We start from the raw sequence: 283,739 nt of genomic DNA, 5'->3' as shown, positions 1-283,739 counted from the left end.
TCCACACTCTCCCTGCTCCCTTCCACACTCTCCCTGCTCCCTTCCACACTCTCCCTGCTCCCTTCCACACTCTCCCTGCTCCCATCCACACTCTCTCTGCTCCCTTCCACACTCCCTGCTCCCTTCCACACTCTCCCTGCTCCCTTCCACACTCTCCCTGCTCCCTTCCGCACTCTCCCTGCTCCCTTCCACACTCTCTCTGCTCCCTTCCACACTCTCCCTGTTCCCTTCCACACTCTCCCTGCTCCTTTCCACACTCTCCCTGCTCCCATCCACACTCTCTCTGCTCCCTTCCACACTCTCCCTGCTCCCTTCCACACTCTCCCTGCTCCCTTCCACACTCTCCCTGCTCCCTTCCACACTCTCTCTGCTCCTTTCCACACTCTCCCTGCTCCCTTCCACACTCTCCCTGCTCCCTTCCACACTCTCTCTGCTCCCTTCCACACTCTCCCTTCTCCCTTCCACACTCTCTCTGCTCCCTTCCACACTCTCTCTGCTCCCTTCCACACTCTCTCTGCTCCCTTCCACACTCTCTCTGCTCCCTTCCACACTCTCTCTGCTCCCTTCCACACTCTCCCTGCTCCCTTCCACACTCTCTCTGCTCCCTTCCACACTCTCCCTGCTCCCTTCCACACTCTCCCTGCTCCCTTCCACACTCTCCCTGCTCCCTTCCACACTCTCCCTGCTCCCTTCCACACTCTCCCTGCTCCCTTCCACACTCTCCCTGCTCCCTTCCACACTCTCCCTGCTCCCTTCCACACTCTCCCTGCTCCCTTCCACACTCTCCCTGCTCCCTTCCACACTCTCTCTGCTCCCTTCCACACTCTCCCTGCTCCTTTCCACACTCTCCCTGATTCTTTCCACACTCAGTTTGAGGTCCTCTTCAGCAGGTCTAAGATTATCTCGTAAGTGGCGTCTCAGATTCCGTGGTTAAGTGTTCATGACACTTCCTTCCAGGCATGTGTACACGTGCAAATATATGCACATATGTGCACACAGTATGTGCACACACATACACACACACACATACACATAGGAGACAGGAGCTGTGACTCAACCCCTGCACCCACAAACAGGTAAGTACATACACACACATAGGTACACACATATACACAAGTGTGTGTCCTCTAGCACGGCTCCTGTGGGTTTAGCGCTTCCTCCAAGAAAGGTATACTAATTCAAATTACATTCAATGTAAAAATTATTATTATTATTATTATTATTATTATTATTATTATTATTATTATTATTATTATTGTTATTATTATTATTATTATTATTATTATTATTATTATTATTATTATTATTATTATTATTATTGTTATTATTATTATTGTTAATATTATTATTATTATTATTATTATTATTATTATTATTATTATTATTATTATTATTATTATTATTATTATTAATATTATTATTATTATTATTATTATTATTATTATTATTATTATTATTATTATTATTATTATTATTATTATTATTATTATTATTATTATTATTATTATTATTATTATTATTATTATTGTTATTATTATTATTATTATTATTATTATTATTATTATTATTATTATTATTATTAATATTATTATTATTATTATTATTATTATTATTATTATTATTATTATTATTATTATTATTATTATTATTATTAATATTATTATTATTATTATTATTATTATTATTATTATTATTATTATTATTATTATTATTATTATTATTATTATTATTATTATTATTATTATTATTATTATTATTATTATTATTATTATTATTATTATTATTATTATTATTATTATTAATATTATTATTATTATTATTATTATTATTATTATTATTATTATTATTATTATTATTATTATTATTATTATGATCGTTATTATGGCTCTCAGGTTAAAAGTTTGTTGAACAACACTGGTTTTCATTGTTAAACAACGGTGGTGTTTACTGTTGGACAACGGTGGTGTTTACTGTTGGACAACGGTGGTGTTTACTGTTGGACAACGGTGGTGTTTACTGTTGGACAACGGTGGTGTTTACTGTTGGACAACGGTGGTGTTTACTGTTGGACAACGGTGGTGTTTACTGTTGGACAACGGTGGTGTTTACTGTTGGACAACGGTGGTGTTTACTGTTGGACAACGGTGGTGTTTACTGTTGGACAACGGTGGTGTTTACTGTTGGACAACGGTGGTGTTCACTGTTGGACAACGGTGGTGTTCACTGTTGGACAACGGTGGTGTTTACTGTTGGACAACGGTGGTGTTTACTGTTGGACAACGGTGGTGTTTACTGTTGGACAACGGTGGTGTTTACTGTTGGACAACGGTGGTGTTTACTGTTGGACAACGGTGGTATTTACTGTTGGACAACGGTGGTGTTTACTGTTGGACAACGGTGGTGTTTACTGTTGGACAACGGTGGTGTTTACTGTTGGACAACGGTGGTGTTTACTGTTGGACAACGGTGGTGTTTACTGTTGGACAACGGTGGTGTTTACTGTTGGACAACGGTGGTGTTCACTGTTGGACAACGGTGGTGTTCACTGTTGGACAACGGTGGTGTTTACTGTTGGACAACGGTGGTGTTTACTGTTGGACAACGGTGGTGTTTACTGTTGGACAACGGTGGTGTTCACTGTTGGACAACGGTGGTGTTCAGTGTTGGACAACGGTGGTGTTTACTGTTGGACAACGGTGGTGTTTACTGTTGGACAACGGTGGTGTTCACTGTTGGACAACGGTGGTGTTCACTGTTGGACAACGGTGGTGTTCACTGTTGGACAACGGTGGTGTTTACTGTTGGACAACGGTGGTGTTTACTGTTGGACAACGGTGGTGTTCACTGTTAGACAACGGTGGTGTTTACTGTTGGACAACGGTGGTGTTTACTGTTGGACAACGGTGGTGTTTACTGTTGGACAACGGTGGTGTTTACTGTTGGACAACGGTGGTGTTCACTGTTGGACAACGGTGGTGTTCACTGTTGGACAACGGTGGTGTTTACTGTTGGACAACGGTGGTGTTTACTGTTGGACAACGGTGGTGTTCACTGTTGGACAACGGTGGTGTTCACTGTTGGACAACGGTGGTGTTCACTGCTGGACAACGGTGGTGTTTACTGTTGGACAACGGTGGTGTTTACTGTTGGACAACGGTGGTGTTCACTGTTGGACAACGGTGGTGTTTACTGTTGGACAACGGTGGTGTTTACTGTTGGACAACGGTGGTGTTTACTGTTGGACAACGGTGGTGTTTACTGTTGGACAACGGTGGTGTTCACTGTTGGACAACGGTGGTGTTCACTGTTGGACAACGGTGGTGTTTACTGTTGGACAACGGTGGTGTTTACTGTTGGACAACGGTGGTGTTCACTGTTGGACAACGGTGGTGTTCACTGTTGGACAACGGTGGTGTTCACTGTTGGACAACGGTGGTGTTTACTGTTGGACAACGGTGGTGTTTACTGTTGGACAACGGTGGTGTTCACTGTTGGACAACGGTGGTGTTTACTGTTGGACAACGGTGGTGTTTACTGTTGGACAACGGTGGTGTTTACTGTTGGACAACGGTGGTGTTTACTGTTGGACAACGGTGGTGTTCACTGTTGGACAACGGTGCTGTTTACTGTTGGACAACGGTGGTGTTTACTGTTGGACAACGGTGGTGTTCACTGTTGGACAACGGTGGTGTTCACTGTTGGACAACGGTGGTGTTCACTGTTGGACAACGGTGGTGTTCACTGTTGGACAACGGTGGTGTTCACTGTTGGACAACGGTGGTGTTCACTGTTGGACAACGGTGGTGTTCACTGTTGGACAACGGTGGTGTTCACTGTTGGACAACGGTGGTGTTTACTGTTGGACAACGGTGGTGTTCACTGTTGGACAACGGTGGTGTTCACTGTTGGACAACGGTGGTGTTCACTGTTGGACAACGGTGGTGTTTACTGTTGGACAACGGTGGTGTTCACTGTTGGACAACGGTGGTGTTCACTGTTGGACAACGGTGGTGTTCACTGTTGGACAACGGTGGTGTTCACTGTTGGACAACGGTGGTGTTCACTGTTGGACAACGGTGGTGTTCACTGTTGGACAACGGTGGTGTTCACTGTTGGACAACGGTGGTGTTCACTGTTGGACAACGGTGGTGTTCACTGTTGGACAACGGTGGTGTTCACTGTTGGACAACGGTGGTGTTCACTGTTGGACATCGGTGGTGTTCACTGTTGGACATCGGTGGTGTTCACTGTTGGACAACGGTGGTGTTCACTGTTGGACAACGGTGGTGTTCACTATTGGACAACGGTGGTGTTCACTGTTGGACAACGGTGGTGTTCACTGTTGGACAACGGTGGTGTTCACTGTTGGACATCGGTGGTGTTCACAATTGAACAATGGTGGCGTTCACTGTTGAACAACGGTGGTGTTCACCGTTGAACAATGGTGGCGTTCACTGTTGAACAACTGTGGCGTTCACTGTTGAACAATGGTGGCGTTCACTGTTGAACAACTGTGGCGTTCACTGTCGAACAATAGTGGTGTTCACTGTTGGACAACGGTGGTGTTCACTGTTGGACAACGGTGGCGTTCACTGTTGAACAACTGTGGTGTTCACTGTTGAACAGTGGTGGCGTTCACTGTTGAACAACGGTGGTCTTCACTGTTGAACAGCGGTGGTGTTCATTGTTAAACAACTGTGGTGTTCACTGTTGAACAATGGTGGCGTTCACTGTTGAACAATGGTGGCGTTCACTGTTGAACAACTGTGGTCTTCACTGTTGAACAGCGGTGGTGTTCATTGTTAAACAACTGTGGTGTTCACTGTTGAACAACTGTGGTGTTCACTGTTGAACAGTGGTGGCGTTCACTGTTGAACAACGGTGGTCTTCACTGTTGAACAGCGGTGGTGTTCATTGTTAAACAACTGTGGTGTTCACTGTTGAACAACTGTGGTGTTCACTGTTGAACAGTGGTGGCGTTCACTGTTGAACAACGGTGATTTTAACTGTTGAACAACGGCGGTGTTCATTGTTGAACAACTGTGGTGTTCACTGTTGAACAACGCTCTATTTCACTGTTTAATAACGCTCTAGTTCACTGTTGAACAACTCTCTAGTTCGCTGATGAGCAACGCTCAAGTTCACTGATGAACAACGCTCAAATTCAACGATGAACAACGCTCTAGTTCATTGTTGAACAACTCTTTAGTTCACTGATGAACAATATAGTTTACTGATGAACAAAGCTCTAGTTCACTGTTGAACAACGTTCTAGTTCACTGTTGAACAACGTTCTAGTTCACTGTTGAACAACGATCTAGTTCACTGTTGAACATCGCTCTAGTTCACTGATGAACAACGCTCTAGTTCACTGTTGAACAACTCTTTAGTTCACTGATGAACAATATAGTTTACTGATGAACAAAGCTCTAGTTCACTGTTGAACAACGTTCTAGTTTACTGTTGAACAACGCTCTAGTTCACTGTTGAACACCGCTCTAGTTCACTGATGAACAACGCTCTAGTTCACTGATGAACAACGCTCTAGTTCACTGATGAACAACGCTCTAATTCACTGATGAACACCGCTCTAGTTCACTGATGAACAACGCTCTAGTTCACTGATGAACAACGCTCTAGTTCACTGATGAACAACGCTCTAGTTCACTGATGAACAACGCTCTAGTTCACTATTGAACAACGCTGGATTTCATTGTTAAATAGCATTAATATTCAACAATGTTAACCAACGTTGATATTGACTAATGAACAAATATATATATATATATATATATATATATATATATATATATATATATATATATATATATATATATATATATATATATATATACATATATATACACATATATATACATATATATACACATATATATACATATATGTATACACATACACTCACACAAAAGTTTCCTTGCTCTAACCTCTGTATATTTGCAAGTGTCGGGAGTGTCCCTAGGTAGGGACTAAGAGTCTTCCCCTGTGTGTGGGGTAATTTCCCTAGGCTGGGAGTGAGAGTGTCCCCGCTGGCAGGGTAATCTCCCTAGGTCTGGGGCGGGACCACCGTCTCCACAAGACTTTATCACCAGGGAGCCGAGCAGACACTGGCTACACACTCTCTCTCTCTCTCCCTTTCTCTCTCTCTCTCTCTCTCTCTCTCTCTCTCTCTCTCTCTCTCTCTCTCTCTCTCTCTCTCTCTCTCCCTACCTCTTCCCCCGCTACTATCCTCCTTCCCTACCCTCCCTGCTCGTCCTCTCCCCATCACCAGGGATGTATCTCCCGCTACCACCCGCCATGGGCGGCTACCACACGCCCACCCACAACACCAACACCCTACCACAGGCACCCTACCTACCAGCTGCCACCAGCCTCCACTTGCTAGCATGAAGCCCTCTCTCTCTCTCTCTCTCTCTCTCTCTCTCTCTCTCACTCTCTCTCTCTCCGATACACTACAACAGTCCAGGACTTAACTCGAAATGATAGAAGGAAACTTCGAGGTAAGAGAAGCAAAGTGAACGTGGACAAAGTATTTTGTTAACAGAATAACAGCAAAGTGAGACAAATTACCTTCTGTAAGAACTAAACCAACACAGTCCCTAAAGAACCAGGTGAACAAACACTGAAAAAAACGAGATTGAAGTAAATACTATACTGGGAACAACCTGTAACAGACTGGTTCAGAGTGTTCGTTCAGCACTTAAATTGCGACGGAGAGTCAGCAGTGAACCACTCAGCGTAACAGTGGTGGTAGTAGTACCACTAGTAGTAGTAACAGTAGTGCAAATGGTGCTGTTGGAGGTAATAGTAGAAGTAGTGTTGGTGGTGGTAGTAGTAGTGGTAGTATTAGTAGTAGTATTAGTGCTGGTGGTGATGGTAGTGGTAGTGGTGATAGTGGTAGTAGTAGTAGTGGTAGTAGTAGTAGTGGTGGTGGTAGTAGTAGTGGTAGTAGTAGTAGTGGTAGTAGTAGTAGTGGTAGTAGTAGTAGTGATAGTAGTAGTAGTGGTAGTAGTAGTAGTGGTAGTAGTAGTAGTGTTAGTAGTAGTAGTGGTAGTAGTAGTAGTGGTGGTGGTAGTAGTAGTGGTAGTAGTAGTAGTAGTGGTAGTTACAACATTGATCGCCGGTTTACTGGTATTTATTGTGAAGTTGTTGATGGTACACAGTTGGTATCCCTCACTACCACTAACACATCTAGCAGCAGAACTAGTAGTAACTACTAGTAGTACCACTGATACACACACCACTGTGAGTGACACTGTACTAACAAAACTATCCAAACATACTGCTAGTTTGTACACCATGACTACTACCTACTTCCATCACTCATCTTAATAAGAATAATAATAATCCTTATTACTGCAATTGCATGATAAATTCCTTGCTATTTTTTCCATTATTGTACAGTATATTTTTCTCACGTTTTATGGCAGTGACTGGAAGGTGGGAAGAGAGCCTTCTGCTTTACTGTACTTGCATAGAACCGCTAGATAACACGCGTTGGTTGATAATCTAGACAGCAGTAGATAGTCCTGCTGTCTCTCTTACGTACTCTCTCTCTCTCTCTCTCCCTCTCTCTCTCTCTCTCTCTCTCTCTCTCTCTCTCTCTCTCTCTCTCTCTCTCATACAAGACCGGCCGAGCCATCATTTGCATGATAATGGAAGTTTTGTTGTTGGTATTACGAATGAGTGTTGGGTGATGGTACTGGGTGATGGTACTGGGTGATGGTACTGGGTGATGGTACTGGGTGATGGTACTGGGTGATGGTACTGGGTGATGGTACTGGGTGATGGTACTGGATGATGGTACTGGGTGATGGTACTGGATGATGGTACTGGATGATGGTATTGGGTAATGGTACTGGATGATGGACTGGTGATGACTGGTGATGGTACTGGGTGATGGTACTGGGTGATGGTACTGGTGATGGACTGGGTGATGCTGATGGTACTGGTGATGGTACTGGGATGATGACTTGAGGATGGTGATGGACTGGGTGATGGTACTGGGTGATGGTCACTGTGATGGTACTGGATGATGGTACTGGATGATGGTATTGGGTAATGGTACTGGGTGATAGTACTGGGTGATAGTACTGGGTAATGGTACTGGGTGATGGTACTGGGTGATGGTACTGGGTGATGGTACTGGGTGATGGTACTGGGTGATGGTACTGGGTGATGGTACTGGGTGATGGTACTGGGTGATGGTACTGGGTGATGGTACTGGGTGATGGTACTGGGTGATGGTACTGGGTGATGGTACTGGGTGATGGTACTGGGTGATGGTACTGGGTGATGGTACTGGGTGATGGTACTGGGTGATGGTACTGGGTGATGGTACTGGGTGATGGTACTGGGTGATGGTACTGGGTGATGGTACTGGGTGATGGCATTGGGTGATGGCATTGGGTGATGGTACTGGGTGATGGCATTGGGTGATGGCATTGGGTGATGGTACTACGTGATGGTACCAGTTGATGGTACTGGGTGATGGTACTGGGTGATGGCACTGGTTGATGGTATTGGGTGATGGGTGATGGTACTGGGTGATGGCACTGGTTGATGGTATTGGGTGATGGGTGATGGTACTGGGTGATGGGTGGTAGGACTGGGTAATGATACTGGGTAGTTTTACTGGGTGTTGGGTGACGGTACTGGGTGATGGGTGATGGTACTGGGTCCTGGGTGATGATAATGGGTGGTAGTAGAGTGATAGTACTGGGTAATGGGTGATAGTAGGGAGTTCTAATTTAAACTCACGAGGGAGAGCTAAATAAGTAAGGGTCACACATCCACTGTGAAATGAGTGGCCATCAAATAGTAACAACAACAACAACAACAACAACAACAACAACAATAATAATAATAATAATAATAATAATAATAATAATAATAATAATAATAATAATAATAATAATAATAATACCAATAATAATAATAATAATAATAATAATAACGGAGGTGGGAGGGTCGTACAAAACTCTACGGATATTACTCACCGTTTTTCATTTACCCTCCCTCCTCCTTTTCTTCCTAAGGGGAGGGACGCAGTGATGATGGTGGAGGGCTCTTGATCCAGGGGACTCTGAGCTATACTTCTCTTCCTCAGATCAAAACTATTTACCTCAGAGAGAGATAGAGAGAAAAGAGAGATAGAGAGAGAGAGAGAGAGAGAGAGAGAGAGAATTCATTGTTCTGGCATTCTTCCTTCTATCTCTCTCTCTCTCTCTCTCTCTCTCTCTCCTTCCTTCCCTCTCAAATTTATCTTCCCTGCTCCCTCGCTTCCTGCTCCTTATCTCATTCCACTTATCTCTGTCTCCCTTTCTCTCTTCCTTCTTATCTCTCCTCTTTGTCTCCCTGCTCCTCTTCCGTGAAATTCCCTGGTTATCAGGGCGTGGTTTAGGGAAATATCCTGGTTATCAGGGCGTGGTTTAGGGAAATATCCTGGTTATCAGGGCGTGGTTTAGGGAAATATCCTGGTTATCAGGGAGTGAACAAACAAGAAAGGAACAATAAAACAATAAAGGAACAATAAAACAATAAAGGAACAATAAAACAATAAAGGAACAATAAAACAATAAAGGAACAATAAAACAATAAAGGAACAATAAAACAATAAAGGAACAATAAAACAATAAAGGAACAATAAAACAATAGGAACAATAAACAATAAGGAACAATAAACAAAAGGAACAATAAAACAATAAAAGAACAATAAAACAATAAATGAACAATAAAACAATAAATGAACAATAAAACAATAAAGGAACAATAAAACAATAAAGGACAATAAGAGGAAAGTGACAATAATAAAACACTTTTATTAATGGTGTCAAAAGTACAGTAAATGTTGTTTAATACACAGGTTTAGTGTATAATGTGTGTACATGTAGATGAGATGAGTGTGGGTAGAGGTGAGGGGAGAGGAGGGAGGGTGGAGTGAGGGAGAGGAGGGAGGGTGAGGAGGAGAGAGGGAGGGTGAGGAGGGGAGGAGGAGGGTGGAGGAGGGAGAGAGGGAGGTGAGGAGGAAGGGAGGTGAGGAGGAGGAGAGGTGGGGAGAGAGTGAGGGTGAGGAGGAGAGGGAGGTGAGGAGGGAGAGGAGGAGGTGAGGAGGGAGAGAGGAGGTGAGGAGGGAGGGGAGGGAGGAGGGAGAGAGGAGGTGAGGAGGAGAGAGTGGAGGTGAGTGGGAGAGGAGAGTGGGGAAGGGGAGTGAGGAGAGAGAGGGAGGTGGAGTGAGGAGAGAGGGAGGTGAGTGAGGAGAGGAGGAGGTAGGAGGGAGAGAGGGAGGTGAGGAGGGAGAGAGGGAGGGGAGTGAGGAGAGGAGGGGGGGGAGTGAGGAGAGAGGGAGGTGAGTGAGGGAGAGAGTGGGAGGGTGAGGAGGAGAGGAGGGAGGTGGAGTGAGGAGAGAGGAGGTGAGGAGAGAGAGGAGGGAGTGTAGGAGGAGAGAGAGGAGGGTGAGGAGGGAGAGAGGAGGGTGAGGAGGGAGAGGAGGGAGGGTGAGTGAGGAGAGAGGGAGGGTGAGGAGGGGAGAGGATGGAGGGAGAGTGAGGAGGGGGGAGGGAGGAGTGAGGAGAGAGAGGAGGTGGGAGTGAGGAGAGGAGGTGGGAGTGAGGGAGAGGGAGGTGGAGGAGGAGAGAGAGGGAGGGGCAGTGAGGGAGAGAGAGGGGGAGAGAGGGAGGGGCAGTGAGGGAGAGAGGGAGGGGCAGTGAGGGAGAGATGGAGGGGCAGTGAGGGAGAGAGGGAGGGAAAGCGAGGGAGAGAGGGGAGGGTGAGTGAGGAGAGGAGGGAGGGTGAGGGGGAGGGAGGAGAGTGGGAGAGGGAGGTGAGGAGGGAGAGAGAGGGAGGGTGAGGAGGGAGAGAGGGGAGGGAGGAGGGAGAGAGAGGAGGGGGAGTGAGGAGGAGGAGGGAGAGGAGGGGGTGGGGAGTGAGGGGAGAGAGGGAGGTGAGGAGGAGGGAGAGAGGGAGGTGGTGAGGAGAGAGTGGAGGGTGAGGAGGGAGAGAGAGGAGGTGAGGAGGGAGGGGAGTGGGAGGGTGGGTGGGGAGAGAGAGGAGGTGAGGGGTGAGGGAGAGAGGGAGGGGTGGAGGGAGAGGAGGGAGTGAGGGAGGGAGAGAGAGGAGGGTGGGAGGGAGAGAGTGGGAGGTGGAGTGAGGGAGAGGAGTGAGGGAGGGTGAGTGAGGGAGAGAGAGGGAGGTGGAGTGAGGGAGAGAGTGGGGGGGTGAGTGAGGGAGAGAGGGAGGTGAGGAGGGAGAGAGAGGAGGTGGGTGAGGGAGAGAGGGAGGGGTGAGGGAGAGGAGGGAGGGTGAGTGAGGGAGAGAGAGGAGGTGGGTGAGGGAGGAGAGAGGGAGGGTGAGGTGAGGGAGAGAGAGGAGGGTGAGGAGGGAGAGAGAGGAGGGTGAGGAGGGAGAGAGGGAGGGTGGTGAGGAGGAGAGAGTGGAGGGTGAGGAGGGAGAGGAGAGGAGGAGTGGGGGGAGAGAGTGGGAGGTGGAGTGAGGGAGAGAGGGAGGGTGGAGGAGGGGAGAGAGGAGGGTGAGTGAGGGAGAGAGAGGAGGGTGAGGGAGGGAGAGAGGGAGGGTGAGTGAGGGAGAGAGGGAAGGTGAGTGAGGGAGAGAGGGGAGGGTGGGTGAGGGAGAGAGTGGAGGTGAGTGGGGGAGAGAGAGGGAGGGTGAGGAGGGAGAGAGGGAGGGTGAGTGAGGGAGAGAGAGGAGGGTGAGTGAGGAGAGAGGGGAGGTGAGGAGGGAGAGAGGGGAGGGTGAGGAGGAGAGAGAGGAGGGTGGTGAGGGAGAGAGAGGAGGGAGTGAGGGAGAGAGGGGGGGTGAGTGGAGAGGGAGAGAGGGAGGGGAGGAGGAGAGAGAGGGAGGGTGAGTGAGGGAGAGAGGAGGGTGAGGAGGGAGAGAGGGAGGGTGGGTGAGGAGAGAGTGGAGGGTGAGTGAGGGAGAGAGAGGAGGGTGAGGAGGGGGGAGAGGGGAGGTGAGTGAGGGAGAGAGAGGGAGGGTGAGTGAGGGAGAGAGTGGGAGGGTGGGTGAGGGAGAGAGAGGGAGGGTGAGTGAGGGGGGAGAGGGGAGGTGGAGTGAGGAGAGAGGGGGAGGGTGAGTGAGGGAGAGAGTGGAGGGTGAGGAGGGAGAGAGTGGGAGGGGGTGAGGAGGGGAGAGAGGGAGGGTGAGGGGGGGAGGAGTGGAGGGTGAGGAGGGAGAGAGAGGAGGGTGAGGAGGGAGAGAGAGGAGGGGGTGATGGAGAGAGAGGGAGGGTGGGTGAGGGAGAGAGAGGGAGGGTGAGTGAGGGAGAGAGAGGGAGGGTGAGTGAGGGAGAGAGAGGGAGGGGGGTGAGGGAGAGAGAGGAGGGTGAGTGAGGGAGAGAGGGAGGTGGGTGAGGAGAGGGGAGGAGGAGGAGAGAGGGGGGAGGAGGGAGAGAGGAAGGGTGAGTGAGGGGAGAGAGAGGGAGGGTGAGGAGGGAGAGAGAGGGAGGGTGGGTGAGGGAGAGAGAGGAGGGTGAGTGAGGGAGAGAGTGGAAGGGTGAGGAGGGAGAGAGAGGGAGGGTGAGGAGGAGAGAGGGGAGGGTGGGTGAGGAGAGAGAGGAGGGTGAGGAGGGAGAGAGGGAGGGTGGGTGAGGGAGAGAGAGGGAGGTGAGGAGGAGAGAGAGGGAGGGTGAGGAGGGAGAGAGTGAAGGTGAGGAGGGAGAGAGAGGAGGGTGAGTGAGGGAGAGAGTGGAAGGGTGAGTGAGGGAGAGAGAGGGAGGTGAGTGAGGAGAGAGAGGAGGGTGGGTGAGGGAGAGAGAGGAGGGTAAGTGGGGGAGAGAGTGGAAGGGTGAGTGAGGAGAGAGGGGGAGGTGAGTGAGGGAGAGAGGGAGGGTGGGTGAGGGAGAGAGAGGGAGGGTGAGTGAGGGAGAGAGTGGGAGGGTGAGTGAGGGAGAGAGAGGGAGGGTGAGTGAGGGAGAGAGTGGGAGGGTGAGTGAGGGAGAGAGAGGGAGGGTGAGTGAGGGAGAGAGTGGGAGGGTGAGTGAGGGAGAGAGAGGGAGGGTGAGTGAGGGAGAGAGTGGGAGGGTGAGTGAGGGAGAGAGTGGGAGGGTGAGTGAGGGAGAGAGAGGGAGGGTGAGTGAGGGAGAGAGGGAGGGTGAGTGAGGGAGCTCTCTCCCTCACTGTTCCAACACTCCACACGGCTCTATTGTTGACAAACAACAAAACTCTAGATTGTCTTCCCAACAATATCCGCATCACCCCTGCGGGTTTATCTCTTCCTTATTAATAAAAAAAATATATATATCAACATCAGCATAGCAACTAAAAAAAATAAAAATATATAAACAAAATATAGCACTCGTGAACCAACTTTAAACTCTTTAAAAAAAAAAAACCTATTTTATCCATAAAATTTCTTTGTTATTATTATCCGAAAAAATCTTTTACTATGGTTATTTGTTTATTGCTATGGTAAATGTATTATGTGGTTATTTATTGCAATAAAAAAAATGTTTAATTTTACCGACTGTGGAAATTAAAAAATGGCTGACGGGATTTTATTACTTACATTTACCTGACAAAATTATTGTACGAGAAAAATTAGTAATTTATTGGCTTAATTTTGTGGGTTGTTGTTTTTATAGGCTTTATTTTGTGGGTTATTGTCTTTTATTTGCTTTATTTTGTGAGTTACTGTCTCTTATTTGCTTTATTTTGTGAATTACTGTTTCTTATTTGCTTTATTTTGTGAGTTGCTGTCTCTTATTTGCTTTATTTTGTGAATTACTGTTTCTTATTTTTTTATTTTGAGTTACTGTCTCTTATTTCCTTTATTTTGTGACTTACTGTTTCTTATTTGCTTTATTTTGTGAGTTACTGTTTCTTATTTGCTTTATTTTGTGAGTTACTGTCTCTTATTTTTTTTTATTTTGTGAGTTACTGTCTCTTATTTCCTTTATTTTGTGACTTACTGTCTCTTATTTGCTTTATTTTGTGACTTACTGCCTCTTATTTGCTTTATTTTGTGAGTTACTGTATCTTATTTCCTTTATTTTGTGAGTTACTGTCTCTTATTTCCTTTATTTTGTGAGTTACTGTCTCTTATTTGCTTTATTTTGTGACTTACTGCCTCTTATTTGCTTTATTTTGTGAGTTACTGTATCTTATTTCCTTTATTTTGTGAGTTACTGCCTCTTATTTCCTTTATTTTGTGAGTTACTGTATCTTATTTCCTTTATTTTGTGAGTTACTGCCTCTTATTTCCTTTATTTTGTGAGTTACTGTCTCTTATTTCCTTTATTTTGTGAGTTACTGTCTCTTATTTGCTTTATTTTGTGACTTACTGCCTCTTATTTGCTTTATTTTGTGAGTTACTGTATCTTATTTCCTTTATTTTGTGAGTTACTGTCTCTTATTTCCTTTATTTTGTGAGTTACTGTCTCTTATTTCCTTTATTTTGTGAGTTACTGTCTCTTATTTCCTTTATTTTGTGAGTTACTGTCTCTTATTTCCTTTATTTTGTGAGTTACTGTCTCTTATTTCCTTTATTTTGTGAGTTACTGTCTCTTATTTCCTTTATTTTGTGAGTTACTGTCTCTTATTTCCTTTATTTTGTGAGTTACTGTCTCTTATTTCCTTTATTTTGTGAGTTACTGTCTCTTATTTCCTTTATTTTGTGAGTTACTGTCTCTTATTTCCTTTATTTTGTGAGTTACTGTCTCTTATTTCCTTTATTTTGTGAGTTACTGTCTCTTATTTCCTTTATTTTGTGAGTTACTGTCTCTTATTTCCTTTATTTTGTGAGTTACTGTCTCTTATTTCCTTTATTTTGTGAGTTACTGTCTCTTATTTCCTTTATTTTGTGAGTTACTGTCTCTTATTTCCTTTATTTTGTGAGTTACTGTCTCTTATTTCCTTTATTTTGTGAGTTACTGTCTCTTATTTCCTTTATTTTGTGAGTTACTGTCTCTTATTTCCTTTATTTTGTGAGTTACTGTCTCTTATTTCCTTTATTTTGTGAGTTACTGTCTCTTATTTCCTTTATTTTGTGAGTTACTGTCTCTTATTTCCTTTATTTTGTGAGTTACTGTCTCTTATTTCCTTTATTTTGTGAGTTACTGTCTCTTATTTCCTTTATTTTGTGAGTTACTGTCTCTTATTTCCTTTATTTTGTGAGTTACTGTCTCTTATTTCCTTTATTTTGTGAGTTACTGTCTCTTATTTCCTTTATTTTGTGAGTTACTGTCTCTTATTTGCTTTATTTTGTGAGTTACTGTATCTTATTTGCTTTATTTTGTGAGTTACTGTCTCTTATTTCCTTTATTTTGTGAGTTACTGTCTCTTATTTCCTTTATTTTGTGAGTTACTGTCTCTTATTTCCTTTATTTTGTGAGTTACTGTCTCTTATTTCCTTTATTTTGTGAGTTACTGTCTCTTATTTCCTTTATTTTGTGAGTTACTGTCTCTTATTTGCTTTATTTTGTGAGTTACTGTATCTTATTTGCTTTATTTTGTGAGTTACTGTCTCTTATTTCCTCTATTTTGTGAGTTACTGTCTCTTATTTCCTCTATTTTGTGAGTTACTGTCTCTTATTTCCTCTATTTTGAGAGTTACTGTCTCTTATTTTCTAATTTTCTCTTATTTTGTCTTTCCTGACACCTGAGAAAAATCGTTCTCTGCACTGATGTCGAAGAATGACACTCGTGCAACATTTTGGAATCTTTATTGTGGAAACATTTCGCCAGCCAGTGACTTCTTCAGTCTAATATAGAGAATAACAGAGGAAGATGAGGAGTGTGAGGCAGTCAGTCCCTGAACCTGGACTGATTATGTTACACTCCTCCTCATCTACCACTGGTCTGGTGGTGATGATGTTAGTGGTGTTAATGGTGGTGTTAGTGATGGTGGTGGTGGTGTTAGTGGTGGTGTTGATTGTGGTGGCACCACCATCATCATCACTCACCATCAGTTGCCTCTTTGAAGCACTGAAGAGTGCCAGATGATCCTTAGTTGTTTGTTGTGTGTGTGTGTGTGTGTGTGTGTGTGTGTGTGTGTGTGTGTGTGTGTGTGTGTGTGTGTGTGTGTGTGTGTGTGTGTGTTTGCTTACCCCAGAGTTTGTTTGTTGGTCCACTCCTGTTTGTTTACCTCACCTTTCAGTCTGGCCACCTCTCTATCTATCAGTCTGGCCACCTCTCTATCTATCAGTCTGGCCACCTCTCTATCTATCAGTCTATTACATGTCTGTCTAGCATTCTATCTATCAGCCTGGCCCCCTCTCTATCTAACAGTCCATGTACATGTCTGTCTAGCATTATATCTATCAATCTGACCACCTTATCTGTCTGCATCTCTGTTTATTAGATGTGTCTATTTATCTATCGAGCAGTGCGCACACTCGTCTGACCTTGACGCGCAACACAACACTAAAACATGTTTCATTCACGTTTGCTTCTTTGTTTTTAAATGCAATACTGCAGAATGGAAATAGGCGTGAGTGATGATTGGAGGAGGAGGAGGAAATGGAGGAGCTGGAGGAGGAGCAGAGCAAAATCAGGAAGAAGAGAATAAATAAGAAGAGAAGGAGGAAGAGAGGAAAGAAGATAAAACAGAGAAGATTATTAACGAGGACATTAAACAACGGAATAACAGGAAGAGGAGACAGAAAACAACGAGGAGGCACAGGAGAGAAGGACGAGAATAAGAAGTAAACTGGAAAAGAAGAAGAAAGGGAAGCAAAGTAGGTAAGTGAAATATAAGGAGGTGTGGCAAGCCAAGGAATAAAACTTACGTAATATATTAAAGTTTACCCTCTCAGCTGTAAGAAAATGGGAGGGAGAGAGAGAGAGAGAGAGAGAGAGAGAGAGAGAGAGAGAGAGAGAGAGAGAGAGAGAGAGAGAGAGTGAGTGAGTGAGTGAGTGAGTGAGTGAGTGAGAGTGAATGAGACTGCCTGACTTTCCCCTGAAGACTAATAACCCAGCATAACCCAATCAAGGTGGCTTATTTCAGACAGAATAAAATTCCCCTGCCCTTCCCCAGGATGCCACCCACGACATTCAGTCAGCTGACTCCCACATACCTGTTTACCGTTAGAAAAGACGAACAGTTAGGTAACACGAACCGTTAGGTAACAGGAGACTTGCCCTTACGTCTACCCTCGTCTAGGGGTCGAACTGGGGTCCTCTGGGATGTAATAACCAAACCCACTACCAGGGTGAAGGGATGTGGGTTGGTTGGTTAATGGAGTTTGAATTCTACCTGCTTCACTACGGCCATTAAAGATCCGCATGTCACATGTTCTCAGTGTATATACACTGAGAAATACGTACACCTCTTGTATATATTCTCTGAGATATACACTTCTCTGTGTGCATACAGTGAGAGATACACACCTCTTTGTGTATACTCTGAAAGATATATACATCTCTGTGTATATACACTGAGAGATATACACCTATTGTATATATACTCAGAGATATACACCTCTCTGTGTGTGCACACTGAGAGATATATACCTCTCTGTATGTATACACTGAGAGATATATACCTCTCTGTGTATACAATGAGAGATATATACCTCTCTGTATGTATACAATGAGAGATATATACCACTCTGTGTATACACTGAGGGATATATACCTCTCTGTGTATAAACTGAGGGATATATACCTCTCTGTATGTATACACTGAGAGACATATACCTCTCTGTGCATACACTGAGAGATATATACCTCTCTGTATGTATACACTGAGAGACATATACCTCTCTGTGCATACACTAAGAGATATATACCTCTCTGTATGTATACACTGAGAGACATATACCTCTCTGTGTATACACTGAGAGATATATACCTCTCTGTATGTATACACTGAGAGATATACACCTCTCTGTGTATACACTGAGAGATATATACCTCTCTGTATGTATACACTGAGAGATATACACCTCTCTGTGTATACACTGAGAGATATATACCTCTCTGTGTGTATGTTCTGCATGAGGAGGTTGTATACACAGGACTGCGTCATTGTCTTCAAGTGAGGAGCTTTGCAAGATGCTGTGTGAACAAGACCCAGGGTCACACTGTGTGAACAAGACCCAGGGTCACACTGTGTGAACAAGACCCAGGGTCACACTGTGTGAACAAGACCCAGGGTCACACTGTGTGAACAAGACCCAGGGTCACACTGTGTGAACAAGACCCAGGGTCACACTGTGTGAACAAGACCACGTCCCAGGGGTCACACTGTGTGAACAAGACCCAGGGTCACACTGTGTGAACAAGACCCAGGGTCACACTGTGTGAACAAGACCCAGGGTCACACTGTGTGAACAAGACCCAGGGTCACACTGTGTGAACAAGACCCAGGGTCACACTGTGTGAACAAGACCCAGGGTCACACTGTGTGAACAAGACCCAGGGTCACACTGTGTGAACAAGACCCAGGGTCACACTGTGTGAATAAGACCCAGGGTCACACTGTGTGAACAAGACCCAGGGTCACACTGTGTGAACAAGACCCAGGGTCACACTGTGTGAACAAGACCCAGGGTCACACTGTGTGAACAAGACCCAGGGTCACACTGTGTGAACAAGACCCAGGGTCACACTGTGTGAACAAGACCACGTCCCAGGGGTCACACTGTGTGAACAAGACCCAGGGTCACACTGTGTGAACAAGACCCAGGGTCACACTGTGTGAACAAGACCCAGGGTCACACTGTGTGAACAAGACCCAGGGTCACACTGTGTGAACAAGACCCAGGGTCACACTGTGTGAACAAGACCCAGGGTCACACTGTGTGAACAAGACCCAGGGTCACACTGTGTGAACAAGACACAGGGTCACACTTTGTGAACAAGACCCAGGGTCACACTGTGTGAACAAGACCCAGGGTCACACTGTGTGAACAAGACCCAGGGTCACACTGTGTGAACAAGACCCAGGGTCACACTGTGTGAACAAGATCCAGGGTCACACTGTGTGAACAAGACCCGGGGTCACACTGTGTGAACAATACCCAGGGTCACACTGCGTAAACAAGACCCAGGGTCACACTGTGTGAACAAGACCCAGGGTCACACTGTGTGAACAAGACACAGGGTCACACTTTGTGAACAAGACCCAGGGTCACACTGTGTGAACAAGACCCAGGGTCACACTGTGTGAACAAGACCCAGGGTCACACTGTGTGAACAAGACCCAGGGTCACACTGTGCGAACAAGACCCAGGGTCACACTGTGTGAACAAGACCCAGGGTCACACTGTGTGAACAAGGCCCAGAGTCACACTGTATGAACAAGACCACGTCCCAGGGGTCACACTGTGTGAACAAGTCCCAGGATCACACTGGGTGAACAAGTTCCAGGGTCACACTGTGTGAACAAGACCCAGGGTCACACTGTGTAAACAAGAACTAGGGTCACACTGTGTGAACAAGACCCAGGGTCACACTGTGTGAACAAGACCCAGGGTCACACTGTGTAAACAAGAACCAGGGTCACACTGGGTAAGCAAGACCCAGGGGTCACACTGGGTGAACAAGACCCAGGGGTCACACTGGGTGAACAAGTCCCAGGGGTCACACTGGGTGAACAAGTCCCAGGGTCACACTGTGTGAACAAATTCCAGGGGTCACACTGGGTGAACAAGTCCCAGAGTCATACTGTGTGAACAAGTCCCAGGGGTCACACTGGGTGAACACGTCCCAGGGGTCACACTGTGTGAACAAGTCTCAGGATCACACTGGGTGAACAAGTCCCAGGGTCACACTGTGTGAACAAGACTCAGGGTCACACTGTGTGAACAAGATCCAGGGTCACACTGTGAACAAGACCCAGGGTCACACTGTGTGAACAAGTCCCAGGGGTCACACTGGGTGAACAAGTCCCAGGGGTCACACTGGGTGAACGAGTCCCAGGGGTCACACTGGGTGAACAAGTCCCAGGGGTCACACAGGGTGAACAAGTCCCAACATCACATCTGAGAAGAGACAAAATAAGATTTTTTTCAAATTGGGATCAATTGAGCCTTATCAAATCTTCAGATAATTCCCAGAGCTCATAAAAAATACTAATTATCAGTATTTGGTAACGTCAATGTAACAGTGGGGTGAAAGTGATCTGATTCTGCTCGATGGTGTTGTCTCCTGATGGTGGCTGCTTCGAATCATTTCCTTCTATGTTTGTCGCCCTCTGTCAGGGTAAGTCTGGTAGCGTGAGTGATATTGTGTTGATTTAGTGCATAAGTGTTTGTGTCATGAAGACTAGCTGTAGTCTCTCTCTATCTCTCTATCTGTCTATCTACCTATCCATCTATCTATCTATCTGTCTATCTATCTATCTGTCTGTCTATCTATCTCACCCATTCAAAACAAAATCACTCGATACTCCTTGCTAAGCCTTTACTGTGAAACTCTCACTTGCTTCCATCACCTCTTCCTCCTCCTCCTCCTCCTCCTTTGCTTCTTACCCCTGCACCCTCTTCTCATTCATCTCTCCTCTCTACTATTGAGGGATGTAGTGAAAGATATTTTTCAAGAATGTGAGAGAGTGTGTGTGGCGTCCCGCGTGTGAGCATCACACCAGCGTCTGAGAGATTGCTACCACCATGAGTGCCCTTCCTTGTTCCTCTCATGTCGCTGGTGGCCCAGTCTGGTGGTTGGCTGGGTGGTGCTGGTGGTCCAGTCTGGTGGCTGTCTTGCTGGTGTTGGTGTTGGTGGTGGTGGTGGTGGTGGTGGTGGTGGTGGTGGTGGTGGTGGTGGTGGAGGTGGTGGTGGTGGTGGTGGTGGTGGTGGTGGTGGTGGTGGTACTGGTGGTGAAGGTGTTGTTGTTGGTGGTGGTGGTGGTTGGGTTGTTGACATTACCTCGTTCTGATCCTTCCATTACCCCTCCCCTTCCTTCCCTCACTCCCTCACTTCTCTTCAATGACCTGATCCTCTGGTTTTTGAGAGAAAGAAAAAAGGATAAGGGTGGAAAGGGATTCAGTAAGTACAGGGATGGAGGAGTAGGAACAGGAAGAAGAAGAAGAGGAGGAGGAGAACGTGATTAAAATAAAATAAAGGAGGCCCATCCACTTGTGACGAGATCTTGGTAATGGTTGTGTCAGGTGCGCTTAAGATGGTACATGCCAGGACAACGAGTCCAGTCACCCTCTATCTGTTCTTTTTATTCAAAGACCGTTGTTTATTACTGTGTTGAGTACATCACACACACACACACACACACACACACACACACACACACACACACACACACACACACACACACACACACACAAAGAAACAAGTATACACAGATAAGGAGGGAGGCCCAGCCACAGTACGAAAACGACATAGCATCAAAAGTCAAGTCTGACTCGAAGCTGTTGTATAGCCACATCAGGGACGAAGACAACAGTCACGGACCAGGTATTCAGGCTGAGGAAAGAAGGTGGGGAGTTCACAAGAAACGATCAAGAAGTATGCGAGGAGCTCAACATGAGATTTAAGGAAGTATTTACAGTGGTGTTACCCTGGTGTTCCTCACAGTGTTCCTGGTAGTGTTCCCCTGGTGTTCCTCACAGTGTTCCTGGTAGTGTTCCCTTGGTGTTCCTCACAGTGTTCCTGGTAGTGTTCCCCTGGTGTTCCTCACAGTGTTCCTGGTAGTGTTCCCCTGGTGTTCCTCACAGTGTTCCTGGTAGTGTTCCCCTGGTGTTCCTCACAGTGTTCCTGGTAGTGTTCCCCTGGTGTTCCTCACAGTGTTCCTGGTAGTGTTCCCCTGGTGTTCCTCACAGTGTTCCTGGTAGTGTTCCCCTGGTGTTCCTCACAGTGTTCCTGGTAGTGTTCCCCTGGTGTTCCTCACAGTGTTCCTGGTATTGTTCTCCTGGTGTTCCCTTGGTGTCCATATGCGTCACATCAGCAATGTAATAATTTACTCTCCAGGAGGACTGGGTCAGGTGTCATCCAGTCGTCATCAGCCACTGGATCAGTCAGCATCCCTGGCTTGTCATCTCATCATGGTTAACTCATCATGGCTAATGTATCGTCACACCCTCGCGAGGTCAAACCTTCTGTACGTAGGGAAGCGTACGTACCACTTTGTGATGGTAAGGGGCACGTAAGTGTCCCTATCAATAACAATACAGAGAGGTCTGTGGTGTCTAAGCACAGCACAGACCTGTGGAATCCAACTGTCCTCAAAGATCTGTTAGATTTGTTAAGGCATGAATGATGCAAAGATCCTGGACTTCACCTTACGAAAGCAGGCAAAGCAATTGCAACAGTAATTGTGGACATGGTAGCTTATAGGGGAAAACTGAGAATGTTATTAGGAGACAGGAGCACTGACGCGCCCCAGAATTGTCTGAGATGTTTATTTTTTCCATGTTACTTTCGTTTCCTATGTCTAGTCTGACACTGAGGCATCAGTGTTGTGTGGTACACGAAGGTCCTCCACTGTCTTTCTGCTGGGTATTCGAGACGAAATGTTGGACGATGTTTTGGTCTCGCTGGAGTTGAAATCTGTTGACTTTGTCAGTGTCAGGCAGCTGTGGATATTGAACTCTTACCACTCCTTCACTCGTTCCTTCACTCATTCCTTCACTCGTTCCTTCACTCGTTCCTTCACTCACTCATTCACTAGCTCCTTCACTTACTCATATCACTCCTTCCTTCACTACTTCATCCCTCACTCCCTCCATCTTTGACTGCTTCACCAGATGCCCTTGTTTGTTTACTCTCCCATCTGGTTACCGTGGAAATTACTGGCACATATTTCTCCACCTCCTGCTAGGGTGAACGTTAATACTTGACTTACATAAGAACACAAGATAGGAGGAACACTGCAGCCGGCCTAGTGGCTGATTTATTAGCCACTAGGCCGGCTGCAGTGTTCCTCCTCTCTTGTGTTCTTAGTGGCCTAGTGGCCACTAAGAACACAAGAACAGGTGGAGCAGTATACTCCACCTGTGACGGTGGAGCAGTATACTCCACCTGTGACGGTGGAGCAGTATACTCCACCTGTGACGGTGGAGCAGTATACTCCACAACTTAGAGTCAGACTCAAAGTTAAACCCTGACGTGTGCTTTACACTTTTGTCTTTCGCGAAGCTTGGTGGATGTTTAAATGTTTAGTTCAGTGTTTATTTGTTTCATTCGTCTCCTCCTCCTTCTCCTCCTCCTCCTCCGCCTCCGCCTCTTCCTCTTCCTTCTCCCGTTCCTCTTCCTCCTTTTCTTCCTATCAGAGGTGTCCAGGAAGACAGTACAGAGTATCCGTAGGAGGGTAGGCTAAAAAAACACTCAAGTATAAGTGACAAACACCAGTATAAGTGATAGAAACACCAGTATAAGTTTAGAAACACAAGCACAAGTGACAGAAACCCCAGTATAAGTGACAGAAACCCCAGTATAAGTGACAGAAACACCAGTATAAGTGATAGAAACACAAGCATAAGTGACAGAAACCCCAGTATAAGTGACAGAAACACCAGCATAAGTGACAGAAACACAAGTGTAAGTGACAGAAACACAAGCACAAGTTACAAAAACCCCAGTATAAGTGACAGAAACACCAGTATAAGTGACAGAAACACAAGTATAAGTGACAGAAACACAAACACAAGTTACAGAAACCCCAGTATAAGTGACAGAAACACCAGTATAAGTGACAGAAACACCAGTATAAGTGATAGAAACACAAGCGTAAGTAACAGAAACACCAGTATAAGTGATAGAAACACAAGCATAAGTGACAGAAACACCAGTATAAGTGTCAGAAACACCAGTATAAGTGACAGAAACACAAGTGTAAGTGACAGAAACACAAATATAAGTGACAGAAACACCAGTATGAGTGACAGAAACACAAGTATAAGTGACAGAAACACCAGTATGAGTGACAGAAACACAAGTATAAGTGACAGAAACACAAGCATAAGTGACAGAAACACAAGTATAAGTGACAGAAACACAAGCATAAGTGACAGAAACACAAGCATAAGTGACAGAAACACCAGTATGTGTGTCAGAAACACCAGCATAAGTGTCAGAAACACCAGTATAAATGACAGAAACAAGCATTAGTGACAGAAACCCCAGTATAAGTTACAGAAACTCTAGTATAAGTGACAGAAACACAAGTATAAGTGACAGAAACACCAGTATAAGTGATAGAAACACCAGTATAAGTTTAGAAACACAAGCATAAGTGAGAGAAACACTAGTATAAGTGACAGAAACACAAGTATAAGTTACAGAAACACTAGTATAAGTGACAGAAACACCAGTATAAGTGATAGAAACACCAGTATAAGTGGTAGAAACACAAGCATAGTGACAGAAACCCCAGTATAAGTGACAGAAACACCAGTATAAGTGACAGAAACACCAGTATAAGCGTCAGAAACACCAGTATAAGCGTCAGAAACACCAGTATAAGCGTCAGAAACACCAGTATAAGCGTCAGAAACACCAGTATAAGCGTCAGAAACACCAGTATAAGTGACAGAAACACAAGCATCATAACAACAGAAGCAACAGCAATAACATCAACGTCCACATGTATGGGTTAGGGATAAAATCCATTAATTGCCTCTGTGTTATCCCTCCATCCATTATAAGAATTTACCTTGTAATTAAATTTGGCACTGTGTCAAAAATGATAGAGAGACACACTCTGGCACTGTCCAGGAAATGTGTACAAATATTTAACTACTGTTTCAGTTGACGCTTCCCGCTGTAAAAAATAGTGACATGAGCTAAAAATATTGAGTTGGTGTTCTTAGCTAGTGTTGTTAGTCTGGTGTTGTTAGGCTGGTGTTGTTAGTCTGGTGTTGTTAGTCTGGTGTTGTTAGGCTGGTGTTGCTAGTCTGGTGTTGTTAGTCTGGTGTTGTTAGTCTGGTGTTGTTAGTCTGGTGTTGTTAGGCTGGTGTTGTTAGTCTGGTGTTGTTAGTCTGGTGTTGTTAGTCTGGTGTTGTTAGTCTGGTGTTGTTAGTCTGGTGTTGTTAGTCTGGTGTTGTTAGTCTGGTGTTGTTAGTCTGGTGTTGTTAGTCTGGTGTTGTTAGTCTGGTGTTGTTAGGCTGGTGTTGTTAGTCTGGTGTTGTTAGTCTGGTGTTGTTAGGCTGGTGTTGTTAGTCTGGTGTTGTTAGTCTGGTGTTGTTAGTCTGGTGTTGTTAGGCTGGTGTTGTTAGGCTGGTGTTGTTAGTCTGGTGTTATTAGGCTGGTGTTGTTAGTCTGGTGTTGTTAGGCTAGTGTTGTTAGGCTGGTGTTGTTAGGCTGGTGTTGTTAGGCTGGTGTTGTTAGTCTGGTGTTGTTAGTCTTGTGTTGTTAGTCTTGTGTTGTTAGTCTGGTGTTGTTAGTCTGGTGTTGTTAGGCTGGTGTTGTTAGGCTGGTGTTGTTAGTCTGGTGTTGTTAGTCTGGTGTTGTTAGTCTGGTGTTGTTAGTCTGGTGTTGTTAGTCTGGTGTTGTTAGGCTGGTGTTGTTAGGCTTGTGTTGTTAGTCTGGTGTTGTTAGTCTGGTGTTGTTAGTCTGGTGTTGTTAGGCTCGTGTTGTTAGGCTGGTGTTGTTAGTCTGGTGTTATTAGGCTGGTGTTGTTAGTCTGGTGTTGTTAGGCTAATGTTGTTAGGCTGGTGTTGCTAGTCTGGTGTTGTTAGGCTGGTGTTGTTAGTCTGGTGTTGTTAGTCTGGTGTTGTTAGTCTGGTGTTGTTAGTCTGGTGTTCTTTGTCTGGTGTTGTTAGTCTGGTGTTGTTAGGCTGGTGTTGTTAGGCTGGTGTTGTTAGGCTGGTGTCGTTAGTCTGGTGTTGTTAGTCTGGTGTTGTTAGTCTGGTGTTGTTAGTCTGGTGTTGTTAGTCTGGTGTTGTTAGTCTGGAGTTGTTAGTCTGGTGTTGTTAGTCTGGTGTTGTTAGTCTGGTGTTGTTAGGCTGGTGTTGTTAGTCTAGTGTTGTTAGTCTGGTGTTGTTAGACTGGTGTTGTTAGTCTGGTGTTGTTAGTCTGGTGTTATTAGGCTGGTGTTGTTAGTCTGGTGTTGTTAGTCTGGTGTTGTTAGGCTGGTGTTGTTAGTCTGGTGTTGTTAGTCTGGTGTTGTTAGTCTGGTGTTGTTAGGCTGGTGTTGTTAGTCTGGTGTTGTTAGTCTGGTGTTGTTAGTCTGGTGTTGTTAGTCTGGTGTTGTTAGTCTGGTGTTGTTAGTCTGGTGTTGTTAGGCTGGTGTTGTTAGGCTGGTGTTGTTAGGCTGGTGTTCTTAGGCTGGTGTTGTTAGTCTGGTGTTGTTAGGCTGGTGTTGTTAGGCTGGTGTTGTTAGTCTGGTGTTGTTAGGCTTGTGTTGTTAGTCTGGTGTTGTTAGGCTGGTGGGGTTAGTCTGGTGTTGTTAGGCTGGTGTTGTAAGGCTGGTGTTCTTAGGCTGGTGTTCTTAGGCTGGTGTTGTTAGTCTAGTGTTGTTAGGCTGGTGTTGTTAGTCTGGTGTTGTTAGTCTGGTGTTGTTAGTCTGGTGTTGTTAGTCTGGTGTTGTTAGGCTGGTGTTGTTAGTCTGGTGTTGTTAGTCTGGTGTTGTTAGTCTGGTGTTGTTAGGCTGGTGTTGTTAGTCTGGTGTTGTTAGGCTGGTGTTGTTAGTCTGGTGTTGTTAGTCTGGTGTTGTTAGTCTGGTGTTGTTAGTCTGGTGTTGTTAGGCTGGTGTTGTTAGTCTGGAGTTGTTAGTTTGATGTTGTTAGGCTGGTGTTGTTAGTCTGGTGTTGTTAGTCTGGTGTTGTTAGTCTGGTGTTGTTAGTCTGTTGTTGTTAGGCTGGCGTTGTTAGTCTGGTGTTGTTAGTCTGGTGTTGTTAGTCTGGTGTTGTTAGTCTGGTGTTGTTAGTCTGGTGTTGTTATTCTGGTGTTGTTAGGTTGGTGTTGTTAGTCTGGTGTTGTTAGTCTGGTGTTGTTAGTCTGGTGTTGTTAGGCTGGTGTTGTAAGTCTGGTGTTGTTTGTCTGGTGTTGTTAGTCTGATGTTGTTAGGCTGGTGTTGTTAGTCTGGTGTTGTTAGTCTGGTGTTCTTAGTCTGGTGTTGTTAGTCTGGTGATGTTCGTCTGGTGTTGTTAGTCTGGTGTTGATAGTCTGGTGTTGTTAGGCTGGTGTTGTTAGCCTGGTGTTGTTAGTCTGGTGTTGTTAGGCTGGTGTTGTTAGTCTGGTGCTGTTAGTCTGGTGTTGTTAGTCTGGTGTTGTTATTCTGGTGTTGTTAGTCTGTTGTTAGGCTAGTGTTGTTAGGCTGGTGTTGTTAGGCTGGTGTTGTTAGACTGGTGTTGTTAGTCTGGTGTTGTTAGTCTGGTGTTGTTAGTCTGGTGTTGTTAGTCTGGTGTTGTTAGTCTGGTGTTGTTAGTCTGGTGTTGTTAGTCTGGTGTTGTTAGTCTGGTGTTGTTAGTCTGGTGTTGTTAGGCTGGTGTTGTTAGTCTGGTGTTGTTAGTCTCTGTTGTGTTGTTAGTCTGGTGTTGTTAGTCTGGTGTTGTTAGTCTGGTGTTGTTAGTCTGGTGTTGTTAGGTGTTGTTAGTCTGTGTTGTTAGTCTGGTGTTGTTAGTCTGGTGTTGTTAGGCTGGTGTTGTTAGGCTGGTGTTGTTAGTCTGGTGTTGTTAGTCTGGTGTTGTTAGTCTGGTGTTGTTAGGCTGGTGTTGTTAGTCTGGTGTTGTTAGTCTGGTGTTGTTAGTCTGGTGTTGTTAGTCTGGTGTTGTTAGTCTGGTGTTGTTAGTCTGGTGTTGTTAGGCTGGTGTTGTTAGTCTGGTGTTGTTAGTCTGGTGTTGTTAGTCTGGTGTTGTTAGTCTGGTGTTGTTAGTCTGGTGTTGTTAGGCTGGTGTTGTTAGTCTGGTGTTGTTAGTCTGGTGTTGTTAGTCTGGTGTTGTTAGTCTGGTGTTGTTAGGCTGGTGTTGTTAGGCTGGTGTTGTTAGTCTGGTGTTGTTAATCTGGTGTTGTTAGTCTGGTGTTGTTAGTCTGGTGTTGTTAGCTAGTGTTGTTAGTCTGGTGTTGCTAGTCTGGTGTTGTTAGTCTGGTGTTGTTAGGCTGGTGTTGTTAGTCTGGTGTTGTTAGTCTGGTGTTGTTAGTCTGGTGTTGTTAGGCTGGTGTTGTTAGGCTGGTGTTGTTAGTCTGGTGTTGTTAATCTGGTGTTGTTAGTCTGGTGTTGTTAGTCTGGTGTTGTTAGTCTGGTGTTGTTAGGCTGATGTTGTTAGGCTGGTGTTCTTAGGCTGGTGTTCTTAGGCTGGTGTTGTTAGTCTGGTGTTGTTAGGCTGGTGTTGTTAGTCTGGTGTTGTTAGGCTGGTGTTGTTAGTCTGGTGTTGTTAGGCTGGTGTTGTTAGTCTGGTGTTGTTAGTCTGGTGTTGTTAGTCTGGTGTTGTTAATCTGGTGTTGTTAGTCTGGTGTTGTTAGGCTGGTGTTGTTAGTCTGGTGTTGTTAGGCTGGTGTTGTTAGACTGGTGTTGTTAGTCTGGTGTTGTTAGTCTGGTGTTGTTAGTCTGGTGTTGTTAGTCTGGTGTTGTTAGTCTGGTGTTGTTAGGCTGGTGTTGTTAGGCTGGTGTTGTTAGTCTGGTGTTGTTAGTCTGGTGTTGTTAGTCTGGTGTTGTTAGGCTCGTGTTGTTAGGCTGGTGTTGTTAGTCTGGTGTTATTAGGCTGGTGTTGTTAGGCTCGTGTTGTTAGTCTGGTGTTGTTAATATGGTGTTGTTAGTCTGGTGTTGTTAGGCTAGTGTTGTTAGGCTGGTGTTGTTAGGCTGGTGTTGTTAGGCTGGTGTTGTTAGTCTGGTGTTGTTAGTCTGGTGTTGTTAGTCTGGTGTTGTTAGGCTGGTGTTGTTAGTCTGGTGTTCTTTGTCTGGTGTTGTTAGTCTGGTGTTGTTAGGCTGGTGTTGTTAGTCTGGTGTTGTTAGGCTGGTGTTGTTAGTCTGGTGTTGTTAGTCTGGTGTTGTTAGTCTGGTGTTGTTAGTCTGGTGTTGTTAGTCTGGTGTTGTTAGGCTCGTGTTGTTAGGCTGGTGTTGTTAGTCTGGTGTTATTAGGCTGGTGTTGTTAGGCTCGTGTTGTTAGTCTGGTGTTGTTAATCTGGTGTTGTTAGTCTGGTGTTGTTAGGCTAGTGTTGTTAGGCTGGTGTTGTTAGGCTGGTGTTGTTAGGCTGGTGTTGTTAGTCTGGTGTTGTTAGTCTGGTGTTGTTAGTCTGGTGTTGTTAGGCTGGTGTTGTTAGTCTGGTGTTCTTTGTCTGGTGTTGTTAGTCTGGTGTTGTTAGGCTGGTGTTGTTAGTCTGGTGTTGTTAGGCTGGTGTTTTTAGTCTGGTGTTGTTAGTCTGGTGTTGTTAGTCTGGTGTTGTTAGTCTGGTGTTGTTAGTCTGGTGTTGTTATTCTGGAGTTGTTAGTCTGGTGTTGTTAGTCTGGTGTTGTTAGTCTGGTGTTGTTAGGCTGGTGTTGTTAGTCTAGTGTTGTTAGTCTGGTGTTGTTAGTCTGGTGTTGTTAGTCTGGTGTTGTTAGTCTGGTGTTGTTAGGCTGGTGTTGTTAGTCTGGTGTTGTTAGTCTGGTGTTGTTAGGCTGGTGTTGTTAGTCTGGTGTTGTTAGTCTGGTGTTGTTAATCTGGTGTTGCTAGTCTGGTGTTGTTAGTCTGGTGTTGTTAGTCTGGTGTTGTTAGTCTGGTGTTGTTAGGCTGATGTTGTTAGGCTGGTGTTCTTAGGCTGGTGTTCTTAGGCTGGTGTTGTTAGTCTGGTGTTGTTAGGCTGGTGTTGTTAAGCTGGTGTTGTTAGTCTGGTGTTGTTAGGCTGGTGTTGTTAGTCTGGTGTTGTTAGGCTGGTGTTGTTAGTCTGGTGTTGTTAGGCTGGTGTTGTTAGGCTGGTGTTCTTAGGCTGGTGTTCTTAGGCTGGTGTTGTTAGTCTAGTGTTGTTAGGCTGGTGTTGTTAGTCTGGTGTTGTTAGTCTAGTGTTCTTAGTCTGGTGTTGTTAGTCTGGTGTTGTTAGGCTGGTGTTGTTAGTCTGGTGTTGTTAGTCTGATGTTGTTAGGGTGGTGTTGTTAGTCTGATGTTGTTAGGCTGGTGTTCTTAGGCTGGTGTTCTTAGGCAGGTGTTGTTAGTCTAGTGTTGTTAGGCTGGTGTTGTTAGTCTGGTGTTGTTAGTCTAGTTTTCTTAGTCTAGTGTTGTTAGTCTGGTGTTGTTAGGCTGGTGTTGTTAGTCTGGAGTTGTTAGTTTGATGTTGTTAGGCTGGTGTTGTTAGTCTGGTGTTGTTAGTCTGGTGTTGTTAGTCTGGTGTTGTTAGTCTGTTGTTGTTAGGCTGGCGTTGTTAGTCTGGTGTTGTTAGTCTGGTGTTGTTAGTCTGGTGTTGTTAGTCTGGTGTTGTTAGTCTGGTGTTGTTAGTCTGGTGTTGTTATTCTGGTGTTGTTAGGTTGGTGTTGTTAGTCTGGTGTTGTTAGTCTGGTGTTGTTAGTCTGGTGTTGTTAGGCTGGTGTTGTAAGTCTGGTGTTGTTTGTCTGGTGTTGTTAGTCTGATGTTGTTAGGCTGGTGTTGTTAGTCTGGTGTTGTTAGTCTGGTGTTCTTAGTCTGGTGTTGTTAGTCTGGTGATGTTAGTCTGGTGTTGTTAGTCTGGTGTTGCTAGTCTGGTGTTGTTAGGCTGGTGTTGTTAACCTGGTGTTGTTAGTCTGGCGTTGTTAGGCTGGTGTTGTTAGTCTGGTGCTGTTAGTCTGGTGTTGTTAGTCTGGTGTTGTTATTCTGGTGTTGTTAGTCTGGTGTTGTTAGGCTGGTGTTGTTAGTCTGGTGTTGTTAGTCTGGTGCTGTTAGTCTGGTGTTGTTAGTCTGGTGTTGTTAAGCTGGTGTTGTTAGTCTGGTGTTGTTAGTCTGGTGTTGTTAGTCTGGTGTTGTTAGTCTGGTGTTGTTAGTCTGATGTTGTTAGGCTGGTGTTGTTAGTCTGATGTTGTTAGGCTGGTGTTCTTAGGCTGGTGTTCTTAGGCAGGTGTTGTTAGTCTAGTGTTGTTAGGCTGGTGTTGTTAGTCTGGTGTTGTTAGTCTAGTTTTCTTAGTCTAGTGTTGTTAGTCTGGTGTTGTTAGGCTGGTGTTGTTAGTCTGGTGTTGTTAGTTTGATGTTGTTAGGCTGGTGTTGTTCGTCTGGTGTTGTTAGTCTGGTGTTGTTAGTCTGGTGTTGTTAGGCTGGTGTTGTTAGTCTGGTGTTGTTAGGCTGGTGTTGTTAGTCTGGTGTTGTTAGGCTGGTGCCAGTAAATTGAATTTTTAATTTGGGCAAAAATCTAATTACAGGATCAATTAGAGCCCCGTGTTTATTATGTTCCTTCACAGGGACCCGTCACCTCTCACAGGGACCCGTCACCTCTCACAGGAACCCGTCACCTCTCACAGGGACCTGTCACCTCTCGCAGGGACCCGTCACCTCTCACAGGAACCCGTCACCTCTCACAAGGACCCGTCACCTCTCACAGGGACCCGTCACCTCTCACAGGGACCCGTCACCTCTCACAGGAACCCGTCACCTCTCACAGGGACCCGTCACCTCTCACAGGGACCCGTCACCTCTCACAGGGACCCGTCACCTCTCACAGGAACCCGTCACCTCTCACAGGGACCCGTCACCTCTCACAGGGACCCGTCACCTCTCACAGGGACCCGTCACCTCTCACAGGGACCCGTCACCTCTCACAGGGACCCGTCACTTCCAACAGGGACCCGTCACTTCTCACAGGGACCCGTCACCTCTCACAGGGATCCGTCACCTCTCACAGGGACCCATCACCTCTCACAGGGACGCGTCACTTCTCACAGGGACCCGTCACCTCTCACAGGGACCCGTCACCTCTCACAGGGACCCGTCACCTCTCACAGGGACCCATCACCTCTCACAGGGACCCGTCACTTCTCACAGGGATCCGTCATCTCTCACAGGGACCCGTCACCTCTCACAAGGGCCCATCACCTCTCACAGGGACCCGTCACTTCTCACAGGGACACGTCACCTCTCACAGGGACCCGTCGCCTCTCACAGGGACCCATCACCTCTCACAGGGACCCGTCACTTCTCACAGGGACCCGTCGCCTCTCACAGGGACCCGTCACTTCTCACAGGGACCCGTCACCTCTCACAGGGACCCGTCACCTCTCACAGGGACCTGTCACCTCTCACAGCGACGCATCACCTCTCACAGGGACCCGTCACCTCTCACAGGGACCCGTCACTTCTCACAGGGACCCGTCACCTCTCACAGGGACCCGTCACCTCTCACAGGGACCCGTCACCTCTCACAGGGACCCGTCACCTCTCACAGGGACCCGTCACCTCTCACAGGGATCCGTCACCTCTCACAGGGATCCATCACCTCTCACAGGGACCCGTCACTTCTCACAGGGACCCGTCACCTCTCACAGGGACCCGTCACTTCTCACAGGGACACGTCACCTCTCACAGGGATCCATCACCTCTCACAGGGACCCGTTACTTCTCACAGGGACCCGTCAACCCTCACGGGGACCCCACACAGGGGACCCTCAATACAGATCATTATCAGTGGACCATGAAGCAGTTCACAAACTCTTCCTGGCGAATATATTGATAAAGCTGGGACACAGCCACCTCTCTCTCTCTCTCTCTCTCTCTCTCTCTCTCTCTCTCTCTCTCTCTCTCTCTCTCTCTCTCTCTCTCTCTCTCTCTCTCTCTCTCTCTCTGTGGTGTCCGAATATAGAAGTTGTTTTAGGTAAATTAGGGTTTAATACAATTTAATCTGAGCAGAGTTTGTTTATGACACGTATTGAACATGAACCTGGTGTTCATGACAGGTATAGAACATGAACCTGGTGTTCAAGACAAGTAAAGAACACGAACCAATTATTAAAGACTCGTTCAGAACACGAACCAATAATTCAAAAATCGTACAGAACACGACCCAGGTGTTCAAAAGACGTGAATAACATAGTTGAGGTGTTCAGTACAGGTGTGGTGGCGGGAGAGCTGTGTGAGAGGTTATATATAGTTGTTGTGATGTGGCAGCTGCCCTCTGATGTCTTCCCTATCTTGATTAATATTCTCTCTCTCTCTCTCTCTCTCTCTCTCTCTCTCTCTCTCTCTCTCTCTCTCTCTCTCTCTCTCTCTCTCTCTCTCTCTCTCTCTCTCTCTCCGTCTTGCTCTCTCTCTTTCTCATGCAAAACAAAATTGAAAATGGTATACTTGAAGGAGTATACCTGAAGGGTGTATCGGGGGGTCAACGCCCCCGCCGCCCGGTCCATAACCAAACCTCGTGGTGGATCAGTGCTTGATCGACCAGGTTGTTACTGCTGGCCGCAAATAAACCCATGTACGAACCACAATCGGTCTGGTCAGGTACTGCTTTCAAGTGCCTGTCCAGCGCCTTCTTGAAGACAGCCAGGGGTCTTGAAGACAGCCAGGGGTCTTGAAGAGAGCCAGGGGTCTTGAAGACAGCCAGGGGTCTATTGGTAATATCCCCTTATATATGCCGGGAGGCTGTTGAACAGTCTTGGGCCCCTGACACTTACTGTGTTGTCTCTTAGCGTACTCGTGGTGCCTCTGCTTTTCACTGGGGGTGATGTTGCATCCCCTGACGAGTCTTGCTTTCGTAACGAGTGATTGTCGTGTGGAGATTTGGGACTAGTCCCTCTAGGATTTTCCAAGTGTATATTATTATGTACCTTTCTCGCCTGCGTTCCAAGGATTACAGGTCAAAGGACTTCAACCACTCGCAGTAATTTAGGTGCTTTGTAGTACTTGCAGTGAAAGTTCTCTGTATATTCTCCAGGTCTGGAGTTTCGCCTGCCTTGAAAGCGGCCTTTAGTATGCAGCAATATTCCAGCCTAGAGAAAACAAACGATTTGAAGAGAATCGTCACTGGCTTGGCATCCCTGGTTTTGAAGGTTTTCATTATCCATCTATCGTTTTCCTAGTAGATGTGATAGAAACATTGTTGTGGTCTTTGAAAGTGAGATACTCTGACATGATCACTCCCAGGTCCTTTACCTTAGTTTGTCGTTCTATTGTGTAGTTGGAATTTGTTTTATACTCCGATCCAGTTTTTATTTCCTCGAGTAATTGAAATTTGTCTTCATCGAACTTCATATTGCTTTCTCAACCCCATTTCAAGACATTTTTAATGTCTGCCTCGAGATTTGCAGTGTCCTCAATGGATGACACTGTTATGCAAATTCTGGTATCATCAACAAAGGACACGGTGCTGTGGCTTACATCTCTGTCTATGTCAGATATGAGGAACAGGATGGAAGTGAGTACTGTACCTTGTGAAACAGAGCTATTCACTCTAGCCGCCTCTGACTTTAATCTGTTTACTATTACTCTATGTGTTCTATTTGTTAGGAAGTTATAAATTCATCTATCCACGTTTCCTGTTATTCCTTTATCAGTCGTTTGGTGCGCTATTACACCATGGTCACACTTTCGCAAAGTCTGTGTATACTACATCTGCATTTTGTTTGTCCTCCAGAGCATCCAAGACCATGTCATAGTGATCCAGTAGTTGGGACAGCCAGGAACGATCTGCTCTAAACCAATGTTGCCCTGGGTTGTGTAACTGATGGATATCTAGGTGGGTGGTGATCTTGCTTCTTAGAACCCTTTCAAAGATTTTTATGATGTGGAACGTTAGTGCTATCGGTATGTAGTTCTTTGCAATTTCTTTACTGCCAACCTTGTGGAGTGGGACTATATCTATTGTTTTTATTGACTCTGGGATGACCCATGTATCCACGCTTTCTCTCCATAGAATACTTAAGGTACGTGAAAGAGGTTTCTTGCAGTTCTTGATGAACACGGAGTTCCACGAGTCTGGGCCTGGGGCAGAGTGTATGGACATGTCATTTGTTGCTTTTTCGAAGTCTTATAGTGTTAGGATTATATCCGAAATTCTTGAATTAACCAAATTTTAAGTCTCGGACAAAAAAAACTCATTTAGCTTGTCGACCCTTAGTCTGATTAACGGCTCAATAAACACCGAGTCATACTGGGACTTCAGTATCTCACTCATTTCTTTACTGTCATCTGTGTAAGTCCCATCCCGTTTAAGCAGGAGTCCAATACTGGATGTTTTTTTTACCCTAGATTTAGCACAAGAAAAGAAATATTTTGGTCTTTTATCAATTTCATTTATGGCTTGAAGTTCTTCCTGTGTTTCTTGTCTCCTGTAAGATTCCTTAAGCTGATGTTCGATATCTGATTTCTCTGATCAGTGCCTCCTTTCGTATCTCAGGTATACTGGTCCCTCCCAGCAGCTGTGTGAGTCTTCACCTTCGCCTGTAGAGGGATAAGACGTGGACAAAACGTTTCACCACGAGTGGCGAAAGGTTCCTCTAATAAATGTCCTAAACTGTACATAAGTGTCTCTTTCCACTAAAAATAGAATGGTTCTGACCACAAAGAATTATGTCCTCCTTTGAGTCAGTTACATCCTTCTCTCCTCTACTTATTTCCTCTGTAATTCCACATATACTCTTAAATCCATGTGTTCATTGATCCGTCCGTATTTTGTCCGTGAGTCAGTCTGTGAGTCAGTCGTGAGTCAGTCGTGAGTCGATCCGTTCACTGACCCTCCACCCACAGTGTGTGTGTACTCACCTAGTTGCGGTTCCAGGGGTCGATTCACAGTTCCTGGCCCCGCCTCTTCACTAGTCACTACTAGATCCGCTCTCTCCCTGCTCCATGAGCTTTATCGTACCTCTTCCTAAAGCTATGTATGGATCCTGCCTCCACTGCATCACTCTCCAAACTGTTCCACTTCCTGACAACCCTATGACTGAAGAAGAGGTTTCTGTGTGTGTGTGTGTGTGTGTGTGTGTGTGTGTGTGTGTGTACTCACCTAATTGTGGTTGCAGGGGTCGAGACTCAGCTCCTGGCCCCGCCTCTTCACTGATTGCTACTAGGTCCTCTCTCTCTCTCTGCTTCCTGAGCTTTGTCATACCTCTTCTTAAAACTATGTATGGGTCCTGCCTCCACTACTTCACTTGCTAGGCTATTCCACTTCCTGACGACTCTATGACTGAAGAAACACTTCCTAACGTCCCTGTGACTCGTCTGAGTCTTCAGCTTCCAGTTGTGACCCCTTGTTCCTGTGTCCCCTCTCTGGAACATCCTATCTCTGCCCACCTTGTCTATTCCCCGCAGTATCTTGTATGTCGTTATCATGTCACCCCTGACCCTTCTGTCCTCCAGTGTCGTCAGTCCGATTTCCCTCAACCTTTCCTCGTACGACATTCCCCTGAGCTCTGGGACTAGCCTTGTTGCAAACCTTCTCTAACTTCTTGACGTGCTTGACCAGGTGTGGGTTCCAGACTGGTGCTGCATACTCCAGTATGGGCCTAACATACACAGTGTACAGTGTCTTGAACGATTCCTTATTAAGGTATCGGAACGCTATTCTCAGGTTTGCCAGGCGCCCGTATCGTGCAGCGGTTGTTTGGTTGATGTGTGCCTCCGGTGATGTGCTCGGTGTTATGGTCACCCCAAGGTCTTTCTCCCTGAGTGAGGTCTGTAGTCTTTGTCCACCTAGCCTATGCTCTGTCTGCGGTGTGTGTGTGTGTGTGTGTGCGTGTGTGTGTGTGTGTGTGTGTGTGTGTGTGTGTGTGTGTGTGTGTGTGTGTGTGTGTGTGTGTGTGTGTGTGTGTGTGTGTGTGTGTGTGTGTGTGTGTGTGTGTGTGTGTGTGTGTGTGTGTGTGTGTGTGTGTGTGTGTGTGTGTGTGTGTGTGTGTGTGTTTGTTTGTGTTTGTGTGTGTGTGTTTGTGTTTGTGTGTGTGTGTGTGTGTGTGTGTGTGTGTGTGTGTGTGTGTGTGTGTGTGTGTTTGTGTGTGTGTGTGTGTGTGTGTGTGTGTGTGTGTGTGTGTGTGTGTTGTGTGTGTGTGTGTGTGTGTGTGTGTGTGTGTGTGTGTGTGTGTGTGTGTGTGTGTACTCACCTATTTGTGGTTGCAGGGGTCGAGTCATAGCTCCTGGCCCCGCCTCTTCACTGATTGCTACTAGGTCCTCTCTCTCCCTGCTCCATGATCTTTATCATACCTCGCCTTAAAACTATGTATGGTTCCCGCCTCCACTACTTCACTTTCTAGGCTATTCCACGGCCTGACTACTCTATGACTGAAGATATACTTCCTAACATCCCTTTGATTCATCTGAGTCTTCAACTTCCAATTGTGACCTCTTGTGTCTGTGTCCCATCTCTGGAACATCCCGTCTTTGTCCACCTCGTCTATTCCACGCAGTATTTTATATGTCGTTATCATGTCTCCCCTGACCCTCCTGGCCTCCAGTGTCGTCAGGCCGATTTCCCTCAACCTTTCTTCGTAGGACAATCCCCGTAGCTCTGGGACTAGTCTTGTTGCAAACCTTTGCACTTTCTCTAATTTCTTGACGTGCTTGACTAGGTGTGGATTCCAAACTGGTGCTGCATACTCCAGTATGGGCCTGACGTAAATGGTATACAGAGTCTTAAACGAATCCTTACTGAGGTATCGGAACGCTATCCGTAGGTTTGCCAGGCGCCCGTATGCTGCAGCAGTTATCTGATTGATGTGCGCCTCAGGAGATATGCTCGGTGTTATACTCACCCCCAGATCTTTTTCCTTGAGTGAGGTTTGCAGACTTTGGCCATCTAAACTATATTGTGTCTGCGGTCTTCTTTGCCCCTTCCCCCTTGTGTGTGTGTGTGTGTGTACTCACCTATTTGTACTCACCTATTTGTCGTTGCAGGGGTCGAGTCTTAGCTCCTGGCCCCGCCTCTTCACCGGTTGCTACTAGGCCCTCTCTCTCTCCCCGCTCCATGAGCTTTATCAAACCTCGTCTTAAAACTGTGTATGGTTCCTGCCTCCACTACGTCATTTTCTAGGCTATTCCACTGCCTGACAACTCTATGACTGAAGAAATATTTCCTAATATCTCTCTGACTCATTTGTGTCTTCAGCTTCCAACTGTGGCCTCTTGTTTCTGTGTCCCCTCCCTGGAACATCCTGTCTTTGTCCACCTTGTCTATTCCACGCAGTATTTTATATGTCGTTATCATGTCTCCCCTGACCCTCCTGTCCTCCAGTGTCGTCAGGCCGATTTCCCTTAATCTTTCTTCATAGGACATTCCCCTTAGCTCTGGAACTAACCTTGTCGCAAACCTTTGTACTTTCTCTAGTTTCTTGACGTGCTTTATCAAGTGCGGGTTCCAAACAGGTGCTGCATACTCCAGTATGGGCCTGACATACACGGTGTACAGTGTCTTGAACGATTCCTTACTAAGGTATCGGAATGCTGTTCTCAGGTTTGCCAGGCGCCCATATGCTGCAGCAGTTATCTGATTGATGTGTGCTTCCGGAGACATGCTCGGTGTTATACTCACCCCAAGATCTTTCTCCTTGAGTGAGGTTTGCAGTCTTTGGCCACCTAGCCTATACTCTGTGGTCTTCTGTGCCCTTCCCCTATCTTCATGACTTTTCATTTGGCAGGATTAAATTCGAGAAGCCATTTGCTGGACCAGGTGTCCAGTCTGTCCAGGTCTCTTTGAAGTCCTGCCTGGTCCTCATCTGATTTAATTCTCCTCATTAATTTCACATCATCTGCAAACAGGGACACTTCTGAGTCTAACCCTTCCATCATGTCGTTCACATATACCAAAAATAGCACTGGTCCTAGGACCGACCCCTGTGGGACCCCGCTCGTCACAGGTGCCCACTGTGATACATCATTACGTACCATGACTCGTTGTTGCCTCCCTGTCAGGTATTCTCTGATCCATTGCAGTGCCCTTCCTGTTATATGCGCCTGATGCTCTAGCTTCTGCACTAATCTCTTGTGAGGAACTGTGTCAAAGGCCTTCTTGCAGTCCAAGAAATGCAATCAACCCACCCCTCTCTCTCGTGTCTTACTTCTGTTATTTTATCATAAAACTCCAGAAGGTTTGTGACACAGGATTTGCCTTCCATGAATCCGTGCTGGTTGGCATTTATACTCTTGTTCCGTTCCAGGTGCTCCACCACTCTCCTCCTGATAATCTTCTCCATAACTTTGCATACTATACACGTCAATGACACAGGTCTATAGTTTAGTGCCTCTTTTCTGTCTCCTTTTTTAAAAATGGAAACTACATTTGCCGTCTTCCATACCTCAGGTAGTTGCCCAGTTTCCAGGGACGTGTTGAAGATTGTGGTAAGTGGCACGCACAACATATCTGCTCCCTCTCTAAGGACCCACGGGGAGATGTTGTCCGGTCCCATTGCCTTTGAGGTATCGATGTCCCTTAGCAGTTTCTTCACCTCCTCCTCATCTGTATGTATGTCGTCCAACACTTGTTGGTGTATCCCTTGCTGGTGTCCCCATCTGGTCTGTCCCCCCAGAGTCCTTCCTGTCTCTACTGTAAATACTTCCTTAAATCTCGTGTTGAGCTCCTCACATACCTCTTGATCGTTTCTTGTGAGTTCTCCACCTTCTTTCTTCAGTCTTATCACCTGGTCCTTGACTGTTATCTTCCTCCTAATGTGGCTATACAGCAGTTTCGGGTCAGATTTGACTTTCGATGCTATGTCGTTTTCATACTGTCGCTGGGCCTCCCTCCTTATCTGTGCATACTCGTTTCTGGCTCTTCTACTAATCTCCTTGTTTTCCTGGGTCCTATGCCTCCAGTACCTTTTCCATTCTCTGTTGCACTTAGTTTTTGCCTCCCTACACCTTCGGGTAAACCAAGGACTCGTTTTGGTCTTCCTATTATTTCTGTTTCCCTTGGGAACAAACCTTTCCTCTGCCTCCTTGCACTTTGTTGCCACATATTCCATCATCTCGTTTACTGATTTTCCTACCATTTCTCTGTCCCACTGAACCTCCTGCGTGTGTGTTTTATCCTGCCTCAGCCCATACATAGACTATTTAAGGTGAAGTACCACCCACACTGGACGACTAGCACCTATCTACTGTTAGGTGAAGAAGGTTAAGGAGCCATGCCCAACGCCTCCTCCTCCCTCCCCAGGATTCAAGCCGGGCTCACTGGCTGTGAGCCCAAAGCTCTCTATAGTACAGATAGGTAGACATACAGCCTACTACATCTAACTTGTTCTCTTCAGTCTGTAGGCCTATAGTTTATCATGTCTACATCGAACACCCTAAGTGCATTTGAATATAGGCCTTTTATTATTATTATTATTATTATTATTATTATTATTATTATTATTATTATTAATTATTATTATTATTAATTATTATTATAATTATTATTACTATAATTATTATTATTAGTAGTAGTAGTAGTAGTAGCAGTAGTAGCAGTAGTAGTAGTAGTAGTAGTAGTAGTAGTAGTAGTAGTAGTAGTAGTAGTAGTAGTAGTAGTAGTAGTAGTAGTAGTAGTAGTAGTAGTAGTAGTGTAGTAGTAGTAGTGGTGGTGGTGGTGGTATTAGTATACCTGGAGTATACCTGGAGAGGGTTTCGGGGGTTATCGCCCCCGCGGCTCGGTCTGAGACCAGGCCTAGTGGTGGATTATTATTATTATTATTATGTTCATGGGAAAGCGCTAAACCCGTAGTAACACAGCGCCTAGGGAACAGGAGGAAATCAAGTTCAATCCTAGGAGTGAATCATATTCCTGGGATCAAGAGCCCTTGACCGGCATCAAAGTTGGCCACGCTGATTGGCTGGGAATTCGACATTAACGCGAAAATTCTGGGCTTAAAAAAACGGGAAAGAGTATAGTGGCCTGTTAAATACTAAATAAATTTTAATTTCCTGCCTCGTGTGTATAAACACGAGGACTGATAAGAGTTAATTAAAATAGATAATCCAGTATAATCAAAAAATATTGTTGTGGTAAGTGAGTTGAGGCACGGGCTAGGCTGCCTTGTTTGTTTTCTTTCTATGTACTGTACTTTAGCCCAAGTTTATTTAGGTACAGGTGCACATAAGTACAATTATCATATATAGTGACTCACGAAATCGTAATGACACGATTGCAAACAAACCATACCACGGGCGGGATTTGAACCCGCGGTCAGAGAGTCTCAAAACTCCAGACCGTCGCGTTAGCCACTGGACCAGCTAGCCAGTGGCTAACGTGACGGTCTGGAGTTTTGAGACTCTCTGACCGCGGGTTCAAATCCCGCCCGTGGTATGGATCATATATAGTGACACGTGTAAAAAAAAAAGTCAGACAAAGTGACTTATTTCCATTGAGGTCCTTGACTTATTTCCATTGGGGTCCTTGACTTATTTCCATTGGGGTCCTTGACTTATTTCCATTGGGGTCCTTGACTTATTTCCATTGGGGTCTCGCAGTGTGTATACACTGAGAGATTACTTTAATCCCCCTTTTTTAAAGGATTAAAATACTCTTGACTGGTTGTGAACACGTTCCGTACAACCTTAATGGCCCACGTGCAGTCGACAGACTTTAAAACCCTTTTTAACCATCTGTCTTTCCATTAGCACAGGCGGAGGATCGAGCCTCCAGCATTCCCTGCATGACCCATACGGATTTTGCGCTTCACATGACGCATATAAAAAAAAATGCGGGGACATTCTGCAAGCCGCATCTCTCAGCTGACTTTGCGATCAATGAGCTCCCACAATGCACCGCGGCGCCTCCACCCTAACTCTCACGGACCTGACAGCATCTCTCTTTTCCCATATATATCCTAAAACTCCACCATTGTATTTATAATATAATCAGTAATGTTTATGAAGCATCGAATTTCGTATAAACGATAATAAACCCATTAGTTACATGCGTATATATATAATTATATTACTTTTTAAAACTGCTATATCAATATCATTGAATTAAGAGAGTAGGACTGGCATTAGTACACTAGTAGTGAATTCCGCAATACCACACACATAATTATAATTAATGAATAACATGGTTTGATACAGAGCATCAGTATTTCTGTAAAATTTTGGTAAAAGTGAGATAATTCCTAGTCGAGACCCTCACACAGTGACACTCGCAGCAGTGGCCGGCCAGGCGCACACTCCTCCTTCATCTTCTTCCCTTATTTACACTATCCCAGTGGACTTACCCTTGTCAGGAGACACCACACCCGACACTGTAGTCTTTCGTGATGCTTCATGTCAATGTGCAACAGCAAATAATCCGGTGAAGCGTAAGAAGAACGTGAAATAAGAACGAGCTTTAGAGTCGGGGAGCTGTAACAGCTGCTACCACAATCTGGTAAGTGGGCTCACTCCTTCTGCTCAGAGTTTTCTCATATTTGGGATATTTAATCATGCTGACCAAGAAGAAAATCTATGGCAGTGGCTTCAACAGTGTAAACAATGTCCATGGAAACAGCAGACAACGTTACACTATTGATTTTTCAGGTATCTAAAGCTTCTTTGATCAATAATCTGGACATCTTCCATGCTTGCGTCTGGAGGGGCCGGGTTTTCTTAGGATATATACCATACATTAACAAGTATATCTAATATATATTGGACTAAATTGCCAAGTTCCATCATTAAAATGAATACTTTCCATGTATAGGTTTAAGGCTGAGCTGCACATACAAGAGAATGGATAGGAAAAAACCTTGTCAGAGACTGGCCAGTAAGCCTATAGCTGTGCTTATCTTACAAGATTAAATAAGTTATGTAGTAGGCCTACTGACTCATGCTAAGCAGGTCCTACTCACTTACACTTTCCCAGTTCTAGTATTTGCCTAACCTATCTTTTAAAGCTGCCCTAAGTGTTCGCTTCAATAACCTGCTGGGAGAGAACTGGATTAAAACACCGACTATATGGACACAGCCATGTTGTGTAAGAGAGCCTTTATTGACAACGTTTCGCCCCCACACAGTAGACTTTTTCAAGTCACAGAGAGAGGGAACGAGTGTAGGGTAAAAAAAAAAAGACAAAAATACAAACACTAGGATATTTTAACGGAATCGCTAAGGTCCTGGTACCTTAAGTCACATTTGGAGTGATCAAGGTCCCAGGACCGAAACGTTTTCAGTAAAATGCCCTGATGTTTGCATTTTGTCTTTACCAACAGCCTGTCAGTGTCACATAATATTTTTACTAACAACCTGTCGTTGTCACATAATATTTTTACTAACAACCTGTCGTTGTCACATAATATTTTTACCAACAACCTGTCGTTGTCACAATATTTTTACAAACGTAGGTAAAGTTTTTTTAACCAGTCTTTATAGTAAGGTTTTTATGCATAACAATTTATCTGAAGCTAATTTATGCCCTTTATAGATACAAGAATTATGCTGCAAAATATTTCCTGCTCATACTTCTTGATATAAGTAATATCTGGAGGGGGTTTCAGGGGTCAACGCCCCCGCGGTCGGTCCATGACCAAACCTCACGATGGATCAGGGCCTGATCAACCAGGCTGTTACTACAAGGAGTCTTATGGCTAGTGTGAGTTAAAGGTAACAGGAGAGTGTTTACCTGCAGCAACCAATGCACTGTTGATTTTGTTAGCTTATTCCTCTGAAATATGACCTGACGAGGTCTTCGTCAGCAGATGAGGTTATTTAGGTACAAATACACATAAGTACAATTATCATACATAGTGTATGCCTAATAAACTTACTAATATGGGCCAACAGGTCTGCTCCAGAGTTCCTTTTTTATGTTCTTATAGCCCAGAAAAATCAGATAAAGGCGCTTCTCAAACATATCCCATTATTCCCGTATAAAGATTCTGTGAGGAACCACAGGAAAGGGATTATGCATTATGAAAATTGTGTTCCAGGTATCTATAATAGGCCATTTGGACTGATTACCTCCAGTAGCCCTTCTGGAAATCACCTGAGAGAGAGAGAGAGAGAGAGAGAGAGAGAGAGAGAGAGAGAGAGAGGTGCCAGCAGGGAAGTGTGTCCACACGGTAGTATGGTGTGCCCGATATCGTGCTAGAAAAGAGTCAGATTATCAGTGTTAAAGACTCGTGAGCAGTAACTTGTTTGACTTTCTTAGTGACAGTGAAACGCTGATGATTATTAAGAGAAAAGGATGCGGTCTGGTCTGTGAACTGAATCTATGATTCTAACAGCACCTGTGACCACTACTACTGCTGCTGCTGCTGCTGCTGCTGCTGCTGCTGCTGCTGCTGCTGCTGCTGATGATGATGATGATGATGATGATGATGATGATGATGATGATGATGATGATGATAATAATAATAATAACAATTTTATTTCATATACAAAAATACAAAATAATTTGAAAGCATTTCGAGGAAGATGGGTGAAAACCTGAGGAATTAACTGTGGCATATGTCAGCCATGAATTCAGTCAAAAACATTAGTCACCATTATAAGGTCTCGTGGATGGGGTGGTATAGGCTTCAACTTGAACTCGGAGAGACTGGGGTTCGTTCCCCAGCACGAGAGGAAAGATTGGACGTGTTTCCTTACACCTGTTGCCTCTGTTCACATAGTACACACCTATTTGTGGTTGCAGGGGTCGAATCTAAGCTCCTGACCCTGGGTATTAGTTTTCTATCTTATGCTCTCTATACCCATGATGTGGGTATGGAGTTGCTGAGTTGAGTGAAGCCTTAAATACTGCACGGCGTGATGCCAGAGCCGGTCATCTATTAGCTTATTATACTAATATAATAATAATAATAATAATAATAATAATAATAATAATAATAATAATAATATATAATAATACTACAAGCACGTTAAGAGACCATACAATAAGTGTCAGGGGCCCGAGACTGTTCAACTGCCTCCCAGCACACATAAGGGGGATTACCAACAGACCCCTGGCAGTCTTCAAGCTGGCACTGGACAAGCACCTAAAGTCAGTTCCTGATCAGCCGGGCTGTGGCTCGTACGTTGGTTTGCGTGCAGCCAGCAGCAACAGCCTGGTTGATCAGGCGCTGATCCACCAGGAGGCCTGGTCACAGACCGGGCCGCGGGGGCGTTGACCCCCGAAACTCTCTCCAGGTAAACTCCAGGTACAAGGTATACACCCCTAGCTGACATCAGTGGCATACTACTATACTGAAAGCCGCTTGTTATACTGAGCATTTCGGACAAATTAGGTCAATTTGACCATAAACAGAAATATCAATCTCAATCTTAAAATAATGAATCCTAACTAGTCATAAGTTGGCCTGTGATACTCCAATACTGAAACTATGTATTGTGCCAAAACAAAAGCATTCACATTGCTAAACTCACAAACTAGTATTTAGTCACTTAGCCATAATACCAACTTACCTCATAATTTGCAATATTTTAAATTTAAGAATTAATCTAAGTCTGCCCGAAATGCCTAGCCATGCTAGGTGTTCTAGTGGTACACTCTGTAATTATTATTTTACTACATGTAAACCACACAATAACCAAATTCTGTAAACTCAGCATTGTAATCCTTATTCAAATTCAAATTCAAATTCAAAGTTTATTCTCTATAAAGATTACAATGTTGAATTTACAGAATTTGGTTGTTGTGTGGTTTACATGTAGTTAAATAATGATTACAGAGTGTACCACTAGAACGCCTAGCATGGCTAGGCATTTCGGGCATACTTAGTTTAATTCTTTATTTTAAAATATTACAAATTATGAGGTAAGTTGGTATTATGGCTAAGTGACTAAATACTAGTTTGTGAGTTTAGCAATGTGAATGCTTTTGTTTTGGCACAGTACATAGTTTCAGTACTGGAGTATCATAGGATTCATTATTTTAAGATTGAGATTAATATTTCTGTTTATGGTCAAATGGGTGAGTGAGTGTAAGTGTGAACCACCAGGTGGTATTCGTGTAATTAGTTGATGGGGTTTATCAGGGAGATAAGATGTTTTCTAATGGTAGTTTTGAAGGTGATGAATGTGTCTGCAGTTCTAGAGTTCTCAGGTAGGGTGTTCCAGATTTTAGGGCCTTTGACATACATTGAATTTTTGTAAAGGTTTAGTCAGACATGGGGAATGTCGTAGAGATGTTTGTGTCTGGTGTTATGCCTGTGGGTTCTGTCACAACTATCAAGAAAGCCTTTTAGGTCAAGGTTGATATTGGAGTTTAAGGTCCTGTAGATGTAGATTGCACAGTAGTAAGTGTGGATGTACTGAACAGGGAGTAAGTTTAGATCTATGAAGAGTGGGAGGGGGGGTGTTGCCAGGGATGGGATTTAGTGATTATTCTTACTGCAGCTTTTTGTTGGGTTATTATTGGCTTTAGGTGTGTTGCTGCAGTTGATCCTCAAGCACAAATAGCATAGGTGAGGTATGGATAAATAAGTGAGTGTTATAGTGTGAGAAGGGCATTTTGCGGCACGTAGTATCGTATCTTGGAGAGGATCCCAACCGTTTTGGATACTTTTTTGGTTATATGCTGGATATGGGTGCTGAAATTCAGGTTGTTGTCAAGGTATAAGCCTAGGAATTTTCCCCCATTATTTCTGGTAATTAGAGTGTTGTCAATCTTAATGTTAATTTGTGCATCTCCTGCTCTGCTACCAAACATAATATAGTAGGTTTTGTCAGTGTTAAGCGTAAGTTTATTGGCTGTCATCCAAGTCGATATTTTAATCAGCTCCTCATTCACAATGGTGTTGAGGGTGGCAAGATTAGGGTGAGAGATGACATAAGTCGTGTCATCAGCAAAGAGAATGGGTTTCAGGTGTTGGGATACGTTTGGAAGGTCATTGATGTATATGAGGAAGAGCAGGGGACCAAGGACACTTCCCTGCGGAACTCCAGTATCAAGTGGCCGTGTTGCTGATGCTGTGTCTTTAATGGTGACGTACTGATACCTATTAGTAATGTAAGATTTGAAATAAGCAAGCGCATGGCCTCTTATACCGTAATGATCAAGTTTGTGGAGTAGGATGTCGTGGTCTACTGTGTCAAAAACTTTTCTTAGGTCAATAAAAATTCCTAGTGGATATTCCTTATTTTCCAATACTGTGTAAAGAAGATCTAGCATTTTTATGATTGCATCATTAGTGCTTTTATTTTTCCTGAATCCAAATTGGCAGGGGTTGAGTATGTTTTGAGCCGTTATAAATGAATACAGTCTCCTCTGCACGAGTTTCTCAAAGATTTTGGATAGCAATGGTAAGTTAGATATTGGCCTATAGTTGTTTAAGTCTGTAGGGTCACCACCTTTATGTATTGGTGTAACCCTTGCCATCTTGAGTAGTTTCGGGAAGGTGCTAGTCTCTAGTGACTTGTTAAAAAGTAATGAAATAGCATGCGAAAGGACATGGGCCGCTCGCTTGTACAGTAATGGTGGGACATGAGACAGATTCCCCGAGTTATTTTTAAGTGACTTTATAATCTCAATGACTTCCCTGGGCTCAGTTGGTGCAAGATAGAAGGAATTAGGGAAATTCCCATCTAGGTAGTCCCCAGCATGGGCATTGGTATGTGGGATTTTACTGGCGAGATTAGATCCTATGTTTGAGAAGAAGTCGTTTATCTTGTTAGCTGTGTCAGTGGGATGTAGTGGTGTTTCATTAGGTTTAGTTAGGACAATATTCTTGGTTTTTCTCAGTTTGTGGGTCCCTAGAATATGAGAGAGTGTTTTCCAGGTCTTTTTTATATCTCCTCTAGTGTCTGTGAATCTACTGGAGTAGTATAGTTGTTTGGCTTTCTTTATTACTTTGGTGAGAGCTGATGAATAGTGTTTAAGAGTATCTTTGTGTATTAAGCCCTGTCTATATTGCTTTTCATATTGGTGTTTCTTGTCAATGGATTTCAGAATGGTGCTGGTTAGCCATGGGCAACCAAGCTGTTTGTGATCTGTTTCGTTTTTATTGGACAATGTTTGTTGTATAGTCTAAGTAATTTGTTAAGAAAAATTTCTGTCCAGTCATCAATACCATTGGCCTTGGAGAATTCTGTAGGCCAATCAACAGTCTCTAGGTCAGCTGTGAACTTCCTTATTGAGGCCTCATCATGGAGTCTAAATGAGACTTTGTTGTATTCAAGTGGTGGTTTATTAATGTTTGTCAGGAGGAAGGTTGGGTAGTGGTCTGTAGTGCTATCTGTGATTATCCCTGATTTAAGGTGGGCTAGTATATTGGTCCATATGTGGTCTATTATGGTTGCACTTGTCTCAGTGAGCCTGGTTGGTTTAGTTATTGTTGGTATGAGAAGTGTGTTGTTCATATTGTTGATGAAATCAGTTACAGGCTGATCATCTAGTAAGCCAAGGTTGATGTTGAAGTCTCCAGCTAAGAGAAGGTGGTGCTTATTCATTTGTCTGTTTGTTATTAGTGACTTTAATTTCTCACTGAAATTTGGGATGTTTGTGTGAGGTATCCGGTAAATGGCACCGATTGTTATAGGCGTCTTAAGGTTTTTTACAGTAAAATTAGCAAAAATGTATTCCCCATATTCATCACTAAAGCAAGTGGTGCTAATACAAGATAATTGGTTAGAGTAATAGATTGCAATACCACCCCCAACTTGGTTTGGTCTGCAGTTGTGAATTGCTGTGTATCCTGGTAGAGGGTAGATATCTATTGTGTCAAGTATCGCCGAGTGATAAATTTGCAATATATTATAAGTTTATTTAGGTAGAGATACACATCCAGTGGATAACCAAAATAGAAAAAAAAAAGTCAGGAAAAGTGATTGTTTCCACTGGGGTCCTTGTTATTGGTTATAAATCCAGATACATGTATACATACACTCTCAGTAAAATATATATAAATTAATCTCCAAAATATTGAAGTATGCTATTACCACTTAAAAAATAGACATTATTGGGTTTCAGTTTCTTCGAAAATAATTCATTCATCTAGTAGACTCAAAAAAAGTGGGAAGAATCTCAAAGATAAGAGATATCATTAACACCTGGCAATATTTTGCTATATCCTGAGTAATTTTGGATACTTACACACGTAAGTAAGTTTATTTAAACACAGATACACCTAAATACAGTTATCTTACCTGGTATAAATTACCAAGCATTACCTAAAAAAGTCTAAGTGACTTATTAACATTGTGGTCCAGGGTTTAGCGCTTAGTTATGATTATAATAATAATTAATGTCCCGCAGTTTGATTGCTAGGGCACTCAGCTCACACACTGTGGTCAGGGGTTCGATCCCCGGTACGGTTGGAAACATTAGGAAGTATTTCCTTAAGAGATTTGCTGTCGACTGGTGTGGGTCGCATCCTGGGGATAAAATTGACCTAATTTGCCCGAAATGCTCTGTATAACCAGGGGCTTTTTTTATATAATATGTCACTAATGTATATGTTGTATATGTATTTGTAGAAATAAAGATTATTATTATTGGGGTCCTTGAATTATTTCCATTTCGGTCCTTGAATTATTTCCATTTCGGTCCTTGACTCATTTCCACTGTGTCCTTAACAATCCCAACACTAGTAATTTTTCCCCTAAAATAATGTACTTTAGAGGGTGAATTTATTTAAAAATATCAATAATTTGTGTTGCTGTGATATATAACGCCAACAAGATTATGGGTGATTGCCTCTTTCATTTGCTTCTTTCATTTTTAAGTAAATAACGTAAATAATATTATCCAGACATTTTGTACATAGCAAAAATTGAGTACATGAGTAGTGCTGTTAGGCTATTAAGTCATATACAAGATGGGTCACGGGATGGGTCACATACAAAAATTTTTTTGGGTTCTCCTAGGTAATCTACACATCTATGTATGACAATTTATGTAACTGTTTTTATGTGTACATGTACCTGAATAAACTTACTAACTTAAGGACTACACTGCCAGTAACCGTAACCATTACTTGCTTATATATATATATATATATATATATATATATATATATATATATATATATATATATATATATATATATATATATATATATATATATATATATATATATATATATATATATATATATATATATATATATATATATTATATATTATATATTATATATTATATATATTATATTATATATATTATATATATATTATATATATATTATATATATTATATATTATATATATTATATATTATATATTATATATTATATATATTATATATATATTATTAGTAGTAGGTTGGTAGACAGCAACCACCCAGGGAGGTACTACCGTCCTGCCAAGTGAGTGTAAAACGAAGCCTGTGATTGTTTTACATGATGGTAGGATTGCTGATGTCTTTTGTCTGTCTCATAAATATGCAAGATTACAGGCATGTCTTGCTACTTCTACTTACACTTAGGTCACACTACACATACATGTACACATTTATTTATACACACTCATCTGAGTTTTCTTTGATTTTATCTTAATAGTTCTTGGTCTTATTAATTTTCCTTTTATATCCATGGGGAAGTGGAATAAGAATCTTTCCTCCGTAAGCCATGCGTGTTGTAAAAGTCAACTAAAATGCCGGGAACAATGGGCTAGTAACCCCTTTTCCTGTAAAGATTACTAAAAAGAATAAGAAGAAGAAAATTGTCAAAGTGGGAAGTCTGAATGTGCGTGGATGTTGTGCAGATGATAAGAAAGAGATGATTGTGGATGTTATGAATGAGAAGAAGCTGGATGTCCTGGCTTTAAGTGAAACAAAGCTGAAGGGGGTGGGAGAGTTTCAGTGGAGAGGAATAAATGGGATTAGGTCAGGGGTTTCAAATAGAGTTAGAGCTAAAGAAGGAGTAGCAATAATGTTGAAGGATAAGCTATGGCAGGAAAAGAGGGACTATAAATGTATTAATTCAAGGATTATGTGGAGTAAAATAAAGATTGGATGTGAAAAGTGGGTTATAATAAGCGTGTATGCACCTGGAGAAGAGAGAAGTGTAGAGGAGAGAGAGAGATTTTGGGAAATGTTGAGTGAATGCGTGGGGAGTTTTGAATCAAGTGTGAGAGTAATGGTGGTTGGGGATTTTAATGCTAAAGTGGGTAAAAATGTTATGGAGGGAGTAGTAGGTAAATTTGGGGTGCCAGGGGTAAATGTAAATGGGGAGCCTTTAATTGAGCTATGTGTAGAAAGAAATTTGGTAATAAGTAATACATATTTTATGAAAAAGAGGATAAATAAATATACAAGGTATGATGTAGCACGTAATGAAAGTAGTTTATTAGATTATGTATTGGTGGATAAAAGGTTGATGGGTAGGCTCCAGGATGTACATGTTTATAGAGGGGCAACTGATATATCGGATCATTATTTAGTTGTAGCTACAGTTAGAGTAAGAGGTAGATGGGAAAAGAGGAAGGTGGCAACAACAAGTAAGAGGGAAGTGAAAGTGTATAAACTAAGGGAGGAGGAAGTTCGGGTGAGATATAAGCGACTATTGGCAGAAAGGTGGGCTAGTGCAAAGATGAGTAGTGGGGGGGTTGAAGAGGGTTGGAATAGTTTTAAAAATGCAGTATTAGAATGTGGGGCAGAAGTTTGTGGTTATAGGAGGGTGGGGGCAGGAGGAAAGAGGAGTGATTGGTGGAATGATGAAGTAAAGGGTGTGATAAAAGAGAAAAAGGTAGCTTATGAGAGGTTTTTACAAAGCAGAAGTGTTATAAGAAGAGCAGAGTATATGGAGAGTAAAAGAAAGGTAAAGAGAGTGGTGAGAGAGTGCAAAAGGAGAGCAGATGATAGAGTGGGAGAGGCACTGTCAAGAAATTTTAATGAAAATAAGAAAAAATTTTGGAGTGAGTTAAACAAGTTAAGAAAGCCTAGGGAAAATATGGATTTGTCAGTTAAAAACAGAGTAGGGGAGTTAGTAGATGGGGAGATGGAGGTATTGGGTAGATGGCGAGAATATTTTGAGGAACTTTTAAATGTTAAGGAAGAAAGGGAGGCAGTAATTTCATGCACTGGTCAGGGAGGTATACCATCTTTTAGGAGTGAAGAAGAGCAGAATGTAAGTGTGGGGGAGGTACGTGAGGCATTACGTAAAATGAAAGGGGGTAAAGCAGCTGGAACTGATGGGATCATGACAGAAATGTTAAAAGCAGGGGGGGATATAGTGTTGGAGTGGTTGGTACTTTTGTTTAATAAATGTATGAAAGAGGGGAAGGTACCTAGGGATTGGCAGAGAGCATGTATAGTCCCTTTATATAAAGGGAAAGGGGACAAAAGAGACTGTAAAAATTATAGAGGAATAAGCTTACTGAGTATACCAGGAAAAGTGTACGGTAGGGTTATAATTGAAAGAATTAGAGGTAAGACAGAATGTAGGATTGCGGATGAGCAAGGAGGTTTTAGAGTGGGTAGGGGATGTGTAGATCAGGTGTTTACATTGAAGCATATATGTGAACAGTATTTAGATAAAGATAGGGAAGTTTTTATTGCATTTATGGATTTAGAAAAGGCATATGATAGAGTGGATAGAGGAGCAATGTGGCAGATGTTGCAAGTATATGGAATAGGTGGTAAGTTATTAAATGCTGTAAAGAGTTTTTATGAGGATAGTGAGGCTCAGGTTAGGGTGTGTAGAAGAGAGGGAGACTACTTCCCGGTAAAAGTAGGTCTTAGACAGGGATGTGTAATGTCACCATGGTTGTTTAATATATTTATAGATGGGGTTGTAAAGGAAGTAAATGCTAGGGTGTTTGGGAGAGGGGTGGGATTAAATTATGGGGAATCAAATTCAAAATGGGAATTGACACAGTTACTTTTTGCTGATGATACTGTGCTTATGGGAGATTCTAAAGAAAAATTGCAAAGGTTAGTGGATGAGTTTGGGAATGTGTGTAAAGGTAGAAAGTTGAAAGTGAACATAGAAAAGAGTAAGGTGATGAGGGTGTCAAATGATTTAGATAAAGAAAAATTGGATATCAAATTGGGGAGGAGGAGTATGGAAGAAGTGAATGTTTTCAGATACTTGGGAGTTGACGTGTCGGCGGATGGATTTATGAAGGATGAGGTTAATCATAGAATTGATGAGGGAAAAAAGGTGAGTGGTGCGTTGAGGTATATGTGGAGTCAAAAAAACGTTATCTATGGAGGCAAAGAAGGGAATGTATGAAAGTATAGTAGTACCAACACTCTTATATGGGTGTGAAGCTTGGGTGGTAAATGCAGCAGCGAGGAGACGGTTGGAGGCAGCGGAGATGTCCTGTTTAAGGGCAATGTGTGGTGTAAATATTATGCAGAAAATTCGGAGTGTGGAAATTAGGAGAAGGTGTGGAGTTAATAAAAGTATTAGTCAGAGGGCAGAAGAGGGGTTGTTGAGGTGGTTTGGTCATTTAGAGAGAATGGATCACAGTAGAATGACATGGAAAGCATATAAATCTATAGGGGAAGGAAGGCGGGGTAGGGGTCGTCCTCGAAAGGGTTGGAGAGAGGGGGTAAAGGAGGTTTTGTGGGTAAGGGGCTTGGACTTCCAGCAAGCGTGCGTGAGCGTGTTAGATAGGAGTGAATGGAGACGAATGGTACTTGGGACCTGACGATCTGTTGGAGTGTGAGCAGGGTAATATTTAGTGAAGGGATTCAGGGAAACCGGTTATTTTCATATAGTCGGACTTGAGTCCTGGAAATGGGAAGTACAATGCCTGCACTTTAAAGGAGGGGTTTGGGATATTGGCAGTTTGGAGGGATATGTTGTGTATCTTTATATGTTTATGCTTCTAGACTGTTGTATTCTGAGCACCTCTGCAAAAACAGTGATAATGTGCGAGTGTGGTGAAAGTGTTGAATGATGATGAAAGTATTTTCTTTTTGGGGATTTTCTTTCTTTTTTGGGTCACCCTGCCTCGGTGGGAGACGGCCGACTTGTTGAAAAAAAAAAAAAAAAAAAAATATATATATATATATATATATATATATATATATATATATATATATATATATATTTAAACCAAGGATCACAAGGCAGCCAGCTTCCTCTTTCAGAGACTCGGTGCTATGATCCAGAGGGGAAATGCCTGCAGCATTCTGGGCATGCAGCCCACCGCCGGGTAGCTGGACGAAGTATTCAAGATGTAGCTCTGAGATGATGTTATCTATATACATGTATATAGAACATTAAACATATACAAACAACAAATTTCTTATGTGTACCTGTGCTTAAATATACTTACTTGCTTACTTACTTTACTTACTTTACTTGCTCCCCTCAAGTGAGGTTCCTTGATGCTGGTGAAGGGCTCTTGATCTATGGAATTGGATCTGATCCATTTCCTTGCAATAAGTCTGAATACCTTCCACATCCCCTCCCCCACAGGTGCTGTATAATCCTATGGGTTTAGCGCTCCCCCATGATTATAATAATGCTTACTTACGAACCTAACAACCTTGGAGGCAGATTAAAGTTGGTGATAACAATTTAACAGCTGATAATAAGATAAGATAGTCCCGAGGGGTGTGTAATGTGCTTTTTCAGTGATTTTATATTATAAAGAGTTTTGAACTCTAGCCAGTCCTGTGCTCCATAATGTAAGGTATGAGTCTTTGTGGTGGATAAAGTATGTAGTACATGATTATTACACACATGCTAGTAATAATAATAATAATAATTTTTATTTTGGCATAATACATAGTTGTACAAAGGAATATAATAGTTGGGTGTACATGCCAAAAAGCCCCTTTGTATGCAGAGCATTTCAGGCAAACTTAAAACTAACTTAGGATTAATAAGGCAATAACAGTTCATATGGTCATTAGATGAGTTACAATGAGTACAAGAGAATTGAGTATTCTATAAGGTAATGCTATATGGCTTTAATAAGTCTAGTAGAGCAATTTGGTACAGAATAATAACAGTTTTGATATAGTTTATAAAAAGTACAATTCAGAACAAGTTCAAACAGTTTACAGTATGAAGTACTGTACTACAAGTTAGTACATTTTAAAACAATGAGATTGAAATATTTTTGATATAGTTTATAAAAGTACAGTATTGTAAAGATAGCCAGATGTTGCACATGTGTCTTAATTTCATCAAAGTACAGAACAAGTTAAAATAATTTACGATGTACAAATTTAACTTAATATATAACCCAAAAAGCCAAGTAGTTTATGCTTGCTAAAAATGCACTGGATGACTAAGGGGCTTTCCATGTGATTGATGTAATGTCAGCCAACTTTGTACAAATGATATATGTATGCAGAAATAAATATCGATTGATTGATTGATTATTTAAAATGTGTGGCTTTAAAATTAATACATATAACTTGATGAGTCACATATAGGTCAGGTGGAACATTGCTCTGAACTTGTTAGGTTTAGCGCTTCTTTTTTATTATAATAATAATAATCTGAACTTGTTAATATGCTTTTTTTTTTTAGTTTTCTTATATAACTTAAAAATTTGACAATGGTGATATTTAGACATTATGGAGAAAGTAACCTAAGCTAACTCAATAAAGTTGAACTATGTGACTTATATTGTTAAACTTAACAATATAAGTCACATAGTGATTTTATTATACAGTACAGTATTTGTTTCATGCACAACTAACCCACACATGAATGAAACTTACGATGTTTCTGGTCTGATTTAGACCATTAACTAGTCGTATGTGCGGGTTATTTGTGTATTGTTCTGGTCATGGTATTGTGCCTTTTTATTCTTTATTTGTACTATAATTAAGCCTACCTTTAACTGATATTTTAATTAGTTAAACATTTGCAGCAGTTGTAATATGATTCCCATTCATTTCCAACTTGTTGATTTCATATTGTCCATTTGAGAAGCCCTTTTTAAAATATTATAAAGCCATTATGTATACTGTATATATTCTGTTTAGGCTGTAATATAATCAGAGACTTATATTTTAAGTTTCATATCACACATCCCTTATATTTCTCTCATGATCAGTCTTGAGTCATTATTAAAGTTACATGGCTTTATGTGGCTATCCTAATCTAAGTGACTTTTTTACAAGATTAGAGGAAGAATTATGTTTATATCTATTGTAAATAAATATTTCCAGCAGAAGATGTGGTAACTACATGAGCAGTGCGTAATGGAATGGTTAGCTAAGAAAGTAGTCGCTGCTTTGGTTAATCGATTCTTTGGTCAGTATCTAGAGGATATAAATACACAAGAGGTAAATGATGCCCTTCTCTCAGGTCAGATCAACCTCACAAACCTCAAGATCAGAAGAGATGCTCTGGTGAGTTCAATGTTTCATAATGAAAGCAGCATCAGATACAATACACTGTGAGTAAGCAGATACTTATAAATATGCAAAAAGATATGAGAACTTTACCTATGATATACCTACAGTTTCTGAAAGAAATATTTCCATGAGGATTCTTATGTTGTATCTCTGTAATAAATTGTATATCTATAATAAATTACAATCTCTCCCATTTCCAACAGTGTTTTCTTGACGTTTATTATGGAAGTCCGCTCCCCATAGAAGTGAAAAAGGGTGTAATTGGCAGGATATCACTCACTATTCCGTACAGTAGTTTCTTCACACAACCAGTGGTGATCAATATTGAAGTGAGTTCTTTTTGTATTTCATTATTTAGTATGGAATGTAATTTTTCCATGATGATATGTACTATATATAACCTTTAATAAACCAGGGAACGGGTGGGGTTTGAACCCATGGCAAGTGAGTCCTAAAACTCAAAGCCAGTGTGGAAGCCACTCAGCCAGCTGGCTACAATTGTAACCAACTAAACTTGTAGCCAGCTGTTCTGTGGTTTGTTTACAATTGTATTATTACATTTCATGAACCCTTAGTAGTTTAGCACTTCCCTGTGAATATATGTAATAACATTAATACAGTGGACCCCCGGTTAACGATATTTTTTTACTCCAGAAGTATGTTCAGGTGCCAGTACTGACCGAATTTGTTCCCATAAGAAATATTATGAAGTAGATTAGTCCATTTCAGACCCCCAAACATACACGTACAAACGCACTTACATAAATACACTTACATAATTGGTCGCATTCGGAGGTAATCGTTATGCGGGGGTCCACTGTAATTCAAACAGTAATGAATGAAGTATAAATGATATTGAGTACTATTATGCTGCTAGATAACTTGATACCTATGAGTCTGTATAAAAAATATTCATAATAAAAATGGATCATATAGAAAAATAACACATATCTTTAAAATTAAGTGATACACCATTATCAAGCCTTTTTAATTTTAACGTTTGAGAGAAAGTTAATAGATGTACCTGCAATGTATAATTTGCAGGATGTGTTCATACTGGTAACACCAGTGCTAGAGTATGATGCAGAACGGGAGAGAGACCTGGACCGTGCCAGGAAGCGGCAGACTCTGGCATACTTGTTTCCCGATCCATTGCCCATTGATGACATACAAGATTCTACAAGTCTCTGGGGTATGTTTTAAGTATATTTTTTACTTTTCTATGTTAGTATGAGTATTGTACTGTAAACCAAACCATACCCCGGCCAGGATTGAACCCGCGGTCAGAGAGTCTCAAAACTCCAGACCGTCGCGTTACTGTACTTGTTATTATTCTAATAGTAGTTAAGAAGCGTGGTGAACATGAAGAATTGAACAAGGAAAAATATACATAAACTGAAGATCCTTACCTTTTTGCTTTATTAAGGTACTATGTAGATTAGTATCAGAATTTTCTTGGCATGCTATTTTTCCCCTCTTATTTTAAGCTTTATATTACCCATATCTTTCATCTATGGCAAGAGTTCTTAACTGGGGATATCCATATCCTCTGGGGATATGGGACTTGATCTTTGAACATTTTAAAAAAAAAGTTGTTAGATTAGAATAAGCTATCAGCTGTTATGGTTTAGCTATCCATATGTAAAGTAAAACCAAGCTGTTGACATCTTTTGAAGTCATATTGGTACCTAATAGGACTGTTGATGGTGGTGGTAATTTCCACAGTCAGATGAAGGTGGTATAAGGACATTTCGGGCAATCCATTGGGGGGGTTCTGTAATCATAAAAATAAGTACCCCTGACCCACAGTATTCATTATACATGGGGATTAACATAATATTGTACAGTAGATAAGAGATTATAATTATTGATAGTAATACTGTACATGTGAGGTTATACACTGAAGCACCAAAATTTATCAAATATTTTAATAATTTCAGGTTTACTATATAACAGAATATGGAACAACCTAGAGCTGCACATCAACAATGTTCATATTCGGTATGAAGACACTTATTCGTGTCCCGGGCCACTCATCATTGGAGTTTGCTTACAATCTCTATCAGCAGACACAACAAACCAGTAAGTTTGTTAAGCTTCTGATTAGTAATTTTTAAATCCATTTTCAGTATACAGGTCGGCCATCACTAATCCGGCATCATTGGGACCTGCAGTGTGCCGGACTAGTGAGTTTGCCAGATTACAGAGTGGTTAGGTTAGAATACACTTAATTAACCTATCAATAGAGACACTTTCTGCTACATCTTCCTCATTTTCATCACTGCTTTCTCCTCCACTGGCTTGCTGCTGTTTACTTACAACCATCTGCACAATTTCTGAGTCAGTATAATGAAGAAATTTGAAATTATGCTAGCTGAAATTAGTGCTGGATTACTGATGGAACCGGATAACTGATTGCCAGATTAGTAATGGCCGACCTGTACCTATTTATATGTATGTGAAACTTGCCAGACTTGTGGTACAGTATGTAAGGTCACACAAAGCTGTATTATTTGTGGTGTGTCATCAGATATTTGCTTGTCACTATACAGTATCTGTTTTAAATGTGTATATACCTTGTTTCCTCTTTGAACACCATCCTTCAGAGTCTGACTTTGCATAGAGTCTCCAATAAACATTTCAGTTACCTTTAGTGTTAACATTAGCTACCTGCTATACGTGATGCTGTATTCTACATTATCTGTCTTGTATTACTTTACAGATAAGGTTGAAAATTAATACAATAAAATCCAGAGTTTTTTTTCCAAAATTGGAGCTCTTTAGCTGCATTATTATATATTATTTTTCCCCCTTAGTTTTTACCTTCTTGACTATACTAGTGTCAAAATAGGTCACAGATAGCCCCATAGCTAGTAGTATAAAGAGTTAATACCATTCTTTGTTGATATAAAGATGAAAAAACTGTTAAACTATGGAAAGAGTTGTGTCAGTGTGAAAGCTGGATGGCACTTTGTAACAGATCTTGACTCACGAAATCATAACATGATTGCAAATAAACCATGGAATGGGTGGGGTTTGAACTCACAGTGAGTGAGTCTTAAAACTTCAAGCCAGTGCCTAAGCTGCTTGACCAGTTAACTGAATGGTTTACACACTGGCATGGAAGTCATATGAACCTTGCTGTTGGAACTTGGGTGCCATTAACAGACTGACCCAGCCCTATGTTTGTGTAACAAAAAAGGCTAATTTTTCTACCACATAGACTGTGGAAAAAGATACCTATGTACAGTTCAGGACACTTATCAGAAGAAATGTTTCATCACATGTGACGAAATGTTTCCTCTGATAAACATCCCAAACTGTACATAAGTGTCTTTTTCCACATCTTGTTGGTATTAACATACCATTTTTCACCACATAGTCTGTTTCGGATACTAGTCCATAATAGGGTATCTGAATTTATTTAGTTCCTCAAAATTAAGAAATCCTGAGACTGTGCAAAGTCTCAGCCCTGAGGGTGGTGAATATGAGAGTTTAGGCTGTTCAGTAATGCTGTGATGTGTCTTGGCCCTGAGGGTGGTGAATAAGAGGGTTTAAGTTGTTCAGTAATGCTGTGAGGCTTTCAGTGTTTTGATTTGTTAATTATGCAGTGATACTGTTTATGAATGCATCACTGGTTTTGATTCATATTTCAGTAAGTGGAAAAAGGCCCAAGTTGATGGAAATGCAGCAACAGTCAACAAGGTTGTAGATTTTGTATCTGCCTCGGTGTACATTAATCCTGGAGGTGAACATCAGCGTCTAGTTAAACCTCACATCAGTTCTGAACTATGGCATCAATATCTACAAGAGGGGCTTAAGACCTTTTCCATTAATGATGAGCCCTTTCAGTTTGGTACGATTATGAAAAGTATAAATTTTAAAGTTAAAATAAAATGCTTGTGATATTGATAATACTTTGTTTGATATTGTCAATTGAAGAAAGAATATGTATATAAAGATTTTTTTCTAAATATTGCATACATTTAAAAGTATGATTCATGGTCTCTAACTTTATTTTTCTCCTTAGTTCTTCAGCCTGTACGATGTAAGGTAAAGATGAGACAGCAGATGAAGAGAGAAGCCAGAGTTCCTGGGCTTCTGGTAGATGCTGTAATCAAGGATGCTGCTCTTGCACTCTCACATCGTCAGTATGTTGCTCTCACAGAGTTAGCTGAAGTCTTCACCTTTGTTAATACCAACAGGTAACTTATCCAGTTTTCTTTATTACTATTACTGCTGTAAGAATTTGTTCACAGTTAGATATAATCTCATAAATTGAAGATGTTCAGGTATTTCTTGGGCACAAAGGCACAATACCGTAACTGGAACTATGCACAAATAACCCGCACACAGGAGAAGGAAACTTTCGATGACATTTTGGCCCAACTTGGACCATTAACCAGTCACATTGACTAGTAATGATGGACTGATTACATCGACTCTAGGCCGAGGGACTGATTACCTCAAACTCCTCATCTTCAACCATTCTCCTCTGTATTGGACTGAGAAAGTCATTATGTGGCAAAGTGTTTCCACAATAAAGATACCCAAGTGTTGCACATGTGTCTAATTTATCAGTTACTGTGTTGGTTTCAGAGATACTTATTTGACACAAGTGGATGGGTCACCTTTATATTACTCATATTTCAGTAGTAGCACTTTTAGTCCATAACCAAAAGAACCGGGCTGAATCCTAGATGAGTTGAGACGTATTGGTAAGTTAGGTAAAAGGACACAAGTGCAACTAATGTGACATTTTATTGTGGCACCGTTTCACTCTCCAGAAGCTTTGTCAAGCCTTTAATGGTTTGACAAAGCTCCTGGAGAGCAAAACGTTGCCACAATGTCACATTAGTTGCACTTGTGTCCTTTTACCTAACATATTGTCGGTAATTCTGTCAATACTAATACATGTATCGGTAAGTTGATCTAACAGTAAATAGATACCTAGGTTGGCTGAGTGGTTAACGTACTGGCCTGTGAGTTTAAGGACTCACTTGCTGTGGGTTCAAATCCCACCCTTTTCCTGGTTTAGTTATCTAGGTGTTAGCTAACTGTTGTGATGGTATTCTGGGAAGTGGTAGTACAAGTATACCTTAGACAGCTGAGCCTTTGAAGAGATGAGGTAGGATTACATCTCTTAGCTAGTAAATTCAACAGAATATAAAAAATATTTTTACCCTTCTCCTCATGGAAAACAAGCTATCTAAAGTTTTGCATATTTCTAGATAGGTTAGGTTGTTAGGTTAATTGTATTACAAAAATACAGTATTGGAATGACTTGATTTAACTATTTTCCTTTGGGAAAGTGAATTTTCAGGTTATCTAAGTGGACTTCATAATGAGGATTTATTTTAATTGTAACTGTAACATGATTTTCAAGAGTTGCAGCATTCATTATGACCTTCCAGGCGCTTTTTGAAGTATCGACCTGCAGTGCCCTTAAAGCGTCATGCAGAGGAGTGGTGGCAATATGCAACTAATGCCATAATTCAAGAACAGATTAGACCTTTCTCATGGGAGAACATTAAGAAGCACAGGTAGGAAAAAAAATTGTGATATTTTTTCAATAATTGATGTAATAGGCTTGTGTTAGCCTGTTAGATAGGAGTAAGTGGAAGCAAGTGTTTTGTATGATTTGACACACTGTTGGAATGTAAGCAAAGTAACATTTATGAAGGGATTCAGGGAAACCAGTTAGTTAGCTGGACTAGAGTCCTGGAGGTGGGAAGTGTGGCACCTGCACTCTGTAGGAGGGGTTGGGGTGTTGCATTTAGGAGGCTCATCTGAGCTGTGATGTCAGAATGCTTTGGGCAAGACTGATTGTGATAGAATGAATGACAGTGAAACTGTTTCTTCTTTTTCTGGTCAACCTGCCTTGATAAGAGATGGCTGTTGTGTTAAAAATAAGGTGAATATTAATAATTAATTATTTTTTAACACAGTGGCCATCTCCCACCGAGGCAGGGTGACCCAAAAAAGAAACACTTTCAACATCATTCACACATAATCACTGTCTTTGCAGAGGTGCCCAGATATGACAGTTTAGATGTCACTCCAAACAGCCAATATCCCAAACCCCTCCTTTAAAGTGCAGGCATTGTACTTCCCACCTCCAGGACTCAAGTCCGGCTCACCGGTTTCCCTGAATCCCTTCACAAAATATTACCCTGCTCACACCCCAACAGCTCGTCTAGTCCCAAAAACCATTCATCTTGATTAATAATATTAGAAAATTTACATAATGATTTTAACTTTAATGTGAAATTTAGTGGATGACCTCCTGGTCTGTGGAAAGATCATCATTCATTCCTGAAGTACACAGAACTACTGGAAATGCAGGCATGTAGGAGCTGGTAACAATAGTAGGATACAGTTGAATCATGACAGAAATGTTAAAAGCAGGGGGGGATATAGTGTTGGAGTGGTTGGTACTTTTGTTTAATAAATGTATGAAAGAGGGGAAGGTACCTAGGGATTGGCGGAGAGCATGTATAGTCCCTTTATATAAAGGGAAAGGGGACAAAAGAGATTGTAAAAATTATAGAGGAATAAGTTTACTGAGTATACCAGGAAAAGTATACGGTAGGGTTATAATTGAAAGAATTAGAGGTAAGACAGAATGTAGAATTGCGGACGAGCAAGGAGGTTTCAGAGTGGGTAGGGGATGTGTAGATCAAGTGTTTACATTGAAGCATATATGTGAACAGTATTTAGATAAAGGTAGGGAAGTTTTTATTGCATTTATGGATTTAGAAAAGGCATATGATAGAGTGGATAGAGGAGCAATGTGGCAGATGTTGCAAGTATATGGAATAGGTGGTAAGTTACTAAATGCTGTAAAGAGCTTTTATGAGGATAGTGAGGCTCAGGTTAGGGTATGTAGAAGAGAGGGAGAATACTTCCCGGTAAAAGTAGGTCTTAGACAGGGATGTGTAATGTTACCATGGTTATTTAATATATTTATAGATGGGGTTGTAAAAGAAGTAAATGCTAGGGTGTTCGGGAGAGGGGTGGGATTAAATTATGGGGAATCAAATTCAAAATGGGAATTGACACAGTTACTTTTTGCTGATGATACTGTGCTTATGGGAGATTCTAAAGAAAAATTGCAAAGGTTAGTGGATGAGTTTGAGAATGTGTGTAAAGGTAGAAAGTTGAAAGTGAACATAGAAAAGAGTAAGGTGATGAGGGTATCAAATGATTTAGATAAAGAAAAATTGGATATCAAATTGGGGAGGAGGAGTATGGAAGAAGTGAATGTTTTCAGATACTTGGGAGTTGACGTGTCAGCGGATGGATTTATGAAGGATGAGGTTAATCATAGAATTGATGAGGGAAAAAAGGTGAGTGGTGCGTTGAGGTATATGTGGAGTCAAAAAACGTTATCTATGGAGGCAAAGAAGGGAATGTATGAAAGTATAGTAGTACCAACACTCTTATATGGATGTGAAGCTTGGGTGGTAAATGCAACAGCGAGGAGACGGTTGGAGGCAGTGGAGATGTCCTGTCTAAGGGCAATGTGTGGTGTAAATATTATGCAGAAAATTCGGAGTGTGGAAATTAGGAGAAGGTGTGGAGTTAATAAAAGCATTAGTCAGAGGGCAGAAGAGGGGTTGTTGAGGTGGTTTGGTCATTTAGAGAGAATGGATCAAAGTAGAATGACATGGAAAGCATATAAATCTATAGGGGAAGGAAAGAGGGGTAGGGGTCATCCTCGAAAGTGTTGGAAAGAGGGGGTAAAGGAGGTTTTGTGGGTGAGGGGCTTGGACTTCCAGCAAGCGTGCATGAGCGTGTTAGATAGGAGTGAATGGAGACGAATGATACTTGGGACCTGACGATCTGTTGGAGTGTGAGCAGGGTAATATTTAGTGAAGGGATTCAGGGAAACCAGTTATTTTCATATAGTCGGACTTGAGTCCTGGAAATGGGAAGTACAATGCCTGCACTTTAAAGGAGGGGTTTGGGATATTGGCAGTTTGGAGGGATATGTTGTGTATCTCTATACGTATATGCTTCTAAACTGTTATATTCTGAGCACCTCTGCAAAAGCAGTGATAATGTGTGAGTGTGGTGAAAGTGTTGAATGATGATGAAAGTATTTTCTTTTTGGGGATTTTCTTTCTTTTTTTTGGGGGTCACCCTGCCTCGGTGGGAGACGACCGACTTGTTGAAAAAAAAAAAAAAATAATAATAATAATAATATTTTATATCAGCATGATACAGTGGTTGTACAAAGGAGAATGACAATAGGTGTACATTCCAGAAGCCCTTATATATGCAGAGCATTTCGGGCAAACTTAAGACTAACTTAAGATTAAGAGGGCAATAACAATAAGTTGTGAATCTAGGAGTTTACAATCTATTAGTCGTCTTAAGTTTTTCACGACACATGGCAAACTTATAACATCTTTTAGGTTTGGACAAGTCCCAATTCTCCCATGACTCACATCATGTATCATTCATGCCAAAGAACATTTCCACACAGTCAATACATGTGTCCTGTACAGAACAACAATCTAAATGCAGTTCTCTACTAATGCTCAGTGGTGGTCCTCCACTCTTCTTCATCTTAACACTCATCAAAGTGAGAAAACAGCAGTTAACACAGTGGTTTACCTGTTTCTGCCTCGGTCAAATTAAAAATTTTTTTGAGGTCAGTAACTGTTTTTATGCTAAAGGTGGACATGGGAGACTGTCGCTCCATAACATATAACAAATACTTAAAGCTTCTTAGTTTATAGATCAGGTAGTTATATAAAAATAATATCTTCAGGAAATTTATTCCTTATTATAATATATAATTTTTTACACTGTATAAAAATGAATTTCCTATGGGGGTTTTGTCACCTAATTCAAAATGCTCATACATTATTCCTGTCATACAAGTTAACCTGTTTAGCTTTGAATTGGGGAGAACAGTATACATTATCTTAAATAATATTAAAATACAATTGTAAATGTCTTTGTCTCTGTTTTATATGGATTCTAAAAATTGCCGACCAATTACAGGTCTATATATAAGGAGTATACAAGTCTGTATATGAAGCATCTTCTGGAAGGATACACCAGTGAACTGGAAGCTGATTTAATGAAGTTAGAAGACACATTAAATCTCACCAACATTGTGCTGGCTCGCATGCATGCCAAAATAAAGGTGGGTAATAAATGAGCAAAATTTGATTTAAGGAAAATATGTGCTTGAGCAGAGTAATATTTTGTAAAGGGATTCAGGGAAACTGGTTAGCTGGACTTGAATCCTGGAAATGGGAAGTACAATGTCTGCACTTTAAAGGAGGAGTTTGGGATATTGGCAGTTTTGAGGGACATCTAAACTGTCGTATCTGAGCGCCTCTGCAAAGACTGATTATGTATAAGTGATGGTGAAAGTGTTGAATGATGTTGAAAGTTTTTTCTTTCTTTTTGGGTTTCTCTTTCTTTTTTGGCCACCCTGCCTTGGTGGGAAACAGCCGACATGTTAAAAAGAAATGCTTATCTTACCCTCAGGTATGGTGCAGACATACAACAGGTAATTATATACATATGTTATGAAAAAGTATCATCTGAATATACCGATAGTAAGATAAGATTTGTTCGAGGGTTAGCCACCCAGGATATCCCAGGAAATTCAGTGTATTATTGAGGAATGTTGGTCTTGTTTCCATTGGGGTCCTTCAGTCTTGTCCCCCAGGATGTGACCCACACCAGTTGACTAACACCCAGATACCTACTTACTGCTAGGTGAACAGGGGCAGCAGGTGTAAAGAAACATGCCCAATGTTTCTACCCATGCCAGGGATTAAACCATGGACACTCAATGTGTGAGGTGAGAATGTTGTCTACCAAGCCAGCAAGCCACAATCATATTTATTTCTTAAGTAATACAACTTAAATGTGTCATCGTTTATCATACATCAGTGTGTGTCTACACTCAGGACCATATTTACACTGTAGGTTTGTATCTGATTTTAATGCTTACTAAACCACAATCTTAAAATTTTACTTTCATACTCAACTTCTCATGATATTAGACCATCATGATAATTTTAAAGTACAAAAATAAACTAAAAAAAATATTTAAGATGGAGAAGTAGCATCATCATTATGGCATATTACATTGCCTCTTCCAGCTGAAGAGTTCTTCTGACATGGTATGATGCTGCTTTTCTGCCTTGTTAAGTATTTGTTTTTATCAGACTTCAATTTACATAATAAATTTTTTCCTGTTTCAATAGCATTCCAGTTTCCAGTAACTAAATAAGGGTATTTATTACTTAGAAATGCCTTTCTTTCTGAATGTAGATTTCTCAGGATGAGCCAAGTCTGGTGCATCCAGTGGAGCCATCTGGTGCAGGCTGGTTCTCCTGGCTGTGGGGGAGTGATGGTGTTAGTGTCGAGGATGAAGATGATGCTGTAGACATTGTGGGGTCTCGTAGAAAGAATGGACCATTTACTTCTCTGACAGAAGATGAGAGGAGGCAGCTTCGCACAGCTCTTATGCAGATGGATGGACCTGGGGATGATGTGCATCGAGATGATATTGGTATGTTATAAATAAGGTAAAGTGATTGTGTGGCGAGCATGATAGGAAGAGATTATGTAATGGGTTAAACTAAGGAAATGGTACTTTACTGTAGTAGACTGAGTGATTTCAGTCTCCCTTGGAAACTGCCCTTTTTTTTTTCAACATACCAGCCATCTCCCACCAAGGTAGGGTGAGACCCGAAAAAGAAGAAAGCTATAAACTTTATCTTCTTACATTTAGTAATTTATATAGGCGAAGGGGTTACTAGCCCCTTGCTCTGAGTGTTTTGATCTGCCTCTTATGATATAGTACCTAGATATAATTATTTATTTGTAACTACAGGAGCAAAGCTAACCTAAAATGCCAGGAGCATTTATTCTAGCACCATTTTTTTAAGACTTCCATTGGTTGTACCTCTTGCCTCCTCCTTGTCAACCATTCCATTGTTCAGTCACAGCAAAGAAAAACTGTTCTAGTGTCTTTTTAGCACATCTTGCTTATGCTTCTTTTTCTTTGGCTACACCCATTGTAGTGCTTCTACATGATTTTCCCAATTTTTGCATCTCCATAGTGTCCCTCATTGTTTCCTCATTCTTTTCTTCATCTCTATAACTTGTGTCTTTCTGTCATTACCTGTTTTTCCCTTATTTTCTCACTTGAAAGTTCTTGCTGGGGCAGCTACCTCACATACATTATAGCCAAACAAATGTTGAATTATTTGAGTAATAATTTATGTTTCTTTACTTGTTAACACCTAACATATTGTAGGTGTTTCTTCACATGTTAACACCTGAAAATCTGTGAAATGTCTGGAGATGATTCTGTATTACAGCACATTCTGAGAGGGATGGTCTTCAGAAGGAAAATTTTTACCTGATGTGGATCAAAAAGAAGCTCTAAACCTACAAGGGTAATACAGCGCAGCACATATCAGTTTTACAAAATAATAAGTTTTTAAAATTTTAGGAGAAAGTCCATGATGTATATTATGTGAAACATATATGTAGGTAGTAGGTTGGTAGACAGCAACCACCCAGGGAATTACTACCGTCCTGCCAGATGACTGTGAAACAGAAACCTGTAACTGTTTTGCATGATGGTAGGATTGCTGGTTTCTTTTTCTGTCTCATAAACACGCTAGATAACAGGGATATCTTGCTACTCCAACTTACACTTTGGTCACACTTCACAGACGTGCACATGCATATATATATACATACATCTAGGTTTTTCTCCTTTTTCTAAATAGTTCTTGTTCCTCTTTATTTCTTCTATTGTCCATGGGGAAGTGGAAAAGAATCTTTCCTCTGTAAGCCATGCGTGTCGTATGAGGCGACTAAAATGCCGGGAGCAATGGGCTAGTAACCCCTTCTCCTGTAGACATTTACTAAAAAAGAGAAGAAGAAAAACTTTATAAAACTGGGATGCTTAAATGTGCGTGGATGTAGTGCGGATGACAAGAAACAGATGATTGCTGATGTTACGAATGAAAAGAAGTTGGATGTCCTGGCCCTAAGCGAAACAAAGCTGAAGGGGGTAGGGGAGTTTCGGTGGGGGGAAATAAATGGGATTAAATCTGGAGTATCTGAGAGAGTTAGAGCAAAGGAAGGGATAGCAGTAATGTTGAATGATCAGTTATGGAAGGAGAAAAGAGAATATGAATGTGTAAATTCAAGAATTATGTGGATTAAAGTAAAGGTTGGATGCGAGAAGTGGGTCATAATAAGCGTGTATGCATCTGGAGAAGAGAGGAATGCAGAGGAGAGAGAGAGATTTTGGGAGATGTAAGTGAATGTATAGGAGCCTTTGAACCAAGTGAGAGAGTAATTGTGGTAGGGGACCCGAATGCTAAAGTAGGAGAAACTTTTAGAGAGGGTGTGGTAGGTAAGTTTGGGGTGCCAGGTGTAAATGATAATGGGAGCCCTTTGATTGAACTTTGTATAGAAAGGAGTTTAGTTATAGGTAATACATATTTTAAGAAAAAGAGGATAAATAAGTATACAAGATATGATGTAGGGCGAAATGACAGTAGTTTGTTGGATTATGTATTGGTAGATAAAAGACTGTTGAGTAGACTTCAGGATGTACATGTTTATAGAGGGGCCACAGATATATCAGATCACTTTCTAGTTGTAGCTACACTGAGAGTAAAAGGTAGATGGGATACAAGGAGAATAGAAGCATCAGGGAAGAGAGAGGTGAAGGTTTATAAACTAAAAGAGGAGGCAGTTAGGGTAAGATATAAACAGCTATTGGAGGATAGATGGGCTAATGAGAGCATAGGCAATGGGATCGAAGAGGTATGGGGTAGGTTTAAAAATGTAGTGTTAGAGTGTTCAGCAGAAGTTTGTGGTTACAGGAAAGTGGGTGCGGGAGGGAAGAGGAGCGATTGGTGGAATGATGATGTGAAGAGAGTAGTAAGGGAGAAAAAGTTAGCATATGAGAAGTTTTTACAAAGTAGAAGTGATGCAAGGAGGGAAGAGTATATGGAGAAAAAGAGAGAGGTTAAGAGAGTGGTGAAGCATTGTAAAAAGAGAGCAAATGAGAGAGTGGGTGAGATGTTATCAACAAATTTTGTTGAAAATAAGAAAAAGTTTTGGAGTGAGATTAACAAGTTAAGAAAGCCTAGAGAACAAATGGATTTGTCAGTTAAAAATAGGAGAGGAGAGTTATTAAATGGAGAGTTAGAGGTATTGGGAAGATGGAGGGAATATTTTGAGGAATTGTTAAATGTTGATGAAGATAGGGAAGCTGTGATTTCGTGTATAGGGCAAGGAGGAACAACATCTTGTAGGAGTGAGGAAGAGCCAGTTGTGAGTGTGGGGGAAGTTCGTGAGGCAGTAGGTAAAATGAAAGGGGGTAAGGCAGCCGGGATTGATGGGATAAAGATAGAAATGTTAAAAGCAGGTGGGGATATAGTTTTGGAGTGGTTGGTGCAATTATTTAATAAATGTATGGAAGAGGGTAAGGTACCTAGGGATTGGCAGAGAGCATGCATAGTTCCTTTGTATAAAGGCAAAGGGGATAAAAGAGAGTGCAAAAATTATAGGGGGATAAGTCTGTTGAGTATACCTGGCAAAGTGTATGGTAGAGTTATTATTGAAAGAATTAAGAGTAAGACGGAGAATAGGATAGCAGATGAACAAGGAGGCTTTAGGAAAGGTAGGGGGTGTGTGGACCAGGTGTTTGCAGTGAAACATATAAGTGAACAGTATTTAGATAAGGCTAAAGAGGTCTTTGTGGCATTTATGGATTTGGAAAAGGCATATGACAGGGTGGATAGGGGGGCAATGTGGCAGATGTTGCAGGTGTATGGTGTAGGAGGTAGGTTACTGAAAGCAGTGAAGAGTTTTTAGGAGGATAGTGAGGCTCAAGTTAGAGTATGTAGGAAAGAGGGAAATTATTTCCCAGTAAAAGTAGGCCTTAGACAAGGATGTGTGATGTCACCGTGGTTGTTTAATATATTTATAGATGGGGTTGTAAGAGAAGTAAATGCGACTTCAAGAGTGTATCAGTCTGTAGTGGAAGGAAGGCGGGGTAGGGGTTGGCCTAGGAAAGGTTGGAGGGAGGGGGTAAAGGAGGTTTTGTGTGCGAGGGGCTTGGACTTCCAGCAGGCATGCGTGAGCATGTTTGAAAGGAGTGAATGGAGACAAATGGTTTTTAATACTTGATGTGCTGTTGGAGTGTGAGCAAAGTAACATTTATGAAGGGGTTCAGGGAAACCGGCAGGCTGGACTTGAGTCCTGGAGATGGGAAGTACAGTGCCTGCACTCTGAAGGAGGGGTGTTAATGTTGCAGTTTAAAAACTGTAGTGTAAAGCACCCTTCTGGCAAGACAGTGATGGAGTGAATGATGGTGAAAGTTTTTCTTTTTCGGGCCACCCTGCCTTGGTGGGAATCGGCCAGTGTGATAATAAAAATAAAATATATAGTAGTGGTGTATAAATATGGACTTGAGCCCTGGAAATGAGAAATACAGTGCCTGCACTGTTTGGTTTTGGGATTTGGGATATTTGCTGTTTAGAGTGATTTCTAAACTGTCGTATATGTATACCTCTGGCAAGACAGTGATAGTTTACCGGGAGAGAGTTCCGGGAGTCAACGCCCCCGCGGCCCGGTCTGTGACCAGGCCTCCTGGTGGATCAGAGCCTGATCAACCAGGCTGTTACTGCTGGCTGCACGCAAACCAATGTACGAGCCACAGCCCGGCTGATCAGGAACCGACTTTAGGTGCTTGTCCAGTGCCAGCTTGAAGACTGCCAGGGGTCTGTTGGTAATCCCCCTTATGTATGCTGGGAGGCAGTTGAACAGTCTCGGGCCCCTGACACTTATTGTATGGTCTCTTAACATGCTAGTGACACCCCTGCTTTTCATTGGGGGGATGTTGCCACGTCTGCCAAGTCTTTTGCTTTCGTAGTGAGTGATTTTCGTGTGCAAGTTCGGTACTAGTCCCTCTAGGATTTTCCAGGTGTATATAATCATGTATCTCTCCCGCCTGCATTCCAGGGAATACAGGTTCAGGAACCTCAAGCGCTCCCAGTAATTGAGGTGTTTTATCTCCGTTATGCGCGCTGTGAAGGTTCTCTGTACATTTTCTAGGTCAGCAATTTCACCTGCCTTGAAAGGTGCTGTTAGTGTGCAGCAATATTCCAGCCTAGATAGAACAAGTGACCTGAAGAGTGTCATCATGGGCTTGGCATCCCTAGTTTTGAAGGTTCTCATTATCCATCCTGCCATTTTTCTAGCAGATGCGATTGATACAATGTTATGGCCCTTGAAGGTGAGATCCTCCGACATGATCACTCCCAGGTCTTTGGCGTTGGTGTTTCGCTCTATTTTGTGGCCAGAATTTGTTTTGTACTCTTATGGAGATTTAATTTCCTCGTGTTTACCATATCTGAGTAATTGAAATTTCTCATCGTTGAACTTCATATTGTTTTCTGCATCCCACTGAAAGATTTGGTTGATGTCCACCTGGAGCCTTGCAGTGTCTGCAATGGAAGACACTATCATGCAGATTCGGGTGTCATCTGCAAAGGAAGACACGGTGCTGTGGCTGACATCCTTGTCTATGTCAGATATGAGGATGAGGAACAAGATGGGAGCAAGTACTGTGCCTTGTGGAACAGAGCTTTTCACCGTAGCTGCCTCGGACTTTACTCTGTTGACGACTACTCTCTGTGTTCTGTTAGTGAGGAAATTATAGATCCATCGACCGACTTTTCCTGTTATTCCTTTAGCACGCATTTTGTGCGCTATTACGCCATGGTCACACTTGTCGAAGGCTTTTGCAAAGTCTGTATATATTACATCTGCATTCTTTTTGTCTTCTAGTGCATTTAGGACCTTGTCATAGTGATCCAATAGTTGAGACAGACAGGAGCGACCTGTTCTAAACCCATGTTCCCCTGGGTTGTGTAACTGATGGGTTTCTAGATGGGTGGTGATCTTGCTTCTTAGGACCCTTTCAAAGATTTTTATGATATGGGATGTTAGTGCTATTCGTCTGTAGTTCTTTGCTGTTGCTTTACTGCCCCCTTTGTGGAGTGGGGCTGCCCCCTTTGTGAATGATTTTGAAAGTGTTTCTTTTTTGGGTCACCCTACCTTGGTGGAAGATGGCCAGCATGTTAAAAGAAAAATCTATTAAAAATGAAAGGAAGAACTAAGGAAATAGTAAATTCAAAAGAGTTATTGAAAATGAAAACATGAGGTGATACTTGCTGAGATCTGAGTACCTGACTTGTTTGGAGACAAAAAGTTTTGATCCTTTAATTAAGATGTGCAGAAAACTGTTACATAGATTCAGAATCTGATGAAGAATTACTGTAATATAAAGGATGAGGTCTCAAAACAAGGAAACCCTAGTTTGTGGAACTGTTGGGAATGTCAGTCTCCAGGACTCAAGCTACTAACTGTCCCCACCATATCTCCATCACTTATTTTACATAAAATAGTTTTGACAAATTCTAAAATTTATTTAATATTTAGTGAAGGGATTCAGGGAAACCAGTTATTTTTATATAGCCGGACTTGAGTCCTGGAAATTGGAAGTACAATGTCTGCACTCTAAAGGAGGGGTTTGGAATATTGGCAGTTTGGAGGGATATGTTGTGTATCTTCATATGTATATGCATCTAAACTGTTGTGTTCTGAGCACCTCTGCAAAAACAGTGATTATGTGTGGGTGAGGTGAAAGTGCTGAATGATGATGAAAGTATTTTCTTTTTGGGTCACCCTGCCTCAGTGGGAGACGGCCGACTTGTTAAAAAAAAAAAAAATCTAAAATGGATGAAATCATGGCAAAGCTGGATACTTTGGAAATTTAGACAAAAGCCTTATAAGAGCAAGTATCTGATGACTGTCATATTGTCAGCAAGATAAATTCACACTTAGAGATCTTACTGTGTCAACTGGAGTCACAAACACACTTAGAAAATTTATCATAAAACTATAAGGTTATTCTTCATTTAAAAGTTTTTTTTAACACATTGGCCATCTTCCACTCAAAAAAAAGAAACAAAACTTTTTTTTTTTTTAACACACCAGCCGCATCCCACTGAGGCAAGGTGACCTGAAAAGAAAAATGAAAGTTTTCATTTTTAAATTTAAATGCTCCTGGCACTTTAGTTGCCTCTTACGACACACGTGGCTTACAGAGGAAGGCTTCTTCACTTCCCCATGGAATTTAGAAATAATATGGTTATACAGTGGGACCGCTGTATCAATGGGGGGCTTCGTTCCAAGACCTACCGCAGATACCCGAAACCACAGATAGTAGCGAACCCTCTATTTAAGTAATTTTTCATTTACAAACATACCTATGATAAAGTTTAATTGATTAACTATGGACAGTAAGTTGAGAATTAATACTTTTTCACTGATGGAAACACTACATAACTTCTCTTAGGCTTTAAAGAACTCTCACCATCACTACTTTTGCATTTTAGTTTCATTATTAAGCAAAATTAAGGGTTATTTTCAGGCCAGGGTAAACCGAGGATAATTGAAACTGCAGAAACCAAACCCACGGATACGACAGTCCTGCTGTATTACTATCAATGGCGGATGGTCAAAACTTTGATGAATTGGAAGAATGATGTTTGAGCTGGCAGTGAACTGTGTGTGATTCCATGATATTTTTAAGGGACAAAAGAAGTAAAGTCCCTTTCCTGTGCTCAGTATCTTCAAGGTCATTTTCAAGGCTTGTTTTCACACATTCTTGAACATCAGTTACTGTTGTACAGGCAGCCCCGCTTATACAGCAGGTTAGATTCTGGGCTACCTCTGTGAAACAAAAATTGCTGTAAAGTGAATCATAACCTTTTTTTACTTTCAAATGGATATAAAAGCCTGATAACAGTTTTAAATTATTATTATTATTTATTTTTTTATTATCACACCGGCCGATTCCCACCAAGGCAGGGTGGCCCGAAAAAGAAAAACTTTCACCATCATTCACTCCATCACTGTCTTGCCAGAAGGGTGCTTTACACTACAGTTTTTAAACTGCAACATTAACACCCCTCCTTCAGAGTGCAGGCACTGTACTTCCCATCTCCAGGACTCAAGTCCGGCCTGCCGGTTTCCCTGAATCCCTTCATAAATGTTACTTTGCTCACACTCCAACAGCACGTCAAGTATTAAAAACCATTTGTCTCCATTCACTCCTATCAAACACGCTCACGCATGCCTGCTGGAAGTCCAAGCCCCTCGCACACAAAACCTCCTTTACCCCCTCCCTCCAACCCTTCCTAGGCCGACCCCTACCCCGCCTTCCTTCCACTACAGACTGATACACTCTTGAAGTCATTCTGTTTCGCTCCATTCTCTCTACATGTCCGAACCACCTCAACAACCCTTCCTCAGCCCTCTGGACAACAGTTTTGGTAATCCCGCACCTCCTCCTAACTTCCAAACTACGAATTCTCTGCATTATATTCACGCCACACATTGCCCTCAGACATGACATCTCCACTGCCTCCAGCCTTCTCCTCGCTGCAACATTCATCACCCACGCTTCACACCCATATAAGAGCGTTGGTAAAACTATACTCTCATACATTCCCCTCTTTGCCTCCAAGGACAAAGTTCTTTGTCTCCACAGACTCCTAAGTGCACCACTCACTCTTTTTCCCTCATCAATTCTATGATTCACCTCATCTTTCATAGACCCATCCGCTGACACGTCCACTCCCAAATATCTGAATACGTTCACCTCCTCCATACTCTCTCCCTCCAATCTGATATTCAATCTTTCATCACCTAATCTTTTTGTTATCCTCATAACCTTACTCTTTCCTGTATTCACCTTTAATTTTCTTCTTTTGCACACCCTACCAAATTCATCCACCAATCTCTGCAACTTCTCTTCAGAATCTCCCAAGAGCACAGTGTCATCAGCAAAGAGCAGCTGTGACAACTCCCACTTTGTGTGTGATTCTTTATCTTTTAACTCCACGCCTCTTGCCAAGACCCTCGCATTTACTTCTCTTACAACCCCATCTATAAATATATTAAACAACCACGGTGACATCACACATCCTTGTCTAAGGCCTACTTTTACTGGGAAAAAATTTCCCTCTTTCCTACATACTCTAACTTGAGCCTCACTATCCTCGTAAAAACTCTTCACTGCTTTCAGTAACCTACCTCCTACACCATACACTTGCAACATCTGCCACATTGCCCCCCTATCCACCCTGTCATACGCCTTTTCCAAATCCATAAATGCCACAAAGACCTCTTTAGCCTTATCTAAATACTGTTCACTTATATGTTTCACTGTAAACACCTGGTCAACACACCCCCTACCTTTCCTAAAGCCTCCTTGTTCATCTGCTATCCTATTCTCCGTCTTACTCTTAATTCTTTCAATTATAACTCTACCATACACTTTACCAGGTACACTCAACAGACTTATCCCCCTATAATTTTTGCACTCTCTTTTATCCCCTTTGCCTTTATACAAAGGAACTATGCATGCTCTCTGCCAATCCCTAGGTACCTTACCCTCTTCCATACATTTATTAAATAATTGCACCAACCACTCCAAAACTATATCCCCACCTGCTTTTAACATTTCTATCTTTATCCCATCAATCCCGGCTGCCTTACCCCCTTTCATTTTACCTACTGCCTCACGAACTTCCCCCACACTCACAACTGGCTCTTCCTCACTCCTACAAGATGTTATTCCTCCTTGCCCTATACACGAAATCACAGCTTCTCTATCTTCATCAACATTTAACAATTCCTCAAAATATTCCTTCCATCTTCCCAATACCTCTAACTCTCCATTTAATAACTCTCCTCTCCTATTTTTAACTGACAAATCCATTTGTTCTCTAGGCTTTCTTAACTTGTTAATCTCACTCCAAAACTTTTTCTTATTTTCAACAAAATTTGTTGATAACATCTCACCCACTCTCTCATTTGCTCTCTTTTTACATTGCTTCACCACTCTCTTAACTTCTCTCTTTTTCTCCATATACTCTTCCCTCCTTGCATCACTTCTACTTTGTAAAAACTTCTCATATGCTAACTTTTTCTCCCTTACTACTCTCTTTACATCATCATTCCACCAATCGCTCCTCTTCCCTCCTGCACCCACTTTCCTGTAACCACAAACTTCTGCTGAACACTCTAACACTACATTTTTAAACCTACCCCATACCTCTTCGACCCCATTGCCTATGCTCTCATTAGCCCATCTATCCTCCAATAGCTGTTTATATCTTACCCTAACTGCCTCCTCTTTTAGTTTATAAACCTTCACCTCTCTTTTAAATTATCATATATTAACTGAGCATTAGACCTAGGCCTAAAAAATGCATATACAGTACATACATTACTTACCTTAAAATATTTTCATCCTTAGTTTAAAGTGAGTGGCAAATATATTTATTGTAGGAAGTGCGAATAAATGAAGAATGGGTATAATTGAAAGCCACTGTATTAGTGAAACGCTGTAAAGCAAAACACTGTAAAGCAGGGCATGCCTGTGTTAATAATACCTTGACTGTTACTTAATTTTTTTTTTTTTATGTTTCAGATCACAAGGCATATTTGTCCTTGCAAAATGTGAACCTGACCCTCAGGAACGACGTGCACGATGTTGCCCTGGCTTCCCTCTCGGGATTTGTCATGAGCGCAGAAAATCGCTTTGGTGTCAAGTACCAGAAATTATCCGTGAAGGCAGAATCTTTTAACTTAGAAGCTTCAAATGTTGAGCAAGAGTTGGTTTATGTTATGAAGTTAGTGGATGGCACTCCATCTGCAGGTAATAATATTCCTCATGCTAGTTCTGATACGCAGCTTATACTCTGATGTTACTTGTGATGATAGTGGATGGCTTGTTTGTACTGCAGTGGTGAGTTACTGTAGAGTATATGGGTGAAGAGAGAGAGAACGGGAGAGAGAGAGAGAAGGGAAAGAGAGAGAGAGAAGGGGAAAGAGAGAGAGAGAGAAAGAGAGAGAGAGAGAGAAAGAGAGAGAGAAAGAAAGGGAGAGAGAGAGAGAGAGAAGGGAATATGAGAGAAGGGGGGTAGGTGTACAGATAGAGAGAGAGAGAGAGAGAGGAGGGAAGGGAAGAGGATATGTGGAAGGCAGAGGAACACCAAGAAAACCAGAATAGACGTAGGGACATTTTTTTCCTAAAAGAAAAAAATGCTATTTTGAAATAAATTATACTAGGACACTAGGAATATCTCCTGATATTATTATCATTATCATTGTATTAATGTAGTAGAATTACTGACAATATGTTAAGTAAAAGGACACAAGTGCAACTAATGTGACATTTTATTGTGGTAATGTTGCCACAATAAAATGTTACATTAGTTGCACTTTTGTCCTTTTATTTAACATCATTATCATTATAATTATCATTAATGTTATCATTATAACAGTCATTATCATTATTGTCATTATCATCATTATCACCATCATCATTCCCTGAGTGACCACAGAAGCCTCATTGCGGGACTAAATCTTCCTCTGTTTCTTCAGTGGCAGGTGTTCTTTTTGACAGTAGGGGAAGGAAGGCGGGGTAGGGGTCGTCCTCGAAAAGGTTGGAAAGAAGGGGTAAGGGAGGTTTTGTGGGCGAGGGGCTTGGACTTCCAGCAGGCATGCATGAGCGTGTTAGATAGGAGAGAATGGAGACGAATGGTATTTGGGACCTGACGATCTGTTGGAGTGTGAGCAGGGTAATATTTAGTGAAGGGATTCAGGGAAACCGGTTATTTTCATATAGTCAGACTTGAGTCCTGGAGATGGGAAGTACAATGCCTGCACTCTAAAGGAGGGGTTCGGAATATTGGCAGTTTGGAGGGATATGTTGTGTATCTTTATACATATATGCTTCTTAACTGTTGTGTTCTGAGCACCTCTGCAAAAACAGAGATTATGTGTGAGTGAGATGAAAGTGTTGAATGATGATGAAAGTATTTTCTTTTTGGGTCATCCTACCTCGGTGGGAGACGGCCCACTTGTTATTATTTTCATGATTATTGTCACCATCATTGATGTCTTATCTGCAGGTTATGGGATTGCCTTTTCAGTCGACCTGGAACGTAACCCCCTGAACGTGGCTTCAGATTATGCTGTGACAATGAAGCTGGATCCTCTGGAACTTCTTTACAATCAGGTGCTTGCGATATTTTTTTTTTTTTTTACCAAATTTACTTACCTAAAATTTATTCCTGTACTTAATATTGATCTTGACCTCTTTTGGTTAGTGTTAAAAACATTTTTTTAAGTACCAATATATGAGGCTGTGTAGGATATTAAATTTGCTTTCATGGTAATTTATTCAGATGCTGTTGAAGTGTTCTTAATCCAGGGAGTTAGAATTATCCTCCCCTTGGTTAGAATCTATTTTTTCCCATTCTCCATGCACTGGATAAGCCCTACTGGTTAAGTGCTTTCCCATGAATTTCACTATTTTTTTTTAACACCCTAGCCATCTCCCATCAAGGCAGGGTTACCCAAAAAAGAAGCACCTTCATCATCATTCACACTGTCACTGTCTTGCCAGAGGTGTGCAGTAATATTAATATTAATTTGTTTTAACAGCATGCTTGTGCCGAGATGGTCTGCTTCTTCAGAGTGCCTAATACGGAGTACCGACGCTTCGAAGACCTGGCTAAGGATACACTCAGTGAAGTCGTCAACACAGGAAGGGCTGCCATGGACTATGCCATTGCTAGACACAAGACAGTCAATTTAGACATTGATATTAAGAGTCCTTACATTGTTTTACCAGAATATGGCTCGATTCAGAAAGGTGGAAATGTGTTGGTTTTAGATATTGGTGGCTTGAAAGTTAATAGTGAAATTGGTGGGCAAACGGTAGACTTGGAAGATGCAACGAGAATGGAGTTGGAGGAACGACTCTATGACCGTCTAACAATTACGGTAATGCAGCTGCAAGTTTTGTTTGCAGATTCTGGGGATGAGTGGAGAGTCCATAGAACAAGAGATGATTCAGATTCTCACTTACTCCCCAGAGTAAGAGTGAAGATTGATCTTGCGAACAGTATTCATCCGGAATATCGGCAGCAGCCAAAGCAGAAAGTTGATATTCATATAACTCCTCTTAAACTTAATCTTTCAGATAACAAATTAAGTCACTTGGTGGAATTTGCACACCACTTACCAGTGATACAAACAGACATGATTGTTTCAGATTCTGTTGATAGTTGTGTATCAAAGAGACATCAGTTGGACCCTTACTATTGCTTATTAGATCCAAATGTTTCAGAATTAACATACATTAGAAACAACCTCTCAAACAAGCTCCAAAAGAAAAAACTTGTTGCAGACTCTGTGGATACTCATTCAACTCCACCTTTGCTCAGGCACGTTCGGCCACTCTCACAGAGTGACACTATATCACAGACAAGCCTGGAACTTGAAAGATATTTCTCCACATCTGATAACAGTGATGACGAAGGGGAATCATGGGGCAAGCCAGTTGATTTACCAGGGTTTGAAGATAACACTTCTCCTAAAAACATGATCACTGTCTTATCTCGGTTTTGTATCGATGAAATTGTAATTGGCATATCTAGATCAAGTGAACATGGAGATAGACCCTATTTGATGATCAGAGCAACTCATTTAGTAGTAGAATCAGCAATGATGGATTATGGTCCTGCTGTACAAATAACACTTAGTTCGCTGCATCTTGTTGACAAGTATCATCACAGCCCAACAGGTGAATATTTAGAGTTAGTGTCATCACCACAAGTGGGCAATACATGCATTGCTACTCTACTCTACCGCAAAGTTCGTGCGAATTGCCCAGACTTTAAAACGCATTTTCATTCCTGTGAACAAAGTTTGGTCTTGGATTTTGCAACCCTTAATGTTGTTTGGCATCGAGGATCTATCATAACTCTAACAAATTTTCTCACATTGCTTGCAGCAAAACTGGGGCACATAGAGCAACATATTCCCAAAATCAGTATTCCAAATAGCTTTATAGTATGGTTAAAGTCTGGTCCTGAAGATCCACCAGTTCCTACAGGAGCATCCAAGTGGTCCTTTGCCTCACACCTTCACACACTTAATCTCAAACTCTGTGATAATGAAGTGGACTTCCTACAAGCCAAGGTTGGGGGTTTCCAGGGAGAATGCGTTTTTAAAGCTAACGAAAAGAAAATCTTCCGTGCATCACTATCTGAATTGTCCGTCGATGATGTATCTGATATAACTCTTCACTCACGAATTATTGATATTGAAGAAGACAGAGTGTTTGATGTGAAGCTTGTTCATTTTAGCCCCACGCACAAAGGTGTAGATGAAATAGACACTTCTCCCCAAGCAGTTGATCCAGATGCTTCCCTGAGGATCAGAATTGGTAGAATACAGTGTATATTCCTCTGTAAGTTCTTTGCTGATCTTCAGCGATTTATGGAACCTCTTCTAAACAGAGAAGGCACACAGGTTGCTCTCAAGCAAGCTGAGAAAGTAGCAGAAGCAGGTATTGAAGGATTTGTCTCTGGAAGAAAATTAAGTTTAAGCATTGATATTCATGCTCCTACTGTTCTTGTCCCACAGAAATCTGATTCTCCTAGTTTATTGGTATTTAGCCTTGGTTATTTAAAGATAGATAATCTGTTTAAAGTGGCACATACAGGTGGAGGAGGAGTCATTGAAAATATTTTATTAGAATTGGGACCCATGCATGTTTGCCGAGCTGTGATGACTCTTGGGGGCGGATTAGAGATGCAGGAGGATATACTGGAGCCTGCCACTCTTAGAGCAGATATCAAACGCTCACTCATACCTCAGTGCCGAGATCTTCTCTCATGGGATATTAGTGTTCACATGGGGGTTCTCTGTATTAACTTAGGACAACGAGATCTCAACACCATATTGGCTGTTATGTCTCAAAACAGAGCAGAAGCCCAGTTCTCAGACACAAGTATCCATTCTCAACCATTATCACCAGTTGAACTCGGGACACCTCTTGCTGGCAGTGATGACAATATGGGTAAACTACAAGCTTTCTTAACACACTCAATAGACATATACCGTATTGCAGATGCTCTTGTTTCTTTAGATGGACTAACTCTTACACTTTATACTGATATGGATGAAGTACTGAGTTCACCAGTTCGTGATGCAGCAACTGCATTATGTCGCTTAGAAGTTGGAGAAATTGAAGTACACGGTGATATGAATAATGATCGAAGTATGGATATGAGACTCACTTTGCAGTCCTGTGATTTGTTCGATGTAAGGCCTGACAATGATTACCATGTAGTTAAAAAAATATTTGGGCACTATAATAATGAAATGCAGATGGCTTCTGGAAGATTTAGCGTAAGTGTCCCTCCAATGATGGATCTCATGTACAAAGTTAGTCCAAGTGGAGATGCGGCAGTAGAAATAAGCATTGAAAGAACTAGATTGAATATGTCTGTTGGCTTTGCATTAGCCCTCTACAAATATATTAATGATGCAATTCCTAATACAGGAAGCATAAGTGGAGGGATTTTAAATCCAGGCTTTGTGGGTGACTTGGGTACAACTGTTGATGGTGTAAGAGTCATTCGACGTCCTCCCAGTTCTGTAGATAGTACTAGTGGCTACCTCTCAACTGTAACTAGTAACACGGATGAGCAAAAAACAATTTCCATTTCTTTGAAGGTAAAACATCCAGAAATAGTGTTATTTGCTGACCCTGAAGAAAGGAGTAGTAGAGTACTGGTCGTGAGATGTGAAATTCATATTGATTATTCTCGACACCCTGGCAACGAGAGCTTTCACATAACTTTAGACGGGTCTCAGGTATTTGCCACTACATATACTCATGCTGGCCAGAGTCCATATTCTATCATGGAGCCATCTGATATTGAAGGCTCTTGGATATTCCGTAGTGTTGAGGAAGGCGTCAAAGCAGAGTTAAAAGTTTCTCACATAAATCTTCACCTGAATCCTCCTGTAGTTCACCTCCTGATGGATGTGGTGGAAGAACTTACCACAAGTCTTAGTCCACAGTTTGTACCCATAAGGCTTCACCTCCCATCGGCTGACTTAGAAGACTTGTGGTCTCCTAAACAACTTGTTGCAACAATTTCTCCAATAAATCCAGAGGAAGAAGTGTACATTAAGCCTGAGTACCCATCAAGTAAGCCACAGCAACACTTGACTATAAGAGTTCCAGCAGTTACAATGTCACTTGAAAAGCAAGCAATGAAAACAGCAGTACCTGTACTTTTACTGAAGGGATCTGCAAGTGCAGAGGTTAATGACTGGTCCAAGCTGATGTACACCAAAGCAGAAATTCAGTTACAATTATCTTGTTACAATGAAGAATTTTCCGCATGGGAGCCTATTATTGAACCTGTAAGTGAATCAAATAAAGTAATGAGACCTTGGGAGGCTGTGGTGTGCACATTACAGAATCAAGCTCAACCCATTGGTATTAAGCGTAGCCAACCAGGACGCCACTATGATTCTATCGATAGTAATTCCACAGCCAATAGAAATAGTTACATTAGTTGCCCAATAGAAGAGTCAGATTCTTCCACTGATGAGGAATATCAGGACAATGAAATGGTGGTACTTAGGCCTCATGCATCATCCAAAGTAAAACGAGTCAACACAAAACGTTCAACAACTGACTTAGGAAATCTTTCAGGTAATATACTCTTTAATTTATTGTTAATACACTTTTTATCACTGTTTCCTCATATTAACAATTTTGTTTTAATGCATAGTTTTGATACTTAAAATAATAATTTTTGTTTTCTTTTATGGGCCCCCTTACTTTGGTGGGATATGGCCAGTTTGTTGAAAGAAGACGACTTAAAATAATCATTACATTTAATAATCTTATCTTCAGACAACTTAATTATATTAAACTTAGCATTCAAGCAATCTAACTTTAACTATATAATGTCAAGTAGTTTTCCATTTGAGTTTTAGTCTATCAAAAAGGCTCTGCATAAACAGGGACTTTTCAAAATGCATGAAATAAATGTCTCCTAATTTTGTAACACTTGTCCACATTTACAAAATAATTTTGTTTTAGTTTTGTAGAATAATTTCCCCTCAAGGGATGTTCCTTGATGCTGGTGAGGGGCTCTTGATCTAAGGAATTGGATCTGTGCTCCGGTTCCTTAAATTAAGCCTGAATACCTTAAATCGCCTTCCTCCACGGGCACCAGATAATCCTATGGGTTTAGCGCTTCCCCATGATTATATTAATAATGTAGAATAATTTATAGACAAAAATATGTAAATAGCTTTATACAGAGTAATTTGTGATTTATACATATAAACTATTTGTATATAGTATGCACTTCTGGCTTATATCAGATTATACCTAATTATGTGAAACACTTATTAATATTAAGGTCTTAATAGTGTAATACTTTGCACATTGCATATTTAAAGTGCTGTACTATTAATTATATTGAAAATAAAGGCCTTTTCATTTCATAATTATCAAGAGTCAGCATTAACATTAATCTGTTGCAAAACTATACAAGTCTTTAAGATGTACCATTGATGGTTTACCATCTAATTATTTCTTATAATCACATATAAATGATATGCCCTTGTAGTCTTAAGTTAGGCTTAAGCTTGCTGGAAATGCTCTCCATAACTCTGGTCTTTCAACATTCTCTCGAGTGTCACCCATTTCTGCATAAACAATTTATCATGTTGATATAAACTTGTATTGTGTAACATCATTCTTTGCAGGTTATCCATTGGATTCAGACTCGGAAACTGAGGACGGTGTGCTCCACAAGATCTCCAATGCCTTCATACACATGTTTTCAAGTGACTCAGAGGGATCAGAAGAAGGTAGCAGCGATGAAATACTTGAAGATGGAAAAGAGACCTCCGAAGAAATTCAAGATGAGGGTTCAGAACGGTCAACTAGTGAAGGTCATGATACTCCTGAAGATGGAGAGGCTGCTGTGTTCTCTCCTCCTAAGCTCATTCCAGGTGAGAAGGTATTGGATACCAATATTTGGAAGTGGGAAGTACAATGCCTGCACTTTGAAAGAGGGGTTTGGGATATTTGCTGTTTGGAGTGACTTCTGAACTGTCATATCTGAGCGCCTCTGCAAATTCAGTGATTATGTGTGAATGATGGTGAAAGGGTGGAATATTGACTGTATACCACCCTGCCTCAGTGGGATAAGGCCAGTTCATTGAAAAAAAATGATAATAATAATAATCATAGTAATAGTAATGCTGGGAGCAAGGGGGTAGTAACCCCTTCTCCTGTATACATTACTAAATTTAAAAAGAGAAACTTTTGTTTTTCTTTTTAGGTCACCCTGCCTTGGCGGGATATGGCCTATTTGTTGAAAATGAAAAATAGTAATAATAATAAATTTATTTCTTTTTCTGCAGTATACAGGAAATGTAGTTTACATGTAATAAAATATTGTTAAGTACAAAAGAAATTCAGTAGCATGCAGAGCATTTCAGGCAGAATAATCCTAATATTTAAAGACTACTTAAGAGCTAGACATGGGTTAATAAATGAAAATAGAAGTTATACATGAACAGTAATTCCATTTATAAACAAATTTATCAAGTATTTGCGAAGTTAATTGAATTCTAAAACTGACAATTTCTGTTTGAGTTTTGATATATATATATATATATATATATATATATATATATATATATATATATATATATATATATATATATATATATATATATATATATATATATATATATATATATATATATATAAAAGATTGAAGACTGGAAATGTTCTCTGTGGATCTGGGTCATATTCTGATATTGTAATGTTTATATTTAATAATTTTTTTAAGACTGCATATTTTGCTCTGAATTATTAAAGAACTGGTCTCAAATATTTGTAAAGATTCAAAATTGGAACTGTTCTCCATGTTTCTGGCTTTTATTCTGATATTGCAATGTTTATATTAATGTTTGTTTGTATTGGCAGTTTGGAGGGATATGTTGTGTATCTTTATATGTATATACTTCTAAACTGTTGTATTCTGAGCACCTCTACAAAAACAGTGATAATGTGTGAGTGTGGTGAAAGTGTTGAATGATGATGAAAGTATTTTCTTTTTGGGGATTTTCTTTCTTTTTTGGGTCACCCTGCCTCGGTGGGAGACGGCCGACTTGTTTAAAAAAAAAAAAAAAAAAATATATAAAATATATATATATATATAAAATATATATATATACAAAATATATATATATATACATAAAATATATAAATATATATATATATATAATATATATATTTATATAAAATATATATATATATATATATATATATATATATAAAATATATATATATATATATATATATATATATATATATATATATATATATATATATATATATATATATATATATATATATATATATATATATATATATATATAAAATATATATATATATATATATATAAAATATATATATATATATATATATAAAATATATATATATATATATATATATAAAATATATATATATATATATATAATATATATATATATATATATATATATATATATATATATATATATATATATATATATATATATAAAATATATATATATATATATATATATATATATATATATATATATATATATAAAATATATATATATATATATAAAATATCTATATATATATAAAATATATATATATATATAATATCTATATATATATACATAAAATATATATATATATATAAAATATCTATATTTATATATAAAATATATATATGTATATATAAAATATATATATGTATATAAAATATATATATATATATATATATATATATATATATATATATATATATATATTTTATATATATATATATATTTTATATATATATATATATAAAATATATATATATATATAAAATATATATATATATATAAAATATATATATATATATATAAAATATATATATATATATATAAAATATATATATATATATAAAATATATATATATATATATATATATATAAAATATATATATATATATATAAAATATATATATATATATATAAAATATATATATATATATATATAAAATATATATATATATATATAAAATATATATATATATATATAAAATATATATATATATATATATATATATATATATATATATATATATATAAAATATATATATATATATATAAAATATATATATATATATAAAATATATATATATATATATAAAATATATATATATAAAATATATATATATATATATATAAAATATATATATATAATAAAATATATATATATAATATATAAAATATATATATATATATATATATATATATATATATATATATAAAATATATATATATATATATAAAATATATATATATATATATATATATAAAATATATATATATATATAAAATATATATATATATATATATATATATATATATATATATATATATATATATATATATATATATATATATATATATATATGCACCAATTTCTGCGGCTTTAACTTCACTCCTTGTCTCTTTTTTTTTCTTTTTGTATATTAAGTATGATTCTTATTTGTTCAATAAAGATGCTATTGATGGCATAGACCCAGAGCTGGAAGGTGACACTGGAGAACTAGCCACATGCATCTTTGTTGACTCTAGGGATCACCTGGAAGTCACTCTCACACCACATATAATGAGAGCTATTTACAACTTGGTGTCCGAATACCTGGACAAACCTATGGAGCCACAACCCATTGTGTCTTCTCTGCGTAACACTGTACAAGACATAATCCTCAACAATGAAATTGGACCCAATTCGAAAGTCACAGTATTGGCCCAGGAGGAGGTTAGTAACATTAGTTTAAATAGTTTAAAGTGTAAGTGAAGTTGAGAGAGCAAGTTAGGGAATTAAAGGAACTAACACAGTGGTGTAAAATAAGGTAGGAAAAATTCAGCTGAAGAGATGCATAACATTCTTGTTCCAAGCTTGATGTACAGGTAGGATATGCATGGGGCTTTATGACTGTAGGAAAGGTAATGATGAAAAAAGAGAGAAAAGATTGAAGTACAGTACTGTACTGTACATAGTTATGTTATTGTATTAGGAGTGTCTACTAAAAGCTTATTTATTTATTTTTTTTTTAGCTTATCATTTTGAACAGAACTTCTTAAAAGTATTGTAAGATTAGGATGCAGTAGTTAAAAGTTAGATGCCATACAGTAACCTGTTATAAAGTGGATGATCTGTGTATAGAGAGTACTCTGTATATATTATTAACTTTTAATGTAAGATAATTACTCTATGAAACTATTACCTCACAATTATAGATTGATGGTGTTACCAAGTTTGACGTTGTGGCTTCAGCCAAGTATCAAGAGCCTGACTCTTTGCCTTCTAGTCCCGCATCAGGCAAGAGTCGAAGCCGGGGAGAGTCTGCTTCCGAGGATGATTCTTGTGCTGAAAGGTATGAAATCATCTTAGATTTTGATTATGGTAATTCTGTATTGATAAGATTATGTTTGCATTTTGCATTCACAATGCTACTTATAACAGCAGGAAAGAAATGAAGGAAATCTAAAACTGAGAGATAGTGTGACACTTGAAGGCCTAGGGAAAAGGAATTAACGTACAGTTGCTATGGATCCAGTCACACATTGGATTACTCCTTCATGATAAAGTTGTTATGTTAGCCAAGAAAAGTAGTATATCTGTGTCTAGCATTAGGAATAATATTAGGAGAGAAGTAAATAATGAAAATGAATGTTATAGGAATGCACTTAGAAGTCTGAATAGATCTATAACCCACTATGATAACATGAACATAGATAAGTACGTTTATGGAGCAACTTACAATGTGAACAGACTGACTGTTGTAGTGGCCAGGCTTAGGCTTGGTTACAAGTATTTCTGGCAGTTTGGGAGACACTGATGATGATCAAACTAAATGCAAATTATGTGGTCAGGCATATGATCACTGTCTTGAGCACTATGTGTTTAATTGTCCACTTCTTGAGGAATATAGAGATAGTATAATAACCTATGTAACATGTCAAGATAACTTATTAATGAAAATAAGATACCAGATATACTAATGAAATTTCCTAAATTTGCTTGTATCAGATAAGTGAACTGTAGATATGAAGATATAAATCCAAATGTACACCTGTTAACCCTTTTGGGGCCTAGTTCCTAGGCCTAAAATCTAATCTTTACCCAGGCAGTGTAGCAGTGTTATAGTGTGCATGGCTAAGTGCAAAGTCAATTGGACCAGCTCTTGTAAGCATGAATTATACTTTAAGGTTTCAATATTATTGTACAGTTACAAAGTGATATGAGTTCCAGGTATTCTGTTAGAAGGCAGCTTGCAATGGTACATGGCTGTCTTGCTTATTGCTTGCTCTAGTGCATTTGCTCTTGTGCTCTTGCTCTCTCTTGCTGTCTCTCACTCACTCTTTTGCTCTCTCTCATATGCCAGTCCCATCAACAACATTGTGTTGTCTTCAGACCATCATTTCTGTTTTTATAAAAAACTGAATATGCTGTTACTTTCTCCCAGCAGATATAAGTGCATGTTGATGGTTGATGTGCTTGAGGGCAGTGGCATGTCTTTTGTATAAGTAAATGTTGCAGTCACATTCTGGTATGCTGGCAGTGAGTTCTTTAAGACTTTTTGCTTTTCAAGGGAAACCCAGCTAAAAGTATGAGATGAAATAGCGAGGAAATTTGAGAATGACAACTATTCCTTCCAATGGTGATCATTTTTTTTTAGTGCTGTAGGTTGGTGGGCTCGTGCTGTGTACAGTATAATACCATTATTGATATAACTGTATTGGGGATATGTTCCTGTAAAGGACATCACTTGTGATTATACTGTATGGTAGTATTTTGGCAGAAATCTGTCTTGCTATCTTTCTTGTTCTCTCACTTGCTCGCTTTTACATGCCCTCTCTCATGCTTGCTTTCTCTCTAGCTCACTAGCTCTCTTGCCTGCTCTCACAGGCCATTTCTCACTCTCACTCACTTGTTCTCACACTCTCATTTGCTTTTGCTCACTCTCTCACCTGCTCTCTAAATCTCTTTCTTGTTCTCTCACTTTCTCTAGCTCACCCTTGCTCTCTCCTTTTGAAGGACAAATATCTTTTAATATTAATACAAAATAAACCTAGATGACCTGTTTTAATACAATCTTGTAATTTAGATATGGTAAGCCCTTGATTTATGCAACGGGGGTGCATTACAAAAATATCAGAAAAGTTGTATTATATGCCTAACAGTTCACAAGCAGGCGGAATTTTTAGCAAACATTATCTCTCAGTATCAAAGTACACACAACTTTTGCCACTCAGCCAGATGCCAGAAAGAGTGTGTAGGTTCGAATCCTGCTGTGGACTGAGAGATACTGTTCAAAAGATATATGGGAAAAACTGGGTTTTATTCTGTTCATCTAGAGTAATGGGACTTATTCATTTTTTTTATTCTAGTTAATGTACTATAGAGGTTTTTGCACATTCAGTACTATGCAGGAAGATATTTGCAAACATAAAAATGCATAAAATAACATGGAAGAGCCAATTTAATGCAAATCATAACTGCAATATACAATACAGTGTCATAGGGTCAGTAAGAATTATTTAACCATTTTCATTATGAAACCAAAACAGAGTACTGAATAGTAAAAATATTAAATGTGTTCCTCTGAATACAGACAGATTTTTTTTTCAACACACTGGCTGTTTCTCAATGAGGCAGGGTGACCCAAAAAAAAAGAAAGAAATGCTTTCACCATCATTCAGCACTTTCACTATCATTCAACACTTCCACCATCATTCAACACTTAAACCATCATTCACACATAATCACTGTCTTTGCAGAGGTGCCCAGATGTGACAGTTTAGATGTCACTCCAAGCAGCCAATATCCCAAACTCCTCCTTTAAAGTGCAGGCATTGTACTTCCCACTTCCAGGACTCAAGTCCAGCTAACCTACAGACTTGCAGTCATATAAAAGTCATAACTAGTTGTGAAGCAGTGATATGTTGCTTTCTCAGTTGTTCTCAGTCAAACAAACAAACTCTATTTCTATAAAAAGGAGTACAGTATATTATACAATTAAGGTGATTAACATACATATTTTTTTTTTTTCAACAAGTCAGCCGTCTCCCACCGAGGCAGGGTGACCCAAAAAGAAAGAAAATCCCCAAAAAGAAAATACTTTGATCATCATTTAACACTTTCACCTCACACATAATCACTGTTTTTGCAGAGGTGCTCAGAGCACAACAGTTTAGAAGCATATACGTATAAAGATACACAACATATCCCTCCAAACTGCTAATATCCCAAAACCCCTCCTTTAGAGTGCAGGCATTGTACTTCCCATTTCCAGGACTCAAGTTCGGCTATATAAAAATAACCGGTTTCCCTGAATCCCTTCACTAAATATTACCCTGCTCACACTCCAACAGATCGTCAGGTCCCAAATACCATTCGTCTCCATTCACTCCTATCGAACACGCTCATGCACGCCTGCTGGATGTCCAAGCCCCTCGCCCACAAAACCTCCCTTACCCCTTCCTTCCAACCTTTTCGAGGACGACCCCTACCCCGCCTTCCTTCTCCTACAGATTTAAATGTTCTCCATGTCATTCTACTTTGATCCATTCTCTCTAAATGACCAAACCACCTCAACAACCCCTCTTCAGCCCTCTGACTAATACTTTTATTAACCCCACACCTTCTCCTAATTTCCACACTCCGAATTTTCTGCATAATATTTACACCACACATTGCCCTTAGACAGGACATCTCCACTGCCTCCAACCGCCTCCTCGCTGCAGCATTTACAACCCAAGCTTCACACCCATATAAGAGTGTTGGTACTACTATACTTTCATACATTCCCTTCTTTGCCTCCATAGATAACATTTTTTGACTCCACATATACCTCAATGCACCACTCACCTTTTTTTCCTTCATCAATTCTATGATTAACCTCATCCTTCATAAATCCATCTGCCGACATGTCAACTCCCAAGTATCTGAAAACATTCACTTCATCCATACTCCTCCTCCCCAATTTGTTATCCAATTTTTCTTTATCTAAATCATTCAATGTAAGTACTTTATAGAAAGCCATATATTATGTGAAGGATTTTGCTCAGCCTTAAAACTAAATTATGATTACAAGTACAAGTATATGAGAATAGAGGAGGGGTTTGGGATATGTGATGTTTGGAGTGACATCTGAACTGTAGTATCTGTGCACCTTTACAAAGACAGTGATTATGTGTGAAGGATGGTGAAGTGTTTCTTTCTTTTTTGGGTCACCCTGCTTCAGTGGGAGATGGCCAGCATATTAAAAAAAAAGTTTTTGAAGTGTTGTAGGTAACTAGTAATTCAATAAAAAATTATGTTTAGTGGTATATTGAGGATGATGCTAGGTACATGAGTTGAAGGAATGATAAACAAGGTCAATACAGGCTGAAAGAGTTGTTCAAATTCTTCTCCAGAGTTTCGGAGCAATTCTTCTTCTTTCAACAAACCAGCCATTTCCCACTGAGGCAGAAAGTTTCTCTTTTTAACTTTATTAATGTATACAGGAGCAATTACTGGGGTAATTTTTTAGAATGTTAGTAAATCCCTAGTGTACAATTGAAATGGTTTGAAGCAACCCTGCTAGAGCAGTCCTATTGTGAGTTTAGGGAGATTCTTATTGGTTCTGGGAATGATCATCAGTGTCCTCTCAGACAAGGCCTCATTAACTGGAAAGAACATTTTAAAAAGTATCTCAGGTAAGATAAGTTTACAGGATGAAGATATATATGTGAACTTGCATGAAGATTTAGAATTCATGACTGTGAGGCTTAAAAAATATCTTAGAATAATATAAACATAATGGCCATATTTGCACCGATATGTCACTCTTCTAATTAACTTTGAAATTAAAAACTGGTTAAGTATAGTACTGGATCTGGTAAATTCATTGTTCAGATTTTTTAAAATGTTCTTTGGCTGGTTTTGATTTTCAGCCTGTATGCTATGCCCAAAATTAACAGGCAGCACTTGTCTGCTCATTTCCACCACCCACTCTACCAGTAAACCCATGCCCAGTACATTTAGAAACTATTGGAAAAAATAAGCCATGTGCAATAGAAGCAAAATATCACCTTCCAAATTGCAACTCAAGGGCCTACTGTATTAATTCATTGAATGTTGCCATAATTTAAGCTATCAGTGAATAACCCTTTGCAAGTGGTCTTTCCTTCCTAGGCACCCAGGTTATCTGAAGGAGTCTGGTCGCAGTAAACTTCCCAACTCTGCCTCAGTATCATCTTTTGGCTCCAGGAAAGGAGGCAGCACGTGGTCGCTGTGAGCTCTTTTATTTCCTTGTACCTTACATGGGAAATGTTAAAACTACACATTTTATTAATTTAAAATGAAGTTTAATAGAATTCAGATTTTAGCTATGTTGCACCAAGATAATCTTGCATGTACGTTAGTCATAGCTGACTGATGATGGGCTTCTGACTTCCTATGGTTTTGATGTTTTTTCATTTTTTTGTTCTCTTTTGTACAAACAAATGTAACACTGCTTTTGAAATTTAATAAATAACTCAAGTTTTAATACTGTACACACACTATTGCATGTTAAACATGTTTTTATCACCTGTTGCTTGTTTTCTTAGATTTATTGTAGGTAGTATATCTCTCGGGGGAAATATGCAAGGATTTTGCCCTCTATTTTCTCTCCCACTACATTTCCAAAGGGTTTCTTAAGAATGCCTCTGGATTGCAGGCATTTTCCATTTCACAAAGGACCATTTATAATAAATTTGCATTATGGCACTATTTCACTATTTGTTATTTTTTTTTATTAACACATCGGCTATCTCCCACCAAGGCAGGGTGGCCTGAAAAAAGAAAAACTTTCATCATCATTCACTCCATCACTGTCTTGCCAGAGGCATGCTTACACTACAGTTTTAAAACTGCAACAGCAACACCCATCCTTCGGAGTCCCGACACTGTACTTCCCACCTCCAGGACTCAAGTCTGGCCTGCCAGTTTCCCTGAATCCCTTCATAAATATTACCTTGCTCACACTCCAACAGCACATTGGTGCTGTTATATTAATTATATCTCATCTATCTGCAGGTGTCTCTCTTTTTCATGCCATCTGTCTCCAGCTATCTCTCTTATTTTATGCCATCTGTCTCCCACTACCTCTCTTGTATGCTATCTATCTCCAGCTACCTCTTTTTTTGTACATTTAAGAAATCCTACTAAATAATCTATGTCTTAAGTGTACTAGCCTTTAAGCATTAGGATTAGTTTACTCAAAATGTACTGCATGTTAGTGGCTTTCTTTTGTGCCTAACAATATTTTATTGCCTGTAAACTATATTATCTGTACATTGCAGAAAAGAAATAAAGAAATTGAATTTGAATTATTCTGTAGCCATTTTGGCTGGACTCAGATGCTCTACATTAATGCTATTGCGGGCACTTCTTGACTTACGATGGGGGTTATGTTCCGACATACCCATCATAAATCGAAAATATTGTAAGTTGATTACAAATATCATGTGCTAAATAAACAAGTAAATAAAAGAATGAAGATTTTATTTCTTTGTAAAGGTTACAATGTGTAATTACAATTTTAGTTTGATAAGTACAAAGAAAGCCACTATCATGAAGGGGCATTTTGGGCAGACTAATCCTAATACATAATAACTACTTAAATCTAGACAAGATAAGAGTGGTTAACTTTCATTAAAATTTTTATTTAATCTTAATACTAATGTGAGGTAGTTGCACATAATAAAAACAATATTACAATTAATGGCTCAAGCAGTAATAATTCATGGATTGGCAGATGTTTAACCCTTTCAGGGTCGCCAGGCCCTCTCCTAGACTTGTTCTCAGGGTCACCAAATTTTCAAAAAAAAAAAAAAATTATTTTTTCTTATGAAAAGATAGAGAATCTTTTTCTGATCATAATGACACCAAAAGTATGAAATTTGATGGAACGGAATTATGCTCTCGCGAAGTTAGCGGTCTCGACGATGTTTACGCATCGGCGATTTTGCCCACTTTGAGCCCTATTTTCGGCCAATTCCAGTGTACTAGTGGACAAAAATCATAACTATTTCGCTAGAACTCCATTTTTTCTATCGAATGAGTACAAGAAACCACCCATTTACCGATTTCAACTATCCAATAAAGTGGTCAGAATTTAGCAATTTTGCCAATTTCACACAAATTTCAAAAGATGCCAATTTCTGAATAGGGTCCAGAATAAACAAGAAAGACATTCCTGGCACTAAAATAACATTTCCTCTGTTCATTAGTCATGTCCCCATGCCCCTCTTACGTTCTTTTGCTTTCCACTTTGAATTTTTATTCTCACAAAAAATAGAAGATTTACTGTTATGCAGACTACTGCATTAGTGTAGAAATGGTATACATGTAAATAATATCAGTGCACTTGTGAAAGAATATTAGACTCACCAGTTGACGTGTATTGGACGCGTAGCATGATTTGTTTACTTTTGAACTTTGGTAAAAATCGAACATTTCTGCTACTTTGAGCTCAATTTTCATTGTAAAACCAGTCAAAATCATCTCAATTTCTGTAATATGTCTTCCATTCTATAAAATGAGACCAGAAAAACTAGAATACAACAATAAATACCATACAAAAATACAGTGCAAAGTCGCTGTTTTAATCCAAAAACACGGTTAAAGTTTTTTTTTTCTCATTGCGCACTGTGCTGCAGGATTTTTTTTATACTGCGCACACTGACCACATAGACCCATTCTTTCATATGTAGGCCTACCAGCTTTCTCTCACTAGATTTGAGGGCGCTAAAATTTAGGCATACTAGTACGTCAAAAACCCTGGTGCGTAAGCCGTACTAGTACATCCAAAACCCTGAAAGGGTTAATAGACTAGAGGTCATGTAATATAATATAATAACTGATTGGAAGTTGTTTTGATTGGTTTGGTTAGTATTGATAGATGAGATGATTTTTAAGCAAAGTCCTAATTTTATAAGTAGTCAGGGGATCCTTTACCGGTTCAGGTAGTGAATTCCAGATCTTTGGGTCTATTATGTGCATTGCATTTTTGCATAGTGTGAGACTGACACGAGGGACGTTGAAGAGAGCCTTATGCCTCATATTGTGACTGTGCATTCTGTTGTAGTTATCAAAAAGTTTAAGTGGAGGGCTTATATTGGAGTTCAATGTTCTGTATATGTAGTAGGCACAATAATATGAGTGTATGTCTCATATATTTAGCAAGTTCAGACTTTTGAAAAGTGGTGGGGTGTGCTGTCTAGCACAGGAACTGGTCAGTGAATAAGTAAATAAACGAATAATTTTTTTTTTTTTCAAAAAGTCGGCCAACTCCCACCGAGGCAGGGTGACCCAAAAAAAAGAAAGAAAATCCCCAAAAAGAAAATGCTTTCATCATCATTCAACACTTTCACCACACTCACACATTATCACTGTTTTTGCAGAGGTGCTCAGAATACAACAGTTTAGAAGCATATACGTATAAAGATACACAACATATCCCTCCAAACTGCCAATATCCCAAACCCCTCCTTTAACCCTTTCAGGGTCCGTCCCGTAGATCTACAGCTTTACATTCAGGGTCCAAACCGTAAATCTACGTCATGAGCTCGGCTCACTCTGATAAACTGTGAGTGGTACATTTGGGCCTAGATATGAAAGAATACATCTATGTGGTATGTGTGCACCACATAAAACAGATCCTGCAGTACACTGTGTATAATGAGAGAAAAAACTGAAATCATGATTTTTCGATTAAAACAGCGACTTTGCAGTGTTTTTTCGTATGTTTTTTATAGTTGTATTTGCAATTTCTTGGTCTCATTTGATAGAATAGAAGACATATTACAGAAATAGAGATGATTTTGATTGGTTTTAGCACTGGAAATGGCTTGAAACTGAGCTCAATGAGCGGAAATGTTAAATTTTTGCCGATATTCAAGAGTAAACAAACGACCTCACACATCTAATACACGCCAGCTGGTGGGTCTAATATACATTCACAAATATGGTGATGATATTTATACAATTATTACAGTATTGCATAACAGTAAATCTTCTATTTTTTGGTGTGAATTAAAATTTATTATGTGAATAAAAAATCATAATGGAATTTATTTGTAAAGCCTCAAAACTTAACTAATGAACAGAGGAAATGTTAGTTTAGTTCCAGGAATACCTACATTGCTTATTCTGGACCCCATTTTGAAATTGGAATATTTTGAACTTTGTGTTAAATTGGCCAAATTAAGAATTTCCGATCACTTTATTTCGTAGTTGAAACAGTTGACTTGGCAATTTCTTGTGCTCAGTCGATAGAATAGAAGTAATACTAGTGAAATAGCTAAGAATTTGGTTGACTGGAATAATGTAATTGGCCTAAACTGGGAGTCAAAGTCGGCAAATTCGCTGATTCGTAAATATCGCTGACACATCAAAATTTGCGAGAGCATAATTTCGTTAATTTTCCATCAAATTTCGTACTTTTTGTTTTATTACCTTCACAAAAATATTCTCTACCATTTCATAAGAAAAAATAACAATTTTTTTTTTTTAAATTCGTGGACACTGGGGCACCACTTCAGATTTGGGCCTTGGACCCTGAAGGGGTTAAAGTGCAGGCACTGTACTTCCCATTTCCAGGACTCAAGTCCGACTATGTATATGAAAATAACCGGTTTCCCTGAATCCCTTCACTAAATATTACCCTGCTCACACTCCAACAGATCGTCTCCATTCACTCCTATCTAACACACTCATGCACGCTTGCTGGAAGTCCAAGCCCCTTGCCCACAAAACCTCCTTTACCCCCTCTCTCCAACCCTTTCAAGGACGACCCCTACCTCGCCTTCCTTCCCCTATAGATTTATATGCTTTCCATGTCATTCTACTTTGATCCATTCTCTCTAAATGACCAAACCACCTCAACAACCACTCTTCTGCCCTCTGACTAATACTTTTATTAACTCCACACCTTTTCCTAATTTCCACACTCCGAATTTTCTGCATAATATTTACACCACACATTGCCCTTAGAAAGGACATCTCCACTGCCTCCAACCGTCTCCTTGCTACTGCATTTACCACCCAAGCTTCACACCCATATAAGAGTGTTGGTACTACTATACTTTCATACATTCCCTTCTTTGCCTCCATAGATAACGTTTTTTGACTCCACATATACCTCAACGCACCACTCACCTTTTTTCCCTCATCAATTCTATGATTAACCTCATCCTTCATAAATCCATCCGCCGACACGTCAACTCCCAGTATCTGAAAACATTCACTTCTTCCATACTCCTCCTCCCCAATTTGATATCCAATTTTTTTTTTATCTAAATCATTTGATACCCTCATCACCTTACTTTTTTCTATGTTCACTTTCAACTTTCTACCTTTACACACATTCCCAAACTCATCCACTAACCTTTGCAATTTTTCTTTAGAATCTCCCATAAACACAGTATCATCAGCAAAAAGTAACCGTCAATTCCCATTTTGAATTTGATTCCTCATAATTTAATCCCACCCCTCTACCGAACACCCTAGCATTTACTTCTTTTACAACCCCATCTATAAATATATTAAACAACCATGGTGACATTACACATCCCTGTCTAAGACCTACTTTTACCGGGAAGTATTCTCCCTCTCTTCTACACACCCTAACCTGAGCCTCACTATCCTCATAAAAACTCTTTACAGCATTTAGTAACTTACCACCTGTTCCATATACTTGCAACATCTGCCACATTGCTCCTCTATCCACTCTATCATATGCCTTTTCTAAATCCATAAATGCAATAAAAACTTCCCTACCTTTATCTAAATACTGTTCACATATATGCTTCAATGTAAACACTTGATCTACACATCCCCTACCCACTCTGAAGCCTCCCTGCTCATCCGCAATCCTACATTCTGTCTTACCTCTAATTCTTTCAATTATAACCCTACCGTATACTTTTCCTGGTATACTCAGTAAACTTATTCCTCTATAATTTTTACAATCTCTTTTGTCCCCCTTCCCTTTATATAAAGGGACTATACATGCTCTCTGCCAATCCCTAGGTACCTTCCCCTCTTTCATACATTTATTAAACAAAAGTACCAACCACTCCAACACTATATCCCTCCCTGCCTTTAACATTTCTGTCATGATCCCATCAGTTCCAGCTGCTTTACCCCCTTTCATTCTATGTAATGCCTCACGTACCTCCCCCACACTTACATTCTGCTCTTCTTCACTCCTAAAAGATGGTATACCTCCCTGGCCAGTGCATGAAATTACCGCCTCCCTTTCTTCCTTAACATTTAAAAGTTCCTCAAAATATTCTTGCCATCTACCTAATACCTCCCTCTCCCCATCTACTAACTCCCCTACTCTGTTTTTAACTGACAAATCCATACTTTCCCTAGGCTTTCTTAACTTGTTTAACTCACTCCAAAATGTTTTCTTATTTTCATTAAAATTTCTTGACAGTGCCTCTCCCACTCTATCATCTGCTCTCCTTTTGCACTCTCTCACCACTCTCTTCACCTTTCTTTTACTCTCCATATACTCTGCTCTTCTTATAACACTTCTGCTCTGTAAAAACCTTTCATAAGCTAACTTTTTCTCTTTTATCACACCCTTTACTTCATCATTCCACCAATCACTCCTCTTTCCTCCTGCCCCCACCCTCCTATAACCACAAACTTCTGCCCCACATTCTAATACTGCATTTTTAAAACTATTCCAACCCTCTGCAACCCCCCCACTACTCATCTTTGCACTAGCCCACCTTTCTGCCAATAGTCGCTTATATCTCACCTTATATCTAATTACTTATATCTAATCACTTATATATAATTATTGAACATAAATAAATAATTACTAAGTATCAGTATTGAAAAGTAAATAAATGAATACAGGTGGGCCTTGTTCATATAGCCCCTAAGATTCTCGACCCCAAACAATAAGCAAAAATCGCCAGTGGGTAGAAAAGAGTGTTTTTCATTATCAAATGTTTCTAAAATACCTGATAACATGTTTCTACTATCATATACTATTAAGTACTTAATACAGATAGGCATAAAAAAACATAAAAAAGTAAAATAAATACACAGTACATACAATACTTACCTTAATATATTACACTCTTCGTCCTTCCCTTACACAACTGTCGTATGAAAACAGCAGAAAAGCTTACTGCTTTTCTGCTGTTTGAGCAGTGGCTCAATTGAAAGCCAAGAAAAACATGGAATGCTGAAAAGCAAGATCCGTATGTGCGGGGCCCTTCTGTACAAGTTACAGACTGGCCGCCTTCGTGCTGTCATCATGTAATATACAGTCTTTCCTCACTTAACGATGGAGTTCCATTCCTAAGACCACATCGGTAAATGAATTCATTGCTAAACAAGGAGCATACTACAATGGTAGTGGGTTTGTGTCACCCATTTTTTTATATTGTTTTAATGTACCCTTTGCACCATTTATAGCATTTTTAGTATATTTTTAAATGTTTATACATTAGTGTACTGTATATTGTAATAAAGAGAATAGAGGAAATCAGCTCTAATATACATTATTTAAGTATGCATACTGGTCAGAGAGCCCGTCGTAAGTCCAAGTTGGTAAACAAGTACGTCGCTAAGTGTGGAGAGGCTGTATTACTTCATGCTGTTAAGAGTTAAACACTATCACATTTCAATAAATGGTTCAGCAGTTTGTGTTTGACTTCTTTTGCCATTTTAAAGCCTTTCATTCTCATTATTTTTTCACTGTTGTGTTGCATTTATGAATGTTGCATCAGGGATCATCACTTTGCTTGTTATGCACAGTACTGTAAGTCCTCACTTAACATCATTTCATTCAACTTTGTTTTGTTATAACGTTGATGAGAAAAAAAAATTGATTCCCAGCTAGGGACACTGTCTGTGTGGAGTTTGCATGTTTGTTTTTGACCTGTGTGGTGGTAGTAGGTGCTCCTTACAATTTTCACTTTGCAAACATTTATTCCTTGACCTAACCCTGTTGCAGTGAGTGCTAAAGGTGCACTGTGCATTCCTGATGTTTATATCAATCAGCCTGTGGTAAAATTGGTTTCATTATATGTTGATTCGCTTAAAGTCGCAGTTTCCAAGATCCTATCAACGATGGTAAGTGAGGACTTACTGTAGTAAGAATGGGCAGTAGAATAGATGTCTCCTTGACTTATGATGGGGTTATGTTCCGATGAACCCATAGTAAATAAGATTAAAGAGTGAAGAATTAAGATTTTACTTCTTTATAAAGGTTACAGTGTGTAATTACAATTTTAGTTTGATAAGTACAAAGAAAGCCACTATCATGAAGGGGCATTTTGGGCAGACTAATCCTAATACATAATAACTACTTAAATCTAGACAAGATAAGAGTGATTAACTTTTATTAAAATCTTTATTTAATCTTAATACTAATGCAAGGTAGTTGCACATAATAAAAACAATATTACAATTATTGGCTCAAGCAGTAATATTTCATGGATTGGCAGATGTTTAATAGACTAGAGGTCATATAATATAATATAACTTATTAGAAGTTGTTTTGGTTGGTTTGGTTAGTATTGATAGATGAGATGATTTTTAAGCAAAGTCCTAAATTTATAAGTAGTCAGGGGATCCTTTACCGGTTCAGGTAGTGAATTCCAGATCTTCGGGTCCTTTATGTGCATTGCATTTTTGCATAGTGTGAGACTAACACGAAGGATGTTGAAGAGAGCCTTATGCATTGTATTGTGACTGTGCGTTCTGTTGTAGCTATCAAGAACTTTAAGGGGGTTGGCTGTGGTTGATCGCCAGGCACAAATGCCATAGGTGAGGCACGGATATATTAATGAGTGGTATTGGGTAAGGAGTGTCATTTGGGGTACATAGTATGGTATCTTGGAAAGGATGCCTACTGATTTGGAAATTTTCTTGGATATATGATGGATATGGGAATAAAATTTAAGATTACAATCAAGGAGAAGACCTAGAAATTTACCCTCTGTGTGTTTTGAAATATGGGAACCATTTATTGACATATTAAGTTGGATATTTAAGGCTCTGTTTCCAAACAGCATGAAATATGTTTTGTCAATGTTGAGAGTGAATTTGTTGATCATCATCCAAGTACAGTATATATTTTTAGCAGCTCGTTGTTTACAGTGTCTCTATGTATAGCTGGGTTTGAGTGGGAGTAGATATAAGTAGTGTCATCTGCGAAAAGAACTGGTTTAAGGAGTTGGAATGCATTGGGGAGATCATTGATGTAGATGAGAAAGAGGAGTGGACCTAGGACACTACCCTGGGGCATTATGACAGCTACAGGCTGGATAGTGGAATTGACTCTGTTTGCGTATACATACTGGTGTCTATCGTTAGGATAAGGTTTTAGGTAATCAAGGGAATGTCCTTTGATGCCATAATGATTTAGTTTTAGGTGCAGGAGATTGTGGTCCACTGTATCAGATGCTTTCCATAGGCCAATGAAGAGCCCCAGGGGTTAAGTATGTTGTTAGTAGGAGTAAAGGCATTTATGTATTATTTTTTTGAATGTTCTAGAAAGTAACAGCAAGTTTGATATAGGTCTATAGTTGTTCAAATCAGTTGGATCACCTCCTTGAGGATCAGAGTAACCCTTGCTGTCTTGAGTATGGATGGGTAGGTTGAGGACTCTACAGATTTGTTTGTGTTGCAATAATGGGTGACAGCATATTGGTAGCTTTTTTATATATGAATGGAGGCAAGTTATCTAGATCTCCTGCTTTGTTTTTTAATGATTTAATGATGAGTGAGACTTCAGTAGAATTAGGTGGAGATAGAGTACAGTGGACCCCTGGTTTACGATCAGCTCCCAATGCGACCAATTATGTAAGTGTATTTATGTAAGTGCGTTTGTATGTGTATGTTTGGGGGTCTGAAATGGACTAATCTAATTCACAATATTCCTTATGGGAACAAATTCGGTCAGTACTGGCACCTGAACATACTTCTGGAATGAAATAATATCGTAAACCAGGGGTCCACTGTATTTGGGTAGTTGAAAAGTAAATAAATGAATATGAGTTACAGACTTGCTGCCTTCGTCCTGGGTAATCATCTTATGTTTCATATCCAAGTAATTGCTTTTACACCAACATAAAGTTGAAATATAGTAAGTTGAATCATTGTACGTCAAGGAGCACCTGTAGTTACAGATCTTATTTGGGACTAGAATATGATTTCACAGACAGCATATCACTCAAAATGGCTAAGTACAAAAAATCTCGTTTGTGGTATGTATAGCCATTAGAGAAATAATTGTATCTAGATTTCCCTTATCTTAAAATTGATGTCTAGTCTACTCTGAGGCCTTTTTCTCGTGCTGAACTGTGTGTTATTATAATGCTGAGTACAGCATTTAACTTACCTAAAGTTGAAAGAACAAATATCACCCTCAGAAGTTGTTGAAACTTTGACCTAGAATGCTGTCTGTTGCCAATCATTTTTTTTTTTATTAATTTTTATACTAGTACAGTGGACCCCCGCTTAACGATCACCTCCAAATGCGACCAATTATGTAAGTGTATTTATGTAAGTGCGTTTGTACGTGTATGTTTGGGGGTCTGAAATGGACTAATCTACTTCACAATATTCCTTATGGGAAAAAATTCGGTCAGTACTGGCACCTGAACATACTACTGGAATGAAAAAAGTTCGTTAACCGGGGGTCCACTGTATATGTATACTGTATCAGTAAATGATTCATAAAAGATACTATCTAATAAAAAGATCTAACTTATGTGTTGGCATTAATTCTATCAATTTATTTATTTAGCATAATGTATTGTACTGTATAACATACTATTTTAGGGTGCATACATTTTTATCCATGTCCAGTTTTTAAAAATTTATCTGCCACTTGAAAATTATAATGGGCTTACCTTTTTCTTGTATATACTGCACAGTCATCCCCACATATTCAGGATTCTTTATTTGTGGAGTTTGATTATTCCACTTATTGCTGATGGGAAACCTTCAGGAAGATTGTTATCAACAAGTATAATAATTATAATCTTTATGTCTACAAGTACATATACAATGCATGCAAGCCTAGCTAACATCAGTGACGTATGCTACGTAGAAAGCCCCTTGTTATGCAGAGCATTTCAAGCAAATTAGGTCAATTTTGTCCCAGGATACAACCCACACCGTTCAACTAACACCCAGGTACCCATATTACTGATAAGTGAACATCGGACAACAGGCATCTTAAGGAAACACTTCTTAATGTTTCCAGCTGTACCGGAAATCGACCCCCAGACCTCAGTGTGTGAGCTGAGTGCTCTAGCGATCAAGCTATGGGATAATAATAAAAAATTCTAATACTTTATGTACAATCCTTTCTTTTGAAAGTCAGTAATAACCAGAGTAGATCAGTGTTCTCTGAAATACAAAATTATTCCACATTTGATTTTTTTTTTTTACACAGACATTACTTTGTATTCTCTGATTTTTAGATTTGTGGAAACTCTAGGAGTGTCATCCACCACAAATTTCTGAAGACGACTATAATTTGTTTTCCCATGTGTCAGTAACTTTAGAAGTTATATTTAAACTTAGACTTTGGAATCTCTTGTCACTCTTTCCAAAAGTCTTTTTTTTTTTTTTCAACTTACTGGCCGTTTTCCACCAAGGCAAAGTTACCCCAAAAGAAGAGGAAAACTCTGAAGTTTATCTTCTTTTTACACATAGTAATTCCATAAGCCATGTGGAATCTTATTTATTGCTTCCATAAAAATAAATACAATATTAGTTTGAGATTTCACATTATGTGTGATGAAAGTAACAAACTGCGACTGTTACTTGCCTTTGATGGACTATAATGGAAGCATCTTATGTGTTGCAGCTTTGATGAATTTGAAAAATTAATAGAATAAAGAACAAAAAGGCACAATACCATAACTGAAACAAAGAACAAATAACTTGCACACAGGAGAGAGAAGCTTACAATGTCATCATAAGGTTCTCTCTCTCCTATGTGTGGATTATTTGCAAATTAATACAATATTTGTTTGACTGTGTCTGCTGACCACTTTCCATCATTTATGTTCCTCAGGATTGGTGACTGGGACCACCTAAGTTTGAAATCATGTGCTGGGGTTTCAACCTGGAACCTCTTTTCTGATATACCCCTGCTGGAGCCTCAGTTTGACCAGTTCTGCCCCAACCCTGTTACTCTTTATCAAGATATCACAAAATATCAATTGAAAATTAGTGTTCCTGGTATGTTGATTGTTGAAATTGAATTTGAGTGTAGATCTAGTTTGCTCATACCAATGCATTGCAACTATGGTTCACTGACTACAATTACATCCCTGACAATGGTTTTTTACATCCCTGAAGTTTCTTTTGGCCATTGTGATGCATTTGAATTTCATACATGTTTAAAATTACACTTAACTGAAAAGGTTTTACATTGTCTGAAAATTGAACTTGTAGAATGATATAGTGTATTGATGTGATAATATGGTGGAAACAAACCTGCATGGAATATATGGGACACTGCATGTTCCATTGGCCAATGCTTATTACATGGTTGGATGTGTTAACATGTTAACCACTTTATTTTATCAGTGTAAAATGTGCCTTTAATGCTAAACTGTATCTGTGTTAAACCCTCATCAGTTGAATTCCAGCATGTGAGATATTTATGGCCCCATTGAGAGTGAGAGTGCACCAACTTTTGTGTGGTCAACACTAATAATTTCTGTATATCACAAGGTGGTTTATATCACAATAGGGAAGTGACTAAAGTTAGTGGTATAAGATACAGTTGATATTGTAAATGTTAATAATTGTTACAGTTTTTTTTTTTTTTTTTTTTTTTTTTTTTTTTTGCCTTCAGGTAAGTTTCAAATTTTGGGTCCTTGGATTTGCGTGGGGTGTTTTCTTAGGTTGACTTGTACACATGGAATATCAAATGAAGAGATTCAGGAAAACTGTTTAGCCAGACTTGAGTCCTCGAGGTGGGAAGTGTGGTGCCTGTACTCTTAAGGAGGGATAGGAATATTTGCTGTTTGGAGGGACATTTAAACTGTCATATCATGCACCTCTAGCAAGACAGTGATAGTGTGAATGATGGTGAAAGTGTTTCTTTTTCAGGTCACCCTGCCTCTAGGTGATCTGTTTCAGCTGTCTCCGGATTGTTTTAGCTCAGTAATTCAGTATTTGTATAGAGTGGACTGTGTACCGTAGGATGTGTGGATACTTGGCATGTTAAGTAGGTTGAAATATTTGAAAAGTGGGAGGGTGTATTGTCTGTAGCTAGATTATGATTGCTCTAATGGCAGATTTTTGTAGGGCTGTGATTAAATGTTGTTGTGGATCCTTATTCACATGTACCATAGGTGAAGTAAGGGTAGTTAAACCCTATAACTATGCAAGGCCAGGGAGTGTTAGTTAATTCCTGTGTGGGAAAATTTTGAGAAAAGAATTATAGTTTGTAAGAGCATATTTGTCTCAATAGAACTACACCAGGTAAAAGTGTCTTCTTGGAACAAAATCATCCTGATTTCACTAGAGTAAAGCTCTTGTTGTGACTCAGCATTGTGCATATGTGCTTATGAGATAGTGTTTCCCATTATGCAATGTGTGAACCACATGGGCTTTCATTGTTTCCTAAGTGAAGGTGGTAGACAACCCAAACAGCTGAGGCGAGACCTAAAATGGCTTCGGTTGGCATATTTTAAAGCTGGAGGCAGTAGAGATGTCATGTTTGAGGGCAATGTGTGGTGTAAATATTATGCAGAGAATTCAGAGTTTGGAGATTAAGAGGAAGTGTGAAGTTACAGAAAATATTATTCAGAGGGTTGAGGAGGGGTTGCTGAAGTGGTTTGGACATTTAGAGAAGAGGGGGAAAAAGCAAGATGACAAGGAGGGCTTAAAAATCTGGGGTGGAAGGAAGGAAGGGTCTGAGTCACCCTAGGAAAGGTTGGCAAGAAGGGGTAAAGGAGATTTCAAGTGCTAGGAGTTTGGCTTGTGTGAGCATGTTAGATATGAGTGAGTTTTTAGGATTTGATATGCTGTTGGAGTATGTGCAAGGTAACATTTATGAAGGGATTCAGGAAAACCAGTTAGTTGGACTTGAATCTTGGTGGTAGTAAGTATAGGGCCTGCATGCTGAGGGAGGGGTGGGGATCTGTGATGTCAGCATCCTTCTGGCAAGACAGTGATTGAATGAATGACAGTGAAAGTGTTTTCTTCTTTGTTGGGTCACCCTGCCTCAGTGGGAGATGGCCAGTGTTAAAGAACAATGTCACACAATTTGGTTGCATGCATAAATTTATCACACACAGTTAAAGTGTTAAAGATTAGTACAGACTAAGTAGTGATCTTTGTGATACTACAGAGCAGCATATTCTGGAAAGAATGCCCACCATTTTTGAAACTTTTTAGATATATGCTGCATCTTCTTCTTTCAATAAACCAGCTGCATCCCACCAAGGCAGGGCAGCCCAAAAAGAAAAACAAAAGCTTTTCTTTTTAACTTTAGTAATGTATACATGAGAAGAAGTTACTAGCCCCTTGCTGCTTGTTTATTAAATTTAGTTTGCTGTCAAGGTGAATACCTAAGAATATACCCTTATCTTATTCTTCAATGTATGTATTATTTATCTTTTATGTTTAGTTGAATGGTATTTAGCTTTATCCCCAAACATTATGCAGTATGTCTTTTCACTAGTGGGTGTTAATTTTTTTGTACCCATGCAAGCCAATGCCTCTTCTAGTTCAGCACTGTTATTGAGGTCAGCCAGATCTGGATTAGAGATGATGCAGGTAGTGTCATCCATGAATGAAACTGGTTTAAGTTGTTGAGATGCATTTGGTAGGTTATTGGTGTAAAGGAGAAATAAAATTTGTCCTAGAATGATACCTTACAGCAGCACTTCTACACTGATGGGTTGAGTAGATGAAGTGGTGTCATTTACACTTATGTTGGAGTCTGTTGTGGAGGTAGGACTTTGAGTAGGAAAAGGCATGGCCTTTCAAGGAGTAGGATGTGAGTCTACTGTAAAAAAAGGTTTTAGAAACTGTTAAATTCTTCATTTATGCATAAAAGTATTTCAAGTTTGTATGCAAAAAAAAAAAAAAGAATTATTTTTTCCTAATACATCAAAATTTTAGTTTAATCCAGGTTATCATACATGGATTCAGAATTTCATGAGACTTCCATTCCAGGATTTGATGAACTCACAGTCTTTGTTGGTACAAGATCACGAAGCCGCATCTTCCAGTTAAGTCCACCACGAAATGACCGGAGATATCACATTATTGTTACCGTTCAGGTGGACCACCTCACCACCAAAGTTACAGTTCGAAGTCCACTGCAGGTCAGCCTTGTACTAATATAAACTTTTGCATAATGGGATATAATCAAGTTTAATCTAAAGGAGGGGAGAGTAGTTCCAGTTCCTTGGATTCAGAGCCATTCACCAACATAAGTGGAAGCTTTGCTTTGTTGGTATACCAACTGTGGCTGCTAAATAAATTCATCTAAATTCTATCATACAATATGAATTTGTAGTTGCCTTGAAAAAAAAAGAAATTTTACAAAAAGGTTATCTTTCTGGGTCAATTGACGATTAAAAGTCATGCTTTATAATCTCTCGTATGTTCATATTCTGTTTATGTGAAATGCTAAACCTGTGTGGGTCATTCATTATAAGGAAAAGTGGAGGCTCAGTCCTCTGTCCACTAATCATTAGACGGATGTGCTACTCTCAAAGCCAGTCAGTCACAGAGTCATATCAAATACAATTTGAATTAGGTTATTATAATTTGAGTTTTTTGTTTGCTTTCCTAATGTAGTAAATGTGTAGCTTAGACACAAATCAGCAACATAAGAGTAAACCATTGTGTATATGTGCTACATGGTAGTATACTATATTACACAATGCTATACAGTACTGTGCAATAATATACTACACAGTACTATGCTATGATATATTATACTATACTATACAGTACTATACTACACAATACTATACAGCCTCTCCTCACTTATCGACAGAGTTCTGTTCCTAAGACCACGTTGGTAAATGAATTCGTCACTAGTCGAGGAATCACCCCTTACTGATACACTTCAAAAATGTCACCACCCAAAATTAAAACCTTCAGTTTTATGTTTGCTGTGAAAATCCTTTAAATCTCTTCATTATTAATGGTGATATGACATGAAATGAGTCAGTAACTTCTGAGATATTCCAGGAAATGTGTGTATAGCTGATTACTCGGGAAAAAATATTTCGAGAAAATCGCACTTTTTACAGTCTTTGCATAGGATAAGAGTGATCTAACGAATTTATGTCCATTCTGTAATATGGAGACCGGAATTGAGCTGCATAGTCTGGGTGAGGCCTTGCTGATGATGTGTAGAGCTGCAGTATGACCTCTGGACTTCTGTTGCTTACGCTTCTTGATGTGAATCCCAGTAATCTGTTTGCCTTGTTACGTACGCTTGGGCATTGCTGTCTTGGTTTAAGGTTGCTGAAGTTTCAGAAGTACTGGGTGCTAGCAACCACAAATCAATTACATTTAGAATTGAATGGAAGTATGATAGTAGGGATAACTCAGTAACAGTCCCAGATTTTCGCTTAGCAGATTACGATGGGCTTAGAGAACACTTATCATCTATTGACTGGGGTAACGAAGAGAGCTATCAATATGACAGTTTTCTGAACACAATACATGCTGCTCAAAGAACATTTATCCCTTATAAAGAAATTAGATCAAATAGAAATGACCCAAAATGGATGAATAATAGGCTGAAATATCTACTAGGGCATAAGAAAGGAATTTATAGGCGTATCAAAAGAGGCAAGGGTCATCTTATGAATCAGTATATTGACACTAAGAGGGACATTAAAAAAGGGATAAGAAAAGCTAAAAGGGACTATGAAATTAAAGTTGCTAGGGATTCTAAAACTAACCCAAAAAGTTTTTTCCAGGTATATAGAACAAAAGTCAGAGATAAGGTAGGTCCCCTTAAAAATAACTATGGGCATCTTACTGACAAAGAGAATGAAATGTGCTCGATTTTAAATAATTATTTTCTCTCGGTTTTTACACAGGAAGACACTAATAATATTCCGGTAATTAATTTTTATAGTGGGCCAGAAGAAGATAAATTATGTAACATCATAGTCACTAGTGAAATGGTTGTGAAGCAGATAGACCGACTGAAGCTTGGTCATACAGAATGTGAAAAAGACTTGGGAGTCATGGTAAGCAGAAATCTAAAGCCAAGACAGCAGTGCCTCAGTGTGCGCAACGGGGCCAACGGATTACTTGGATTTGTCTCAAGAGGTGTAAGTAACAGAAGTCCAAGAGTTATTTTGCAGCTCTGTGCATCACTAGTGAGGCCTCATTTAGATTGTGCTGCTCAGTTTTGGTCCCCTTACTACAGGATGGACATAGACTCGTTAGAGAACATACAGAGAAGAATGACTAAAATGATTTACTGTGTAAGGAACCTCCCGTATGAAGATAGACTTAAAGCCTTAAATCTCCACTCTCTGGAGAGGCGTAGAATGAGGGGAGATATCATTGAAGTGTATAAGTGGATGACGGGCATAAACAAGGGAGACATAAATAAAGTACTGAGGGTGTCGAACCAGGTAAGAACCAGGAATAATGGATTTAAGTTGGATAAATTTAGATTTAGAAAGGACATAGGTAAGTACTGGTTTTCTAACAGAGTTGTAGATGCGTGGAACAGTCTTCCCAGTGGGGTGATAGAGGTTAGGACCTTGGGTAGCTTTAAGAAGAGACTGGACAAATATATGAGTGGGAGGGGCTGGGTTTAATTGGTGTCAAGGGGTACGGGAGTTATTTCTTGAGTAGCTTTAGGTAGATGTCGTTTTGATAAGGACCTGCCTCGTATGGGCCAGTAGGCCTTCTGCAGTGTTCCTACATTCTTATGTTCTTATGTTCTTATAGTTACCATTCAGGTGCATAATGTTTTCTGTAATGGTTGTGGTCACTTTTTTTTTTATTCCTCCCGCCCTCCACTGCCGCCCACCCTTCAATACCTCTCCATGTAATGTCAGTTTTTATTAATTTGGGCATCTTTATCATACCTCTACTTTATTTATGTTATACCAAATATTATTCTGTAATAAATATGATAGGTAAATAATTATATAATTGTATAATTATACAATATTTTATAGTGCCATGAGCCCGTGCCTTCTTCCTCTCTCATATAGCTCCACCCAATCTTCAATACCTCTCTATGTAATGTCAGTTTTTATTAATTTGGGCATCTTTATCATGCTTCTGCGTTATTTATGTTTTACCACATATTCTTCTGGAATAAATATGATAGGTATATAACCTTTATTGATAGTAATAGTATAATTATACAATATTTTATAGTGCTGTGAGGCACACACCTCCATGTGTCATGGTGAATCCTGTGATGCTGCTGGCTTCTCCCTCTACTATAGCTCCACCCACTTTGTAACGATGCCATTTGGTGAATTAAATACGTATATTTATTTTTTTTATTAACACATCGGCCGTTTCCCACCAAGGCAGGGAGGCCTGAAAAAGAAAAACTTAAATCATCATTCACTCCATCACTGTCTTGCCAGAGGCTCACGTACACTACAGTTATAAGCAAGATTAACACCCCCTCCCCTTCAGAGTACAGACACTGTTCCTCCCATCTCCAGGACTCAAGTCTGGCTTGCCCATTTTCCTGAATCCCTCTATAAATGTTACCTTGCTCACACTGCAACACCACATCAAGTCCTAAAAATCATTTGTCTCTATTCGCTCTTATCTAACACACTCACGCATGCTTGCTGGAAGTTCAAGCCCCTCACACACAAAACCTCCTTTACCCCCTCTCTCCAACCTTTCCTGGGCCAACCCCTACCCCACCTTCCCTCCACTATAGATTTATACACTCTCGAAGTCATTCTATTTTGTTCCTTCCTCTCTGCATGTCCGAACCACCTCAGCAATCCCTCCTCGGCCCTCTGAATAATAGTTTTGGTAATCCCACACCTCCTAATTTTCAAATTACGAATTCTCTGCATTATATTTACACCACACATTGCTCTCAGACATGACATCTCCACTGCCTCCAGCCTTTTCTTTGTTGCAACATTCACCACCCATGTTTCACACCCATATAAGAGCGTTGGTATAACTGTACTCTCACACATTCCCCTCTTACTGGTAAATATTTTTCCTCATACTCCTTCTTTATTATGTTGTCATTATGAGATTACAACTAAAGTTTAAATTGTAGTATGTACATAAATTATTTTCAATATTTCATGTAAAAAACTACATTCACTATGTAAACAAAGCGACTTTCAGTTTGATAAATTAGACACATGTGCAACTCTTGGGTATCTTTCTTCACTTGCCTAATTCTTGGGCACGACCTACTTCCACATTGAACAAATGTGACACGACCTATGACTGCTGCACCTCTCCTGCCATATGGTTTATAAGCTGCTTCTCTGCTGATATGCCGTATTCTATTCAAGATTGATGGACTGAACACATCAACTCAAGGTTGAGGGACTGATTACCTCATTCTCCTCCTGTTCTTCAAGTTTCTCCTACGTATGGACTGATGAAGCCACTGTGTGGCGAAACGTTTCCTCAATAAAGATACCCAAGAGTTGCACATGTGTCTAATTTATCAACATGTCGGTTCTCTGAACCATTCATCTACAAAGACTTTCAGTTTCTAAACTACATCCTCTCCTCACTTAATGATGGAGTTCCATTCGTAAAACCACGTTGGTAAACGCATTCATCACGAAGTGAGGAGCATACTATAATGGTAGTGGATTTGTGTCAGTCATCTTTAATATTGTTTTAATGTTATCTTTGCACCATTTATAACATTTCTGATATATTTTTAAATGCTTATACAGCAGTGTACTGTGTATTCTAATAAACAGACTAGAGGAAATCAGCACTAATATACATTATTTAGTTATGCATACTGGTTGGAGAGCCTCTTGTAAGTCCGAGTCTTCAGTAAACATGTACGTTGCTAAGTGAGGAGAGGCTGTATAAAGAAATGTGAACCTTAGGACTAGAAAAGTTATCTGTACTTTTAATCAATTTTCTGGCTAAATTTTGTTTTATGAAAATAATCAACATATATTTTTAAAACTTTGGGTAAGGTCAATTAAACAGGTATATTAAATTTGTACTTCTCTCACACCAAACTATTTTATTTACAGATTTTGAATGATATGCCTCTACCTCTCAACATTTGCTTCAAGAAGAGTATTATAGAGATGCTTAGTTCATCAATGGGAGAGCTGCACACTAGAGTGGTGTCACCTGTCAACCCCTTTGAGGCTCATGTTCCCATGGTCACCCTGCAGCCAGACCAAGTTTTCACAGTACCTCTTACTGTTGCTTATCACTCCCCTCTACATATCCAACCTGCTGCTGCAGAGTGAGTTGAATGTGTGGCTCAGTGCTTGGCTATGCAGGTGCTCCTCGACGTACGATGGGGTTACGTTCCGACGAACCCATCGTAAGTCAAAAATATTGAAAGTTGAACATGAATCCGATATGTTAAATAAATAAATATACATGTATAACTAATCTCACTGAATAAGTAAATAAACAGATAATTACTGTAACTAACTAAATACTAATATTGAAAAGTAAATAAATTAATACAAGTTACTGCCATCATGCTGGGCAATTAAGTTTCACCTCCAAAGTACACCTACCATCCAACTTACGACCTGCTCGACTTACGACCACTCGACTTACGACCGTGTTTTTTATGGCAAATATCTGGGAAATAAACAACTATTTGTGTTGTACACAGTGTTTATCCTAAACCTTACAGTATAAAATACAGTACTAACAACATAAAAAGTAAAGTAAAACATGAAATACCAAAATAAAACAATAAAATAAAGGCATTACAAAAATGTTTTGTTGATATTCAGTAGTAAAGTTCGACTTACGACCATTTCGACTTACGACCGGTTTCTCGGAACCGAACTCGGTCGTAAGTCGGATGGTAGGTGTAATTGCATTTGCACCATCATAATGCTAAATATAAAGTCAAACCATTGTAAGTCGAGGAGCCCTTGTACATGAAGGCCCTACTTGAACTATTATGCTGTAATGCGAGACAACAAATATTGTATTAGCTTTTCAGTAATAATGTAGTAATTATTTTAATAATTAAACACACCTTATTTCAGCTATGGCATTAGTGAAATCGGAGTGTGGTGGAAGGATGTGCTTTCATCTACTTGTTCTTATCTACTCACCTGTAAACCCAAGTCAGAGCACGACCCTGACATTGCTGCAGCTGTATGTAACTTTATGGCTTTTGTGAATTACATTATACCATTCTCTCTCTCTTTTCACTCAAAATTATAATTGGTTGTTTCTCTATATGGTAATGCTTAATTAGTGCTTAATTAGGAGGGTTCATCCTTCAAACACTCCAAGTTACACACATCCACACTTGCAAAACTGTGTTTTACAACCCCTGAGCTCTATTCCAAATGTGTGTAACATACATCCTCTGTATTGTTATTTGCTACACAAACTAAATTTTAAGTTAAAAAATTAGGACCACAGCTCATCTATAAATTAAGGACATCCTGTACCTTTGCCTCAGCTCATGCAAATGTAATCAAGAAATAACTTAATTTTTCTTCATTGTTACTGATTATAAATTTGTGTTTTAGGTGACAATTCAAGAAAGCATGAAATTAAGTAGCCTTCAGTGGGAAGGACTGAGTGGAGTTCTTCCAAATTACACACTGCGACTGTCACCACCTCTTACCATATACAATCATCTTCCATGCACTCTGGTTGTGACACATCCAGTACTTGCTCAGCCTCTCACTCTTGATCCTGGGGCTCTAACCTCTCTCTATAAAGTCAATCTGCAGGAGAAGCTGTGCCTAGAAGTTCAGGTGAGTGACCAATTCTTAGTCACATAACATTATATATTTGTTAATGATGTGTGCAGTTTGTTTTCCATCAACATTTGCTTTTTTTCTAGTTTATCATGAATGATTACATGAATGTTTTATGTAAATAAAGTTGAAGGTACAATCAGAAGCTGGTAATTCACAAATTTAGAGTAAGTAAAAGAAAGAAGCTACCAAAAAAAAGTAGCAAATTTAGAGTAAAAGAAAGAAGCTATTAAAAAGGTGGTAGATTTAGAGTAAAAGAAAGAAGCTACCAAAAAAAAAAAAGGTAGCAAAGTTAGAGTAAAAGTTAGAAGCTACTAAATAGGTGGTAGATTTAGAGAAAAAGAAAGAAGCTACCAAAAAAAAAAAAAAGGTAGCAAATTTAGAGTAAAAGTTAGAAGCTACTAAATAGGTGGTAGATTTAGAGAAAAAGAAAGAAGCTACCTAAAAAAATAGCAAATTAAGAGTAAGAGAAAAAAGCTTCCAAAAAAGGTAGCAAATTTAGAGTAAAAGAAAGAAAGAAGCTACCAAAAAAGGCGGCAGGTGGCTATAAATTCTTCTAAGAAAAAGCTTTTGAGTGAGATAAATGTGAGTCTGGAAAGTTAATGCTAAAGGTAATTTTTTCACTTAATGAGATGTATTGAGAATACAGTTATTAGGTCTCATCTCAAAGGTTTGAAAATTTTTTTTACATCAATTCTAGAAGAATCAGATAAGTAAAATATTTATTTAATAACACTGTAATGTAAATTGAAGTAGTGATCACTTTCAGTGTGGTCAGAATATATTTTTGTTAATTCTTTTCTAATTTTATTTCAGGTGTGTAATTATTTAGGCAGTGATTGGAATGGTACTCTTGAAATAGGAGCAGAGAAAGGTGATCACCATCGAACACTTTCTCTAAGTCACGGTGATGGCAATGCTCGTAAAAAACTTGATTTGGCACTTTACTGTGTCAGAGAAGGATCAACTTCTATTTATGTATATTCTCCTTACTGGATTGTTAACAAGACTGGACTTCCATTACACATTAGAGTAAGTACAGTCTTAGTATTTTCTTGTAATACAAGCACAAGTTTATTACAACATGATTCATTGTGAAAAACTGTGATGAACATTTGTCAGTGATTAATAATAACCCACATGGAGACATGGGATCCTCAGAAGGGGTCAGAATATACAGATCAATCAATCTCTTGAGTTTCTCTCTCCCTATGGGTTATTATTGATCATGATACATTGTTTATATAGAAATGGATGATATTGGAGTGCATGTTGAAAGTCCATAGTTATGTGGAGCTTTTCGAGCAAGGTTAAGCCTAACTAAATATACAGCATATATTTACAGTACTCGCCTATGTGCATTCACCCATATGTGGTTCTAGTCCTAGCTAATGGCCCCACCTTTCACCTTGCCACTTGCCAGATTTACTCCCTCTTAGCCTCAAGGGAACTATTATACAAACTCTTAACGTTTTAACTGTGTCCAGTGTTCCAATATGCAGGTGATGACTGCGTGTCTGATGTACCAGTACACAGGTGACAACTGTGTGTAATGTACCAGTACGCAGGTGACAGCTGTGTCTAATGTACCAGTACACAGGTGATGTCTGTGTGTCTGATGTTCCAGTATGTAGGTGATGACTGTGTGTTTGATGTACCAGTATGCAGGTGACAACTGTGTGTCTGATGTACCAGTACACAGGTGATGTCTTTGTGTCTGTTGTATCAGTACACAGGTGATGACTATGTGTCTGATGTACCAGTACACAGGTGATGTCTGTGTGTCTGATGTATCAGTACGCAGGCAATGACTGTGTGTCTGATGTACCAGTACGCAGATGATGACTGTGTGTCTGATGTACTGGTATGCAGGTGACAACTGTGTGTCTAATGTACCAGTATGCAGATGACAACTGTGTGTCTGATGTACCAGTATGCAGGTGATGTCTGTGTGTCTGATGTACCAATATGAAGGTGATGACTGTGTCTGATGTACCAGTACACAGGTGACAACTGTTTGTCTGATGTTCCAGTACACAGGTGATGACTATGTCTGATGTACCAGTTTGCAGGTGACAACTGTGTGTCTGATGTACCAATACACAGGTGATAACTGTGTGATATACTAGTATGCACAATTTTTGATGCCTTTAAATACCTTTTACCTCAGCTCAGTTGTTTGGGTTTCCTACAACCTCTTCATGTCTTTAAAAAAAATTGAAGATTGGCAGGTCCAAGCAGTGAATCATGGAGCAACACTAGCTCTACCTAGCTAGTTAGCTAGAGCTATCCTGCCAATCCAAATACTGTACGTCTTTTTGTTTTTTTGCCTTGCTTTTTCTTGTTAAGGAGGATACATGGCTTGATTAACAAATGGTTATATATATATATATTTGACTGTTTGAATGGACAACGTTATCAAGCAGTAAACAAATAACTTGCACACATGAGAAACAAAGTTATGACAATGTTTTGGTCTGACTTGGACCATTAATGGTACTGTGCCATTTTTATTCATTATCAAGCAAAAGAGTAAGATTTTAAATTCATGCATTTAGATATAATAATTTTTTTATGTATTTCAGGGATCAAGATCAAAGAATATATATGATCTGAATGGGTCTGAAGATATAATCTTATTTCGGTACAAGAGAAATTATCCATATAAACTTAAGGTAAGAGTCATCTGTGGCTTGCTGGAATAATTGCTTTTAGCTATAGCAATACAAGAGGGCCCCACTTTACAGTGTTTCACTAATACAGTGGTTTTCAAATATACCCAATCTTCATTTATTCAAACTTCCTACAATAAATATATTCTCCACTCTCTATAAACAAAGGATGAAAATATTTTAAGGTAAGTAATATGTGTACTTATATTATTATATTACATGTATTATTAACACACTGGCCAATTCCCACCAAGGCAGGGTGGCCCGAAAAAGAAAAACTTTCACCATCATTCACTCCATCACTGTCTTGCCAGAAGGGTGCTTTACACTACAGTTTTTAAACTGCAACATTAACACCCGTCCTTCAGAGTGCAGGCACTGTACTTCCCATCTCCAGGACTCAAGTCCGGCCTGCCAGTTTCCCTGAATCCCTTCATAAATGTTACTTTGCTCACACTCCAATAGCACGTCAAGTATTAAAAATCATTTGTCTCCATTCACTCCTATCAAACACGCTCACGCATGCCTGCTGGAAGTCCAAGCCCCTCGCACACAAAACCTCCTTTACCCCTCCCTCCAACCTTTCCTAGGCCGACCCCTACCCCGCCTTCCTTCCACTACAGACTGATACACTCTTGAAGTCATTCTGTTTCGCTCCATTCTCTCTACATGTCCGAACCACCTCAACAACCCTTCCTCAGCCCTCTGGACAACAGTTTTGGTAATCCCGCACCTCCTCCTAACTTCCAAACTACGAATTCTCTGCATTATATTCACACCACACATTGCCCTCAGACATGACATCTCCACTACTTCCAGCCTTCTCCTCACTGCAACATTCATCACCCATGCTTCACACCCATATAAGAGCGTTGGTAAAACTATACTCTCATACATTCCCCTTTTTGCCTCCAAGGACAAAGTTCTTTGCCTCCACAGATTCCTAAGTGCACCGCTCACCCTTTTCCCCTCATCAATTCTATGATTCACCTCATCTTTCATAGACCCATCCGCTGACACGTCCACTCCCAAATATCTGAATACTATATATGCATTTTTTAGGCCTTAGTATAGTGCTCACGTTTGATAGTGTAAACGTGTTATCAGGCTTTTATATGCATTTGAAAGTGAAAAAAAGGCTGCTTCACTTTACAGCAATTTTTTGCTTTACAGCAGTATGCCAGAACCTAACCTGCTGTATAAGTGGGGCCTACCTGTATCATGAAATAATGATATGAAATGACAGGTTAACACCTACAGTTTTGCAGTGGTAGATTATTGTTTTTATTATATTCATGGGGAATTGCTAAATTTGTAGAAATCATACAGAGCCTAGGGAATAAATGAGATTTGATTCAAGGAAGAGAAGGATAACTCTAATACCTTGGATCAAGTGCCTTTCATTGGCATCAAGGCAGCCCACTTACACTGCTTTAAGGCTTATAGTAGTAAGTGGTTATTCTTCTGAATTCAACATACCAGCCGTATCCCACCGAGGTGGGGTGGCTCAAAAGGAAAAACGAAAATTTCTCCTTTGAAATTTAGTAATATATACAGGAGAAGGGGTTACTAGCCCCTTGCTCCCAGCATTTTAGTCGCCTCTTATGACTCGCATGGCTTACGGAGGAAGAATTCTGTTCCACTTCCCCATGGAGAAGTAAGTGGTTATTGTACCTAAATAATAATTGTACAGTATTATGGCTTATAGAGCACTTGAAATTATTTTCAAGAGTATACACGTAGTTGGACGTACTCACTAAAACCTTTTCTTTTCTTATACATTGATCTTGGTTTATGTTTCAAACATGCTGTGCAATTATACATGCAATTAGATTATAATTTTACTGACAGTTCATGATATTGTACATGAAAATTTGTTATAATTCTTATAATTGAAAATTTACTTGTTTAACTTGCCTGTATTTTAATTTTTATAGGTATGTATTACAGTACAGTATTAGTAAAGCTCTTAACATTTTATTTAAATTTTAATAATATTTTTAAGAGTGCTTTCCATGGAACACAAAGATTAAGTAACAATTTGTTTTTAGATAAGAGTTCTTGAGAGTGATTGGTCTCGTCGGTGGAGCTGCGAAGCTGTCGGCTCCTGTGGTGTTGTTGTTTGTACTGATAGTGTACGTGGCAGAAAGTATAGAATTTTGGCTAAGGTTAAGCAGTCAACCTTAACAGCACAAGCCCCAATTGAGGGAGTTCAAGGTGGGTTCTTTTTCTGTATGTATAAAACCACTCAAATTGTCATTGTTTGATTAATCTTAAGTTAGTCATAAGTTTGCCCGAAATACTTTGCATATTAAGGGGCTTTCTGCATGCACTCCTAAATGTCATTCACCTTTGTACAAATATTGTATCATACTGAAATAAAGTATCTCATACACAAATAACCCACACAGGAGAGAGGAGCTTATGATGACATTTCAGTCCAATTTGGACCATTTACAAAGTTCTCTTTCCTCTCTCCTATGTGCGGGTTATTTGTGTATTGTTCCAGTCACAGCATTGTGCCATTTGTTCTTTAAAGTATTTTATTTTTATTATCACACTGGCCGATTCCCACCAAGGCAGGGTGGCCCGAAAAAGAAAAACTTTCACCATCATTCACTCCAAAGTATCTCGTCTTATCTTATCTTGTTGTATTAGCACTGAAATCTTCATTAGCTCTATATTTAATATGTTGGAGTGTAAGCAAAGTAACATTTATAAAGGGATTTTGGGGAAACCAGTTAGCAAGACTTGAGTCCTGATGGTGAAAAGTACAGTGCCTGCTCTCTGAAGGAGGGGTGTAGATATGTTGCAGGTGTTTAACTGTAGTGTCAGCATACCTCTGGTAAGACAGTGATGGAGTGAGTCATGATAAATGTGTTTCTTCTTTTTTGGGTCACAGTGCCTTGGTGGGAAATGGCCAGTGTGTCAGTAAAAAAAAGTTAGGTAAAAGGACATATGTGCAACTTATGTGACATTTTATTGCGGCAATGTTTCACTTTCCAGGAACTTTGACAAGCTTGACAAACTGTCTCTAGTTCTCCAGTAGTATTGAAGCACTAGGATAAATGTGCTCAAAATACACTGCATGCTAGTGGCTTTTATTTATGATTAACAATATTTTATTACATGTAAACTACATTAATTATATACTGCAGAAAAGAAATAAAGTACATGTATGTGTATTTGTATTTAAAGTTCCTGCAGAGCAAAACGTTGCCACAATAAAATGTTGCAGTAGTTGCACATTTGTCCTTTAACTTAACATATTGTCAGTAATTCTACCAACATTATAATAATAATAATAATAATAGGCTGTAATATAAAAAACACCAAAAAATGCTAAGAAACATGAAATAGTTTACAGCTAAGTTCTTGCAGGTCATGTTTGTTTGGTCAAGTGCTGAGCAAACGGTCAATTACTCAGCAATTTGTTTACCGAAGAAAAACGTTCCAATACCGAATTATTTGAGTACATAGCTGTTCAAGTACCGAGGTTCCACTGTATTTTAAATCATTTTTAGACAGTGTGTAATAAGCATTTCTTTTTTAAGTGCATATATAAAAAATAAACTACATTTGTTCCATTTAAACACTCTCAGAATGTCTAGGTACAGTAACTATAATAATTTACTACTTGAGTGTCATAAACCCATATTTCTTCAGGACCAAACCGGGGCAAACTTCACTTAACAAAGATGGTAACCCTGATGCCATACTTCTTAATACGTAACCTTACTGCCCGACCACTTAAGTTTATGCAAGAGAATGACAAAGTGGAGCTCTGGTACGACATTCATCCTCAGCAGGTAAAGAATTTACATTTTTTATTTTGTTTTGTTAGAGGATCTACCACGAGAAAAGATGAGAATAATGAGTTGGAATTTTTAAGTCTGGTGGATTATTTGATTTGTTATGTCATTGTACTTGTGGCAAAACACTTAGTGATGGTGAGTGGATATTTTCATCCTTGGGTTGCCTAGCCTTGGTGGAAAATGGCTGATGTTAAAAAAAATTACTGTGAAATATATGGTAGAAAATTTTAACATCTGAGATTAATTTATATACAACATTTTTCTGTGGAAATTTTAATATTGTTACCTTTAATTGTGATCAGATATTGCAATTGGGTTTGATTATTTATGCTTCATATTGGGGGCAGTGATTGGAGTTTTATTCTTGAGAATAATTTATACAAAAATTTATGCAATTTCAGTGCTAATATACAATCTTGTACTGGTATTGTTATTTCATCAGTAATTTTTCTCCATAGTGTATGGCATTTTGGCCTGACAGTGAAAACATGCACATGGTTGTACGTTACCGTGACCAGCAAGTGAGATCCCAACATTTTCACTTCAATTCCAACCACTCGACAGTTGTTCGGATGGAAAAGGGGGTAAGCTTACATTGTCATCGTTTTAGTCACTCTCTACTTATTCTTAAATACTTTTCAAGGCACCTTCACATTCATTGGTATCTGTTGTATTTCATGCTCTGTTTCTTTCCCCTGTTACATGAATCTTTGACAAAATAAATAAATACTTGCAGGAAAATAGTTTCGTATCTAAAGTTACCTCGGGGTTTCAACTTTTTGCATTAAATTATTAAATTTCTAAAGAAAATTATGTTAAGAGCAATTACTGTATGTTTGTATTTTCAATATTATAATGCTATCATAATAGTAAGTACAGTATCATTTTTATATATCTCTAACACCAGAAACATAACAAAGTTTTGCATGCTATGGATCTGTGTATATTAGTAAAGCTACTACAGTAATATAATTTAATATCTTTAATATTTCTTGATGACAGAGAGCACTGAATGTGAGTGTGTCTGGTGTGGGGTCGGATCACCCAGTGACAATCACCTTTGACAAATATCAAGCAGGTGATGCACCAGTTAGAGTTGAGAACTGGTGTGACGATGTGCATCTTCGTATTCACCAAAAAGGCTCAAACCAAGTAAGATCATGCTAATATCTTGGGGCAAAATACAGTGTAGTACTTTTGTCTGTCATAGTTCATAAGGCATTTTTTCCTTATGTTTTACTCTGTAATTGGGCTCCAGATACATTAACCCTTTGACTGTTTCAGTCGTTTATATACGTCTTACGAGCCAGTATTTTTGATGTATTTACTGTATACTCCAAAATTCTAGCGGCTTCAAATCAAGTGGGAGAAAACTGGCAGGCCCATATGTGAGAGGAGGAGTCTGTGTGATCAGTGTGCGCAGTATAAAAAAAAATCCTGCAGCACGCGGTGCATAATGAGAAAAAAATCTGACCATGTATTTGGATTAAAACACTGACTTTGAGGTGTATTTTCGTGTAGTATCTATGGTTGTAATCTCATTTTCTTGGTCTCATTTGATAGAATGGAAGACATATTACAGAAATAGAGATGATTTTGATTGGTTTCATGATGAAAGGGACCTTGAAAATGAGCTCAAAATAGCAGAAATGTTAAATTTTTGCTGATGTTCAAGAGTAAACAAATGATGTCATTGTCCAGTAAGTGTCCAATTAACCATTCTGATATGCAGTCATGAATGGGTTGACATTACTTATATAATTATTACAATAATGCAGTAGTCTGCATAACAGTAAATCTTCTATTTTTTGTGTGAATAAAAATTCAAAATAGAAAGCATGAGTAATATAAGAGAGCCCTGGAGACATGACTGATGAGCAGAGAAAATTTTATTTTAGTGCCAAGAATGTCTGTATTGTTCATTCTGTACCCTATTTTGAAATTGGCATCTTTTTTAATTTGTGTGAAATTGGCCATATTGCCAATTTCTGACCATTTTATTGGGTAGTTGAAATTGGTAAATGGGTGGTTTCTTGTACTCAATCGATAGAACAAATGGAGTTGGAAAGAAATAGCTATGAGTTTGGTCGACTGGAACAATGGAATTGGCCGAAAATAGGGCTCAAAATGAGCGAAATCACTGATGCGTAAACATCGCCAAGATCACTAACTTCACGGGAGCATAATTCTGTAAGTTTTCCATCAAATTTTGTACTTGTGGTGTCATTAACATCATGAAAAAATTCTCTATCATTTCATAGAATTTTTTTTTTTTTTCTTTTTTTTTTCAAAAATTATAATTTTTTAATCCATGCCTGAAGGGTGTTTCAGCATCAATGCCCCCGTGGCCTGATTCATGACCAGGCCTCATGGTGGATCAGGGCCTGACCAACCAGACTTGCTGTTGGCCACATGCAAACCGACATATGAACCACAGCCTGGCTGGTTGGCTCTTATGTGTATTAAGCTTTTATAGGGTCTCAGGCCTGTGTGTTTTGTTGCAGTTTTCCTGTAAGTCTAGGGATCTGAATAAAGACATAATATATTGCCTAAAATTTTGGTTCGTGTTGTTTCTGATAGCTTCCTCTTGTTGTGTGATATTTGGTTTGAGGTAGAGAGCTGAAGTAGACCCCAGGCACAAATTTCAGTTGGAATTTGTTAAAAATTTTACCCAAATATAATTACCAGTAGATATAATGCATACTTAGAAATAAATCTGTACTAGATTCTTATAATTAGTCATATTTCAGTTATGTTAATTTTTTACGTAATTGTAAAATGATTCTAACAGCCAGAGGTTGGATGGAATCATGATCCTCCACTGTGAACATATGAACAACTGTCGTATCCCAACTAAGGTGAGAGTACCTTACAGAAATTCAGTACAAGGAAGGGTTAGCTAAGAGAGTGACTACATATATGCAAAATTCTGTTTTATCCTTTTCACAGATGGTAAGAATGGTGGTAAGATATAAGAACAGACTTTAAAAAGTTAAAAGAGTGCTGTTCAGTGGAACCTCGACACTCGAACTTAATTGGTTCCTGAAGGCCATTCGTGTGCTGATCTGTTCGAGTACAGAATTAATTTTTCCCAACCAATTTTCTTTTTGGTTGGCTGTTATCACAAACCCTCTTAGGCCCCATGGTGACTTATTTATACAAATAATATAAAAAAACACCAAAAAATGCGAAGAATTACGAAAAAGTTGACAGCGAAGTTCTAGCAGGTCGTGTTTATTTGGTCCAGTGCCGAGCAAACTGTCGACTACTGAGTGGTTTGTTTACCAAACAACGCGTTCGAATACCGAATTGTTCGAGTACGGAGCTGTTTGAGTACCAAGGTTCCACTATATATATTTCTTTGTACTTTCAGACACATCTCTTGGCACCACACCAATCACAACTGTATACTTGGGATGACCCAACATTGCCACATGAACTCCTCTGGAACATCTACAACAGAAAAAGTGAAGACCTGCCTGCTATCATCAGTAAGGTAATCAAGAACCTGTCTCTTGATATTTACTGATTCACATCTGAATTATAGTAAACATTGTTGTAACTGTTTGTATTAGATACCCAGTTTACAAACGAGTTGTGATCTTGGTGTTTCAACTTGAAACAAGTCTTTCGTAACCTTAACCCTGTTATCTTACGGAAAAGCATGTTACAAAGAACAATTTTTCCTACTCTTAACTGCGGATGGGAATTCATACAACAGTTAGTTTCGTGATACTGTATTTCATTATGCCTCTTGGACTTTGTTCTTAAGTGCAGATCATTGTAGCTTGGGTGTTCGTTTAATCAAGGGTCTCCCTGTAATGCTTTCATCTCAGCATAATGTTCACTCCACAGTTGACTCAGTGATAGAATAATGTTATACAAGAGAAGTTCATGAGTGCTACAATCTGTAGAAACTTTACAGTAGATCAAACACCTAGGACAAGACACCATGAACATAGCTCTGACCCTGTAGCTACCAATAGGTAATCACACATTTATTTCAGAAAAGACACTTCTTCCTCACTGAAACATTTGAAGACTGATTATATCTATACAAAAGCACTGGCATGACCGTACTCTGATAAAAAGACAATGACACACTTCTCTCTTAAACTATCAGCACTTTCATAACTTTTTACCCACTTTTTTTGTGATTTACCTTCTTTCCCTTTTGTCCCTCTTTTATTTTGTGATTTACATATAACTACAGATTTTTTTTTGTCTCATTGGCCATATCCTACCAAGGTACAGTAGGGTGATCACAAAAAATAAACACATTCACCATCATTCATTCAATTGAACTCTAGATATCTAAATAAATTCACTTATTCACTTTCCTTCAATTCTGACCTATGGAAAAGGAAAATTTATTTTTAGTTGTGGCTTTGAAACACTTTGAAATGTACTTGGGCATGTCACCTTATGATATTACAGTTTTCAATGATCACAACCCTGTATCAACAGTATGAAAGCCAAGAATGATAGAATTACAAAACAGTCTCTAGCTTGGGCAAGAGAGTTTGGGATTTTGTTGGCTAGATTTGTTCCTGTAATCAAGAAAAAATAATTTATTTACTGTCTTAGTGGTTTGGAGGGAAGACTTATTAGGTTTAGTTGGAACTATTGCTTTGGATTTGGTGAACTTATCTCCTTGTTTCTGCTTACTCTTATTACCTTTGGTCTTTATGTATTTATTTTCAATTTTTCTTTTGTAGTTTTCAACACCTTTTCTGCAATGCAAACTACTGACCAGCATATTAGACCTAATACTATACTTGAGTACAGGGAATATGTTAATCTGAAGGGCAATTCGTCATTCACAACTGTCTTACAGTATGGTACGCATCCATCAGAGATAGTCAAGGAGTCTAGTACTCATCTGTTATGGATAGTCAAGGAGTATAGTATACATCTGTCATGGATGGTCAAGGAGTATAGTATACATCTGTCATGGATGGTCAAGGAGTATAGTATACATCTGTCATGGATGGTCAAGGAATATAGTATACATCTGTCATGGATGGTCAAGGAGTATAGTATACATCTGTCATGGATGGTCAAGGAGTATAGTATACATCTGTCATGGATGGTCAAGGAGTATAGTATACATCTGTCATGGATGGTCAAGGAGTATAGTATACATCTGTCATGGATGGTCAAGGAGTATAGTATACATCTGTCATGGATGGTCAAGGAATATAGCATGCATCTGTCGTGGATAGTCAAGAAGTATAGTACCCATCTGTTATGAATAACCGAGGAGTATAGCATTCATTCGTCATAGTCAAGGAGTATAGTACTGCGTAGAATACGTATACTGAATGTTCCTCAAACATTTTGAAGAGTATTGTATGTAAATTATGCATTCTGTTATGAGCATAAAAGGTTTAGATGAGGAATTAGACTGCAAATTACTTATCAGTTTATCTATTTATACTCTAATGAATTATGTGCATTTACAATAGTAACTCTGAGTGCTGTAATTTTTTAAAAATCAGGATGATCATGGAAGTAAATGTGTAACTATTACATCGCTCAAACCTGCTATGGTGAGAACTAAATCTCAGTCCTGTATGGGGACTCCCAAGACAAGGCCAAAGAAACTCGGGCAGCGGCAAAGGTCTAAAACTACAGCATCAACCTCAACAGATTCAGATGACGAGACTGACAGTGCTGCTGATAAAGTACATAGTCAGTTCTTAATCCCAGACCACAGGTCCCAGGTAATTGTTTTTGTTACACAGGGTTTTACGAGGTTAGGTTAAGGTTCCTTAACTTTATTTACATATTGTAACATATGCATGCAAGCACTCTGAAGTAAATACATTTTTAAACAATATCCCTGAGTTGTAGTGAAATCTGTAGTAGTAAAATTGTATTATTTGTATTTGGTAAGGTCTTAGTCCCAGCTTACTTGAATATAACAATTTTTATTGTATTGCATTTGAAATATAATTGCTTTTATTTATATATTTTGAATAATTTTGGTTTATAAGTGAAATATTTCACCTTATATATTTAAAAAATGTTTTCATTTGTGTTCCAGCTGACAAAGACACGAAGAGATAAAATGCTAGTGCACTGGGTGAGTTACAAGCAGGGGAGTCAACGAGTATTACTCTTTACCCAGTCTGATCGCCTGGCTGCTACCACCCGACTTCCAACCGAGAGAGCCTCTGTTGAACTGTGCCTTGCTATGGAAAAGATTGGTTTATCTCTTGTAAGCTCTTATTTCATTCCTTATCTCAGTTAATGCATTTGGTTTATCAGCCATAGGACTTGTTATTATCTTCTGATTTTTCTATGGTGTGCTGAGATAATTTAAAATTATTACACAAATAATGTGGCACTTATAATCATAAAGTAGGTACTGTAATATGATATTTGCTCTAATTGGTAGGCATTTTTCTGTGGCCACACTCCCAAGCATTTCCCCAAGGCTCCTGACATAAAAATGCATTTCTCACGTACTAAAAATGCAGTATTCTGCAGTGGGGCCCAAAGGAAATATCTATAAAACTGTGCTTGTTCCCTTTACCCCTTGATCCTTTGAAGCAAGTGCATCTTTCATACATTTAACATGCATTATTCTCTCTCTCTCTTTCTCTATAATAATAATAATTAACTGTTGTATCTATGGGCCTCTAGCAAGATAGTAATAGTGTAAATGATGATGAACGTGTTTCTCTTTCAGGTCACCTTGCCTCGTTGAGAGACGGCCAGCATGTTAAAAAAAATAATAATAATTATATTTTATTTCTCTCTCTGCAGGTTAATGAAGGGCAGCGAGAAGTAGCATACATGAGCTTAATGCCAGGAGCAGCAAAATGGGAGTTAGAAGTAGATGGAGTGTGGAAAGTTCCTCCCAGTTTAGAGCTTATAGCCTGGCTAGAAGATCAGTATTTACATAACAGACATTCCAAGGTTAACCTTAAAAGCTCACTCCAGGTTAGTTAGTAATGTGTATTTTATCCTGTTTGACCTTTAATATTTATCATAGTGTGACTCACAAACTTAGATTTTGAGGCTATTGAATCATTTATAATTTTTATTTATTCTTTCAAAACATTCTAATTGTTTAAATATATAACAACCCTTAAAACTTTAGTTTATATATTTAAAAACATAATTTTAATACTCTATACCTAATTTCTGTTTTAGGTTTGATGCCATGCCTGTCATAACTAACATATCTAATACTTCAATGAATTTGGACCTCTCTCTCACTTTTAGCTCATTTTACACAGTTCTACCTTTCATTTTCTCCCAGGAGTTAATTCTTTCTGTAGCCATTGCCAGGTCCAACCTCACTCAGATTACCATTCAGTAACAAAATATGAATTGTAAATGACACCCCCCACTCCTTACAATTATCTTTGACCTGAGTAAAAGAATGAGAAGGTCCATAACATTCCCCAAGGGATTCCTACCAACATTCTGTATTCATGTCTGAGGTCAAGAAAGTAATAATTCATTTACATGCAAGGGTTAAGGAGGCACCTTCACAATTAATGCATTTTTTTTTTTTTTTTGTAGATCTTCAGTATTTTCATTTAGTGCTTCTATATATAATTAATCCTAGGTAGTAGGTTGGTAGACAGCAACCGCCCAGGGAGGTACTACCGTCCTGCCAAGTGAGTGTAAAACGAAAGCCTGTAATTGTTTTACATGATGGTAGGATTGCTGGTGTCCTTTTTTCTGTCTCATGAACATGCAAGTTTTCAGGTACGTCTTGCTACTTCTACTTACACTTAGGTCCCACTACACATACATGTACAAGCACATATATACACACCCCTCTGGGTTTTCTTCTATTTTCTTTCTAGTTCTTATTCTTGTTTATTTCCTCTTATCTCCATGGGGAAGTGGAACAGAATTCTTCCTCCGTAAGCCATGCGTGTTGTAAGAGGCGACTAAAATGCCGGGAGCAAGGGGCTAGTAACCTCTTCTCCTGTATATATTACTAAATGTAAAAGGAGAAACTTTCGTTTTTCCTTTTGGGCCACCCCGCCTCGGTGGGATACGGCCGGTGTGTTGAAAGAAAGAAGATATATAATTAATATTAAACATTTATGTGAGGCTGTCTTTAATTTCCTTTGTCCATTATTTAGGTAAAATAAGTATATAAATAGCCTTGTGTAGTTTAAGATTTGATATTGTAGTTCTTACAGCATGGTAACAGTTTTGTGTGCTGCTTAGCTATTAGTGCTTTGTACCTGGATACTCTTTCCGTTATGCATGTCCAGTAAGTGTTTTAATATTTTTAGAAGCTGTATATGTTTTTTTTAAAATGTTTTCTTATTTGCAAGTGATAATTACTGTAGTTTTACTATATATTTTTTCTTAATGCATTTTTATGTGCTTTTTATTTTTTCTAGATAAAAAAGAGAACAGTTCAGACAGAGGTGAGTTTTGTCAATCTTATGCATTCTGTATTCTCTTTCTCTCATTACCTTGGTGAACATATTAATTAATCTGTGAATTTTTAATTGTAACATCTATTAAGTACAGTGAGAAAATACCTCAGAAAACAAACAGAACAAGTACCTGAGCATTTTAGTGCATTAACACATTTTCTGAGGGACTAGAGAGACAAAAGAAATCACTTTATTTTTTTATACAGTTCAGGGAAACCGGTTATTTTCATATAGTAGGACTTGAGTCCTGGAAATGGGAAGTACAATGCCTGCACTTTAAAGGAGGGGTTTGGGATATTGGCAGTTTGGAGGGATATGTTGTGTATCTTTATACGTATATGCTTCTAAACTGTTGTATTCTGAGCACCTCTGCAAAAGCAGTGATAATGTGTGAGTGTGGTGAAAGTGTTGAATGATGATGAAAGTATTTTCTTTTTGGGGATTTTCTTTGTTTTTTTGGGTCACCCTGCCTCGGTGGGAGACGACCGACTTGTTGAAAAAAAAAAAAAAAAAAAAAAAAGTTCAGTTTTGCAGGCTAAGAGCTGTTTTCCTACCTCAGCTCATTTCAAAGCTCTAGTCTTATCTAAGGAATACTACCAACCCCCAGGATGCAGTCCACACCAGTTTTATATATTAAGAAAGAGGTGCTAAGTGTTGTGTTAAATAATAGTGAGAAAAGTAACCTTTATGAATCTTAATATATCACCTTTATCAAGGCTGAGGGACTGAGCACAGTGACCCTGTGGCCTGGCTGGCAAAGCTCTTGCTTTACACATGGAGGTCCCGGGTTCGATTCCTGGTGGGGTAGAAACATTTTGATGCGTTTCCTTACACCTGTTGTCCTGTTCACCAAGCAGCAAGTAGGTACCTGGGTGTTAGTCAACTGGTGTGGGTCGCATCCTGGGGGACAAGATTGAGGACCCCCAATGGAAATAAGACAGTCAGTCATCGATGACATATTGCCTTTCTTGGGTTATCCTGGGTGGCTAACCCTGCGGGTTAAAAATCCAAACAAAATCCTATCCCTATCAGTTGAGGGACTGAGCACCTCTTATCAAAGTAGAGAGACTGAGCACCTCTTATCAAAGTAGAGAGACTGAGCACCTCTTATCAAAGTAGAGACTGATCACCTCTTATCAAAGTAGAGAGACTGAGCACCTCTTACCAAAGTAGAGAGACTGAGCACCTCTTATCAAAGTAGAGAGACTGAGCACCTCTTTTCAAAGTAGAGAGACTGAGCATCTCTTATCAAAGTTGAGGGACTGAGCACCTCTTATCAAAGTTGAGGGACTGAGCATCTCTTATCAAAGTAGAGAGACTGAGCACCTCTTATCAAAGTTAAGGGACTGAGCACCTCTTATCAAAGTTGAGGGACTGAGCATCTCTTATCAAAGTTGAGAGACTGAGCACCTCTTATCAAAGTAGAGAGACTGAGCATCTCTCATCAAAGTTGAGGTACTGAGCACCTCTTATCAAAGTTGAGGGACTGAGCACCTCTCATCAAAGTTGAGGTACTGAGCACCTCTCATCAAAGTTGAGGTACCGAGCACCTCTTATCAAAGCTGAAAAATTGATCACCTCAAAGTAGTTCTCTACTCTTCCACCGCCATCTCCCAGTGTTTATTAACCTCAAGGGAGGTTCTTTGATGCCAGTGAGGGACTCTTGATCGAAGAAATGAGATCTCTTCTCTTCCTTGGATTAGGCCTCATTGCCTTCCATTCCTCAGGTACTGTATGACCCCTATGGGTTTAGTGCTTCTCTTGTAAATGTAATAATAATCTAGTATTTCTCTATGGGAAAGTGGAGAATTCTTCCTTCATCAGCCACGTGAGTTGTAAGAGGAGACTAAAATGCCGGGAGCAAGGGGCTAGTAACCCCTTCTCCTGTATACATTACTAAATGTAAAAAGAAGAAAAGCTTTTGTTTCTTCTTTTTTTTTTTTTTGGGTCACCCTGCCTCTGTGGAGATGGTCGGTGTTAGAAAAAAGAATCTAGTATTTTTTCTCTATTGGATTGGAAAATCTGCTAGTTAGTAAAATGTCTCCAAAGTGAAGATAGCCAGGCATTATACATGTATCTTATTCATCAGATTTTTGCTATTATATATCATTAGTGTAATAATACATGCTAAATTAGATCACAATCGCAAAACAAATTTGTTTTATAAATGTCTCAGGCTCGTTCAAACAGATTCTTGTGAAGTGCGAACTGTCTGGATTTTATTAAAGTAGTTTTTATGTTATTTTACTTTCAGCTTTCTTCATTATTAATAATGATTAATTAATTAAAAACTTTTTCTTTCTGCTTTTTTCATTATTAATAAAGATTAATAAATTAAAAAATAAATAAAATATTTTCTCTTGCTCTAAACTGCTAATTCTTTTTTTTCTCTTCTAGTTTAGTTGTTTACACTTGTATAATGTATATCACACCGTATATAATGTTTGCAGAAGGGTGCTTTACACTACAGTTTTTAAACTGCAACATTAACACCCCTCCTTCAGAGTGCAGGCACTGTACTTCCCATCTCCAGGACTCAAGTCCGGCCTGCCGGTTTCCCTGAATCCCTTCATAAATGTTACTTTGCTCACACTCCAACAGCACGTCAAGTATATAATGTTCAAACTTGCCTTGGGCTGTGACACCTGATTTCTCTCATAACACATAAATCAATGTTCTCGACTCTTTGTAAAACTTGAATCTGAAGTGTTCTTCAGTAATTGCAAACTCACAAAATAATACACCACAATTGTGCTATTTAAAAATAAGTTCAAGTAAAGGATGTTTTGGTGCAAGCACTTGTACTTTATTTTTCCCAGTCAACAGGTTTTATTCCAACAATAACCTCTGATAAATCTCTCTTACTCGTAAAATATTTACTTTAGCCTACGACTGAATATTCACTTTATCAAAGAAAGAATTTCATTTACATAACACCACGCTTTTCCTGTTTCCTATTTTACATTCCTGCTTATATTTTTAATTCTAATTTAGAATAAAATTAAAAATTAAAATTTTGATAGTTTTTGGTGCACCAGTGAAACTATTTTCCTGGACATACAGTAAATGTTTTTTTTTTTTTTTTGATATTTGGAAGTACTGTACTTAATTCAGGATTACAATTTCTAGAAGAGTTTAGTCTTTTATTCTAATTATGTTTTAAATACGCATCTAGATATTTTAAATATGTAGGCATGTTGAAACGTTCATTAAGAGGTTTTAGTTTATTTTAATATTATTTTTTTAAAATGATATTCTCATGTCAAATGTTGTATTTTCATTTTATTTTAATTCCCATCCCTAAAATTGAAATTTAAAAAAAGATTCCTATAAAGCACAAAACAATAAAATCTTTTCTAATGATTTACATTAAGAGAATGACTGTATTTAAAAAACTTGCTGCTCTTTCACAAAATAATGGCACTTGTACTCACTCGCATGAAAATGTTATCACTGATTATTTTTCTCTTAATATATTTTGTAAATTTTATTGTGATAAATTTAGTAAATTTCTGTACACAGAAAACCCTCTTATAAAGTGACAGTACATAACGTGATTTTGTCTCAGCGTGATTGAAACAATGCATCCTTTTCTGCGTAGGACCTCAAATAGCCTTGATAGTACCCCCCATAAACATGGAAACATCACGTTATATGCAGTCTTGGTAATCTGCATGGTGGAAATTTTCCCCTCCTAGCCAAGTTGGACCTAAGGATTGAGTGTTTGGAGAGACACTGCCACCCAAGCCACCCACAGTCCATCTGCAAGCGTTGTGTGCATTACTCTGTTAATCAAATGACATTGTATATTTTCATTACCCCGTCTAGTTTCTGCAAATTAACCAAAGTACCCAAGAGGCATACGAGTGATGCTGGAGGTGCCAAGAAGAATAAGAGTAAAGCTTTGACAATATTGAAGAAAGTGGAAATTTTAGGTATGCTATGAAGTGGTGCATGTTTGATGTGATTCAGACTGCTCACACTTTTGGTCAGAAAGAATCCATCATCCATACAATTTGAGACAATAAAAAGCAAATAAGAGCTTGTGCAATGAGCAGTGCAGATTGTGATCTGATGAAAAGACTGAAAGAGGGGGGCATTGACTCTGAAATTATCTCCAAGTAATCTCATGGTAAGTGTTTATTGCTCATGAGATGGGTATCTCAGTAGCACATGCCATCAAGAACATATATTGGCAATGAAGAAAAGAAGTGCAGCTGATTTCAGGCTGCCTCTCTGTGCTAATGTAACAGGTAATTTAAAGTGCAAGCCTATATTAATTTATCATGCAGAGAATCTCCATGCTGTAAAAGATCAAGACAAAACCTGTTCCCCTATTATTTGGCAGTCTAATAAAGCAACATGGATGACTGAGGCCCTTTTTCTCGATTGATTCAATCATTATTTTATTCCTGTGATCAAGATGTAACTGGCCAGAAAGAACTTTGTAGTATTCAGATTTCTCCATACTCTTGGTAATTCCCCGGGAGATGGGTGTTCAAAAAAAGAATTTAGTATTTTTCTCTATTGATGAAAATCTCTATATAAATGTTCCAAATTAAGCCAGCATTATCATGTATCATTCATCATGTTTTTGCATTAGTTATCATATGAATACAACATGCTAATAGATCAATAAGAAACAAATTTGTTTCTCCAAATGCCAATATCGCTCAAACAGATTCTTGTAAGTAACTGTCTGGATTTTATTAAAGTAGTTCTTATGTTATTTACTTTCAGCTCTTCATATATATGAAATTAATAAACTTTTCTTTCTCTTTATTCATTATTACTAAAATTAACTAAATTAAAAATAAATAAATATTTTCTGTCAGGATGCTAATTCCTTTTTCTCTCAGTTTCAGTGTTTCATATTATACAGTGTCATAGTCAAACTTGCCTTGGCTGGAACCATGATTTCTCCATACACACATAAACAATGTTCTCACTTTTAAAACTCTGAATCTAACTGTCCTTCAGATCAAACCACAATACTCCACAAGCTTTTACAATGTTCAAGTAAGGATGTTTGAAGCTCATGTCTATTTTCCCATGATCACAGGTTTATTCAAAATAACCATAAACCTTACCTCAACAACTCTTCTAGCCTCCTGACATATCACTTTTAAGATTCATTTACTAACACCACCCTGTTTCCTATTTTACATTCCTGTTAATTTTTAATTTAATTTAGAATAATTAAAATTAAATTTATAGTTTTTTAACCAGTGAAACTATTTTCCTGCTACATCAAACGTTTCTTTTTTTGATGATTTAGTACTTACTTAATTCAGATTACAATTTCCTAGAAGAGTTTAGTCTTTTCTAATATGTTTTAAATACCATCTGATATTTTCAATATGTAAGCAGTTGATCCTCATTAAAGTTTTAGTATTTTAATATTTTTTAAACGATATTCTCATTCAATGTTGTATTTTCATTAAATCCATCCAATTGAAATTAAAAAGATTCAAGCTAAACTAACCTCAATTGTTTCATTAAGAATGACTTATTTAAACTTCTCTTTCCAAATAATGCATTTACTCCTCCCATGATAATGATATCACATATTTTTCTTTAATATATCTTTGAAATTTTATTTGATAATTTATCAATTTCTTACACAGAACTCTTTATAAGTGACAGACTAACTTATTTTGTCTCACGTGATTCAAACAATGCATCCATCTTCATAGGCCTCAAATAGCTTTGAAGTCTCCCATAAACATCACGTATATGCAGTCTTAGTAACGCATGGTGAAATTTTCCCTTAGCAAGTTGATCCTAAGGATTAGTTTGAGACACTGCCACCCAACACCCACAGTCCATCTGCAGCATTGTCATTACCTTAATCAATGACATTATATATTATAGTTTGAAATTAACCATCCGTAGGCATATATAACTGAGGTGCCAAGAAGAATAAGAGTAAAGCTTGACAATTTGAAAAGTGAAATTTCAGTCATGTCTATGAAGGGCATGTTTGATGATTCAGACTGCTCACACTTTGGTCAGAAAAACATCATCCATACAATTTGAGATAACTAACACAATAGACTTGTAATGCATGCAGCATTGTATCTATAACACTGAAAAGGGGCATTAACTGAAATTATATCAAGTAATCTCACTGGTAGTGTTTATCTATGAGATATCTCAGTGCACATGCCATCAGAAATAGTTTGGCAATGAAAAAGATGAGCTGATTTCAGGCTGCCTCCTGTTAATGAACAGGTAATTTAAAGTGCCTTATTAATTATCATGCAGAGAATCTCCATGCTGAAGATCTAAAAAACCTGTCCTATTTTTGCATCTAATAAACACATGGATGACTGAGGCCTTTTCTCGATTGATTCAATCATTATTTTATTCCTGTGATCAAGACTTGTACTCCTAGAAAGGGACTTTGTAGTATCAGATTTCTCCAACTCTGGTAATTCCTCATAGTCATATTTTTGGTAACGAAATACCAACACCATTAACTAAAATCCTCAATGTTTACAGTCTGTGGATCCCAAATGAAGGTTCTAGCCATCTGTTGACATCTTTATTGGCTAATGGATCGAGTATAGTACCTGCATGCAAACAATGAAATGCTCTATTACTAGAAATATACCATCTGACCAGCATGCTAGATTATGTTGTTTGATTTTGATACATTTAAGGATAAATATTTCATTACCCAATGCCTCCATCTCCCCATCATGCAAGACTGGGTCAATCTGTCTTCTTGATGAATAATCTTTTCTTGAATGGAATTAGGTCAGAAATTGTACTCAGAGACTGTGAGACCAAGGTATCTGAATGACGAAATAAATGTTAGAAGAGGATGACTGAGAACCAACATTACATAAATTGCAATTTTAATAGACCCTGTCATGTCTAGAGCATTTTTCTTATATAGGTTTGGAGCAAGCAGTATGCTTAATGCACCTCAGTAGTATTGCATGTAAAAACTAGACTCATTAGATACCATTAACTTTAACTCTGCATGAATATCACACAATAATCAAGTTATCCACCCAGCCTGTGATTACTCACTGTACAACATACATGAGAGGTATAAGATAAACTGTTAATCATGCTTAATATTTTAAAAGATGGGTTGAGTTTTGAAGATTGTGGCTAATCCATTTTACCATTTGTCTTTACTAACCTACATCTTCCATATGTGCTGATTTTCAGGAACTATCCTCCATGTTATGAGGTTTACTGTATACACTTTCTTATTACTATGTATTGCCACATATCCTATCCATAAAATCTACATTTATAATGTATTTGACATATTTAAATTCACATGTCTATATATCAGGTAGATTCTATCAAAGATGTACATGACTCCCTTCAGGAGCCTAACATCAAAAGCAGCACTGTGGCTCCACCTACAGAATTCTCAATTACACTTAGCTTCTGCCAGCTGCATCGATTCAAGTAATATCACATACTATTTATATTTATCATTGTTTATTGCATTTTTGTTCAATGAAAATTGTATCATGGTTTCATAATTCAATTTCGTCTTTCTCACTATAGAATAATTGAAGCTTGTCCATACTGTTTTCATATAGCCTTTTGTATTTCTTTGAATTATTCTAGATATATCAAATTTTATGCAATACTTCAATAAATTAATTTTTCTAGTTAAAATCTCAACCACATTATTCATGATTAAAACTTGCAAATCATTTACACAACATTTCAAATTTGCAGTGATTTTGCACATAATGTTGAAAAATTGTTGTACCAATAAGGCTTCAGTGCATTTAGCATTGTTTATAACTCTAATGCATTTATACATATCATTTATTATTAAGAAAATCAGAGATTAAATTAGATAGTTATATCCCTTCTGTCTGCCAGTAGTTAATCCTTCAAGGCATGTATTTGGGACTGACCACTTTGGAGTGAGCAGTAACTATTAGTGAAGGATTCAGGACCGTAATCTTTATATAGCCAACTTGAGTCCTGAAATGAAGTAATGCTGCATCTAGAAAGGTCAGATATTGCATTTGAGGGAATGTTCATCTTTAAGTATATGCCTCTAAACTGTTAATTACTGGCACTCTAAAACAGTGATTATGTGTGAGTGAGGTGAAGTGTTAATGATGATAATCTTTGGGATTATTCATGCCTCCGTGGAACGGCCATTTTAAAAAACATAAACTTTGGAAGAAAAATAATATATGAAGACTTGGTCCTTGTTGGAGCTTTAATCCATGTTTATTGTCCATTAGTTGCTTGTGATTAAAGCTCACTGCTGAGAATTGTCCATAAATGATCGATGCATGCATCTTCTTCAATGTGTTGTTATACACTTCACATAAACCCTTGGTCTTAGAAGTTTATGTACAGACTTAAGCCTTGTACATTGAGTGCTTGTTTTATTGTAAATAATAATTATTATATTATAACAAAAATTATAACATTTAACTGCCTCAATCTTTACTCTGTTATTAAGTAAAATCTGTCTGGTCAACACGTTTTTTACAGATAATTTATAATATTTGATGTATCTTAGTTGATAACCAGCCTTATGCAGTGTCCCAAGTCTTCTACCCACCAATAGAATGGTACCATCCAACCTTGTTTACACTGTGTGCTCCTCACTGACAGACAACTTACCACTAAGTGCATTACAAATTAGACCTCTGCTGTCAGCAATGAATACCATTCATAACATACAAGTTATATTAATCTTACTATTTTTTTTTTTAAAAATTGGTTTGTCATGAATCTTGCTCCGGCCATGGTGTGCTAAACATTTGGATGATTTTTCCATTTCACCTAGATTGAGAATAAATTTTAACCATAGCCATTATAATTTTTATGAGCTACCTTGTCTTCTCTTTCTATCAATGCTAAAAATATTATGATGTGTGAATGACCTTTATCGAGTAAATATTTCTGTTATATGTTATTACAAACATGAATATTTAATTTTAATATTGTGCAGAACTTGTAATCATTTAGCAACAACAATGTAACATTGTAATGTGAATTTTGAAATGAGCACATAAAGCTATAATGAAATTGTTAAAGTAAGAATTGAAAATCTAAGGCTCTGCATTAATCAGTCAGTTTGCTTATGCCTTTAATGCATTATAGCTTGCTTCTGCATTTAACAGTCAGTTCAGACCTATAATCAGGTCAGGTCTAGCATTCCCTGCTATACAAGTAGGTTCAGTGGCTGCTGCTGACACAGGTAGTTCTACGCGCATCAGGTCAGGTTGGCACGCCGCAACATCAGGTCAGGTTCGGACCCCGTGCAGCTCAGGTAGCAGGTTCAGACTACGCCTGTGTAACGGTCAGGTTCAACACGCCGATAACTGGTAGGTTTCTAATAGCGCCTCAGACTTGGTCAGTTCCTGATACGCGCCATAGACAGAGGTTAACTATGCCTGCCACATCTCGTCAAACCGCTAAATCAGTGGTTCAGGACTATTGCCTGCTTAACATGGTCAGGTTACTATGCCTTGCGATCAGTCGGTTGGCTACTGCCGTATACATCAGTCAGTCGGCTCGCCCTGCAAACATCAGGTCAGGTTGGCACTGCCCCTGCATACATCAGGTCAGGTTCGGACTGCTGTGAATCGGCAGGTGAACGCCTGTTGAATGATCAGTGCAGGTTCCAGACTACGCCTGCTTTACATCTATGTCGGCAGACTAGTGCCTCTTATCTTTTGGCAGTTCAGACTCCTGCCCTGCTAGCATGGTAGGTTCCAACTATGCCGCTGTTAACATAGGTCAGGTCCAGAAACTACTCCCACAACTTTCAGGTCAGTTCCAGAACAATGCCTGCTTACAATCAGGTCAGGTCCAGCTACTGCCTTGCACATCAGGTCGGTTCCAGCTATGCCTGCTATACATCAGGCTTCAGGTTCAGATCACACCCGCATAATCAGGTCAGGTTCATGACTACGCCCTGCATTACCATCAGTCAGGCAGACTACTGCCTGCCATACATCAGTCAGTTCGACTACTGCTCTGTCTTCAATGAGTCAGTTCAGACTACTGCCTGTTATACATCAGGTCAGTTCGATACGCCTCACCAGTCAGGTTCAGACACGCCCTGCAACATCGGTCAGGTTCCAGACACGCCCCTGCTACATGGTCAGGTTCAGACTAGTCCTGACCTATCATCAGTCAGGTTCATGAGCCCTGCTTACACAGGTCAGTTCTAGACTTGCCCTTATACATCAGGTAGTTCAGACTACTGCCCCTGCTTATTCATAGGTCAGGTCCAGACTACTGTTCCCTTTCTATATGGTCAGGTTCGACTATCTCCTCTTCATACATCAGTTGTTTTGCACGCCCGTATACATCAGGTCAGGTTCAGACACGTCCTCTTATACATCAGTAGGTTCAGACTGCCCGCTTATAATCAGTCAGGTTCTGGCTACTGCCCTGCTTATAACCAGTCAGTCTGGATGCACCCCGTGTTACATCAGGTCAGTTCTAGCCATCCCCTGCAACATAGGTCGCCCCTGCTTATACATCAGGTCAGGTTCCGGGCTACTGCCCCTGCTTATACATCAGGTCAGGTTCCGGGCTACTGCCCCTGCTTATACATCAGGTCAGGTTCCGGGCTACTGCCCCTGCTTATACATCAGGTCAGGTTCTGGGCTACTGCCCCTGCTTACACATCAGGTCAGGTTCTGGGCTACTGCCCCTGCTTATACATCAGGTCAGGTTCTGGGCTACTGCCCCTGCTTACACATCAGGTCAGGTTCTGGGCTTCTGCTATAAACCAAAAATCACTGTAAAGTGAATCATAGCTTTTTTTCACTTTCAAATTAATATAAAAGCTTGATAACATATTTTCACTATTATATATTAATTGAGCAGTATAGCTAGGCCTAAAAAATGCATATACAATATACACATTACTTACCTGAAAATATTTTCATCCTTAGCTTATAGTGAGTGGTGAATATATTTATTGTAGGAGGTCTGGATAAATGAAGAATGGGTATATGTAATTGGCATATACAGTGGACCCCCGCATAACGATTACCTCCGAATGAGACCAATTATGTAAGTGTATTTATGTAAGTGCGTTTGTACGTGTATGTTTGGGGGTCTGAAATGGACTAATCTACTTCACAATATTTCTTATGGGAACAAATTCGGTCAGTACTGGCACCTGAACATACTTCTGGAGTGAAAAAAATATCGTTAACCGGGGGTCCACTGTAATTGGTGAAACACTGTAAAGCGAGGTGCCATGAAGTGAGGTCCTCCTGTATGTGCCCTCTGGAAATGAATTATTATTATTATTGTTATTATTATTTTTTAACACAGTGGCCATCTCCCACCAAGGCAAGGTGACCCAAAAAAAGAAGTTTTCTTCTTCATACATTTAGTAATTTATACAGGAGAAGGATTTATTAACCCCCTTGCTCCTGGCATTTCAGTTGCCACTTACAAAACACATGGCTTATGGAGGAAGGATTCTTCTTCACTTCTTCATGGAGAATTATTATTATTATTAATATTTTTTTTTTTTTAACAAGTCGGCCATCTCCCACCGAGGCAGGGTGACCCAAAAAAGAAAGAAAATCCCCCAAAAGAAAATACTTTCCTCATCATTCAACACTTTCACCACACTCACACATTATCACTGCTTTTGCAGAGGTGCTCAGAATACAACAGTTTAGAAGCATATACATATAAAGATACACAACATATCCCTCCAAACTGCCAATATCCCAAACCCCTCCTTTAAAGTGCAGGCATTGTACTTCCCATTTCCAGGACTCAAATCCGACTATATGAAAATAACCGGTTTCCCTGAATCCCTTCACTAGATATTACCCTGCTCACACTCCAACAGATCGTCAGGTCCCAAGTATCATTCGTCTCCATTCACTCCTATCTAACACGCTCATGCACGCTTGCTGGAAGTCCAAGCCCCTCACCCACAAAACCTCCTTTACCCCCTCTTTCCAACCCTTTCAAGGATGACCCCTACCCCTCTTTCCTTCCCCTATAGATTTATATGCTTTCCATGTCATTCTACTTTGATCCATTCTCTCTAAATGACCAAACCACCTCAACAACCCCTCTTCTGCCCTCTGACTAATGCTTTTATTAAAAGGCATTATAATTATTGTTATTATTAATGGCATTATTATTATTACTGATATTATTATAATTATATAATTATTTATAATGAATAGGCTAGGGAAAACATAGTACATACAAATAAAATTCTGAGAAAAGGGAAACAACTCTATTGTACATTATTGATTTGAAAAATCATGAAGCAAGGAAAAGAATGGGAATAGAAAAAACTCACTATAAATGAAATAAGAAATGTAAAAAGAGCCGTGTATTAAGGTCTCTAAATGAAGTCCTCAGTTAAAGGTAGAAATATACTGACCATTCTTCATTTCCAGTTTTATGGTGCTTCTTTTTAATCACTGTCTAGTGTATATTACCTTACTAGAAGCAGGAATACCTGGGATATACCTGGAGGGTATTCTGAGGGTCAACACCCCAGCCTTATGGTGGATCAGGGCCTGATTAACCAGGCTGTTATTGCTGGCCGCACACAAACTGACATACAAACCACAGCCCAGCTGGTGAGGAACTCACTTTAGGTGCCTGTCCAGCTCTCTCTTGAAGACCACCAGGTATCTATTAGTAATTCCCCTTATGTATGCTGGGAGGCAATTGAACAGTCTTGGGCCCTTGACACTCATTGTGTTGTCTCTTCGTGCATTCATGGTGCCCCTGCTTGTCATTGGGAGGATGTTGCATCTCCTGCTGAGTCTTGCTTTCATAGGGAGTGATTTCCATGTACAGATTTGGGACTAGTCCTTGGATTTTACAAGTGTATATTATTATGTATCTTTCTTGCCTGCATTCCAAGGAGTACAAGATCAAGAGACTTCAACCATTCCCAGTAATTTAGATGCTTTACTGTACTTGTACGTGCAGTGAAAGTTCTCTGTATACTCTCCAGGCCAGCAGTTTCGCCTGCCTTGAAAGGGGCTGTTCATGTACAGCAATATTCCAGCCTAGAGAGAACAAGCAATTTCAAGGCTTTCATTTTTAACTTCTAAATGCCATATTCGAACAGCTTAAAAATTTCAACAATAGCTATAACTGAGGAAAGGTTGAAAGTTGATGTCCCTTAGCGTACTCGTGTCTCCCCTGCTTTTCACTGGGGGGGATGTTGCACTGCCTGTCAAGTCTTTTGATGAGTTCCAAGAGTTTTTCTACTCCCAGAGCCTAGTAGGAATATTATATCAAAGTCAAAAAGGTCAAAGATTTATTTCCTCACAATACAATGTCTGAAGAGAGATGGATGACATTTGGTTGTACATTCAGAAAGCCCATAGTTATGCAGAACATTTCGGGCAATGCTAATCCTAGCTTAAGAATGCAATGGCTTAAATTATTGTATGTTTATATTATATGTTTACATATATGGTGAAAGTGTTTCTTTCTTGGGTCACCCTACCTCAGTGGGAGACAGCCAGCATGTTGAAAAATATATAAGGGCATTAAAGGTATACAAACAACAGATTTAGGCATTGTCCATAAATTGATGGTATTAAGTAATGAATAAATAGAATAAACAGACAGACAACTGTTTCATTATATATGGCTATATGAATAAAAATGTGATTTATTTTCAGTATTATTTCAAAATTTAATGTGAATTTCAGGCACCTTAGTCTAGTAGCCCAAGAATTTTTCTTAAAGCTAGACAAGGGTTTCCTGCTGTCTGTGTATGATGTACTGGAACCCTTACTGCCGAGTCTTCACTCCAGAAGCATTCACACAGAGTTGAAGAAACTGAAGACACCAATTACATTTTCTGCAATGAAGGTATATTGTGATGCAAATTATTATACATTATTATAGTATTCATTAAATGATCCTATTATTGATACAATTTCATTAAGAAAAGATGTAATTTCTTATCAATATTGGTTCTTATTATTTTTCATTGATATCACTGTCCTTAAGATTTAATTTGGCAGAATCTACATACAACTGATGAAGGGCCTCATGTTGAACGTGTGTGTGTTGCTGGGCTGCAGGTTCGCTTCTCTTTCTCACCACGCGGAACTGTCTTGGGCAATCATGGTGTTCAGAATGATGTTTTGGAGTGGTTCCTGACCTCACTTGGAGCAACACTTACTGAGGTCAAAAAATTATACATTAGTCAGATAACTTAGGTTAATGAAAGGTAGCATTCTGTTCTAAATTGTAGCTAGTTTTAGGTAAAACGTTAGACATGTAAATTACCTAAAAAATTTCATTAGTTGAAAATATATGAAAGAGGGAGCACTGTAAGTAATTTTTTTTCATATATTGAACACTCATATTTGTGGTAATTGTCATTTCAAATTAATAATATTTAGCCAGATAAAATGGTATAACAGTTTATATAACCATGCAGCATAATACTTATGAAGTAATAATTATTTTTCTCTCACTGTTAAGGTAAAAAAAAAAAGTATCATATTATAAGTAAAGAATGAACAGTGTGATGTGTGAGTATCATTCAGAGAATTTGGGTGTATTATTATTATTATTATTATTATTATTATTATTATTATTATTATTACTATTATTATTATTAAGGGCTTTCTTTTATTTCATAAAAGAAACAAAAATTGGTATATCTGAATGTTCATCTGCCAGCACCTCACCACATAGCTCATCACTGCTCACCACACAGCTCAATACATAGCTCATCACTGCTCACCACACAGCTCAATACATAGCTCATCACTGCTCACCACACAGCTCATCACACTTTCCTCCACACAGCTCACCACATAGCTCATCACACTGCTCATCACACAGCTCACCACACAGCTCACCACACAGCTCATCACACTTTTCATCACACAGCTCATCAAAATGTCCACCACACAGCTCATCACACAGCTCACCACACAGCTCACCACACAGCTCACCACACTGCTCACCTCACAGCTCATCACACTTTTCACCACACAGCTCACCACACAGCTTACCACACAGCTCACCACAGCTTACCACACCACTCACCACACTGCTCACCACACAGCTCACCACACAGCTCACCACACTGCTTACTACACAGCTCACCACACTGCTTACCACACAGCTCACCACACAGCTCACCACACAGCTCACCACACAGCTCACCACACAGCTCATCACACAGCTCACCACACTGCTCACCACACAGCTCACCACACAGCTCACCATACTGCTCACCATACTGCTCACCACACTGCTCACCACACAGCTCACCACACAGCTCACCACACAGCTTACCACACAGCTCATCACACAGCTCACCACACAGCTCACCACAGCTCACCACACAGCTCACCATATTGCTTACCACACTGCTTGCCACACAACTCACCACACAGCTCACCACACTGCTCACCACACAGCTCATCACACAGCTCACCACACAGCTCACCACACAGCTCACCACATAGCTCATCACACAGCTCACCACACAGCTCACCACACAGCTCATCACACTTTTCATCACACAGCTCATCAATATGTCCACCACACAGCTCATCACACAGCTCACCACACAGCTCACCACACAGCTCACCACACTGCTCACCTCACAGCTCATCACACTTTTCACCACACAGCTCACCACACAGCTTACCACACAGCTCACCACAGCTTACCACACCACTCACCACACTGCTCACCACACAGCTCACCACACAGCTCACCACACTGCTTACTACACAGCTCACCGCACTGCTTACCACACAGCTCACCACACAGCTCACCACACAGCTCACCACACTGCTTACCACACAGCTCACCACACAGCTCATCACACAGCTCACCACACTGCTTACCACACAGCTCATCACACAGCTCACCACACTGCTTACCACACAGCTCACCACACAGCTCACCACACAGCTCACCACACAGCTTACCACACAGCTCATCACACAGCTCACCACACTGCTTACCACACAGCTCACCACACAGCTCATCATATTGCTTACCACACTGCTTGCCACACAACTCACCACACAACTCATCGCACAGCTCACCACATTGCTTACTCCTTTTATATATATTGCTTGTCTGTAACTCACTAAATAGCCAGCAATATGGGTGCTATTTACATATAGTATATAATCCTGTAATCATGGAGTAATAACCAGTCAGAAGGTTTATCTTGCATCTGTTCTTAGTTGATACATAGAATATTTTCGGTTTAATGTAATTTTTGTTAGATTCTCTTTTTGAATGAAAAATCAAAACTAACAAAGGTTTTATTCCTAACTATTTTACAAATACTGTGTTGAATTGTATCAGATTCTTCCCGTTGCTTTAATATAATATGTGCATTTGGAAATATGAGAATATTAAAGTTAGACCTTTTGTTATATATTTTATAATATACATATTTATATTATATTTATATTTATATTAGCAGTTTGGAGGGATATGTTGTGTATCTTTATACGTATATGCTTCTAAACTGTTGTATTCTGAGCACCTCTGCAAAAGCAGTGATAATGTGTGAGTGTGGTGAAAGTGTTGAATGATGATGAAAGTATTTTCTTTTTGAGGATTTTCTTTCTTTTTGGGTCACCCTGCCTCGGTGGGAGATGGCTGACTTGTTGAAAAAAAAAAATTATATTCAGCAAATGTAACTAACAATTAACAACAAAAATGGTTATTTTTTGTTTTACCTCCATGGCCATCGCCCACAAAGGCAGGGCAGCTCGACGAAAATACATTCACTATCATTTATTCGATCACTGGCTATTTTTTTAACTAATAAATATGATCCATAATTTTGTCAACAGATGAAGAACGTCTCGATCAGAATTGGACATTACGAGAGACAATCAATACCATGGGATAAGTTGGTAGTGGACTTTGTAGACCATGCCAAGTATCAACTAGTACAGCAGGTAATATGTCTTGCATATCTATTTGGTCAATAGTATAAACCAGCATGTTGTAATATTTCAATCCATTCTCACACTATGAGCAGTAATTATACAAATTTAAACATTTCTTTGTTAAATATAGTCATATCATCGTCGAATGTGCTGTGACTTTTTTTTTTCCTTTAATTTGCCTTTATGTGCCTAATCCATCCTAACTAGGAATAAAAAAATAACCTCTGTAAATTTAGATGAAACATTAAATTGATGTTGAAAATTTCACAGAAAATAATGTAGTAAAATGAGGATAGGTTGAATATATGTAGTGTAGCCAAAACAAATTTTTGTTTAATATGTAATTATTGTAATTCATATTCAGTGCATGTAGAGTACAGTATTGTTTTTGTATAGTAATTTTACACAAAATATTACCCTGCTCACACTCCAGCACCTCGTCAAATCCCAAAAACCATTCATCTCCATTCAGTCCTATCTTTCAACGTAGGATGATAGACAGCAACCACCCAGGAAGGTACTACTGTCCTGCCAAATTAGTGTAAGACAGAAACCTGTACGTATTTGTTTTACATGATGATAGGAGGGCTGGTGTCTTTTTTGTGTCTCATAAACACACAAGGTATATCTTGCTACTTTTACTTACACTTAGGTCACACTACACATGAATGTACAGGTTTATGTATAGACACTCACCTAGAGTTTTCTTTGATTTTTTATTAATAGTTCCTGTTCTTATTATTTTGCCTTTCATATCCATGGGGACATAGAATAAGAATTTTTCCTTCATAAGCCATGAGTCTTGTAAAAGTCAACTAAAATGCCAGAAGCAGTGGGCTAGTAACCTCTTTTCCTGTATAGCTTACTAAAAATAAAAAGAAGAAAACCTATTGTGAAATTAGAATTATCAATAACACTAGATCAAGAAATTTAATAAAGGGGTTCGATTCCTGGAAAACGTAAGTACAGTGGTACCCCGAGTTTCGTACAGCTCCCAACTTGAACATTTATGTAAGTGTATTATTGTAAGTGTATTTTTGGGGGTTTGAAATGGACTAATCTAATTTACATTATTCCTTGTGGGAACAAATTCGTTCGGTAATGGCACTCGAACAGCCTTCTGTAACGAATTATGGCTGAAACTCGGGGTACCGCTGTATCTTCATTCATTGAAATATGTTTTCCCATTGTTTTTCAGTGCACATTTCAGCCAGAGGTTTGTTGTGAATAAACAAAGCTCTTGAATGTATCCCAGCCTGATGGATTAAGCACTTTCAACAAGATCTTATGTAGGTCTCTCGTGACGACTGTATTTTAATTCCAGTCATATTTCTTATGTAACATATGTTGAAAGAAAGAAGCTGTTGGAGTGTGAGCAGGGGAATATTTTGTGAAGGGATTCAGAGAAACTAGTTAGCCGGACCTGAGTCCTGGAGGTGGGAAGTACGATGCCTGCACTTTAAAAGAATTTGAGATATTTGCTGCTTCGAGTGACACCTGAACTGTCATATCTGTGCATCTCTGCAGAAATGGTGATATGTGTGAATGATAGTGAAAGTGTTTCTTTTTTGGGGTCACCCTTCCTCGGTGGGAGACGGCCAATGTGTTGAAAAAGAAAGTTGGCAGAGTTGTAAACCTCAGATGTTGATACAGTGTTCTCTGACTGTGTCTGTGGTACCCATAGTATTCTCTGACTGTCTGTGGTATCCATAGTGTTCTCTGACTATCTGTGGCACCCATAATGTTCTCTGACTGTCTGTGGCACCATGCTCTTCATTGGGTTTATTCACCACTCAACACTTCCTCCTTTCTCTTATCATTCTAGCATGTAGTTTTTTTTTTTATTAACACACTGGCCGATTCCCACCAAGGCAGGGTGGCCCGAAAAAGAAAAACTTTCACCATCATTCACTCCATCACTGTCTTGCCAGAAGGGTGCTTTACACTACAGTTTTTAAACTGCAACATTAACACCCCTCCTTCAGAGTGCAGGCACTGTACTTCCCATCTCCAGGACTCAAGTCCAGCCTGCCGGTTTCCCTGAACCCCTTCATAAATGTTACTTTGCTCACACTCCAACAGCACGTCAAGTATTAAAAACCATTCGTCTCCATTCACTCCTATCAAACACGCTCACGCACGCCTGCTGGAAGTCCAAGCCCCTCGCACACAAAACCTCCTTTACCCCCTCCCTCCAACCTTTCCTAGGCCGACCCCTACCCCGCCTTCCTTCCACTACAGACTGATACACTCTTGAAGTCATTCTGTCTTGTTCCATTCTCTCTACATGTCTGAACCACCTCAACAACCCTTCCTCAGCCCTCTGGACAACAGTTTTGGTAATCCCGCACCTCCTCCTAACTTCCAAACTACGAATTCTCTGCATTATATTCACACCACACATTGCCCTCAGACATGACATCTCCACTGCCTCCAGCCTTCTCCTCGCTGCAACATTCATCACCCATGCTTCACACCCATATAAGAGCGTTGGTAAAACTATACTCTCATACATTCCCCTCTTTGCCTCCAAGGACAAAGTTCTTTGTCTCCACAGACTCCTAAGTGCACCACTCACCCTTTTCCCCTCATCAATTCTATGATTCACCTCATCTTTCATAGACCCATCCACTGACACGTACACTCCCAAATATCTGAATACATTCACCTCCTCCATACTCTCTCTCTCCAATCTGATATCCAATCTTTCATCACCTAATATTTTTGTTATCCTCATAACCTTACTCTTTCCTGTATTCACTTTTAATTTTCTTCTTTTGCACACCCTACCAAATTCATCCACCAATCTCTGCAACTTCTCTTCAGAATCTCCCAAGAGCATGTAGTTTTATTATGTAGATTAGAGACCTGTTCTTTTGAGTATTTTCCATGCATAAATTCTGAGATAATGCATCTGGAGAAAGTCTGCATTAAAAAAAAAGTACATAGCTTGTGCTCTTTGAATCTGTAAGTATTATTTTTTTATTTTATGGTATTTCTATTATGTTAAGGAGTATATGAACAGGTGATAATAATTATGATTCACAAAAGTTTGTTTAGCTTGCAAATTAATTTAGTAAATACTTATAACAAGGGCTACTTTTATGATAGTCATGGCAATAGCAAACCCTCTATTTAATGGACTAATAGCAGGAAGTAGATGGCCAGTAATGGTGATTGTGGGCGATAGAGATGATATTGTTTTGTCATAAACATAATAATAACAGATAATTCTGTAACCAGCAGACTTTATTCGTTGTTTGTAAATTGAGTGAGCCAGAAGATTTTGTCACACACTTCCAGAATTGGTTATATCAAGGGTTTACCGTATAGCAAAATACTTATTTCTAAGGTTGCTGTAATGTTGTTGAGACATTAAAGAATAAGCGCAGTTCTACTTGGTCACGCTAACACAATCTACAGGGTGGTGAATTCAATAGGCACGTTGTATGGAAGATTGAATGTGGGAGTGAATTATTCATTAAATTATTTAGTAGCTTAGATTACTATCAGTAGTAAAGAATTTTAGTTCACTCTCACTAGTGATTTCTTGCCTTCAGTACTATTGACACTTTTTACCATTACTTTGCCATTTATAATACAGGTCGGCCATCACTAATCCGGCATTCGGTTATCCAGTTCCATCAGTAATCTGGCACTAATTTTGGCTAGCATAATTTCAAATTTCATCATTATACTGACTGAAGTCATTATACTAATTCCAATTTCATCATTATACTGACTCAGAAATTGTGCAGATGGTTGTAAATCCACAGCAGCAAGCCAGTGGAGGAGAAAGCAGTGATGAAAATGAGGAAGATGTAGTAGAAAGTGTCTCTATTGATAGGTTAATTAAGTGTATTCTAACCTAACCACTCTGTAATCCAGCAAACTCACTAATCCGGCACACTACAGGTCCCAATGATGCTGGATTAGTGATGGCCAACCTGTATAACAATGGCTGATTTTTTGTTGTTTGCTCTTGTGATTATTTTACCATCTTTAATATAACAGTTGTTGATTTAATATTTTGTTTATATGATTGTCATAGCTTGTACAGTATAGCACTTTGTGAGGCACTCATTTACACATATATATAACTTTCTTATGTAACAGCTGCCTTGATGAAGTCTTTGTTATTGTGTTGTTGAAAAATTTGAGTTTCATTGGCTAATTGGCATCTTCTGTGGTTTGCCTCTTCTGTAAGCTGCTTTTATTTACCATATAGAGTATTTATTTGGTATTTAAGTTTCTCGTTAGCCATATTGCACACAGTTTTTATACAATTTTCAGTTGCTTCTTCATGTGGGAAGTCACGGCTGTTCATAACAACTGCATCGGGAAAGTAATAGAGCTCATTTTGGACAGAGAAAACTTGAAGTGGTGTGATGTGGCCCAAATGAAAATGGAGTCAATAGCTGTTATTAGTGAGATGGCCACCAGGTGACTGTCTGTGCCAGCTTAAGCACACACTATAGGAAAGACCAAATTCCATGAGGGAGAACTGAGGTGAGTCCGTTGATGGCACTTAGAAACAAAGTAGTGCTAAGTAGAGTACACCTCTTTTTACGATACTCTTTTTCTCTTGAATGATGTTGGAGGAGAAGCTGTAATTGACCTGAACACAACAGTGACTCATCAAAAACATCTTTATGCAAAGTGGTAATAGGCCTTGAACCCCCCCAAAACATGAGCTTGGGATAAGATATAATGTCATTTGTCAATATCACAAAGTTTCTGTAAGCTGAAAAAAAAGACTGTAACTGGTTAATATTCAGCATAGGCATTATGAAGATATTGATCTCCAAACGTTGGTGTGAAACTACTTACGTATAGCCAGACTGTTAGGTAAACAGATAATTCCTGGTCTTCAAATACAGTGCCACATATTTTATTGGAAATTGAGCTGCAATGAGACAGGTCACACCCTGATGCACTGGATTTTCAAATAAAGAGGACTACTGCAGTCTTTCAGTAAAGAGGTAAACTTCCTTTAAACCAGATCTGATTGAAGAAGTGTAAGAGGAAAACAAGTGCTGAAAGGTCTAAGTGTTGTAAGGTTCCTCATCTGCATCCTCAGTTTGCCACCAAGAGCAGCAATGGAGATGGGTGTAGGGGTAGGAGGTGCTAAAATCAGGAAATAATCACTGTTGTGGAGATTGTGTACATCTGTCCAGCTGACATCTGTAGCAAGAGAAGACAATTTAATTCAGAAGTCAGTAGTGTATAACCTCAAAGTTTAGTTGAGCTGAAGGCCCTTCTTTGTAAATATTATTATTCATAGCTCAGGGAAAACCTGTAAATTCACTCTGCACATTCATTTCTTGAATAACCTGTGACTATCACAACAGGATCTGACATTCCCTCTCATTGTTAAAAAATATTAGGCTCCTTCTCATCATGCGAGAGAACCATCACAAGATTCCTGGCAGTCTTGAAAGTTTTGTCTTCACTCTTTCAGTGTGCTTCACTGGTGATTGATTTCTAGCATAGCTAAGGATAATTAGTGTGTTATCTCATTTATTTCTGCATGCTCTACACTTGCTTTATTTTTAAGGCATTGTTAATGTACCACACTATAGATATTGCTACCATAACCCTGGCAGAACTGCTCATTCAGTGTCTCAAAGAATATTGAAGTAACCCTAGTTATAAGTTACCATATTACTGCCTGCACTCTGAAGGAGGGGTGTTAATGTTGCAGTTTAAAAACTGTAGTGTAAAGCACCCTTCTGGCAAGACAGTGATGGAGTGAATGATGGTGAAAGTTTTTCTTTTTCGGGCCACCCTGCCTTGGTGGGAATCGGCCAGTGTGATAATAAATAATAATTACTGTGCCTGTCTGTAATAAATATAATATTTTATTATGCCTTTTTATAATTAGTGTATTGTATTTTACTATATTTCAGCTATTACAAATTGGTCTAGTTGTAAATTCTTTCTTTCTTTCAACACACCGGCCGTATCCCACTGAGGCAGGGTGGCCCAAAAAGAAAAACAGAAGTTTCTCATTTTAAATTTAGTAATATATACAGGAGAAGGGGTTACTAGCCCATTGCTCCCGGCATTTTTGTTGCCTCTTACAACACGCATAGCTTACGGAGGAAGAATTCTGTTCCACTTCCCCATGGAGTAGTTGTAAATTATCCATATTAAATTGTAAGTGTAATGGTCTATTTTCATTTACAAATATTTCCAATGAATATTGATAATTATAATACCATACACTTATTAACTTGTAAATGTGACACTGTTGAAAGTTATGAATGTTAGCACCGTATTTAACTGTGCCTACAGAAGTTGAACTCCAGGTTCTGGTTTCACCTCTTATCATTCACTTGACTGGAACTGTCATATCTACTTCTAAATTCATAAACACTCTTTAGTGCTTTTAGTATCCTACCACCTGTTCCAAACATTTGCAATACCTGCCACTTTTTTCCCCTATCTACCCTATCATATACCTTTTCTAAATACATTAATGCGACAAAAAATTCCTTACCTATTTCTAAGTACTGTATTTTTCACTTAATATATTTTTCAATGTTAATACTTGGTCTACATGACTTATGAAATCATAATAACACAATTGTAAACAAACCACAGAACAGGTGGCCTGGAGTGTTACGACTCACTCTCTGTGGGTTCAAACCCCACCTGTTTCATGGTTTAATTGGCCTATAATTTCCCTAACTTTCCTAAAACCCTTTTGTTTCTCTGCAGTCTACTTTCTTGCCATTAATTCTTTCCACAGGTGCCATATAACCCCTGAGGGTTTAACACTTTCCTGTGTCTATAATAGTAATACAATAGTTGTATCTGTGGAGATGAAGCTCTGGCTTCTTGCCCCTACCTTGTTACCATCAATTTATCAGAATCAGATAAAAATAAAAATTTTCATTTCATTGTACAGTATACAGTGTGTAGTTTACATTTAATAAAATACTGTCAAACACAATAAAAGCCACTAGTATGCATGAGCATTTTGGGCAGACTAATCCTAATGCTTACAGGCTACTTAAAACTTGACATTGGTTATGGAGTGGTAAATTTAATAATGTATTATTACAACAATGGGAGGCATTATTTTTTTTTTTACGTTGTGGAAACAACCTTAGATATGATGCTTGTAGTAATTAGATTTCTAACATTTCTCTGACCCATCTCCCTTTTTAATGGAATTACAAAATATTTAAGTACGTATACACTGAATATTAAATAAAATTTATTAAAACTTATTAATTTAATTTTTTGTGCCAAACTTCTATCTGTAATATTATTTTATTAACCCTCTGAATTGAAATAACTTCATGACCAAGATATTCCAGTTAAAGAAATAAGACTCTTATTGTGGTGATTATCATTACTGTATGGTCCGGGCTATACATGTATATATATTGCACTGTGCTTATAAATTTGTTTTTCTGATTAGGTATATGTTTTGGTATTGGGGTTAGATATTCTTGGCAACCCATACCAGAGACTGCGTGACCTCTCACAAGGTGTCAAAGACCTGATATACCAGCCAGCATTGGTAAGAAAGTTTTCTCATAAGTTGTCCATTTTCAAAGTATTTTATCCATAGTAGTATATTACAGACCATTCTGGAGAAATACCCTGACTTTGCTAGCTGTAAATAATGCATTACCATGTGTGTGTGTGTATGTGTGTGTGTGTGTGTGTGTGTATGTATGTGTGTGTGTGTGTGTGTGTGTGTGTGTGTGTGTGTGTGTGTGTGTGTGTGTGTGTGTGTGTGTGTGTGTGTGTGTGTGTGTGTGTGTATGCATATATTTGTACGCTCGTGTGCATATGTCTGTGAGTGTGCCCTCGTGTGTGCATGTGTGCGCACACTTGTGTGGGTGTATGACCCACTTAATATTTGTATTTATAACTCATTACAATTGTGACCAGGTGTGGACATATCAGTGGCTCATTACTTTGTAATTTGTTCATGACTGTAACCATGTATAGGAGTGAGGCTGATTCATTACCTTTGTAACTTGCCATGATTGTGACCAGATCTACCTGGAGTTCATTACCTTTGTAACTAGTTCAGCTATCATAACTTTGGGGTCCAGTTCCTGGACCCATTATGTACCTTTGTAATCTTTTGACTACCGCCCACAGGAGGGGTATGGGGTGCATAATAAAGATATTAAACTAACTTCATTAAGTTACAATAAAATTAATTAGACTTGTAGATGTATACTACTGTATTATACATGCAGTGTCTCACTCTTATCTACAGTAGGACTAAAATTTTGAAGTTGAGATTTAAGGTAACTCCAGGTATGTCAGATTTGCAAAAATGGTTAAGGTGCCACCTGTTTATATTTGGATGCAGTGAATATCTTTACTAATGATGTTTCACTCATATTCACTTTTCACATGACTTGGTAAATCCAGTATAGATGTAACATTGTTATTAATACAAGTAGTCAGTGCATTCAGGTGTTATTTACTCCATCTTATCTGTATTCACACACCATTCCAATTCCTGACAGAGTCCCACTGGGGATGCTACTGTTATCTTTCACGTCTCGGTGCTTCCAGTACCCGCCTCTAATGCTAACATACTATGCACTTGAAACCAAATTACAGTTAATTCCCATGCAGAATTATTGCACTTGTTTTTCAAAATATTTTCTTGCAATAAATGCATTACCGATGTGAATCTAAAATATGAATTAAAATTACATTCTTATCCTGTTTAAAATAACTGTAAGCCACCCCAGGGCTTGGGATGATTTATTTCAACTGATATATACAAATTAAATACATAAATAGGTATGACACACAATAGTAATTATAATATGTACATATTCATGCACCATTTATATATTCCCTGAGCCACTCTATGAAATAAATTTACAAAAAATTCATGAAGTACAAAAGAAGTTCATGTGGAACATACAAAAATGTTGAAAAATATTTTAAGTTAATAAATATTATTTATGTAGTTAAAATTCTTACTCTTATATTTTTATAGGGAATCATTGATGGACCTGACGAATTTGCAGAAGGAATTGCTCGTGGTGCACAGAGTTTAATGGGGCATGTAGTGGGAGGTACTGCTGATAGCCTTAATCGTATCTCCTCAGCACTTGGAAACACAATTGCTTTGCTCTCGTTTGATCAAGATTATAGAAAGGTAAAGTATAAGACATTTTTTGGCAATCAAGTGACTTTTTTTTTGCCAAAAGATTAACTTTTGCAGATACATACTAGTTTGTTACTCTCAGGCATGTTGGCTGCTGTCTCAGCACACATGGGTGAGGATACAGAATTTAGAAATTCCTCAAAAGTTGTCTTTTTGTAGTATTATCATTGAGAGCACTTATATACCTTCTTTATAATTTCCCTCTAAGGTATTGGCTAATTGTTGCTCTTTCAAATTTCTGAACAGAAACGTGAATACAGGTTAGAAATGCAAAGCTCATTTCCACTAACCATTGTCCGGGCTGGCCAAACATTCGTTATGGGTGTCGTACTTGGTGTATCTGGTGTGATCGTCAAGCCAATTGCAGGTAGGAGACATTCTCACTGATTTACAAGAATTAAGTTAACAGAGATGAAGACACATGAGTGGATGTTTAATGTAGCTCACTATAATTCCTCTTCTAAATGGTCTAAACGTATATATACGTTTTTTCAACATCTGAAAGTATATAAAAAAATGTAGATCTTCTTTTTTGTTTTACATTTGAAAACGCGTGAAAAAAACTTATCTACATTTTTTTTTGTTACATATGAAAATATGTTAAAAAAAGTAGATCTACTTTTGTAGCAATACGAATTTGAACGTCGATTTGTCTGGACCGTTTAAGGGTTAATGTTCATTTGCAAACTCAAATGATTTAATGTACTTCTTTGTATCTTCACACTCTGACTTCTTGATTCTTATATACTGATGGAGCTTTCTTATTTTCTAGGCAGGGAATTAGTTACATAGTTTGTTACTGAAACAAATCTAATTATTTAAAGGTACAGTTAGAGTGTATGGGTACAGTATTTAATGAAGAATTTGTTGATTAAATTTCATGCTAAATTTATATGGCAAAATCTGACCTTGCTTCAACTGCTGAATGGAAGACCTCTTCTGTCTCTTGATAGTGCTTAATATTTACCTTTACCATTTATCTCTGAAACTCATTTGGAAACCTATCTTTTATACTCTTACAGAAACCTGGCTAAAATATGATACCATAGGCAATTATAATATATCTGGCTACACAGCCAAACATAATTGCAGACCTACTCAAAAGGGAGGTGAAATTAAAATTTACTTCAGTAATAAGATGAGATGTATTATCTTCATGTGTACAAATGATAAACCTGGGAAACACATTCTCATGATTTACAACCAGAAAACTTGAAAAGTTCCCAATCACAGTAGAGGCTGTCTACAGATCACATAAAAACATAGCCAACTTTGGTGGTAATCTTGAAAACGTAACCATAAACAGTAAACTAAATAGATATCACCTAATAATTGTGCAAAAATTTAACATTAACCTCATTTAATCAAAAAACCCACAAGTATCAATTTTTTTTAAACAGGATATAGAATTGGTTATTAATACTACCATCAATAACCAAACTTATATTTATCTGTTTGGATATATATAATGCTGGCATTATCACTAACAATACAACTGATCATTACCCCACCTCCTGGTCATCAGCATAACAGAATTAACATTGAAGCTAATCCAATTTCATTCAGGCTCAATAATGAAGCATAAGTGAAATTTTTATCATGGCAGTCAGTAGCACTGACTGGCAGAGAGAGAATTTAACAGTAGTCAAGACATTAATTAACATGTTCGTGTGTTCTTACAGAAAATTCAAAGTTTCTACAGTAAACATTGTCCTTTAAAATCAAATATAGGCCACAAAAGAAACTATAAATGCTGTATAACTGGGGGCTTTAAGAAATGTATAAAATAAATTTCACATAATTTTGTAACAGTTGTGTACTTTTTGGAAGTAAAATTCATTTGCATTCTTGGTCAAAATATTCCAGTATTTGAAGTCAGTTTTGTTCATTTGAAATGATAAACCTGTGTAAGTCATTCAAGAGAGTAATGGAGGCTCAGTCCTCTGTTAACCATGTGATGTAAACTATCCTCTAGCAGTCAGGCTTTTTCTTGGAGATCAGTCACTTATATTGCTCTAATACACAGTATACTGTACTGATATTACTTTCAAACTATTAAATCTGTGCCATGCATGCCAGTTATTTATAATTTTGATGTAGGTATTAGTATTATGTACTAGAAAAACAGACACTTACATTTCTCTAATAGACAATTGAAATAGCATCTATTACCTTCGCTTGCCCTCTTGCTTGCAGCACTTTAAGGAAATTTAACTTATTATTTCTTGGCGACTTTCAGGACATTATAATTATCTGAGAAACATAGCCCCAGTTTGCTGGAGTACTAAGTAACAAGTAACATGACTAAATTTACCCCAGTTTGCTGGAGTACTAAGTAACAAGTAACATGACTAAATTTAGCATAATTTTGTCATGTAGATCATATGCTTAAAACATAACATTTATACCGATAGGAAAAATGTTTTGTCATGATTATAAGGATTCCTTGAGACTCCTTTATGACAAACATAATAATTACTGTACAGAATTATCATCATCATGGTCACTGATAAACTTTTATTATTAATTTAAAGACTTGACATATCACTGGAGAGTCAAATGTTCTGTTCGATCATTACAGTGTCTTCATAATTATGTATCCTCAAGATTTTGACATTTGTAGTTTTTTGCAGTTCCTTTCAGAGTTCTTAAATTCAGTTTTATGTACAGTGTTGTAGAAAGAACTGGTATAAAATACCAACACAATGGGCTCTATAAAGTCACAAACAAGAGAGAGTGGATAAACATATATATAATGTATATATATGTGTGTGTGTGTGTGTGTACGTATATAATAAACATAGCGCTATGAAGAGTCAGATGAGTCATCGTGACATGATTCTTCACATCACTATGTGCATATGTATATGCACACATCCTCTCTCCCTAGGTAGATCTGTTTGTGACTTGACAAAGCTCACTGTGTGGGTGAAACATCAATAAATGCTTGCATTATAGTGTATTTGCATCTGTATCCATTGCGTTGTAGAGAGCTTTTTAGGTTAGGTTCTTGAAGAACTTTCAGTACTCTCTAGCATTCTGTCAAGTAAAGTGAGTGTGGTGGCTTTACCATTAGCATTGAAACATTATATTAGGAAAAGATTAAGCCAAATTTTCATGAAGATAAGTTTGTAACATTTCCTCTCTTGGATTTTCAAAATGGCAGACGAATCTCACATGGGACTTTAGGAGGCTTTTTGTGTGTTTTAATTTGTTAAGATTTAACCATGTGCAAAAATGCAGCTTTACTTAATCTTTTTAGATGGCTAGAACCTATAATATTGACAATATTCGTGTTGGAAGACGTTACTTTGAAAGAACACAGTAGTGCTACAGTACTACCACACCTGCCTGAAAAGTGATACAATGAATAAGAACCACCTTCAAAATAGAAGTGCCAAAATGGAGATGATATTCTCTAGTCCCATTCAGTGTACAAAAATTAGAGTCCCATCCATTAATATGCAGATTATCAAATTTCTCCATTCTTTTTATAAAAAAGCTGCTTTTTTCACAATTTAAGATTGTCTTCATTTGCTTCTTCTCTTGGTAGTTCCAAAACTATTCTCTGATTTCTCATTGCCACTCATGAACTTATAGGTGGTTATCATATCTCTTCTATCTTTCCAGTGAAGACAAATGCTGGCATTTTTCCAGTTTTTTCATATCTCAAATTTGTTAATTCTGTAATCTATTTTCTTGCATATCTTTAAACTTTTTTGTTTTGTTAATGTTTCTATACCTGTTAGTTGTAAACCTCAGCTGCACATTCTAGTTTGTGCATAACATGGTTTATTTTTCTATAACTGTTGGCCATGAAAGATGGTTGCATACTCCTGTGTAAGCTCAAGATGCGTTGTTAATACTTTATGGTAATTCCTCCACGCATCTCTATCCATATACAGTGGTACCTTGAATTTCGGCCAAAATTCGTTCCAGAAAGTTGTTCGAGTGCTGTTACCGAACAAATTTGTTCCTATAAGGAATAATGTAAATTAGATTAGTCCGTTTCAGACCCCCAGAAATACACTTACAAAAGCACTTACAAAAATACACTTACATAATTGTTTGAATTGGAAACTGTTCGAAATTCGAGGCACCACTGTATGTGAAAGCTTTCTTAAGAGTTAGGAATAATGGTAGAATTACCAATAAAATGTTAATTAAAAGGACAGATACAACTAATGTGAGAATTCATTGTGGCAACGTTTTGCTTCTGAAGAGCGAAACGTTGCCACAGTAAAAGGTCACATTGATTGCATATGTGTCCTTTTACCTAACATTTCTTTAGTTAGCAACTAGTGCATATGATTCTGTATTAATTTTTATCATTTCAAAATCCTTCTCTCTATCAGATGTTTTTAAGATTTTATCACATTATTTGTTTTTCATGGAACCTGAGTGCACTTTCCTGGATTGCCATAATGTGTCCTTTCTCAAAATAAAAATGCAATTTTTTTTATTCATCAGTTCACTCTTTGAAGTCTTATAAAGCTTTACAATTATTCAGAGTTTTTATTTTGATGTAACTTTTGTGTGTAACTTGTAAATGCATGTAATTTTCAGTTTTAAATACCTGTAAATAAAGGTAAAACAATTATTTATTTTTTATTTTGTTTCTTAAACACACACAGTTTTTAATTCACCATCATAAATAATTTATATAAATGATTTTTGCACAATAATATTTTTTTAATTATCACTCTATACTTTCATTTGTTTTAAGATGTGGTTTCCAAGCTGATGCTACATACATCAATGTTAGTCTTATGTGTGTTGCATAACATCCTGAAGGAATCCCTGTTGAGATTATACAAATACTACAATTACAAATTTATTTCTTTTGTGCAGTATACAACAACGTATTTTTATATGTAATGAAATATTGTTTAGGCACAAAAAAAAAAAGCCACTAGCATGTGGTACATTTCAACCAGACTAGTTTTAGGATTCCTGAAAAACTGTTCTTATATTTGCCAACATAATAAATGCTGCTGATATCTTGTTCATTTAAGCTTCCTTTGATAAGGTCCATATTGTGCCATGCCTGGTTCATGTTTTTGTTATCTCACACTGGCAACTACTTTCTCCTTAGGTAATAAGCTATTATTGGCCTTTTTCTTTCTTCTTCCTTCACTTCCCTACCCTATCCTTATCACCTTGTACCAGTATTTATTAAAGTTGAATTCAAGTAACTACTTACTGGACGATTCCTGTGGCTTATCCATATCTTATTCCATATTTACTTTTATAATTAGTTTCACCTTCTACCAGGGAGGTAGTTCATGTTGTGTGTCAGGAATTGTGTGGGGCCATCTTCTCATCCTTATATTTTACTTTCTGTGACTGATTCCTGTCTGCTTTGTGAAGCACTTTCCTGACATATCATACTGCATTCAGGTTTGTGCTGACATAACAATTCAAATGGCCTTTTGAACTATAATATTCTAGTATTTTAAGAATACTATAGTATTCTTAAAATTTTTTGGAATGTGCGTGGATTGGTTGGTAATTTGTATACATGTATCTCATAATCAGGATTGTTTCTCAGTAGTCAAGCACAACTCGCTCCCCTTTCTCATTATTATTTCATTTCTTTATTATCACATTACAAAAGACTTTATTTGCCACACACTCAGTGTGGTACTCTAAAAAGTTCTCATTTTTCTTATATCATTTTTATTTTTATGTCTAGCCCACGGATTAACATTAATTGCTCGCAAGTATCTTTCATTTGTTTTTGATGGGAGTTTGAGATAGTTTTTGCCTTAGAATTGACTTTAGTGTATATATTTTTCATGATGATTTATAATTATTGTAAACACAACATACTCTTTCTAGATTTTCTTTTATGAATTTCATGTCTAAACATGTATTAAATCTCCAGCCCCCCAAAAATATAGGAAGTAAACTACAGTACTGGTATTGCATAAATTTGGGTTATACAAATCTCAGGTAATTCTTGTATAATGTGCCATTAGTATGAATTTTTTCATTTCAGTGCATTTAGCTTATACTGTTCCTTTACAACAAAAATCCCATAACCCCTAGAAAATAAACATATTTTTGTTAAAAACCTTAGAATTCATTTGAATTGGTGGATGTATGCTTCCTCCCCCTTACCCTCATGTCTTGCCTCAAAGCTTATAACTGTACCATAAGGTACGTATTCAGTCTATATTTTCTTCCTCTATCCCTGAATGTGGTGGTGTGGCGCCAATGTTGGTGGTGCCGGTGAACGTGCTGATGGATATCTAGTTTCAGGTAACCCATACCACTACCACCTCTCACTTTTGCCTGACCTCAGAGCTTTTTTTTAATGTTATGTTCTTATTCATTATGTCTGTTTTTTGCATGGATTAATAAAAGTACATAATCAGAAACTGACTTGTTTCAAATCTGGACAGAGACCGAATAAACAGGAATATCAGCCTATTGTCACTGAACACATAATAAAATATTCTTCAAATGCAAACACAATAAAATTCAATACCACAATAATGTTTTATTTGGCAATATATGCACAGTACAGTAATGTTTTATTTGGTAGTATGTATATGCATAATTTTAAAATATTTCAGTTTAGTGAAAGTAATTTCACTTTCACTGTCTTTAGCAAATCATTACGAACACTATCATAATGTGCATTAATTCAGTAGTAAAAATTCTCACTCATGGGTTTCTGTAACAATGCAGATGTAAAATGTTATATAATACAAAAATTAAAAAAAAATAAATACTGCAATGCCAGAGTGAGTGTAATATTGTATCAGAAATTCATCACGCAAGAGTGGAAAGTCACAATGCTCAGATTATTCTGTACTGATAGATTATATTAAGAGCATTATGATGTATAAAAATATTTATTCATGTTCCTCATAATAATGCTTAATTTTTATTTCTCACATACTTTTAGCACATTGTTTATATTATTTATTTTTTTATTAACACATCAGCCATTTCCCACCAAGGCAGGGTGGCCTGAAAAAGAAAAACTTTCATCATCATTCACTCCATCACTGTCTTGCCAGAGGCATGCTTACACTACAGTTATAAAACTGCAACATTAACAACCCCTCCTTCAGAGGGCATTTCTACCACGATTTTATCTAAAGTAGTTATGCTCATAATCTAGCCTGTTAGGAAATAAATATTTAATATATTAAAAATCATTATATAGTGTAAGAATAAAAAGGACTATGCAATATTATGGTGAGTAAACTATGAAATAATATCAGTACATAATCAGAATGATGGACAGGAATATTATAGTTTTAAACTGTAGTATTAGTGCCCCTCTGGCAAGACAGATGATGAAAGTGTTTCTTTTTCGGGTCGCCCTCCCTTGGTGGGAAACAGCCAACGTGTTAAAAAAATCCAGAATGTCTGGACTAGTGATTATTCTGGATAATTGTTCCCCCACTACTGTCAGCCTCAGAGGCTGTGTTAACAAATGACGTGAAGAGTCTGTCACATTACTGTGTACTGGAACAGTTTACAGTCCACTGAAATGTTTTCTAAAGTTTTCCCCTCCAGATTGTGGGTTAGTTGTGAGGTACCATGATATCTAATCACTAATGTGTTGTACATTTAGTTAATTGTCATCACCATACATCAGTAGGAGTATAAAGTACAGTACGTATAGTCTTTGTTGAAGGTGTTAGCAGTCTTGAAGTACTATATAGTCATTTCTGTAATAACAAGGAAAACTTATGAAGGCTTATTTTCTACATTAAGGGTGAGTTTATTGGTTGCCATCCAGGTGTAAATGCTTTTAAGTCGATCATTAAGTATGGTGTTTAATGTCAGGATCATGGCAGGATCTGATAAGATAGAGGTTATCATCAGCAGAGTACAGGTTTTAGATGTTGGGTGCCATTCAGTATTCAATAGGGCATTGGTATAGGAGGAAAGGAAGAGGGAACAGGATTTACCTTTGAGGGACACCTAAATAAATTGGTGGGTTAGTTGAAGTGTCATTTATGACTTCACACCTGTTATCTGTTACCAAGGCATGCTTGAAAGTAGTTGTATGTATGCCCTCTTGAATCCATAGTGATTTAACTTAAGAATATTGTGTTCAGTAGTGTCAAAAACCTTATGCAGATCATTAAAAAAGTTCAGTGGTATACTTGTTACCTTGAAGTGCTTCATGAACTGTCAAGCATTTATATCATTGCATCATTAGTAGTTTTTTGTTGTAGGTCTGACTGCAGATTGGCACGTATACATATTATGTTTGGTTAGGTACATGTACAGTTGCTTGTCCATTACAGGTACTTTCTCATATATTTTTCTAATGGTATGAAGTTATTCAAATTATTTTTGCCACCACCTTTGTGGATAAGTGTTATTGTGTATCTTATCAGAAAATTTAGAGAGGTTTGCTCTTTTGAGTGATATAGGTACTTGCTATATTTGTATGTGATCTTAAAAATTTAGAGCTCTTTATCCGAGGGGTCCAATCTAATTTTGCCAGTGCTTTTCCTTGGATCAGTCCTGAATATTGTATCCCATCCCAAGACCTCCCTTCTCTCCACCTTTTCCCCAGGAAATTTGAATGACTTGTGGCTTTTGACATACAACAAATTTTAAAATATAGATTGTAAAATGCATCAAATTTTTTACTATTCTATGGCCTTGGAGATGGAGCAGTTTATAGACTGTGGTTTGTTGGTTATGAATTTCCAGCTTTTTCATAGGATATTTTTATAAGGACGTATTTTGTACTGCTGCTTTTCTTTTAAGATTAAGATTTATTGTAAGAGCAATGTTGTATTTGCAAGGCTAAGATTTTCAACGAGACTTCTTTTGATGCTTAAGTTTATAATGAGGCAAGTTTTCTTGTGAGTCTAAGGTTTTTAATGATAAATGTTTTTAGTGACTAAGGTTTTTAATGAGTTTTTAGCTTTTGAGGTGAAGGTTATTAGCAAGATGCTTTTGAGAGGCTGAGGTTTTTAACAAGACATTTTTGAGGTCAAGATTTTTGATGAGATGTGTCTTTGTAAAGCTAAGGTATTTAATGAAACTAATTTTGTTTCAAGATTTTTATAAGATTTAACTTTTATACGATGTGTTTTTATTTATACTGGTGTTTTTTGTATGACTACCATAATGATTTTTTAGACTATTGCTTTTCTATGCCTTTTGCTCTTTTTGCATGTGAAGTGCTTTTTATGTATGATTATTGCATTTTGAAATAATGCCTTCTTTGTAAAATTTAATGTTGTTTATAATGACTAAGAATAAATAACTAAGTTATAGCAGTTACTGTTATTGCCACAGCATCTGCATTTTGAAAAATAGGCAGAATTTTTAATTTGAGAAGAGTGCATATTAGAGAAAGTTTTTAATGTGTCATCTTTGCATTCAATAAGAATCCTTAGAGGCTGAATCAGATTCCCCATTTAGAAATTTTCTGAAATATAATTTTCTGAAGTATTGTATCTTATTAATAATTGTGAAGTCACTAGCTGACCATTAAGTACAAAGGTCATTCAAGTTTTCAATAATATTAATCTTAAACCAGTTGAAGAGTAGAACAAAAAGAAATTGTAAGGCAGAGAGTAGACCTTCACTTCCACTCATTCACAGCATCCCTTTGTATTGTGAAAAAAAAAAGGGGGATGCTGTTATGTGATATCCATGCACTTCTGGCAAGACATCTAGTAATGAGTGATGGTGAATGAGTTTTTATTTCTTGGGTCAGCTTACTTTGGTCACAAATGGCCACTGGAATTAAAAAATGTAAGAAATTACTGCTCCTGAAGCTGGCACTCTAATCAAAGACTAAATTCAGGTTTGAATGAGGTCAGTAGATGGTGTAATACTGAAGAACATAAACAACATTTACTATTTTGAAACTCACATACTTTATTATGTTAAACATCAACTTTATTTTGTTTTTATCTTTCTTGTGTTAAAACCTGGTGTTAAAAATCTTAGTGATAATAAAATTATTTTAATATAAGGTATAGATAATCTTGAATGTTTTCCTAATATTTTCAGTACTTGGCTTATAACTCTTAATTCTGTAACAAATGCAGTACAAAAATTCAAGGTACTTTTAATTAAGTTAATTGTACATTACATATTTACCCATATTTCTCAGGTGCTCAACAAGATGGAGTCGAAGGCTTTTTTAAAGGCCTTGGCCGAGGAATTATGGGTCTGATTACCAAGCCAACTCTTGGGGTCATTGATTCGGTGGCAATGGCTTGTGATGGGATTAGGCGTGCAGTTGATCTTGGTTATGATGTAAGTACAAGGGTTCAAGGGGTTTAGAGTGGAAAAACTGTCAAGAATTTAGTGTTCATAATGTACAGTAATTACTGTGAAAAACAAAGTTAGCTTCACAGGAAAATTTACTGTAGAACTATGTACAGAAGATGAGGTAATCAGTCCCTCAGCCTAGGAGTAGGTGCGAAGAGCACCATAGTCGTGGAGATTCTGAATCTCCACGACTATGGTGCTCTTCGCACCTACTCCTAGGCGAAAATTTACTGTACAGCCAAACGTTGAAATTCACATGCTCTGTAACCCACATGATTCAGCTAGACAACATTTTTGCTGAAGGCCATTTTGTGGATAAGTTCATTTATTTTCATTTTTTTTCATGGCATCCATTTTTTTCTTTGAACACAACCCATAAATTGAAAAATAACCTTTACAATTTTATATAAACTGCACATTCTTTTTTATGGATGTCAGTATTAAATAGTATAAAGCAGTAGTTAAAGAGATATGGCTAAAAACATTTAAGTAACTCAGCTTCAGGATTCACATCACCTCCAGGTCCTTAACCCCAAAGAATTCAAGGAAGTCAACTGTATCTACTGCATAGATAAAGCAATTCGTCCCCCCCAAAGCTATATTTACCATGTACAAGCTTCATTATTCTCATTCATATATATTGGCCCTAGTCTTAACTTTTTTTTTAATTGTTTTTTACTTACACCAGTCTTTATTACTAAACTTTTTTTTGGGCAATATATCACCTTAAAAATAAGAGTTAATCTAGTTTGATCCAAGATATAGAAGGGTAGCTCCATTTCCTTGAATTAATGCCCTTAAATAACAAAAAAAGGCACAATACCGTGACTGGAACGATACACATTATTATTATTATAATAAAAAAGAAGCGCTAAGCCACAAGGACTATACAGCGCTGCAGGGCAGGAAGGAAGCGAGGGCATCAGGTGGCAAAAGGGAGATGAATGAGTAATAGGTTACGGATAACAGCAGGGTAGTGGATGGTGAAAGGGTAAAGGGCAGCAAGAGACTGAACTAGAAAGGGCTGAGGGGAGTGCGAAAAGTATCATCAGAGTTTGTGGAGTAAATCAGTCGTTGTCAAGAAGTCAATGAGAGAGTCAGGATTAAAGGAGGGTCCATCAGCAAGAAGGGAAGGTAAAGAGAGAGTAGTATAACAAAGACGACATTGGAGGTAAATTCTGCGTGCTCGTTGATAGAGAGGGCAGTCTAACAGAATGTGGCTAATCGATACTGGAACTTGACACTGCTCACAGAGAGGAACAGGGTGCCTCTCCATGAGATACCCATGAGTAAGACGAGTGTGGCCAATGCGAAGGCGGGAGAGAGTGGTCTCCCAACCTCGGCACTGATGACAAGAAGACGGCCAGTAACCTATGCTCGGTTTAATAGAATGAAGTTTGTTACCGAGCAGAGTTGACCAACGTTGTTGCCAACGGGTGCGAAGGTGGGTAGTTATTGCAGCAAAATAGTCCAGAAATGGAACACCTCGATAGGAAATTGGTAGGTCATGTACTGCTGACCGCGCAGCAGTGTCTGCCTGTTCATTGCCCTGTACATCGACATGACCAGGGACCCAACAAAAAACAATATCTTTGTTTGGTAGAGATACGGCATAGCCAAAGTTGAATATGGAGAACTAGGGGATGAGATGTATCAAATTTTCGTATAGCCTGTAGAGCACTAAGGGAGTCTGAGACTACTACAAATGATGACACAGGCATAGATGCGATACAAATAAGTGCTGCAAGAATGGCATACGGTTCAGCAGTAAAAATGCTAGCTGAAGATAGTAAATGCCCCTGCATGACGCTGTCCGGAAACACTGCTGTGAATCCGACGCCATCTGAAGACTTAGAGCCATCTGTGTACAGAGCGGTGGAATGAGGATGGGAGTGAAACTGATCAAGAAAAAGAGAGCGGGAAGCCACCATAGGCAGTTGAGCTTTCGAGCAAGGGAGTGAGAAAGAACAGACCCGAACAGCTGGAACTTCCCAGTGGGGTAGGGAAAAGTGAGATGCTACATGAACATATAAAGGTGGTAACTGAAGGGAAGACAAGAGTGAATGAATGCGAAGAGAAAAGGGACGGAGCAAACAGGGGCGGCGAACGAATAAAGAATGTCTACTAATATCGGTGACCATTCTATAAATGGAAGGATTGTGTAGATCATGAGAGCGTACATAGTAGTGAAGGCAATGGGCATCATGGCGATCAGACAAGGATGGAACATTCGCTTCTGTATAGAGGCTCTCAACAGGGGAAGAGCGAAAAGCACCAAGGCACAAACGTAATCCTTGGTGATGGATAGAGTTAAGGCTAGAGAGAGTAGCAGGGGAGGCCGCGGAATAAATCTGGTCACCATAATCGAGTTTCGATAAAACGAGGGCTGAATGTAGGCGAAGCAGAGTTCGACGATCAGCTCCCCAGGAAAGATGAGCAAGGGTTTTAAGAAGGTTTAGCCAGCTGTGACAAGTTGCCTTCAGAGAGGTAATGTGAGGTTTCCAGGATAACCTACGGTCAAAGAGAAGGCCTAGAAACCTGACTGTATCACGTTCGGGGATACGGGAGCCATAGAGATACAAAGGATGATCGGAGATAACAGAGCGTCTAGTGAAAGTAATTTGGTGAGTTTTGGTACTTGAAAATTTAAACCCATGCGTGGTGGCCCAAGTGGAAACACGGTCGACCGCATGCTGGAGAGAAACTGCAATAAGATGACAGTCAGCGCCTGCACAAGCAATAGCGAAGTCATCAACATAGAGTGATGACCAAATATTGGGTGGAAGAACAGAGGCCAAATCATTTATAGCAAGGAGAAAAAGTGTTGTGCTTAGAACACATCCCTGAGGGACACCTTCAGCTTGGACGAAGTCCGGGGAAAGAACATTATTGACTCGAACACGGAAATGTCTGTCAGTTAAAAAGTTCTTAAGGAAGGATGGTAGATTGCCTCGGAGGCCTAAGGAATGGGCCTGGGCCAAAATATTATACCTCCAAGTTGTGTCATATGCCTTCTCAAGGTCAAAAAATATGGCAATAACTGAGTGATTATTCGCAAAGGCATTACGAACATACGTATCCAAGCGTAGTAAGGGGTCTATGGTAGAACGACCCTTACGAAAGCCATATTGACTAGCGGAGAGACTGTTGTGTCTCTCTAAATACCACATTAAACGTCGATTTACGAGACGTTCCATCACTTTGCAAATTGCACTAGTAAGAGCGATGGGACGATAGTGGGAGGCATCACGTCCTGTAGTACCCGGTTTGCGGAAAGGGAGAACAATGGCAGATTTCCATAGCTGGGGAAGAACTCCTTGTGCCCAAATAAGATTGAAGAGGTGTAAGAGGACTACAAGGGCTGACCGATGTAAATGTTGTAACATACGAATATGAATGTCGTCAGGCCCAGCTGCCGATGATCGGCAAGCTGAGAGCGTTGCCTCCAGTTCTTGAAGTGTAAAAGGCACATTATACTGTTCTTCTCTGAGAGAAGAAAAGTCCAAGGGTACTAACTCTCTGGCAGACTTTGAGGAAAGAAACGAGGGGCATAGATGGAGCCCTCGGGAAATACGGACCAGATGTGTGCCAAGTTCAATGGCAACGTCGAGAGGGTTTGCTACATCAACACCAGCGACCCGTAGAACAGGAGCCGGGTCAGGAGAATATTTACCACTCAATTTCCTCACTTTTTTCCAGACTCCACTCATAGAAGAAGCAGAGGGGATGGTGGAAACATATCTCGCCAACAAGTGCGTTTAGCTTCTTTGATGACACTGCGAGCGATCGCACGCTTCTGCTTAAAATCAAGAAGTCTCTCAGCGGTTCTATTGTACCGGTACCTGCCCCATGCAGCACGGTTCAAACGTACTGCACGAGCACAAGCAGGAGACCACCAAGGCACGCACTTCTGAGAATGCCTGCCTGAGGTTTGGGGTATAGAATGAGAAGCTGCGGTATAAACTGACGTCGAGAAGATGTGTAGGAGCTCATCAATGGAGGATGAAGAAGGAACCTCACTAAAAGCAGTGAGGTGTGAGTAAAGATCCCAATTTGCCCGATCAAATTGCCAGCGAGGGCTACGGAAAGGTGGTGAATAGGAAAGAGAAGTAAGAATGATCGGAAAATGATCGCTGTCATGTAAGTCTGGTAGAACAGACCAGGTGAAGTCTAGTGCAGTGGAGGAAGAGCAGACTGATAGATCGATGCAAGAGAGAGTATGAGTACGAGGATCAAAATGGGTGGGAGTACCCATATTTAAAACATGGAGGGGGTGAGAGGCGAGAAAAGCCTCCAACTGGATGCCACGTGAGTCGCAATGAGACCCCCCCCCCCCCCAGAGGAAATGGTGGGCATTAAAATCACCAAGCAACAGAAGTGGTGGTGGTAAGGATGAAACAAGAAAGGCAAAGTCTGGGATAGAAAATGCTCGAGGAGAGGGATATAAAGAACATATTGTAAACCACTTATTCAAGTGGATACGGGCTGCAGTGTAATGCAGCGAGGTATGGACAAATAGTTGACAGTACGGAATATCATTGCGTAGAAGAAGGGCACTTTCATTAAAGGTCCCATCTGAGAAAGGATCCGAAGAATACAATAAATTATAGCCTGAGATAGGTTGGAAGACAGCCGAGTGTAATTTTGGTTCTTGTAAGCAAGCACCAACAGGGGAAAACCTGGAAAGCAACATCTGAAGCTCACCCCGATTACCCCTGAGGCCGCGGATATTCCACTGTAAATAGGCCATGATTGGCGATGAAGAAAATACCAGGAATCTGTAGGTAAAGGCACCTACGGACTAGAGGGGTTAGAAAAGTCAACGTGTGGTGGCATTGGAAGACATTCAAGTAGTGAAGGAACGGAGCGTTGCAAAGAATGGGGTTGTGAAGATGGAGGAGAGGGAAGAGAAGGAACAGGAAGTGAATCAGTGTCCATTGAAGGTTTAGTCTCTGCAATATATTCTGAAATGGCTTCAAGTGTTTCTGAATTCAAAGATGTATGGGAGACCATATTGGAGATAGAAGGAGGAGGGTGAGTAAAGATTGGGACAGTAATGGACTGTACCAAAGTAGAGGGGGAGGGAAGAGTGTAAGGGACTGGAGATGAAGTGTGGGGGGGGGACAGAAGAGGCAGAAACCTGGGAGGTGGCACAAGAGGGAGAAACTTGGGAGGGGACGGGGGTGGTAGGCATAGTACAAGGAGGAGGGTGAATCTCCACACTTGTAATAGAGCCAGAGAGAGGGGAAGAACTAGGTACAGAGACTGGAAAGGTAAAGTGTGGAGGTGGAAGAAGGGAAGGAAGGGGCAAAGAAGATTTGAGCAATGTGGATTTTTTGGACTTCTGAGAAGTAGAGGGGCGATTGGTATTAGGTGTCGTACGAGGTCTTGTCGATACTGGGGCTTGTGAGGAAGGACGCGAAGATGTGAGAACAGACTGAGTTGTAGTCGGGACGTCAGAGCCAAGGACAGCAAAAGGATTAGATGCCGGAGTGGCTATGGGAGGGGTAACAACAGAGGAGGCTGCAGAAGATGGGACCCCAGAAGTGGGAGGATGTTTGGAAACACGAGAATAAGAAACACGGGGTAGTCTCCCTTGGAGGCGGAGATGAGTAACTGCCATAGCATAAGGGAGACCTTCTGCCTCTTTGAGGCAACAGATTTCACGTTCATTTAAGTAGACCTGGCAACGGCAGGAGTACGAAGGGTGAGCTTCATTACAATTAAGGCAAGATGGAGGTTGACTGCAAGATGTATTAGAATGGTCGTCGGCACCACAGACTGGGCATTCGGCCATAGATCTGCAATATTTCGCTGGGTGACCAAAACGCCAGCAATTTCTACATTGTTGTGGTGTAGGTATCACCTTTCGAACTTGTAACCGATGTCCCGCGACATATACAGAGGACGGGAGTTCTCGGCTGTCAAAAGTTAAATGAGCCACATTGCAAGGGTAACGTCTCCGCCCCCGGGCAGGAAGGACATAAGTGTCTTCTTTGAGGATTGGGAGATCCTGGAGTTCCAGCTGTTCAAAAATGTCATTGCCACATGACTGGAAATTCTGTTGGACTATGGTATGGGGCAGAATGACAGTACCACTACAAGAATTGAGAGAAAGATGTTTTTCAATAGTGATAGGAGTAGTATCGATATTCGAAAGGAGAGAAAGATCATGAGCTTGGGTAGCATTCTGGACAGTGACGATGCGCGTACCGCTCTTGAGAGCATGAAATGAAATATCTCTACCAACATGACGCAGGAGCGCTTTGCCAATACTATGGTCAGAAAGGTAGGCAGAAGAAGTCGGTCTTAAAGTAAAGAATTTAGTCCATTGTGTGGTCCGAAACTGAGCGTGGAGAGGGAGTGCTTGACGTGTCGGTCTTTTCCGAGTAGAATGGGAAGGTAACGAAGGAGCATCATCAGGAGATTGACGTTGGCGTTTAGGAGTAGGACCGGAGTTGGTCCAGCGTGAAATGGGCGGGCGATTCGAAAATTGCCGTACCGTAGAGGGAGAAGCCGGAAGCATAGTCAAAGGAGAGCGGAGGTCAGACAAATCGAAGGAGTCAGTCGAAGCCCCGGTACCTGAAGCGGGTGAGGAAACAGCACCAGCAAGAGGTACAGGGGCATCAGGAGTGTCCGAAGAGTGGTCTAAACACAAGGCAGGGTCAGAATGGGGTGTGGTATCAAGAAGGGGCCTGGGGGTAGTGGGTTCATGGATTGGGTTCTCCATGGTTAGGTTACTCCTTTGCTTTTTGTTTTTAAGAAAAAAAAAAAGAAAGAAGAAAATAAAAATAAAAAAAAGAATAAAAAAAGGGGGGAGCGGGGAGTAATAGTTCCCAGGAGGAATGAAAGGGCCGGAAAGCTCCCTCCGCGCCCAAGAGGACCTCAGCACCGCTAGTAGTGCAGATGCAGCATGGAACCTGTGCCATACCCTACCCTTCATGCCAGTAAACCAGCAATCCGGGATAGCAACCTCACATCTGCCGATCTACCTTGGTGGACAAAAGAGAGGGCGGCCGGATATCCGCCACAAAGCATACCTCCTTCGGCCACCACCCCCGGAATCTGAAAGGTGGTTTCCAGAGATACACCCGTCGCCCGAAAGACACCCAAAGCTACTCCGGGATACCGGAGAGGGATCGGGACATCCCCAGGCAATCCAGATTCCACGGCAAACTATGCCACCGCCAAGAACCTCAACGGAATGGGATGGACCCCGGTGTCCTTTCCCCTACCTAGGAACTAGCCCGCCTGTGGGAGAAATCCCAAAGGCCAAAAAGAGGAAGGGCAAAAGGGAGGGGTGGGGAGGAGGAGGAATGGAAAAAGGTTAGGATGGGATAGGGGAGGGGAGAATGGGGGGTAATTAGGTTCGGTCTGAGGAAGAAGACCGACAGGGCTAATTCCTCAGACCAAGAGCCTCTTCACCACGCCAAGGAGCTCCCCTTGAAGAGGGAACGATACACAAATAACCCAAGTCGGACCGAAACGTCGTCGTAAGCTTCTCTCTTTTATGTGCGGGTTATTTGTGTATTAATGCCCTTAACTAGTATCAAGACAGTTTTCCCTGAAGATTGCCTTAAAGTAACTCTTTCTTCAGCTTTTGTTTCCAGACCTTTAAAGTCTGATCATTCAGTCACCCATCTTTCTTGCTTTTATTTATGTTATATTTAGAATCTTGTACTGTGTATTGCCTTGATTCCCAACTTTCCATCACTGGCACTCATATACAAGATCCTCTTTCCAAAATCAACCTATAATCTTACTCCATGCTATCTTTTCTTTTGTATCCTTCCAGACCTTCTGAACACCTGCATTAGCCAGACTTCACCATGCTCAAAAAGCTGATTTTTTTTATAAACCAGTTATATTCTGAATAGATTATAATTTATATCACGATTACTTCCAGGTCATCCTAAGGTCTCGTGTACCTCGGCACGTGTCTCCATTCATAGCGATGCGTCCATATGACAGCCACGAAGCTGCAGGAATGACACTTTTAGCATCACTCAGCCATGGACATTATATGCAAACTGACTGGTATATTGCACATGCCACACTCTCTGAATCAAACAGACCTGATATTATTCTCATCTCAGACAAGTAAGTAGTGGCAGAAAATTTCAGTGTCAAAATATTTTACTGCTTTCCAATCAAAACATATGTGCATACAAAACAAACAAGGAAACTGTGTATGCTCTTTTACCATTTTTAACCCTCTCACTGCCCAGACCCCTGAAATTAGTATTACTCTCAGTATGTACTTTCTGAAAAAAAAAATCTGAAATGGTAGAGAATCTTTTTCTGAAGTTAATGTCACCAAAAGTACAAAATTTGTTGGAAAACTTACAGAATTATGCAGGCACAAAATTAGTGGTCTGGGCATAATTTACACATCGATGATTTTGCTCACTTTGAGTCCTTTTCAAACAAATTCTTAGCTGTTTCAATATTATGCCTTTATTTCTGTTGATTGAGTACACAAAACTGCCCATTCAACTATTAGAGCTACCCTATAAAGTGCACAGAAGTCAACAATCTGGCCAATTTTACACGAAAAATTGAATACATATTCCGCTACTTTGAGCCAAGTTTCAAACTACTTCTGGTTGAGAAACCAACCAAGATCATCTCTATTTCAGTAGCATGTCTTCCAAGAAACAGCCAATAAAACCATAAAAAGCATCATAGAAAACACCTCAAAGTTGCCATTTTAAGCCAAACACAAGGTCAGAGTTTTGCTTTTCACATTATGCACTGCATGGGGCTGGATTTTTTTTTATACTGTGGACTCACTGCACAGACCATTCTCTCACAGCTTATCTGAGTGAGCTGAGCTCATGATGTAGATCTACAAAACGGACCCTGGCATTAATAACATAGTTCTACAATCTGTATGATGGTTACTTGTATATACATATACAGTGGACCCCCGCTTCATGATCACCTCCCAATGCGACCAATTATGTAAGTGCGTTTGTACGTGTATGTTTGGGGGTCTGAAATGGACTAATCTAATTCACAATATTCCTTATGGGAACAAATTCGGTCAGTACTGGCACCTGAACATACTTCTGGAATGAAAAAATATCATAAACCAGGGGTCCACTGTACTGTATACACACATTTAATAAATACACTAACTATTCCAAATGTATATATTGATCAACTTTCAGCAGAATGACCAATTTGGTCATTGTCTTACCCACTTCCTCCACACTCCTGCTTCCCTTCTCTTAGCAAGTCATGTTCCTTCCTTAAAAATTTGGGGAGGAACAGGCACTTGGTTCAGACACAAATATGGCTATTTTATGGAAGGCTGATGCTGGTGATAACCAACTTTTCATAGTAAAATTTAACTAACTTCTGTCATAATAATAATATAATAAAATTAAGAACATTAGACAGTCATATTGCATCTTCTGTCATAAAAGCATCTTATCTATGTTATTCAATATCATTTACAATTTGTGTTCAACTTTATAAAGTGATAGCAAATGCTCACTCTCTGAATCCTGTCATGGCTGCAAGATTAACTTTTAGGAATATAATAATGTGTACTGTAATACCTTACAATAGTGTCATGTGAGCAATGTTAAATATTAAAAATATCTTGGGGTCAGTCACTAATTATTATTAAATTTCCATCCAAACCCCCTAAGGCACATCTTCAAGCTAGAACGCTGCAGCTTATGGGGAGGTTGGGACATCAGCTGGAAGGTTGCAGTACGTAATTTGTTGCATCAGCCAACTCTCAAAGATAATTCTATACTATTGGTTCTTAGACAGGTAAGAAAATTCTATAATGCAGTGTAAACACCATTAAATAACTTATCTTGCTTCAACTATAGTGATTTCAGCCAAGATTTTCCTGATTGTGAACACATTTTACAAGATGTTTTAAATCTTTATCCACATTCTTAATTTAGCACTTATTCAGTCTGTTGTTGCCCTAATATAAGTGAGCAGAAGGCCCTTAGGCTCAAATACATATACAATAGTGGACTGATCTTTAGCCGTGTGTGGTACATAGATCAGTGGTTGTGCCTTTGACTCACCAACGAAGGACTTGGGTTTGATCCTGGGATGGATGAAGATGTTGGGTTAATTTACTTAAGCTAGCAGCAAATAAGTACCCAGGTGTTAGCCAGCTGTTGAGGGCATACCTTAGATAAAACTAGACTTTGAAATGAGTTGAGGTAGGCTAACAGTTCTTAGTCTGTATTATTATTATTATAATCAAAAAGAAGCGCTAAGCCACAAGGACTATACAGCGCTGCAGGGCAGGAAGGAAGCGAGGGCATCAGGTGGCAAAAGGGAGATGGATGAGTAATAGGTTACGGATAACAGCGGGGTAGTGGATGGTGAAAGGGTAAAGGGCAGCAAGAGACTGAACTAGAAAGGGGTGAGGGGAGTGCGAAAAGTATCATCAGAGTTTGTGGAGTAAATCAGTCGTTGTCAAGAAGTCAATGAGAGAGTCAGGATTAAAGGAGGGTCCATCAGCAAGAAGGGAAGGTAAAGAGAGAGTAGTAGAACGAAGATGACGTTGGAGGTAAATTCTGCGTGCTCGTTGATAGAGAGGGCAGTCTAACAGAATGTGGCTAATCGATACTGGAACTTGACACTGCTCACAGAGAGGAACAGGGTGCCTCTCCATGAGATACCCATGAGTAAGACGAGTGTGGCCAATGCGAAGGCAGGAGAGAGTGGTCTCCCAACCTCGGCATTGATGACAAGAAGACGGCCAGTAACCTATGCTCGGTTTAATAGAATGAAGTTTGTTACCGAGCAGAGTTGACCAACGTTGTTACCAACGGGTGCAAAGGTGGGTAGCTATTGCAGCAAAATAGTCCAGAAATGAAACACCTCTTTAGGAAATTGGTAGGTCATGTACTGCTGACCGCGCAGCAGTGTCTGCCTGTTCATTGCCCTGTACATCGACATGACCAGGGACCCAGCAAAAAACAACATCTTTATGTTTGGTAGAGATACGGCGTAGCCAAAGTTGGATACGGAGAACTAGGGGATGAGATGTATCAAATTTTCGTATAGCCTGTAGAGCACTAAGGGAGTCTGAGACTACTACAAATGATGACACAGGCATAGATGTGATACGAATAAGTGCTGCAAGAATGGCATACAGTTCAGCAGTAAAAATGCTAGCTGAAGATAGTAAATGCCCCTGCACGACGCTGTCTGGAAACACTGCTGCGAATCCGACGCCATCTGAAGACTTAGAGCCATCTGTGTACACAGCGGTGGCATGAGAATGGGAGTGGAAGTGATCAAGAAAAAGAAAGCGGGAAGCCACCGTAGGCAGTTGAGCTTTCGAGCAAGGGAGTGAGAAAGAACAGACCCGAACAGCTGGAACTTCCCAGGGGGGTAGGGAAAAGTGAGATGCTACATGAACATATAAAGGTGGTAACTGAAGGGAAGACAAGAGTGAATGCAGGCGAAGAGAAAAGGGACGGAGCAAACAGGGGCGGCGAACGAATAAAGAATGTCTACTAATATCGGTGACCATTCTATAAATGGAAGGATTGTGTTGATCGTGAGAGCGTACATAGTAGTGAAGGCAATGGGCACCACAGCGATCAGACAAGGATGGAACATTCGCTTCTGCATAGAGGCTCTCAACAGGGGAAGAGCGAAAAGCACCAAGGCACAAACGTAATCCTTGGTGATGGATAGAGTTAAGGCTAGAGAGAGTAGCAGGAGAGGCCGCGGAATAAATCTGGTCACCATAATCGAGTTTCAATAAAACGAGGGCTGAATGTAGGCGAAGCAGAGTTCGACGATCAGCTCCCCAGGAAAGATGAGCAAGGGTTTTAAGAAGGTTTAGCCGGCTGTGACAAGTTGCCTTCAGAGAGGTAATGTGAGGTTTCCAGGATAACCTACGGTCAAAGAGAAGGCCTAGAAACCTGACTGTATCACGTTCGGGGATACAGGAGCCATAGAGATACAAAGGATGATCGGAGATAACAGAGCGTCTAGTGAAAGTAATTTGGCGAGTTTTGGTACTTGAAAATTTAAACCCATGCATGGTGGCCCAAGTGGAAACACGGTCGACCTCATGCTGGAGAGAAACTGCAATAAGATGACAGTCAGCGCCTGCACAAGCAATAGCGAAGTCATCAACATAAGAGTGATGACCAAATATTGGGTGGAAGAACAGATGCCAAATCATTTATAGCAAGGAGAAAAAGTGTTGTGCTTAGAACACATCCTTGAGGGACACCTTCAGCTTGGACGAAGTCCGGGGAAAGAACATTATTGACTCGAACACGGAAATGTCTGTCAGTTAAAAAGTTCTTAAGGAAGGATGGTAGATTGCCTCGGAGGCCTAAGGAATGGGCCTGGGCCAAAATATTATACCTCCAAGTTGTGTCATATGCCTTCTCAAGGTCAAAAAATATGGCAATAACTGAGTGATTATTCGCAAAGGCATTACGAACATACGTATCCAAGCGTAGTAAGGGGTCTATGGTAGAACGATCCTTACGAAAGCCATATTGACTAGCGGAGAGACTGTTGTGTCTCTCTAAATACCACATTAAACGTCGATTTACGAGACGTTCCATCACTTTGCAAACTGCACTAGTAAGAGCGATGGGACGATAGTGGGAGGCATCATGTCCTGTAGTACCCGGTTTGCGGAAAGGGAGAACAATGGCAGATTTCCACAGCTGGGGAAGAACTCCTTGTGCCCAAATAAGATTGAAGAGGTGTAAGAGGACTACAAGGGCTGACCGATGTAAATGTTGTAACATACGAATATGAATGTCGTCAGGCCCAGCTGCCGATGATCGGCAAGCTGAGAGCGTTGCCTCTAGTTCTTGAAGTGTAAAAGGCACATTATACTGTTCTTCTCTGAGAGAAGAAAAGTCCAAGGGTACTAACTCTCTGGCAGACTTTGAGGAAAGAAACGAGGGGCATAGATGGAGCCCTCGGGAAATACGGACCAGATGTGTGCCAAGTTCAATGGCAACGTCGAGAGGGTTTGCTACATCAACACCAGCGACCCATAGAACAGGAGCCGGGTCAGAATATTTACCACTCAATTTCCTCACTTTTTTTCCAGATTGCACTCATAGAAGAAGCAGAGGTGATGGTGGAAACATAGTCTCGCCAACAAGTGCGTTTAGCTTCACGGATGACACGGCGAGCAATCGCACGCTTCTGCTTAAAATCAAGAAGTCTCTCAGCGGTTCTATTGTACCGGTACCTGCCCCATGCAGCGCGTTTCAAACGTACGGCACGAGCACAAGCAGGAGACCACCAAGGCATGCACTTCTGAGAATGCCTGCCTGAGGTTTGGGGTATAGAATGAGAAGCTGCGGTATAAACTGACGTCGAGAAGATGTGTAGGAGCTCATCAATGGAGGATGAAGAAGGAACCTCACTAAAAGCAGTGAGGTGTGAGTAAAGATCCCAATTTGCCCGATCAAATTGCCAGCGAGGGCTACGGAAAGGTGGTGAATAGGAAGGAGAAGTAAGAATGATTGGAAAATGATCGCTGTCATGTAAGTCCGGTAGAACAGACCAGGTGAAGTCTAGTTCAGTGGGGGAAGAGCAGACTGATAGATCGATGTAAGAGAGAGTATGAGTACGAGGATCAAAATGGGTGGGAGTACCCGTATTTAAAACATGGAGGGGGTGAGAGGCGAGAAAAGCCTCCAACTGGATGCCACGTAAGTCACAATGAGACCCCCCCCCCCCAGAGGAAATGGTGGGCATTAAAATCACCAAATAACAGAAGTGGTGGTGGTAAGGATGAAACAAGAAAGGCAAAGTCTGGGATAGAAAATGCTCGATAAGGAGAGAGATATAAAGAACATATTGTAAACCACTTATTCAAGTGGATACGGGCTGCAGTGTAATGCAGCGAGGTATGGACAAATAGTTGACAGTACGGAATATCATTGCGTAGAAGAAGGGCACTTTCATTAAAGGTCCCATCTGAGAAAGGATCCGAAGAATACAATAAATTATAGCCTGAGATAGGTTGGAAAACAGCCGAGTGTAATTTTGGTTCTTGTAAGCAAGCACCAACAGGGGAAAACCTGGAAAGCAACATCTGAAGCTCACCCCGATTACCCCTGAGGCCGCAGATATTCCACTGTAAATAGGCCATGATTGGCGATGAAGAAAATACCAGGAATCTGTAGGTAAAGGCACCTACGGACTAGAGGGGTTAGAAAAGTCAACGTGTGGTGGCATTGGAAGACGTTCAAGCAGCGAAGGAACGGAGCATTGCGAAGAATGGGGTTGTGAAGATGGAGGAGAGGGAAGAGAAGGAACAGGAAGTGAATCAGTGTCCATTGAAGGTTTAGTCTCTGCAATATATTCTGAAATGGCTTCAAGTGTTTCTGAATTCAAAGATGTATGGGAGACCATATTGGAGATAGGAGGAGGAGGGTGAGTAAAGATTGGGACAGTAATGGACTGTACCAAAGTAGAGGGGGAGGGAAGAGTGTAAGGGACTGGAGATGAAGTGTGGGGGGGGGGACAGAAGAGGCAGAAACCTGGGAGGTGTCAAGAGGGAGAAACTTGGGAGGGGACGGGGGTGGAAGGCATAGTACGAGGAGGAGGGTGAATCTCCACACTTGTAATAGAGCCAGAGAGAGGGGAAGAACTAGGTACAGAGACTGGAAAGGTAAAGTGTGGAGGTGGAAGAAGGGAAGGAAGGGGCAAAGAAGATTTGAGCAATGTGGATTTTTTGGACTTCTGAGAAGTAGAGGGGCGATTGGTAGTAGGTGTCGTACGAGGTCTTGTCGATACTGGGGCTTGTGAGGAAGGACGCGAAGATGTGAGAACAGACTGAGTTGTAGTCGGGACGTCAGAGCCAAGGACAGCAAAAGGATTAGATGCCGGAGTGGCTATGGGAGGGGTAACAACAGAGGAGGCTGCAGAAGATGGGACCCCAGAAGTAGGGGGATGTTTGGAAACACGAGAATAAGAAACACGGGGTAGTCTCCCTTGGAGGCGGAGATGAGTAACTGCCATAGCATAAAGGAGACCTTCTGCCTCTTTGAGGCAACGGATTTCACGTTCATTTAAGTAGACCTGGCAACGGCGGGAGTACGAAGGGTGAGCTTCATTACAATTAAGGCAAGATGGAGGTTGACTGCAAGATGTATTAGAATGGTCGTCGGCACCACAGACTGGGCATTCGGCCATAGATCTGCAATATTTCGCTGGGTGGCCAAAACGCCAGCAATTTCTACATTGTTGCGGTGTAGTTATCACCTTTCGAACTTGTAACCGATGTCCCGCGACATATACAGAGGACGGGAGTTCTCGGCTGTCAAAAGTTAAACGAGCCACATTGCAAGGGTAACGTCTCCGCCCCCGGGCAGGAAGGACATAAGTGTCTACTTTGAGGATTGGGAGATCCTGGAGTTCCAGCTGTTCAAGAATGTCATTGCCACATGACTGGAAATTCTGTTGGACTATGGTATGGGGCAGAATGACAGTACCACTACAAGAATTGAGAGAAAGATGTTTTTCAATAGTGATAGGAGTAGTATCGATATTCGAAAGGAGAGAAAGATCATGAGCTTGGGTAGCATTTTGGATAGTGACGATGCACGTACCGCTCTTGAGAGCATGAAATGAAATATCTCTACCAACATGACGCAGGAGCGCTTTGCCAATACTATGGTCAGAAAGGTAGGCAGAAGAAGAAGTCGGTCTTAAAGTAAAGAATTTAGTCCATTGTGTGGTCCGAAACTGAGCGTGGAGAGGGAGTGCTTGATGTGTCGGTCTTTTCCGAGTAGAATGGGAAGGTAACGAAGGAGCATCATCAGGAGATTGACGTTGGCGTTTAGGAGTAGGACCGGAGTTGGTCCGGCGGGAAATGGGCGGGCGATTCGAAAATTGCTGTACCGTAGAGGGAGAAGCTGGAAGCATAGTCAAAGGAGAGCTGAGTTCAGACAAATCGAAGGAGTCAGTCGAAGCCCCGGTACCTGAAGCAGGCGAGGAAACAGCACCAGCAAGAGGTACAGGGGCATCAGGAGTGTCCGAAGAGTGGTCTAAACACAAGGCAGGGTCAGAATGGGGTGCGGTATCAAGAAGGGGCCCGGGGGTAGTGGGTTCATGGATTGGGTTCTCCATGGTTAGGTTACTCCTTTGCTTTTTGTTTTTAAGAAAAAAAAGAAAGAAGAAAAGAAAATAAAAGTAAAAAAAAAAAAGAATAAAGAAAGGGGGGAGCGGGGAGGAATAGTTCCCAGGAGGAATGAAAGGGCCGGAAATCTCCCTCCGCGCCCAAGAGGACCTCAGCACCGCTAGTAGCGCAGATGCAGCATGGAACCCGTGCCATACCCTACCCTTCATGCCAGTAAACCAGCAATCCGGGATAGCAACCTCACATCTGCCGAGCTACCTCGGTGGACAAAAGAGAGGGCAGCCGGATATCCACCACAAAGCATACCTCCTTCAGCCACCACCCCCGGAATCCGAAAGGTGGCTTCCAGAGATACACCCGTCGCCCGAAAGACACCCAAAGCTACTCCGGGATACCGGAGAGGGATCGGGACATCCCCAGGCAATCCAGATTCCACGGCAAACTACGCCACCGCCAAGAACCTCAACAGAATGGGATGGACCCCGGTGTCCTTTCCCCTACCTAGGAACTAGCGCGCCTGTGGGAGAAATCCCAAAGGCCAAAAAGAGGAAGGGCAAAAGAGGGGTGGGGAGGAGGAGGAGGAATGGAAAAAGGGGAGGATGGGATAGGGGAGGGGAGAATGGGGGGTAATTAGGTTCGGTCTGAGGAAGAAGACCGACAGGGCTAATTCCTCAGACCAAGAGCCTCTTCACCACTCCAAGGAGCCCCCCTTGAAGAGGTCTTAGTCTGTAAATCCAGTAATGTAAGAAAAAAATAACTGAATAATGTGCCAGCTTTGGACATTGAAGGTTATTTCGAAAAGCTAAGAAAACCTAAATGTTGTTAATATACGTTTGCTAATTGGAGTTGACAAAAGTTTGCTCAGGATTATTAAGCATAATTCTGTAACCTAAAGCATTTGCATTGTATTGAGCATCTTTAATAACCATAAGCAGTGCAGCTTTGCTAACAGTCCAAGCTCAGTTAATCTATTTAGTCTTTTATAATATCTCTAACCAATTCTCCCCTTCCTAAAATTATTATTATGCACTGCCTAAATATTCTCTCTACATGATTTCTTCATACTTACGTCTTGTCTCCTCAGGATGAAAGCCATAGCCAGTTGTCAGGCTCTGAGCACGAAATCAAGAGTAATGACGTCGATGTGTTACTATATCTAGTACGTTGGATTGAAGTCTTGACAACATTACAAATGGTAGATCAGCCATGCCCAACGACTCGGTGAATACATCACTTTTTATATTTTTTATATTTTCTAAAAGTTTTGCTATAAATGAGACTGGTAGCAGCATGACCTCTTTTCCCAATAGAGAGAATGTGTAATTACATAGAGAAAAAAGCTATAGTTCAGCTCAAGAGTCATTCCTCAAAGTAAACTATTAATTAAATATATGCCATGTTAACAAATCTTTTACATTCCATGTTGGCTTTCCTAGTCATGTATACCATATTTGTTCTCAAAAATAACATTGCAGCATTATCATTCATACAAGAGGATGGATTTTAGAAAAAATAAATTGTAAGAATGACTTCAAGGATTTTTTTTGTCTTCATGTCAGATGCTGTATAAGCAGAATGTAATTTAGGAAGTTACTGCCAACTCTTGTATGCAATTAAGGAAATCTTCCCACTTACATATGCTACATAGTTACAGAATTTATTGTTGCTCAGAGCATTTCATTTAAGATACTTCAGTATTCACATTTCACATTTTCAGAGTATTTGTGGTTGTAACAAAAGTTATATTCCTTTGTGGAATAAGTACAGGGAAGCCATATTCTAGATCAACTATATTGCATAAGTACTTAACATTTTTGTCAGTGATTATAAATGACTTGCATATATTGTATGGGTTCATGAACAGGATGTAGAGGTGTAATGCAAACAGGTATGGGTATATTGTGTCTATACCCATGATTTTACTAGATGTACCACTAAGGAGTTGCAGGTTTCCAAGAACTATTTTGTTACTGGTGGTAAATATAGGTTTTTATTGAATTAAAATGCAGTATATTCTCAGCCATAAGTCAAAACTTTTTTCTCAGTTTAATAGAAATTGCTCTAACATATGCCCCCACTTTTTGGCTAAGATATAAAACCACTTGTATCAGAAAATTAAAAGCATGAGGAATACTTTAGTGCCAGTAGTAACGTATCAGACTTTTATGCTGTGCAGTACACTATACCAAAATTATGCTTGACGTAGAGTATGCTTTTTGTATTCTATAGCATTATTATTATTATTATTATAGAAGTTTATTTCATTAAATATTGTATGTAAGATAGTATTTATTAATCTAGGCATTGGGAGTAGAGTTGACAGCCCTGCCATGGGCATTTTTTTTTCTTTTAGAATTGTAAAGCATATAAAACTATATTAGAAATCATAAGTTTATAAAAAATAAGTATGCCTTACCTTTCCTTTAATTTTCACTTAAACATTTTCTCCTGTCTCAATCTTGGGCATTAGGTGGGATTCTACTACATACATGAAAACCTAAATTACCTCTACACAACATATATAATATGTGAAATAGTACAATAATGTTCCAGAAATCCTAGAAGTTATCCACAAAAAACAAATTCCAGTACATTACGTACAATCTGCCTCCCTCCTGGCAGCCAAGCACTATACCCAATGCCATCCCTTGCTGGTGACCAAGTTTTCTGTGCATGAGAGATTGCATGTGACTGTATGTTCAATATACAAAATCTGTACTAGTAATTTTTATCACTTTCAGTACCAGTAGACATAATTGTATAACATGTTACCCATCATAAATGTACAAATAAGTCAATATGCACTACAGTATATTCCACATATTAGAAGTAAATATTTAAACATGTATAATAGTTCCAAGAACATGCAGATTCCCACAGCTTGCATGTCACATTGAGCAGCAGACACACACAGATTGCATTTATTGAAATACTGTACTGAACTTTTATGGGTCATTCAGTGAAGTGAACAAAGTACCTACCTAGAGGTTGTTCTGCCCAGTCCTTAACCAGGCCTCCCGGTGGATCAGGGTCTAATCAACTAGGCTGTTACTACTGTCCACACACAGTCCAATGTACGAACCACAGTAGAATGTATCGACAAGTACTTATGTTAAAGAGATGCAATGTAAGGTTTATACCATTTTATGAAGGAAATGTCTTGTTCATTAGGGACTTTATATCTTGGCAGAGATGAGCAAAATGGAGCATATATGTAGTGGAAAAAACACGAGGTGAAATATAGAATTGGGTGGGTCATGTCACCTGTTGTCATGTGACTTGGCTAAGCAAAAATTAGGATTGACTAGTAGGCCAACTGCAGTGGTCAAATTTGCTGAGAATAAATTTAGCAAATGCTTCTGAAACCAGCAGTAAACTCGATTTTCTTTGCAATAGTGTTAGTCATGGCAGGAAGAGCAGATTCCAAGCCTGGTCTGTTCTGTCTCCTTCCATTATAAGTAGTTTGGCACTGGAAAAGTTTATCAGATGGTTCTGTGTTGCAGGGAATAATATAAGTGTTGTGTTATCTTTCTGGCAGGCACCTCTGTTTGCTGACCTTCATGTTCAGGTCCCTAGAAGTTTCATCCACATAAAACTTATCACAACCTTCACTTGTTGTCATGTAGATGCTGGAAGTGGTGTCTTTTGCCAGTTTTATTTTTCACTAAATCCTTTATGGTGATGAAGGATATACATAGTTAGCTGTGGTTAAGATTTTGAGGTCAATGTTTGTGTTGCTCTAAGGTCGAGCTATTTGCTGTGGTTGGACTTTCATCTGGCATTGTCTTTGCTTACTTCCTGCAGTTGGTGGTGATGTGCTGTGGACAGCAAAGTTTAAGGAAGGCTTTACTAGTGTAGGCTCATTCTTGATAAGTAAGACATGTGCAACAGTTAAGTATCTTTATTCCAAAACGTTCGCTTACACAGTAGGCTTCTTCAGTTGATTACAGAGGAGGCAGCAGCAGAAGCAGTAGAGACGTAAAGATAATATAATCAGTCCATCACCCTTGAAGAAGTAGTTCTTCTTTGAAGAAGATGGGTTTTGAAGAAATCTTGTGAGCCCTTAGGAAGAAACCAACAAGTGTCCTATTTTTTGTTCTGTTGTGATGTGATAGGTAGTGAAGTAAATATATATATATATATAATTCTTGTTAGCTGGTTTGCAGTATACCTTAAAATCAAGTTTATGTTTGACCTTACAAATTATGACATCCAGAAAACGTACAGTATATATCTGTCTTTTTCCTCTAATGTGACAAATTTTATTAAAGATTCTACCAAGTTTGTCGTTGAGGAGGTTGAGGTTACCTCTTTGGACATGTGGACATTAAACCGATCCTCCTCCAAGTGTTCCATGTACAGGTTGGCCATGACTGCACTCATTGGTGAGCCCATGGCCATGCCAAATGACTGCTTGTACATAGAACCCTTGTCCTTTTTTTTTCTTTGGAGGTAGGGAGAAAAGATAAAGTATTCCCCCCCCCCCCACCACCAGCAATCCTCTCTGATTTATGGTTGAGAATACCTGTATGTGGTAAACTATTGCAGTTTTGATTTGCTGTATCCACCAAAGAATATAAATAAATTTTTCCTTGCCTTCCTAACATCTTATGGGCAATCAGCAGGAAAATCTGAATATGCAGAAATATAAGAAATTTTGCACTGTAATTGTAAATAGGTTTTTGCACCATATTTCCAGCAGTTATTGTTAACATTCAGAGGTCAGTAATTTTTTTCTGTAATATTATTTTTTTCTCACACATCTGCTATACAGTTTTGTGGTTATAATTTATTATAATTTCAATTTTTATTTTAGTGTACTTAAAATTCTACAGTGGTAATATTTTACTTGCATTTTTTTCATAGCTCATAGTACTGTAATTAGTCACTGTTAAATTTAGTAACATATATTATAAAAGTGAACATTATGAAATGATAATTTATGGTAAGATTTTGGATGTCATTGGACTACACAGCATTTTGGATAGTGAATTCTTATATAGCCATTCGTTAACACTACCCTGGATTATTTTTTAGCTTTTGTCATTTAACGTCATCTGTGAAGAACAGAAATTAGAAATAAATCATTAACTGTCAAAATTCTTCATTTCACACTATTGTATATGGAAAATTGGTTTATTACAACTTGTCCTATATTAGAACAAAAATTTAAAAAATTAAAATTTGTTATTTGAAAGGTGGAATGGGATCTGCATCATCTACATTAGCAAGAAAATATGTTTCAATTATGACGCTTATAATCCAGTTAGGATATCACTTTGTGGAAACTGTTATTCCATGATGAGAAGGTGGTATTTAAGCATACAGTGGTACCTCGAGTTACGAACTTAATTCATTCCAGAAGGCTGTTCAAGTGCTGATACCAAATGAATTTGTTCCCATAAGGAATAATGTAAATTAGATTAGTCCGTTTCAGGCCCCCAAAAATACACTTAGAAAAGCACTTACAAAAATACACTTACATAATTGTTTGAGTTGGGAGCTGTTCGAAACTTGAGGTCTGTCTGTACTTGCCTACTGACAGATGAAGCAGGACTCCCTAACTCCCTGTGCTGTTGTTTATGTATTGTACTTTGATATTTTAAGATATATTATTTATTATATACTTTTATGAATGTTGTTTGTTTTTATAGAATTTAATTTTTTACAATTTCAGTACAGTATACGTAGTTTCATAATTATTTAAGTTACTATACAGTTGTATATAAAGTACATAGTATGTATGTTGTACGTATAGTGATAAAGCAAGTTATGTATATTTTGAAGGGACTGTGGTACTGTATGTTGTGATAGGGTGTCTTTCATGTCTTGTAATGGATATGTACTGAAAAAAAAAGTGTATTCATTTGTAAGATAAATTTTATAGGAGCTACAATAGCTCAAAGTTACTGAATGTGCCTACCACATGATTTAGATATATTTTCAGGGGCACATAGCTTTACCTGTATTATGAAGTTTTGATAAATTTGGTTTATATGCATGGAAAAAAAAAGTCAAATTTGCAAAGTACGTATATTTAAATAACATGTTGCCACTGTACTTGGGTGTGTGCTTGCTTTTATTGGACATGCAAAATTGCTATGCTTTAGTGACATGTCTGTTCTCAAAATGCTTAATGACCTTTATTTATTTTTTCTGATAACCAAACAGCTGTTTCTTAATCACTGCTTGTATCTTCTTTATGGTAAAGCCAGGTACATTTTTGTGCGTGAAAAATGTATATAAATTAATCATATTTTTATAACTATATTTATAAGAGGTTCAATGTATTTCCTATCTACTTATCCAAGTATTTTTATAAATGTACTGGTATTTATTTGGTTGAATTTATTGCACAAACTTGTGTATGGAAAATTCTCAGTATCTCTACTTGTGTGACAGGAATAACATATGACAGTTTATATTGGTAAACGTCACACACACTTGATATAACAGTCTAAATCATTCCTGAAAAGTAAAAGTTACCATATAATTTACTTTTCTCAATGAACAACAGAGTATAAATTTTAATATTATATATACTATATTGTTTTCAAGGGTTAGTTATAGCATTGATATTTACCATTCTGGAAATAGTGGCCCGAGTAATATTGATTCTTTTTACTTGAATATAGAATTATTCTGTATTTCTGTAAAAAAAAATTAAGCTTTATAAGTTTACCCTTAACAATAAATCTTAAAATATCTTAATTTATTATATTCACAACTACAAAATACAGGATGCAGTCAATATAACACTTTTGAGACTGATGTTGGTTGTCTTCTTAATTCCCATAGTGGCAGCATTTACACTGTTAAAATGAATATATTTTGCTGGCAATGTGTTTGATAAGAGCATTAAAATTTCAACATAAGAATATCTTCAATGAAGCTATCATCCTCTTGACTTTCACTTGTACTAAACCTTGACTTAGGGTAAGAAACTAATTATAGCCTCTTTGCATGTGTGACCTCTGCCTGGTATAAAGTAAATAGGAAATCATGTAGAAAGAAGCTATGGATCAGTTGAAGACTCATTTCCCAAGGTAAACTATTAACTAAATATATGAAAAATTATTTATTTGCTAATTTTCAGTTTTTCACCAAAACATAGCAACCTAACATTGCTAAAATTTAAGTAACATTTTTTTTTGGTTAACATGCTAGCTGAATCCCATCTTAAAATATGTTTAAACTGTTTTGCTTGGAGGTGTGAATCTTCAGGTGATCAACTATAATTAGCTTTTGATAGGAGTCTGGGTTTGGTATGGCCAGAAACAAAGGTCAAGAGGTTTCAAACAGACCAAGAAGAGTTTGAACCAAGATGAAGGAGCAAAATGAGCCAAAGAGATATAAGATGCAACTTCAGTGGGAGGGTGATAAGCAAGTCAACTGCCCTGGAAGTAGTAGTACCTGCAAACACCATACATCAGTTGAAATGCTTGTTCATATGACAGATCCCAATGGATCAGGGATGCATCACATAGTACCATTAGTGATTGAAACTTGGAAGCTCCAACTCAATGCTAGTAAACACAGGTCAGTACACTTAGTGATTTCTCAGAATCCTAAGCTAATTTAGGAAATATATTACCATGCAGCTCCATGGGTGAGTAGAAAAGAATTTTTCCTCTGTAGGCCATGAGTGGCGTAAGAGGTAACTACAATGCCGGGAGCAAGGAGCTAGTAACCCCTTCTGTATAAATTACTAAATTTAAAAAGAAAAACTTTCATTATTCCTTTTTCTTTTTAGGTCACCCTGCCTTGGTGGGATGTGGCCGGTTCGTTGAAAAAAAAATTACCGTGCAGAAAATATCTCCGATTATGGAAAAAAAGAGCATTTGCTGATTAACAAAACTGACACCAGGCAATAAAAACAAGTGAGGCCCTAGTAAGATATAGTATCTTCATGGTGAAGTGCTACCTCATAAGGGTCATAGCACCTTGATCCTAAGTTTCAGCAAAAAATAAGAAACTGGTGAATTACTGACAAGGATAAGAGTGTCGTATTATTTAAACATCCATGGGAGGCAGTTGGATTCAATCCAAGAAAGGGGAGATCAGGTCCAATTCCTTGGATTAAACACCTCTAACTGGCATCAAGGAACCTCCCCAAGGAAATTAAGACTGGAAACAAAACAAAGAAGGATTGCTGTCTTGCCAGAGGTGTGCCGACATCTGTGACTTCCCCCACCTCTCATTCAGACCACATTGTACATCCCACCTCCAGGACTCATGTCTGGCTAACCAGTTCCCTGAATCTCTACATATATGTTACCCTGCTCATATTCTAGCAGCAAGCCCATTACAACCATTTATCTCCATTCATTATGTAACATACTCAAACAAACCTCCTGGATGCTCAAGCTCCTACAGCTCAAAACCTTTACCACCTCCTTCCAACCATTTTTGAGACAACTACCCTTCCTACCTTTCATCCCAGATTTATATGCTCTCTTCGTCATTCAATCCCTCTCCATCTCCTACATGCTCAAACCACCTCAGTTCTCGGAATTATATCTTTGTAACTCCACACCATCTCTTAATTTCTGCAATGAAAACTCTGCATAATATTCACAACACACATTGATCTCAGACATGACATTCAAGCACTTGCCCCTCACCCATACAAAAGTGTTGGTACCAATATACTTCAGTACATTCCTTTTTTGGCCTCCTAATGAGTACACCAGTTAGGCTGTGGTTCATGCCCTGGACTGGTTGCAGCCAGCAGTAACAGCCTGGTTGATCAGGCCTTGATCTACTGGGAGGCTTGGTCTGGGAAATAGGGGCACAGGCCCCCACAGTATCCTTCAGCTTAAGATTTTGTTCCACAGATGCCCCAATACACCACCTACCATTTTACCCTCGTCTATTCTACGGTTCACCTCATCTTTCACAGACTCGTCTGATGACATATCCACTCCCAAATACCTTGTATACATCCCCTTCCTCCATTCTCCCTTCCTCCAATCTGATTTTTTAACCTATTATTGCATAGACTGTTTACTACTACATACTACCATTACTACAGACCACCATCACACTATCATACACCACCACTACTATCACACACCACCACTATCACACACCACCATCCTACACCACTACCACTATCCTACACTACTAGTCACCACTATCACACACCACTATCACACCACAACTATTACACACCACTATTACACACCACCACTAGCACACCTTCACCACTACCACCACACCTTCACTACCACACACCACCACCACCACCACACCACTAACAGCAGCAAAGGGTCACAACTGGAAGTTGTGACCACTCAGATGAGCCACAGGAATGTTAAGAAGTATTTCTTCAGCCATAGCCGTCAGGAAGTGGAACAATCTGGGAAGTGATGTAGTTGTGGAAAATTGCATTTACTTGGATGTATAATTATATACACAACAGTAAATGAACAATGATAACTATTATTTATCAGTTAGACAAGTAGGAATTTGGGACACTTAGGTCGCAAAAAATGTCCCCCTTCGATACCTACCACTGTCATATCCACAAGTTGCTCTGGACCTATTAATTAAATGAAATATACATACACCAGGAATACTGGTAAATATATAAATTTGTGGACTGTATATTAAAAAATCATAATATATAAATTCACATATACATAACAGAAGGAAAATATATCTTAATATCACTCACCAATTTGACTGGAGATTAATGTGTATCATACTCAGAAAACCTCACTCTAACTAAATCTATGAAAATAATGCTGGCCAGAATTATACACAAATCTAGAGAGCTTATCTGAGGTTCCTGGAGCTGTCTTGTCCAGTCGTCTGATATCTCAAGTTATGCAGGAATGCACATCCAACAATTTCGCCTCCTATTTGAGAGGTGTCAATCCAATTTTAACCTCTAGAGCACGAAAAATTCTTCCCATTATATTAACGTTGTATCCAATTCAAAACCAAGATGGCGAGTCCCGTCTGCCCAGACGCAGGCTTTCCGTTTTCTATGACAAATATTATTAAATACAGTATGGCCATCTATTTACATATAAATACTGAATTTCTGGAAAATATATACAGTATTTTCCACAGTAGTAGAGGCAGGATCCATACATAGCTTTAAGAAGAGGCATGATAAAGCTCTTGGAGCAGGGAGAGAGTGGACCTAGTAGTGGCAAGTGAAGAGGCAGGGCCAGGAGCTATGAATCTACCCTGCAACCACAATTGGGCGAGTACACCACAACCACACAACACCCCACCACCACAACCACAACACCCCACCACCACTACCACACAACACCCCACCACCACTACCACACAACACCCCACCACCACAACCACAATACCCCACACAACCACAACACCCCACCACCACAACCACAACACCCCACCACCACAACCACAACACCCCACCCCCACAACCACAATACCCCACACCAACCACAACACCCCACCACCACAACCACAACACCCCACCACCACAACCACAACACCACCACAACCACAATACCCCACAACCACCACAACCACACAACACCCCACCACCACAACCACACAACACCCCACCACCACAACCACAACACCCCACCACCACAACCACAATACCCCACCACCACAACCACAACACCCCACCACCACAACCACAACACCCCACCACCACAACCACAACACCCCACCACCACAACCACAACACCCCACCACCACAACCACAACACCCCACCACCACAACCACAACACCCCACCACCACAACCACAACACCCCACCACCACAACCACACAACACCCCACCACCACAACCACAACACCCCACCACCACAACCACAATACCCCACCACCACAACCACAACACCCCACCACCACAACCACAACACCCCACCACCACAACCACAACACCCCACCACCACAACCACAACACCCCACCACCACAACCACAACACCCCACCACCACAACCACAACACCCCACCACCACACCACAATACACCACCACCACCACTACCACAACACAACACCCCACCACCACAACCACACCCCAACCACAACACCCCACCACCACCACAACACCCCACCACCACAACCACAACACCCCCACCACCACAACCACAACACCCCACCACCACAACCACACAACACCCCACACAACACCACACCACCACAACACCCCACCACCACAACCACAACACCCCACCACCACAACCACAACACCCCACCACCACAACACCCCACCACCACAACACCCCACCACCACTACCACACAACACCCCACCACCACAACCACAACACCCCACCACCACAACCACAACACCCCACCACCACTACCACACAACACCCCACCACCACAACCACAACACCCCACCACCACAACCACAACACCCCACCACCACAACCACAACACCCCACCACCACTACCACACAACACCCCACCACCACAACCACAACACCCCACCACCACAACCACAACACCCCACCACCACTACCACACAACACCCCACCACCACAACCACAACACCCCACCACCACAACCACAACACCCCACCACCACTACCACACAACACCACACACCAACACCACAAGTGCTGATCTATCCAAAATATTATACCTATACGTACTAACAGATAGAGATATGTCTTTTCAGCATTTTTTTTTATATTCTGCAAGCAGTGCAAAGTTTCGTACCAGCTGTACAAAGTTTTGTTCCAACAGCATATAGTACCATGCTGGGCGTCTTGCTCAAATTCAAATACAAATATTTATTTCTCTGTATAGATTACAATGTGTGGTTTACACAAGATAATTATAAAATAAAAAACTTATTACAAAGAAGGCCACTAGTATGCCTAGGTAGGCCTAAGCATTTCGGGCAGCCTAATACTATTCCTTACTGTCAGTGGAACGCCTTCCATCTGAGCAAAAAACTAATGGAAAAATAAATGAATAAAGAAACGACTCAAGGAATAACAATAATATTGTCTTTTGTGGTTTTACTTAAAATTTAAATATAAAAGTGGCCGTTGGTTCTGGTGCTGTGTTCTGGCAGTAGTTAATGCCCTGGATGGTTCTCTGATGTTAAAAACCCCTCAAGGAAGGTTCCTTGATGTTGGTGAGGGGCTCTTGATTTAGGGAATTGGATCTGTGCTCCAGTTCCCCGAATTAAGCCTGAATGCCTTCCACATCCCCCCCCAGGCGCTGTATAATCCTCCGGGTTTAGCGCTTCCCCCTTGATTATAATAATAATAATAATGATGTTAAAAAGATAAGGAAATCCTGGTCAGATGGTACCAGTCCGATGTTCTGGACTCTCCTGAATTACTTGGTTGTATTATTATAATCAAAAAGAAGCGCTAAACCACAAGGGCTATACAGCGCTGCTACTTGGAGCACCACAAGTAGGGTAAATAAGGGCCGGTAATAGTTGGACGATGTTAATTAGTCCAATTAACATGTATCTTGCTTCCTTATCTGGCGTCTACCCTGGATGACCAGGTCAGGAGCAGAGCTGGTAATTGGAAAAAATAAACTGGTTACCAGTATTTAGGCAAATATAACATTTAAGAAAGAAAAAAAAAGTGGTATTAAATGCCAAAATCATTACTGGTAGCCAACAAAGAAAACAGCGAACAGAAATACTCCCGGTAGATCACCTTACCTGATCACTGCCGTCAACATGACGGCAGTGAAGGGACTTGAGCTAGAGTTCGTCACGGCCACGCTAGCTGGAGATTCGTCTGTAAAAACTTGCATTTGTGGTCACAGAGGTGCCTGTGCTAACCTTCCTATGGTGTAGAAATATACCTAGTTGGATGAATCTTATTGTGGCTAGCTGGTCTAGTGGCTAACGCGACGGGCTGGAGTTTTGAGACTCTATGACCGCGGGTTCAATCCCGGCCGGGGGTATGGTTTTTCAAGGACCATAACATTGTATCAATCGCATCTGCTAGAAAAATGACAGGATGGATAATGAGAACCTTCAAAACTAGGGAGGCCAAGCCCATGATGACACTCTTCAGGTCACTTGTTCTATCTAGGCTGGAATATTGCTGCACACTAACAGCACCTTTCAAGGCAGGTGAAATTGCTGACCTAGAAAATGTACAGAGAACCTTCACGGCGCGCATAACGGAGATAAAACACCTCAATTACTGGGAGCGCTTGAGGTTCCTAAACCTGTATTCCCTGGAACGCAGGAGGGAGAGATACATGATTATATACACCTGGAAAATCCTAGAGGGACTAGTACCGAACTTGCACACGAAAATCACTCACTACGAAAGCAAAAGACTTGGCAGACGATGCACCATCCCCCCAATGAAAAGCAGGGGTGTCACTAGCACGTTAAGAGACCATACAATAAGTGTCAGGGGCCCGAGACTGTTCAACTGCCTCCCAGCACACATAAGGGGGATTACCAACAGACCCCTGGCAGTCTTCAAGCTGGTACTGGACAAGCACCTAAAGTCAGTTCCTGATCAGCCGGGCTGTGGCTCGTACGTTGGTTTGCGTGCAGCCAGCAGCAACAGCCTGGTTGATCAGGCTCTGATCCACCAGGAGGCCTGGTCACAGACCGGGCCGCGGGGGCGTTGACCCCCGGAACTCTCTCCAGGTAAACTCCAGGTAAATACGGAGCAGTTACTAGAGATCTGAAGGACGGCAAATGTAGTCCCTATATTTAAGAAAGGAAACAGACATGAGGCATTAAACTACAGACCACTTTCTCTGACATGCAAACCTGGGAAGGTAATGGAGAAATTTATGAGTGCTAGAGTTGTAGAATACCTGGAGAGAAGTGGTTTCTTAAACAATAGCCAGCATGGCTTCAGGGATGGCAAATCTTGTCTTACTAACTTGTTAGTGTTCTCTGATAAAGAATCAGATCTGCGACGAGAGAGAGAGAGGATTGGGTGGATTTTATTTTTGTTTAGACTGCAAGAAGGCATTTGATACTGTATCTCACAAGAAGTTAGTTAGTTTAATATCTTTATTATGCACCCCATACCCATCCTGTGGGCGGTAGTCAAAAGATTGCAAAGGTACATAATGGGTCCAGGGACTGGACCCCAAAGTTATGATAGCTGAACTAGTTACAAAGGTAATGAACTCCAGGTAGATCTGGTCACAAGTATGGCAAGTTACAAAGGTAATGAATCAGCCTCAATCCTATACATGGTTACAGTCATGAACAAATTACAAAGTAACGAGCCACTGATACGTCCACACCTGGTCACAATTGTAATGAGTTATAAATACAAATATTAAGTGGGTCATACACCCACACGAGCGCGCGCGCACACACATACATACACGAGGGCTCACGCACAGACATGCACACGAACGTACAAATATAGAAGCTGGGCCAAAAACTTACTCAGCCGGGAATAACAGGAGACATACTCTGGCAGATCAGAGTATCTTAGGGAAAGAAAGCAAAGAATGACTTGTCAGGAACAAGACGTGAAAATGAAGAAGAGTACCAAGCGGGGTGCCGCAAGGATCGGTATTAGGACCAGTATTGTTTTTGGTTTATGTGAATGACAATCCAGATAACTTGAGGCAGATATATCCATGTTTGCTGATGATGTAAAACTAATGAAGACATTTAAAATAGATGAGGACAAGGAAAGGTTCAAAAGGATCTGGACAGGTTGCAAGAGTGGTCATACAAGTGGATGACTGAGTTCAACTCCAGTAAATACAAGATCATGAAGTCTCGGGAAGGAGCAAGAAGACTGGTAACAGGGTATAGAGTAGGGGGACAGAGCCTGTAGGTTTTACTCAATAAAGACCTAGGGATGAGCATAGTGCCCAGTAAAACGCCTGATGTTAACATCAGCTGAATAGCCACTGAAGCTAATGCTTGTCTGACAAATTTAAAAGAAGTTTTCAGGAATCTCAACAAAGAGTCATTTTGGGCCCTTTATACAACATACGTTAGATCCACCTTGGAGCATGTAGCACCAGTATGAAACCCGCACTTGAAAAAGCAAGTGGCCCGGTGGCCTGGTGGCTAAAGCTCCCGCTTCACACACGGAGGGCCCGGGTTCGATTCCCGGCGGGTGGAAACATTTCGACACGTTTCCTTACACCTGTTGTCCTGTTCACCTAGCAGCAAATAGGTACCTGGGTGTTAGTCGACTGGTGTGGGTCGCATCCTGGGGGACAAGATTAAGGACCCCAATGGAAATAAGTTAGACAGTCCTCGATGACGCACTGACTTTCTTGGGTTATCCTGGGTGGCTAACCCTCCGGGGTTAAAAATCCGAACGAAATCTTATCTTATCTTATCTTAAGACACTGAAGACAGTTTATCATGCAACAAGGCTTGTTCCTGAGTTAAGGGACATTATCAACTAGAGGCTAATGGAATTGAATATAACGACATTGGGTGACAGATGAACCATGGGAGACATGATTAGTAAGTAAGTAAGTAAGTTTATTCAGGTATACACAAATACAGTTACATAGAATTATCATACATAGCAGCATATGTGTAGAGAACCTAGGATAACCCAAAAAAGTCAGACAGAGTGACTTATTTCCATTGGGGTCCTTATTTCCATACAAAATACTCACGGGAATTGATAAGATAGACAGGGATAGGCTGGGATAGGCGAGAAACGAGAACTCAAGGATACCACGGGAAGTTTAAGTCACAGATGAGCCACAGCAATGTTAAGAAGTATTTCTTCAGTCTCGGAGTGGTCGAGAAGTGGAATGATCTTGGTGAGGAAGTAGAGGCAGGCTCCATACATAGTTTTAAGAGCAGATACGATAGGGCCCACAAGGCTAAGCGGGAGTGAACCTGGAGTGGCAAGTTGAAAGGCAGGGCCAGGATCTGGACTCGGTCCCTGAAGCCACAAATAGGCGAGTACAAATAGATGAGTACCGTACACACATGCACCTATGTTAGACATGCATCACGAATCGCTTTATCCTGGTCTTTCCCATGGTAAACAGTCGATCATTCTGTTACACAGGTGTACCAGCTAATCTATGTCTTAATTACATTTCTTGTTCTCCTTTTCTCCAACATCTTTAGGTTTAGTTTCTTCAGTCTTTCTTTTTAGTTTCTCTTTTGAAAACCTGGGTGCTTTACTGAGGGCTCCATTCCGGTACTTCGCACTCGAGGGCTTGAGTTACATCTATGTTTACCATCATGATTCCTTGCTCATTGTTCTAAATGACGTTTTCATGTTTCCTAGGAAGTGGTCGCCAGCAACCCGATCGGTCAGAAACTGCGAAGCATCCAACAGACAGATGATCAAGCCTTCCCTACAGTTACACTACAAGACTCACAGGAGGTCATCTCTTCATGATGCTATTCAATTAATTTATGTTTTTTTTTAGATTTTTTTTTATTTTATTCAGTTTGAGTCTAAGGGATAGATTAGGCGTGATGTTTACTCTCGGGTCTGCTTTGCTATTTGCCTCTGCGAGTTTTTCATCTCAGGTGTGGTATACTGTTTCTTATCCTGTCTCTTACTCCCATTATCATTGTATTCTCTAGGTTTTATTTCCAGTAATCGCCTTTTTTTGTAATTTTCATTTGTAGTCTCATTAGATTTTTTTTGCTGCTTGCGTACATAAATACGGATGAGTCAGTTTTCCCGGGGTGTTTATATATATCAGGAACAGCGAAGGTTCCAAGAAAAATCCTTGTGAATACTGTAGGTCCCAGGAGGACGCCTCATGGCACCCTGCTGTTAACTTTCCATTAGGATACTTGTTCTCTCACCAAGACTTGGTCTACTCTCGTTCAGGTAGTTATCAGTTCTAATACGTTCTCTGATGTCGTAGCGTTTGTTTTTTGAGTCTTTGCATCAATTAATATCTAAACACAAATTGGAAATGAAAACTGAACGCATCGATCTGTCCTGGAGCACGTTTATAATGTACATTTTTCATGTCATTTTGTAGTCTTTTATCTTTCTCATTAGGTTAACATTATCTGTGGTGGCACGAAGGATTCACCCTCCGGGAGGTTAATTATTTACATGAGGAACATCAAAGATCCAAATGGTGATCCTTTGGCGGTTTTACTGAACACTTTTGCCTGTTCAGATACCTCTATACTCACCATTCACTTCTCCAGTTGCTCCTGTATCCACTCGAGCACCTCTGTTACTCCTGTCTGCTTTTCCAGTCTAGGAAGATAAAGTCTACTCACCCTTTTCTCTTCTACTTTATTTTCGTTATTCCCGGTCATGGACTGGGCAGCGGGGGCGTTGACCCCCAGCTGCCCAGTATACATCCTCCAGGTATACAAATGAGTCACTGTTCGTCTTTATTATAATACTCGTATTGCAATGTTATAATAATAATAAATATAATAATAATAGCAGCGCTGTATAGCCCTTGTGGTTTAGCGCTTCTTTTTGATTATAATAATAATATAACAATAATAATCTTTATTTCTACAAGTACCTATACAAGGTATACAGCCAGTACATGTACAAGGTATACAGCCAGGCTTATTTTTTTTAGAAAACATATAATTAATATTCAATTTTGTTATGTTAGTGAATATGTGAGCTTGAATGAGTGTGTCAAGAGGCTGTGTTTAATGTGTTGTCCTTACCTCACACACTCTGTCATGCTTGTGTTATCGTGGCTATCGTCAACACAACCCCACCACTCCCCGCCTCCAAGATCACCACTCGTAACACCCCCCCCCCATCGCCAACAATCCCCAATCCCCCCACTATCACCTTCCCGTCTCCGGAAACAGAGCAATAATCCAGCCTGTCTCTAACACGCGTTGCACCAGTTCCTACGAGGTGTTCTGTTGTCCCAGCTCTTGCATTTTCTTTAGCCTTGTGACCATCGCTGGGATTACTTCGTTGTGTATACACGCGTGTACCTGCGTCCGTGACGTACTCCCTAGGAAATTTTATGAGTTTGTCATTCCTGAGGTCCTTGGGGGTTTGGTCAGACCCTTAGTGAGTCAAGTGAGCCTCACGCTGGAGAAACACCATCGAGGTCCACCTTTGTGCTGGGTTCGGTGATGTTGGTGGCGGCATGGGTACACGAGCGTGATCATGTTGAAGTCACGGAGGGATAAAGTGAACATGTCCATGAGCAGGAGTTTGTTAGTGGGTGAAAAAGCATGCCAGTTAATGCCGCTAGCCTGCTTCCCACTCCAGCTACCGACCATGTTGTGCCTTGGTCAGCCTCTCCCCACCCGCAACCCCTGGAGCATCACCAGCTCCTTCGGCAGCATCCATCCGCACTTACCCAGCGCCTACAGTGTCGTCGGGGTGCCCAGACTACCCACCATGGGCGTTATGCAGAAAACGGCGCCAGACACTCTTCCTCCTGCCCAGTGCCCCACGGTGCCACTGCCACAACTCTCCCGCGCCTCTTTCCACGTCGGTTACTACGTCCCTCCCTCCGTCGAGCCTGGTGACCCTTATGGGTAGGTCTACCAGTGATTCCTGTGGGTAGGTCTACCAGTGATCCTTGTGGGTAAGTCTACCAGCTATCCTTGTGGGTAGGTCTGCCAGTGATCCTTATGGGTAGATCTAGTGATCTTTATGAGGGCTACCAGTGATCCTTGTGGGTAGGTCTACCAACTATCCTTGTGGGTAGGTCTACCAGATGTACTACCCACCAGTAATAAGATGTACTACTCACCAGTACAACGTATATTACCCTGGTACAGTGTACACTGGTGGGTAATAGTCTGCACTAAAGCTGATACAATCAACTAACATCTAGGTTCCTATTTATTGTTAGGTGAACAGGGGCCACAGGCCTTAGGAGACTTAATTCACAAACATGCCTTCACCGCCCCAAGATTGAAACCGGATTCTTCGATTGTGAACCGAAGGCGTTACCAAGTATATTAACTAGTATGTATGCTTCCTCACATTACTCCTAAATGAATAAGTTAAAGAGTTGAGAGGTAAGTCAGTGGGAGGCCTTTCTCTCAAAAGCTTCAGTGAGAACGATTTGCGTCTTAGGGTTTACGGAGAGGATCGAGTCTCAAGCACTCCCTATGGCTGTCTTCAAACAGACCCCTGGCTGTCTTCAAGAAGGCACCGGGCTATGGTTTGTACATCGGGTTGCGTGCGGCCAACAGTAACAGCCTGGTCGATCAGGCCCTGATCCACCATGAGGCCTGGTTACAGACCGGGCCGCGGGGGCGTTGACCCCGAAACCCTCTCCAGGTATGTTGAAAAACCTACACGAATTTAGCACCGGATGTTGACATAATAATATAAGGCAGCGAGGGGGGTCATCTTGTGACTCACACACCAGCGTCAGGAGATATTTTGTTCTACGACGACCCCAATGGTAATAAGTTACTTTATTTTACCTTTTTGGGTTATCCTAGGAAATTTACACTATGATGATTGTACTTAAGTGTACCTGTACCTGTGTGACTTCTGGTGGTACTGAGGCGGTGAGGTCAGGGGTGATGAAGTGTTATTATGCACTTTACACTGAGTCTGAGCCGACGCTTCTCCAGGAGTTCCTGTTTATGTTCAGCTTTGGAAGCTTCAAGGAGAGGGAAGGGACGAAGATGCCTTCAGCATTTAAACTGCCATTGATCCAAGGAATTGGGGCTACCCTTTACCTTGAATCCAGCCTGATTACCTCCTATTCTCTCTAGCAATTCGGGCTTAAAGTTTCCTCGTGACAATTATAATAATGAAGCGTGCACAGAAGAACGCTGCTGTTTTTTAGTTAGTTTAATATCTTTATTATGCACCCCGTACCCATCCTGTGGGGGGTAGTCAATAGGTTACACAGGTTCATAATGGGTCCAGAGACTGGGCCACAAAGTTTAAATAGCTGAGCAAGTTACGAAGGTAATAAACTCAGGTACTGTAGATCTGGTCACAATCATTTGTAGATTAGAGGTGCAATAATGGGTCCATGGGCTGGGCCATAAAGTTTTGATGAGGCTGCTGTGCAACCGAAATGTTTCGCCACTAAAGATACCCAAGTGTGTCATATGTGAATACCAAAATGGTATACAATACCGACAGGTTGGTAGGTAAGACACATGGGCAACAGTTAGGCAACTTTATTCCGGAATAAAGTTGCCTAACTGTTGCCCATGTGTCTTACGTCCCACATGTGTCTCACTCTTCAACTTGTGGGTATTGAATAACAAATAATAAGAGTCTATCTGATGTAGGGTCTACAAATTAACAGTGATATACTCATTACAAATAAAAGAATTAAGAAGAATATTGACTATATAAAGAACTGGGGAACAAGGAAGGTGGCTGATATATCTCCAGAACCTAAGAAGTGTTTTAGGTTCATAGTCAGTACATAAACACAAGAAAGAACTTCAATGTGAGGACAGCGAAGTGAAATGCATTAGCGAGGGGACGTAATGGAGGCGACTTCAATATATGGGTTCAAAAATATTATTATTATTATAATCAAGGGGGAAGCGCTAAACCCGGAGGATTATACAGCGCCTAAGGGGGGGGGGATGTGGAAGGCATTCAGGCTTAATTCGGGGAACTGGAGCACAGATCCAATTCCCTAAATCAAGAGCCCCTCACCAACATCAAGGAACGAGAGAGTTTCAAAAACACAAGGGAGTGAACATCATCAGTAACTCAAAGTACAGAGAACCAAGCAACGTTTAGGCAATGTCTTCTTTATGTGTTCTTATAATTAGACATATATTTGAAAGCTGTATATCAGTGGTATTCAGTACCGACAAGATGATGAATCAGATACATGTACAACATCTGGGTGTCTTTACTTGTATAAGTTTCGCAATAAAGCGGTTTTATCAGCACAATACATGGAGATAATGTGAAGACAGTAGAAATATATACAGCGGTCAGTTGAAGTCGAGGTAATTAGTCCCTCACTCTAGAAGTAGGTGACGAGCACCGTAGTCTTGAAGAATCTTCAGAGTCATCACCTACTCCTAGGCTGAGGGACTCATTACCTCATCTTCAATTAACTGTTGTATACATTTCTACAGTCTTCATATTATGTCCGTGTATTGTACTGATAAAGTCACTGGATGGCGAAACGTCTACAAGTAAAGATACCCTGATGTTGCGCATGTGTCTAATTCTTTATCTTGTCGGTATTACATACTATTCATGCATGACAATAACATTGTTTCTAATGGAATACACGAAAGTTTAACGTTTGAAGCCGATCAGAAGAATCGTTCTAAGATAATCACATGGAAACCAAAATTGGGAATGGCCCAATGGAAACTGAACAGAGGGCATCTGTGCATGTCATTTTTTTTACAGAGATCAATTTCACAGGCTAAGGGATATTATCCTACCTCATCTCATTTCAAAGCCCAGCCCTATCTAAGGTATATCACTATCTCCCAGGATACCTACTTACTGCTAGGCGAAAAGGGACAGCAGGTGTAAGGAAACATGCCCAACGTTTCCACCCTACCGGGGATCAAACCCCGGACCCTCAGTATGAGTGATGAGTGCGCTGCCAACCGAACCACGGGACATCAACCTTTAACCTTTCCTCAGTTATACTTAACTATGGTTGAATTTTTTCAGCTGTTCGAATAAGGTGTTCAGGTGTTAAAAACGAAAGCCTCCGAGTCGCTTGTTCTATCTAGGCTGGAATATTGCTGTACTCTAGCAGCCCCTTTCAAGGCAGGCGAAACTGCAGACCTGGAGAATATACAGAGAACCTTCACTGGACGTATAAGTACAATAAAGCATCTAAATTACTGGGAACGGTTTAAATCATTTGATTAGTACTCACTGGAACGCAGGCGGGAAAGATACATGATAATATACACTTGGAAAACCGTAGAGGGACTAGTCACAAATTTGCACATGGAAATCACTCCCTACGAAAGCAAGACTCATCAGACGGTGCAACACATCCCCTGTGACAAGCAAGGGTGCTGTGAATACGCTAAGAGACAACACATTAAGTGTCAGGGGCCCAATATTGCTCAATTGCCCCCCAGCATACATAAGGGGGATTACCAATAGGCACTGGACAGGCACCTAAAGTCAGTACCTGACCAGCCGGGCTGTGGTTCGTAAGTCAGTTTACGTGAGGCCAGCAGTAACAGCCTGGTTGATCAGGCCTTGATCCACCGTGGCCTGGTCATGGACCGGGCCACGCGGGCGTTGACCCCCGGGACATTCTGTATCAGGAGGAAGAGAGTGAAAACATCTATACCAAGAAGCTTACCCTTAATAAAGTTCAAAATGTTCTCTATCACACAAGTCTGGCGAGTTCCCAAGCCAGACGTTAAATACTGACACTTCACAGGTGGCCCGGTGGCCTGGTGGCTAAAGCTCCCGCTTCACACACGGAGCCCGGGTTCGATTCCCGGAGGGTGGAGACATTTCGACACGTTTCCTTACACCTGTTGTCCTGTTCACCTAGCAGCAAATAGGTACCTGGGTGTTAGTCGACTGGTGTGGGTCGCATCCTGGGGTCCAAGATTAAGGACCCCAATGGAAATAAGTTAGACAGTCCTCGATGACGCACTGACTTTCTTATCCTGGGTGGCTAACCCTCCGGGGTTAAAAATCCGAACGACATCTCTCACAATCATTTAGCCAATTGTTTAAGTCTTAGGTAACATGGCGAGGAGCACCGTCAGGCAAACATAAGATGGCTTGACATTTCTCGAAACTGTCAGCAAATAGTTCGTTAAAAGTGCTTATGCAAGTGAAAATTTATGACACCTACGCAATTAAACTAAATTCTCATTATATATACACAGAAGCAGGAATCATAGAAAATTGCTGTTATGTTTGATAATCTATGTGACTGGATTTGTGTATATATCTTACAGAGAGATATATACCTCTCTGTATATAATGTATTTATCACTATGAGATAAATAAATCATTACAGTAGTAGTCACATTACTGAGTTAGGTTCATGATTTTCGTGAATGTGGAAAATGTATTTAAAAAGATGAAGCTACATTTATATAAATTTCACAACACATTTCCTAGTTGTTTTATTATCTTGATCTAATTAATTCATAAAGAGGGAAGTACTGTACATACTTGCACTCAAACAACAAGTAGTTATTTATATGTTTCGTCATTAATACGAGCAGTATTAGGTTAATTTCATGCCAGAACTGAACTCAGGCTAAGAGTTATCCTGTCTCAGTTGATTTAAAGGCTAAGAGTCGTAATTCTACCTTGGCTCTTTTACAGGTTAAGAGCTGTAATCTTGCCATAGCTCATTTCAAGGTCAACAGTAATTCTAATTAGATTGCATTACCATCCCCAAGATGCGACTTACAGCAGTCATCTAACACCCAGGTACCTACTTACTACTAAGTTAATAAAGACAGCAGGTGTAGAAATCTCTGTTCCTTTCTGTTGTGTTATATTATTATGCTACTGTTCCTCGGTGACAATCATCAGTCAGACGGACTGGTGACGCCAGTTAGGTGGCGACAGGAACACTTGTTGTGGTGAGTCGCGTGAGCACTCGCCACAACATTCACCACACTCACTGGTGTTACGTGCCCTTATTCTAATAAATTTGACTTTCTAATAAACTGATGAAGTGGTGGATTGTGTTTCCTTACCTGTGTTACTCGTTTCTTAAGGGGCTCACAATAGATCACATGAAAACAGGTAAGTACTGCAGTACTAGGCCTAGTTACTATACTAGTTAGGGGTTGCTCACATTCAACCTTTTTTTTTATCCTCTTGTGTCGGCCTAATTTAATTTTAAAGATACTCAAGGTTCTCGCGTTACTGACACTACCAGGCTTTCCTACAACTATTCTGTCTCAACACAAACTTATCCCTATAGAATTTTTGATATATATAATCAGAAACTATTTATACCCTCATTCATTTATTTCTATTTGTACACTTCGGTCATTATTAATTGTGGATTTTTTATAATTTTCCTAAATTCAGCACGTATAAATATGAATAATATAATGTACATTAAACTGTGACGTTGATTTGACCCATCAAGAAATTTTGTGTGAAGGAGAGTGTGCAGCGGCCGCGGAATGATACAGGAGACGCCATAGTGTAAATAATGTGTCAGCACTGGTCTGACAGTGAAATTTAATCTGGTATCATCGAGGCCATAATTGGGTGTTTCGGCACGAATTTGCAATAGGAACCCGTGTTAATATTCCCTGCTGAAGAATTGGCGCAGGAAATTTGCGGGACCTCCAGAATTAAATGTGGATGCTCTATCTTGTGAAAGATTCATGGTTCACTATGATAATGTTTAGTAAAGCGTCTGTTTTACAAGACTGGCACTCGCATGAACCACATGTATATGTTATAACAGGATCTTTGTATCAAGGACAAACACTCATGAGCCACTCTTAAATGTTTCACCAAGATTGCATCGAGGACTAACACGTTTATTCACCAAGATTGCATCAGGGTCTAACGTTTAATACATAATATTTACATATAAATCATCATCCACGTTTACAGATTTTCAAATTTACGTTGCACTTTTAGCCTTTACATTATTATTATTATAATCAAGGGGGAAGCGCTAAACCCGGAGGATTATACAGCGCCTGGGGGGGGATGTGGAAGGCATTCAGGCTTAATTCGGGGAACTGGAGCACAGATCCAATTCCCTAAATCAAGAGCCCCTCACCAACATCAAGGAACCTTCCTTGAGGGGTTTAGCCTTTACAAGTATTCTACAGCTATGTGATAAAACTTATTTTCATAACGGATAGAGCCTGGGTTCGATTTTTGGGCGAGAGATATGCACGGGAAAATCTCCTTACACTGGTTGTCATTGTTTACCTAGTAGTAAAAGATACCTGTGTGTTAGATGACTGTTGTGGTTGGCACCTTACACTACGACCTTCATGGATAAAAACAGACTACATGGTATTGTTTTATTATCCTTGGGTATTAATCCTAAAGATGTTTTCACCTTTCTTTCACTGTTTCGTTCCTCTTCTTCCTCTTCCTCTGTTACCTCATCCTCTTCATCTGATTCTTCTTCTTCCTATACTTCCTCCTCTGCTTTTTTCTCTACTTCTTCCTTCTCTACTCCTTACTCTACGTCTTCCTCCTCTGCTTCTTTCTCTACTTCTTCCTTCTCTACTCCTTAATCTACGTCTTCCTCCTCTGCTTCTTTCTCTACTTCTTCCTTCTCTACTCCTTACTCTATGTCTTCCTCCTCTGCTTCTTTCTCTACTCCCTAATCCTCTGCTTCTACGTCCTCCTCTCCTTCGTCTTCCAATAAACCTGTGTTCCTCTTACAGGGGACTGGAACAGGTGTGGAACCAGCACTTCGAGTCACTCTTCATGAACCTGCCTAACATGTGGACCTTTGGACCTATCGATGACATTCCTGCAGGCTGGTCCATCTTCAAGGACATGGCTAAAGTCCGCTTCTCTTGTCAGGTAAGTCTTCATAACATCCAAAAGTAAGGCTTACATGTTGATGGCACCGGATCTCTGACGAGGGCTCTTAGTTGATGGCCTGATTAATCAGGCTGTCGTGGAAAGGACCGGTATTAGTGCTCAATGCTCTGTTTTGGAAGTCATACGTGTAAAAAGGCAGCAAGTTGGGTTAAACATCAGCATTTACAGGTTACAGATCCAACTCCATGGGTTATATGAAAACTACGTCAAAGATTATCATAGTCAATTTTAATTCACTCCTGAATGTAAAAGATCTATTCTTTATTATAGGTAGGTATTTGGACCTATACTCACTTGGACTCAGTTTGTTGTTTAATGCGCTTTAAAGCACTAGACTAGACTAATTTGATGCAGGTGTACTTTGGATATTTTACCGCCATATTTTCTCTATTTCTTTCCGTCTCATTCTTGTTTAAATGTTTTCGTTTCATTGGTGTCACACCTGATATTTGTCGAGTGAAAGTGTCGTACTTGACCATTACTCTGCGTTTGCCCTTTGTCTTTTACTCCGTTTCTGCCTTTAGCATTGCTTAGTTTGCTAAAACTGTCTGATTCTCAATAATGTTTTCAGTCCCTCTACAAACACAATGTTGTATCACCTCTCATTCATAACACCAGCATGAATTTTAACCAGCATGTACTTCTGTAGATATTTGCCTCTTACATTTCTAATTAGATAATCTTCAGAACACGTTACGTGGCCTGACATGACCTTACCTGTCTTTTAACCTTTTTTTTTTATCTCATCTCTCCCCTTTATCTTGTCACTCGTAAAATGATAATGGGTTAAAACAGGCCAATATATCATCTATTTTCTTTGTCAACTGATGGATTACTTGTGAAACTGTTCTAGCCACGGTACCGTGAAGTTTTGGATTACTAATGAATTGTTCCAGCGATGGTATTTTAATTGTGGGTTACTAGAGAATTATCCCAGGCAGAGTGTAAGGTAACTTTTGGGCTGCTACTGAATTGTTGCAGCTATGGTATTGTGACTGTGGGTTACTTTTTAACTGTTCCAGTCATGGTATTGACTGATGATCATCTCAAGTGTCTCAGAGCTTCCTCGACAATAATATTGATGTGTTTAATAAAACATAAATTGCTTAAGCGCGTCCTTGGTAACACTTTCGTTGTATTTTTCTTCACAGTTGCTGTCAGCACAACCAATAAATTTGTAAATAGTTTTTATTTGTCTTCATATTCTTTTCACTCCCTCCCACAGGATGAGCATGGGGTGATTGCTATCCACAGGATAATAATAATAATAATAATAATAATAATAATAATAATAATAATAATAATAATAATAATAATAATAATAATAATAATAATAATAATAATAATAACAATAATATTTATTTCTACAAGTACATGGTACAACTTATACAGACCATAGCTGACATCAATGATGTACTGTATAGGAAGCCTGGTTATGCAGAGCATTTCAGACAGCTTAGGTTAATTTTGCCCCAGGATGCGACCCACACCAGTCGGATAACAACCAGGTACTTATTTACTGCTAGGTGAACAGGGACAGCAGGTGTCTTAAGGAAACACACCCAGTGTTTCGACCCGTACCGGGGATAGAGCCACGGACACTAAATGTGTGAGATGAGTGCGCCACCAACTGAGCCTCGGGATGAGTATGGGGTGACTACCACTCCCAGGATGGGTATGGGGTGACTACCACTCCCAAGATGGGTATGGGGTACATAGTAAAGATAAAACTATTGATGGGGTCAGAGGTGATAGTATTTATGATTGCATCACACACAGAGGTGTTCACACGGCTGGACCAGCATGTACGGTCTGGTCATCTTCTACTACCAGTGGGATCTCTCAATCAACCAGGGCAATGTGAGATTCCTCCTGACGGGGCAGAAGTGCAATCAGTGTTGTCCTCCGGGCTTCGAGACTCCTATGTGGTACCCTGAGGAGGCGCAGAAGGTAAAAACCTTGACGTCAACTTCGTTTTTGTCTTTTTTTAATCTATAGGCAGAGATAGATGAGTTTACTTAGGTACAGGTACACATTGTTTGGAAAAACTCCTCAGTAAACACTAGGACATTAGAAAACGTTTCGGTCTGGGACCTTGATCACTTCTTAAGGTCCCAGGACCGAAATGTTTTCTAATAAATGTCCTAGTGTTTGTTCATGGGTCTTTCTAAACCAATTTGTTGGCTCGTACGTTGGTTTGCGTGCAGCCAGCAGCAACAGCCTGGTTGATCAGGCTCTGATCCACCAGGAGGCCTGGTCACAGACCGGGCCGCGGGGGCGTTGACCCCCGGAACTCTCTCCAGGTAAACTCCAGGTAAGGTTTATACCACAGGTACACGTAAATACAATTATTCATATTATCATACATAGCAACTTATGCGTAAATTATCTAGGATAACCAAAAAAAAAAAATCACAGTGGCCAACTTCAGGATAAAGTTTTCACTGTCGTAAAAATCGTTTAAATACCTGTAAAACATAACTCACCGTAATCACAAAGATTCCTGTGTTGACGCGTTTTTTCTCTCGAATAATTCATGCTGTGGACAAAAATCAGAATTATTTACATATTAGCCTGGCCGGAGCCTCATTTATGCAGACACACTTGTGTTTGAAAATCTTCAAATGTTTTAGCACGATTCTAAGCCATTATTACTTTTTTACAGCTTTTGGGCTCAAGTTGCCATGAGTTATATAACTTCGTGGTTTCAAATTCCCATCTGAAAACCGAAACTCACGTAATTGTGCACAGGAAAATAGAGTATTGTTATCTGACTTGCGATTATGAGACGGAGGATCGATTCTCCACAATCTCGCGTTGTATGATCCCTACTGATGTACCTCTTTCACCATGAATAATAATAATAATAATAATAATAATAATAATAATAATAATAATTGTGGAAAATACTGTATATATTTTCCAGAAATTCAGTATTTGTATGTAAATAGATGGCCATACTGTATTTAATAATATTTGTCATAGAAAACGGAAAGCCTGCGTCTGCGCAGACGGGGGCTCGCCATCTTGGTTTTAATTTTGTATTAAAAACGTTGGTGAATGGGGAAGAAGTTTTCGTGCTCTAGAGGTTAAAATTGTGCTGACACCTCTCAAATAGGAGGCGAAATTGGTGGATGTGCATTCCTGCATAACTTGAGATATCAGACGACTGGACAAGACAGCTCCAGGAACCTCAGATAAGCTCTTTATATTTGTGTATAATTCTGGCCAGCATTATTTTCATAGATTTAGTTAGAGTGAGGTTTTCTGAGTATGATACACATTAATCTCCAGTCAAATTGGTGAGTGATATTAAGATATATTTTCCTTCTGTTATGTAATTGTGTATATATATAACCATTTACTATTTTTAATATACAGTCCACAAAATTTATATATTTACCAGTATTCCTGGTTATACATATTTCATTGGTAATTAATAGGTCCAGAGCAACTTGTGGATATGACAGTAGTATTATTATTATAATCAAAAAGAAGCGCTAAGCCACAAGGACTATACAGCATATGACAGTAGTAGGTATCGAAGGGGGACATTTTTGCGACCTAGGTGTCCCAAATTCCTACCTGGAGTTTACCTGGAGAGAGTTCCGGGGGTCAACGCCCCCGCGAACCGGTCTGTGACCAGGTCTCCTGGTGGATCAGAGCCTGATCAACCAGGCTGTTGCTGCTGGCTGCACGCAAACCAACGTACGAGCCACAGCCCGGCTGGTCAGGAACCGACTTTAGGTGCTTGTCCAGTGCCAGCTTGAAGACTGCCAGGGGTCTGTTGGTAATCCCCCTTATGTATGCTGGGAGGCAGTTGAACAGTCTCGGGCCCCTGACACTTATTGTATGGTCTCTTAACGTGCTAGTGACACCCCTGCTTTTCATTGGGGGGATGGTGCATCGTCTGCCAAGTCTTTTGCTTTCGTAGTGAGTGATTTTCGTGTGCAAGTTCGGTACTAGTCCCTCTAGGATTTTCCAGGTGTATATAATCATGTATCTCTCCCTCCTGCGTTCCAGGGAATACAGTTTTAGGAACCTCAAGCGCTCCCAGTAATTGAGGTGTTTTATCTCCGTTATGTGCGCCGTGAAGGTTCTCTGTACATTTTCTAGGTCAGCAATTTTACCTGCCTTGAAAGGTGCTGTTAGTGTGCAGCAATATTCCAGCCTAGATAGAACAAGTGACCTGAAGAGTGTCATCATGGGCTTGGCATCCCTAGTTTTGAAGGTTCTCATTATCCATCCTGTCATTTTTCTAGCAGATGCGATTGATACAATGTTATGGTCCTTGAAGGTGAGATCCTCCGACATGATCACTCCCAGGTCTTTGACGTTGGTGTTTCGCTCTATTTTGTGGCCAGAATTTGTTTTGTACTCTGATGAAGATTTAATTTCCTCATGTTTACCATATCTGAGTAATTGAAATTTCTCATCGTTGAACTTCATATTGTTTTCTGCAGCCCACTGAAAGATTTGGTTGATGTCCGCCTGGAGCCTTGCAGTGTCTGCAATGGAAGACACTGTCATGCAGATTCGGGTGTCATCTGCAAAGGAAGACACGGTGCTGTGGCTGACATCCTTGTCTATGTCGGATATGAGGATGAGGAACAAGATGGGAGCGAGTACTGTGCCTTGTGGAACAGAGCTTTTCACCGTAGCTGCCTCGGACTTTACTCTGTTGACGACTACTCTCTGTGTTCTGTTAGTGAGGAAATTATAGATCCATCGACCAACTTTTCCTGTTATTCCTTTAGCACGCATTTTGTGCGCTATTACGCCATGGTCACACTTGTGGAAGGCTTTTGCAAAGTCTGTATATATTACATCTGCATTCTTTTTGTCTTCTAGTGCATTTAGGACCTTGTCGTAGCGATCCAATAGTTGAGACAGACAGGAGCGACCTGTTCTAAACCCATGTTGCCCTGGGTTGTGTAACTGATGGGTTTCTAGATGGGTGGTGATCTTGCTTCTTAGGAGCCTTTCAAAGATTTTTATGATATGGGATGTTAGTGCTATCGGTCTGTAGTTCTTTGCTGTTGCTTTACTGCCCCCTTTGTGGAGTGGGGCTATGTCTGTTGTTTTTAGTAAATGTTATGTACATAATTATACATACAGATAAATGCAATTTTCCAAAATAATAATAATAACAACGATGGTAATAAAAACGTTAATAACAATGATAATAATAATAATAGTAATAATAATAATAACGATGACAATAAAAACGTTAATAATAATAATAATAATAATAATAATAATAATAATAATAATAATACATCCATTTCACAGGTGATGACGAACTTGTACCATGAAGTGGCTGGGAGAGTCTATCATCTACAGACCCCACCATTAATCAGGGACCGTCGCCATGGTCGACCCAGACACCAACACAACTCTACCATGTGTGAGGCTTGTCACCAGGGTCTGTGTAAGACCACAAGACCAACCTCACTGTGAGACTTGTCACCAGGGTCTAAGACCACAAGACCAACCTCACTGTGAGACTTGTCACCAGGGTCTAAGACCACAAGACCAACCTCATTGTCAGACTTGTCACTAGGGTCTAAGACCACAAGACCAACCTCACTGTGAGACTTGTCACCAGGGTCTAAGACCACAAGACCAACCTCACTCTGAGACTTGTTACCAGGGTCTAAGACCACAAGACCAACCTCACTGTGAGGCTTGTCACCAGGGTCTAAGACCACAAGACCAACCTCACTGTGAGGCTTGTCACCAGGGTCTAAGACCACAAGACCAACCTCACTGTGAGGCTTGTCACCAGGGTCTAAGACCACAAGACCAACCTCACTGTGAGGCTTGTCACCAGGGTCTAAGACCACAAGACCAACCTCACCGTGAGACTTGTCACCAGGGTCTAAGACCACAAGACCAACCTCACTGTGAGACTTGTCACCAGGGTCTAAGACCACAAGACCAACCTCACTGTGAGGCTTGTCACCAGGGTCTAAGACCACAAGACCAACCTCACCGTGAGACTTGTCACCAGGGTCTAAGACCACAAGACCAACCTCACTGTGAGACTTGTCACCAGGGTCTAAGACCACAAGACCAACCTCACTGTGAGGCTTGTCACCAGGGTCTAAGACCACAAGACCAACCTCACTGTGAGGCTTGTCACCAGGGTCTAAGACCACAAGACCAACCTCACTGTGAGGCTTGTCACCAGGGTCTAAGACCACAAGACCAACCTCACTGTGAGGCTTGTCACCAGGGTCTAAGACCACAAGACCAACCTCACTGTGAGACTTGTCACCAGGGTCTAAGACCACAAGACCAACCTCACTGTGAGACTTGTCACCAGGGTCTAAGACCACAAGACCAACCTCACTGTGAGGCTTGTCACCAGGGTCTAAGACCACAAGACCAACCTCACTGTGAGGCTTGTCACCAGGGTCTAAGACCACAAGACCAACCTCACTGTGAGGCTTGTCACCAGGGTCTAAGACCACAAGACCAACCTCACTGTGAGGCTTGTCACCAGGGTCTAAGACCACAAGACCAACCTCACTGTGAGACTTGTCACCAGGGTCTAATACCACAATTTACATATAAATTTAAAATGAATTTAACTGCACAAATCACATCAAATTCCAGGAAGCCTTCCAAGTTTTAAATATTCCAATAAACTATTAATAACTATACCGAGAAAAAACAATTATGCAATATTTCTTGGACTACTCTTAAGTCCGTTATTATTTCCTAATCTCAAAATATTTAAACATGTTATAATTTCTAGTTAAGAACAACGACGTAGTCTGTCCTCACACATACATGTAGGTATCCCGGCTATATTATTATTATAATCAAGGGGGAAGCGCTAAACCCGGAGGATTATACAGCGCCTGGGGGGGGGGATGTGGAAGGCATTCAGGCTTAATTCGGGGAACTGGAGCACAGATCCAATTCCCTAAATCAAGAGCCCCTCACCAACATCAAGGAACCTTCCTTGAGGGGATCCCGGCTATAACTTTTGTTTTGATACCATCAAACTAGAAATGTGGTTCGTAAATGACTGTTTCTATATTCAGAATGTATTTCATATTGTCAGTGTTTACTTAAATTGCTTTTTTACTTTGCAATACTGTCTGCGAGAACGACCAAGATCTTTTTTTATATTGTGTCATGCTCTGGGATGTGCCTAGCGCATCGTGGTCACCCACTCATTTACTAGCCAGACTTTAACTGTGCTTAATCTGGCTACCTGGGCAACGAAGAATGTCACCCACAACACTACGCTATTGACCGAATTAAGAAAGGAATATATTTTAAGAATATGAGAATAATGGAATACTGCACTACCTAGGCAGGTCTAACTCACGCACACTTCTACCTGTCCAACTTATTTTTTAAATCTACCCAAAGTTCTCGCTTCAGTGACGCTACTTGGGAATTTCTTCCACTCATACATATATTTTGTAAATAAATTATATTCTTATTATTTTTATGTTTGTAGTCTCTGCTACCGCAAATTAGTTTCAACCCATTTGCACATGGTGTTTGGAAACATCTTCAAATATCCAACAAATCTTAATGATCAACGGTTCTCTCATTGTAAGATACACTAAGGGTAAATTCTTTCTTAGGTCCACACCTTGACTTTAACTTGAAATTTATACCCACATCCAGCACGTAACTATGAAGGTCTCCAAAACAGTAGGTCTCCTCTACTAGATAAGTTATTGTATACCTCAAACAACACTACTTGAAGTGTACCACTTGCTAATGTATCCTTACCTCGAACATTAAAATGGTATAAAATACCGACAGGTTGTTAGGTAAGACACATATGCAACAGTTAGGTATCTTTATTATGAAACACGTTTCGCCTACACAGTAGGCTTCTTCAGTCAAGTACAGAAAAGTTGATAGAAGCAGAAGATACTTGAAGACGATGTAATCAGTCCATCACCTCAAAACTTTAAGGGTGATGGACTGATTACATCGTCTTCAAGTATCTTCTGCTTCTATCAACTTTTCTGTATTTGACTGAAGAAGCCTACTGTGTAGGCGAAACGTTTCATAATAAAGATACCTAACTGTTGCATATGTGTCTTACCAAATATCCTTACCTCACCTATGGTATTAGTGCCTGGGGATCTACTACACCAAATCATCTAAAACCATTAATAACTCAACAAAGAGCCGCTGTGTGGACTATCAACCTTCCAGTGGCAGACAACATACTCACCCACTCTTTAAAAGCTTGAACTTATTTAATATACACAATATACACTCATACTACTGTGCATGCACTTTAAAGGATGGGTTTGGGATATTGGTAGTTTGGTGGGACTCATACACTGTCGTATCTGGGCGCGTCTGTAAAGACAGTGTTGAATGATGATGAAAAAAAATATATGTCGTGCCGAATAAGTAGAATAAGTAGCAACGCTCTTCTTGCCGAATAAGGCAAACGAAAATTTGTGTATGCAATAATTTCGCAGAAGTCATTCTGAACCTAACGAAAAATATATATTTCATTGTGTTTGTTTATAGTAGGATGGTTATGAGGATTAATCCTCCACAGAAGAAAAAGAAGATAGTGATAAAAGGAAAGATAAAGTGCAGATTTTATTAAGCGATGAATATCTAGTAAAACAGTATAGAAGTCGATGAGCTTGATAATGGTCCACAACGGATCGAAACATAATAAAGGAAGAACACTGCGGTAAGGCTACTGGCCCAAACTAGGCATATTCTGCTCAAAACCTAAATTTAAAAACAAAAATATTTGCTCAACCCATTCTCAATGTTACCCAATGAATAATGCTACATTTATCAACATAAACAGCATCTTTTCTTCGCAATGGGGGCTGTTTGTGAATATCTAAGTCGTCACGTGAGGTCACAGACCCTGAGCTGCTTTGGGGATTAGTGTGGACGGTACAAAGCATGGCTTGCTTCTGCAGTGTTTTAAAAATTGAGGTTGGAGAGTTGAAGGAGGAGGTCTTGCTTCTCCAGGAGGAGATTAGGAGGCTGAAGGTCCACCTCAATGGGTCTGGGAGAGAGTGTGAGGTGGCTGGAGTTGTGGGGAATGAGGCTTCTAGCAGTGAGGTGCAGTCTGTCTCTCGCTGTGAGGAGGCTGTAGTTGGGGAGGTAGCAACGGCTACCAGCAGTGAGGTGCAGCCCAGCACCTGCTACAAGTGGCGAGTTGTTCACAGTAATGGGAGGCGCATCAGAGTAAGGAAAGTTAAGAGTGAAGATCTGAAGGTAGGAAATCGCTTCTCTGTTCTTCAGGATGAATGTACTTCAGTGGCCAGTGAAGGTAAGGGTACTACTGCCCCTGCTAATGGAGGTAAGCGCATTCTTGTGGTTGGTGACTCTCAGGTAAGATATATTGACCGTGCTTTTTGTAATAGGAATAAGAAGATGAGAGATAGAGTGTGCTTCCCTGGAGCTGGTGTTGGGGACATTGTCAACAGGCTGGATAATATCATGTCAGGTAATGGGAACAAGCCCATTATCTGTCTCAGTGCTGGTGGAAATGATATTGGGAAGGGTAGGAGAGAAGAGCTGCTAGATAAGTACAGGTCAGCTATAGATTTCATTAAGTCTAAGGGAGGGATCCCAATCATATGTAGCATCTTGCCTAGAAGGGGAGTAGGAAATGAATGGTTGTCTAGGGCAATTGGTGTAAATTGCTGGCTAGACAGATACTGCAAGGAACTTGCAATCCCATTCATTGACAACTGGAACAACTTTTATGGCAAACATGATATGTATGCAAGGGATGGGGTACATCTCTCTGGGGCTGGGGTGGTAGCACTTGCAGACTCGATTGAGAAGGCCATTGGTGAAATGCCTATGATTTTAAACTGATGGAAGATAGAGGTATGGGTGTGTGTGGGAAACAAGCAGGTTGCAACACTTGGGTTGGAAACAGTAAATGTATAAAAGGCATTCAGCATGAAGTTATAAATAAAGACAATAGATCAGGTCAGCAAACAAAGGGGGACAGCAGAGGGCAGCAAGGGACTAGCTCCCTTAAGGTTTACTATACTAATAGCAGGAGTGTAAGAAATAAGATAGATGAGCTAAGATTAATTGCAAGTGCAGGAAACATAGATATTATTGCTATAACAGAGACCTGGCTCAATCTGAAAGATAGAGAGATGCCCTCTGAATGTCAAATACAAGGCTATAAATTATTCCACACTGACAGGGTCAACAGGAAAGGTGGTGGAGTAGCGATGTATGTCAGAGACAATTTAAATTGTTGTGTTAGACAAGATATTAAATTAGAAGCGTCAGCCACTGAATCTGTTTGGTTACAGCTTCTCGAGGGCCGAGAAAAACTAATTTTGGGTGTGATTTACAGGGCCCCAAATCTTGATAAGGAGTGCAGTAAACTTCTATGGGACGAAATTCGTAAGGCATCTACATACGAAAATGTTGTGCTAATGGGAGATTTCAACTATAGACAGATTGACTGGAGCAATTTGACAGGAAATCTAGAGTCAGGTGACTTTCTTGATACGATCCAGGATTGTTTTTTAAAACAGTTTGTGACAGAGCCAACTAGGGGAAATAACCTCCTTGACTTGGTTCTTGCCAGTAGGGAAACACTAATTAATAATCTTGAGGTTAATGATGAGCTTGGGGAAAGTGATCACAAATCACTCAGTTTTAATATATCATGGAATTCCCCTAATAATGGCAATCAAGTCTCCGTCCCTGACTTTCGCTTGGCTGATTTCATAGGACTGAAGAATTACTTAGGTGGGCTGAACTGGAATGACCTGACTAAGGGTCAGGTAGGTGGTGATGGTTGCCGATATGATGCTTTCCAGGGCATAATTCTAGCTGCTCAGTCAAATTTTGTTCCAAATAGGGAAATCAGATCAAACAAAAATGATCCTAAATGGATGAACAATAGATTAAAATATCTGATTGGTCAAAAGAGAGGCATATATAGGCAAATCAAAAGAGGAGAGGGGCGATTGAGAAATCGATATATTCAGTTAAAGAGAGAAATAAAAAAGGGAATTAGAAAAGCAAAAAGAGATTATGAGGTTAAAGTTGCAAGAGAATCGAAGAATAACCCAAAAGGATTCTTCCAGGTATACAGAAGTAAGATCAGGGACAAGATAGGCCCACTCAAAAGTTCCTCGGGTCAGCTCACTGACAGTGATAAGGAAATGTGTAGAATTTTTAACACATACTTCCTCTCAGTTTTTACACAGGAGGATACCAGCGATATTCCAGTAATGATAAATTATGTAGAACAGGACGATAATAAACTGTGCACTATTAGGGTCACAAGTGACATGGTCCTTAGGCAAATAGATAAATTAAAACCTAACAAATCCCCAGGCCCTGATGAACTGTATGCAAGGGTTCTAAAGGAATGTAAAGAGGAGCTTAGCACACCTTTGGCTAATCTTTTCAACATATCACTACAAACTGGCATGGTGCCAGATAAGTGGAAAATGGCAAATGTGATACCTATTTTCAAAACAGGTGACAGGTCCTTAGCTTCGAACTATAGACCAATAAGCCTAACCTCCATAGTGGGAAAATTTATGGAATCAATAATTGCCGAGGCAGTTCGTAGCCACCTTGAAAAGCATAAATTAATCAACGAATCTCAGCATGGTTTTACAAAGGGGCGTTCCTGCCTTACGAATTTATTAACTTTTTTCAATAAGGTATTTGAGGAGGTAGATCATGGTAATGAATATGATATTGTGTATATGGACTTCAGTAAGGCTTTTGACAGGGTCCCACATCAGAGACTATTGAGGAAAATTAAAGCACATGGAATAGGAGGAGAAATTTTTTCCTGGATAGAGGCATGGTTGACAAATAGGCAGCAGAGAGTTTGCATAAATGGGGAGAAATCAGAGTGGGGAAGCGTCACGAGCGGTGTTCCACAGGGGTCAGTGTTGGGCCCCCTGCTGTTCACAATCTACATAAACGACATAGATGAGGGCATAAAGAGCGACATCGGCAAGTTTGCCGATGACACCAAAATAGGCCGTCGAATTCATTCTGACGAGGACATTAGAGCACTCCAGGAAGATTTGAATAGACTGATGCAGTGGTCGGAGAAGTGGCAGATGCAGTTTAATATAGACAAATGCAAAGTTCTAAATGTTGGACAGGACAATAACCATGCCACATATAAACTAAATAATGTAGATCTTAATATTACGGATTGCGAAAAAGATTTAGGAGTTCTGGTTAGCAGTAATCTGAAACCAAGACAACAGTGCATAAGTGTTCGCAATAAAGCTAATAGAATCCTTGGCTTCATATCAAGAAGCATAAATAATAGGAGTCCTCAGGTTGTTCTTCAACTCTATACATCCTTGGTTAGGCCTCATTTAGATTATGCTGCACAGTTTTGGTCACCGTATTACAGAATGGATATAAATTCTCTGGAAAATGTACAAAGGAGGATGACAAAGTTGATCCCATGTATCAGAAACCTTCCCTATGAGGATAGACTAAGGGCCCTGAATCTGCACTCTCTAGAAAGACGTAGAATTAGGGGGGATATGATTGAGGTGTATAAATGGAAGACAGGAATAAATAAAGGGGATGTAAATAGTGTGCTGAAAATATCTAGACTAGACAGGACTCGCAGCAATGGTTTTAAGTTGGAAAAATTCAGATTCAGGAAGGATATAGGAAAGTTCTGGTTTGGTAATAGAGTTGTGGATGAGTGGAACAAACTCCCAAGTACCGTTATAGAGGCCAGAACGTTGTGTAGCTTTAAAAATAGGTTGGATAAATACATGAGTAGATGTGGGTGGGTGTGAGTTAGACCTGATAGCTTGTGCTACCAGGTCGGTTGCCGTGTTCCTCCCTTAAGTCAATGTGACCTGACCTGACTAGGTTGGGTGCATTGGCTTAAGCCGGTAGGAGACTTGGACCTGCCTCGCATGGGCCAGTAGGCCTTCTGCAGTGTTCCTTCGTTCTTATGTTCTTATGTTCTTATTAATAAACTTCCTGGAGGCCTGGATAAAATATTCCTTGATGGAACCATTATGATTCAGGATCACTGCTTAACGTAACTCATAACAAAAAAACTGTGAGACATTTTAACAAGCATGCAAGAGCTCAGGTCTGGGTACCATCAACACAAACTGAATTAGTTGTCTTAGCCACTCAAGTTGTAAGTAAACGCAAAAATAGAGTAGGTGGGAATCTCAGAGTTAGTGTCAATAATGACCTCCCTGGGTCAAAAGACTTTCCTGTTTATAGCCAGTACCTGGATGAGTGGTAACATTGAGAGTCCTATAATTATATATTAAGGTTTATATGAACTCAGTTTAAGTCGTAATGAACGACTGTTGATGAATAAACAGAAAGGTGGACGGGGGACGAACCGTAGTCCCGAGATTAACAGGTCCAACATTTCACAGCTGAGTTACCGGGCTTCTAATAGCAGTATCATCTGTGAAAAATCACCCTAGAAACCCGGTAGCTCATCAGTAAATCGCTAGACCTGGTTCGAGCCCCTCGTCCACCTTTCTGTTTATTCAAGGATCAACATTAACATCTGTTGCAATCCATTATTTTCTAAGATGGAAAAGTTTATAATACCATGACTGTAACAGTTCACCAAACACTGTATATAATTCATTAATGTAAGGAATTTTATAATGTATTACTAACAATAAGTGTATTTAATTATTTCTATAAAATAAAGTGTTAATAAATAATTTGCTGAGTTTTGCACCTAGTAGTAAATAAGTTTGATATATTAGTCTGTTGTGATGAATGGTTTGAAAAACCGACAAGTTGAAGATTGAGACACTTATGCAGCATATGGGAATCTTTATTCAGGAAACGTTTCGCCACACAGTGGCTTCATCAGTCCAATACAAAGAGAAAGGCGTAAGGAGAGGAGGAGTATGAGGTAATCAGTCCCTCAGCCTGGAGTCGATGTGTTCAGTCCATCAATCTTGTAGAATGTACAGCATAGGGCCGTAGACGTGGCTTATATACTGTAGTGAGGTGAGGTGAAGCAGGCGGAGGCGGGGTCATAGTGGTACCATCCACTAGTCGAAGTAGGTCTTCGTCCAAAGGTTGAACAAGTGTTGAAGAATTCTTTTGTAACAAAGAGATGGGTTAGTTGTAGTAGTAGTTGTCGTAGTCGTGAAGGTTATGTACATGTCCTCAGAATTAAGATTCCATGATGTTGCAGTGTCTGACAAGTTGTGTACGAATGGTATATAATACCTCATCTTCTGTACATAGTTCTACTGTCTTCAAGTTATGTCCTAGAATTTGTATTGATAAAGCCAGTGGATGGCGAAACGTCTACAATAAAGATACCCAGATGTTGCACATGTGTCTTAATCTCATCTTGTCGGTATTATATACCATTCGTACACAACGAGAAAGATTTGTTGTCCAAGGCTGGGCGATGAAAGAAAAGGAACAATAATTCCTTTGAGACAGAAACTTGAAGTTTCCAATTAGATCCAGTGGAAGCCCTTGCCCAGCCTCAGCAGAGAGGGACGCCCACACTCCCACCTGAGTTCAGTAACCGGCGTCCCACCAAAGACCGTTTAAGAATTTTCCGCAGAGCGGAAAAAAATGGAGCTGGGTAGAGTAAGCAGATGTACAGGACCAGGTGCCCCTCCTGTAGAGTGCCAGGCGCCCCTCCTGTAGAGTGCCAGGTGCCCCTCCTGTAGAGTGCCATGTGCCCCTCCTGTAGAGTGCCCGCTGCCCCTCCTGTAGAGTGCCAGCTGCCCCTCCTGTAGAGTGCCCGGCGGGCAGAATAGATGAGGACAAGCGTCCCAGAGAGAACGGTGGAAATTTGTCACTGATACACAGGCGAGAGAGAGAGAGACGTCCACACCTGACGAAGGCTGACGCAGAAACATCATTGAAGATTGAGACACCTATGCAGCATATGGGAATCTTTATTCAGGAAACGTTTCGCCACACAGTGGCTTCATCAGTCCAATACAAAGAGTAAGGCGTAAGGAGAGGAGTATGAGGTAATCAGTCCCTCAGCCTGGAGTCGATGTGTTCAGTGAACACATCGACTCCAGGCTGAGGGACTGATTACCTCATACTCCTCCTCTCCTTACGCCTTACTCTTTGTATTGGACTGATGAAGCCACTGTGTGGCGAAACGTTTCCTGAATAAAGATTCCCATATGCTGCATAAGTGTCTCAATCTTCAACTTGTCGGTTTTTCAAACCATTCATCAGAAACATCATTGTTGACCTCCACACCACATCTGGACACTTGTCAACACATTAAGCAGACAACAACGTGACAAACAAGTTGAAGAGACACTTGCGCAACACTTGGCAACCTTTATTGTGGGAACGTTTCGCCAGCCAGTGACTTCTTTAGTCACTGTTCTTCTCTGTGATGGACTGAAGAAACCACTGACTAACGAAACATCTCCACAATAAATATTCACAAATGATGCGCAGATGTCTCATTCTTCAACATGTCGACTTTCTAAAACATTTACAGTCACAAACAAGTGTTTGACGTCATTCATAGCGACATCATAGATACCGTCATCTGGTGTCCTTCAGTAGCTAAACACCGACCTTATTGAGGCATCAAGCATCAAGGGAGGTTCCTTGATGCTGGTGAGGGGCTCTTGATCTAGGGAATTGGATCTGTGCTCCAATTCCCCGAATTAACACTGAATGCTTTCCAACCCCTTCACCCATAGGCGATGTATAATTCCTACGGGTTTAGCGCTCCCCATACTACTACTACTACTACTACTACTAATAATAATAATAATAATAATAATAGTAATAATAATAAAATAATCTCAAATTGAGGGCAGGGTAATGAGTAGATGGTATACAATACTGTACTGATAAACCAGTGGGTTTATCAGTACAATACAAAGATATAATATGGAGACTAGAAATATGAACAATGTTCTGGTGATACCGACAAGATGTGGAAAAAGCCACTTATGTACAGTTCAGGTTGGATAAATACATAAATGAGATGGGTTGGATTTGACTGGGAATTACACATGAGTAAATAGATTCGTCAGAACTTATTGTTAGGGCAGCACTGAAAGTGGGTTGGGCAAATGTTCTCTTAGTGGGTGAGATTTGTGAAGTACCTGCCCAGTATGAGCCAACAGGTTGAAGAAGCTATTCATAAGAACGTAAGATAAGGGGAACACTGCAGCAGGCCTGTTGGCCCATACTAGGCAGGTCCTTCACAATCCATCTCACTAACAAAATATTTGTCCAACTGGTGGCGGAACGTTTCCTTTAATAAATGTACATAAGTGTCTTTGTAGAAATATGAACAGAAGATATTTTTTTGTACATATTTCTACAGTCTTCACATTATGTTCTTATGTACCAATAAAGCCAGTGGTGGGCATGGGTCTACAGGGTACAGATACCCAGATGTTGCACATGTGTCTAATTTATCAATAAATAAAAGACTTAAGTTACTAAGTAAATTTATTTAGGTACAGGTAGACATAAGTACAATTATCATACACAGTAACATGTAAATTAACTAAGATAAACCCCCAAAAATAGACAAAGTGACTTATTTCCATTGGGATCCTTGACTTAGTGAACGTAATGTGTGTAATAAGAGGTTCAAGTGGGTAACAGTATCTAAGGTTCAAACTGGCATCAAATTATGCGCTGCTAACTGGTTTATACTCAACCATTAAGACCCAATTTGCATTGCTTCATGAAGTTTAATAACTAATTTGTTATATAAATGTATTAGGCATCTTGAATTTAAAATTCCCGCAAAAATCATATTTAAAATTAGATGTATGAATGATTTTTGTTCTCATTGTATGATGAAAAAACGCTAATTTGAATTTAATAATAACATTGGAAGTTTTTTTTAATAAAATACGAGGGGAAATTGAATGTCTTTATGGTATATAAGATTAATGAATAAGAGTAGATGTAACGCCAGCGGAAATAAGCCTCACTTTCTTAACTTTTGGAATTATGTTAGGTAATCTACACATATGCTGGTATGTATGATAATTTATGCAACTGTATTTATGTGTACCTGTACCTGAATAAACTCACTTACTTACTTATTTATCTTTAATAATGTTATGAATGTGGTGGCGCGCCTGCGCCTCCGCACACACTTAGTTTCAAATAGTTGTAGTGTGTGTCAGGAGGTGTTGGTGGCTTCTCTCACCTCTACCACCACCATGGCTGACCCCTTTGTTGTCGTAAGTTAATAATAAGCTAGTTTATACACCTAACGACCCTGTGCGAGAGGTAATAGGGGGTAAAGCTGAGTTACAAGAGGTATAAAGTATATTGTAACTGGTGAAGTCTCAGTGAATGGCTCGTTGTCGTAGCGGAATTTCTGTTCAAAAGACGTTAAATTAAATATTTGTAAATATAAAACCCCTCAAGGAAGGTTCCTTGACGCTGGTGAGGGGCTCTTGATTCAGGGAATTGGATCTGTGCTCCAGTTTCCTGAATTAAGCCTGAATACCTTCCACATCCCCCCCACAGGCGCTGTATAATCCTACGGGTTTAGCGCTTCCCCTTGATTATAATAATAATGTAAATATAAAAGCTTATCACCTGCTGCGTGGCTTGTAAGTACAACCAAAGGCTTATATGTAATATAGCTTTTTTTTGAGAAACTCATTTTTTAAATTTTAAAATTCAAGGTTGTTAGCTGTATTCCTGAACAAATATATTTTTTTCGGATTTTGAGATATGTTGGCAGAAATTTGTTTTGGGAGGTACAGCAACCTAGGACCATGTAACTATTAACCTCCCTGGTCAGTCACAGTTAATGCCAGGGCTCTATCTACCCCGGAACTCTCTCCAGGTAAACCGCTGGTGGAGTAAGGTTAAGGTATGTTAGGATACTTGTTAATCCACGAAGGTTTTTTGATGTTGGTGAGTGGCTCTTGATCCAAGTAATTGGACCTACCATCTCCTCGGATTAAACCTGAGTTCTACCTTTTCTCTAGACGTTGTAGGATCTTTGGGGGTTATATAGTGTAACTATAATGGGGAAGTGCTAAGTCCATGAAGGTTTAGCGCTCTCCCATGAATGTAATGAAGTTGGGTTTTGTTAGGTGCAATGATGCTGTTGATCTGAGATACTAAGATATTATTAATTTTTTTGAGGTACAGGTACACAAATAGTTACATAAATTATCATACATAGCAGCATGTGTGTAGATTACCTAGGATAGTGACTTATTTCCTTGGATCAGACCTAGTTGCCTCCCATTTCCTAGGCCCTACATCACCCTTGCAAGCTTGTTGGAGGGCTTTTGATCCATGGAATGTTAGTTCTGATCAAACCTGATTACCCCAAAGAAATGTCAAATTTATTTTCTTGGGTTATCCTGGGTTAATTCTCTATATTTTACCACTAATGTGTGCATGCAACTGTTTATTGCAACCATTCCATAAATGTATATTTATCATATGCAATGAACTTGACTGAATTATTGGATGAAGTGTTGCAAATTTGCATTACTGCATCAAGGGAATAAGTTCAGAGGTACACATATATATAATTATCATATATAGTGTAAATTATCTGGGATAACCCCCCCCCCCCAAAAAAAAAAAAAAAAAAAAAAATGACATTTCATTGGGGTCCTTGAAAATATTCTTAGTTTTCCCATGAGGATTATCACAAATAACCCAACATTCTAGTAGCATGTCTATTTTCCTTTGAAAATATATACTTGTTTATATGTATTTATTAGGTGAGCTTTGGTAGTTAGTAATCACTATCACTATGTATTTTCTAGAGGACTTTGGCAGCTTATTTTTTTCTAGGTCTTTTAACCCCTATGAATATTGAGGCATGTCTGTGCTCTGTAAATATTAGCAACAACTTTTTTTTTTATATAAAAATGTTTATTGTTGATTCACCAGGTTGTAAGTTTTTGGCTTATTCTTAAACTATTAACCTAATGTACTAAAATGTAGTGTAAAATTTGTATAGAGGCCTGGTGCCCTGAACCACATTTTACTGGATTTAATTGATTAACAAATTGTTGCTGTTTCACTAACAGGTAAGAATAGCCATTACAGGACATACTTAAAGTTGTTTTTATTCTTTTCTCAGAGGATGATGGCACGAAGCCAGGCTCGTCGAGCAGGTATTGCTCGTACAACAGGAGACTTCAGTAACAAGGAGAATGTTGGAGTATCAGATTCTACTCGCACTCGACTAAAGCAGATAAACTCGCTCTACTCAGGTTAGTAAATATGATGGACACTGTCTGATGTCGGTTCTTAGAACTATGGTAACCAGTCCTAATTTTATGAATAATTGCCAAGTTAATAATATGCAATAATAAACTAATGACGTTTAAGAAAGGTTGGTTAAAGAATTTGGGAGGGTATGTATCAAGGAAATTAAAAGTGAACATAGAAAAGGACAAAATGACGAGGGCAAAAAAAATAAAAGTCTAGGCAATGATACATTGGATATTTTGTTGGAGGGAGTATGGTGGAAGTATTAGTTATTTGGGAGTGGGCGTGTTGGCAGATGAGTCTGTGAAGATGTAGATCATAGAACAGAGGAAGGGGGGATGCAAGAAGGTGGGTAGTGTTGAGGAATCTGTGGAAAGAAAAGTTTGTCTATGGAGGCAAAAAGGAATACAGTATACGAGTATAGTGTTATCAACTGCTTCTGCTGCCTCCTTTGTACTCGAGTGAAGAAGTCTGTGTAACCTAAACATTTTAGAATATAGTTACCTAAATATTGCAAATCATCGTAAATTTTGAAGGTATCGGTGTTGGCCAATTTTGGTATCGCCCCCATTCCTAATTGTGTGTACATGTAATTACATCTCCAGATGTATACTACACACCCAAAAGAAAAATGGGTCTTGATTTTCATATGACAGATGGTAATATTAATGATAAAGAATTGATTAAAACTAATCTGTTTTTGTGGTGAATATTATAAGATAAAGCTATGTTTTTTTTTTTCCTCAGAGGATTCTGAACTAGCTGTCAATCCACTGAGACCCAGTATTCTAGAACCTTCTGAATCTGTGAATACTCTAACTTCAGAACCAACCAATGATAGAAGCTCAAATAAAGTACCCTCAGCGCAGACAATGAATTTTGATCAGAGTGAGAGCTTGCAGCCAAAGACAAGTCCATCTCGTAAAGATGAGGGTTCCACCTCTCCCTGCAGACCTCGTTTAAAGTCTCTTGCTCGGAGAGCTCAAGAGATGAAAAATTGGGAAGATGACTACACTCGTGCTACTTCCAACAGTCATAACTCTAAGGTAGAGGTAGAGGGTAACTTAGCTTCTAGTATGCATGGCTATTCCCATGAAAATTATGCTTCTAACACTAGGGCAAACATAATTTCCCAGAGATCTTCAACAAGAGCAGAAGGTCGATCAGCAGTAAAGACCAATGGTTCTTTAAGTCCTTGCCATGCTGTAGCTTCAGTACAAGGTGAAAATATTCCCCCACAGTATTATTTTGGTGATGGTCCCTCAGGTGCACATTTTAATGGTAGCAGTTGTGAGTCTCCCGCTATTCCTAACCCAAGCACGAATACCTCTATTTCCTTTTCCTCTTCCTCTTCTTACAATACTACACCTAACCTAAAGAACCTCACAAAGTTGAAGATGCCAAGAGAGACTACAGTTTTGCATCAGCCTAAGAGCCCTACCTCACCCACGAAAAAGCTTGTCTGGGACAAAGGCATGCTAAATTCATTGGTAAGTTTATCTGGCATTATATTAAAGTAAACACTTAATGTAATTTCTAGTTTTAGCTATTTAACATTGCATGGTATTTAAGAAAGTTGATTTTAAGCTTCTGCACTTGTTCAAAGCAATGCATGCTTATCTGGTGGTCTAACTTTTTGCAGATAAGTTTTAACAATGATTTACAAGATGGTTTGGTAAGTATGCTTTAATTTTCAATTGCATTAAAGATATTATACTTGTAATAGCTGCATTTTGTGCAATATATTGAGTGGTAATATTAAATGCTTTATCACTTCAAGTTGGATTTTACTTTTATGTTCACAGGAAGCTCAGGGCTTCACTCCAAGTGACTCTCGCTCTAGGCTCTACTATGACTTCAAGAAAGAAACGAAACCTCAAAGCAATGATTCTGGTCCAGTTAAACCAGCACCTGCTCAGGAAAAAAATGAGTTACCTGTAAGTCCCTCTAAAGTGGGAGGCATGAGTCTTGCAGAATTTGTGAGGAGCTCAAGTCCAGTTAAGTTGAATGCAGCAGCAAACAAACCAAATTCTTCCAGTTGCTTGCTTTCACCACAAAAAAATCTGTCTCTTGTACCACAGACATCTCATGCCAGCTTGAAGCCATCTACATCAAATGCCAGCTTGCCACCACCCCCGCCTGTTGTTGTTTCCTATTTGCCTAAAAGTCCTTGCTCAAGTCCTACTCGTGGACTTGGAGTGCGCAGTCCTGAATTAAAACCTGCCAAGGTATTAGATTGATTTAATATATATTAATAATCTTAATATTTTGAGGGAAGTAATTTAGTGTAGAAGCATTACTGATGAGATTTATTCCACATTTAATGTTACATAGCTTTACTGTTCAACACGTGTATGTTGTGGTGTACATAGTATGCTCAATCTTAAAGATAATGCTAACACTTTTATACGAATGTAAATTTGAATGATAGTATTTCTAGTAATTATGTATCAGCGTGAGTTAAGAATAGTGTTACTGAATAGTACTGGGCACTGTGTGATGCCAGTGGGTTTAGTGCTTCCCAATATATAAAATTTTACAGTATCCACATACACAGTATGTTAAAGCATGGGAAACACCCTGAAAGCCAGTTTCACACCATCACTGAACCACTCAGATAAGTTTTTACTAACCTAGACGTGCTTTTAACATGTCTGGTTTGGCTCTCACTACAGTAGGCCTGGAAGAACCAGTTGCTCCAAGTTAAATATAATGTAGAGGTTAAGAGTTATTCACTTATGCGTGACTGCTACAGACTGCATACTAGAATGGCGAAACGTCTATGATGGGGATGCCCGGGTGTTGTGCATGTGTCTTAATTTCATCTTGCCGGTATTATATACAACTTTTGTACTACTACTACTACCACCACCTCTTCCTGCCTATATATAGCCGTCCTGCTCCACCTCTGGTTAGTGTGACTTTGTCAATGGTCCAAGTCAGACCGAAACGTTGTCGTAAACTTCTCTCTTTTGTGTGCGGGTTATTTGTGTATGCATACTAGAAATTGCAACAGACTATACTGGAAATTACTACAGGCTACAAACTAGAAATTGCATTTTTATGTACTGTTTAAGAATATATATTAGACCAGATAATATTTTCAAATATTTGATATCTATTTGAACTTGGTCTTCTGCTGTTTGTGTGTATTATTAGCAGTTTCTGTAAATAAATTGCTAGGTATTAATTATGTCAGATAATGCATATGCTGTGTAACTAGGTGAAGGCTTTATTAAGATTTGGGGCATTTGAAAGTCTAGTAACTAAAGCATCTAAAATTTTTTTAGGTACAGGAATGAAACTACTAATTATTTAGTACTTTTAAATGCTTCAAATGCATGACTCACAAAGCAATAATACCAGCCTTATGCTTTTATATATTTTGCATGTGTATTTTCTGTTCACATTTGGTTGTCACAGAAAGCAAAGCTTTTTGCTCTGTTTTCAAACTGCTTTCTAAGAGTTGTGAACATTATACCATGATACAACTTTCAAGATCTTTTTAGGTGTTCTATAATTCCCCATTTATCTCAAAACTGTGTTATTTCTGATTAGTTATCTGAAGAGTTATAGAAATTGAGCAGTGTATTCTTCCCTATTGACTTCAGATAAATTTTTCATTGCTAAAGGAAGGGAGATTGACGTGTGTTTGTAGTATCTTTATGTAAGCGGAGTTTGGTAAAACTACATACATTCTCGAGTGTCAGATGTGCTTTATAGCTTTGTTTGAAATTTAGGAGTCTGAATTTTTCCTGAGCTAATTTTATTTTCATTGCTATGGTATTGTACCTGAAGATGGCTTGATAAATGAATAAAATGCTGTTTATCTACATTGTCAGCTTGTTGGAATGAAAAAAAAAATTGTGAACTATTGCAAAGTGTCAGACTGTAGGCCTGTTGATAGTACAGGTACAGCATCTTGTAGTTTTCAGTTCACCTCCAGGGAGGAGGGAAGATTCACGCACATTAGTTTCAGGACGTGCCGTTTATTTCTATTTTATGTAGACGAGCGCTCAGCATTTAGGAGGAAGCTACTAATTTTTTGCTAATTTACATGGTTAATATAGGGAATATTCTGAATAATTTATATTCCTTCTGCTAAATGCTGTAGATCTAAAATTCTAATAATTTTTAAAGGACCGTGCTAGAGACACCAGCCCATCCAAGGTTGGCGAGATGCGTAGTCGGTGGGAGCAACACATACGCCAGGCCTCACCAGAGCGTGCAGATCGTTCACGGAGTCCAAGGAAGTCAGTTGTTCGATCAGTCAGCCCCAAGAAGATGACTTCTAATCAAAGTAGTAACTCTATAAATGAGTTAAGCCCAAAGAAGAGCGGAAGTACTACTGCTCCTCAGAGTCCAACGAGATGCAGTAGCCCCGTTCGTTCCCCTCACATGTAAGATTATAAGTGGCAGCAAATTTTTTTTTTTAGTATGCAAAATATACTGTGGGTATTATTTGTTTGAGATGAGCAATGTTCTGATAAAGACAGGCTGATGTAAAGTCACAGCATTTAGAGTTGAATGAAGACTAATGCAATAAACTTGAATATTAAATATGCAGTACACAGTATATATAAAATATAATCCCTGCACTTTAAAGGAGGGGCTTGGGATATTGGCAGTTTAGAGGGACATCTAAACTGTCAAATCTGAGCGCCTCTGCAAAGACAGTACAATTATGTACAAGTGATGGTGAAAGTTTTGAATGAAGAAAGCTTTTGTTTTCTTTTTGGGTCACCCTCCCTCGGTGGGAAACGGCCGACATGTTAAAAAAAAATTAACAAAGTCGTTCTCTTGCTAAAAGATGTTCAGGTTAAGTTGTAAAGAAGTTGGTATGAACAGCGCACTGTATAAAAAATTAATCATCATAAATGACTAGAATTTGGTATTTTAAAAGCTCAAATTATAAGACTAATACTAGTGAGTAATTTTAACCCTTTCAGGGTCCCCAGGCCCTCTCCCAGACTTGTTCTTCAGGGTTGCCCAAATTTAAAAAAAAAAAAAAAAAAATGAAGACAGAGAATCTTTTCCCGATCATAATGGCACCAAAAGTATGAAATTTGATGGAAAACCTGTGGAATTATGCTCTCGCTAAGTTAGCGGTCTCGACGATGTTTACGCATCGGCGATTTTGCCCACTTTGAGCCCTATTTTCGGCCAATTCCAGTGTACTAGTCAACAAAAATCGTAACTATTTTGCTAGAACTCCATTTTTTTCTATCGAATGAGTACAAGAAAACACTCATTTACCAATTTCAACTGTCCAATACAGTGGTCAGAATTTAGCAATTTTGCCAATTTCACACAAATTTCAAAAGATGCCAATTTCCAAATAGGGTCCAGAATAAACAAGAAAGACATTCCTGGCACTAAAATAACATTTCCTCTGTTCATTAGTCACGTCCCCATGCCCCTCTTACAATCTTTTGCTTTCCACTTTGAATTTTTATTCTCACAAAAAATAGAAGATTTACTGTTATGCAGACTACTGCATTAGTGTAGAAATGGTATAAATAATATCGGCGCACTTGTGAAAGAATATTAGACTCGCCAGTTGACGTGTATTGGACGCTTAGCATGATTTGTTTACTTTTGAACTTCGGTAAAAATCTGCTACTTTGAGCTCAATTTCAAGGTACTTTTCATTGCAAAATCATCTCAATTTCTATAATGTCTTCCATTCTATAAAATGAGACCACGAAAACTAGAATACAACAATAAATACCATACGAAAATACAGTCCAAAGTCGCTGTTTTAATCCAAAAACTTTTTTTTTCTCTCTCATTACGCACTGTGTGCTGCAGGATTTTTTTTATACTGTGCACACTGACCACATAGACCCTTCTTTCATATGTAGGCCTACCAGCTTTCACTAGATTTGAGGGCGCTAGAATTTGGGCGTACTAGTATGTCAAAAACCCTGGTGCGTAAGCCGTACTAGTACGTCCGAAACCCTGAAAGGGTTAAAACTTGAAAATACATATACAGAAGTCAAATGTCATATGTTAGAAATAATTGTACCAGCAGCACATGCTATCACTATAAATCACTCCAATTCTCTTTGGTCTGGATTTGTTTTGTAATAACAGCCAATTTGTGAGCAAGACAAATCAAAGATATGTTATGGAAATTATTCAGTCCTGGGGTGTTAATGTTGCAGTTTTATAACTAGTGTAATGCACCCCTCTGGTAAGAGTGATGGAGTGAATGATGAAAGTTTTTCTTTTTCGGGCCACCCTGCCTTGGTGGGAATCGGCCGATGGGTTAATAAAATAAAAAAATATTCAGTCCTGGACCTTGTTCACAGTATGTTATCATTTGTCTGTCATGTCCCAAGTGCTTCAATATGCATCACCCAATCCACCTCCAGAACAGCTCTCAGGTGACCCTTTTACAGTTCAGCTAAAGTTTTTTTTTTTTTTTTTTTTTTTTTTTCCAATGTGATCCTACATTTCTCATGCCCTAAGTACGGTAGACAGTTATGCATATTATGAAATTATCTAAGCACAATTGAGAAATTGTAGTTGAAATAAATAACATCGGAAGAGGATAGGTCATAAATATTGTAAAATGGAAGATCAGTCTCTGTGCAGTCATGGTAGTGTGTACTGTGGATTTTTTCCTTACCCTATCTTTTCCCAAGTGTTCTTCAGAGTAGCACTAATTTAAAAGAGATGCACATTTTCAGGGATGTTATCCCCAGTTCTAATTGAAAGTTTGCTGTATATTTAGTGATCAGGGTCCTAGGACCAAAATGTTTCAACAGCAAAAAGATATTGTATACTGTACCAAGTTTTCATCATAAAAGCACTGTTAAGTGTAATGAGTAATTCTTTATGCAATCTGAGCTCTTGGTTGCTCTGTAAGGAATGCACCCAGTATAAGTTATTTGCAGTGATACATATGTAAGGAGGTAATATATATACTTGTCACTGACTTGTCTGGGCAAATAAATTATACTCGTGCATACTAGAATGTACTTATGATACTGCTATGGGTCATGGTAGTATGTGGATGCTCTGTTTATTCTGCTAATTATTTTCAGGTATTTGCCTCAAACACAATGTGGGTTCAGTCGTGGTGGCCCTGAACGTAGGAGTTGGAGGGACTTGAGCCCTCACAGGCCTCCTCCAGTGGGGGATGTTGTGAAAGGGGAGGTTCCCATACCAGAAGCTGTGCCACTAGTTGATCAGCCTTTTATGTCATCTGTAAGAGAAAGGGCTGCTGCTTTTGATAATGCTGGTTAGCATATTTTTTCAGTTGTTATAGAAAGTTGAACTTGAACCTCAAAACGATGGTAAGTGTGTTAATAAAGTGGAAAATTAAATTTAGTTTTATTCAGATGTTTGTATTAAACTAGTGGGCAACCTCCAAAGAATTAAAAAAAAGAAAAATTACTTTGTTTACAGGTGGGAAAGCTTCCCCAAAAGATCCAGCAGAGATGAGTGTACAGGAACGTCTTGCCCTGTTCAGTAGAAAACAAGGAGCAGTTCTAGTTCCCAAAGCTCCTTTTGGCCAGCCTGTTCCACTAAAGGTGATCTTTAAGTGTTTTTTTAGTATGTTGATATAGTACTGTATATCAAAGGATTGTTTGCTTAGGTAATAATGCAAATTTAATTCTTGTGGTTGAGTGAATATCTGGTAACTCGTCTGTTCTATTACCTCCTGACATTGTGATGTCAGTAAGTAACCTGTTAAAAAATATGAAGTTTTTCTGATTTCACTTCATCTTGTTTAAAAATTAAATTTCATGGGGGGGGGGGAGAGTCCTATGTTCAAGCTTGAGTAGCGTTTGTATGAATTTCTTAATATTGCTTACTGCGGACTACCAAAGAAAAATACCTCATTTGAATGTACCAGTAGTTGTATCAACAGAAGGAAGCCAGCAGCATGCAAATTATTCCCTTATATTAATCTTAAGCTTTAAGGCTTAATAATGACCAAAGTGTAGCCTGCAGTTTTAAATAGTTTTATTAAAATTAGAGAAGGGGGCAGGTGTATGTCTTTTGCATGAGGAGTGATGCAAAATGTCTGTGAGAATAATTTGGCAGTTGGAATATTTTGACAGTAGAACCTGCCATTCATGGCATAATAGGCCTACAGCAGTTTCTTTGTATGGAGATTATTTAAACTGATTAAAATATTTTTTAAGTTTAATAGACGAGTGACTGTAATTCCAGTTACTGAAGGTAAATTTAAGTAAATTTGAGTGTTAAGCATTAATGTAAATTGTTAATTAGCATAAACAGCTTCACATACTCAGTTACTAATATACTTTATTTTAGACCCTTCATGGTGATGCTGCTGCTGGTGCCCGTGAGAACTCCAGTAAACCCTTGGTAAATCACTCTCAACCAGTGCTCAAACCTGCCAAAAGACTGGCTTCAGAGCCTTCCCCAGCCATTACTCAAAAACTGCATCAAATACAAAGTGGTAAAGTTGTTTCTTCAATTAAACATTTTCAAAATGTTGTGCTTAAGAAAACATGTCATTTTTACATATTGAATGTGAAAATGAATGAATGACAGTGAAGGTGTTAACTTTTCTGTGTCACCCTGCCTTGGTGGAAAAAAGTTGCAGTAAAAAAATAAGAATTTTTTAATTTGTTTTTAACACATCTGCTGTTTCCCACCAAGGCAGGATGACCCAAAACCAAAGAAAAGCCCAAAACGAAAGCAAAAGCTTTCATCGTTCAACACTTACCATCATTCATACATAATCATTGTCTTGGCAGAAGCGTTCAGAAACGACAGTTTAGATGTCACTCCAAACAACCAATATCCCAAACCCCTCCTTTAGAGTGCAGGCATTGTACATTACCTGTCCAGAAGTCAGCTAACCGGCTTCCCTGAATCCCTTCACAAAATATTAACCTGCTCTCACTCAAACAGCTCGTCAGGTCCCAAAAACTTCGTCTCCATTCACTATCTGACATGCTCACACATGCCTGCTGTATGTCCAAGCCCCTTGAACACAATACCTCTTTTACCCCCCCTTCCCCTCCATCCTTTCCTAGGATGACCCCTACCTCTCCTCCCATCCACTACAGATTTATAAACCCCCTCCAAGTCATCCTATTTTGCTCCATCCTCTCTAAATTACCAAACCACCTTAGCCCCTCTTCAGCCCTCTGAATAATACTTTTAGTAACTCCACACCATCTAATTTCCACACTAGGAACTCTCTGCCTAATATTTCCACACATTGCCCTTGGACATGACATCTCCACTGCTTCCAGCCCCCTCCTTGCTGCAACATTTACAACCCATGCTTCTGACCCATATAAGTGTTGGTACCACTATACTCTCATACCTTTCCTTCTTTGCCTCCATGGGTAATATGTTTTGTCTCCACAGATACTTCAGTGCACCACCCACCATTTTTCCTTCCTCAGTTCTGTGGTTAACCCACGTCCTTCATAAACCCATCTGCTGACAATTCTACTCCCAAATACCTGAACACATTCAGTTCTTTCATACTCGCTCCCTCCAATGTGATATCCAATTTTTCTTTATTTAACTTGTTTGATACCCTCATCACCTTACTCTTATCTGTTCTCTCTCAACTTTGTTCCTTACAGACCCTCCCAAATTTGTCCACTAACCTTTGCAACTTCTCTTTAGAATTTTCCGAAAGCAAAGCACAGTATCATCAGCAAAAAGTAATTGTTAGCTACCATTTTTGTTTTGGATTTGCCATAATTTAATCCCATCCCTCTCCCCCAAACCCTAACATTTACTTCTTTTACAACCCCGTCAATAAATGTTAAGCAACCATGCTTTTATGCAGCTGAAATGGGTGAATGATATGTCATTTGTGTGGGACAGTAAAAATGGATTACAACCATATTACATTTTTTTACAGAGTTCAGTTCTTGGTGCTCCTTTTGTGTGTGTGTGTGTGTGTGTGTAACATTTTCCTTCTTTATCTGTAATGTTGCAGTTTAAAAACTGTAGTGTAAAGCACCCTTCTGGCAAGACAGTGATGGAGTGAATGATGGTGAAAGTTTTTCTTTTTCGGGCCACCCTGCCTTGGTGGGAATCGGCCAGTGTGTTAATAAAAAAAAAAAATAAAAAAAATAATATGCCATCTCAGTGTCCTTGTAGTCTGGTTCTGACCCCCTCCTATTGAAGAAGCAAAAATAGGATTTCAGTAACATGTCAGTGACGAAATTTTTTTTTCCACCCTACCTTGGTGTGAGACACCTAGCGTGTTTAAAAAATAAAAAAAGTGGATCTGGGGTCAGGTTAGTTTTTCAAGTTAAACTGGGTTTGCTCTGGGCCCCTCGAGGGAATTTTTTTTTTTTTTGTTGCCAGTGATGGGCTTTTGATCGAGGGAATTAGACCTTTCCTCTTCCTTGGATTGAAATTCAATACCTCCCATCTCTCTAGGCACTATATAACATTTACAGTTTTAGCATTCCCTATTAATGCAAAAATTTTTGCAGTGGGATCAGGAATGCATTAATGGCATAAAACAAGGGACACATGCACTTAATACTGTAATGTCTGAAACCTATGTGCTTGCTTATGTCATTCTATCTACTAAACTAACAAATAACAAGTTTTCCAGATTTTGATAAGACCTGTTATTCATCTGAAAACTGCCTCTTGATAGAAACTGTTGTAAAATTGAGAGCAGAATATAGCATACAGTTTACTAATTGTAGAATGCAGCATTTAAGAAAATTCTTGAACTGTTATTCTGAAATAAATGATAGTGTAATGCACAGAAGGGACTAGACAGTAGATTAGCTGAAAATCTTTGGGAGGCTGGAAGCACATTAATACTGCCTATAGCTGAAAGTAGGGTGGGGAGGAGGTTTTCGTTGTCAGCATGGTACCGTACCTACATGTCTGCCCATCCGAAAAGGCAGAAAGTGGCACACTTTGGTTATCCTGCATGTTTGGGAAATGGCTGAAAACTTGATGGAAAAAATCATCTCTGGTCAGTTTTAAAGGGCCTTGAATTTGCTGTGCATGTTTCATTCAGGGGTTTGGGATATTGGCAGTTTGGAGGGATATGTTGTGTATCTTTATATGTGTATGCTTCTAGACTGTTGTATTCTGAGCACCTCTGCAAAAACAGTGATAATGTGCGAGTGTGGTGAAAGTGTTGAATGATGATGAAAGTATTTTCTTTTTGGGGATTTTCTTTCTTTTTTTTTGGGTCACCCTGCCTCGGTGGGAGACGGCCGACTTGTTGAAAAAAAAAAAAAAAATACGTAAAATTGAAAATACAACCCAAGGAGTCATACTTTGTATACTTAGCAATATTGTAACTGTAAACGTAATTCATATATCAATTTATAACAGGTACCAGGCTACCATCACCTGGTAAAGATAAACTGCCCTCATTTGAATCACAAAGAAAAGTTTTTGAAAACATCAAGGATAATTGGCGTGCCAATGAGATAAACAGTAAAATCCAGACTGAGCGCCAAAAGGAGATGGATGTATTGTTAAACAGATTCAAGAAGCCCAGGCAGAATATTGCCACATTAAATCCTGACACTGCATCAAAAGACACTGGTAAGATGGTCTAGCAAAACAATTTTTTTTTCCAGTGTTTTATTAAGTTATTCTTTAAAGCTGAATAAATACATTTTGATTCACTTGGTCTTTAGTTAAAAAGGTTTTTACTATTAAATGGCAAGCTAAAGACCATTTAGTTAGGGAATTCTAAAATTTTCTATGCCTTACAACTATTAATTTAAATATTTTTTGATGTATTTGTGTAGGAAGGCCAAGGTTCCCAGTGGAATCAGAATCGGAGTATTTGGAGAGTGATGACTCTTACACTGAGTCAACTGCCTCTGAGGATACAATTACCCAAGGAGAGACAGCAGGGCCTCCAAAGCCTCCTCGACTATTCCTGGAGTCTACCTCATCTTCATTTTTAAGTGATGTTCCACCATCTTCACCACCGCCACTGCTACCTACCACTTTACAACAGTCACCTAGACATAAGCAGCAGACCTATTCACATAGGCTCAACTCTACTAAAATAGGAGGTATTGTGTAGATTGTAAGAACAGTGTTTAATATTTTCATTGCCTTCCCTTCTTTCCTGATGCTGGGTCACCTTATTGTGGTTGCTCTTGGCTCTGCTTACCATCTGACACGATTTATGTCTTATCAAATACCCCATGAAATACTGAAGAATGTGTTAATCACTTCCTAGATGGTTAAAGGATGTTCTAAAGAGCAAGGGACAACCTATTTTGTGGTCATGGTTTGAGAGGGGTGCTGCATGCTTTAATGATGAGCACTGTTTAGCCATTGTTTGGCTGATTCCATATGTTTACCACTGTTGTTGAGGAAATTCTGTCATGATATCTATCTGGTTCATTTGGGTGTGTAACTTCCTAGTTGCATGTCTAGTCAAGAGCATATCTTTGTCTAACAATATGCTTCATAATGTATTTTGTTATGGGATCATACTCTGTTTTGTCCTTCACTTCTCTCTGAATTAGCACTTAGTTCGTCAGTTCATTTCCATAGCTCGTTTTCCCCTCAACTCGGGGCCCCATTTTTAATGGTCTTGTTCTGTTTCATTTTTTTTTTTTTTAAAGTAAGTTCCACATTGACTGCATACCCTAGAGTGGGTTGTATGTATGAGGAAGTATTTTCAGAACGAGTAGGTTCCCAGCTTCAAAATTTTCAATTGACTTGGATTTAAATTCCAGTAATACATCAACAAAGTATCCTACCAAGTCAGTATTATGGCATTGTTCTCAAGTAAAAACTTGTAAACATTAATTAATATTAGTCATTAAATATATCAAATACTAAGTTTGGAATTTCTCCATGGGGAAGTGGAACAATTTTTCCACCATACGCCTTGCACATTGTAAGAGGCAACTTGAATACCGGGTGCAAGGGTCTAGTATAAATTATTAAATTTGAAAAGAATAGCTGATTTTTGTTTATAGGTCACCCAGTGGGATACATACAACCAGTGTTAAAAAAAAAAGTTTGGAATATCACTAATTTCTCATCCTGATTCATACCTCACAGCGATTGTTTTCAGTTGTTAGTATCCCTCATCCATGTTTCTTTTACTTTTACTTTGCTTGCTTTTCGAATTGCCAAATAATTTTGTACAAAAATGCAATCTTCCTATCCTGTGTTAAAATAAAAATGCAGATGAGTGTCAGTGTATTAATAAGCACTGATCTGTTTAGTACATTGCTTGTTATACCACAGTGACTGGCTGAAACAAAATCTAAGAAGCAAAGCATTTTATCTTTAAGATCATGTGAATGCTAACACTACAGATTACTATATTTTCATAAAATTAACTGCATATTGATGTCTAATAGGGTACAAATTCTGTACATGGATATAATGTACTTAAAATCTTCTAGGTTATTATGTAAGTGTAGTAGATAAAATCGACAGATTTAAAGTCAGTAAGTGAGGCTTAAAAAAAAAAAATAAACTATTCTATGTTATCTTCTCAGAAGTTCAAACTTCTCCAAAGAAAACATTTGTTACAAAGGTGAAACCTGGCCACATTTACCCATCGCTCACGGACATTGAGTCGCATTCTGAAGTTCCTGACAGCCAGGATGAAGATGAAACCAGAGATTCAAGGTATGTTTACCTAGATTTGTGTTGGGTATTTTGTTACTCTTATTAGCAGGTAGTACATAAGAGGTACTGGTTTGGATTCATTTTCTTAGAAAATAAGAGATGCATCTAAATAAATAATTGCTTTATTTCTACACAGTGCATAACTGGATAACATTTCTCAATGTGGAAAGCCCCTGGTTATGCAGAATATTTCAGACAAACTTGCAACTTACAAAATGGATTACAATAGAACAATAAATATTTTACATACATGTAATGCGAAGACATTAGTGATATGCATATTGTAAATGTAATTTTGCCTTCCTCTGTTCCTTTTATGCACATTTGGACTGCTACAAGTTCTTGCAGATTTTAACTTTAAGTGTCTATTAAGGCAGCATTTTGTTCTTCCACATACGTATTTACATGAAGTGCTAAACCCATGTTGATCTTTCAGCTCCAGGAGTATTCAGGAGCTCGATACTCCTTGTGCTAAGTATGAGGCAGAAACCCCTCTAGCAGTGCATTTGATAGTCTGAAAATAGTTATTTAAGTATTATTATTATTTTTATCACACTGGCCGATTCCCACCAAGGCAGGGTGGCCCGAAAAAGAAAAACTTTCACCATCATTCACTCCATCGCTGTCTTGCCAGAAGGGTGCTTTACACTACAGTTTTTAAACTGCAACATTAACACCCGTCCTTCAGAGTGCAGACACTGTACTTCCCATCTCCAGGACTCAAGTCCGGCCTGCCGGTTTCCCTGAACCCCTTCATAAATGTTACTTTGCTCACACTCCAACAGCACGTCAAGTATTAAAAACCATTTGTCTCCATTCACTCCTATCAAACACGCTCACGCATGCCTGCTGGAAGTCCAAGCCCCTTGCACACAAAACCTCCTTTACCCCCTCTCTCCAACCTTTCCTAGGCCGACCCCTACCCCGCCTTCCTTCCACTACAGACTGATACAATCTTGGTCATTCTGTTTCGCTCCATTCTCTCTACATGTCCGAACCACCTCAGCAACCCTTCCTCAGCCCTCTGGACAACAGTTTTGGTAATCCCGCACCTCCTCCTAACTTCCAAACTACGAATTCTTTGCATTATATTCACACCACACATTGCCCTCAGACATGACATCTCCACTGCCTCCAGCCTTCTCCTCGCTGCAACATTCATCACCCATGCTTCACACCCATATAAGAGCGTTGGTAAAACTATACTCTCATACATTCTCCTCTTTGCCTCCAAGTATACTAACAAATCAATGTGCAAGTGAGTTTGCATACAATCAAAAGAGGAAGTGTAGCCTGTATTTACCTTAATACAAAACAAAAAAAAATGAAAAGTATAAAGCACATTTAGGCATTCATGAATGGGAAGGTTTGGTATTTAAGCAGTCTCTTCAAATCGTGTAGTGGGGAGGTAGTTGGAGACAAATATGTGAAATATAAATGCTTGTTAGATAATGAAAAAATGTCATGATATGAAAGCTATTAACTTTGTGAGGCAGCATCCTTTCTAATTAGTTTTTATTTAAACTAGATGACTTCCTCTAAGGCAGGGAGACCCAAAGAAAACATTCATACAATTAGTCTTTCCAGAAGTGTGCACTCAGATTATGCTCCAACTGTAACATCCTCACTCCTCCAGACTGCAGGCACTGTCCTTCCCACCTCCAGCACTCATACCTGGCTAACTGGCTTCCCAGAATACCTTTCATAAAAGTTACCCTACTCGCACTCATTGTCTATTAGAAACCACTTGACTACATGCACTCCTATCCAACGTGCACACGCTGATTGCTTGAATCTCTCTAACTCGGCCTCTTGTATTTTCATTTAACCATTCTTGGGATGACCCTTTCCCGTCTCCCTTCCACCACAGATTTCTTGTCACCCTTTTCATCCACCTGTCTCCCTCAATCTTCACCCAACATGCCCGAAACCACTTTAACAGCTCCTCCTTAGCCCTCTGAATTATACCCTTGGTGACCCCCCCCATATTCCCTTTAAATTTCTATGCTCCAAATTCTTGGCATGATATTCATACCACTTATTGCTCTCAGATAAATATCTGCTGCCTCTAGCTTTCTTTTGGCTGCTGCATTCAAAACCCATGCCTCACATTCGTATAAAAGGGTTGCTAACACTATTCTCTGGTACATTTCCATTGTTGCCTACATTGGCAAACTTACTTCCAGAAATACCTCAACATACCACTTTTACTCTTTTCCCCTTTCCTTCCCTTTCCTCATAATTTGTATGGTTCACTTCATATTTCATACACCACATAATTTTCTACATTTCTCCAATAATTCCTTCATGGTCTTGTAAAACCTTCACTGCAGTTCCACCATTTTCCTAATCATTGATGGCTTTGTGCCTGCCAATCTTGCTACTTCTCATGACTATTCCATAAATGCTCGTATCATGAAACTTATTGCACATGTAATAAGCATTGTCAGTGTGTAACAGGTTTTTGAATACCGACCAGTTGAAAATGTGGGAATCTATTGAAAAGTTTCACCACAGAGGCTTCATCAGTCCAATACAAAGCAGAAAGGTATAAGGAGAGGAGTAGTTTGAGGTTTGATGTATATTCAATCCATCAATCTAAAAGATTGATGGACTGAACACATTGATTCCAGGCTGTGGGACTGATTACCTCAAACTCCTCCTCTCCTTACATCTTTCTGCTATGTATTGGACTGATGAAGCCTCTGTGTGGTGAAACTTTTCAATAGATTCCCACATTTTCAACTGGTCGGTATTCAAAAACCTGTTACACACTGACAATGCTTATTACATGTGCAATAAGTTTCACGATACGAGCATTTATGGAATAGTCATGAGAAGTAGCAAGATTGGCAGGCATAAAGCCATCAATGATTAGGAAAATGGTGGAACTGCAGTGAAGGTTTTACAAGACCATGAAGGAATTATTGGAGAAATGTAGAAAATTATGTGGTGTATGAAATATGAAGTGAACCATACAAATTATGAGGAAAGGGAGGGAAAGGGGAAAAGAGTAAAAGTGGTATGTTGAGGTATCTCTGGAAGGAAGTTTGCCTATGTAGGCAACAATGGAAATGTACCAGAGAATAGTGTTAGCAACCCTTTTATACGAATGTGAGGCATGGGTTTTGAATGCAGCAGCCAAAAGAAAGCTAGAGGCAGCAGATATTTATCTGAGAGCAATAAGTGGTATGAATATCATGTCAAGAATTTGAAGCATAGAAATTTAAAGGGAATATGGGGGGGGGGGTCACCAAGGGTATAATTCAGAGGGCTAAGGAGGAGCTGTTAAAGTGGTTTCGGGCATGTTGGGTGAAGATTGAGGGAGACAGGTGGATGAAAAGGGTGACAAGAAATCTGTGGTGGAAGGGAGACGGGAAAGGGTCATCCCAAGAATGGTTAAATGAAAATACAAGAGGCCGAGTTAGAGAGATTCAAGCAATCAGCGTGTGCACGTTGGATAGGAGTGCATGTAGTCAAGTGGTTTCTAATAGACAATGAGTGCGAGTAGGGTAACTTTTATGAAAGGTATTCTGGGAAGCCAGTTAGCCAGGTATGAGTGCTGGAAGCAGAAAGGTATAAGGAGAGGAGTAGTTTGAGGTTTGATGTATATTCAGTCCATCAATTTAAAAGATTGATGGACTGAATACATTGATTCCAGGCTGTGGGACTGATTACCTCAAACTCCTCCTCTCCTTACATCTTTCTGCTATGTATTGGACTGCTAAAGCCACTGTGTGGCAAAATGTTTCTATAATACAGATTCCCATATATTGCATAAGAAGAGCAGAGTATATGGAGAGTAAAAGAGTGGTGAGAGAGTGCAAAAGGAGAGCAGATGGTAGAGTGAGAGAGGTACTGTCAAGAAATTTTAATGAAAATAAGAACAAATTTTGGAGTGAGTTAAGCAAGTTAAGAAAGCCTAGGAAACAAATGGATTTGTCAGTAAAAAACAGAGTAGGGGAGTAAGTAGATGGGGAGATGGAGGTTTTGGGTAGATGGCGAGAATATTTTGAGGAACTTTTAAATGTTGACGAAGAAAGGGAGGCGGTAATTTCATGCACTGGCCAGGGAGGTATACCATCTTTTAGGAGTGAAGAAGAGCAGGATGTGAGTGTGGGGGAGGTGCGTGAGGCATTACGTAAAATGAAAAGAGGTAAAGCAGCTGGAAATGATGGGATCATGACAGAAATGTTAAAAGCAGGGGGGGACATAGTGTTGGAATGGTTGGTATTTTTGTTTAATAAATGCATGCAAGAGGGGAAGGTACCTAGGGATTGGCGGAGAGCGTGTTTAGTCCCTTTATATAAAGGGAAGGGGGACAAAAGAGATTGTAAAAAATATAGAGGAATAAGTTTACTGACTCTCCACAGACTCCTAAGTGCACCACTCACTCTTTTTCCCTCATCAATTCTATGATTCACCTCATCTTTCATAGACCCATCCGCTGACACGTCCACTCCCAAATATCTGAATACGTTCACCTCCTCCATACTCTCTCCCTCCAATCTGATATTCAATCTTTCATAACAAAAAGATTAGGTGATGAAAGATTGAATATCAGATTGGAGGGAGAGAGTATGGAGGAGGTGAACGTATTCAGATATTTGGGAGTGGACGTGTCAGCGGATGGGTCTATGAAAGATGAGGTGAATCATAGAATTGATGAGGGAAAAAGAGTGAGTGGTGCACTTAGGAGTCTGTGGAGACAAAGAACTTTGTCCTTGGAGGCAAAGAGGGGAATGTATGAGAGTATAGTTTTACCAACGCTCTTATATGGGTGTGAAGCGTGGGTGATGAATGTTGCAGCGAGGAGAAGGCTGGAGGCAGTGGAGATGTCATGTCTGAGGGCAATGTGTGGTGTGAATATAATGCAGAGAATTCGTAGTTTGGAAGTTAGGAGGAGGTGCGGGATTACCAAAACTGTTGTCTCAGAGGGCTGAGGAAGGGTTGTTGAGGTGGTTCGGACATGTAGAGAGAATGGAGCGAAACAGAATGACTTCAAGAGTGTATCAGTCTGTAGTGGAAGGAAGGCGGGGTAGGGGTCGGCCTAGGAAGGGTTGGAGGGAGGGGGTAAAGGAGGTTTTGTGTGCGAGGGGCTTGGACTTCCAGCAGGCATGCGTGAGCGTGTTTGATAGGAGTGAATGGAGACAAATGGTTTTTAATACTTGACGTGCTGTTGGAGTGTGAGCAAAGTAACATTTATGAAGGGACTTCCCATCTCCAGGACTCAAGTCCGGCAGGCCGGACTTGAGTCCTGGAGATGGGAAGTACAGTGCCTGCACTCTGAAGGAGGGGTGTTAATGTTGCAGTTTAAAAACTGTAGTGTAAAGCACCCTTCTGGCAAGACAGTGATGGAGTGAATGATGGTGAAAGTTTTTCTTTTTCGGGCCACCCTGCCTTGGTGGGAATCGGCCGGTGTGATAATAAAAAAAAATAAAAAAAAAAAGTTTACTGAGTATACCAGGAAAAGTGTATGGTAGGGTTATTATTGAAAGAATTAGAGGTAAGACAGAATGTAGAATTACAGATGAGCAAGGAGGTTTTTGAGTGGGTAGAGTATGTGTAGATAGTGTTTACAATGAAGCATTGATAAAGGTAGGGAAGTTTTTATTGCATTTATGGGTTTAGAAAAGGCATGTGATAGTGGATAGGGAAGCAATGTGGCAGATGTTGCAAGTATATGGAATAGGTGGTAAGTTACTAAATGCTGTAAAGAGTTTTTATGAGGATAGTGAGGCTCAGGTTAGGGTGTGTAGAAGAGAGGGAGACTATTTCCCGGTAAAAGTAGGTCTTAGACAGGGATGTGTAATGTCACCATGGTTGTTTAATATATTTATAGATGGGGTTGTAAAAGAAGTAAATATTAGGGTGTTCAGGAGAGGGATAGGATTAAATTATGGGGAATTAAATACAAAATGGGAAGTGACAGTTACTTTTTGCTGATGATACTGTGTTTATGGGAGATTCTAAAGAAAAATTGCAAAGGTTAGTGGACGAATTTGGGAGTGGGTGTAAAGGTAGAAAGTTGAAAGTGAACATAGAGTATCAAATGATTTAGATAAAGAAAAATTGAATATCAAATTGGGGAGGAGTAGTATGGAAGAAGTGAATGTTTTCAGATATTTGGGAGTTGACATGTCAGTGGATGGATTTATGAAAGAAAGAGGTTAATCATAGAATTGATGAAGGAAAAAAAGGTGAGTGGTGCATTGAGGTATATGTGGAGGCAAAAAATTTTATCTATGGAGGCAAAGAAGGGAATGTATGAAAGTATAGTAGTACCAACACTCTTATATGGGTGTGAAGCTTGGGTTGTAAATGCTGTAACGAGGAGGCAGTTGGAGGAAGTGGAGATGTCCTGTCTAAGGGCAATGTGTGGTGTAAATATTATGCAGAAAATTCAGAGTGTGGAAATTAGGAGAAAGTGTGGTGTTAATAAAAGTATTAGTCAGAGGGCTGAAGAGGGTTTGTTGAGGTGGTTTGGTCATTTAGAGAGAATGGATCAAAGTAAAATGACATGGAGAGCGTATAAATCTGTAGGGAAAGGAAGGCGGGGTAGGGGTCCTCGAAAAGGTTGGAGGGAGGGAATAAAAGAGGTGTTATGGGCGAGGGGTTTGGACTTCCAGCAAGCGTGTGTGAGCGTGTTAGATAGGAGTGAATGGAGACAAATGGTATTGGGGACCTGACGAGCTGTTGTAGTGTGAGCAGGGTAATATTTAGTGAAGGGATTCAGGGAAACCGGTTATTTTATATAACTGGACTTTAGTCTTGGAAATGGGAAGTACAATGCCTGCACTCTAAAGGAGGGGTTTGAGATATTGGCAGTTTGGAGGGATATATTGTGTATTTTTATACGTATATACTTCTAAACTGTTGTATTCTGTGCACCTCTGCAAAAACAGTGATAATGTGTGAGTGAGGTGAAAGTGTTGAATGATGAAAGTATTTTCTTTTTGGGGATTTTTCTTTATTTTTTGGTCATCCTGCCTTGGTTGTTGAAAAAAAAAAAAAAAGTTGCATAAGTGTCTCAATCTTCACATTGTTTCATTAATACAACGAATTCTCTTAAAAGCTTAATTTTTATTTTACATTTCTGTGTTGGTACACTAATTTTATAATTCTTCCAGTTTTTCAGAGAGTGTATTGACTTTTGCATCAATAGAAAGCCTAGGACAGAAAATTCAGCACGCAGCTTCCACCGCCATGGATAAACCCTTGTCAATGATAGCAGAAAATACTGAAGCTTCTAATTCTGATGTAAGCATAGATATGGTAAACTGAATCCTTTTTTCCTTTACTAAATACTGTTACAGTACAATATGCATTTCTGAGACATTATGCAAAAAAATGTACAAGATTTAATGAGGTTTCACATTCACTGAGCCCACAAATTTGACATGAAAACTGAAAATTTTGAACCATTATCAGATAAGAGAACTGGAGAAATGATAGTCCAGTAAGAACATTGGGTGGTCAGGTAATTTTATGGGTGTTCTGTAGATAAGACCATTTTACAACGTAATGATAGAGGTAAGCATTTGCACATGCAAATGCTTACCTCTATCATTAAGTTTAGATGTAGGTCATAGGGCTGGTTCACCGAACATTACCTGGGATGGCTGTGGTCTCGAGCATTATAGAAAAGTAGGGTCCAGAAATTTAATTTGAAGAATAGTATTGACCAATTATATTTAACACTAACCTTCATTCTCTGCTTGTATATTCTCATAGTTGATTCAGACTGCTTCTTAATGGATAAGGGGTTGGAGCTCAGTAGGCTTGCAGACTGCCTCAATGGATAAGCAGTAGTGCTCGGTAGGTTTACAAAGTGCCTCTTAATGGATGAGGGGTAAAGCTCAGTAGGTGACACTTGATTTTTTATATATAAAATTTTCTGATTTTTAGGTCTACGGTATGTCGGAAAGCACAATGGATGCTCTTGGTGCAATAGATGATGCCATTGATGAGGCCTTGGATGAGGAACCAACACCACCAAAGAGAATCCGTTCTCAGGATGACTCCGTAAGTTTAACTGCTAGTTCTTAAAAAATTTTAAGTCTACTTTTTACTTGTAGTGTTAATTTATTGTGATGAATGGTTTGAAAAACCAACAAGTTGAAGATTGAGACACTTATGCAGCATATGGGAATCTTTATTCAGGAAACGTTTCGCCACACAGTGGCTTCATCAGTCCAATACAAAGAGGAAGGCGTAAGGAGAGGAGGAGGAGTATGAGGTAATCAGTCCCTCAGCCTGGAGTCGATGTGTTCAGTCTCAATCTTTTACTTAATTTATTAAAATCTTTTATGTTGCTGCAATTAAGGAAAATTAGAGATTGTTAGTGTTTGGTGAACTGCATTAAAAAAAAAGTGTGGAATATACATTATAGGTGCCATACAAATACTGTCCTTATATTGTACACCTACCATCCGACTTACGACCGAGTTCGGTTCCGAGAAACTGGTAGTAAGTCAAAATGTGGACGTAAGTCAAACTTTACTACTGAATATCAACATCACATTTTTGTAATGACTATTTTATTGTTTTATTTTGGTATTTCATGTTTTACTTTACTTTTTATGCTGTTAGTACTGTATTTTACACTGTAAGGTTTAGGATAAACAGTGTACAACACAAATAGTTGTTTATTTCCCAGAAATTTGGCATAAAAAACAGTCGTAAGTCGAGTGGTCGTAAGTCGAGCAGGTCATAAGTCGGATGGTAGGTGTACTTTGTAAAAATTTTTGCTTTGTAAAGTTTAATGTAACTGTTTCTTGTATACATGCTGTTGGTCACTTTAAGGGAATGCTTTGAGGATGGACAACTTTTGATCCAAGAAATTGGAGCTACTCATACCTTCCTTGGATTAAAATTGTTCATTCCCTAGGTGCTACATTTATTTCCTAATGGTTAAACACTTTCCCACGAATGTAATCGTGTATTGTACTTTGTAGATAATAATGCATGATATTTTACTTAAAATTTATAAATATTGGTCTGTCCAACATAGCCGCTAAATGCCTACAAGACTCCAAAACTCAACCAAAACTCTCCAACACATCAAGAAGACCATGAAACACTTACCCATAGCATCTCTCTGTATCGCAAGCAAAAGCCGGTAAGATTTTAAACTTTGTAGCAATTCAGATTTTATCCTTTGTTAGTGATTAAGATGCTTAAAAATGTAGTATAATGTATTATGAATTTGAATATTTCAGTAAAGGTGTATGTAGGAAATTAAGGAAATTGGTTAGCTGGACTTAGTCCTGGAGGTGGGAAGTTTAATGTCTCCATTCTGAAGGAATGGTGAGATTGCAGTTTGGAGGGTCATGTGAACTGTGATGTAAACTCACTTCTGACAAGAGAACTTGAATAAGTGATGGTTAATGCTTTTTGGTTTGGTAAGTCTGCCTTGGTGTGAGATGGCCAATGTTGAAAATAAAAGTACAATGCTGAAACATAGAAGGCTTGCCAAATGTTAGGCATCAAACTAGAGCACAATAAAAAAAATTGATCTCATGGAAATTTAACTTTTGATACTAGCATGTATTGAAAATGCTGGGGTGAAATGCAGAAGTAGGGAAACAAATGAAAAAGAGGAAAGTGGTTTAATCTGAACATACATGCTGCCACCCTCTTTGATAGTGCATCACATAAAATAGTTTGAGAATATTGAACATGTTAAATTTATAAGTTAGGTAATGTAGTTTCCTTGGGAGGGAAAGGGAATGAAGATGTATAAATATAACAACTGCTGTCCTAAGTGTTATTCATAAATTTTGCTTGCTTATCAGTGAAAAGACTGAGTAGTACGTTCCTACCAACAGGAAGTAACCTACACTCCAGTACGTCAGATTGTTCGCCGACCAGATTTGCGATCACCAACTCCTGAGCCTGTAAGCCCTTCAGTCACCGTCAGTGCTCGCATCAAAGAATTGCAGGAGGAGGTATGATCATAGTAGAAATTGTAATGTGCCAGTTGAAGGATGCTTGATGTTTTAGTTTCTCCATTTACATGCATACTTTGTATATCAGAGCTTGACAATTCTTTTCCTAACTTTGGTTACAGGTATCTGAGCAGCAGCGGGTAATTGCTCAGGCATCCAATGCTGTTACAGTTGTACTTCAACGTCCTGAACAACAAGGAACACCACAGCATGTGGAAGCAGAGAAGCTATTGCTGCTTGCCAGTCAGAAAAGGCAGACCTCATTGAATGAAATTCAGGTATTTTATTGTAAAAGGCACATGTTATTAAAGTAAACTTTCAAGAGAACCCAAGGAACATTACCAGAATAACACACAAATAGCCCAGATATAGGAGAGAGGAGCTTATGACATTTTCGTTCGACTTGGACCATTTACAAAGTCGCACTAAAAAAGGAGAGGAGGGAGTATATATAGGCCAGCAGACAGGGACAGGACAAGAGAGGTGGTAGGAAAGGAAGAAGAGAGGTGGTAGTAGTTGTTAATTACCAGAATAATACTAATTATTATAATTATAGAGTTTGAGAGACATCATTGCGTATAACAGTTTAGGGAGATACGGCATATAACTTATTAATATACTGCAGTATTTAAATTATTTTACGGGCAGGATAACTATTTTAAGGCTAATACTTTTTGAAGGTTTAGGAATGGTAATAAAATTATATTAGTTTTAAGGGTATTGATTGTGCAGTATTCTTTGGGGTCAAAGATAGCATTACAGGGTTGATATTTTAACTTTGAGCAATAATGGTTGTAAATAGTGAAGTAAGGCAAGTGAAAATAGTATAAAAATTCAGTTGAATATCAGATCAAGATGTATATTAGAATTGAGAATACAGATGTTTGAATATAATTTAAAGAACTTGAGCTTGTGGGCATTTTTTTTTATTCATAAACTGGTATCTATGTTTACTTGATGTCAGTAATGTGTGGTTTTCCATTTAATGTTACCCAGTGTACAAAGTAAATGATAAAGCTCCAGTAATGTAGAGTTTGTGCTAAAATTATTGTGTTTTAATTACAATTAGTCAGAAAATGAACTTTGTGTAAATCCTAATTTTTCACTTGCAGAGACTAAAAACCGAGGGAGCCCTAGGACAGCAGAGTTGGTCTGGTGATGAAGATACTTGTATGGGTTCCATCAGTATTAGTAACATATCTGTACCTCTAAAACAAGACTTTCTTAGAAAAGGAATGAAAGGTAATTGCAACTTTATCTTAATTTTTTTTTTCCATTGGCTGTCTCCCACTGAGGTATGCCTGGACAAAAAAAAATTCTACATCAATACTTTCCTTTTCAGAAGTGCACAAAAATCCTAATTCAAATAACTCTGAACTGCATCACCCTCACCCCTTCCTCAGGGCACTAGCACTGTTCACCACCTCCAGGTCTCAAATCTGACTAACTAGTTTCCTTGATTCTTTTGTAAATGTCAACTTGCTCACTCTCCACCAACACGTCAGTCTATAAAAGCCATTTCTCTACACACTCCACTCAGTCTAGTGAGTTGAGCCTATTTCATGCTCAAGCCAACTCAACACCACCTATACCACTCAACCCTTCCTCAGAGCCAACACCTTCCACCTCCGATTTATACAAACTCTTGGTCATTGCTTCATCCTTTCTGGATGCACAAATCGCCTTGGAATCCCTCCTCAGCCCTCTAAATTAAATGCTCAGTAACACCACACAGCATCTAATTTTTATGCTTCAAATTGCCTGCATAATATGCGCATAACTCATCTTTGGGGTCCTTATGTTGTCTGAATGTGCATGTAAGTACAGACAATATAGATCTTCATTTTACATGAGAAAGTGTTGCATTTAAAAAGCAGCAGCTACTTCTATATGAAAAAGAAATGTATAACCTTAAATAAGGATTGAATGATAAAAGTTCTGCTGCTACTAGTTACGTCCTAGGCCTCTTTATATTATGCTTTCTTTGCATTTTGAATTTTTATTCACAAGATTTACTGTTAAGCAGACAATTCCATTATTGTAATAATTGTATATATGTCGGTGCATTCCTAAATGTATATTAAACTGGCCAGTTTAACGTGAATTGGATGAATGACGTCATTTGTGTGCTCTGGAAAATTGGCAAAAATTGAGCATTTCTGCTGCTTTGAGCTCAGTTTCAAGCTACTTTGTCGTGAAACTAATAAATATCATTCTCTCTCTCTCTCTCTCTCTCTCTTTCTCTCTTTCTCTCTTTCTCTCTTTCTCTCTCTCTCTTTCTCTCTCTTTCTCTCTCTTTCTCTCTTTCTCTCTCTTTCTCTCTCTTTCTCTTTCTCTCTCTTTCTTTCTCTTTCTCTCTTTCTCTTTCTCTCTTTCTCTTTCTCTCTTTCTCTCTCTCTCTTTCTCTCTCTCTTTCTCTCTCTTTCTCTCTCTTTCTCTCTCTTTCTCTCTCTTTCTCTCTCTTTCTCTCTTTCTCTCTCTTTCTCTCTTTCTTTCTCTTTCTCTCTCTCTCTCTCTTTCTCTCTCTCTTTCTCTCTCTCTCTTTCTCTCTCTCTCTCTTCTCTTTCTTTCTCTTCTCTTTCTTCTCTTTCTCCTCTTTCTTCTCTTTCTTCTTTCTCTCTTTCTCTCTCTTTCTTCTCTTTCTCTTTCTTCTCTCTTTCTCTCTTTCTCTCTTTCTCTCTTTCTCTCTTTCTCTCTCTTTCTCTCTTTCTCTCTTTCTCTCTCTTTCTCTCTCTTTCTCTCTCTTTCTCTCTTTCTCTCTCTCTTTCTCTCTTTCTTTCTCTTTCTTTCTCTCTTTCTCTCTTTCTCTCTTTCTCTCTTTCTCTCTTTCTCTCTCTCTTTCTCTCTCTCTCTCTCTCTTTCTCTTCTCTCTCTTTCTCTCTTTCTCTTTCTCTCTCTTCTCTTCTTCTCTTCTCTCTTTTCTCTTTTTTCTCTCTTCTCTTTTTCTCTCTTTTTCTTCTTTTTCTTTTTTTCTTTACTTTAAGTTTTTTTTTTTTTAGTTTCTATTTTTTGCAACAGGCTTTACCTACATCAGCTCATTGAAGCATTTATTAGTTATGAGACATAAAGTGGAACAGGATGAGTTACTACATCTTAGGCCAGCATTTCATTTGATAACTACTTTATTGTTTGAGATCATTATGCTGCAGGATGTAGTTCCATACTGAGTCATCTGGTATGATGATCTCAGATGGAGTGATGTTCTCTCTTTTTCTTTCTTTCTTTCTCTCTTTCTCTCTCTTTCTCTTTATCTTTCTCTCTTTCTCTTTCTTTCTTTCTCTTTCTCTTGTTCTCTTTCTCTCTCTCTCTCTCTCTCTCTTTCTCTTTTTTTTTTTTTTTTTTTGGGGTCGCCCTGCCTCGGTGGGAAACTGCTGACACATTAAACAAAAAAAAAAAAATGTATATACGTGTATTTGAATTTGTTTCATGTCAGTAATGATTTATCTTTTCATCATTCTCCCTCAAAGTTTAAAGTATCTTTTCTGAAGATTTTTTTCTTTCAGGTGATGATTTGTATCATCTAATGGTTTTGGTGAAGCATCGTGAACAAGTAATATCTTCTCAGCTACAGACGACACCTGAATGTGTTGTGGAGGGTTCTGTCACTTTTCCTAATCTTATGGCCCTCCATCACCTCACTTCTGATTTTAACATTACTCTTGAAGTATATGCACTCTGCACTCACCCCCAGCGACAGCATAATATAAAAAAGGTATGTTTTTCTATCCATAATGGAAACCTCAAATATTGATATTGAATAATTGCATCCTTAAAGGTTCTTGAATAACCAAAATAATATAGTACTAAGTTTTGCTAGTAAGTTGTACAAGACCAGTGAGATTAAAGAAGTGAGTACATTGAATAGTCATATTACATTGTCTTTGCATCCTCTATACTCAACCTCTGCAGTTACCTTAAATGCTTTTATAATTCCTTCTGTGTAAACTGAAGTTGCAATCCAAAACATAATTTAAAATTTTATCTGCCTCAAAATATTAACAATGTAAGTTGTAAAATATTTTACATTGGTTCAACACATCTTAATTGTTAATAGGTTGTGGCAGATGCAAAAAAGTTGGCTGAACAGTAGAGATACTTTTTCTTGTGCTTTTGAAAATGGTTTGTGCTCTCATTGCCTATCAAGACAGGTAAAAGTTGAAAAGAACTTTTATATTTTGCATATACAATACTTACTTTTAACTCAATCACCTATTATTGTGTTGAATGTAGGTGAGAGTTGTACAGTCGTCCCTACACATTAACTGCAAAATAAGTTTAGTTTGATTGTTAGTTTTTTAAGAAACATTTGACATGTATTATCAGGTTAATATTGGCATTCATGAGAAATAATGACCACAATAGAGATATTTGGGCATGGGGAAGGTCACTGAGCCAGGGAATCATTGTATAAATGAATCTATTGGCTCATTACTCACTGTTAAAATCATTGGATAATCAAAATATGCTAATAGGGAAGCTCAAGGATTTGTAGTGACTCATAGGCAAGCGTGGATAATGTTTGGGCAGGTTCCTAATCTGCATCAAAACTAAGCTGGAGACATGCTGTGTATGTGGTATATGATTATTATGAAAGTAGGAGTTGCTATATTTGTTTTTTCCAGTCTTTGATTAGGGACTAAATTGCTCTGTGGAGTGCTTTTATTAAGAGGCTTCTGACAGCAACCTTGGGAGACTGGCACTTACTTCCTGCTTATGGTCTTCAGCTCTGAAACCTTTGCCAAATTGAAAAATTAGACCCCCCCCCCCCTCCAACAATGTCAGCCATCTCCCACCTAGGCAGGGTGACCCAAAAAAAAGAAAATACTTTCATCATCATTCAACACTTTCACCACACTCACACATTATCACTGTTTTTGCAGAGGTGCTCAGAATACAACAGCTTGGAAGTATATATGTATAAAGATACACAACATATCCCTCCAAACTGCCAATATCCCATGATTAATGACTGAAATATTTGTGAACATGTACTGCTGAAGATTTATTGGAGCTTACAAATTATTTCTACATGGACTGGATTCTCAGACCATACACCAAAAGCACTCAGGCTGAATGCAACCCCTTTGGGGCCATCGCAGAGAATATCATAGCGCCTAGATGCACACTAGCTAGGGTAGGTGACTATCTTTTCCACAATAATAGTAGGCAGTCCAGTGTGAATAACGTGTTCAAAGTGTGGAAGTTAATCCACAAGTCATGAATCCATGATCTGATGGATAGTGAAATTCAGCTTGCTAATAGAATTCATAGACTCCAGGATAATGGTCTGGGCATAAGTGTATGAAACATCTCAAATGCAAGTGCATATTCTGCTCAACCTTTGAATTCTTGCACCGTGCAAATGTAGTGTGGTTACCCTACTTGTCTCTCATAACATTAGTTAAAAGTACAGCACTCGCTAAGACTTTCAAAACTTCATGTGTACTCTTAAGTACATTAAATGCCTAATTAGAAATTTAAATATACAATTTTGTATTTTTTTTTTATCAGGAGCCGTCTCGTATGAAGCTGACACCACTCAAGAGGATGCAGAAGCATGATTCCAGAGTGTGCTCTCCATCTGTTCAGTCCCCAGGTGGACCTTATGCAGTCCGAACATCAGCTTTTCAATTAGTTGGGTTCACTCACCTCAACATTTCTACTCTCACACGAAATGCATGGACACTTGAAAAAGTAAATAGCGCTATTTTGTAATTTTCCATTTATTATTTCGCCATTTCTGTTCAGAATCTTAGATTGTTTTATGCTGCAGGATAATTATGAAGTTTAACCTTTTGACTGTTGCAACCCCAGATCATGAGGTGTCTCCTGGTGTTGAAAATTTTTTTGGAAAAAAAAAAAAAATTTTCTCTTATGAAACGATAGAGAATCTTTTCCCGATGGTAATGACACCAAAAGAACGAAATTTGATGGATAACTTGTGGAATTATGCTCTCAACAAGTTTGTGACCGTGTTGATATTTACGAATCGGCGATTTCGACCACCTTGAGCCCTATTTTCGGCTAATTCCATTGTTCCAGTTGACCAAACTCATAGCTATTTCTTTAGAACTCCATTTGTTCTATCGATTGAGTATAAGAAACTGCCCATTTACCGATTTCAACCACCCAATAAAGTGGTCAGAAATTGGCAATTTGGCCAATTTCACGCAAATTAAAAAATATGCCAATTTCAAAATAGGGTCCAGAATGAACAATACAGACATTCCTGACTCTAAAATATTTTCTTTGTTCATCAGTCATGTCTCCAGACCCCTCTGATATTACTCTTGCTTTCTATTTTGAATTTTTATTCAAACAAAAAATAGAAGATTTGCTGTTATGCAGACTACTGGAATATTGTAATTGTATAAATAATGTCACTCCATTCATGACTGCATATTAGAATGGCTAGTTGGACATTTATTGGACAATGACATCATTTGTTTACTCTTGAACATCAGCAAAAATCAAACATTTCCCTTATTTTGAGCTCCATTTCAAGGTCCTTTTCATAGTAAAATCAATCAAAATCACCTCTATTTCTATAATATGTTTTCCATTCTATCAAATGAGATCAAGAAAACGAGAATACAACCATAAATATTATACGAAAATCCGTACACTACAAAGTCGGCGTTTTAATTAAAAAAAAAAAAAAATTCTCATGCACTGCGTGCTGCAGGATTTTTTATATGGTGCATACTGATCACACAGACCCATTCTCTCACATGTGGGCCTACCAGCTTTCTCCTGCTTGATTTGAAGCCACTAGAATTTTTGAGTATATATACGTCAAACACATTGGCTCGTAAGACGTATGTATACGACTGAAACGGTCAAAGGGTTAAGGCATTGGTTGAAATGTGCTTCAGGTTAGAACGGTTCACAATTAACCCCAAAACTGGAAACGACTTTGATTCAGTTTGTCATGGACCATCACTCGGTAATACTGTAAGATGGATCAAAGCATTGTTTAATTTTCAAGTTATGGTTTATTTTGGTACAAAATTTTATACAAGCAAGCACAATCATGTCAGTTGATCAAAAGTTAAGAGGTGAGACCAAGATCTGGAGTTTGCCTTCTTACCCATCAAGTGATGCTACATTAGCTAAATTGTGGAAGTTGTATATGCTTTCTGCTTGCAAACTTTAGCATCATGACTCACCAGAACAATTTTCAGAATTGGCAGTGGGTAACAAATTTTGAGAGGCTAGGCCATAAATTGTTGTTTACTTGCAAAATCTTGATATATTTTGTTTCCAGGTGCCTTTCTCCTCTCCCCTTGATGGTCATCTACTGATGCGTGTGAGTTGCAGTTTTGAGGGTGGGATTGTAGAGCGTGGCTTCCTTACCATGTTTGAGGATGTTGGAGGATATGGTGCCTGGAACAGGCTATGGTGTGTTCTTAATGGAATGCATCTTCGTTATTGGCGGTACCCAGATGATGAGGGCAAGAAGGTAAAATTTTATTTAAATTGTTGCTTGGATTTGATTATAATGTATAGGTCTGATAATTTGTGCTGTATTTTAATAGAAGTCCTGTATTTGCTTCCTGTTCCAGTCATTTGCAACATTTACCACAAGGCCTCGTATCCTCCCTATCAGATGCCTTTTCTAAATCTATATAACAAATCACTGTTTACTCTCAACTAAGTACTGCTCACTTGTATGTTTCAGTGTAAACATTTGGTTTACACATCCTCTATCCTTCCTCAATCCTCTCTACTCCTTGGTAGTCCTACCTTGTATTACCCCTAGCACTTATTAATTCTACCATAAACTTTACCTGGTACACTTGACAGGCTTATCCTTCTATAATTATTTCATTCTCTTATCCATGTTTTCCTTGAACAAGAGACCTATGCACTTGCTCCTTTACCCCCTCCTTCCAACATTTCCTAGGCCAACCCCTACCCCACCTTCCCTCCACTACAGATTTATACACTCTTGAAGTCATTCTATTTCATTGCATCCTCTCTACATATCTGAAACACCTTAATAACCCCTCCTCAGCCCTCTGGATAATAGTTTTGGTAATCCCACACCTCTTCCTAATCCCCAAACTACAGATTTTCTGTATTATATTCACACCACACATTGCCCTCAGACATGACATCTCCATTGCCACCAGCCTTCTACTTGTTGCAACATTCACCACCCAAGTTTCACACACTCGTATAAGAGCATTGGTATAACTATACTCTCATACATTCCCCTCTTTACTTCCATGGATGAAGTTTTGTCTCCACAGACACTTCAGTGTCCCACTCGCCTCTTTCCCCTCGTCAGTTCTATGATTAACCTCATCTTTTACAGACCCATCTGCTGACACGTCCACTCCCTAATATGTGAATACGTTCACCTCCTCCATACTCTCTCCATCCAATCTTTCGTCACCTAATATTTTTATCTTCATAACCTTACTCTTTCCTGTATTCACTTTTAATTTTCTTTTTACACATCTTACCAAACTCATCCACCAACCCCTGCAACTTCTCTTCAGAATCTCCCAAAGGCAGTGTCGTCATCAAAAAGCAACTGTGACAACTCCCACTTTGTGTTAGATTCTTTATCTTTAACCCCACACCTCTTGCCAACACCCGAGCATTCACTTCTCTTACAATCCCATCTATAAATATATTGAACAACCATGGTGACATCCCTTCTGTCCCAGCCACTTTATCCTCTTTCAATCTACCTCACACACTTGTCCCACATCTACCTCAGATTCCTCCTTACATATATGCAATGTTACTCCTCCCTGTCCCATGCATGAAAACATCACCTTCACTTCATCACTAATATTCAGCAACTCTTCGAAATATCCTCTTCCATCTTTGTTACCTTCACCTCTCCACCTAATATCTGCTCTGCTCTCCGGACTTCCTCATCTTACTGAGCTGTATAGATAAAGTAGTTATTGATAAGAATAAATATTTCTTTAATGTTTGTGTTGTCAGGAAAAAAGTTTTCTTGATTATATGTAGTGTCTTCAATCTCAAAAATATCTAAACATTACTGGTTAAGCAATTGTATTTGTAACAGATTTAAAAAAAAAAATTTTTTTTATAGGAGGCATGTGGACAGATTGACTTGCGCACCTGTACTACTCGGCGTATTGAACTTGTTGCCAGAGATGTGTGTGCACGACAGCACACCTTCCAGTTAACGTGTGTTCAGCCAGCACGTGCTAAGGACATTTCAAATCTTGTACAGGAAGTTCATGGATCAACATTAGTCACGAAGTAAGTGCTGCATTTTTTTGGTTAGTAACATTTATATATTCATGATTTTGCATTATGAATGAAGTTATTTGACTATTCACAGAAGTCAGTTTTATTGAAAATATGCCTAGTGAAACTTCACAGTTTTTCAATTTCTTTAATTATCACATTTTTTTATTTGCATGATTGCCCTGTATATTTTACATCACTCCTTCCCTATTAAGTTGCAATTGTAAAGTAAAATTGTAAGTACAAAAGCAGTATCATGCATAATTATAAAAGTACAAAAATCTTCTGCTTCAATGTTGAATTTGCATATTTTGAGATTGCCTTTATTATGTGCTTACAATCACTAACAGCTAGATTCATTATAACTCTTGGCTTATTGTAGGAGACTTCAAAAAATTCTATCCCATTGTTTCTGCAGTGAGCAAAAGTCTTTGTACACGTCTTGTTGGCTCGCCATACCATTTGCTTCCATTGTACAAGAGTATAGTAGTACCAACACTTATGTGGGTGTGAAGCATGGGTTGTGAATGCAAGGACGAGGCTGGAGGTGGTGATGTCGTGTAAGGGTAATGTGTAGTGTAAATATTATGCAGAGAATTCGTAGTTTGGAAATTAGGAGGAGGTATGGAGTTACAAAACGTATTATTCAGCGGGCTGAAGAGGGGTTATTGAGGTGGTTTGGTCATTTAGAGAGGATGGAGCAAAACAGAATGACTTGGAGGGTGTATAAATCTGTAGTGGAGGGGTAGGGGTCATTCTAGGAAAGGATGTTGGGAGGGGGTAAAAGAGGTTTTGTGTGCAAGGGTCCTGGACATGAAGCAGGCATGTGTGATCATGTTAGATAGGAGTGAATGGAGACGAATGGTTTTTGGGACCTGACTAGTTGTTAGAATGTGAGCATAGGTAATATTTTGTGAAGGGATTCAGGGGAAACTGGTTAGCAGAACTTGAGTTCTGGCAGTGGGAAGTACAGTGCCTGCACTTTAAAGAGATATTGACTGTTTGGAGTGACATCTAAACTGTTATTTCTGGGCACCTCTGCAAAGACAGTGATTGTGTGAATTATGGTGCAAGTTTCTCTTTTGGTTCACCATGCCTTGGCAGGAGACAGCTGGCATGTTGAAAAAAAATATTATACAAACAACAGATTAAATGCCATTTTAATTTTTTGGTAAATCACATAAAATAACTTTTTTTTTTTTTTTTTTTTTTTTTTTTTTTTTTTTTTTTTTTTTTTTTTTTTACTTGACAGGTACTTGCTATCTTCGGACAGTAAAGAAGAGAGAATAATATGGTGTAACAAGTTAAACAAGTCATTGGCTAATATTCGAGCATGGGACCCTGATGCACTGAGGCCAGAAGATTATCATGTTTAAGTGGATATTTTTTATAGATATTAATGGTATACTGTTTAACCGAGTTTTCATAATCACTTCCTCAAAAAAAGTTTTTGATTGACATTGAACATTTATTTTGATCCAATTTCATTATGAAGTTTTAAATACAGTATACAAGTGTACAAACTTTCAATTACAGTAATCATTGGAGCTCTTTAAATTTCATTCCTATTGTACTTGTACTATGTTGAAGTTTACAATGGAATTTATATTTTAAACTTTTAATATAAATATGCTGGTACATAGTGTGGCCATAAATGTGTGCTAAAACTGTGAGGGAATAGTTACATTCATGCAGTGATACCCCAGTCATTTAGATTACTTTTGCAGTTTTTTATTTTTTTGTAAATTTTGTTTCAAACATTCCCCAAATACATAAGTGAAACTGGATGAGTAATATACAATACTGTACCTTATAGCCACACCTCACTTTGTGACTTGATTAGTAAGAAATATGTTAACGTAAAGTTAATGTATATACTGTAGTTGCTTGTTTTTTAATGAATAAACTGATTTTACAAATTTATAGCTTGGATGTATTTCTAAGTATACTAGAGTTGACTAGTTATATTCATAATTTTATATATATTCATATATATCTATATATTATTGTGATTAATATATCCTTATATTGTACAGTATTTAATATTCAATATGCTTACTCATCTTATGAAATAAGTTTTTGTTTGTGGTAATTTTTATTCATTACTCATAATATTTTGTTAAAGATACTAAATGAACTACTAAACATTGTGACATGAGCAACTTGGATGTTGCACTTGTAAATAAAAGAACTAAAAATACTATATAGTCATATCCCCAACAAAAAAAAATATTAGTGCAACACTAAAAGTAGTATTTTCTTCAGGAACTTTCAGGAGATACAATATTGTATTCTGAAGATACTGGTAGCTCACAAATTGTAGTAGTGTTCTCAGGAAAGTCGGTGCACGTGAATAATTTTGGAGCGGCAAACTTTTAACTGCAAAAGTTTGAAATCATGCATGTATCATTAAAGAGTTAACTGAGCACTGTTTGGTTTCAACTTATCAAAAGGTATCTAGGGAGATGCTTTGAGGCTGCTGAGGAAGTGAACGTATCCTCCCATTGCAGTGCTGTACGACCCTGGTAGGTTTAGCACTTCCTTTTGATTATTATTATAATCCCATTCCTTGGATTGATTCTGATCATTTCCAATTCTCTATGCCCCCTCTGGTTATTTTAACTTTATATGATATTGGCAGTTTGGAGGGATATGTTGTGTATCTCTATACGTATATGCTTCTAAACTGTTATATTCTGAGCACCTCTGCAAAAGCAGTGATAATGTGTGAGTGTGGTGAAAGTGTTGAATGATGATGAAAGTATTTTCTTTTTGGGGATTTTCTTTCTTTTTTGGGTCACCCTGCCTCGGTGGGAGACGACCGACTTGTTGAAAAAAAAAAAAAAATGATAGTATGTGTGTTGAATGTTTGTTCATTGTTGTTCTTTACTTCTATCCTTTTGCTGTGGGCACTGAGTGATTTATATAGTCAAAATGCTCCATAAATGTTAAAACTACCATCACCCCAATGGGGTCATAACTCATATGATGCAGTACTATTCATTTCCTCAAGAATGTGCTGATGCTGTTTTGTGTGAGCTTCAGGTGACAGGTTTGAGATTTGTCCTTTCAGTGTTGAAGGGCTCCTAATACAAGGAATTTGATACCCTCCCTCTTTCATACCCCTACCCCTTGGCCATTCCTAGCTGCACATTCCTACCCATATGGGTTTAGTGTTATATTACCTATGTGTTGAAAATTTCCTCCCAGAGTATAAAAACTGAATTACAGACCTGGCCATCTTTGCTGTCACTTGAAAAATTACTCATAACTGGTATTTAACAAGAATTGACATGGTCATTTCAATGGCCACTGCCTGGACGATGGCTGTCAGGATTAAACCATTTAGTCTGGCTTCTTGTTCTGTACGACTCATTGGGCTTCAGCATCTTTTTCAAACATCCCAGTGTGTAGTTTATTCATAACTCATGCAGGTTAAGCTCCTGAAAACCTATCATTGATTCCCATTACTTTCTGAAATGCACTTGAGGAAAATGACTCCATTCCTTGGTCCTACAAATAAAAAATTTTTAATTCTTGGAAAAATACTTTTTTCTACCATAATTCTTCCTTGTCACCTGCACTATGTTTGAATGTCATAAATATCAAAAGAGATGGGGTTATGAAAAGAATTGAGCGAAGAAGTTAATCTGCTGCTAGGGGTTGTGTTGAATGTATCGCTGGAATCTGATAAAGCAGGAAAGTTTGAAAACTTAATTTCAATTGTGGTTGTTACAATTACACAGTTCCATAGCACTGGATATTGTCACTCATTTAACAGATAAAGATGTCGTTCACCTGAACCAGGAATGCTGCCACTTTGAACAATAATAGAAGGTGACTGTGTAGTTTATGCTTGATTGGCTCGCCTGGTTAAATCATTCTACCTTAATTTATAACTAACAGATGTTGTTATATTCTTAGGGTAGATTTTCTGTGGATGATGGCTCCTTAAGGGGTGACAGTGGCTGGAGGGATCATGGTTCAAGGAATAGCCACTATATTTGCTTCCTTAGATCATAGGAACAGGAGGGAAGGAGCACTGCAATGGGCCTGCTGGCCCATGTGAGGTGGGTTCAGGTCACCTGCCAGCCTGGGCCAATGGCCCAGGCTGGTTGGGCCCAGGTTGCATCTGCTTAAGAGGGAGGGAGCACTGCATCAGACCCATTAGCACAAGAAAAGTGATTGCCTACCATTTTCCAGGCACTGTATGACTGGTGAGAAGCATTTACTCCCAGTACACTTGTTTGTTACATTATTACTGTAACAGGTTGAAGAGTCATGGCCCCCAAAGCCTAGTCAAATACCTGGATGTGGGGACAGGTTTATACACCAGATTCCCTTGTGGCTTAGCGCTTCTTTTTGATTATAATAATAATAATATACGCCAGATTTGCTTTGAGTTTAGCCTTCACCTGGACCTGACTAGGTTGGGTCAGTGGCATGAGCCAGTAGGCCACTTGGACCTGCCTCAGATGGGCCAATAGGTCTGCTCGAGTGTCTTTCTAATGTTATGTAAAAATTATATGGTACACACTCAGATACGCTGACTCGTGGGAGGCTGTTTACACTCCCTCACTGTCCGCTGCTGTATTAAGACAATGGGGTTCCCCATTGCACAATGGGGAAGAGGCATCTGCTTGCCTTTGTGGTATAACTTAATGGAAATGAATTCACCTTCAGAGCTCCTTAATAGAAATGAATTCACCTTCAGAGCTTAACAGAAATGAATTCAGCTTCAGAGCTGCTTGATGGAAATGGTGCTTTTATTGGGAGTGAAGGTGCTTTTATTGGAAATGAAAACCTAAATTTAAATCTCAGAATATTGTAAATGCAAGCTATGATCATGCAACTTAAGTTTTTCAGATGTATACAGCAATAAGAGTTGTACAGTACATTATATAGTGAAGTGTAGATCAACCCAAATTCAGGTCCAATTCATTGCATGGTCAACCAAAAAGTTTGCAGTAGCCCTAGGGAGATGGAGATTGTCCCTTCAAGGGCCTTGATGCTATTGAAGGGCTCCTGAATCTATTTTGTTGTAAGTGACCGAAAGCCTTACATTAGCCTTGCCTTCCATTGCAAACTAGCCTCTTTACTGTATTAAACGATGAAGGTCACACTGGTCCAGATCAGACTGTTTTACGCTTCTCTGCAATATGACCCCTCAAGGAAGGTTCCTTGATGTTGGTGAGGGGCTCTTGATTTAGGGAATTGGATCTGTGCTCCAGTTCCCCGAATTAAGCCTGAATGCCTTCCACATCCCCCCCCCAGGCGCTGTATAATCCTCTGGGTTTAGCGCTTCCCCCTTGATTATAATAATAATAATCTGCAATATGACACATTCAGGTTTAGTACTATCAATATACTTCATTACTATTAGGCTGTCTTGGATGAAACTTTTTTTACACCCACTTTGACTTTTGCTTTAGCACATATATTTCCTGTCGGTGTTATATGACCCATATGGGTTTGTTACTTTCTTGTAATTTTTTTTTTTTTCCCAAGTCAGCCGTCTCCCACCGAGGCAGGATGGCCCAAAAAGAAAATACTTTCTTTATCATTCAACACTTTCACCTCACTCACACATAATCACTTAATACATTAATCTTGTAAATATAGTAATAAAATTACTACATTCCTTTTGAATCCCGTACTTAACTATCGCCATGTAAAAGCAACTTGAGCCCTGCTGAAAGGAAATTGAAAGCTGCTGTAGCTCCTGAACCCAGTGAAATTCTTGACAATAACCTCATCACCCTACTGAGGCATCCCAGCTCAAGCTGACAGATTTCATTACTTTTTTTTTTTTGAATACTCATCTGGTGTGTGTGTGTGTCAAGTAATAAGAAAAGTCTTGCTCTATTTAAAATGTAAATCAGAGTAGCCATATGGTGGTACAACTTATTTTATCCTTTAAAAATAAATCTCCAAACAATGTGCTTCCATCTACATTATAGATCCACATCAAAGGAGGTGGACCTTGGTGTTAGTGAGGGTTTAGCACTTGATTTTGATTATAATCCTCATCCAAGAAACTGGAACTACCCTTCCCCTCCCTCTGGTCAAACCTTTTCTCCGATTTCCCAGGCGCCGTATAATCCTTATGGATATATCATTCCCACATAAATACATGTCTCAATGTATAAACACTGAGGGATGTATCTACATATACAATGAGAAGTGTATACAGTACATCAAGGAAGGACCTGCCTAGTATGGGCCAACAGGCCTATTGCAGTGTTCCCCCTTTCTTTTGTTCTTATATATATACAGAGGTATGTCCAAAGATATATATCAAGAGGTATATATTCCACTCTTGACTCAGACTCCCTCTTGGATTTTCTGACAGCAATAGACCCCTCAAGGAAGGTTCCTTGATGTTGGTGAGGGGCTCTTGATTTAGGGAATTGGATCAGTGCTCCAGTTCCCCGAATTAAGCCTGAATGCCTTCCACATCCCCCCCCCCAGGCGCTGTATAATCCTCCGGGTTTAGCGCTTCCCCCTTGATTATAATAATAATAATGACAGCAATAGATATAAACCTATTGCTGTCACAAACTTTGATAATACTTTAGCAGTTTACCCTGCCCTTGCTAACTCTGTCTCTGTTATACTATTCACCTTGCCTTGTTAGTTGCTGATCAAGCATATTAAACCTTTAGCAAGTCCTACCGTGCAGCACTGTATGACCCTTGTGGGTTTAGCACTTAGTTATGATTTTAATAATAAAGAGGTACATCTGTACAAGAAGATGTGCATGTATCAGCACTAAAAGACTTTTTTTTTTGAGCACCGGCCATCTCCCACCAAGGTAGGGTGATCCAAAAATGAAGAAACACTTTCACCATCATTCCATCACCGTCTTGGCAAAGGTGCATCGACATTACAGCTCTGATACTCCTCCAAATATCCCCACCCCCTCCAGATTGCAGGCACTGTACGCACTCCCTCTGGGATTCAAGCACGTACAGTAAACTGGCTTCCCTAAATCATTTAATAAATATTACCTTGCTCAAACTCCAACTGCATGTCACATCAAAAAAACTATTTGCCTCCACTCCTATCTAATTCGCTCACACACGCCTGTCGTTGTCCAAGCCCCTTGCATGCAAAACCTTTATCACCTCCAGTCTTTCCTGGAATGACTCCTTGCCCTCCTTCCCTTCATTTTACATTCATATGCTCTCCAGGTGATTCTATTTTGCTCTGTCCTCTCTAATTGTCCAAACCACATACATAACCCCCTTCTCAGCCCTCTAGAAAATAGTCTAAGTCTGCACCAAATGATTTATATCTCTTTGTATACACCAATATATATATATATATATATATATATATATATATATATATATATATATATATATATATATATATATATATATATATATATATATATATATATGTATATATAGTTGAAGTTGAAGACTCAGATGTGTTAAAGGGATGTTAGGAAGCATTTCTTTAGTCACAGAGTTGTCTGGCTAGTGAGGTAGTGGAGGCAGGAACTATACAGAGCTTTAAGATGAGGTATGAGAAAGCTCATGGAGCAGGGAGAGAAAGGACCTAGAAGCGATCAGTGAAGAGGCAGAGCCAGGAGCTATGAATTGACCCCTGCAACCACGAATAGGTGAGTACACATTTTACTAAGTCAATTTAACCAATATTAATTAAACTTGCTAAGTTAATTTCGGTGCAAAACAAAAACCCTGAATACCATGTTAACTGACAAATATGTTCATAAATACATTACATAAATTTTCAAAATTTTATTAAAGGTACGAGTTAGAAAGAGAATATATTAAAGGCAGAAGTTAGAGAGTATATTAAAGGCAGAAGTTAAGGGAGTATATTAGAGGCAGAAGTTAGAGAGTATATTAAAGGCAGAAGTTTAGATAGTATATTAAAGGCAGAAGTTAAGAGAGTATATTAAAGGCAGAAGTTAAGAGAGTATATTAAAGGCAGAAGTTAGAGAGTATATTAAAGGCAGAAGTTAGAGAGTATATTAAAGGCAGAAGTTAAGAGAGTATATTAAAGGCAGAAGTTAGAGAGTATATTAAAGGTAGAAGTTAGAAAGTATATTAAAGGCAGAAGTTAGAGAGTATATTAAAGGCAGAAGTTAAGAGAGTATATTAAAGGCAGAAGTTAGAGAGTATATTAAAGGCAGAAGTTAGAGAGTATATTAAAGACAAGTTAGAGTATATTAAAGGCAGAAGTTAAGGGAGTATATTAAAGGCAGAAGTTAAGAGAGTATATTAAAGACAAGTTAGAGTATATTAAAGGCAGAAGTTAAGGGAGTATATTAAAGGCAGAAGTTAAGAGAGTATATTAAAGGCAGAAGTTAGAGAGTATATTAAAGGCAGAAGTTAGAGAGTATATTAAAGGCAGAAGTTAAGAGAATATATTAAAGGCAGAAGTTAGAGAGTATATTAAGGCAGAAGTTAGAGAGTATATTAAAGGCAGAAATTAGAGTATATTAAAGGCAGAAGTTAAGAGAGTATATTAAAGGCAGAAGTTAAGGGAGTATATTAAAGGCAGAAGTTAAAAGAGTATATTAAAGGCAGAAGTTAGAGAGTATATTAAAGGCAGAAGTTAGAGAGTATATTAAAGGCAGAAGTTAAGAGAGTATATTAAAGGCAGAAGTTAGAGAGTATATTAAAAGCAGAAGTTAAGAGAGTATATTAAAAGCAGAAGTTAGAGAGTATATTAAAGGCAGAAGTTAGAGAGTATATTAAAGGCAGAAGTTAGAAAGTATATTAAAGGCAAGAGTTAGCATATTAAAGGCAGAAGTTAGAGAGTGTATTAAAGGCAGAAGTTAGAGAGTATATTAAAGACAGAAGTTAAGAGAGTATATTAAAGGCAGAAGTTAGAGAGTATATTATAGGCAGAAGTTAAGAGAGTATATTAATTAAAGGCAGAAGTTAAGAGAGTATATTAAAGGCAGAAGTTAAGAGAGTATATTAAAGACAAGTTAGAGAGTATATTAAAGGCAAAAGTTAAGGGAGTATATTAAAGGCAGAAGTTAAGAGAGTATATTAAAGGCAGAAGTTAGAGAGTATATTAAAGGCAAGAGTTGGAGAGCATATTAAAGGCAGAAGTTAGAGAGTATATTAAAGGCAGAAGTTAGAGAGTATATTAAAGGCAGAAGTTAAGGGAGTATACTAAAGGCAGAAGTTAGAGAGTATATTAAAGGCAGAAGTTAAGAGAGTATATTAAAGGCAGAAGTTAGAGAGTATATTAAGGCAGAACTTAGAGAGTATATTAAAGGCAGAAGTTAAGAGAGTATATTAAAGGCAGAAGTTAAGGGAGTATATTAAAGGCAGAAGTTAAGAGTGTATATTAAAGGCAGAAGTTAGAGAGTATATTAAAGGCAGAAGTTAGAGAGTATATTAAAGGCAGAAGTTAAGAGAGCATATTAAAGGCAGAAGTTAGAGAGTATATTAAATGCAGAAGTTAGAGAGTATATTAAAGGCAGAAGTTAGAGAGTATATTAAAGGCAGAAGTTAAGAGAGTATATTAAAGGCAGAAGTTAGAGAGCATATTAAAGGCAGAAGTTAGAGAGTACATTAAAGGCAGAAGTTAAGAGAGTATATTAAAGGCAGAAGTTAGAAAGTATATTAAAGGCAGACGTTAGAGAGTATATTAAAGGCAAAAGTTAGAGAATATATTAAAGGCAGAAGTTAAGAGAGTATATTAAAGGCAGAAGTTAAGAGAGTATATTAAAGGCAGAAGTTAGAGAGTATATTAAAGACAAGTTAGAGAGTATATTTAAGGCAGAAGTTAAGAGAGTATATTAAAGGCAGAAGTTAGAGAGTATATTAAAGGCAGAAGTTAAGGGAGTATATTAAAGGCAGAAGTTAAGAGAGTATATTGAAGGCAGAAGTTAGAGAGTATATTAAAGGTAGAAGTTAGAAAGTATATTAAAGGCAGAAGTTAGAGAGTATATTAAAGGCAGAAGTTAAGAGAGTATATTAAAGGCAGAAGTTAGAGAGTATATTAAAGGCAGAAGTTAGAGAGTATATTAAAGACAAGTTAGAGTATATTAAAGGCAGAAGTTAAGGGAGTATATTAAAGGCAGAAGTTAAGAGAGTATATTAAAGACAAGTTAGAGTATATTAAAGGCAGAAGTTAAGGGAGTATATTAAAGGCAGAAGTTAAGAGAGTATATTAAAGGCAGAAGTTAGAGAGTATATTAAAGGCAGAAGTTAGAGAGTATATTAAAGGCAGAAGTTAAGAGAATATATTAAAGGCAGAAGTTAGAGAGTATATTAAGGCAGAAGTTAGAGAGTATATTAAAGGCAGAAATTAGAGTATATTAAAGGCAGAAGTTAAGAGAGTATATTAAAGGCAGAAGTTAAGGGAGTATATTAAAGGCAGAAGTTAAAAGAGTATATTAAAGGCAGAAGTTAGAGAGTATATTAAAGGCAGAAGTTAGAGAGTATATTAAAGGCAGAAGTTAAGAGAGTATATTAAAGGCAGAAGTTAGAGAGTATATTAAAAGCAGAAGTTAAGAGAGTATATTAAAAGCAGAAGTTAGAGAGTATATTAAAGGCAGAAGTTAGAGAGTATATTAAAGGCAGAAGTTAGAAAGTATATTAAAGGCAAGAGTTAGCATATTAAAGGCAGAAGTTAGAGAGTGTATTAAAGGCAGAAGTTAGAGAGTATATTAAAGACAGAAGTTAAGAGAGTATATTAAAGGCAGAAGTTAGAGAGTATATTATAGGCAGAAGTTAAGAGAGTATATTAATTAAAGGCAGAAGTTAAGAGAGTATATTAAAGGCAGAAGTTAAGAGAGTATATTAAAGACAAGTTAGAGAGTATATTAAAGGCAAAAGTTAAGGGAGTATATTAAAGGCAGAAGTTAAGAGAGTATATTAAAGGCAGAAGTTAGAGAGTATATTAAAGGCAAGAGTTGGAGAGCATATTAAAGGCAGAAGTTAGAGAGTATATTAAAGGCAGAAGTTAGAGAGTATATTAAAGGCAGAAGTTAAGGGAGTATACTAAAGGCAGAAGTTAGAGAGTATATTAAAGGCAGAAGTTAAGAGAGTATATTAAAGGCAGAAGTTAGAGAGTATATTAAGGCAGAACTTAGAGAGTATATTAAAGGCAGAAGTTAAGAGAGTATATTAAAGGCAGAAGTTAAGGGAGTATATTAAAGGCAGAAGTTAAGAGTGTATATTAAAGGCAGAAGTTAGAGAGTATATTAAAGGCAGAAGTTAGAGAGTATATTAAAGGCAGAAGTTAAGAGAGCATATTAAAGGCAGAAGTTAGAGAGTATATTAAATGCAGAAGTAAGAGAGTATATTAAAGGCAGAAGTTAGAGAGTATATTAAAGGCAAAAGTTAAGGGAGTATATTAAAGGCAGAAGTTAAGAGAGTATATTAAAGGCAGAAGTTAGAGAGTATATTAAAGGCAAGAGTTGGAGAGCATATTAAAGGCAGAAGTTAGAGAGTATATTAAAGGCAGAAGTTAGAGAGTATATTAAAGGCAGAAGTTAAGGGAGTATACTAAAGGCAGAAGTTAGAGAGTATATTAAAGGCAGAAGTTAAGAGAGTATATTAAAGGCAGAAGTTAGAGAGTATATTAAGGCAGAACTTAGAGAGTATATTAAAGGCAGAAGTTAAGAGAGTATATTAAAGGCAGAAGTTAAGGGAGTATATTAAAGGCAGAAGTTAAGAGTGTATATTAAAGGCAGAAGTTAGAGAGTATATTAAAGGCAGAAGTTAGAGAGTATATTAAAGGCAGAAGTTAAGAGAGCATATTAAAGGCAGAAGTTAGAGAGTATATTAAATGCAGAAGTTAGAGAGTATATTAAAGGCAGAAGTTAGAGAGTATATTAAAGGCAGAAGTTAAGAGAGTATATTAAAGGCAGAAGTTAGAGAGCATATTAAAGGCAGAAGTTAGAGAGTACATTAAAGGCAGAAGTTAAGAGAGTATATTAAAGGCAGAAGTTAGAAAGTATATTAAAGGCAGACGTTAGAGAGTATATTAAAGGCAGAAGTTAGAGAATATATTAAAGGCAGAAGTTAAGAGAGTATATTAAAGGCAGAAGTTAAGAGAGTATATTAAAGGCAGAAGTTAGAGAGTATATTAAAGACAAGTTAGAGAGTATATTTAAGGCAGAAGTTAAGAGAGTATATTAAAGGCAGAAGTTAGAGAGTATATTAAAGGCAGAAGTTAAGGGAGTATATTAAAGGCAGAAGTTAAGAGAGTATATTGAAGGCAGAAGTTAAGAGAGTATATTAAAGACAGAAGTTAAGAGAGTACATTAAAGGTAAGAAGAGCAGTATATAACAGCTGATCACTTGAGCGTCACAACAGTAACAAGTGAGACGCAACAACGGTCACATTTACGTAAGTGTTGCTCCTTTTTTTTGTGAAGAACACTTGTTATATATACTATTATAGGTCATTAACTCACTAACTGTAGGCCTGAAACGTACTAACTATGTTAAGTGTGTTGATGTAGCATTATGTTGTGATTAAATAAGAATCAATGTTATGATCACTTAGGAAAAACTTCTCTCTCCACTGTAGGCCTATGTCAGTAATTAAAAGGGTAAAGCCTCCTATCTGTAGGCCTATAACATACTAACCGTATGTTAAGTGTGTTAATGTAACGTTATATGGTGAACACCATCACCGTGATAAAAAAAAAAAGGCCACCTACTTGGGGTAACTTTTCAATGGTTTCTTCCAGCGTGCCGTGCAAAGCTCTTTATCTAAGGAATGGAGATACTCTTTTTTTTTCCTTGGATCAAACCTAACTGTCTTTCATTCTCTAGGGTCTAGGCGCTTTATGATCCCCTACGGGTTTATAGCTTTACATAAATATAGTAACTGGCTCTAAATTGTGGGGGTACCTTCATGCGTTTTTTTGTCCTCCAAGGAATTGGAGCTTCCCTCCTTTTCCTTGGATCAAACCTGATTACTTACATTCCTACCATACCCCGGGCGCATTATGGCCCCTACGGGGTTAGCGCTTCCCCATGAGAAAAATGTGACGGGTATAGAGTTAAAATATGCTTTATGCTACCTAGTAAAGGTTTTGTATTCAGAGGGTGTCGAGATGTCGTTGAAGAGATCTTGATCCAAGGAATTGAAGCTAATCTCTTTGGATAGTCGGATTATCTCGTATTTCCTTGGCACTCTATGACCCTTATGAATTCAGTGCTTACCCATGAATAATAATAATGATATAATAAAATAATAATAATAATAATAATAATAATAATAAATAATAATAATATTCGCAGGTTTGAAAACTTGTTGAGTAAATAAGGAGCCTACCACAATTCTTCACTGGCCCCCCAAAAATTAACCCACTTAAAGTGGTCAAGTCACTTCAACCTCTTGCTTCTCCCTTCCCGTCTACCCACAATACAATACAATACAATACAGTACAGCTATATTTCCTTTCTGCAGTATACAAAATGTAGTTTACATGTAACAGAATATTGTTAAGTACAAAAAGCCACTAGCATGCAATGCATTTTCACTGCTCCATCCTACTCCTGTAATACCACTCCCCATTTTTGCCATCACTCTTGTAGCCTAACAAAATCTGGTGAACATGTACATAGATTCAGCGAAAATTTGACTATTTAATGAAGCATTGTTTTTTTTTGTTTTGCTAGAGGCGTATTGTTTCCTCAACAACAAAAGCCAGTTGATCACATGAAAAAATAGCTGGTTTTTGTATTAACTTGATTTTTTTTAGCGTTTTGTGAAGTTCATGCAAATATTAATTGGGTTTAAAGCCTATCGACTGATTTACATGAAGGTCATTAATTAACCTGAATGTAACGTATCCACCACCAGTTAAGAGAATACTTTAATCCTTAAAATAAGAATTAAAATGAAGTATCGGTGCACACAGACAGACATTCATCCCTCGGTGTAGGGTTGGTTGTAAATGGTATGATGATACCAACAAACTATGAAAAAAGGATACTTCCGTAGAGTTCAGAACATTTATTCGATGAAAAATTTCGTGAAATGTCTTAGGAGTGATGATAAGACGTGTGCAACAGTTAGGTATCTTTATTCCGAAACGCTTCGCCTGCTCAGTAGGCTTCTTCAGTCTAATACAGAGGCAGCAGCAGTAGTAGAGGTATAATCAGTCCATCACCCTCGAAGACGTAGTTTCTTTGTGATTTATATTATATTAGTTGTGATTTACTGTTATTTTCTTTGTTATTTACTCTTATTTTTTTTTTGCGATTCACTAGATATTATTTTCTTTAATTGTTTAATTTTATTCTTTTAGTAATGAATTTTCCTAGGAGGAAGGCGTATTTATTTTTCTAGTGATATATTTTTCTTTTGTTACGCTATTTTTTCAGGTAGATATGATGGGTAGTAGGAGAATTTTCAGTACTGCTACACCAAAATTTCGCGGAAAGCTGATTCCCGTCGCCAGACCACAACCTGCTCCGATTATCGTGCCAACTTCGACTGATGTCTATTTTATCTGGGTCTCAAAGACCGACAGAAATACAAGTCTCTCCATCGATGGCCTTGGCGTGTTCTCAGCGTTGGCTTCCACCTTCAACATGCAACAGCAAGGGCGAGGTGTCCTCACCCTCCATCCAGCCACCACCACCAGTCGTGCCTACACTAGCTACTACAGCAGATGTTCAATCCAGCTCATCACTCTTGCCCTCTGCTCTCTCGACGACTGCTTGCTCTCCCACGAATTCTCCATTCAATACTCGATTCTTAGCTCCTCCGCAAGAAATCGCAGAATGTAAACAGCCAGTAGTCAGTCAGCTCATGGGCCACCAGTCATCCAGCCGGTTCACCAGCCACCACTTGCCCAATAGCCCAACAATCAATGAGACCAGTCAACCAGCAGGTAGTGAAGCTCCCTTCCAAGAGTCACCTAGTCAAATTTCATTCCATGAGTCGCCTAGTCAGTCCATATCTTGTTCCCATCTCTGGGATACTAGGACCAGTGATACACCCAACAGCCCAGCGCCGACCACTGCCACTTCCACCATCAGGCCCTTCAGAATGCGGCGCCTAGTGAGAACTCTCTTTGAAGCAGCGGCTTTGGAATATGCCTCCGCTCTCCGCACGGCTCTTCTCTTCCCCAGCGCTACCAGTTCCATCACCACTGCAACTACAACCCCGAGCTGTGACACTTCCCCTACTACGCAAAAACATCTCAACCAGGGAAGGTAAGCATGTGTGGAAATGTTCATTATTATTACATTCATGGAAGGGGGGGGGTGAGCACTAAACCTTTAAGGATCGAGGCATCCAGGTTCGAGTCAGGAATTGGAGCACAGGCTCAGTTCCTTAGATCAACAGCCCCTCACCAGCATCAAAGGACCTCCTTTAACGGGATGGAAATGTTCACTGGAGAATAACATGAGGGCGGGGCGAGTACAGTTAGGTAGCGTGTCTATTAAGCACTTGGCAGAGGATCGAGCCTCCACTGCTCCTTGCTGCTAATGACCCAAGGATTTAGCTCTTCTCTTAAATATAATAAGAATGCGAGTCACATAAGACCTGTAGCTCTGCTAGAATGTTCGAATCAACAGAAAGAACCTAGGTTCAATTTCTGGATTAATCGAGACATAAGCAGTCTTGTACTGTCTGTGCATGTACATCAAACAGTAACTAGTTATCTAGGTTATAATGCATCGTTATGGGTGGCATTCCAGGGCGATGTAGTAAACATTAGTTAGGGTTAGTCTTTAAAATGAAGTGACGTGGTCATAACAGCTCTTAGTCTCTAAATTGAACTGTTTTAAAAACATGTAATGGTGTACATAATGAGAATTCTAATTGTGTTATTACCTAGCTAAGTTTGCAGGGCTTGATCCTGGCTCTAACTTGGATTAGAGTTAGCTTCTACTGTTTTACTTTCTAGCCCGTTCCACTTTATTGCATATACCTTCAAGCCTTTATGCTAGGGAAGAGCTCTGAATCCAAGGCATTGGAGTTACCAACTTCTTCCCTGGATGCAATTACCTACCACAGGGAAGCGCTGAACCTGCTACCCCGTGACTAATAAAATTACTCAAATTGTAAAAGTATTTCATAATGTTTGTGTTATCTTGATGCTCATAGAATGTGCTCATTGTGGTCCCTATTATATCCGTCTTTCTCTTTCCATTCTGTTAATGTCTCTGAGTACTTATATATCATGATCGTATCTACTCTCCAGGCGTTGTATGAAGCCTACTGGGTTGGTGGTTCTCCATGAATAATAATTATAATAAGAATATGATGATAATAATAATAATAATAATACTTATAATGAATTTCATTATGGCAGGTGGAAAGCAAAGTGTGGAAATGAAAGTATCCAGCGACCCACCCAGCCAGTGAAACCTATCTTTCATCCCGTCCCCACCTCGCCACCACCTACGCCCGTTCCACCCACCTGGGCAGCTCCCAGGTGAGAACTAGGGACATTAAGCTTTTCTTTTCTACCTGTCAATAAATGTATCTATATGTATTAGTAATTATAACTTCTACCGTATGCATCGTCTGGCTCTTGGCGTTTAACCTGCACTCATGCATGTCCTTGGTTTTTGTATTGCTGAATGATTTAAGGGCTCTTGTTTAAAGAAATTGGAGCTACTTTCCCCTTCCTTAGATCAAAATTGATTACCTGTACGCCGCTCATTCCCCAGGCTCTGTAAGATCTTTACCAGCATAGTGCTTCCCAATGAATGTAATAAGTCTCACCTTTCTCGATGAAATGGCGATGGATTTTTTTTAGTAACAAAGTACTTCCTTAGTCGGATATGAAGTAAAAATTAGTAGGTTGGGTGTATCATCTTACTCTCTATTCATGAGTGGTTTGTTGGGGTTCACATGTTAACTTTGTGCACAGTTTGAGAGAAAGGGAACCTTTTGCCACTACGATCCCTAGCCCCACTTCCACCGCCTGTCACCACCACAACCATCACCCCTACCACTACCTCTGTCATCACCACCACCACCTGAATCTCTCTGCAGTGTAAATATACATATGCAGGTCTTGGGAGCAAGGAGACAGCATCGCGCAAGATATTCAGGAGATTCGTTGCCAGTTTGACCCAGTCACTCCATCACTCAGCCATCAGCAGCAGCGATCACTGTCGCACCAGCCTCGCGCATCTCTCTCCATTCCCACACCTACGCCTGGGAGGCGCTACACTAAATGTGCTGTGACACCATGTAAAAATGCTCAGATCTCCGTAAGTGACATCTTTTTCTTTAGCATAATTTTGCTAACTTTATGCGTTTCACAGCTCACCGAGAATTTGGAGAGAAATTTTAAGACGACGCTTCGGTCTGTCCTGGAAGGCGTCCGAGTATCTTGTATGTCATAATCATATCCATCCTAGTATGCCTCTTCCAAGGTCGTCACAGTGCACTCAGTTACTAATAGTCAGGTTAAGAGGTTTTTAACTTTTGCATCATTTTAGGCGTTTAAACTTTCTTCCACTACCAAAATTACCCTACCAGTACTTCTCCACTTCCTTCTGTCGTCCTCTCTCTGTCCCATCCCTGTCCCTCTCTTCCATATATACTGGCTCCTTCACCTTCGTGTGTTATTGTGACTTGTAAATGGTACAAGTCATCAGGTGACTTGTACCTTTTGCCACCAGGCTACGGGCCTGGTGGCATAAGCTCTCGCTTCACAGCCTGAGGGTCCGGGTTCGATTCCCGGAGAGGGTTAAAACATTGGGCGTGTTTCCTTACACCGGTTGTTTATATTCACCCATCAGTAAAATGGGTACCTGGGTGTTAGTTGACTGGTGTGGGTCGCATCCCGGGATAAAACTGACCTAATATGCCCGAAATGCTCTAGATAACAAGCGGCTTTCTATATGGTAGTATGTCATTGATGTGAGCTAGGCTTGTATACCTTGTACATGTACTTGTAGAAATAAAGGTATTATTATTATTACATTTTAGTTATCTGTCATATTCATAAAATATTTAAAAGAATTATTCCTGATTTTTATACGTTCGAGTTGTATGACTCATACCGGTTTAGGGCTTCTTTTTATTATGATAATTATTATAATAAATATTTACCTGAGATAGTCAACAATACAATATTTTTGTGATTTTAGGGACGAACTAGACACGCGCGCCCTCTGTTTCGGGGAGGTCGTAGACGTGACCAATGGACCACTCAGGAAGTGGATGAGGAAGACGAGTGGATTGACGTGGAGGAAGTGTCACCACCACGGACCACATACCACCTCTACCGCATGGGTGCTGATGGTACAAAGTGTACTTTGCCTATCACTGTCATGTCTACAGATCGGACGCCCGTAATGTCACAGCTTCCTATCACCCCGTCTTCACCATCTCGGCGCCCTATCACCACACTCACGCCATCTCAGGGCCCTATCACCACACTCACACCCTCTCAGCGCCCTGTCACCACGCCCACATTATCTCATCGTGCTATCACCACGCTCACGCCATCTAATCGTCCAACTCTTTCTCTGCAAATGATTCGGGATCGTCGTAGTGTAGTTCAGCGTCAACCTTTACCCCACAAGAGCACTATACAGCATCAGAGGTACTCGACTGTCTCGCGGCCCAGCTCTATACATCACCAGGATAGAGCACCAACCGGTACATCCCAGCGCCATGTTGTGTCTGGCTCAAGTTATTCAAAGCTTACTGTCCTCAAGATTCCAGTCACTAGAACTCAGCAGTCTAAGATGACTGTTAACAAGGAAGCTCTAGGTCATGAGCGGGATGTACTGGCCCAGAAGGTAGTTGTTGGACCCGAGCGAGACACAGATGGGGACGATGTGCAAGTGATCCCAAATACACAACCAGTTACATCACATTTTATAATCCTTTCAAGTGATTCTTCACCTGAACCAGTTGAAAAGGAAGATCCAATTGGAACATCTTCCGGAAAAGAAGAATCTTACAGAAACTCGACTTCAAAGCATGTTTCAAATGAAACATTCTCTGGAAGAAAAGATAATCTCATGCAAAAAGTGTCTTCGGATAAGAATGCAGACGTAATGAATGTGTTGATATTGTCAGATGATGATGATGAGCTGCCGGACTTGAATCGTTCATTACCACCGGCATCACCAATTAGAGAGAAGCAAATACTTGAACCACAGAAGGCTTGCCAATCACTGGTTGGGAAGCTAGAGGTTAGATGTGATGATACTAAGAAAGACACAGCTGTAACAGATAGTAATTACCTCAGTGATGCCTCCACTATTATCTTTGAAGATGATTTTGATGTTGATATGTTAGAAGAAAATTCTAAGGACAAATTTTCAGGGGAGGAGTGTAAGAATGCTGAAGCATTTCATAAGACAATAAAAACAGCTGGAAACACGGCTGCACATGCAAGTGCTTTATCAGCTGATGAACTTCCCCAACGTGATAATAAAAAAACTGAAGTTCCAAATTTCAAGTTACTGCAAACGTCGTCAGATGAGCCAGAAAGTTCTCCCATGATGGAGACGGAGGAACTTGAGATCATCAGATCAACAGATAAAAAGCAAGTTGACACTGTGCTTATAAACAAAATCCATACATTGCGATTGGTGTTTTCTGATTTTATTCACCTTAACACCTTTCCTTGCCCCTTGAAGCACTCCCAGACGAATGTCGTCGATAAGCACCAAGAATCTGCAGATGGTGATACAAGAAACCAGTTCAGCGAATTTGGTAAGACTAAGTTCGCAGATAACATCAAGATACGAGACGATGAGAGCACAGAAATACTTGGACAGCCAAGGAAGCATGATAATTATGTTGTAAGTAGAGGTTTGGAGCAGTACAGACAGGGGAGAGAGAGTTCCTTAGAACATAAAGATGCGGTGAGGTTACTCAAGGAAGACAGTCTGAATATGCCAGAATCACTGAACGTGACTCTTCAGGGAAGAATTTCCTCTGAAGCTAAAGCGAGAGATCTGGCAAAAGGAAATTCAACAAATGAGAATAATGCTGATTACTGCGAGTTCACAGACGTGTCCTCCATCATCTTCGTGAGTGATGGTCAGCTCATCTTTCCCGTGCATGTGCTGAGCGTTTCCCAGCAACAGCGTATGCAGGTCTCGCCAGCTGAGGAAGTTGGTATCATTCACCAGTGTGTTTATTCAGGTCGGGCATGTGATGCTGGTGCAGCCTTGAGTGGAAACATCGAAATGTCTGATAGTCATGTTTCAGAGGTACGAAAACGAGAAATTTCGATCCCAGAGAACAAAAGTTTAGGGGATGACACTCAAACCTTCAAGAAAAAAGATGTAATTTTATTTAAGAAGGATGGGACTTCAAGGGATAAAATGACATATGGGGATTATAAAAGCGTACAAGAGCAAAAGCCAAAGGAAGAGTGTAAATTAATACAAAAATACAAAACCTTTAAGGAAACCTGTAACTCTGAGATAGAAAAAGATCCTGTTCAGGGTACAAAGGTAAACATATTGATCAATGATGGAAGCCTGAATGAATCTAAGGCTTCTAAATCTTCACCAACCCACTTTGAAAATAAAAGTATTAGCAGTTCTTACAATGAGCAGACCCTAACTACCACCCTGACAGATGTTACTTGTAAGAATAGCTTTGAAACGTGTGAAACTCCATCTGTTGATAACCTCAAAGAACAGTTAGACTCGACTAAGGAAATTGTTAGATCACTAAACAATGTATTAGAGGTCCAGAAAATTTCAGAATCACAAGAGTCGCAAAACCCTTCGCTGGAGAAGGAAGAACTGCTAAAATCCAAACTTGAAAACGATGGACTAGAGCGTAAAGAGACTACAAATTTACAAAAGCCACAGGTCAGTGGTATGAAGAGCCAAGAAAAGCCAGACCCACATATTCTACAAAATGATGTACTGGTGGACCACTCATTATCAGAATCACTGAGGGTGACACATCAACCAGTACCAGAATCACTGTGTGTAGCAGAAAAGAACACAAGGGTAAAATACCAGGTTGTGGAGATGCAAGAAAGATTAGAAAAACCCGGTGTAAAAAAAAATCAAGGAACATCAGTCTCACCATCGCAACCGAAGGTCGTGTTAGAAAATATGGATCTACTTCGTTGCGAAACCTCAGCCCGTGGAAGTACCCTACTCACCACTAGTGAAGATGGCGTTGCTAAACACGAGGAACTGGACACCGTCAGTGCTTCTACCGAAATTAAAACACAACCTTTATGGTATCAAAGATATCGTAGTAGTATTATTCAAGGACTTGTGGAAGAGCTAAGAATCATGGGAGAGAGAGAGATGAAATTCACACTTGAGGAAAGAACGACATTTACAAAAGAAAAAGACAGCGGTGATAATGACAAAAGCAGGAAGATAATAATGAAGGAAGGTAGGAAGATGGAAGAAAGCACATCAGTTGTTTTAAGCGAAGGGAATATAAAAGAACGTACAGTAAATGTTTTGGATGAGGGTAAGATTAACGAATGCATAACAGTTGTTTTAAACGAAGGGAAGAGGGATGATTGCACAGCTGTTTTAGACGAGAGGAATATGAAAGACTGTGCAGTAAATGTTTTGGAGGAAGGTGAGATTAAAGAATGCATAACAATTGTCTTAAATAAAGGAAAGATGGAAGAATGCACTACTATTGTTTCGAACGACTGGAAAAAGACGGAAGAAGGCCAAACAAAATTGTTGCAGTTAAAGACTTATGAGAGTGAATTAAGAGGGAAATCATCCATTTTACCTCAAATGAATGGAAAATTGTTTTTCATTCCTCAGATGAATAGAAAATCACCCATCGTGTCCCAACTCAATGAAGATAAGGAGAAACAAAGGAAGTCAATCCCATATCTTAAACCTATTGTTACAAATACAATTAAGATGGCTACGATAGGCAGTATTGATAAGAAATGTGATATAACAGAAAAAGAACCTCATACAGTTCATGTGCTTACTAAAAATAATGTAGTGGAACAGGAGGTTGAATTTATAAGAAAAGTGAATGTTGCACACACTCAGACAGCAGATATTCAGAGTGAAAGAGACAGAATAGATAAAAATGGATTGCCACTCGCTTTTAAAGGTCAGTATAATGAATCCGCCACTAATGTGTCAGAAATGACAGAATTGCCAGTAACTGCAGTTAAAACTGATAATGAAAGAGAAAAAAAATGTAAAAAAAATGAAAACAAAGCTAGTGATCAGAGGATAAGCCAGGTTAGAGAATTGGAAAATGTACAGAACACAGTAGATGGAAAGGATAATAACGATGTTAGGTTACCTGCGATTCAGAAAGAAACTATAATTAACAAAAATGAAGATCAGTCAGATGATGGAAAATACTGCTCTCGTGTAAGTAAACTGAAAGATAATGAAACTAGAGATTGCAGTATACCCAGATCGTACCAAACAGAAGAGTCAAGTAGAAGAATAAACAAGGTTGGAGACAAGCCTGCCATGAATGAGTATCAATTTAAAACCATTGATGTATATGTAAAAGACATAGCAGGAGAATCGAAAACGATTACACCCGGGCAATTACTTCAGTCTGAAAAGATGATTGAAAATTCGAAGACAAGCGTTAAGGAGAAGACGGGAGAAAATGAAAACGAAAGAGAAAATGAGGACACAACGTCCAAGGTACAAGGTGCTTCCCCAGAAGGTCCTCTCAGAGTCTCGTCGAGACTCGTGACTGTGAAGCACGACTCTGTCGCCACCTCTGTGTCTCCGTCACAGTCTAGCATTTCCTCACTTAGCGACTTCGTGAAACGGATTTCGCAGAAGATTGATCAGCTGAAAGTCAAAACAAAATCTACTGTAATGGATGCAGAACGCTATCAACATTCTCATAAGCGACCGCGGGAGTTTGATTCTACTTTAGAGGACTTTATCACTAGGCATCGCCAGGCTGAGGAAGGTAAACAAGCGGTTCACAAAAGGGTACTATCCCCTGTTTCCAGCGAAGCTAGAAAAATTAACAGTTGTGGAAAACCAAACGATGTTGGAAAGAGTGAAGTGTATTCCAGCAGGTGTAAACAGGAAACCAGGTATATAGAAGACGCCAAAAGGTGTGAGGAGGATGATAAGAGTAATACCCTGCTATCTGCAAGTGTACCGTCACATCCAAGTGATACAGAGTCGTCAAACAGCAATGCACAGCAACACTCTAGTGATTGCCAAATATCTGCCAGCGATATTAAGCAATCTGTCCACAGTCAGCAATTGTTGAGATCTGGTACACTGCCATCTCAAAACAATACGCAGCCTTCTACCAGTAATGAGAGTTCATCTGCCAACGGAGTACGACCAGTGGATATTGACGCTGAAGTCACCCAGACAAAGAAGGATGACAAAGATTTTGGAACGACTGAAAATAGCGGAAAGGAAGGTGGTAGCACTACCATTACGTGCAGCGAGATCAGTAACAAAATCTCCAGCGGAAATGATGCCACCGTCACCACCCCTAACAAGAGCACTACCACAACAAACAGCGACACCATTGTCAACACCACTAACAGCAGCAGCACCACAGATTCTAATATAACACAAACTACCTCTAATAACACCGTTAATATAAGCAACAGCACCGCCACTGTCACCGTGGTCACCAGCAGCGCCTCCGGCAGCACTGGTCGAGCCAGGAAAAGAAGAAGGGAGAAAGGCACAATCCACTACATCCTTGAAGTTCCTTTGAATGGTGAGTTTTTTTTTAATTCTTGTGATGACTTCTATTGGATGCTTCTGAAGGACTTGATCCATGGAATTGAAACCACCCTCCCTTTCCAGGAATCAAATCTGATTACCTCACATTCTCCAGGAGCTGTATGACACGATTTTTGAATACATAATTAGGATGTCTTTTATTATGTCAGAAACATTTTATGCTTATTTTCTACATATTGATTTTATTATAACTTTGTTCAGTGAAAAGCGATGCTATTTTGTTGTAGCATATATGTGCTGTCCTAAAGTCTGGTCTAGTATATATATATTATTGACCGGTCTGGCTGAGAGACGGGGCCGCAATTGGTGAATAGGGGATAGAGTCCTCACCACTCCTTGTGCTGAGTGACCCATGCGGATTTAGCAGTTATTTGTGAATACAGTAATATTAATTTTGTGCATTAATAATTGATTCAACACTGACAAATTGATGAATAAACTGCATGCACAACACGAGTATCATTATTATACCCAGGTGTTGCAAATGTGTCTTATTCATAAATATTAATACTAATGGTCCTCCTGGTGGCAGAGGTGTACAAGAAGTGTGTTGATGTAGTGCGTAGCTTCGGGGAGAAGATGGTATCATCCCTGCGTAGTAAGGAGGTGGTGGGCCACAACCACAGTTTCTCAACCCTCCAGCCTGATTATACTCGTTCCCTCCTCAACCAGATTGTGAGGACCCGCAAAGGACCTTACCAACCAAGTGAGTCTAAACATTGAAACATTGATTTTGTTGTAGCGTAATTGCATCAGATCTTCGATCAGAATTCTATGTGATGTTTTAAGGATGGGTTAGACATAAACAGGCTCTGGTGGCCTGGTGGTTAACGCTCTCGCTTCACACGGTGAGGGCCTGGGTTCGATTCCCAGCCAGAGTAGAAACATTGGGCGTGTTTCTTTCCACCTGTTGTCTATGTTCCCCATCAGTAAAATGGATACCTGGGTGTTAGTCGACTGGTGTGGGTCGCATCCTGGGACACTGACCTAAGGAGGCCTGGTCACAGACCGGGCCGCGGGGGCGTTGACCCCCGGAACTCTCTCCAGATAAACTCCAGATAAACAATTATAAAAAGCTGGATATGGTTGTACCTGATTAGTATGAAGCCCTTCCCCCATGTTTACTTTTTCCTTTCAGTTAATAGGTATGAAGTGCATATACACTGAAGCCTTAATGATAATCGTGCACAGACTAAATAAACCGGTTACGTAACCTGTATATTTGCTCGTAGACTGTTTAGCAAATATTTTTGTTGGTGGGTTCGGGTTTGAGAAAGGCGCTTAGTATGGGCCAGTAGGCCTGCTGCAGTGTTCCTCCTTTCTTGCGTTATCCACCATGTGCGATATACAGCATGTGCAGTGAGAACTTGTATCTCTATGTACGTACCTCTAAACAACA

At 39.4% G+C, this 283,739-nt stretch overlaps 4 protein-coding genes across 11 annotated transcripts in view; all 4 read left to right on the top strand.

Annotated features, from left to right (window-relative positions):
• The first annotated feature begins 41,833 nt into the window (after positions 1-41,833).
• LOC128701517 (intermembrane lipid transfer protein VPS13A-like) lies at positions 41,834-188,227 on the top strand. Its single transcript, XM_070101533.1, has 46 exons — positions 41,834-42,056; positions 55,686-55,868; positions 56,078-56,203; positions 56,919-57,066; positions 57,815-57,956; positions 59,531-59,730; positions 59,905-60,079; positions 61,289-61,417; positions 64,890-65,034; positions 66,180-66,420; positions 76,453-76,680; positions 77,939-78,045; positions 78,474-82,551; positions 83,619-83,867; positions 86,474-86,736; positions 87,219-87,355; positions 92,161-92,259; positions 104,075-104,241; positions 107,197-107,348; positions 112,233-112,453; positions 113,223-113,334; positions 113,718-113,948; positions 114,768-114,983; positions 116,537-116,626; positions 118,675-118,840; positions 120,290-120,432; positions 120,897-121,022; positions 121,441-121,590; positions 123,812-123,934; positions 125,940-126,164; positions 126,488-126,661; positions 127,213-127,389; positions 128,820-128,846; positions 136,174-136,292; positions 137,987-138,108; positions 138,891-139,031; positions 142,501-142,700; positions 142,856-143,020; positions 145,676-145,783; positions 153,207-153,308; positions 154,764-154,925; positions 155,181-155,301; positions 165,046-165,191; positions 173,113-173,306; positions 174,866-174,992; positions 182,414-188,227. Exons 2-46 carry the CDS (start codon positions 55,719-55,721, stop codon positions 182,552-182,554), a joined length of 10,965 nt encoding a protein of 3,654 aa, XP_069957634.1. The 5' UTR covers positions 41,834-42,056; positions 55,686-55,718; the 3' UTR covers positions 182,555-188,227.
• Positions 188,228-199,015: 10,788 nt separating this feature from the next.
• Positions 199,016-214,147, top strand: LOC128701639 (receptor-transporting protein 3-like). 2 transcript variants are annotated; one of them, XM_070101653.1, is made up of 4 exons: positions 199,022-199,724; positions 206,520-206,661; positions 208,462-208,632; positions 211,975-214,147. In XM_070101653.1, the coding sequence occupies exons 1-4, from the start codon at positions 199,348-199,350 to the stop codon at positions 212,140-212,142; spliced, it is 858 nt and encodes a 285-aa protein (XP_069957754.1). In that variant the 5' UTR covers positions 199,022-199,347; the 3' UTR covers positions 212,143-214,147. The 2 variants fall into 2 exon arrangements, with proteins under 2 accessions (XP_069957755.1, XP_069957754.1); XM_070101654.1 differs by lacking the exon at positions 208,462-208,632 and having other exon boundaries at positions 199,016-199,724.
• Positions 214,148-223,780: 9,633 nt separating this feature from the next.
• On the top strand, positions 223,781-260,880 carry LOC128701518 (anillin). Of its 7 annotated transcripts, XM_070101650.1 has the most exons (24): positions 223,781-223,877; positions 225,758-225,890; positions 226,636-227,378; positions 227,531-227,563; positions 227,694-227,825; positions 227,970-228,116; positions 230,029-230,288; positions 232,941-233,137; positions 233,305-233,429; positions 234,181-234,328; positions 237,211-237,426; positions 237,636-237,908; positions 239,361-239,493; positions 246,624-246,753; positions 247,402-247,518; positions 248,507-248,614; positions 249,324-249,443; positions 249,566-249,721; positions 250,556-250,685; positions 252,947-253,155; positions 254,955-255,137; positions 256,711-256,905; positions 258,520-258,692; positions 259,933-260,880. In XM_070101650.1, the coding sequence occupies exons 1-24, from the start codon at positions 223,857-223,859 to the stop codon at positions 260,054-260,056; spliced, it is 4,206 nt and encodes a 1,401-aa protein (XP_069957751.1). In that variant the 5' UTR covers positions 223,781-223,856; the 3' UTR covers positions 260,057-260,880. The 7 variants fall into 7 exon arrangements, with proteins under 7 accessions (XP_069957751.1, XP_069957753.1, XP_069957752.1 ...); XM_070101652.1 differs by lacking the exon at positions 227,970-228,116; XM_070101651.1 differs by lacking the exon at positions 227,970-228,116 and having other exon boundaries at positions 227,694-227,885.
• A 12,156-nt stretch (positions 260,881-273,036) lies between these two features.
• Positions 273,037-283,739, top strand: part of LOC128701519 (uncharacterized) — a 109,874-nt gene continuing 99,171 nt past the window's right edge. The window contains exons 1-5 of the mRNA XM_070101532.1: positions 273,037-273,862; positions 274,969-275,091; positions 275,677-275,878; positions 276,764-282,314; positions 282,873-283,046. Coding sequence (XP_069957633.1) covers positions 273,141-273,862; positions 274,969-275,091; positions 275,677-275,878; positions 276,764-282,314; positions 282,873-283,046 — 6,772 coding nt within the window. The 5' untranslated portion in view covers positions 273,037-273,140. The remainder of the gene's footprint in view (positions 273,863-274,968; positions 275,092-275,676; positions 275,879-276,763; positions 282,315-282,872; positions 283,047-283,739) is intronic.

The sequence above is a fragment of the Cherax quadricarinatus genome, chromosome 78 (genome assembly GCF_038502225.1).
Source record: "Cherax quadricarinatus isolate ZL_2023a chromosome 78, ASM3850222v1, whole genome shotgun sequence".
Taxonomy (NCBI): Eukaryota; Metazoa; Arthropoda; class Malacostraca; order Decapoda; family Parastacidae; genus Cherax; species Cherax quadricarinatus.
The sequence above is the reverse complement of the archived record's forward strand: the minus strand, read 5'-3'. Positions and strand labels throughout refer to the sequence as shown.

Coding starts and splice junctions, on each gene's coding strand:
- LOC128701518 (XM_070101649.1), top strand. CDS start 223,857: ATGGCTGACCCCTTTGTTGTC. Junction 230,289..232,940: donor CCCGTTCGTTCCCCTCACAT/GTAAGATTATAA, acceptor AATTATTTTCAG/GTATTTGCCTCAAACACAAT. Junction 233,430..234,180: donor GCCAGCCTGTTCCACTAAAG/GTGATCTTTAAG, acceptor ACTTTATTTTAG/ACCCTTCATGGTGATGCTGC.
- LOC128701639 (XM_070101653.1), top strand. CDS start 199,348: ATGTTGAAGTCACGGAGGGATAAAGTGAACATGTCCATGAGCAGGAGT. Junction 206,662..208,461: donor AAGTCCGCTTCTCTTGTCAG/GTAAGTCTTCAT, acceptor CATCACACACAG/AGGTGTTCACACGGCTGGAC. Junction 208,633..211,974: donor ACCCTGAGGAGGCGCAGAAG/GTAAAAACCTTG, acceptor TCCATTTCACAG/GTGATGACGAACTTGTACCA.
- LOC128701517 (XM_070101533.1), top strand. CDS start 55,719: ATGGAATGGTTAGCTAAGAAAGTAGTCGCTGCTTTGGTTAATCGATTC. Junction 114,984..116,536: donor GACTTCCATTACACATTAGA/GTAAGTACAGTC, acceptor TATGTATTTCAG/GGATCAAGATCAAAGAATAT. Junction 143,021..145,675: donor TTGGAGCAACACTTACTGAG/GTCAAAAAATTA, acceptor TTTTGTCAACAG/ATGAAGAACGTCTCGATCAG.